At 39.0% G+C, this 288358-nt stretch overlaps 8 protein-coding genes across 10 annotated transcripts in view; 6 read left to right on the top strand and 2 right to left on the bottom strand.

Moving 5' to 3' along the window:
• Window positions 1-6743: 6743 nt before the first annotated feature.
• On the bottom strand, window positions 6744-155045 carry LOC134841190 (E3 ubiquitin-protein ligase AMFR-like). Of its 2 annotated transcripts, XM_063857017.1 has the most exons (12): window positions 155022-155045; window positions 31868-31916; window positions 31349-31795; window positions 31163-31255; window positions 30315-30479; window positions 13046-13201; window positions 10508-10681; window positions 9709-10007; window positions 8930-9428; window positions 8700-8771; window positions 7995-8530; window positions 6744-6998 (listed from the first exon to the last, which is right to left on the bottom strand). In XM_063857017.1, the coding sequence occupies exons 3-12, from the start codon at window positions 31781-31783 to the stop codon at window positions 6926-6928; spliced, it is 2502 nt and encodes an 833-aa protein (XP_063713087.1). In that variant the 5' UTR covers window positions 31784-31795; window positions 31868-31916; window positions 155022-155045; the 3' UTR covers window positions 6744-6925. The 2 variants fall into 2 exon arrangements, with proteins under 2 accessions (XP_063713087.1, XP_063713088.1); XM_063857018.1 differs by lacking the exon at window positions 155022-155045 and having other exon boundaries at window positions 31868-31912.
• A 7069-nt stretch (window positions 155046-162114) lies between these two features.
• On the top strand, window positions 162115-162429 carry LOC134841772 (RING-box protein 1A-like). The gene has a single exon (XM_063857809.1). The coding sequence runs from the start codon at window positions 162115-162117 to the stop codon at window positions 162427-162429; it is 315 nt and encodes a 104-aa protein (XP_063713879.1).
• A 226-nt stretch (window positions 162430-162655) lies between these two features.
• Window positions 162656-183652, top strand: LOC134841178 (AP-1 complex subunit beta-1-like). The gene is made up of 15 exons (XM_063857001.1): window positions 162656-162785; window positions 163515-163667; window positions 166031-166110; window positions 166274-166571; window positions 170835-170960; window positions 171338-171517; window positions 171905-172074; window positions 172363-172505; window positions 178102-178578; window positions 178796-178966; window positions 180560-180790; window positions 180937-181076; window positions 181289-181534; window positions 182431-182611; window positions 182922-183652. Exons 1-15 carry the CDS (start codon window positions 162678-162680, stop codon window positions 183134-183136), a joined length of 2919 nt encoding a protein of 972 aa, XP_063713071.1. The 5' UTR covers window positions 162656-162677; the 3' UTR covers window positions 183137-183652.
• Window positions 183653-209473: 25821 nt separating this feature from the next.
• LOC134841191 (uncharacterized) lies at window positions 209474-218308 on the top strand. The gene is made up of 5 exons (XM_063857019.1): window positions 209474-209791; window positions 210580-210715; window positions 212155-212252; window positions 217600-217747; window positions 218102-218308. Exons 1-5 carry the CDS (start codon window positions 209613-209615, stop codon window positions 218255-218257), a joined length of 717 nt encoding a protein of 238 aa, XP_063713089.1. The 5' UTR covers window positions 209474-209612; the 3' UTR covers window positions 218258-218308.
• A 6882-nt stretch (window positions 218309-225190) lies between these two features.
• Window positions 225191-244108, top strand: LOC134842177 (uncharacterized). The gene is made up of 12 exons (XM_063858393.1): window positions 225191-225425; window positions 225785-225920; window positions 227017-227114; window positions 229389-229542; window positions 236046-236055; window positions 236654-236850; window positions 237386-237476; window positions 240704-240834; window positions 241432-241530; window positions 243136-243196; window positions 243285-243367; window positions 243539-244108. The coding sequence occupies exons 1-12, from the start codon at window positions 225244-225246 to the stop codon at window positions 243770-243772; spliced, it is 1476 nt and encodes a 491-aa protein (XP_063714463.1). The 5' UTR covers window positions 225191-225243; the 3' UTR covers window positions 243773-244108.
• The window catches only part of LOC134842178 (coiled-coil domain-containing protein 103-like), a 239828-nt gene continuing 194055 nt past the window's right edge, over window positions 242586-288358 (top strand). The window contains exon 1 of the mRNA XM_063858395.1: window positions 242586-242595. The gene's annotated coding sequence lies outside the window, so the exon portion shown is untranslated. The remainder of the gene's footprint in view (window positions 242596-288358) is intronic.
• LOC134841385 (sodium/hydrogen exchanger 9B2-like) lies at window positions 246239-259320 on the top strand. Its single transcript, XM_063857334.1, has 5 exons — window positions 246239-246638; window positions 254452-254673; window positions 254881-255069; window positions 256541-257099; window positions 258989-259320. Exons 1-5 carry the CDS (start codon window positions 246308-246310, stop codon window positions 259209-259211), a joined length of 1524 nt encoding a protein of 507 aa, XP_063713404.1. The 5' UTR covers window positions 246239-246307; the 3' UTR covers window positions 259212-259320.
• The window catches only part of LOC134841386 (uncharacterized), a 29635-nt gene continuing 668 nt past the window's right edge, over window positions 259392-288358 (bottom strand). The window contains exons 2-6 of one of the 2 annotated variants that reach the window (XM_063857336.1): window positions 276956-277044; window positions 271619-271885; window positions 265716-265855; window positions 264186-264419; window positions 259392-259861 (exon numbers count right to left, since the gene is read on the bottom strand). In XM_063857336.1, coding sequence (XP_063713406.1) covers window positions 259613-259861; window positions 264186-264419; window positions 265716-265855; window positions 271619-271853 — 858 coding nt within the window. In that variant the 5' untranslated portion in view covers window positions 271854-271885; window positions 276956-277044 and the 3' untranslated portion in view covers window positions 259392-259612. Of the gene's footprint in view, window positions 259862-264185; window positions 264420-265715; window positions 265856-271618; window positions 271886-276955; window positions 277213-288358 lie in introns of those variants that run through there. The other variant, XM_063857335.1, reaches the window with a different exon arrangement.

Raw genomic sequence — 288358 nt, forward strand, 5'->3', positions numbered from 1 at the left:
CTTAGAAACGCCGTTTTAAAAACATTACATGAATCTCACCCTGGCCAATTCGGTATGAAATACTTGGCACAATACATTTGGTGGCCACACATATATCGACAAATTTACTTCCACGGGATTAATTGCACACAATGCACGCAAACCGGTAAGAACATAAAAAGCATCATTCCAACTTCACAAATTAGTGAACTTCCCACCTTATTTGAACCTAATGAGGAAATAAATCTTGATTTTGCCGGCCCACTAGATAACAACTGGGGAAACAACAAATACATCTTATTGCATAATCACAGCATTGTCACACAAATAATCACAGCATTGAATTTCGTCAGCTCTTCCATTTCAATCTGCAATCAAAAACATTATAGAACAGAACTTTGTAATTCTAAATGTATTCCTTCGGATTTCTCAAACACTGATTTTACTAAAATTATCCTATCAAATTCAGCCTTTATCTATTTTTTAATCCTTAACAGTAGCTTAATTAGTAATCCTTCGGATCTCAAACTTATAAATAGTGTAAATATGTCAAATAACCAAATTGTAGTAAATCCTTCCACTTCCGGGATACAGGTCTCTATCGATTTTCAAATTTCATCAGAACACAAGAAGTTAGTAACTAAATTCCGAGAAAATCTCAAGTTACTCGAAAGACCTTTGGATTTAAATACATTATTCAATGCAAAATTGGTCGCTTTATTAAGGGAAGATGATGAATTATTAAACCCAATTGTTAAAGCTCTACAGAAAAAAGTAGATAACATCAATGCAAATTCCCGTTATCTACACCAATTTTCGAAAGAACTTCATGAATCCGACGGACTATTATATATGGATGGAAAACTAGTTATTCCGTTTACACTTAGAAACGCCGTTTTAAAAACATTACATGAATCTCACCCTGGCCAATTCGGTATGAAATACTTGGCACAATACATTTGGTGGCCACACATATATCGACAAATTTACTTCCACGGGATTAATTGCACACAATGCACGCAAACCGGTAAGAACATAAAAAGCATCATTCCAACTTCACAAATTAGTGAACTTCCCACCTTATTTGAACCTAATGAGGAAATAAATCTTGATTTTGCCGGCCCACTAGATAACAACTGGGGAAACAATAAATACATCTTATTGCATAATCACAGCATTGTCACACAAATAATCACAGCATTGAATTTCGTCAGCTCTTCCATTTCAATCTGCAATCAAAAACATTATAGAACAGAACTTTGTAATTCTAAATGTATTCCTTCGGATTTCTCAAACACTGATTTTACTAAAATTATCCTATCAAATTCAGCCTTTATCTATTTTTTAATCCTTAACAGTAGCTTAATTAGTAATCCTTCGGATCTCAAACTTATAAATAGTGTAAATATGTCAAATAACCAAATTGTAGTAAATCCTTCCACTTCCGGGATACAGGTCTCTATCGATTTTCAAATTTCATCAGAACACAAGAAGTTAGTAACTAAATTCCGAGAAAATCTCAAGTTACTCGAAAGACCTTTGGATTTAAATACATTATTCAATGCAAAATTGGTCGCTTTATTAACGGAAGATGATGAATTATTAAACCCAATTGTTAAAGCTCTACAGAAAAAAGTAGATAACATCAATGCAAATTCCCGTTATCTACACCAATTTTCGAAAGAACTTCATGAATCCGACGGACTATTATATATGGATGGAAAACTAGTTATTCCGTTTACACTTAGAAACGCCGTTTTAAAAACATTACATGAATCTCACCCTGGCCAATTCGGTATGAAATACTTGGCACAATACATTTGGTGGCCACACATATATCGACAAATTTACTTCCACGGGATTAATTGCACACAATGCACGCAAACCGGTAAGAACATAAAAAGCATCATTCCAACTTCACAAATTAGTGAACTTCCCACCTTATTTGAACCTAATGAGGAAATAAATCTTGATTTTGCCGGCCCACTAGATAACAACTGGGGAAACAATAAATACATCTTATTGTGTATAGACCGTTTTTCAAAATTCCCTTCAGCAAAAATTACATCTTCAACGTCATCAAACACAGTAATCGAATTTCTTCAAGATTATTTTTATCTCCATGGGATTCCAAAATCTATTCGGGTCGACCACGCATCCTGCTTTACTAGTCAGGATTTTAAATTATTTTGCAATTCTCTTAATATCAAACTAATATTCTGTACAGTTGGGGACCATCGTTCTAACGGTCTTGTAGAAAAATTTGTTCATACTGTAAAAATCAAATTATTAGCAATGTCACTGGATCAACAAAAACCCACATTACAAACCGCCATTTCGAGAATCATTTGGAATCTACGATCTTCCTTCCAATCTAAAATTAAATGCTCACCGTTCGAAATACACTTTAATAGAAAACCGAACACGATCTGGAAGCAATTGGCATCTAATAATTTATCCGGTGGATTTTTAGACAAAGGGAAGTCGATCTTAAGCAGAGAAAGGGCCCTCGACTGGAACGCTGACGATCGGGTAGAGGACGGATACAAAGACTCCCTTATACCGAAAAAGAATCAGTCACCATTGGAGAAAGGCTATGATTCAGACCTTCCCACTACTTCAAAACCTCAATCAGCCCGAGTGTCCTTAAACAGTCCGTTTAAGGTAAATTACTACGGAAAACTAACACAAGTATAAACGGAAATCCCTTCTATAAACAACTAGGTCAGAAAATAATAAACTCAACAAAATCCACGGTTGAATTATCCGACGGAAAAATTATTAGAAAATCGGACATCGCCATTCCAAAGTCTAAATCTTCTACAATTCGTTCATTCAAAGGAAATATCTCCTTCCCTTTTTTCTCTAACGGTGATTTACAAGTAGGTCCAAGAAAGTCACACAAATCGAAGACACAACAGACGCGGAAACCAGACACTAAGTCAGGAAGACAAACAGTGTCGCCCACCCCGGTCACCACCAGATCTAGAGGAACGAACCAGCCTTCAAAATCCAACAAATCGAAGAAGAACAAAAATAAAGCCTCGACCTCGAATACTGGATACCTAGCAGGTGACGAATCAATGTTTATTCCGTCGGATATGTCGGACATTAGCGATTGGGAATGGATTGCGGGAGGTTTCCCATGTAGAGAAATGATAAGAAAACGCTTCATTTCAGATAACGACAATTTTAAAAAAGAACCTACCTCATCATTAGACCCTAAAACATATCAAACTAATATAAAACCTGAGATTTTAGACGAACAATCTCAACCCTCGGACACAGCGGAATGCCCAATTAGTATAAAACCAGCACTTCAAACTACCTCACATCCACCTGACGAACCTTCTACGGCTACGACAACGGAGCCGCCAAACATTCCTTCGGATTGGACAAAACCATTGGTGGGAGAAAAACCGGTCGATTTCCCAGTTTTCGAAACAGAGGACTCCTCAGACGAAATTGAAACCAGCGAGGATAGACATCCTAATGAAACTAATACCACCGGTAACGAACTTATTTTAAGACGTTCAAGCCGAAATGTTGGCCCCCCTAAATTCTATGGTAAGCGATATTTCATAGATATTATAGATGAGCTAGAAAACCAACCAGGCTCCGCTATTAATCCTATATCTCTGGACGAGGATGACAGCTCGAGCTCCCCCACACAAACTTTCAGAGAGAATCCCTTGGATAATCAGACCAACATTTGCAACACACTACCGGAAGACAGTACACCGGACCTAGCTTACACCCAATCTCCTGATCGATTCTCCATCGCCTCTACTGACGATTCTCTGAGAGATGCCGTGAACTGTTTTGAAAATTACATCGACTTAGATAGTGAAATTTTCAACGCCGAGCTGGAAAAATTTATGGAAGGTAACAGCTAAACTCAATCAAATTTTAAAACTCACATTTAGTCATTTATAATCTGTACTAGTATTTTGTCTAAAGCGCAATTAGTGCTTACTTAGCTGTAACTACGGATTACAATCCGCCGGATTTAGGAAATTTATTATCCTCTATAATTTAGTCATTCCTTTGGAGCATCAAAATGACATTTGTTATACTGTGCAGTATTTAAAATTTCATTTGTCGGACTTCTCGAGAGGGAGAAAAAGGGATTGATAACATGTTAGGTATCATGGCGCTTAGTAACTTAAATTTTTTTCCACTAAGGGGAATGTTGTGATTCTTACCATTTGTTTTATTTCACTAATTACTTTAAAGTATCGAAACTGGTTAATCTTGATTTGACCTTGCTATCTTCATTCTCTCCGACGGAGAGAAGGACCGCTCACTTTTTTAATGTTTTAACTTAGAGATTAATTCACTTTTTAAACATATCTTATTTGTAACTAAGTAGAATTAACCGTAACAAAGGAACATTTTATCACAAATAAGCTTTCTTAAACCAATTTGGAACGATTTCTTTGACGGATTAAATCTCAGCTTACGCGTTAATAGCGCGAAATATATCTGATGTCCTCTAAAATACACCAGCAAAAATATGACCGATAACGCTACGACGCATTAGCGGTAAGTCATTTTGAAAAGGAACAAAAAAAATTACCAGTTGCACATGCCTCAATTTATAGAACGGACGGATTTTAGCTAGTATACGAAATAGTTCCTTAAAAACATCCGACCCTGCACAGGTTTGAACCCTCTTATTTTGCAGCTGGTCTCCTTTTCTATCTCTACAATACAGATCCATGATACCTGGAAGCTTAAGTGCTATTTGTAATATAATAGTCTGTGTTAATATCCTTGTCATTGTCTCTACTTAATAGCTGTTTATTGATCAAAATGAACATTTTCAAAATGAACACAATTTGTCGCAACATTATTTGCGTTGCAACGACAGTTGCTACTTAGTTTGGGTTAAAAAAAAGATTTGGTAACTGGAAACTGAGAAAAAGCCCAAGAAATGCGAAAATACGTCACAGGAGCACAACCTTTTCAAAAAAAAGCGCATTATGCAGTTTTCTCTTCAACTCTTCTCCTAGCTCATCGCTTTGTAAGCAACAACTCGATTCACACAAGCTTAATTATTATACCAGGCGATAATGACTCACCCTTAATTGAGCAGATTTAACTCATACGGCTGAAATTTAAAAAATGCCTAAGATTTTTTAAAAAAGTTCGGAAGAAATGAGCAGAAAAATGTCGTATTATAAAAACAAATTAAAGTAGCCTAAACTGAAGGCTGCTAAAATAATTCCTGCTGTCAAGAAAATGAGATAGTTTATTTTTACGACTTTAAAATATATCAATCGAATTCATCTGCCTTGTTAATGAGGTACCTAAAATTATGGGAAAAACACAGCAAACAGAAAATTGTAAATCAACTCAGGGAATCCGAAAAAAAGTATACCACGTTAAGGCTCTTTGGTATTCCAGAAATTTCTATAATTGACTACGTTTTTATATAATTAACCCAAGTAGCCAAAACTGGGCCAACAATTATATGGTTACTTCTCTGGGCAATCAAAAGCATATCAAGTTTAGAACCTAACAGCTATCCACGTTTTTCTCGCGATTTGCTCTTTTCTAATTCCAAAGCGTAACTAAGCTTAAATTCAGCAAATGAACTTCAATTTAAAAAAATGTAAGTCAAACAGCCAAAGATCGAAATTGAGCGTGAACAGGGTTTTCCTTTAGAAAATCTTCATTGGTAGCTTCATTTCGTTCATTGGCACTTAAATACCCGAAAAAAGAACTGCCATTTAATCAAAACTCAGCTTCAGAACCTCGCGAAAAAAGTGTAATACCCGATTAAAAGACTTGCTTTTCAAGGTTCAACAGAGGCATCCGGAGCTTCTTTTGCGGTACATAAAATATCAATGAAAAACTTCGAAATAATTGAACATACATTCCGAACATTGGAACACCCGAAAAAAGCAAAGATGCCAATTGTTTAAAACAGTTGAGTGCAGAAATGGGCCAAATTTCATGATGTTTTATCTTGTACAGCAATCACAAAAAATTTGAAGAGAATATTCAGAAAATCAGAAGTTTGAGACAGATTTTTGAATAACTATTTTTTTTAAAAATGGTTTTTAATATCCACTATATTGCCAATAACGAATTTGATTTTCTCAAAAAAAGACAAATCAAGGAATTTAAAATAACGGAAAAAAATGAAGGAATTAGAAAAAATAATTAAAAAGCCCAAATCAAGAACTAAAACTTGCGGTTTCACCTTTTGAGAATAATTGAAAACATTAAGGTTGCGTAAAATAAACGCAAATAAGAATTCTATCCAACTAATTTAAGAAAACTTTAATTCAATAGAAAAAAATGTGAGCATGATAGCCGACCATTTAGGTCAAAAACCTATTCAACAAAAAACCCACAACTTTTTGTTTGCTCACGCTCAAAAAGTTAATTAGCGTTCGAGCTCCATAAATGACATGCAATTAAGCGATTTATTTAGCTTGTCAAAAAATAGCCACCCCCCCCCCCCCCTCAAATACGCTAGTAACACCAAAAAACTTTTTGCTCTTCCAACGAAGCAATATGAGGCAACTAGGTCGATATAGAATAGGCCGAAACCTAGAAGACGATAATAGAAAGAAAAGAACAAAAAAATAGATATTAGCAAATCGACTTGTTGCAAATCCATTCAGTCTAAATTAGACCTGTGAACAATGTATTTTTTGGAAAAAAGTCTTAGTACCCGATTGATATTCCCTTACTAATCGTAAGTGCAATTATATTCAAGTAGATAAATAAATCATTTCAAAACACCGATATGTGCCACTAATGTCCTTTTTAAGTGCATAACATAACTATCAAAATAAAAATTATTTGATACTCAAACTCTAATGGATAAATTCATAGTTCTGTCATTAGTACTTTCAATACACTGTTCTGACTAAGCAAGAGTCTTAATCTGACTGTCAATCTAAATTCAATCTCTTCTCAGTTTTCCTGTCTAATTCAAGTCTTTCTGTGATTCTTCGTTTTCCCTTTTGAGATCATCAGAACTGTGTTTTTCCAAATACGCACTAAAATATATAAATACGCATTAAAACAAAGATAACCGGTTGCTTTGCACATAGCACAGTGTTCCGACCATATTCTTATAACACTTCATTTTTTGTGCGTAGTGGCGTAGTGTAAAGAAAAGAAAAGTCCGCTGATTAGCCGTGGTACCTGATTTTGCGTGGAAAACGAAAAAAACAAGGATAGCCTGTTTCTGCGCAAGTAGCACAGAATGTTCCCAATATACTCTACAAAAACTTTTAAAAAAACCAGAAAGCTTTTTAGGCATTTTTATCGAAAAAAAAAACGTTTGAAATTTTTAAATTTAAGTCTAATTTCGAGCAAAAAAAAGAGCAGACTTATTTTGGAAGGATAAACCATGAAACTTTAGTGGAACTACAGCAAAGTTATTTTTCGAAGGTTTTTTAGTGCTTTCTTGGGAATAAGAAACTTTCAGCAAAACTTTCAATTAAAAAAAAAGGTGTTCTTGACATTTTTGCCCAAAACAGTTGCCCGTTTTTCCTTTTTTATTTTGGTTGTCAAATATGCCTAACTTCTATAGTTTTGTCAGATCTTTTTATCACACAACTCAAAAAAACTTTAAAAAAACATGAAAAAGCTTTTTAGGCATTTTTTGTGAGTTGTGAGATAAAAAGATCTGATTAAAATATAGAACTTTAGGCATATTTGACAAACAAAATAAAAAAGGCAAATCGGGCAACTGTTTTGGGCGAAAAATGACAAAATTTTAATTTTTTGGCTGAAATTTTGTTTTGCTGAAAGTTTCTTATTCCCAAGAAAGCACTTAAAAACCTTCAAACAATAATTTTACTGTAGTTACACTAAAGCATCCTGGCTAATCCTTCTATAATAAGCCTGTTCTTTTTTTACTCGCTCGAAATTGGGCTTAAATTCAAAAATTTCTAACCGTTTTTTTTTCGACAATGGGACAAGAGAATCTCAGAATTTTTTCTACAGAAGCACAACAGACTTAAAAGCTGAATGTTAATAACACTTACCGCTTACAATCCGCAATCATCTGGCGCTTTCTCTGTTGTAGAATCAATTGCCTTTCCTCGGGGTTTTTGGAAAACCTGTCACCGAATACTGTCTTTGAAGTAGACGCGACACGATCATAACTATGTGACAAAGAAGAGCCGGTACTACCGTCGACGTGATCTGAAATTGAATTCGAAGCGGACGACTTTTTTCTTCTTCGAACGCTATCGGGTATAGGAATACTCGGTCTTCTAGGCATAATTCTACTCACAGAATCATCAACAACTAACTCTTGATTTGCCCCTGAAGCTTCAGATTGTACGTTCGAAACTGTGTTCAAAGGTGTAAGAGAAATGTTGCACGCTGCGCCAGCGCTAGTACTCGCGGCTGTGTTGGGTGGCGCGACCTGCAACTGCAACGTTGAATCTTGATCAGCCCTTGAAGCTGAGGCATCAAAAGTTAACGAAGAGTCGTTTGCTATTCCCTCCGTTTTCGAGTCTTCCGATGACGTAGTTGAGCTCGACTTTTGAACCAGAACGGTTTCTGATTCTGCTGGCTGAAGCAATTTATGTCATACTTAAAGAGTAAATATCCACGTATACTTTTTTATTTTTAAAGTCAGGTATTGTTTTTTTTGCTTTCAAAGGCAGGTACAAAAATACCCCGATTATTATCTCCTTAGCTTTCATAACTATTCCAATGACTGACAGTCGCTCTTAACTCACCTTAGATTCACCTGTGACGTTGCTGAAGTTGTCTTCATCGACAAAACCTTCACTTGGACTTCTAGCTCCGGGCTAAAAACAATCTCAAATCTAAAAAACATTGAGCCATCAAAACCAAATAGTATATCAGCAACGCGTCTGGCACAATTTTATTTTTTCAAGGAAAAATGTTTGATTAACCAAACTGCAGAGTATTTCATCTCTAAAACAGACTAAACTTCAAATCTTACCGGAATGAAGATGGTTCCTTCCAGAATCTGATCGATCGTCACTTCCAGAGAATGAGTCATCGCCAGGCTATCCTGTATTGCTACTATTGGAATATGGGGGAACAAAACATGTATCTGATGTGTCCAATATTCCCTCTGTGTATTCGAAATCTCTTCGCTAGAGGTAGCTGAATTCGGCGAAGTGGTCGACCCGTGGGTTACTTCAACCGAGAAACTCGGGAGCCAACTTGCGATTCTACTTCCGTCAAAGTGGAAGTAATTCCGTCTTGCGGAACCACCCGCTGCTTGTTGTTGAAGAGGTGTGGCTGGGAAAGTCGATGACAGTGAAGACAACAAATTGGGCGCCAACATGAATGCAGATTGACTTTGTTGCTGTGTATCGTTTGTTTCGTTGCTTCCCGTGGACTCGGTAGTTGTCGTTGTATCTTGAGAGAACTTGAGAGCGTGGCGACATGTAGGACACGTTGAATCTTGGACCAGCCAGGAGCGAAGACAGGACCTAACAATTTTCAGATTAAGGAATGCTGATTCACGTTTGCAGATTTTTAATTTACTGAAGATACATTATCACGGTTTCTTGATTCTTCTCAAATATAGTTACATGAAAAAACTTCAGAACAAAATTGTCCAAGAGACACATGAATAGGTGTTTCAAGATCACGTGTCATATAAACCATTGCTAGATTTCTTCAGGTGAAGAAAAACAAGGCTGGACGGATAGAAAAATACTTTCAACTGACAAATTTAAGCAATGTTTACGCCACACAAAACTCCCTCACCTATGAAAAACATGGGAGCAGGGCAACTTCCTGCCAACTAGAATAGTATCCCAACAGATGGCACAAGTATCCTCGCTTTCATCCTCGTACCCATCTTCATTATCACTTCCCCCTACAATTCCACCTCTGGGACTCCTGGGGGTTTGCAGTCGCACTTCTGGGAACATGGCATCCATATTTCGAGTTACGAGACAGAACTCCTTGTGACGCATGAAGCGATGTTGGATGTCTACGATGATGTGGCGCACTTGCATACATATCACGAGGCATGCCATTGAGAGGAAAACGTTGCTCCATATCTGGAAAAGAGAACACAGTTCACGATTCAACATCAAGACAAATTTTAACTGGAAAATTATTGCTTCTTCGGCAAAAAAAATTCGACTCGTCTGATTTAGGATCGAAAATAGATTTGGGAAAAATAAAATTTGAAGTGCTTTTTAGGGACTTTTTTTTAAAAATCTGACTACCCATTTTGATTGTATCCTATCTAAACAAACAGTCATCTGATCAAGCGTACATACAGGGGCTGATTTAGGGAGAAGGCGGGCCCATTTTTTAGGGATTCGACCACCCAAAGGTGGTCGAATCCCTTTGCCTGCGGAGCACATTTTGGCAAAACCGAATACTTTGAGAGCACGGAAAATCTATTTTCTCAAACTAAAAACGTCGACAAAATTATCCAATATTTTATAAAAATACTTCTCCCTCCCTCGTCGAGAAATCTAAGGTCCGCCGTAGATACACGAGCTTTCATTTCTACTTCGTTTACAACAGATGGTAACAGTTCGTCTCATACCAGCATGTGTGCGTGATGGAGTAGATCTAGTCCGAGAACAGTCAGCTCCATATAAAACTCCGTGTAGTAAGTGCACATGGACTTGTTCTCCCAACTCTCCGAGAAGCTCAGATCTCTCAGATGAAAAGCATACTTGGCCATCAGCAAAAGATTACGCAAGAACAGTTGGCAGCACTAAAATGGTCACATTAAGCACTAGGAAATCTTTAAGTTTGAACTTACTTTCGAAATTCGAGTCGGTCAATTTTTTGTGACCTTAACGCTTTTGCTGTTCGATATTGGATTTTGCCTTTCTTTTAACGAACGAAATGAACTGAACTTGAAAAGAAATCGAAAGACTAATCGTGAAAAATCAAATTTGAGAAAGAACAAGGTTTATGACTTTTTCTTCAAAAGGTAACAAAAAAATCATCACGACCTAAATTAGAGTTTTCACCATGTTCATCAATCTTCAATCGAAAACATAGCCAACATAAAAATGAAAAAGTGCCAATGAACGCAAAAAATGAATTTTCAAAAAAAATTTCATCTTTCGAATTTCAAAGACAAAAATAGATCCTTGAAAGCTCCTTCTATAACAGTTTTTGGCACTTTTTTAAAACATTAAACCAATTTGAGAAAACTCGACCTATAGGTGCACTGGAAAATCTGAAAGCTAAATTACATTTTCCAAACTAGAAGTCAATAACGTTTTTCGAGACCTTTACAATTTTGCTGTTCAATAGTGGAGATTGCATTCCTTTTAACAAAGAAATTAACTGAACTTGAAAAATATCAAAAGTCAAACCACAAAAAGTAAATTTGAGCCTGAAAAATTTTTTAAAAGTTTCCTGAAAAAAAAACTTCGCGACCTATGTGAAAGTCTGAACTGTTAGGTAACGTTTTTATTACTCTGGAAAACCTAAAAACTAAATTCCACTTTCTAAACTAGGAATCGATCAAGTTTTTTGCGCCATTTCCTCTATTCCTCTGTTACCAAATGAACTTGAATTGAACTCAAAGCTCGTATACCTAAGGGCATTCATAAAAACATTTATATGAATGCATGCATTTTCTAAAGTTACAACAGCATTTTAAGACTTGCACTGAAAAAACCGTTCATCGACTCTTAAAAAACAGCAGCAGGCCTGGCATCGAGCTTTAGATACTCAACAATTGATTGATCCAAAGAACAAAAATCATTTTGAAAGACACAAATTGCAATCTCAAAGATAGGACTTAAAACACAGCCAACAGAAGTTGGAAAGGTATGAAAGAACAAGAAAACTGAAATATATATCAAATTACAGCACATTGAATTTAAATAACTATTTTGATTCGAACTTTAAAAAATACCCTATTTGAGAAAATTGAATCAATGGCTCATTTTTGTAATTCCGGCGGGACATTTTCTCGTTCCATTTCAGCTTTCGTATATTGAAAAAAAAAACGAAATCTAATAAATTCTATTGGTTTGTCTCGACTGATCTTCATTTTCTGGAATCCAGAATCGATAAAGCAATCACCAGCTTTAAAAAAGCACGACAAAACTTGGATAGACAACCGTTCAGCTGAAAACAAATCAGCCATAAAAAAAACCTTTTGTTTTTATACTGTTAGTGTTCACAGCCCTTACTGAAGCTGGAGGTCGTAATTTTGGTTAAACAAAACATGACGACTTTAAATTTAAATAAAAATTGCTTAAGTTAGAAGAAAATTATTTTTTCTCATTTTTCGACTTGAATAAACAAAAAATAAGCTGTCAAACGATAGTTCCTTGATAAAAGTACCTTGAAAAATATATATATATATATCAAAAAATACAACAAGGTCTCGCCGAGACTCAAACCCCAGACGTAAGGAGTCTCCAAGGTGTTGAACTTACATTATAAAGCAGGTTCAATTCTTACAGATTTTTCAAGTTTTTGGAGAAAAAATGACTAGTTCCGGATTAGAAGCCACTTGCTCTCGCATGTGAAAAAATCGAACATTATATAATTTCCGAAGGAAAAAACTTTAACATTAAAGCTCTTTGAGTTTCAAGAATTAGCTATGATTGGCACTTCTTAACTTGAATTTATTCCATTCAAAGAAAACTGGATCAATAGATAATTTTTATTCCGCTGAGATTTCACAAATTTTTACTCCAAAAAGGAGTAAATTTTTCGGGGCTATTATATTTTGGATGTTTCGATGATGTTCGGCTGACTTTTCCAACAAAGAAAAAAACTGAAAACAAAAATCAAAATTCAAACCACGAAAAATCAAATTTGTTGTGAATTTTTTCTTGAAGACAAAAACCAAAAAACCATCACCTTTTATATAAGGGAGAATCAATCGACCCGAAAAAATTAAAAGCTCCTGTTCGGACTCGAATCCCAGATCTGTGTATTACCAAACTAGCGCGCTACTTAAACGCTAAGCGCGCAAAATTGAAGGAAATTATTTGATCTGCAAATAAAGTAAGCATATTTTAAACAACGATTTTTTTATTAGAAAAAGTCTAATGCCCACGGTTGTTTGTAATCACAAGATCAACAATTCACAGAAAGATTGTACCTCTGCGAGTAGGAACCCGAGCAGGTTGAGGTCCGCAGTGACAGAATATACTTTGAGAGCGAGAGAGAAGAGGAGGAGACTGCAGACGAAGATGGAACTGAGTAGAAAGATGATCTTCCTGTGCACTCTCGAGGACGCATTCGGAGAATATGCCACCTAAAACCTGACAGTATTCAGAATCAAAAATCAAATTTTGATAATGACCGTTCGCATTATCTTTAAAAACCTTGAGAATCAAGGAGCGAGCGTCATTTAGCCGAAAACGAAACTGTAGTCAAAAAAATTTTAAAGCTAATTTTTTTTTAAAATCAAAAGTCCTAAAATCCCTCCCTCCCGAGAAAAGAGCTTTTAAAATTCGCTCTTGAAAACACGCAACATAAGTTAAATCAGCCGATAAAACATGAGTCGAACCCAAATAATTGAAACACCGATAAAGTTTTTAAATATCAGAGTTGATAAATGGTAAATAAAACTACAGAACAACCTGAAAACATAGTTGAAACTAGGGGCCCAGCTAAAGCGGGATGTAGCCTTTTGATATGTTTTAAGCAGAGGCGAAGCTGCGCTTTGCAAACACTGGCAAGAACACGACCAAAAAGCAGCTCTATCAAGTGAAATAAGCCTCGAATTAGCAAAAACTTGGATACATGAAGAATTCGAATCTGCGACCTACTGCATTCAAGAGATTTTGGGTCTCACGCACTATCCACTCAGCCACGCAATCTTAACAACCGACAAACACTAGTCATAATAAAAGCAGCTACATATGCTAATAAATTGTCAATGCAATTGAGCAAAAGTGGCACCAAAAACCAATTGACTCAATTTTGCAAGTAATGATTTAGAATATAACAAAAGGAACGCATCAACACTAACTTTGAGTGTGGCAAATCGTAAGGCATAAAGCCATATTATGAATAAATTATGCATTTCAAAAAATTGCTAGATATCTAGAGTTATAAGAACTTCTTGAAATCGAGTTTATATTATTGTTATATTGCTTGAAACAAATCATTATTTTTTTCGGTTCATTTGATGAATTTAAAATGCATCAACTGTGTTAACTTATTACTTTTCGAATGTCAAAGCACAAGCTATGAAAAATCTGTAAACGTACCTCTAACGTGGCACCAACCAATATGTGCACTCAAGTTGGAAAAAATGAGGGTTCGTACTCATACACTACAGAGGCGAAAAAATACAGAGGCGAAGCAGAAGTTCGCTCCACTTGCGATATCAAACTACATGCCGAAGTTCGAAAGATAATCTGACTTGTAAGAGAAGAAACAAACAAATGGAGTATTTGGAAATCGTCGGCTGGAAACCCAGATAATGTTTTGCGATTCGTGTTAAATAAAACTGCCAAAAACAAAGCATTCATACTACAAACAAAGCATTCAAATTTCGTTCATTTTTTCTGATAACTTTAAGATCGAAATGACACGAATAACGCGCGCGAAGTTTCGGTCCAAAAACCATAAGCCAAAACTTCCAAAATACACCAAATAAACTTCGCTGAAAATCTTAAGCTTCGCTAGAAATAAACAAACTGCATGTCCATCAAGAACATCCGGATGTATCAAAAGAAATTTCAAAAAACTTGAATACAAAAAGTTCAACCTAAGAAAATGCAAAAAATGTAGAAATTTCTAAAAGCCCGTTGTTTAGAAAATACTAGAAATTTCATGTCCACAACATTTCTGTTATTAAAAAGTACCATATTCCTAAATACCGTGCAACGGCCGCCGAATACCTTCGTACACAAGACAACAAAGTCAAAATTTCCAGAAATTTGTTTTAGATTGAAACAGAAACTTTTTATTAGAAATTTGATCAATACAGTATGCCATCACCATCAATGGATTTGAAATGAAAGTGCTCAAAATAAAAGTTTGACACAAAGTTGCGTTAAGCTAGCTGCTCAAAGAATCAGAAACCATGCAGCGTTCTAACATACAAAGTGATAAAGGAACAGAATCAAACAAATCATCACTTAATTTAAGGGTTCACTAAAAAGCGTGTTAAAAACGTACACAAAAAGCCTTTGAGCGTGATAAGTTTTTTGAATTGAAAGAAACAATCAATTGAGAAGAATTTTCCACAAAAAAAACAATTAGGCTTAAAAAAATTACAGCAAAAAGATTTCACCAGTACATCTAGTAACGCATCAACTCTAGACACGGTAACTCGAGGTGCTAAATATGCAACATGCAGAAAAATGGAGATATTGAAACTGGAGATCATCCTATGAACAAAGATTTTAACGGGAAATGTCTAGTACCCGATTCCAACAACCTTACAAATTTTCATAACTGCGGAGGACCTCGACCGTCAAACGGAAAATGCTATAATTGCAACCAGCCCAACTTCACGCCCTAAATTTTGCAATAAGCCCTGCGCGGTCGGTCTCATGTAAATTCTTCAAGAAGGTCGGTGACTACGAGAAAACGTGCCGGTGCAAAAGAATGTCACGTGGAGGAAGATAGGTTGGCTTAATCCAAGGGGATGAATCGTTCGAAGGAGAAGACCACCTCTTGAACGAAGTGAGTTCGCAACACACTAAATCGGTCGAACCTTTAGAAGAAAAGAGCACCGCTGGTCGCCAGAAAGCTCAGAAAATTATTGTACTGACAATTGCTATAAACGGACACCCGATGAACATCTGGATCGTCAGCGGATCACCGATATCGATCGTCACAGTGGACGATCTCAAGAAGACTGGAGAGAGCAGTACTTCACTTGAAGCAGAAAAGTACAGAGGACGACAAATTTCGCGACTGCATCAACACCAAACTGGACGAGGAACTGTCGACGAATGGATGGACAACCAAAGCAGAAATTAGAATCATAGGAGGAAGCATACCGTCAATTGTGGCGCCCAATCTCATGGGGAAACTGGGTCTCCAGATCATGCACACGAATCCAGTGGAAGCAATCATGAACATCTAAGGGAAAGAGGCAGGCGGCTAAAACTTGGATGAGAAAAGGAAGACATCGACCAGCGGCAACAACATTTCATTAATGCCTTCCCTAAACTTTTTACTCGAGCCGGAAAAACAAGAAACTATAAAGTGCTGGCGGAATTTTTCATACAGGCGAAGCACAGCTTCGCAACACTTGCAATACAACACTAACATAAAATAAAAAACAAAAAGCCGAAAATGATTTTCTTTTTAAAACTAGGTCATATAAACTCTACTATGTCTCGATAGAAGTTCATTCCAGACAGGCATGGCAGACAATTGAACTTTAAATCAGCAACAACGAAACCAAAATTTACGAAAAAAGAAACAAACCCGACGATCTTTGAGCAGACACAAGTTGAGCCGAAAAAAGGCATTTTACGAAAAAATGTTTTAAGTCCCACTTTAAACAATAATGGACATTAATTGCACTTGCAACTGCAAGTAAAGTTTTTAGCAGCACAAGCAAAATCAATGATGTGGCTATTAAGCCAACAATCTTTGAGCTGAAACCACTTGATCCGAAAATTTTTGATTTTTTATAAGTGCCCCTTGAAACTAGAATGAACAGCACTTGCAACTACAATGTGAACTTCTTACAGAAAAAAACACCGTGCTGTGGCGTCTACGCCGACCATCTTCGACCGGATACTAACTGAACCGACAAAAAAAAGATTTTATGAAAACTATTTCCAAAAAACTTTCAAGGCCCCCCGAATGAACAATATTTGCACTTGCAAAAACAAAGAAAATTGTCTACAGCACAAGCACTTAGCCGACAAAACCTCAGCGAACAAACGAAAAAACCAACCATTCAATTTGCTCGGATTTTTTTTTCAATTTGCTTGATACAGAAAAAAAACAAGATCAGGCCACGACTCGAACCCGACCTTAGGGTCCTAATGCAACTGGTTTACCTCCAGGCCAATGGGAAAGCAACCTGGAAATGAAAGAAGAGAAGTGAAAAGATGTGATTCAACTGATTCTGTTACACTAGTTAACCCGAAAAAAGTCTATATTCAAGTGTGATAATACCAATGGAACAAAAAAAGCTGGATACCAGTAACTTTACAGGAAAAGGTGGATAAAAAAAGTATACCGATTTCGCACAAATTTTTACGGTCTGACCTCAAAGCCACCAGAGTTCCTATGGGTGATGGACTCAATTCTTAGCGAGTTCCCGCAGGAAAACGCATTTATCGATGATAAACAGGTAACAACCAAGGGGACCGCAATCGAACACAGATCCTTAGTCGAATAAAAAAGATTGGAAAAACTAAACCGCGAGAATCTGCCACTTAATCTTAAGAAGTGCGAGTTCGCGAATGGCTAGGCCATAAAATCACGAAACCGGGAGTACAACAACTGAAAGGAAAAACGGCAACGATCGAAGCGCTCGCGGCAACGAACACGGCGACCGAATTGAAATCGTTTACGGGCTCAAAACACAGCGTACATAAATACTTGCCAGGGTTTGCAGAGTTATCGTGGTCTCCAAGACCATGTTAAAAAACGACTTTAACTGGACTGAAGACAGCGAATCTGCTTGCAAAACATCGAACAGGGTGTCATAAACATCTTCAAACTTAAAAACTCCGACATTCATAGGTTAATTCGAGTGGTGTACGATGCCAGTCACAACGACCTAGGGGCAGTACTGGAACAACTAGGATCCGAAGGATGGCGACCTTTCTTATTCGCGTCACGGTTTTTTAACGCGGCGGAAAAGTAATACTCCACCAATGAATTTCTAATGTTGTTGACAGTGTGGAGTTCAAAATACTTCCTAAACTATATCATAGGAAGACGATTTACAGTACTAACTTAAAAAAGGATAATTAAACAGAAAAGGTTAAATGTTCTGCACAACTATTTATCTATTGTTACTTTTACCAAAAAGAGAGGATTTTTTTTGTATCAAATTATTGCTTTTATTTCTTACAAAATTTTGTTGGAAAGTAGCGGAGAGAAGGTGGGGAGAATTTGTTGTCCGATGGTTGCCGAGAAAGCGGTACACTGTCCAATGCTCACTGTCTGTTGAGAACTTGTCCGACACTCGGGTGATGGCTCTCGGTGTCCATTTCGGATTGTTTAATTTAAGTTAAGAATTTGTTAAACTTAAATTTTTCAAAATTTGAGTGACTCTACTAAAAGGGAAAGTAACTATCAGAAAATTTAAGCTTTATTTTCAAAAGGAAAAAAAATAGAAAAATGATAATATATCAGCAGTCTGTTTGAGCGTTAGAAATTAGAGTCACTGAAAAAAGCAGGCAGGCACATCCGAAACAAATTTAGTTTGGTTTTACCTGCACCTGCTACTGGTATCAGGCATTTTACTCTTGCGATAAGCAAGCGTTATCACAATGGAATATAGACTTTTTTTCTGGTTAACTAGTGTAACAAAACAAATCAGTTGAATCACATCTTTTCACTTCTCTCATCTTCTCTTATCTTTAAGGTCACTCAAAACTAGAAAAATTTAAGTTTAACAAATTCTTAACTTATTTTTTTATTCACCTTATTGTGTACAGTTACTGGCATCTTCCAGCTTTTTTGTTGCACTGATATCAGGTTTTTTACGGTTGCGATAAGCAAGCGTTATCAAACTGGAATTTAGACTTTTTTTCGGGTTAACTAGTTTATTAAAATCAGAACAGAAAAGAGTCCAATCGGATCTTATGTAAAAAATTAAATTAATAGCCTTTTATATTAGTGTAGCATTTCCAATACTACAACTCACCTCTTTTTTTTTTAGAGGAACAGTTGTGAATAAAATTCCTCAAACAGGCATTGCTTAAAACATGAATATAAATTTTAAAAATACATCAAGTTTCAAGTTTCTTCAAGTTCACAGTATAATCTCTTAAGACCTTTATCTTATTTTCCGCTGCCTCTAGTTGTTTCTGTAGTTCCTTTCTGCCCTTCTTTTAGGTTTGTTCTTTAATCGCATTCTTTCTCTTGCCTTTGTTAGTCGGTCCACGTTTTGTTCAATGTCATGTTCCGGAAACGCTGTAATTCTACTGAATGGGACGAGCATGTCTCTTCCGATTTTATAAGGTACTCCTAGGGAGTTCTCCCTTTAAATTTAAATGAGTTAATCCTTGGGCAATATGAGAAATACTCGTGATCGAGTATTTTCTCTGGATGCAGGTTGGTTGTATACCCCGTGGCGATATTTGTTGCTTGGAATGTCCCTTGAGGTTTCCACTTGAATGCCGGCTTTAAGGAATACTTCAGGGACGTCACAATTTTGGGGTTATCGTGAGATAGGTTTATCTCACGATCTTTCTGTATTCGTAGCCGTTCTGCCACTTCTGGGAACTTTCCTGCTGCATTTGGCAGGCCATCTTCTAGGGACAGAGAGGCTTGATTAATGTGGTTTGGATAATATCAGAAGTCTTGTTTTTTATAACGGAGTAAATGTTTTTGAATTTGTCATTTGAGAAAATTATCAAGATCTCAAGAATGTAGTTGTTATGGTAATCAATGACAAAAAGTCAATGACAAAAAAATCAATGAAAAAATCAAGGACATTTCGCTATTTGACGCAGCTGCTGCCACTTGTGTAAAGAAAACTTTGTAGTGTGTTCGAAATTTATCAATTAAAATAATCTGCCTGTCTAATGTATCAGTCAGCATTTAAAATATTTACGCGAAAAATGAGGTTTTCAATGTTTCTAATTGCGTCGTTTGATGAAATCATAAGTACGTAATATTGTTTTTAAACACAAAAAAATGAATTCTCTCTGAAACTCCTTCGATTGCCAATTTATAATCAACTTAGTTTTAGCTAAAACTTGATTGATTTTACGTTAACAGCTTCATTTGGCAGGGTTTATGTGGACCAATTTCTGGGTAAAGTTTGGATGAATTGGAGTTTAATTTATCTCAAATGGCTTAATTTGACCAAAAAAGGGCAAATTTTAAGTTAATTTTAAATTTACCCATCTTCACGCTCCACATTTTTATTTTATCTTACTAAAATTTACGTATTAGTACTTAAAGCTTCGGATGTTTCAAGTAAAAGTTATTTTTTGAGGGACAAATAATTTTCAATGAAGTTTTGAGTTTATTGGGTTTGATGAATACAGCTTTTTATTGGATATATGAATAGTGCTATGAGGACGGTTGAGCTTTTTTCGAATAGAAGTTATTTCTAGTGTATTGCTGCGCGAAAGGATAGTTAATTCGTGATTATTTTGGTTAGATTGTTTGGACAAGATGATAACTTGATATTTTTGAATGTTGGTAATATACCATATAATTTTTGTGGATTTATTTCTAATTACGATCTTTAAATTTAACGCTGTTATAATTACTAGATAGGAAATTGACATTATATTTCAGGGCTGTTTTTATTAACGTGAAGATTTTGTGATGAAGTCTTTCAGTCTTGTCTAAACTTCTCAGGTGTCTTAAGAATTTTTGACCAGGTTCTTTTTAATGATTGTTTATTTCAACTTTTAATGTATTCGATAGTTTGTTTTAAACAGCTTCGAATAATTGTTATAATGTATTTGTTTTTAATTGAAATCGACGCACTAGCGTGATTTTTAAAAAAAAAACAGGGAGCGAAGCAATTAAGCGTTCTTCTGGTATGTAGATTTTTGTTTGGAATTTTTAATTGTTGGAAAATTATATCTATTTCGGCACTGTATCTTAGGAAAAGGACGTATAGTTTGTGTTTATCTTCGTTAAGGTGTTTCGATAAAATGCTTATAGAACCTTTTTCAAAGTTAGTATTGAACCAAAGAAATTGAGTGATTTTACTTTCTACTTTCAGTTGTAATTTTGAAGTACTAACATCGATTTTATAATGTTGACAGTAATTTTTTCATCAATGATAAGTTATTTCCGATTTTAATTAACGTTTTTTCTACTGTATAATTTGAGTTTTTTTAAATTTGATTAGGTTCCAGCTACTCTCAAATTTCAATCACACAATTAAGACTAAAAAGATAGAAATTGGTTTTATTTTGGCTAAAATTTGATTTATTTTACGTTAACAGTGACTATTTTTAACAAATTCTAGTTTATTTCCAGCGTTATTTATATTTAAATTACTTTTTGGGCTTATGTAGACTAATTTTTGGGCAAAGTTTGGAAGAGTTGGAGTTTTATTCATGCTAAATGGCTTAATTTGACAAAAAAAGAGTAAACTTAAGGTTAATTTTAGGTTTACCTAACTTAATTGTGCTTCTTTTGACCAAAATTGGGTGAACTTTACATTAATTCTTAGTTTACCTACCTTAAATGGTTTGAATCTTAGTTTCATACCAAACTAAAGTAGCTTAAATGGCTCTATTTTGCAAAATTCGGCAAATTCTGTTAAAATAGAAGTTGATCTAGCTTTATTGGAGTTATTCCGACCAAAATTGGGTAATTTTCTGTTAAAATGGATGTATCTAGTTTAATTGAAATAATTTTAACCTTAATTCGGAAAAATTTTGTTAACATGGAAAATAATCGAGTTCAATCGGACTTATTGACTTAAATTATGCAAAATTCTGGTACAATAGAAGTTAATCTAGCTTAATCGGACTTATTTTGACCGTAAATGGGCAAAATTCTATTGGAATGGAAGTTTATCTAGCTTAACAGGATTCCTGTTGACTGTAATTGGGCAAAATTCTGTTAAACTAGAAGTTTATCTAGCTTAATCAGACTTATTCTGACTGAAATTGGGGCCAAATCCCGTTAAAATGGAAGTTGTTCTAGTTTAACCAGACTTATTCTGACTGAAATTGGTCCAAATTCCGTTAAAATAAAAGTTGTTCTAGTTTAACCAGACTTATTCTGACTGAAATTGGTCCAAATTCCGTTAAAATGGAGGTTGTTCTAGTTTAATCGGACTTATTTTGACTGAAATTGAGCAAAATTCTGTTAAAATGAAATTTTATCTCGCTAAATCGGATTTTAATTATTTCTTGGTTCATTTGGATTAATGGCTGCGTTCATTTTGTTTGTTTCTTGGTTTGTTAGGGTTATAGGCTGGGTTTATTTTACCTGTTAGTTCTGTTAATGTTTAACCCTGTTAAATCTTTGAGCTGATCCTTTATTCCTTCGATTTGCTATCTATTATCAACATTACTTGAAGCTGTTCCAATAAACTCATTACTAACTGCGAAACTTAATTTTTGGTAGCTATGTGATCTTTTAATTGTTGCCAAGTTGCGGGTGGATTCTCAATCAGAAATTGATGTCCTTTTTGTTTCAAATCTGACGGACATAAACCTCGAACGGAGAAATCAATCTTCTTTGCTGTTCTTTAATCATCATTAAAAGTCGGTTTTGGCCATCAGCGATCTACTGCAGTGCATAATCTACAAAAACTGCTTAATAAGTCTAAAAACTGAAAGGTTAAAAAACTGAAAGAATTAAAAAAAAATCCGTTCGGTAATCGACAAGTTAGATATTTGGATTTGACTTCAAAAGTTTCAAGTTACGTTATTCAGTTGAAATCGGAATCACATGTTAAATTAAAAAAGCATTCTTGTCTCAAGATGTGAAGGAATTTAGAATCGAAAAGAGTCCACTCGGATCTTATGTAAACAATTAAAACTAGCCTTTCATAGTAGTGTAGCATTTCCAATACCACATGATGAAGCTTCATTATCATTTTTCTAGCTTAAATTACCGAATTTAGAATGTCCCTTGGTTTTCAGTTGGAGAATCTGCCGCTTGGTACAACATATCGAACAAATCGAATAACTGGCTCTATTCAATTTAAACGCGGCTCGACTAATCAGAAACGAAGACGGAAAACATGCTTGATTAAACCGACGGTTGAGTGCGCCGAGTCCTGCGCGAGACAACCAGCCGATCATAATCGAGTTATTTGTATATTGCATAATTCATTTAAATCCAAGGGACAGTTAGTGTGTGCGTTACACCGTTCTCCCGGAAGATGGTTAAAACTCAACAAATTTTTAAGGCAAACTAACAAAATGGATCAAAACTCAGAATGCTCATTCCCTGTCATCGCAATAACTTCAAAAGCGAATTCTCCAATTAGGTTGAATCCAAACCTCAAATAATGTGATGAAATTAGCGTGATTAATCCCGAAATTGAAGCTTTCACGAAAAGTACCCTAGAATTTTAAAATCCATACATCCACGTGACTGTAAAGTAGTTAAAAATCAACATCATTGCCTGAGCTATTTAATTTATCGCGTTAACCACCAGCAGATACCAAGTTACTTAAATCCTTTAAAATAAGAAAAACCTTGGAGGAGCTGCTGTGCAAAGTGGGGAAATACTGGGCACAAAATGCGAACGATCTGTCTCTAAGGGACGACTGTGTGCGGTTAGATGGGCGGCTAGTGATACCCCTTTGGTAGCAAGTGCCGGTGAAAGCAAGGTTACATTATTACCACCCTGGAAAGCGAAATACGTTCGAGGCAGTTCGGGATGCTTGGTACCCGTATATCTACTGCATCCTTGCGGCAAAAGCGATGGTATGTCAAGCAATACTCGACCAACGAATTGGAAATGTTGGCAAAAGTGTAGGTTTCAGAATATTTCAGAAACTATATCTCAGGAAGACGATTTACAGTAATATTTGATCATAAAGCTTTAATTTCACTTTTAAACAGAAATAAGAAAAAAAAACTCTTTTTTCGAGATTAACAAGATGGCTTAACAGATTGATACCTTTTGACTTTTCATAGAACATAAGCCAGGGGCGAAAGTTGGTTTTGGTGACCAATTTTCGCCCCTGGCTTAATAAAGCGAGAGTGAACGTCTTTCAAAGGACGAGTAAACCGCTCAAATGGTATAGATTACATATATCTAAAATAATCGTTGAATCGAAATATACCATGACGGTAAACGGGTCTAAGCTAGAAAAAAGTGCCCTGGCTGAAATCGCCACCTTTGGCGAAAAAGAAAAACCTGCGACTCGGACCGAAATGCTAAAGAGCATAAAATGCACCACGAAGATGAGCCCAAAGTCAAAACAGCCGAAAACAAAGAAGCCAACAAAAAGCATCGAACTAGGTAAACCAGCAGACGAAACTATTAGCGACGACATGCGACCTTCGCAGTCACTCCACTGCCTCCACCAGTGAGATAGCATCCGGTCAAGGGACGGGTTGCTAAACTAAAACGGGGCAAAGCTAAAAAGAGTTAGAAACGACCTGCCTAACAGAACAGAAAAGCATTAGTATCGAGAGAGTACCTCTCGAATTGCAACCAGGAAGGTTAGGAATCGGAGACGCAAAGCGAGAGTTCAGAAACCAACTGCTACGAGACGCCATAAGACAGTCGACAAGTTAGGGGGAGTCATGATCCACACGATCACAAAGAAATTCCAAGGGGCAAAGCGAAACAGAAAAATCGAAGGGCGGATGAAAACCAACACAAAACTCATATCCCAGTTAGAGAGATGGCGATTAGCCTAACATTCAAAACCATAATCGAAATGTTGCTACTCCAATTATGAAAAATTTAATTACTATGTATTTAAATTTTCCATAATTAGGGAAAAGAATTAGGTAGATCTGTAATTAGGTAGATCGGTCTCGGGTAGCCGGTTGATTGACAACATTTTATTTCATACTTTTCCGACAAAACTTTCCGTATTTAAAAGCAGAATTTAATGTCACAAAATACGCAAAAAGAAAACATTCTCACACGCTGTTCTTCTATGAACAGAAACTTCATGAGTTACGACCTTGGTTTTTCTCCCTTAAATTCTAGCGAGAGCATCCTCGCCCCCCAACAGAGCAAGAAGGGCGAGAGCTCAAGGTCAGCTCTCCTATCCAGGAAATGCTCCTGTCCGGGTCGACAGACCATGTTTCTGCTTCGTTTCGGTTCTGAGGTAGATCGGTTTCGGGTAGCCGGTTGATTGACAACATTTTATTTCATACTTTTCGGACAAAACTTCCGGTATTTAAAAGCAGAATTCAATGTCATAAAAAACGCAAAAAGAAAACAACAAAATCAAATTTAAAACAGCGCCTGCACAATTTGTGAACTTTGTTTCGGTCTTTCAGTTTTTCGTCTTTTCTCACACATGTTCTTCATTCACCAACAAAATCATTAGTTACGACTTTGGTTTTTTTCACTTAGTTCTAGCGAGAAAAAAATGAGAGGGACTACATATCGTAAAACCGCGGAGGACCTTACGAAATCTGACTCGTAAGAAAAAAAACAAATGAATGAAGTATTTGGAAATCATCGGCTGAAAACCCAGATAGAATTTACAAATCTTGTTAATCTCAATTGCCAAAAACTTGAAGCGTCCAAGCTACAAACAAAGCATGCAACCTTCGTTCAACTTTTTCTGATAATTGTTAGATGGAGAAGATACAAGAAAAGGTTATCAGAAGTTATCAAAAAAAGTTTAAAATCCTATGAAATTAAACCAATACCACCATGCTTGTAAAATAAAACGCTAATACGCAACGGAAGGGTAGCTCAACCACAGAAAAAAATACAAATAAAAATAAACACGCCCGTTAGTTAAAAAAATTCACGGAGCCTTCACATTTCTGTTATCAGAAACAACCACACTCCTAAAAACTGTGAAGCACCCGGAAATGAAATTTTTTTTAAATTATTTTAGACTGAAAAAGAAATCTTTTTACACATTTGAACACGCTATGCCATCACCATGAATGGATTTGAACTGAAAATGGTCAGCTTGAAATTTTGTCACTAAGTTGTGTTAAGCTAACTGCACACAGTATCAGAACAGAAAATCAAAAACAATCCAGCATTCGAAAAAAAAAAACTGATAGAGGAAAAACATCAAATAAAAAATTGCTTCAAAATGAAATTGAAGCCTGTTCAAAAACTTGCAAAAAAATCCAACATGCGTTCAATGAGATGAAACTTCATTGATCTATTCAATCTGGAAAAGAAGGCAGTTAAACGGCTTCTCTTCTGCTCACTTTAGAAGGGTATCAGATAAAAATTTTGCATCAAAACATATTTTACGTGCTTAAAGACAATGAAAATTGAAAAAAAAATTTGAAGTCGAAATTTGGCGGAGAATTAGCTTTTGGTGAGCTATAATAGATTACAAATAAGAATTTTGATTTTCTCGTCATCTGTTAAGTTTATCGAGGTTAGGTATTTTTTATTTTTTTTTCCATTCTGAATTTTTTTTATCAACTACTGGACTTATGAAGCTAAAACTGTGCATGGGAACGCTTCGTAGATTGTATAAAACAACCTCCACGAGTAAAATGTGTAAAAAAATTTTCGGCTCATTTCACGATTTTCAATTTTGGAGTGAATTCTAACACTCTCGAACACATCGTTCATTCAGATGAAACATCACTGACAGCAATTTTCTAGTTATGAAACCACACTGAATGAACATTTTCTGTATCTGCTACTTTTTTCAAAACTATCAGATAGTCTTTTGGCCGGAGAACCGTAAGTCAAGATAGATGAAGCAAAAAAAAAACGGAGCAGTTAAACGGCTTCTCTTCTACTCACTTTAGAAGGGTATCAGATAAAAATTTTGCATCAAAACACGTGCTTAAAAACGATGAAAATTAAAAAAAAAATTATGAAGTCGAATTTTGGCGGAGAATAAGCCTTTGGTGAGCTATAATAGATTACAAATAAGAATTTTGATTTTCTCGTCAATTGTTAAGTTTATCGAGGTTAGATATTTTTTATTTTTTTTTTATTCCATTTTGATTTTTTTTATCAACTACTGGACTTATGAAGCTAAAACTGTGCATGGGAGCTCTTCCTAGACTGTATAAAACAACCTCAAATGTGTAAAAAAAATTTCGGCTCATTTCACGATTTTCAATTTTGGAGTGAATTCTAACACTCTCGAACACATCGTTCATTGAGATGAAACTTCACTGACAGCAATTTTCTAGTTATGAAACCACACTAAATGAACATTTTCTGTGTCTTCTACTTTTTTTCAAAACTCTCAGATAGTCTTTTGGCCGGAGAACCGTTTGTGGCTAAGTCAAGATAGATGAAGCAAAAAAAAATTTCTCCAAATATAACGGTAATCGAGGTGTTAAAAAGGCAACGTACAGAAAACGAAGATCTTGAAAAAGGGATTATCATGTGAACAAAGATCTTTACGGGAAAAGTCTAGTACCCGATTGCAATGCGCTTGGGTATCGCAAGGGTAATTGAACAGTTTAGTGGAATTTTGCCGCAACCTATTAACTTCATCGAACTCGTGACTGCAAAGCCACTTAAACCGAAAAGCAAGCCATCACCTCTCTTTTCGATCGAGAAATGAGCTTTCGAGAAATGGAAAATTTTTGAATGGCTTTTTTTTGGTGTAATGGCTTTTTTGCATCAAGGTTGTTTCTCTCATCAACCATTGGAAACAAGTTGATGAAATTGTGTATGTACACTCTCCATAGTGTCTAAAAAATATCCTGAAAAAAAATTGTTCGATTAAAAAAAAATTTGCGTATTCTTTTCAGTTTCATATTTCTTAAGAACACTGATAGTTTCGAATATGTTGATCAAGGAAAACCGTTCGTGGCTCAATCAAGTGATGTGAAGTTTGAAACAAAAACTCAGACGTTTAAAAAAATCAATTTTTCAAATTAAAATTTTCGCTTCTCAAATTCAACCCCTGCTGAAGAAACTTTCATTGCTAAAAAGTGAAATTCTGTTAGGTATATGTCTTACAGTTGGTTTGAGATGCTATGGTTGATTTTGGGGTTCTTTTTAATTTGTTGGTGTTGACAATTTGAAAGATGTTTTTTTTTCAATTTTAGGTTTGGGGGTTCAAATATCATTGTTTTTCACTAAAATTTTCATCCGGTTCACCTCTTAAAAGAAGGCTCAACCGTAACATAATGTTTTAGTTTAGTTTCATATCGAAATTGTTGATTTTTGGATGATTTTGTGGCTAGGGGTTTTTTTGGGTTTCCCTCTTTTTTTTAAATTTTAGTCATCTTTCTTGTTGATAATGCTATTAACCCTAGTTTTTTGTGTTTTTTAAAAGGTGTAACAAATTTTTTATTGCTCTTTGGTGGTTTTTGGACTTACTAAGTGTTTTTAGACGAGTTTTAGCTAATTTCCGAAAAAAAGAGGTTTAGAAAACAGGCTTTTTTCTATACCCCAATTTTAGGGTGTGGCGTCAAATACTCACTTTCTTGTTTTTCACTATAATTTTCAGTCAATTCCTATCTTGAGAAAGGTTTAATTCGTAACATTATTTTTATTCCATTTAATTATAGATTTTTTGGTTATTTTGTTGTTTTTGGGGCCAGGACACTTTTTCGGCAGTTTTCCTTTTATTTTCTAACTTTTAGTCATTTTCCTTGTTGAAAACTCTGTTAAATCAAACTTTTCTGTGTTTACTCAATGAAGTAAGAACCTTTTTAGTAGTTATTGGTTTTTCGGGATTTTAGTAAGGGTTTTCAGACGAATTTCAGCTATTTTCCAAAAAAAAATAGACCCTTGTCTTTTTTTGGTGTCAACCCCAAGTTCCAAAAAGTGACAGGGAGAAAACACTTTTTGGCGTCACTTTTTGGCTACATAAATTTTCCTGCTCATGTCACTTTCTGCAGACCACGTAGCCACAAAGTGACCGGGCTAGGACCCTAAGCCGGTAAAAATTGGCCTGAAATCAATTGAGCCTAAAAAAGAACAATTTTTCATCTGAAAATTTTTTCACCAGTACATCCAGCAACGCACCAACTCTAAAAACGGTATTCGAGGTGTTAAAAAGGCAACGTACAGAAAACGAAGATCTTGAAAAAGGGATTATCATGTGAACAAAGATCTTTACGGGAAAAGTCTAGTACCCGATTGCAATGCGCTTGGGTATCGCAAGGGTAATTGAACAATTAAGTGGACTTTTGCCAAAACCTATTAACTTCATCGAACTCGTGACTGCAAAGCCACTTAAGCCGAAAAGCAAGCCATCACCTCTCTTTTCGATCGAGAAATGAGCTTTCGAGAAATGAAAAATTTTTGAAAAAAAAAATAGAAAACAGCAAAAGCTTCATACTTTGCAAGTAAAATCTTTTTACACGAATTTCGGAACAACGTTTCTGCGGGAAAAAACTTTACAACCGCTTAATTCAATCTAATCCTCAGTCTCATTACAATTTGATTTTTACAAGTGTTTTAGCTTTTCTTTTTCAAAAAAAAGGCGTACCGGCTTATGCAGCGAAGAAACCCACAGTCTGTTAGTTCGATTGAACAATTAATTTGAGAATTGGAAGGGTAGATTTCGAGAAAAGTCAACTTTTCCAAAAAAAATGTCAAAAATCTTTTCCGAAAACCAACAATTTTAATTTGAAAAAACTTAGGGGTTATCTGCTTACGCAGGGGAGCTTCTTGCATCCTATTTTTTAAGATGAAACTAAAATCTGAGGTTTGTGAGAGTAGTTTGTATGAAATTCAAAATTTTTTCGAAAAACGGTCAAAAAAATCAAAAACTTTTTCGAGGGGCACAAGTTTTCGTTTGAAAAACTTTGGCGGAGCCGCTTATACAAAAAAAAAATCCCACAACCCAAAATCAAAATCTCAGATTAGTTTTTAAGTTCTGGAGATAAGTTTTTAAGAAAAGTAAAAAAAAACGTCACAAAATCAAAAATTCCGTGAGCATTTACCCTTCAGTGTAAGAAATTTTATGTAGCTGAACATTCAGAGGAGTCTCCAAAAGTGTTTTTTTTTTCTTATGAACACAAAACTTCTGACTTGAGATGGTAGTTTTCGAGACCAGTCAAATCCTCGAAAAGCGCTGAAAAAGTATAAAAAAACCATGACTTTTCTGAGTGGCATAAATTTTACAGCCCAGAATTTGAGCACAGCCGCTTATGCAGGGGAGCTTACCACAACCCATTCTTCTTATTGAACCCAACATCTCAGATATGAGTGGGTAGTTATCAAGAAACTGAAAAATTCCAAGAAAATGGGCCAAAATTCCTCCCACGCAATTTACTGTAGAAAGTGGGATAACGTAGAAAAGGACAAAGCAATTATGAAAGCAGACTGGGGAGTGGGCGGTATTTTAATTGGAAACACTTCTTCGAAAGTCGATTGAGTAGTTTTTGAGAAACAATAAAACTTGAAAAAAAACTAAAAGAAACTGCATGAAACGCGTAACAGATAATATAAATTGCATTTGAAAAAACGGAAAATCAACCGACATATAATTGAAAAAGTTAAATACTACTCAAATGAACTAACAAGTAGTTTTATGTGATTCTTTCAAGAAATTGAGCATGTCAGCAGATATGAAGAAAAAGCAGAAATGTGTAAGAAAGTTGTTTAAGGGGAAAAAAGTCTAGTTCGATTACAAGTCACTTGCTCTCGCAAGTGAAATTAAATAACAATTAATTCAACTAACATAATCAAATCTGTCCTTGCTGAGCTGGTTCATGAGACGTAAGAAGGAGAACATGGAGAACCAAATAGACCATAGTATCAGCTGTCCAAACTGGGTGACATTGAGCACTCCAAAAATGAAGATGAATTTGTAGAAAACATAATTCCAAAATGAGTCACGCATGTTCTGAAACAGCACACATGATTCAAAACTTAATTATACTCGATTTAGTTGAAAAAAACTGGATTTGCGATTCGCATAGGAAAATGTTCAGCATGATGCCAAAGAGGCAATATTGATTTACGAAATACCCAAATGCAGAAAAAACTATGAAGTTGGAAAAGAAGTTGCCAAATGATGAAGTTGGAAAAGAGTCAATGAACGCACGTAAACCAAAAATAACGCTGACTGTTTTTTGGAAAAACCTCAACTTTCGAATTTCAATGAAAAAAAGATGCACTTAAAGATCTGAAATTGTAGAACAATTTATGAGCAGCACCTTTTTGATAAAATTAACTTAATTTGAGAAAATTGGATCAATGTATTTTCATTTCGCTGGGAAATCTGAAAAATAAATTCCACTTTCGAAACTAGAAGTCGATCACATTTTTTGTGATCTTTACAATTTCGCAGTTCGATGGTGGAGATTACTTTCCTTTTATCAAATGAAATTAACTGAACTTGAAAAGAAATCATAAGTCAAGCAGCGAAAAAGTAAATTTGAGCCTGAACAAATTTTGACTTTCCCTGAAAAAAAATCATCGCGACCTATATAAGAGTCTTAAGTACGTTCATCGACTCATGACAAGTTTCTAACCGGCAAATATTTTATTACCAAGCAGCAACTACCTCATAACTAATAAACAAACCTGTCTCTCAGACACTCGAAGCTCTCCAAAAATCATTCTCTGAACAGATCGGGCGACCAAAAGCAAGGAGCAATATCCCAGATTGATCAAGCTCTAAAAACATATTCAATCTTGGGTCAACACGGAACAGCATCACACGAAAAAATTACAAGTCACTTTAAAATACTAAAATAACTAATCATTTACCCACACAACCAGCGAGTTCTGGAGGAGAAACGCACAATAAAAAGGGACCTGCTTCCATTCTTTTGGGAAACCACCGGGATATTTCTTACTCAGTTCAGCTAGCAAAACTTCAGGACTCTGATCCTGCAGATGTCCCATGTCAAAGTAATCGAAAATATAACTGTAACGGGATTGTTCGTGATTGTCATCTGTTTGTAGCGAATCCTCTGTATATCCCTCGAACATCGAGTTTAACCATGATTTGACAGCACTGTCGACAAGTTTATGTGAGTTCAGTAGAGCTTGTGAGTGCTGTGAAATACTGCTTGAGAAACTAGTCAAGAGGGAGCAGTTGAACACCGCTCCTAGAAAAAGTCCGAGAGAGAGAACAGAGTAGGTGCGGAAGGATGGCAAGGGCAGGTGAGAATGTGCCGCCCACGACACCCAATTGGGCATTTCAAAATCAATCTGAACATAGCCATTTTGATTTCAAACGATCAGCATTTTATTCAAAAAAAATTTGAAGAATTCTTAACTTACTTTGATGGCTTTTGTTTGGTTTCCACTTCGTTTCAATTCAGAACATTGTCTGAAAAATTATCATAAAGCACGAACTGACAGTATCTGTTTTTCCAAGTTATACATGAACATGAGTAATTCAGGTGGCAGCCAACAGTGCTGCAAGTGATTGTTGCCAGTTTCAAGCCAATTATAGAACTGACTGACAAATCAGTTGGACCCGATACTTCAAAACTACGGTCTTGTTGCCTTCCACTTGGAGTACTCGTGTATAAAAAACCTGGAAGTTTTTGGAAAAATAGATAGTGTTCCGAATGGGGCTCCAAGCAATCTCACCTAACAGCCTGTATAATAAAATACAAAAGAATGATTAACTGAAACTACTTCCATTAAGCGTAAAGCAACTCAACACATGTCCCAAAAAATGAGGGGCTAACTGTGTCACTGTTTTCGTGGTAAGAAAATAATAACTACTTTTTTCAAAAAGGCAATTAAAATGGGCCCTTCAGTCATGCGATGTTACGTGCACAAGTTGATAGGGCCGTACCAACGCTATATAAATACATCGGCAAAATTTTATGAATAAATCAAGTCGATATTAATGCATCAAGAGAATTATCAATTAAAATCTACCCTCCTCGATTATAGCACAGATAGAACTGTCTATGCTGGATGTATTGTAAAGATTTTTGCACCCTGTGACATTCGACCAGAATGGCCAAAATGCAATCTCTGCAGACTTCGAAATTTTAGCAGTGAACCTTCCGAGTTAATGATTTTGAAGGATTAACGACGTTATTGGAACGTTTAGCCAAACGGTGAGGGCTAGAATATTCTAGTATTTTAAATTTTCAAAAATTCGAATGATGACGTCACATTTCTGAGAAATGCTGAAACGGCCATTTTAACAAAAGGAGAGAGAAAAAACACAACAACTTTATCTGCGATTGCGAACAGGACGAAAATCGAGATTAAAAAACGACAACGAACTACAAAATAGCAGAGAACGTTCCGAGTTGCAACTATTGTGCTGCTACAATAGTTGCAAGGCCGTTGCGAACAACGGTGAAGGGTAAGAAGCCAGCCTTCCGGATTAGGAAGAAATCAAAAGTAAGGAGCTTGATTCAGCGGATTCAAGAATCCGGAAGGGTCTCGGGACGGAAACTTTTATTAACTCATATGAACTTTTAGCATCCTGTCATGTCCTGACTTGAATTTAATTGATATTTGGATTAGTTTTGACAAGGATGAGGTGCTAAGAGTTGGGGGGAAAGGGTTGATCCATCTTCGATGGAGATGATGATTTTTATCTACTGAACAAAAACAATAGTAATATAATAAGTACTAGCCCTGTTTTTAGGAGTGACCTCGTGGTCTGGGGATACTGAGACCCAGCCATGAGCTCACTATTTTTGCATGTAATTCAGTTAATTTGAGCGTTCTGGTCGAAGCCGGAGAACAGTAACGTTTTTGTCGACCCGATGTTAGAAAAGACCACCGAAAAGTACTGGCTTGGTAGAGACGGTGAAAAACATGCGAAGCTCTGTTTAGACGCTAGCCAGTCGTCTTAAGACTTAGTTTTGTTATCCGTCGATATGTATCTTCCGGGCGAATGTTACATGTATGTTTTTATGGCGCTCCTGGGTGTTATTTTTTCATAACATCATGACCGGCGGAACCGTTAACGAGCACTCCGCGCCGAGCGGATGCTCACATTAACGCTCTTAATAGGCCTAAACTGCCGGGGCGGAAGGGTAGTTCGGAACGCGGAAGCCTTCCGGATTACCGTGAATAGTTTTTTAACCTAGTTAAGACCGAAAATTCACGAACCAGGAAGGGTGGGGGGAATCATGAACCCCTCATCCCCTGAGTGGTTTGTGACCAAAAACACTTAAAGATATAAGCAAAACCAAACAAAAAGTAGTATAGTACCCAAGAAAAACAAAAAAAATAAAAAATAACCGAAAAAAAAAAAACCAAAAACAGTAAAAAAGTAAAAAATCAGTAGAGATCATCCCCCCAGACAAGATGTGATTCAACCCCCCCGTTTGTTGTTGATAGATATTTTGTTATTACAGGCATTTATATCTGTATGAAAAACAACGAAAACAGACCGGTTTTTAGGGTCAAAATAGCGATATTTTGATCCCCCCACAAGTCGCGATTTTTGAGATATCGATATTTTTTGAAACGGAAAAAAGCGCTAAGTTAGTGTGTTACATCGTAACTGCACTACTGTAATAAGTAGAACCGGTTAACTTTAGTTCGGAAGTGGTTGGAACTAGTTTGGTACAAAAAACCAAATATTCCCATTTTTTGATAGTAAGAAACACTATAAAATCAGAAAATTTTTTGAAATCTTTGAGTCAGGACAGTAAAAATAGTTGTTCGGACAACGTCCACTAGTGAATCTACGAGTTTTAAAACCGGCTACCCGAAAGCCTTCCGGGTTGCAGAGAAATCGAACATAACGTGTTTGATTTGGTGGATTCATCAATCCGGAGGGGTCCAGGTAGCATAGTTTTTCGCAAATTTTTTCTACAAAAGCGTTTTAGATCGGGTCTTTTGCATTGAACTAGAAGAGTATAGGCCTTCTGAGCTCAGATCAATAATTTTTAGGTCGAAAGGACCAGATTTGCGGAAAAAGTTAGGCGGAACCTATAAGAGAGAAAATTTTTGAGTTTGGAAAAAAGACGTTTTGGTTAATAACTTTGGAACTACAGAGCATATCGAGTCAATCTTGGTACCATTAGATCAGAAATTAGCTGAACTTACTAGTAGGAAAGAGAATTACTCGAAAAAGCGAGCGAGAAAATTTTTTGAGATTGTTTTTAGCAAATTACACAAATCCGGAGGGGTACACCCTTCACGTTTTATAAATTTTTCTGCAAAAAAAACCCTTATACCCCTACCAAAAGTTGATAGCGATTAAACTAAGTAACTTAGGACAGTTCTAGACAAAAAGGGAGGGCTGAAGGCACAAGACAACCATAATAGAGTCGAAATTACGCAAGTGATAAGACCCTTCACCGTTAGTGTGAATTGTCAAATAAGTGCCCTAACTTCAATCCGGAGGGGTCTAGGAAAGGACCCTATACCCTTCCCAGTTAATTCAAACAGCATAAAAGCAACGCAGAACGTATCCGGAGGGGTATAAGCTGAAATTAAGAAAACTACGAAAAGCTACTTTGACAGAGCTAAGGGCTCCCAATCCGGAGGGGTCGAAATTTTTCAAAGTCAGAGGGGTCCGAATCCGGAGGGGTCTACTTTCCACAAAACCGGAGGGGTCCGAATCCGGAGGGGTCTTATAGTTGCTAATTCGGAGGGGTCCAAATCCGGAGGGGTCTACTATTAACTAACTCGGAGGGGTCCAAATCCGGAGGGGTCCATATTCTGACAGTCCGGAAGGGTCCTATTTGTGCCAATCCGGAGGGGTATCATTTTTTTAAGGACTTAGGTAAACGAAAGAAAGACTAAAAAGCGAGAGGTATTAGGTTATTAATACACAGGCTAGGTATCAGTGACTGCACTGGTAACTTGCCTTTCAAAAAGAACCAGACTAATACAAAACAGGTCCGAACTCGGATATTCGCGACACTAAGTCTAAATTAAAAAGAGCGTGAGTCATTGGTGTGGATTGGAACATAATACGTTTTTGGGAAAAGTGACTGCCCTGAGGATTTTAGTAGGTCTAGCTCGGGCAGTCCGAAGTCAGATAGGTAACACAGTACTCGGTGGGTGCAATAGACGCCCACTTGAGAAAATAACTGCCTTCAAAGTCTTTTCTGTTTGGTGCAGCACCAAGCAGGGAAAGCTTTTTCTTTAAAAGACAGGTTCGACTATTGTACTGCGACCGACTAAGAGTACAAGACACATACGTTTTTTTATATATACATTCATATTGTGTCAATATATATTTTTTGTTTTTGATTTTAAATCAACCTAAACTGTGTTTGATTGGGTAGTGAGTACACTATCTTTTAAATTGACTGATAACATCATATTGTGCTAGTTTCCAGATCTTTGGACCGATAATCGGCTAGTGTGAATAAATTTTATACAAACTGTACTCTGACAACATACAGGGATTCGTGGTCACTATTTAATAGAATCTGGTGAAATTTATTGTGTTGTGTCATTATTATTGTTAATAAAACTATAAGGTCTCTAGCAATTGAGTCAAGAGTAGGCATAGGAAAGTGACAAATAAAAAATGAGTTTAGACAAGTCAAGGATACCAAAACGAGGTAATAGCTCTAGGAAATTCATACCTGAAAAGCAAAGAAAAACGATGACCGATCCTTTTGTAGATTGGATCAAGCGATCCCGGTCTGACAAAAGGGGGACGGTTTCAGGCAGAATGGTTGAAACGAGAAGTCAAAAGACCTCAGAAGAGCGAAGAGAACTGTTAGAAGTGGAGGTCAATACGGACCATACCATGAATGACAACCAGGAAGTAAATGGACTGGAAGGGAGAGGCAGACGGCTGGCGAGTGAATCTACTCCGGTAGAACAAGGCCACGATTTTGCCACTTCCACCGGGACATTGGATCGGGAAGAGATGTCGGAACTGTCCGACATCTCAACTGAAGTAGCGACAACTAGAAGATCTCCGACAGACAACACTATGATGGCAAGCGGAACTGGGAAGCAAATAACGTCGTCATCGTTTTCAGAAAGAATGAAGAACACCTTAGGAAACTTCTTTCCATTCAGCATGGGAGGAGGAGCAGGAAACGATGGTGAGTCCCAGGAGGATGAGGAAGATGAAGAAGAGCAAGGGGACTTTGGATCTCAAGTCAGCCTCAATAGCTCGATCCAGGAGAGTGAGGCACACGTCGGAAGAGAGACTGGAACCATGGACAAATTTGGTGTAGTGACAACGATAAGCAAGGAGGCAAACACACCAGGCCAGTCAAAAGACTTCGCGATTAGAGCAAGTTTGGAGCCACAACCTGGTGAGAATAAAACCAGAGGGCTCGGCAACGCGTTAATTGATCCTGAAACAAATAAAGAAGGGATGTTGAAACAGAGGGTCAAGGCCCGGATCTCGACAAGCACGAAGTTACCTGGGACCGACAGGGTTACATCACCACTAGTGACGCCACTCGTGGATAACGGGGCAGCACTAGAGGAAGCCTTAAACAACATAGTGGACAGTTTAGGAGAACAAAACGAGCAAATGTCAATAAGGATGAGTGAACTAGAAAGAGCAGTTCACATTGAAAGAGAAAGTCTGCGGGAAGAAATAAACCGCAACAGACAAGAAGTTGGCAGAAGCGAAAAACGCTTGAAAGAAAGAACGGACGAACATATGACGAGGAACTTGTCGCGAATGACAAGAGAGGCGGAACAGAGGGAGTTACGCTTGAGAGCCGACATGGAGAAGTTAAGAATTCAACAAGAGCAGTCTCTTGGGTCTCTTGACACAAAGATAGACGCGATGATGGAGAGGCGAACTCAGGCTATCATGGATAGGTTGGACGGGCTACTAAGCAGCAAGAGTGGACCAAAAGAAGGAGAGCCGAACTCGGGAGGTCCAAGCAGGGAACCGAGGGTGAACTTCAATGAACATCAAAGGAAGAAGACGTATGGATCCACTAGAGGCAGGGGCAGTTCATCAGGCTATGCCACAAGGGGTAATACAGCATGGGGCCCGAACAGTAGAGCAAGTTCAACGGGGAACAGACAAACCTCGAACGAACGACCAACGCAAAGCACACATGCGACTGGGAGAAGCGATTCTGGCAACATGGGGCATACAAGCCCGAGGAGGAGTCATATGGGCCAAGCGGGAAACGCTCATGGTGATTCGGATTGCAGGGATGCACCGCACACAGAACCTTCGACAAGGTGTGAGGACACTCAAGCGGGACACTCAAGGGATGCTACGGCAATGGCCACAGCATTTGAACCCCTGAACAGGTCTTTAGAGACATTCCTGACGAGGTTATCAAGAACCAATGAACGCAGTGAGAAGTCCAGAAGAGTCTTTAAGAAGCCAAGATGCTACAAAGACGAATCTGATGGCTGTATTGATACCTGGATAGAGGTAATGAAGCTGCATTTCGAGGAAGAGGACTTGTCTGAGAGACAGGAATGCAGCGCGCTCACCAGCAACTTAGAAGGGACAGCCCTGAACTGTGTCATGGCCAAGAAACAGTATCAACGTGACACTGCAGAGAAAATCTTCGAAATCTTGTTAAACCGTTTCGGATCAGGGGTGCAGGGGCACCAGGCGATGATGCGCTTCGAGAAACGGAGGCAACGAGAGGATGAAACCATAGACAAGTTTCTCGATGATTTGGAAATGCTGAGAAGACGCAGCCAACCGGATGAGTCAAACCGAAGGATGAACCTGACCGTAGCCTCAAAATTCATCGATGGTGTGAAAAATGATGAACTTCGTACGATGCTAGCAACGCATTACACACCACTATCAACTAATGCGCCAACACCGGAGGAGTTGAGGCTCAAATCAAAAGAGTATCTTTTGTTGAAACCTCCTTCGAGATCTGGATATTACAAGAACAATTATGGCAATTTTAACAACGGACCAGCAAACCAAGGGAACAATTGGTATAAACCGAGGGATGATATGGACAAGAGACGTTCTTGTGCTAATTGCAGTTCAACAGACCATCATGTGTCAGCATGCCCAGCTTACATACAAGGCATGAAAGCAATAGGCTTTAGCCTCGAGGACGAAGATGCGTCAGAGTTGGATCATGAGGATTTCATGAGAGGAGTAATTGCGAAATTCGGCCCGAGGTGTTTCTTTTGTAACTTGGAAGGTCATTTTAAATCAGATTGTCCGCAATTCTGGGATGCAGTGGCAGACATCAAGCATCCAAGACATGAAGAAGCTTTGTCAGGAGTGAAAGCCAGCAAGGCTCGACTTTTGAGTGAAGCGGAGGCACGCAGAAAGGATAAACCTCAAGAGCTGGTAGCAAAGAAGATGCAAGCGGTAACAGAGGAAGCACGTGAACCGGAACCAGCAACTGCGGCCGATGACTTCAAAATCGATTATAGGGCAGCCGCGAGGGATGCTATAAATAGGGTACAGCAGGAACTAGTGACGAAAGAGATTGAGCAAAAGGTGAAACTCGAGCTGGAGAATGAAAAATTACAGGAGCAACTGAACGCCTTTGAAGCAACGGAAGTTGAAGAGGCAAAAGCACCAAGCAGCTTGAGCATGAAACTTAATGTTATCTCTGGTCAGAGGTTCGGTATGGCACCGCAAGGAAGTAAAATACAGTCGATAATCTCGGTGGCAGGTCATCAGGTAATCAGAAATCTGAGTGAACCGTCTGAGTTCACTTTGATGCATTTGGACACATATGCAGACTATCTGAGGCAGATGGAGCCACGCACCGAGTCGAGGGCTGTGAGGGCACTACTGACCACGGGTGGCCCTCGCACGAAGAAACTTCATGGACGCTAACTAGAAGTCTATGGGCCGTATCAAGTGATGCTGAACGTGGATGGGATCAGTATCTACACCAGGACTTATGTAACAAAAGATGATGACCAAATGGGGCAGATCTATTTGGGTGAAGAGGAACTCAAAGTCCGCAGGATAGGCCATGACGCCATGATGGAACAAGACGCGGTACACATTGGATATGAAGCAGATGTGACAGCACACCTGCTCGACACAAACGGAACAAAAATCGGAGTCACAGGGCTTCTGGACACAGGAGCGGTGGTGAGTGTGATGCCGATAAAAACTTGGGAAAGAATGGGCTTCACACGGGAAGATCTGATTCCTACGAACCTCCGACTGGCCGCCGCAAACCGAGGAGCCATCTACGTAGCCGGAAGAACACCGATAACGGTCCTTCACATGGGAGGATGAGACCTTTGGATGAGCTTCCTGGTGGTAGAGAATCTGGACGACGCCGACCAATTCATCTTGGGCAGAGATTTTGTCAGGAATTTTGACGTGATGATTGACTTGAACAACGGTCTAATACGGATTAGAAACCCGGACCGAAAGTATGTTAAGAGACCAATTAATAGGATAATAACAGATGAAAATAAGGTACCAGTTTTTTTGGATAGAAAAGTAAAGTTACAACCAGGACAAGCTGTAGTAGCAATTTTTAGAATGAGAAATTTAAATTCGTTAAGTGATAGCAAACAGGTTTGCTTAGTACGGAATCCAAATAGTCAGAGTTCGGTGATTTTAGGCCGGAGCTTCTCGGTAACGCGAAACGGACTGTGTGTCAGTGTGTTGTTGAACACACTGGACACCACGGTTTCAATCCAGCGTGGAAAGAAGCTTGGCTACGCTTTGTCGATGAGGACCGACTATGAGGAGACACAAAACTTGAAGAAACATAAGGTGAAAGACTGTCCTTATCATGCCAATAAAGATAAAATTTTAAAGAGGATTAATGAATTAAAATCTATTCATAAATTGTTTTCAATGAAATCCGAAACGGACGACGACTTATCAAGCTGCTCGAATTTTCCGGAACGCCCCTCTTCATACGAACTAGAATCTGACAAACCGGTTTTGCCAGAGATAGAACATTTGAAAGGAAAAATAAGTGAGGGAGATTTCGAAAAATTGCGGGACCTCCTAGATCGGAACGCCGAAGTATTTTCAAAACATAAGGCGGACATCGGTTGCTGTAATTTCGTCGAACACGAAATCGAACTAGAAGAGGGCGCCGTTCCCCATAGGGAAGGCGCAAGGCGAATGACGCCACATAAATCGGAAGCGTGCCGAGCGGAAATAGAAATGTTGCTTGAATACGACATGATAGAACCCTCGAAATCGCCGTGGGCTTGCGGAGTAGTCATGGCGAAAAAGAAAGGGGGGCAGCTTAGATTTTGTTGCGACTTTCGTTACTTGAACGCGGTAACGATTCAAGATGCGTACCCGATACCGCGAATAGACGAGAGCCTATCTAAACTTGGTGATGCAAAGTTCTTCACCACATTGGACTTGGGTTCTGCCTTCTGGCAGGTTCCTCTGCGAAAGAAGGACAGAGAGAAAACCGGATTCGCGTGCGAATTGGGGTTGTACCAGTGGAAGAGGATGCCCTTCGGCTTGTGCAATGCAACAGCAACTTTTCAAAGGCTGATGGCTCAGGCTTTGACAGGAGTGACCAAAAAGTACGGGAATCTCTTGATGTGCTACGTGGATGACGTAGTCATAGCGACACCAACCCTGGAGGATCACATTGATCGACTCGATGAGGTCTTCGGATGTATGAAAAGAGCAGGCTTGAAATGCAAAACATCGAAATGTGAAATCCTTAGGGATTCGATCAAGTACCTGGGAAGAATGGTGGACAGGCATGGTGTGAGGCCAGATCCGGAAGCAGTAGAAGCAGTGATGACATGGAAAGCTCCTAGAACGGAGACACAGTTCATGAGCTTCCTAGGGTTTGCCAATTACTACCGAGAATTCATAAAAGGATACGCGGACAAGGTGTACCCGATGCAGAAGCTGATGCGCAGCAAAGGGAAAAAGTTCGAATGGAACGATGAGGCACAGGTTGCCTTCGAGAACATAAAGCGGGAACTGTGCGAAGCGCCAGTGCTGGTTATGCCTACAGAAAAGGGCATGTATGTTCTCGACACAGACGCATCGGTGGTGGCCATCTCAGGAATATTGCATCAAGAGCAAGAATGGAACGGAAGAACAGTTCTCCGTCCCATTGCATACGGCAGCAAAGTCTTGAGTGACACAGAGATGAAATATGGCGCACCAAAAGCAGAAATGTTTGCAGTAGTCACCTTCGTGGAGAAGTACCGTGCGTACTTGGGGAGCGCTCCCTTCAAGTTACGCGTGGACAACAGAGCGTTATCCTGGTTGAAGACCTACTCGATGGATCAGAGTTATATTGGTAGATGGATAGTAGGACTGGATGGCTACCATATGATAATCGAACATAGGATGCGTGATAAACACCAGAATGCTGACAGCCTCAGTAAGAAAACTGAGTTCTATGAAAGAGTGGAGCAGAAGCAGGCCAATCAGGCGGAAGTAAAGGAGGGATTCTCGTTTCTGGACAAAGAAACTTATGAAGCGCTTCCCTTAACGAGATGGTTGGATAAGTCTGGACATCCAATTCCAGGGCATCCTGAGTTACCTGTAGAGAAAGCAGCCGAGATAAAGATCCTGTCAAGGGAGGACCCGGTCCCATTGGATCTGTTGCTGCGCTCGAACCTGGTCCAGCAAGAACTCTCTCGCATGAATATAAACAGCCTCTCATTTTTGGATAAAACGGTGCAAGTCACACCCCAAGTGATGCGGATGCTGGGTGGATTGTTAGAAAGAGAAGTGACCAGAGATAACCCCGAGTGGACAGCAGCAGTGACATCGCTAACAGTCAGTGAGAAGGTCAAGATCATGCCGTCCAGACGACAACACGAAGAGAACGAGAGGGATTGTAGGACAATAGTTCAGCAACTAATATCCTCAATACCCCAAGAGATTTTAACCAGTACTTCTTACGGACAGAAAGGACAGGAGAGCGGCAAGCAAAAGAAAACTGTCACCTTTGTAGACCGGGATAAAGAGGGTGAAGTTGTAAAACAAAATCTGTTGCAAGACTATTTGTCCGGGGAGAAGGATAAGGTGAAAAACCAGCGATCACAAGATCAACACCCGGGACAAGTGAATTTGTCCGGGGAGTCCGAGATAGACGAGAAAATTCCTGATGAGAAACAGGACCTAGAGAACAAGGTTTTGTCCGGGGAGTTCAGATGGATGCGAAGGAAATACAGACATGATCTGGAGGAGCGTGCAGTCTCCAGCACAACACCTTCGACGGATGATGATTCCCGAAACTCAGGAATGGATACCTATTCCGACAGGAATTCGACCTCGGGATCGGAACTGTCAGAACTAGCGATACACACGCTACTAGTGGAAAGGACCTGGACAGAGAAGTGTACCAGGATCCTGACAGTGATCGCTACCTAATACCAAGCGAAAGAGTCTTTGACAACGCAGCGGATGACTTAGAAACAATAGCAGTATCAAAGCGGTCGATGAGCTTATTGCCACAGAAAGAAGCAGTCAGGACTGATCTTCAACCGTTTCAGCAAGAAACACAACCGTTGGCGAAGATTTGGTGCGTTAAGATGGAAGAAGACACACATCAGCCCAACGAGCTGAATAGTCAGATGAGGGTCAGGAAGACGTACTTGAAGGCGAGATACAGACTCTCGGACCTTCTAAGGGCGCAGAGAAATGATCGCATGACAAGCAACCTAAAAAGGTAGATAGAAAACGGTGCACCTGACAAAGGTGACCTGGAAGAAGACAGCTATAGGATCCTGAGACAATACTTCATGCAGAAGGAGGGGAGATTGTATCTGAACAAGGACGGGATCGTGGCTTGCAGGAGAAGAGAAGAAGACAAGGTCTTATACAAATATAACGCGATAGTGTTGACGCAACTCTATCAGACAGAACTATTATTCAGGTCGCATGATCAGATGGGCCATCAAGGGATCGACAAAGTGTATCAGAGGATCCTGAAGCGCTTTGAGTGGCCTGGGATGAAAAAGGCATGCGAGAAATGGGTGACAGCATGTCTGTCATGCCAACAGGTCAAGGATCCTAGGAAGTTGCGATTTCCTTTACAATCAATTGAGTCGTCTGAATTCAACGAGGTGGTGCAGATAGATCACCAGAAGATATGCATGACAGACAGCGGTTACAACCAAGTCTTGGTCATGATAGATCACTTCACGAAGCATGCAGAGTCCGTGCCCTGCATAACTGCCTCGGCGGAAGAGACATGCGACCACCTGATCAATACGTGGATAGCAAGACATGGTTGTCCAATGACGTTTCAATCGGACAATGGAACGGCTTTCGTAGGCGAGCTTACGAAAGAGCTTATGAGACGGTCACAAGTCGCTCAGGCTCACTCCACGACATACCACCCTCAGACGAATGGCTTAGTGGAAAGACAGAATAGGACGTTAGTGTCGATGCTGAGGGTATATTGTTCCAGGTACATGACCGATTGGGACAGATACCTTCCACAGGTGATGGGAGCTTATAATAGCACGCAACACTCCACCACTGGGGTCAGTCCACACATGATGCTGACGGGACACGAGAAGTCTTTACCCTTGACATTCTTCTACCCAGAGTATGAGGGGAAGAAAACATCTCCACAGGTTTACGTGAGGGATGTGATCAGACGTCAACAGGAGTTGAACGATCTGTGTAGACGAAATACTCAGCAAGCACAGGCAAGGCAGAGGAAAAGATTCGACAAGAAAGCAGCTGGTGCAAAAGCTTACTCGGTGGGAGACTATGTATGGGTATTTCAGAACGTTATACCACCGAAAGGGACAAAGAAACTTATAAAGAAATGGAGGGGACCCTTCATGATAACGGAGGTGCACCAGGAGGGACGCTTTTATAGACTGAGTACTGGCCGAGCCGCCCACTACGAAAACATCAAGCCACACAATCCATCGACAGAAGACTGGTGTATACCTGCAGACATGGAAGAAGGGGATTATCTAATGATGGATCCTGCTTGTGAGGTGAATGAAAAAGGCACCAGGGAGAAGAACGATGGAAACGAAATCGTAGAGGAAGGTACGGATACACCGCTGGACCTGGATCCAAACGAAAAGATCGAAGCGGACGATGAAACCTTACCCTACGCAGAAGAGGATTGGCAGGATCCCGAACAGACAGAGGTTCCCAAGAACTTGGAACCAGATCTTCCGTTCACGATTCAGACTCGTCAGAAGGACGGGACGAGACAAAGAAAGAAATACAATCCTTACGGTGACGACTTTGTAGTGGATAGGATAGATCTAAAGAAAATAGTGGAGGAAGTAGTGGGTTTAGAGGAAATAACCGTGTCACAAGACATTGACATAGTCGATGATCACAACGATGAGTGGGTTGACGACTGGTCGAAACCCGAAGTAGAATTCGACGATGAGCAACAGCAGTCAAATGAACAAGACCTGACGAACCTGCGCGTCTTAGAGTGGCTGAACGAAATGACATCAGACCCTAAAGAGACCAACGTTACGATTCAAGACGTAGATCGCGAAAGCGCGAAATACATTAAGACCGAACGAGATGATCCTTCCTGGGCTGCCCAGGAAGGACAACTTCTCATTCCAGCTTCTAACCTTGACTTAATACCCGGTATGCGATCGACGGGGACGCCGATGGATATTTTTGTCCGGGGAGTGGGGGTAGGACTTACCCACACTGAAAACTTGATAATAAAAAAATTGAGAATAGCAAGAGAAACAGGAGACTTAGAAGCAGAAACAGGTGAAGAACCTAAGAAACCTGACATAGGCAGGGTAGTTGAGTCATATTTTAATTTACCAAATGAATATTCTAGTAACATAATACTAACAGACAGTGATTTCATACTCACAAACAGAACATGTGCGGTAGCAATCACCGCAGACATGAGTTTTAGGACGGCGCTAGCGGCAGATTTTAAGAGGGAATATAAAAACGTGGAATTCCTTTGGAAGCAAAGACCAGGGATAGGGGGCGTAGCAGCCTTACCTCCGGCGGTGTCGCAGATACCGGGGAAGTACTTGTGCTTCTTGGTAACGAGGGCGACGGAGAAGCAGCACGTGGACCCAGAAAACCTAGTCTTGTCTTTGACGAGGCTGAGGGACTTCCTTGTGGAAATGGACGTGAAGGAGCTTTCGCTTCCAGTGTACGATCCAAATAGAGGAAGACTGCATCCTCGGGAATTGTACGCGCTTGTACACGTGATATTCTCTGATACGAACATACAAGTATATCTACATAAGAAATATTATTTAAGTATAGGCTGAGTGATGTGCGAAAGAGTGTTAGGCCAAAGACCAAGTTGCATGTAATATGTGATATGTGTGTTATGTTATGTTATGTTATGTGTTAGGTTATTAAGATCATGGGTAAGTAGGGGTTAGTGACCATGAACAACCAAATGACGATTTTGGGAATAGATCCAAAGTTTGGACTGTCCAATCTTAGGTCGAATTCCAAAATTTTAGAAACCAATTGATTTTAATAAATTTTAGGATAAATATCTTTTTATCTGAACTGTTTTAAGCAGATTTTAACGATATAAGTTAAGGTGAAACTGACAGGTGTGACAGCCGTGATTCCTTTTCTAGATCCTGATTGATCATTTAATTGCTCATTTGAGTCAAAACTTGAAATCGAAATCAAATCAAACTTGGAAAGAACAGTATGGACAATTTCAACCTGGATGAATTGATGGACCTGGCAGAGGCATATGTAGGACCGATGGTAGATGCGATCTATCGTCGGCTGATCGAACGAGACTTCGCTCTGGAGGACCCAGAGGTGGTCATGTTGCTGACCGCCCTGATTAACATCTTGGGGCACGACAACCGTGGGGACCGCCCCACGGAAGTCCTGTTGATGGCAGCATATGGAGAAAGAGGAGTACTAGACCGCCCGAACATGAGAGTGATGAGGTGGAGAAACGGGGCTCTCTCAGGGAGTGACTTGGCGAATGAGCCTGGATTGGGAAGTTCTAGGACATACCAACCAGGTGAGATGCCAATGCCCTCTAAGCCTAAACCTGGGCTGACGAGAATGCATCGGGAGATGAACAGCGAGGCGACCTCGTCTGGTTCACCACTGAGAGCAGCTGTGCCACCAAAAGGGGCGAAAGTAACACAGAAGGTTCAGACGAACCAAACCATACAAGATCTGGACGAGATGAACGATCAGCTGAGAAGTACGAAGAAGGAGTTAGACGATATGACGAAGACCATGCTGGCGATGGAGGAAGACCGGGACATGTGGAGAAAGTTGTTTGAAGACTGCAACAAAAAGCAGGGTCAAGAGATCGAACGCTTAAGGCAGGAATACAAAGAGCGATCGGAGCAGGTGGCGCTGACAACGGCCGTGGAGAAAGTAATACCTGCAAGGGATATTCCTCGTGGGCAGTCCCCGATGGAGCTCTTGACACCTCGAGAAATGAGTCAAACAACGGAGACACGGCTTCCAGTAGAGACGAACCGAGTAACAATCCCGGATCCTAGTGACACCTTGGGTGATCCCGTCGTAGAACAGACAGTGAGAAAACTGATAGAGACAGCTGGACGATTGGTCGCTAACAAGAATGCACCAGGTTCCGGGGTGACTGCACCCTATGGAACGATTGACGATACGGGCAGAGTACAACTCTCTCAGACAGTAATCAGACAAGGGATGAGTAACGTGACACCACTCATGGGGAGCTCGAGAATCCCAGAGAGGAAAGTAAGGAAGATGCCAGCGAAGAAAGTGTCTCGTGTAATAGACGTGCAGAAGAATAATCAATTGAAGTATAATTTCACGGGAGTTCCGGAGACAGATCCGAGGGCCTGCTTCAATCGAGCTACCTGGAGCCCGGCTGTGAACCTGCAGCAACCACCCCTCGGGACATCTCACCTGATATTGGGAGACAGCTTAGTCAGAGTGCTGTCGAATTTGAGGACCTCATGGGTCACCACGGTGATGGCCTTTGGAGGCGCGACGATTGCCCAATTATATCGCATGGTGGAGCTGATTAATCCAGGGAAGATACCCAATGTGATGATCTTAGTTGGGACGAATGATATCTCCAGAGGATCAGATGAGCAGGAAGCACTGTGGGAATCAATGATGGTGTGTTTGTTCACTACTCTCTGGCAGAAGTTCAGTTGCGCGGTACTGACCGTTTGCACGGTGCCAATGAACGCAAGAAGCCTGACAGCATCAGGAAGAAGGCACAACGAGGGAGTCATGAGATGGAACAACATCTTGAGAAACCTAGCAAATCGAAATGCCGGAAGAATGATCCTCATGGACATTGAACATGAATTGAGAGCCATGGATCAAGCCAGACTGACCACAGATGGCATCCACTTCGACAGTGTCGAAGGACAAGCTTGGTTGAATCGAGTCTTCCAAGAACGGTTGGATGAGCTGGAAGCAGAACTCTTTGACACAGGAGTGCTGAAGGAAGAAGGAACGGTGAGTGATACGGTGATCACCACCTTTGTGCCTCCTAACCTGGAAACACGCTTGGGTACGGTCCCAGCCGTCACAAATTACCGGCAACAAAGCTCCAGTGAACCAGGTCGAAGAACAGACGTACAGGATCGGTTGGGAGAAGCACTGATGAGGAGGACAATTCATCCTAGGAAAAGGATAGGACCTGTCAACCAACCAATCGAAGAAGTAGCAGGCACATCTAGATCGGAGACTAGATCGGAGACGACGAGTACCAGTCGAGAGGAGAGACCGAGCAGAGGCTCATTGATGTGGTCGCGATCCATACCGTCTCCTTGGCATGTATACAAAGGCGAACTAATGAAGCTGGACTTACAGAGAGTGAGCTTCATCGAAGATGCAAGGAGGATGCTGAATGGAGCGACGCTATCCGTCAGCAGATTGTACTCGATAACCGGCGTAGACTGGTTGATAGCCGCTAGCATAAATTTCAGTTCCACGACGGCCTTGAGATTTGCCGACTTGGAGGGACTGCCCTCCAACAACACAATGGGACCTGTGAATGCAAGACCGTTGCAAGATGTGAGATTGAACCATGATGAGAGGAATCGTGAAGAAAGACCAGGAAGATTCCTGACGGTGAGAGCGCCGATTGGACAACATGTGAAGATATTTAGGCAACTGACGACACCACCTGGTCATGTGAAGGAGAGGGTGTACCCAAAACTAGTGAACCAAGATGGTGATGCCCAGAGATATGGCGGATTGACAGCGATAAAGAAAGATGAGACCATCTTCGCCGCCTACGACAAAGCAGAGATGAGAAAGGCCAAAATCATGGTAGTAGCGAATTCAGAGTTCGTGTACACCTCTAAGTCTTTGTTTTGGCCGGACGTCATAATGCTGGCCGCAGTTGACCTAGACCTATTGCAATCAGTGTCATTGGCTATAGGGGTACAAAGGCAGACAGAAATGAACCCGATAACGATTGTGTTTGCTGGCATCAATGACCATCTACACAGTAGAGGTTTTCTGAGCAGGCTCAGAGATCCTGCAACAGCAGAAAACGCAGTATGGCCAGCGATAAAAGACATCCTGGAGTCGATGGGTGAAGTGGTGGACGCGACGAAGGAGGGATCATTCAATAAAGTGACGTTGAGAGTAGTATTTGCGTTGTCTCCGGGATATGCACATCTCCCGGATGGACTGAAATTTGTGTATGCAATGGTAGCCTTACTTTCGGAGGGAAAATATGATGTGATCATATCAGCCCCGAATCGCATGATAGAAATGGAGAACCTGAGGCCACTTAAGGCTGAACTGCCTGCAGTATGGTCAGATATCTCAAACGCGATGAGAGGGTTCAAGGACCACGCGCTACACATGTTGGTGTTGGACGAAGTGCTGGGGTTGGAACTGTCCAACTTCAGTCGGCAACTCAAACTGAAACCAGGAATAGATGACGACCATCGAGTAATCACGGCAATGTCCAACGACTTGTGGTTCCGAGCAATGGAAGTGGCGAGTGAAGACACGAGAAGAAAGAATTCACTGGAGACGAGAGCTCATCTGGAAGCGATGGTGCTGAGAACCAAGCCGGAAGCAAACCAGTGGCTACACCTGAATCCTAGAGTAGCGGCATTGGGTGCAGATGCTTTTCAGCAAGGCCCAGTAATGATCACTAAGATGCACGCCTACTTGTTGAAGGAGGTGAACATGGCGGAAAATGCCGGAGAAAAGACAGCTGAGTTCGTGAACAGAATGTGTCAGATTACTCTGGAAACCTTCTGGACCCAGGAAGTGAAGGGACAGGAGGGATTTGAAAGGACAGACAGCATGCTGGAAGGGTTGGGAGCCGGATGGACCGCGTCCTTCTTGGCAAAAGTTTACCCGAAAGTCTCGCACTATTTGATAAAGGAATTCCTCCAAGCAGTAGTGAAAGTATCGATAGTGGAATTAATAGCCTTGTTCGTGACGTTCGGAGCGGAGAGTTTCGTAAAAGGACCGGCGATACTGCTTACGGATGGAAAACAGAACCTGCGACTAGATGGACTTCTGACATTGATCGCAATAACCCACGGAAACTTGGGAGGACTGATGAAACTGGCACGTTGTCCAGAGCAGATGAAAGAGAGAGTGAGGAATCTGGATATGAAGAAATCCACAGACTCGTGGAACAAAATAAGAGACCTGAGACACACTCTTATCCAGTATCTCTTGCAGCAAAATCGCTTTGGAACCGGAGAAGACGAGACAATTGAAAGAGAGGAAGATGTTAGACGACATGTTGGAGGCATGCCGCTATTAACAGATTTGAGCTTAGCTATGAGAATCGATCCCTTGGCGCTGATCAGAGGAGTCACGGAGTTCGTGACAGTGATCTATGGACCAGCAGTCACCTTCGCGTTCCCTGACGTTAAAGTGGAAGCATATAGGAGGTCGGTGCTGCACCTGAACCTCATATCGGCAGTGGACGGTAGTACACTGAACTGGTGTGAGCAGCACGCATTGCGAGAGCTCATGAGTGAAGATCTGTTATTCGCGAAAATATCGGAGCCAGAGATGACAGTCATCAATTTTGACGATCACTTCTGTGACCGCATGGGAGAAGTAGAAAGAGGGCACATCGAGGTGTTTCCAAAGCTTTGGAATCTGAGGCCCTATGACAAAACGAATGGTGAAATGACCAGAGTGCCTCGTCTCACAGCAGCCTATCACAAAATGAGAGAAGAGACGAAGGACTGGGGCGATTACAAGAAGCTGAATTCCCTCTGATAAGAAGGATGCTGCTCGGAGCAGTCTCCGTAGTACAAACTCCTAGATTGAGAGCATTCGAAACCAATGAAAGGAGAGTAGGGAATTTCATGGGAACGATGGATCCATACTTCGTAGGGAGAAATGCCGCCGTGTTACAGTACACACGATTTGCATACACGGATCAAGCGACGAGAAGGCGAATAAGCAACGCCGCTACTCCCAAGCCTGGAAGATTTGATGAGGAATGGAAAGGACTAGGCTTAGCTCCGATGAGAATGAGAGGCAGGACAGAATTGCCTGAAGCCTCATTGATCCTGACCAGTGTGAGGAAGGAGATGAAAGTTGGAGGAGTATTGCAGACGAGAACTTTCCTAGCACCCTTCGGCTGTGAAGAAATCAAAGTGGTCCATGGAGAAGAGGAAGACAAATCGGCCGGTACATTCCTCATACCGAGATTCCATGAAGAAGCCGACAATGACGAACAAGGACCATCGAACTCGAATAAGGATAAGTCAGAAGGAGATGACGGACAGGGTGGAAGCCGTCAGACTGAAGAACCCATGCAACAAGATCAAGCTGGTGGGGAAGACGACAGGGCATCGACAGGAGGAACATCCAGCCTGGATTTCAATATCTTCAGTGATCTTGAGAATAATGCAGACACGTTGGAAACGACTGAGCCAGCGGATGAAGGCATCTCGACACTGGAACCTCCGTCAGCCTTTGAGGAAATGAAACGGAATTTGCCGGAGAGCAGCTCTCCTGGCAATTCAAGAAATAACGACCAGAGAATCCTCATGGAATCACCTCGGAGGAGAAGAATAGAGGCTTCAGCCAGAGTACCTTTCTTGGGAACGCTGCCCGAAGAAGAATGGGAAGTACATCACCGAGACCATGAGAGTAGGACGGGATGTAAGCTGGACAGAGTGGCGTTCATGGAAGAAGTCTGGACTGTGGTTCAGAGCTATGGGACCCAATCCATCCTCAAAACAGGTCTCAATCAACCCTTGATGAGAGAAGTACTTGACAAGCTTGATGAGTGTGAAGGGAGACTGAGTGAGTTATTGATCGACTCAGCCACTGATGAGAGTGAAGCGAATTCTCCCATCAAGATGACACCGCAGGACGATGAAGGAGAGGTGGTGTACCTGTCAAGGACCAGGAGAGGAACGATGCGATCGAAAATGGTGATTGATAAAATCAATGCAATGAAAATGAAGTTAGGCAGCAGAGTGATGCCGAGGAGAATTGGAAAGACAAAAGTGGATTCAGAAATATCGATGAAAGCTGGTAACTCAGCGAAAAGGAAGCGAGTCGAAGAAGTCATGGATTTGGGGCAAGGTGATTATCAATTGTCTGGCACAGATAGAATATTAACCGATATAGCGATGGTGCCACCCATTCTCATGGCGGGGATAAAGTCAACCGGTTATAAATCCAAAAGGAGTGACCGCACTCTGACTGGAGCAACTTTAGAAATGGAAATACTCAGTCAATGTGGAGAGAGTAAAATGAGGGACTTCAAACCATCTCCCATGAATCATGGAAAGGGAAGTGTTGCAGGACAACTAACACCAGTGGAATACAACCGACTAACCGTGTCGGAGACAGTGTCGATAGATGAACCCACCGGTGGATATATGGAGATGTTGGAATACCGAAACTCGGCTAGAGGGTATGTAATGGCCCTGGAAGACGAAAAAGCCATGGAGGGATATCTGGAAATGATGTTGCAAGGCACCACCCTCAAGCAGAAGGCGTATGGAACTTTGGCGTCGTCTGACGTAGAGGCGGAAACGATCGAGCAGTTAGTGAGCCTTCCATGGAAAGCAGTAGTATTGAGGTATTTCGAAGAAGAAATGAGGACTACGCCAAGAATACATGCTCTCGTGGCAGTACCTTACGTAAGGACAGATTTACAACTCAGGTTCGCCTGGTGTATGATGGGACTGACTCGCGAAGAATATGATTCAGAAGAAAAAAAGAGATCAAAAGAAGAAAAGGTTTTCCTTATGACGAATCTGAGGGATCTGATAGTCCAGGAGGGAGCAGCAGTAGCGTGTGCGAAGCGGAGAGACGCTCTCTGTTTCATTCGATTCCTGATAGAGCAGATTTCAGTACCTGCATTAAACACTTGTGTTAAAATGTTGAGGGAAGGCGATGAGCGAACGAAAGCCTTGTTCTTACTAGCAATGCTGGAGATGCAGCAAAGTAAACCGATGAGGGTGAACATGAAAGAACCTGAAGAATTGGAACCCATGAAAAAGATAGACGAGATCAGGAGATTCTCAAACAAGGAGTTGAGACTCACTAAAGAATCTATGGGAGCATTGCCGAAATCCAGTGAATACTGTGGACCGATCAAGAAGAAGTCATATAGCTACGTATCCGGGATAATAGGAATAGCATACAATCCTTTCCTGAGTAAAGACATACGCGATTGCTTCTTTGATTATGAGCAGGCGGTGTTACTAAGATTCTGGACGTCCAGAATTGTGACGACTAAGAGCGTTAACAATCCACAGGCCAAATTGGGATTGGTCTTGGAAGAAGAGGTGACTGCACCTTCAGTATCAAAATCCGACAAGAGAGTGGAGTTTGGGTTGGGATTCTCAGATGAATTACTGAGAACGAGCTTGATGGCAGTGTGGGAATTGATGAGACCATCATGGTGTCCTAGTCCCAACGCTGACTCAATATTACGGGCGACACAAGACGTACAGAGGGAACTGAATGCAGACTGTAACCTGCGTGACCTTAACATCATATATAATGTGATGATAACAGCCTCTAAGAGCAACGGAGAAGATAAAGTGGAGTTGCCTGGCTGGGGACCAGAAGACTGGGTCAAACCTGGTAGCTGTCTGGCGGAAGTCTGTGGACTAGAGGGTCATGTCTGTGGAAGTCTAGACTGTGTGAAAACCCTGGAGAAACAACACAAGCAGTTGACAGTATTGTTTGGAAATGTAGTGATGAAAGCGAGAACGGAAACGGAACTGATAGCAGATTGCCATGGAGGCACCGATGTGAATCTAGTGACAGCACTAGGATTCTACAGCATGTTTGGTTCTTTAGAGTCACTATTGAATCTAGAACAGAAACATGAGATGGTCACAGCCATCAGCGTAGAAGTATTTCCAGGAGTTCTGCAGACTGAGCAGAAGTATATAGGAAAATGGAGGGAAGCAATCGAAACAGAGATGAACATCAGACACAGCCAAACTTATTGTAGACCATCAGGAGCACGATATTTGGTGGGCTCAACGTTGGCTCCAATGTGCAAGAGCAGATATCCTGTACATTTCGTAGCTGTGGACTTAAAGAGTACAAGAGCGATTGTGGATCAAGCCTTCTCAGTGCCGAAGTGTGTGAGATTAGCGAGGATGTCTGAAAAGTCTTACGAGTTACTATGTAATATGTTCTCAGCAATTCCAGAGAGAACCAAAGAAGAGTTGGAGTCAATACTAGGAAAGAAGTTCATGGGATATGTGAGCGGGAACTTCAGTGACTTCGAAAAACAGAAACAGGGAGGATCAACTGTCACAGATTACAATGCAGTAGATGAGAATGATGAAATCCACCGAGTGATGATGGAAGTGGAACCATTGCTGGAAGCTTCGGGAAAACGTAATTGGAGGAGCATCATGTTGACGCATGATGAGTTTCGTTGCCACTGCTTGCTGCAGACCTGGTGGTATCCCAAGCGTAGTAATCTGATGTTGATCTGGGACTCTGGAGAGCTGCTCTCCATGGGTTTACCAGATTCATCACAGCCCGTAACAATAGTGATAGTGGGAGTTATGATGGCGATACGATGGCTGGAAGCTCATGTGAGAGAAAATAATAGACAAGAGGCACCAACGAGAGAACAATTGCGGAAATTAGATTGTCTGAAAGATTTAGATCTTTTTGAGACAATGTGCAAAGTTCTAAACATTCCGATGGAAGTGAAGAAGATATGGGCAAGAAAACGATTGATGCCATGGTTCAGAGCTAACATGACTGCATGGTTGTACGAGTATGCGAAAAAGCATATGTCGAAACATGGCAGAGTGTACAGTGAATATCAGCTGGACATTGGGGCAGGAGCTTTCAAGCGAGCTTTCGTGACTCATCGGAATGCAGTGACCACCGCTGTGAAAAGAATTTCCAGGACGAGCGAGCGTAGTGGAAATGAGAAGGCAGAGATGCTGAAAGAAGATTTGGAGAGAAACGTGACGTTGTGTCTCCACAACAGCTTCTGTAGAAACAGAGAATCAAACGTGGATCCCCTACCTTGCTGTAAACAGAGGGTGGAAGAGCAGAAGTGTTGGAGGACGGCTTCCAACAGCGTCAGGATAGTCAATGACGTGCTACAAGACACGGAAACCGAAAGTGCGGAGTCAGTGTCACAGGAGGAGGAAATGGAGCATTGACGAATGGTCGAGAAAACAAGAGGCAGCAAGAAAGAAAATTAGAAGAATTTAGAAGTTTTAGAACTTCTAAACGACGAAAAAAGAAGAGAACAAAGGGATGATGAAGAAAAATCAAAACTCAGAATTGTTTTGTGTGTGTGAAAAACTCAAGTGAGAAACCAAGCAACCAAGTTGTAATTGAAAACTGAAACATTTAGTTGAGTTTTGAAATTGTTGCATTTATAAATTTGCATTTTGGTTTTAGTTGAAGTGGCTTTAGAGACACTCACTTATTATTTATTTAGAAAGGCTTGAGGGAAGAGTATATTAAAATATTCCAGCCTGCATGATTGTTTTTAAATCACTTAGGAAAACTGATCACTTTGTGGTGATGTGGAAGGCTTGAGTAATCTCTCGAAGAGGGAGATTGTTTCATTGCTCTTTCTAACCACAAAGTTTCTTAGTTTTAATCTTCAGGACAATAAACAAGCAAGATTTCCGAAGGGAAGGAGCATAATAGGATAATTTTAGCTTGTTGGTTGGCAGGACTGTCCTGCAAGCCAGCACCTTTTAAATCTAAGAGAAAAAGTTTCAATCGGGACATTGACACTGGAAGTCAGAAAATATGTTTTATCTTAAGTCATATCCTCAATGTGCAGATTAATGAAAGATTTTGAAGGCTATAGTGATGTAGTATGATGCCATTTATATTCTGCAGTGAGTCGATGTGACGTGGATAAAAGTAATTTCGTGCATTTTGTAAATTCTGTTCGATGACACTGTAACCATTTTACGAATATTGCGCGATTCAATGAGGACATTGACCGGACTGTCCGGGGAGTATGTGACATTCGACCAGAATGGCCAAAATGCAATCTCTGCAGACTTCGAAATTTTAGCAGTGAACCTTCCGAGTTAATGATTTTGAAGGATTAACGACGTTATTGGAACGTTTAGCCAAACGGTGAGGGCTAGAATATTCTAGTATTTTAAATTTTCAAAAATTCGAATGATGACGTCACATTTCTGAGAAATGCTGAAACGGCCATTTTAACAAAAGGAGAGAGAAAAAACACAACAACTTTATCTGCGATTGCGAACAGGACGAAAATCGAGATTAAAAAACGACAACGAACTACAAAATAGCAGAGAACGTTCCGAGTTGCAACTATTGTGCTGCTACAATAGTTGCAAGGCCGTTGCGAACAACGGTGAAGGGTAAGAAGCCAGCCTTCCGGATTAGGAAGAAATCAAAAGTAAGGAGCTTGATTCAGCGGATTCAAGAATCCGGAAGGGTCTCGGGACGGAAACTTTTATTAACTCATATGAACTTTTAGCATCCTGTCATGTCCTGACTTGAATTTAATTGATATTTGGATTAGTTTTGACAAGGATGAGGTGCTAAGAGTTGGGGGGAAAGGGTTGATCCATCTTCGATGGAGATGATGATTTTTATCTACTGAACAAAAACAATAGTAATATAATAAGTAGTAGCCCTGTTTTTAGGAGTGACCTCGTGGTCTGGGGATACTGAGACCCAGCCATGAGCTCACTATTTTTGCATGTAATTCAGTTAATTTGAGCGTTCTGGTCGAAGCCGGAGAACAGTAACGTTTTTGTCGACCCGATGTTAGAAAAGACCACCGAAAAGTACTGGCTTGGTAGAGACGGTGAAAAACATGCGAAGCTCTGTTTAGACGCTAGCCAGTCGTCTTAAGACTTAGTTTTGTTATCCGTCGATATGTATCTTCCGGGCGAATGTTACACCCCCTCAGAAGTGCAAAACTTAATTTTGTTGTTATAAAGTTTAATAATAATAATAATAATAATAATAATAATAATAATAATAATAATAATAATAATAATAATCATAATAAAGGATTTAGGAATATAATCCAAGGGTTTGCATAAAACCCAGTCATTACATTGTTCAAAGTTTAGTTTTCAGTTATAAGTGTAAGTTTCTTCAGGTCTCTACAATTGTTGCATTCGCATAAAATGCGCCAAGTGCATGTGTCTGATTCGTTGAAGCGAGTTTTGAAAAACTTTACGTACATTCCTAGAAGTCTGTTTTTGCATTTTGGGTCAAACAATATGTCACATTTGTAGTATTTGTTGAAGAGATTAGCAAGACGACATGCCCGAACCAGAAATCCGACTCGCACTTCTTCAGACGAATGAATTTGTTTGCAGACGAAATTTCGTGTCATTTGGGCTCTTCGGTTTCCAACATCAGTGATGCTTACATGGCTTCTCCAGTCGATGTCAACATTTCCAGGTAGTATTTTTGCAAACAGCAGTCCAACATGAAGCTCTTGGTATAGAGACAAAGGAAGGATATTAAGTTTCACGAGTTTGTCTTTATAGGAGATATCGCTTTCCGCTGCACACTTTCTATGATTCCTAAGTCACCTTTTGATGGTTTCCAGATAGCTGAACCGTAGCACAGAATTGGCACAATGTAACAGATATTTGCGTTTTTTCTGGTCGCAGAATTCGCCTTTGAGAGATTCCTTTTGAGTACGAAGAGAGCGTTTAAGGCTTTTTCAGCCCTCTTTTTTGCGTATTGCGTCCAAGAGAGCGTGTCGGTTATCAGGATGCCCAGATCTTTCATTACTTTAGTGGTTTCGAAGCTGTACTGGGGAGTGCGATCGTAGCTAATCCTTTGATATAGAGGACTTTACTTTTCGTCAGGTTCATTGACATGCAGTTTTCCTCGGACCACCTCCAAAATCTCCTAACATCTATGTTGAGAGTTAAAGTGTTGTCTCCAACAATTTTGTAGTCGTCTGCATAACCAAATGTTGCGGACATGACACAGGACGGTAGATCATTTATGAAGACTAGGAAGAGAAATGGCCCGAGTATAGAGCCCTGGGGAACGACGCTGAAGACTTCCAGCACTCCGGAAATTGTGTCATTCAGCCTCACTGTTTGCTTCCGGTTGGAGAGGTAGGTGTGTGCAACTACTTCTCCAACTGCAACTACTTGAACAATTTCCTTCAATTCCAGAAGTCGATAATTTCTCCATGAGGGTTCCGTGCGAGACTTTGTCAAAAGTTTTTTGAAAGTCCAAGTAGAAGGTGTTCAGGTAGTTGCAGTTTGGCGAACATAGGCAGCTAAAAATTACGTGTAGATAATCTATTAGGTTTGTTATTGTCGATCGTTTAGGTCTAAAACCGTGTTGGTCTGGTGTTAGGGTTGGGTAGTCGATTGGGGCCAGTTTATCACATATTAGTTTCTCAAGCAGTTTTGAGACTGCTGAGAGCAGGCTGATCGGTCTGTAATTTGATACGTCTTGTTTATCCCCGTCTTTGAAAATTGCTGATCTTCCATTTTGTTGGAAATATCGCTTTTTTTGCTGTCAAGTTGAACAGTAAGTGAAGTGATTTTGGTAGTGACTTTGAGAGGTTTTTCAGAAGAGTTTTACCGATCAAGTCTGGTCCATTTGCCTTATTTACGTGCAAGCAGTATATGTTGGGGCAGTTCAGCGGGGGGGGGGGGGGGGGGTGAGGACCCCCATGTATTAACATAGGCTATAGAGTATCCGGTCCTCACCCTATGTATTAACATAGGCTATAGATTTCCCAATGTATTAAGATAGGGAATAGGTTTCCCAATGTATTAAGATACGAGGTTTCAGATGGTATTTTCAGAAAAATTTTTGGCGCCCGAATTTTTTGATGGCGCCCGAATTTTTTGATTTTGTTTTTGTCGATACTTGCGTTTCTTAGCCGACTTTTATGCTTAGTGATATGTAAGGGCTGTCTTGTCTTACAAAAATTCAGTATGGTAAGTTTCAGAAGGTAAGTTTCAGAAAATTTTTTGAATTTTTTTAAAGTTTTTCTTGCAAATACATTTTATATTGAAAAAACAATTTTGTATTTAAAATCGAAAAAATTTTCTTTGGATGGTAAATTTTTTATGGTAAGTTTTGACAAAACTTAAGTTTCGATTCAGAGAATGGGATCATAAACTAATTTATCACAGAATAATTTTTTTCTCGAAAGAATTTTTTAAATTATCATTTCATGTTATTTATTTTCCCTCATGTTATCTGGGGAAAATTGTCAAGAGGGGATTATCTTTGACAGGTTAGTTATTCCGCTCTACGGGATATCACGTGAATCTTGACAGCTCCTCACGGTTGATTACTTTTATATCCCACTCAATCTTTTTCGCCCAGGTTATCTGGAGAACGGATGACAGATTCATTACACTTATTAATTTTATGACTTATTTTATAATTTTTCACATAATTATCTCACTTATTTTTACCTCAACTGGTTTATTTATTCTGTCATATATCTAGCTACAATTCATTTTAGTTCTCTTTTTATCACTTTGTTTTAATCTTTAAAAAACTCTTTGAAATTTCCAAATTCTCCAAAAAATTATCATCCAAATTTATCAATTGCTCTACCACGGTAAAAGTTTACACTGAGAAAATTTTTGGTTGTGATATTTTTGTGTAATAATTTTTTCCATCTTTCTCAGAGTAAACTCTTAAGAAAATTATACAATTTACTAGAAGTTGGTTACAATTTTCGTAAATTTATCTACTTTATCGTTTATTCTTTCAATTGGGGGACTACAACATCCATATTCCATCATCATTCTCCGTATTTCATCAAAGGGTTAGTTGCTAAGATGCTTTTCGTAAAAAAAATTAAGGAATATAAAAAGTTAAATTACATAAATAATCAAACAATTCACTACATCGTATAGTAAAATTAATGCAAAAATTTACACTTACAAATAAAAAATTCACTTTTACATAAAATTACTGATAAAATTCAAAACATTCACATCATGAGCATTATTCAAGTTCTTCTGGAAGAATTTGAATAGAAGAAATGCTGAATAAACTGCGTAAGATCCACACAAATTATCAGTCTTTTGTAGCTTTCGAGGAACCATTCGTCGATGATTTTTGTCAAAAAGGGGTAAGTTGATCTCTTTCTTCCCAAAGAATCAGCAAAGTAGTAGCTTTTATCCAGTCGAGCAATCATAAGCCAGTGTTCTCCTCTATCATTGCTTGGGGCTGAGTTAATATTTGCATAAGAGTATTTTGTTAGTTGAGGTACTGTGTCAGAAGGGTATGATCCCATGTACTTGAACCTGAGCTCTGGAATTCTTGCAAGAATTTGCAAAAGAGAAAAATAATCCATCGTTTGCAATTGTAGGCTGATTAACAACTAAAAAAGAAATTGATAGTTTGATAGTGTACTTTAGGATAAAAAAGAAAAAAAAAGAATAATGACTTACACACATTTAGGAATTGAATCAACAAAGTCCCATACACAAGCCTTATATAGTGGGCAAAGTTTATTGAATACTGTTTTACAGTCTAGGTTGAAGAAGTGTCTCGGGTTTTCAACTAAACAGCATTCTTTCTCTATTTTTTCTGGAGCTTTAGGTCTGAAGAAAAACAATATAGATAGTACAGAGATAATAACAAAGAAAAGTCCAAAAAAAGTTACAATATTTTTATAGGAACCTAAAACTCAAAAAAATTAAACATTTTTAGCGACTGTTCCGAATTTGTCAGTTTGAATATTTGATAGTTTTTCTCCCAAGGCTATCACTTCCGTTACTTGCTCCAAGGGAAATTGGAAAAACATTTCTAATCTCAAGCTTTCTCCACTAAGTTCTGGATAATGCAAGTGTTCAGCGGCATCCTGTAGTGAAGTCAAGTCGAAAACTGGAATATAATGATTTTGAAAATCTTTCATAGGAAGAGCTGGAAAATCTTCGTTAAACTGCATTGCTTTCATTGTTGTAACATAGGGTCGACAAGGAGAAGTTGTATCTAATGAAATAATTGCTCTTCCACCCCGAATAATTCTAAGCTTTCTCGAATGAAATTGTTGATAATTGAAAGGATTTTCATAAAAAGATTCCGCAACAGCCAAATTTGTATTCATTGCAACAGCTATCCTTCTGATTGGGGCATTATTGAAAACATTTTCCTGAATAAACTGGTTTTGACGAGATGGAATAATAAAGGTTCTTGCTATAGTTTCCATGTAATTGTAATGAGCAGGTTCCCTTTCCAGATTCCATTGCAAATATTGATGATTAGGTTAAGCGACTAAAATTATTCTTGTAAACAGTGAACAATCAACTATTTTCAGACTGACATTTGGATTATCAGATAACATGTAAAAATTAGGTCTAGCTCGAATAAGTTTAATTCGAACTTTGGTATTTGGTAGCAACAGTTTTTCGCAAGTAAACAAATCAATGGCGAGCCTCCCATAGAGTGAAAAAGGTTATCCCTGTTACCAAGGAATTTGCTCTATCAGTGAATGGATACATATCAAATGCATCAGGATTTTCTTCAAAACTGTATCCATGACAAGCAAGAATTCCTTTATTACTCACTGCTGACGAGTTGAATTCGTTCGATATCTGTGCCTTATGAGGATATAATCCATTGGCATTGTAAACCATTGTATTGTTAAAATAAACTTCACAGTTGGAGAATAGAGAATGTAGTAGATTGTTTACATAAATTAAGTAAGTTTGTGGTTCCTCATCTGAATCTTCCTCCGATTTTGCTTTTTTTAAAAGCATCAAACAATCTTCCTTTGAATAGTTGAAGCTTTAAGCTAAGATGGGTATCACGCATATCCAAGTAGAGATTACGATCTGTTTCAAATTCAAACTCAATACTGCTTTCATCCAGAGAAGTACTGGGGAATATTTCTTGTGTGTAAGATGACATAATTGTTTCCAAAACTGGGACTTTACCAAAAATCTCCAAAGAAGTATTTGTAAACGCTCCGTACCAAAAAAGACTACTTTCATGTACACTCATTTTATCTTGTCAAAAATGTCTTTGCGAGAGCGACTGATTTTTGAACTACTCTTTCGAGAAATGGTTCTTCTTGTTCTACGCTTGGATTTCTTTTTTCCACCTCCCAGCTGTTTTCAAACTGTTTTTGTTCCAACATCTTTTGCAAACGTTTTGAGTTTTTTTCGTCCACTGACAACTTCTCCAATCTCTGGAGCGGCAATTTCAAATAAATCTGCTCCGATTCTTTTTGCAGCTGGGACTATATATTTTTTAATGAAGGGAATTGCAGTTCTCCCAAGAGTTTGTGCAAGAGCACCAAAACCTCTTCCACGCTGCCTTGCATGTCCACAAAAAATAGGAAAATCTGCTGAGTTTTGAGCAACCATTTTGTATGAAGTATAAATCAAAAATGATTATCCGAAATCTTGCGAAACAAGAGGACAACTCGTGTAATTCTTACGGACACAAAAGGAATTTTTTCACCTTTAGTATCCCTTAGTTCTATTTTTATGCTGTGGAAAGAGTGCTTTGATAATTTTTTAAATTGTAGATTTGTGAAGGATTGATATTTCATGTACTGTCCTGTAGATATTATGTCTCCATTTTTTACTTTGGAAATGAAAAGAATACAACGCAGTAATGGAGTTTTTGTATCGCCAACTATATTATATTCTATAATATCACTATAAATCATTAAGGAATATATTCTTATAATGTCATAAGAATACTGAGGATAATGTGGTCCTTTTCCTTTCATTATAACACCTGTCTGATTTTGTTCTAAATCACAACCAAAAATGTGACTCAAATCAGCACTTTGAATTATAAACACTGATTGATCCTCAGGCAAATGAATAGCAACTTTTTGTGTAATCTTATCTATTGATACATAAATTCCGTTATATTCATATTTTGTGCGCCTATACGTTTTCGAACTTTGTCATTCATGGCTACAACTATATCAACAATACTTGGATACAATCCAGGTTCAACATGCATCGGTTGAATTTTTCTTTTTTCCTCAGGACTTTCTCGTCCATCTACGAAAGTAAACTTTCCCTCTGTAACGTTTTGATACAAAGAAGGGTACCATATTTCTGAAATAGCAACCTCCCATTCTCCTTTTAGATGTATTTGTTCCGGTAGAAAATTTGTAAAGGAACTAAGACTGTTATTCGGATAGCAATTAAAAGAAGTATTAAAAACTAGCTCAATAGTAAAAGAATCCATGACAACTGATCGATAGAAACTCAATTTAAAAAATGACTTACCACTAATCTGAACATTTTCTCAGCTCTTTTTCATAAAATTTTCCCAGAATTTCTTCTTTTTCGAGATCTTTGATGATGTATATTGGAGGTTTTTTTGTAGATATTGCCGAAATTTCAAAAATTTCATCTGTAAACTGTGGCTTGTATCCTTTTCGGAACGGAATATCATTTTTCGAAATTCTAACTCTATCACCAATTTTGAATTTTGGTTTAGTATATTTCTTGAAAGATTTGTTATACAATATTGATAAAAAATCACTGTTTTTCACATCTCTGGGAGATTTTCCAATTGATCGATTTTTGCGGCAGTTCAATGTAGAAACCAATTGCTGCAATTTGGGGACAAATTTTTCACCATGATCTTCAATGTAACGATATATTATATGTTTTAAAGATTGAATTGCTCTCTCTGCAAATGCAGCTTTTGTTTCACTCATTGTTGAGTAAACTTCAATGTCTTTCTCCTTGCAAAACTTTTTAAAAGTTCCCCCATATTCTGTTCCTTTATCAACCCAAAGTTTTTCAAGAGTGTTTTTTTGAGAAATAATTTTTCTAAAAGCTTGTAAAGTGTCTTTGGCATACTTTGTTTTCATTGTTTGAACTCTGACAAATTCGAAAAAATATCTACAGCAACTAATAAATACTTGACTCCATTGTTTTGACTAGCTAACTTGTCTACAAAAGCCAAATTTATATACCAGATTTCATTGATATATTTAGAAACGCTTGAAGTCTTCGGAAAGACCTGATTGGTGGACCAAATTTTGTATACGATGTCTTGGTTTGTAAAAACTTTTCTACTTTCTTTTTTGATAAACCACTCGCTTTACTCAAGTTTTGAATAGAACCGTACGCAGCTCTGCCCCTAGAACACAATCTGTTTAGTCTTACCTTTTCAGATTTTGAAAGGGATCCAAGTTCCTCTATCTTTTGCTTTGGCATTCTTGTTAATAACAAGTTTAGGAGAAATATGTGTTGCTTCCAGAATAGTAAAGTAAATATCTGGAAAATCGTATTTTTTCGCTTTAGTGCACACACAAAGTCTACAATAGATTCTTTTGTATCTCGATTATCCAATATAATATTGTCTGACTGGCTGATTTTAATTCTAGGAGAATTCAAAATTAAATCAAAATATGCTTATTGTTGCTCGTTTTCAACGTCGCATTTACAGCACTGTAAACAGAATCTAAATTTTTTGGTACAATCTCCTCTTTTTCTTGCTTTTGTTCCAGTTTTTGTTTTCTTGGAAGTGTACTTTGTGATTGATAAACTGAGTACGGAATTAAAACAAACTTTTCCATACTATGTCAATCGCTTAATGACAAAAGGGGTGATGATAGATATCAATTGTAACCCTTTAGTTGAACTTAAAATAATTCTTCTTTTGTGTAGAGGAGTTCTTTTTTGTGTTAGTTCTGAAATTTTTTTTCGATATTTTACTACGTCTTCTTTCCGAAGATCTCGAAGCTCTCCTCTTAATAGGTTTACTAAACACTCGCTCAGAAACTGAATGAAATCTTTTGGGCAATTGAGAATGAATTGTTTTCGAAGCCTTAGGGAAAATTTTTGAAATATTGGGAGAATACAGACGTATTGTGTACTCATCGTCCAAAAACTTTGTCTCTATTCCAGCTGGTAAGTAAAATTTTGTTGGAACTGAGCCACTATTAGTGCAATACTTAAGTGAATCAACTGTTTTTGGGGTTAAATCAATAAGTAAATGACCATAAGGAACGGATGTTGCATCTTGATACCACTCTTTCAATTGAGATCCTAGACCTAGTTGTTGACTTAATGTATTGATTTGTAAAACATCCCTCGGCGACTTGAACAAGACTATGTGTGTATTTTGTACTCTACATCTCGTCCTAATTTGCTTTGATGAAATAAATTGTGTTTGATGTATATTGTATTCAGACCCCTGTGTCTCCCCGCAGTAGCAATTTTTACAAATTGTATGGAGTTTGAAATTTCTTCACAAGAATCATCAAATATAAGCAAATACTTAGTTCCATTATTGGGGAGATTTTCAATCAAGTCAAAATCTACTCCTTGGATAAATTTAAGGTTTTTTCTTTGCATTTGACTATAAAGAGGTTGATAATGTTGATAAAAATAAAAAATGTTGTCGAATGCTGGTTGAAAAGTACCAATCTTCAACCAATCAAAAATAAGATGCGATTTTCCAGATCCACTTGGTCCAACTAGGGAAATAAAAATTCATTCTTTGGTAGATATTATTTTTTTCATAGCTTTGGAGAAGGTAGAATATAACCGACTGTACTTGATAAAATAGCTACCCAAACTGCTGTTTCTTCACATGTCGTGGATAACATAATTCGATTGATTGCACATACTAGCATCAAAACTATAATAAAAAATTGGCAAAAAAAACTAAAAGAGATCTATTACATGTACGTCCAAACAATTTCCATGATTTTCGTTCATGATTTTCTTCATCAAAAACAAAATTTCCTAAATTTACGGGCTTGTCACATTGGTCGACCATCTTAACTCTAAAAAGAAAAAGTTGACAATGAAATTTAATTAAAGTTTGAAAATGGTAGTACATTAAGAATAATATAATTTACAATTTGTTAAAAAAACATCGAGTCCATGTTCCGTATGCAAATGCTTTTCTTTCTGCACAGTGAAGAGTTTTTGCATGACGAAATGGGTAGTTGCTACACCTCCAATCATATTCATCATCTTTGAATATCAAAAACTGAACTTTAGGGCAAGCGTAGTCTACCAAATTAATAATCTTTGTTTCCAAAAATTCTGATAGAATCTTACATTTTTCATAACCTTTTGCAAAAAATTCCGTGTCTGTGGCTTCTAGATTTTTTAATATTTTTTCAAGTTCAGTATATTTTTCGTAACCACAGCTCCAATTGATTCCATGAAGATGCTGTGTACACCAAAAAGATTGGGATGTTGGTTTGAATTTTTTTGGGAGGAAGAAAGGAATATCTTTCCGTTTGTCCATCCTTATAAACTCCTAATTCTTTCACTATATTGCTTTCGATACATTCAATATCCAAAACAACTAGACTCATTCTGTTAATTGATTTCTCTGGAGTTTTTTGTTTAAAATGATTAACAATCAAACAATGCATATACTGATGAAGCAAATCTTTTAACATATAAACAGAAAAATAATCCAGTCACGTGACCAAGAAAGCATAAACTGGGGAGACTAGGTGCAACATAACAATACCCAGGACCTTTTTTTGTAGTAGATTTCACAGATCCAGTAGAGTCATGTAGAATTGCATGTAGTCTAAAAATTTTGGACTTTGCAAAAAAGTAATCCATACAGGAATTTCCGTATCCAATTAGTCCTTCAAAAGAGAATTTTTTGGTCCATTTCTTTTAAATTTATGTCCGGATCCAAAGCAATACAGGTACAAAGAAATAAATTTTTTTCTTTCTGTATTTGATGAGAAATCTTGCCCAATAAACTCAAAAACTCTTAGAATTTCACTCAATTTCTGTACGTTCATTTTCTACAGTGCATTCGTCAATAATGAAACAAGATTTTTTGAAGGTCTCTACATAACCTAGTGATGAAGGAAGCATATCAATTAATTTATCATATTCTTCTCTTTGTAGTTGTAAAGATTGATTATTTTTCCATTGATTTCCATTTCTACGATATTGTACAAATTCTATTTTTTTGGTATCTGATCTGTATCTTATGTGAATTGTTCTTCTACCATTATGCAGAATCTACTCAAAATGAGATATTTGGGAGTCTACGTCCAAATTCTGCAAGTTTGGTAAATTTTGTGATTCTATAATTGTTAGTGAAATTTTTTGGGACTTTTCTTCTAGAACAATATGAAAAAGTCCCAATTTATTGTGATGTTTTAGGAGTAAATTTCTTGAAAAGCCAATATTCCAACTCATACTGTTCAACACCAATACTAAATTAAAAATGATTTTGAGGATAAATAGTTAAATTACAAGACAAAAACATAAACAACACAAATTATTGTACATTACAGTTCTCAACAAACATAAAGTCTCCCAAAATTTGGGAAAGTTCTTTGAATTCGTTCAAAGTATAATTGAAATAGGCAACTTGTTTCATTGCTTCATTCTCTTTTGCGGTGAACAGTCGAATCTGAATGTAGGGAGGTTTGTTAATATTGTACTTCTTGATCGTGACACAAACTTGTCTTCTATTGTATGTTGCTATGTCATACACTTTGTTGCAGTTGGCAAGCTCCTGATCCATAGTTGACTCTTTGTCAGAAGTGAGTTCCAATATAGGAACGAGTCCAAGGTTTTCAGCATCGTGAATAACAGTATTTCTAATTGCTGAGATTGCTTCTCCTTCTTTTTCACCAAGATAGACTTGCTGACTTTTTTTGAGTTGTTCCAACTCATTTTTCTTGAATAGTTGAAAGCCGGGTTCAAAATAAATTTTCCCTTTGTAGGATTTTTGGGACCAAGCAAATCTCCCAATTTTTGTTTGATTTTTTTGAGAATTCAATGTAATTGGGACTTGTGTTTTTTCTTGAGTACATTTTTGAAGAACAGACTGATCAGATGAAGAGAAATGAGAGAAAGGATTTTGAGATTAAATGAAATTGGAAGAAAACAATATGAGTCATTCACTGAACCATAAAAGGAAATAGAACTATGATTGGAATTTTTGAGGGAAACTTCCAAATATGGAATTGTGTATGTGTTAGTGTTCCTATATAAATCCACAATTCTCAGCAAAAATCATTGTTTCAGATAGCTGCAGCTATGTGCCAAGCTCTTCCCAGCTTTTATTCAGAGTATTGTCAAAAATCGCTATTTATTTCCGTTTCCAGTGATCTGTACAAAAAATATATAGTAACCAATAATTTTTGTGTCTCTACCTACAATTCTTACTGTTCTTTGGAAAATTGTAAGTTCCACATACTTCTGATTGGTTCATCTTTCGATCAAATTTTTCAACGATAGGGTAATTTTCATTTCACATACCAAATTATCGATCGATTTTACACTCTGTACAAATACAGATTTTATTAGAATGTTATTTCATCAACTGGCGAAGTTTTCAATCAACTTGACCGCGCTGTTCATCACAATTTGAAATGGAAAGGAGCAGAAAAAATGCGAAGTGTTGCAAAGAAAAGACTGTTACGCAAAAAATTCAAACGTCACTATTTATGTTCTAACCAGAAACTAGCTTCCACACAAACTATTGGTTCAGCTTTTCTAGAAAGAGTTCGTAAAGTACAAAACTCAAAATATGAACATGATTTGTTAAAAAAAAATTGACTGTTTTATTGATGATTATGGATTTGTAAATAGTGATCATGTCAGTTTTTCAATAAAAAACTTCTGATATTCAATCTATTTTCACTCAAACAAGTAAGAAAGATGTAATATTTCTTTTGAATTTCAAAAAATTGCAAAAAACGTTTCAAGTTTTGTAACAAGTTGTGAAAAATGTTTCAATTTTTTTGACATAATGCGAATAGTGTTTCAACTTTTTTGAGAAGATTCGAAAAGTGCTTCACTTTTTTTAACAAGATGCGAAAAGTGTTTCGCTTTTTCACTACAAATGCGAAAAATGTTTCAATTTTTTCTACAAAAAGCTAAAAGTGTTTTACTTTTTTCGATAAAATGCTAAAAGTGTTTCAATTTTTTCGACAAAATGCGAAAAGTGTTTTACTTTTTTCGATAAAATGCGAAAAGTGTTTCAATTTTTTTGACAAGATGCGAAAAGTGTTTCACTTTTTTCGACAAAATGCGAAAAGTGTTTTACTTTTTTCGATAAAATGCGAAAAGTGTTTCAATTTTTTTGACAAGATGCGAAAAGTGTTTCACTTTTTTCGACAAAATGCGAAAAGTGTTTACTTTTTTCGACAAAATGCGAAAAGTGTTTTACTTTTTTTTCGATAAAATGCGAAAAGTGTTTCAATTTTTTCTACAAAGTGCTAAGAGTGTGTACAAGGTGCAATATCGATTAGGTAACTTTTTACTCTGTACAATTTTTTTCGTGTTTTTCCGAATATGTGTGCAAAAATTAGTTCGGAGCTCTAAATTAAGTTCTAATTGTTTTTCAATGGTTTACCTTGAACCTCTCATCTATTCTCAAAATTAAAATGAAATTGAAGAAAATAATTAATTACAGAAAACGAAGTCAATACCAAACAACCTTTATTTACAAAAAGAGCTGTCGGGCAGCAGAAGCGTTCTGGAGGTTCTCTATAGAACGCAGAGCTGGACGAGGTTCCATTGCTGGTGGTTGTTGTGGAGCTGAAGGCGTCATTGTTTCTGAGAAACCCTCATCTTCATCTGCACTGAGAAGATCATTTTGAGCAATAAATTGAGTACAAGAGTAAAAATAAGAAAGAGTTGAGAGAGGGGTAGTTGACGGAAGATAAGTTGAAATTAAGATATTTAGAGCTGAGAGAGCAGGTAGTTGACGGTAGTAAAGTTGAAAAAAAATTGATTTTTAGTTAGGAGTCAGGGGTACCTTCAACTCGAATGTGTGGTTTTAACCATTCAGAATTGATTTTCCTTATTTGGATTGTAGTCGTGTCTAATCAGATTTCAGCTTCCTTTTATGGGATTCTTGGATAAAAGTCGTGTCCAATCGGAAACAAAGCTCCATTTTGGGTATTGTCGTTTCCAATCACAAAAAAGTTCATTTTTGTTCTAGTTGTCGTATCCAATCAGAAGACCCTTTTAAGGACTTAAATCTTCCAAATAATAAAAATATACACAAAAGCAATTGCAAAAATAAATGACCAAAAGTTGTTTGCAGTAAAAATAAGAAATATTGCTGATATAAGTAACAAAAGAAAGAAAATTATAAAAAGTAACATCTCTGCAACTTTTTTATCAAGTTAATTGAATTTTTTGTATGTAATCAATGAGAAATTGCTGATTTTTAAGTAGATAGTCAAGTTCTTTTGTTTTTATGTAAATTTGGGAGGATAACTGACAGTTGACGAACTTTTCAAAGCAGATTTCTGGAAATCTGATTCCAAACCGAATCAAGCAGGATTTTGAACTTTGAAAATCTTTAAAGAAATGAAGGAATAAAGAACTTTGCTGAGGTGTTTTTACAAATTTGGGTTTTGGATAGGGGATAAAAAGAGTTTTTGGTATATTATCGTACGACTTTTTGATCAATTTCAAATTCTCGAGAATAAACAAAATTTCTTTCCTTGTGAGGTGTAATTCAGCTGTAAGTTTAAAACTTTGATACGCAATATGTGAATCAAAAGTAAACTCTTTGATTGAGTAAGTTTCTCTGAAGAGACCTTTACTTAGTCGGATAACTCTATTTTGTACAATATGACGTCCAAAAAATTATGAAAAAAAGTAAGAGTCAACATCTATATCATCAATAAGAAAATCAATTGGAATTTTTTCGTTTTTCTTGTAAAGTAACTCGAGGAAGCTCAAATGTTTTTTGATAGACCTTTTTCAAATAATGATTAAGGTTATTTAAAAATAAGAAACAATTCACTGTTAGAAAATGCTGAATTCTGATTGGTTGATTTCCAACAAACAGTGTTACTAAAAGAATACTCAATTCTGATTGGTTGATTTTCTCTAATAAAAAGCAAAAAAAACTTATTTCATTCTGATTTTCTTTTACGTTAAAAGCAACTGCTCTATACTTTGTATAACTACTTGAATTAAATTTCAAATTTTTTTAACAATTCAAAGTAAGTAAAAAATTTTTTATTAAATTTTTGGAACATTTCAAATCCCAATTTGATATGTACCAAGTACTAACAGGTTTATATTCTCCCATTTTTTAGATGCCATCGCTGAATAGAAATGAGAAAGTGAAATGCGAGGATTGTGGTAAAGAGTACAGGAGGGCCAATGCGGCTCGACATCGCAAGAGTTGTGTGCGAGGAGTTATTTCTTGTCCGGAATGTAATTATTGTACTTACAACCAGCAAGAAATGAGTTTCCATACGAGCAAGAAGCACGTAAAGTCAAACCCAAAGTCAACAAAGTGTGTATCGTGTGAGAAAGAATTTGCAAGCTATTATTCACTTCAACAGCATCGCAAGAAGGATCACGGAATGAAAGCTAGAAAAACGAGTGATTCTGTTGCTGATTTGAATAAAATCTTGGAAAACGAGGAGGATAGTGATCAGCTACGAGATGAGTTGAATGCCTGTCAACACTTCTTGACAGATACTGAGATGGAAAATGGACGCCACAAAGTATTCAATTTTCAACTTTCAAAACTAGATCCTAATCCAGTTAATGAAAAACTTGATTGTGCAGCAATAATCAACGTTGCCTTGGGATTTGTGTTACGTAATATAGAAACAAGCGAATATCGTTATTTCTACGCTCATGAAAATAACACACTCTTTGATAAATCTATACTACTTTGTACTAAAGCAGACTTGACAACTATACAGAACAAGGTCAAAAAGCAAGATATCATTGAAATTTGTACACAAGAGAGACAAAATACGAAATGGCGATTCAAGCTGATCACTAATGTGACCATTTTTGCAGCCTTACTGAAAAACGTACCTATGGGATGTCCAGATTCTGTGATTCCCGAACCACTTCTGAGGAATAACCAAGTTAATTGTTTGATTTCGGATCAAGACACAAAACAACCATACAATGACATATTGTGTTTGTTTCGAGCGCTTGCAGTTCATTTACATGGAACAACTGGTCTTGAAACATCCACTTCCAAGATTTTTAACAATTTTCTGGGGAAATCGGGTTGTGATCCGAAACAGTTTCGTGGAGTTTCGATGGATAATCTACCAGTAGTTGAAGATGTAGTAGAGAAAAACATCTTTATCTACGATATCAACATTGAAGATGGAGACTTCGTGGGAGAATTAGCTCGGAGAAGTATCGGTAAATATGAGAACACAGTGAAACTTCTACGATACAACAACCAAATTATTTACGTCAATAACATCGACAACTTCTTCAAATGCTTCCGATGCCCAACTTGTGGTACATTTTTCCACAAAGCAGACCACTTCAACAAGCATCTCCTACGATGCGAAGACTGAATCAAAAAAAACATTTACCCCAAAAATGTTTATACTCTACGAGAGACGTTATTTGAAACGCTGGATGGGTTCAATATTGAGTACACAAAAGAACAAACTTTATTCAAAAATGTCGCTATTTTTGACTTTGAATCAATTTGCGTGCCATCCGAAGAACTAAAACCAACCGAAACAATAACTTGGATCGGGAAGCATGAACCCATATCAGTGTCAATTTCATCCAATTTTCTTGACAAACCCATTTTTCTGTGTGACCAAGATCCACAATCCCTCATTACTGACTTTGTGGCAAATTTGGAGTTGTTAGCCGAAAAAAAAATAAAACCAAAATGCGATCAAAGTTTCTGGAAATTGAAAATAACATCAAAAAGCGATTACACACAATTTTCAGCATACTTAATGAACGAGTTAGTTTCAACAAGATTGAAGCAAGAGAATACGAAGATGAATGTATCGCGAATGAGGAAGAAACAGACGCATCCACTCACTTTCTCAGGATTCAAAAAATTGAATTGATTGATTTGATACAACATCTAGAGAGATACACCAATACTCTACCAGTATTTGGATTCAACAGTGGTCGGTATGATATAAACCTCATTAAATCATACCTCATTCCCTACCTTATCAACGAAAAAGAAATTGAACCATCAGTTATCAAGAAAGCAAACGACTTTGTTTCCTTCAAATTTGGAGATGTTCAGCTTCTGGACATTATGAAGTTTTTGGGTGGAGCTACTACCTTAGACTCTTATCTAAAAGCTAACAAAGCTAGTGAGCTGAAAAGATACTTTCCATACGAGTCGTTTGATACTGCGAACAAGCTTGATGAACTACAACTACCCTCGTATGATGACTTCTACAGCAAACTGAAGAATAGTAACCCTCTCGATAAAGAGTTTGATGATTATCAAAAACTTCTTAACACTGGGATAACTGAAGAGCAAGCCTTGAAAAAACTCGTTCTCAAAACCAAACCAGCTACGAGATTGGAAAACTACAACTACTTTAAATCTATCTGGGAACAGGAAAAGATGACAACATTTCGCGACTTTCTACGGTGGTGTAACAACAAAGATGTTGTTCCTACCCTTGATGCTATGCAGAAAATGATTGAATTTTATCATGACAAAGGGATAGATATGTTAAAGCACGGCTGCACACTACCGAATCTAGTCAACATCTGTCTACACAAATCATTCGACTAAAAGTTTTACCCATTCTTTTCGAGTGATAGTGACTTGCTTGAAAACATACGGGAAGATATGACCGGTGGTCCCTCAATTGTTTTCACAAGGAAAGCAGTAGCAAATGAAACCTTTATTCGAAAATCAAAAAATTTGTGTAAATCAATCGTTGGGATTGATGCTAGTCAACTCTATCCTTATTCTATGTTCAGTTTGTATACGAGATGGGACTACGATGAAGAAACACAAAAATTCAAGGCAAGGCAAAATCGAGTTGGAACATTTGAAAATATGGTCATGTCATACTTTCAAGCAACCAGAACTGAATGTAAAATTGAGAGTTACTACACTAAAGGAAAACAGAAACAAATTGATTGCTTTAGTGTTGATGGTTATTGCAACCATTGTAAAACTGTCTTTGAAGCAATGGGTTGTTATTTCCATTTTTGTCCTTGTCAAGAAGCTAGACCAAGCCTAACTGATGATGATATCAAATGAGGAACCAAGAAAAGAGAAATGGATGAACTTCGAAAAGACTACATTCGAGAAAAAGGATACTCTATAGAAGAAATGTGGGAGTGTAGCTGGTGGGATCAATTTAAAAACAATGTAGACGTGAAAAATCACGTTAGAACTCACTTTCCCTTCAAAGGACCTCTTTCTGCCAATTCACTAGTGCAAAACATTAGAAATGAAAAATTGTTCGGCTATGTGCAATGCGATCTGAGTGTTCTAGATGAGCTTAAAGCAAAATTTTCCAATTTCCCACCTATTTTCAAAAATATTGATGTTTCCAGAAACGATATTGGTGAATATAAGAAGACATATGCGGAAGAAAACGATTTGTTAAAACAATCGCAAAGAATTTTGATATTCAGCTTCAAATTGACCAACGGAACACTTATCACACCACTTTTCAGTTTTTACTTGGATCTAGGACTACAGTGTACAAAAATTCATCGTTTTGTACAATACACACCGCATAAAGTATTCAACAGTTTTGTTCAGTCTGTTGTTGATGCTAGGCGAGCCGGCGATGAAAATCCATTATCTGGCGTAGTAGCCGAAACAATGAAACTTCTAGGAAACAGTTCCTACGGCTATCAAATAATGGACAGATCAAAACATACAATGACAAAATATCTTGGAGACGAAAAAACCCACAAAGCTATCAATAACCAATTCTTCAAGAGACTTAATATCGTAGCTAAAGATTTGTATGAAGTGGAACTTGTTAAATCTACTATAGGGCATCGTGAACCAATTAGAGTAGGATTTTTTATACTACAGTATGCCAAGTTGAGAATGTTGGAGTTGTATTATAACTTTTTCGATGAATTTTGCGATGTCAACAAATTCGAAGAACTCGAAATGGATTCATATTACCTCTATTTGGCTTTGGCAGAAGAAGATTTAGATGATTGTATCCTTCCCAGCAAGCGAGCAGAATGGACTGAAAGGCAAAGCAGGGACTGTCGAGACGATTTCAGAGCAGATGCAAAAAACAACTTTTTTCCCCGTACTTGCTGTTCTAAACATAAGAAACATGACAAGAGAGAACCAGAATTGTTCAAGGAGGAGTTCAGATGCACCGAAATGTTATGCCTGTGTAGTAAAACCTATTGCTGTTACGATAGTAAAAGTCAAAAGTATAAGTTTAGCAGTAAAGTTCTGAACAAACGTGCATTAGAAGACTCTGGAGATGGACCAATGGCAAAGTATCGACAAGTACTGGATGAGGCAGTGAATTTGAAGTCAACGAATAGAGGATTTAAAACGATTAACCATGCATTCGCAACGTATGAACAAACTAAAAAAGGATTGAGCTATTTTTACCCTAAACGGGAAGTTGAATGTGATGGAATACATACTAAACCTCTAAACTTGTAAGAGATTTTGTAGTAAAATTGTATACGATGCTGTGAATTAATACTTTTCTCTGTAATTAACCTTTTTTGAAAAAACTCTTTTTAAACGCTACGCTTGGGTTAACAGTATGTTGTTTTTTGATTAGGAATTTTTACAATCTGGAAAATTGGCTAAATCGAGCTCCAAAAAACTCGGGTGCCAAATTTTTTTTTGAAACTTACCATCTAAAACTTTACCATCTTACCATCTGAAACCTACCATCGTAATACATTAGGAATCCTATTCCCTAATGAGTTCTTAATTCCCTCAAAGAATTTCTTAGACATAGGGAAATCAATACATGGGAAATTCGGGCGCCGAAAATTTTTCTGAAACTTACCATCTGAAACTTATTACCATCTGAAACCTCGTATTTTAATACATTGGGAAACCTATTCCCTATCTTAATACATTGGGAAATCTATAGCCTATGTTAATACATAGGGTGAGGACCGGATACTCTATAGCCTATGTTAATACATAGGGGTCCCCACCTTCCCCCCCCCCCCCCCCCCCCCCCGCTGAACTGCCCCAACATATACTACTCGTGCAGCTCGTTCAGGGCATCTTCTATTTCATTGATTGTGAAATTGAAACTGTTCAGAAGAACGCTATCTTGTCGTTCTGCTTTCCCAACGTTGGCGTTTCGTGTGAAAACTGATTGAGAATATTTGTTAAACAATTCAGCTTTTTGAGCGTCTGTATTGGCTATTTTTTGATCTAGGAAGATCTCTGAAGGGATCATGCGAGCCTTGGTGATCGATTTCAGTTATCGTTGTATTTCGCTAAATTTCCCATTCTCAAAAAGCATTATTTCGTGGAGATGCTGGTCATTTTGAAGGGACAGTGTTATTGAGTTTGCAGTTTTTCAATTTTGCCTTTGTTCGATGGGGTAGGTTTTCGCTGATTTTTAAGTTGGAGTGCATTTAATTTCTTGATAAGGTTGGAGGAATCGCTTCCCACCCAAGGAGCTAGTTCAGACCTGTGTTTTTAGTGAAAGGTAGCAGGTCCTGTAGTATTTCGTATAACCACTCGTACCAATGATCGAGCATCAGTTCAACGTTGCTCAAGCAAAATGATTGGAAGGGGTGTTGACGAATGAATTCATTCACTTCTTCCCAGTTTGCTTTCTTGTACGCGAAAATGCCAAAACCTAGTTTTTGTTTGATGGCTGGTGTCTTTTTATGAACAGGTTGGTAGTCAAATCAGACTTTGGCATGGAGTGGCAAATAGTCGAAACTGAATTGACTACTCAGACGGTTGTCAAGCTTTACGCTGGTGACAAATTGCGGTTTGTTACTAAGGAGAATGTCTAGTGATTTTCCATCAGGGGTTTTTATTAGTTGTTGGAAGTTTGACTCACAGAGTTCGTCAAGGATTGACTGCTCATCTAGAGAAGTTGAAGTCATTGACGGCCAGTGAGTACAGTTAAAATTTATTTCTCCAACTATATACGAACAATTTGCACTTTGTTCAAATTGCTTACGCCTCAGGAACTTTAGGAGTTCGATTAAATCTGAGATTCCCGATGTGTAGGTACTTTTTGAAGGAGCGCTGTAGATGCAGCATATTAAAATTGGCTTGTTCAGTGATATGCGGATGATAACACAATCTTGAAACACGGAATTGATTTGGCTACTTGGAATGTTACGGTTTACTGCTATGAGTACGCCACCATGTTTTGTCAAGCCTTTGTCATACGGTCTGTCATTTCGGTTGATAACGTATTTTGTCAGAAGAAGTGCCGATGCTTTCTGTCAACCAGGTTTCAGTTAGGCAGATGAATTGATAAGCGTTTTTTACTTGGACAGCATTAGAGAAGGCTGTCCGCCGTTGATACTCAAGAATACTTCTGACATTGTAAACAAGGATATTCATCGTCGCTGCTAGTCAATTGGATGCTTCGGGATCTGGAAGTTTCTCTTTTATCCACTTTCCACTTTTTCGAATGTACAGAGTTGCATCGTGGACTCTTATGTCCTTTCTGTCTACAGATTTGTCGCTGATAAGTTGCCTTCTTCTGACGAGGGCAAGGTTTTCTTGATCAGCTTCTTCCTTCGTCAATGTCGGCTGAGGAAATTTGGTTGAGGGGAGTTTTTCAGTTTCCTCGCAGATTGCAATATCATTCGTCGTTGGTATGCATTGGGCACTTTTAATAGGATTGTTATTATCTTGTTCTCGTCATATCGACCCAGGCATATGACATCGCCAATTGAGGCATTGACATCCATATGGGTTAATACTTTTTGAACTTCGGCAAGATCGTGTTCTTGGCGCAATCTTGCTTCCTTCTCCGTTGATTCAGGGATTCCTCGTACGCGAATGCCATCGAGCTCCTAGGCGCGGGTTTCGGTGGCGGTTTTTGGCGACTGGCAATTGAGCTAGGTTGGGTTGGATATCTGAATCAGGTTGGTTTGTGCTTAGCAACGTTTTGATTTCGGTCACTGTTTTTTTGAGGTCAGTCATTTCGTTTTCCAGGGTTTTCATTTGAGTTTCTCGAAGTTCTTTTAAGGTTGTAGTTTCATGGGCAGCTAGAGTCAAATTATCTTGACGTTTTTCTTCAACGCATTTGTTGCATATCAATAGAGCATTTTTTCCTAAAGCTGGTACACCATTGACAGCGGCTTCACTTAGACCACAGCAGTCTTCATTCAGGTGCATTAGACAGCCACAGCAAAAGCAGTCGAAAGAGCTTTCATTTTTAAGGATTTTCTCGCTGCACGTACTACAAGAATCAGATACTGACTTGACCCGATTTCGGGTGTTATGTTTAGACATCTTAAAAACATAAAAGGGGCTCAGAGCAGAGACTCGATGGGCACGCGTGTTGAGATTATAAGGTTTAGGACTCAGATTTGCGTACCTGTTTAGAAATTTCGCCGTTTAGCTTCGCATTTCTCGGCAGCCGTTCGACGCTTCGTGCCACGTGTTTTGTAGATTCTATTGAAGTCGGGAAAATAGTGCAGCACAGTAGCTAGAGGCCTCGACGACTCTATGTAAGCAGCCTGTTGCAGTTTTCGGTATTCGGCAATTAACGATTCGTCAATTCTTTCGGAAGCACTGATAATATGCTTGGTCACGTCGATGACGTAACAGTCTAATGAATTTAGAAGATCGTCGAATATGCAGGGATCACCTTTGCGTTGACAGGTAACGACGCAAAAGGGGTTTGGAATAGTCTCAAGGGTTGCAATCAGTTCTTCGATTGTTTGGGGTATGTTGCCTTTTTTCGGGTGCGATGTTATTGTGTTGTTTAATAAATCGTGCCAGAGAACAATTTTGCAGTTCCTGAGAGGGGTTGATGTAAGATAATCGAGGCAGTTATTTGACGTGCTAGGGTCAAGATTCAGTCCAGGGAAAGAGTGAACAGGATCAGCAAGCTTATCTTGTTCCGATTGTTCAAGTTTATTGATGGAATGGTAAAGAGAACTTGCACCTACTATTTTGATCATAAGGTATAGAGACTAAGAAAAATCAATAAATAAAATTGGAATGAACTAAGCTGATTGGGAATTGAGATGGTGAACACAGCAAATCGGGAGCCGTCCAGAGTGTAGTTCCACCCAGTGTCCAGTGATAAGTAATCCAGAAATTATCGTCGTGATCAAACTTTTCAACAATTCAACATTGACTATTGGGGCCACCACGGCTTTCCCTTGTTTTGTGTCCGAGTATGATTCATTCCGTTTCTCGCTTAGTTTCTCTGCTAGTTTCTGGATGGTTTTTGTAGGGCATGGAGCTGCTCCTCCGGTACACGCAAAAATTAGCGGAAAAAAGCTGCTGTGTTCAACATCCAGATTTCTTTGTTGGTTTTTTATTGTTTTGACACTCTCATGATATTTGTAGGCGTCAGATATAGTTTTGGGGCAGGATTTAGCATGGGGGTTGAAAACTTTGACATCGAAAAAGGTTTGGCTGAATTGGCCTCCCCAGAGTCCATTTGCCTTGATGTCAAGTCGATCTTCAGTAGTGTTTGTTTTGTTGTGAAAGCTTTCGCCTTCCAACGATTGAATTTTCGGCTTGCAACATTCGCCGAAAAACTACACATTGACGGAGCCTAGAAAAAGTACCCATAGACGACTGGCCGGCGTCAGTTACCTAAATTCTACTCGTTTTTTACCGTCTGGACCTGGCCAGTTGATTTTTTGGTCTGCTTCGGGCTAAGCAAAAAGTTACTATTTTCAGGCTATCAGTCAAACGATTTTTAATTAGCTTCCGTTTACATGCAAAGACAACCACATAGCTGGGTCTCGGACCCCCCGACTATGTGATTGCTACTAAAAACACGGCTCGAATATCCTTTTTTACTATGTTTTTTGTGACAGTTCTATATTCAATCCATTGGAGATGGATTGACCCTTTCCTCTTTCTAGCAACTCATATTCTAAAATAACAAATAATACCGGTGTTAGTTCAAAGGTTCATGACATCAGAGTAGCTAAAAAGTCAATTTATTACAGTCCTTCACCATATGATGTCCCTAAGGGGGCCGAGCCTCAGATTAAGTGCTTTTTCTGCAATAACGTCGTTATTACTCCCAATTCGTGGCACGGGAGGGTACTGCTCTTTCCTTCTTCCCCACTGAAGCCTCCTTTCACTCTCTGGTCTCCAATTCGTTGTCTTAACGTGCGCGATCGTCACGATGGTAGGCTTCGTGTTTTCTTCTATATATCCGACCATCTGTCTCTTGCTAAATCGGTTGTTGCTGTGTTTTTGTCACTTTTTAACCAAAAATGGCCATTTCCCGGTATTTCTCAGAATTAGACTGTCTGCAATCGAGTTTTTGAAAATTAAAAATTCCAGAAAATTCTAGCCTACTTTTCAACAATAGATGATCACTAAGGCCTCTAATGTCGTTATGTGCTGCGACGGAAGGTTCCGCTCTGCCAATCCGGGGGAATGGCACATACTCCCCGGACAGACCCCTTCAATGACCACATTGATTGCATAATGCCGGGATATCGTCAAGTAGTGTTCCAGTTCTCTATAGTTAACATTACAAACCGCATTATAAAAATGAATTTTATCTACTCCACCTTAAATGGCATCGTACTACATCTAACTGCCTTTCAATATTTTCACAAAATTTGCACTACGAAGAATGTCCTAGGTAAATTTTTTTTCTGACTACTTACGTCATCTCGTGATTAAATTTCTTCTCGGTCTTGCTGATTAAAAGCTTTGGGACGTGGCACGACCACGCATCCGTTAAAATTAACTTATTGTCACTCACCAAGTATAATCATTCATCTATGCTGTCGTCCTCAATATTAATACCAAGGAACTCTGTAGTTAGGAAGGTAATGAGGTACTCACCCTCTTTGAGCGAGCTTACCCAAACCTTACAAAACAAAAAGTTTAAAATTTTCAATGATCAATCTTAGTTGATTGGTATCAGTTTTAGCGCACAAAGACAATTAAGTTTTTCTTCTTATCTCTTCACTCTCACTTCCATCTCGTGTCACATCTTTGTCTTCACTCCATTGCTTGTTGTCCTTGTTCTTCTGTCTCGCTGTCTCCTAAGACTTTCTCCAGCATGTTCACGGAGTTGCGGGCCGTGCGCCAACTCTCCTGCTCTAGCAGCCTCGGTTTGCAACAAGGTAGTCAGTCCACATTCACCTTTTGCTCCCGTTTCCTGCAAAAGCTGTGGTTCAGACACAGGCTCACATTCCGTTCGAGGTCAGCTTGTAAGATCTCTCTTTTTCCGGCTTCAGTAGCACAGGGTGCTCCAGCTACTCGCTTCAATGCCGTGGTAACAGCATTTCTGTGCAATAGGAAAACTCTCTTATAGGCTCCCGGTCCTCTATCTAGCTGGAAGGATTGATTAGCTACCGTGTTCCTGGACATATGGAGCTTCGCGCAATCATACATCCATGACGTCATCAATGCACGGAAGCAAGGCATCAAGCTTTGCCTTGACCATATCCTCTCAATGGCTTTGGGTATCCTCAGAACGTTGCAGTTGGTTCTGAAAAGATCTAAGTTGTTGTTCAACTTCACGTTACTTAGTTGCTCGGGTGTCGGCCCAGCCGTCTCCTGTTCACTCGTGCCCGCGTTAGCTTCTAACATCTCACCGCCAGCATGGCACTAACCACCACAATTTACACTGGTTGATTTTGGTCGGGCAACCCCGTGGAGTACAACTCCTCCACGTCCCACACTAACACTAGATTCCCGAGTTTGGGGTACCATAACGTCTGCGCCAGGCAGTGACAAGGATACTCCCCACGGGTCATCAAGATATTTCGTCGCGTACGGTACCCTGAAGCTCCAAGCAACGGTTCCACTTCTGTAATGATCCTATGTAAGTCGTCTTTCTCATCAATGGTGGGGAATTCTGTGGGTAACACTCCACTTGCCTTCTTTTCTATGGAATTCACTCACGTTACCCTCACTCAACCTCATGAAATCTTCACTCACTATGTCCTGCAACTCGCCTTCAGATCTCTTCGGGACGGCTCGAATGATCTTCGTCAGTAAATCATACGACCTTTCTCTCATCCTGGCCGATCTCACGCACTTTGGCACAGAGAAGAGTTGCTTCCTCGCGTCCATTACCAACATGTGCTAGAGTACCCCATTTTGGAATATGGTGCGGAGCTCGAACCCACCAGATATTTCGACCCAGTAGGTCTATGATAGTTCTCACTGTCTTTCAAATTCATCTCGTTCTCTAGAGCCGCTCGCCAACCTCCAATCTTCTGCTCAGTCTGCAATGCTCCAGTGAAAAATTCCACACTTAAGGTGGTAACCATCCCATGGGCACGCTCCAGGCGTTCTAGTGATTCAATCGAGCTCGTCATACTGATCAAATTCACTTCCGCTTTTCCGTGGCTGTCTGCTATCAATCCCATCTCACTTTTGTTCGATATGCTTAACTTTCTATACAACTGAGCTAGTTGGCAACTTTGCTCACTCAGCGTGTTCAGACAATGGCCCGTGCCACACACACAACTTGAAGCTAGACAGGTGCCTTGTCTCAAACAATTACTCAACGAACTTCCCTCGGAGGGTTCCGTAGATGGTCTGCCATTCTGCTTCGTTGTTTTCAGGGCCAGCAGATGATGTATCATGGCCAAATCATTTAGAATCGCGTCATCATCCAAATCCAACACGAAATCTGCCGTCATATTCCAGATTAAACTGGCATTCGGGTGTGGACACCATGAAGGCTTCATGAACTCCCACATGGTTGCTAAGCTGGTCTTCAAGGGACCGTCCCATGAACCACATTCAAAGCTCACTTGCCTCTTTAGCTCAGGAACCGAGAGTTTGACCACTCTTTCCTCCAAGATAATTCCCAGCTTGGGTTGTTCCACCATCAGCATGCCAGTTGTTTCCTTGACTCGCTCGACCCAGAAATCAAGTATCATGACTTGCTCGTAGTCAAAATATGTCTCCCTGGCTTCGTCGTCCACAAAGGGTTTGTACGCCATCCCTGGCATGCCTGACACATATTGGAATGATTTCAGCTTCCCCAGCGTTGCATAATATTTCTGTTGCCTGACTCCCTCAATTGACTCACGGCTTACTTTCAACTCTTTGTTGGCGTATCTTCTCACTTCCTCCAGCCTGCGATAGATTTCTATATCATTAGTCTCTTTACTAGGTATGAGCAGCGGCATGTCCTGATATAGCTCCAGGAGAGCCCTTACGAATTGTCCTTCATGATCAACTCCCCTTTGCCGAATGGTTTTTACACATTCTTCCAATACAGGGGTGGGGATGCGATCCACCACGAACCTCACAAAGCAAAAGGCATCTTTGCGCTTAGCCCAGGCTATCGCGGAATCATCTCTGCTTATCAACACTCGCAGGACTTCTATCAGTTCCAGCTCCCGCTCCTTCAATTTCGAGTCATTATTGGCCTCGTACTCCGATCTCTTGATTCTCATTAGGCACCAGGCCAGTCGCACCTAAAAGTCAGTTCTCGCGCTTGGGTAGGCCAGGTACACTGCCACCTTCGCCGGTGCATGCATGCTCTCGTCAAAGTATCTCTGGAGAGCCGCCCTCCAAGAGATTTCTAACATTTTTTCTAGCCCGATCTCATTTGCCTCCGAGGACATCACGGTGCCATGTTCCTTCCTATTCAGATTAGAGCCCTCCGTCAGTTCGTTCAAGTACTCCTCCATGGCGAGCTTTTCGCTCCAGGCCAACAGGTGTCCTCTCGCTGAGTTTCTCGCCTAGAACTTCTCCTCATAATACCCGGCGGGATCCCCCATGTAGGCTGAGTCGGGTACTGTGCTCCGACTGTACTCAACCACGCCGAGTTGTCCCTACAGTTTCATCCAGGCCATGTTTGTCCGCGAGGGTTTGTAGTCACCGATCCATCCAGATCCACACTGACTGATGACCTCCATTTCAAGCTTTGTATCTGCCAATGTCCGTGCATTTTTCTTCGACCTCGTGGCTGTTGAGGTCAAGCCTGCCAATAGCATGGGGGGTATTAAGTTTTCTTTCTCTCCCCCTGCCAACGCTGCAACATCTCCTTGTCCACTCTCATTTGGACAAGCTACTTTCGCCAACGAGGCCACTACTGCGTTCGCCTTCGACTTCACTACTTTCTGATTCACTTTTTTGCTTCCTGTTCTCCCCTTCAATCTCTTCAGCCCTTTCTTGGCTCGCCTGACAGGTAATTTTATCACAACCTGATTTTCATTGGCACTGTCCTCCAAAATTGACTCGGTCAGAACGTCAGGCTCTGTGGAGCTCATTAGTTTCCCTAGAACCTCGCGCATGATGGGTTGGTTCAACCCCACCTTCATTACGGACTGCTTCCCGTATCTGCGTATCACGTCCCATGTCCTCTCTATGAAGGTTACTCGATTCCAGGTCACTCCCGCCTTCCGTTCAAGTTCGCTCTGGTATCTCTCCCATTCTTCTTCAGGCAATGTGCCCAGGAGGGGTACCCTCATTGCCTCGTCAATTCTTCTCCTCCTGGGTGAATCATGGAAAAAACTACATCCCTACTCCTGTATTCCACTGCCAAGCCTATCGGATCTACTGGGGACAGACTGGCTGGCGCCTCCCTTGTAGGAGACATGAAAGACAATGGTGTCATCAACAATAGATGTCCATCGACGTCCCTGTCGTCGACGTCTACACTGAATTGATATTCCAGCAAGTCCCTTTCTAACGCACCTAAGTCCAATCCACTTGACTTGTCTTTGTTTCCCTCCATAGGGTCGTCATCCTAGTCCATCTGATCATCGTCGTTAGTGTCTGGTCTCGGTCCAGGTCCCGAGGGGCCTTGGCGGATGTCCACGCCCGAGTCCGACCGCGCCGGTACGGTCAGGTCCCCCGCGTGGTAGAACAACTCGTCGTTCACCAGGAACTCTACCGACTCGTCGCCATGTGGCGCCAGCTCGTCGACCGTTATGCCTGTGCCTCCCCATAAGTTCCTTTGGCACCTCTAACAACTACACTTTCATTTCTCCTGGGCACTTCAATCGTGACAAATCATCGGCTCGTACGTATACATTACTTCACAGGTCGGAGGAAACGTCGGGTTTTCTCGTGGGTGGCGCTTCAATCTTCTTTCGGCTCCATGCATCAGGGAAACTGAAGTCAAAGGTGTGCATCGCTGCCACATTCCAACTGATAAAGCGCGGCTCCATCCCTTCACTCCATTTCTGCATTCTCTTTTACGCATCACGGGCGGCTCCAATGCGAGGGGCAACAACAGGAGACGTGACTGCCAGCAGCATACTCCTTACGGGCGGGTATTGAGGACATTGGCTCGGCCGTATCTTTTACCACTGGTCTCAAATTCTAGAGCTTGGGGTTAAACTGGATATGAGAAAAGTCTACATCGCCCAAATGGCACTTGAAGCTGTTGTTAAAGTCCATCAATATCCATCCTGGCTCCAATATTCTACCGAACAATCTATCGTCACTGGCCAGTCCTCTCAGTTCCTTCTGTTCCACCCAATTTAACACGGAACAGTCTACCACTGAGACTAAATTGACGTACAACACCGAGTTCCTGTACGCTTTCACTTATACGTCTGGAAACGCGTATGACATCGCCGGTCCGTACACCACAGTGACGAACTCCCTCAGTCCATGGACTAGAACCAGCGGATCGATCCGCATCATTACAGCCAGATCCGTTAGCAAAAGCATGCCACAATACTGCTTACACTCATTCACTCCCGCTGCAGTCTTGTCCTCTCAGGTGACACTCCTGTTCTGTTGTAGGAGGTACTGGAGCAAGAGTATCCTCCAATCCTTCATCTTTCGATATGAGGCGGTTTCCAACTGCGCGTTGTATTCTCGACTCGCTCCCTGGAGCTGTTCGTGGTAACGCAAAAGCTCGAAAAAATCGCTCAACCGACCATATGTTATCACGATCAGGGTAAGGAGTCCATCCAGTCTCAGGTCCACCAACGCGTGGGTGAAGAGATTTGCAGGTCCCATCACAAAGTTCTCATGACCAAGCGTCACATACAGTGCCAATACCAGACCAATTGACAGTTTTCGGTTGTCCTTGACGAAGCTCGCGATCAGATTCCGGGAGGCCCTCGGGTAACACGTAGACAGGGAAGATGGCGTCAATCCCACTCCCATTCCTCCCAGGATGGCATCAGATCTCTCATATTGCGCTTTCGTGGCCACAATCTCTGCCTGGATTTTATCTAGCGGTATCGTGTTCGTGTCTTGTATCAATTGCAGCATCATGCCTCCGACTAGCTCCCGTTCGTTAAACAAGTTCTTCAAGTATCCGTGTATCTCTTTGATCACAGATGGAGCGTGCTCAAAAGCGTATTCACCCAAGGCACACACTCTCGGTGATAAATACAGCCATGAATTGGTATGTGGCTTTGTCCTCAAGGTCAGTGCCATGAGGTCCTCTTCCGCTGATGTCAGATTTCTTCTGACCGTGCTCCCTGCGCGTTCCTAGTATAATCCATACTTCTAAACCAGAGGTCAATCGCCACCTGTTGCACCAACAACCACTGTCATCCACTCCTGGTCTCAGTTTCAGTAACCTGGCAAACTTGGACAGTTCCAACCCCAGGACTTCGTCCAGCAACACCCGAATTGTGCTGCAATCCTTGAACCACTGAATGGCATTCGAAATGTCAGCCCAGACAGCAGGGAGTTTCGAACAAAGTGGATAATAGTTGTTGGGGTCAACGATTCTGTTCGACGCGGGTATGATCACGTTGAACCGTCCTTCTGCTAATGGGGTAACCGTCCTGCATACAAATTGCAAGGGTTCCGGCAATTTTGCATATCCAGGTGATAACACAAAAATTATCTTCACCACGTTCCTAGTGAAGTGTCGCTGAACTGATGATTCCACCACAGTCATCGCCGAAAGCAACGTCATGATCGCCTCTCCCATGATCTCATTACTGGGAATCGATCCATCCGTCAGACGGGATAACAATCCTCTACTCTGCAGGTTATCATTCGAGCCGGCAATTATTATCACCTGTGGGTCCATGCTGACCGTCCTCTGTACGCTTATCGTCATGCCCACTGATTGTCCCCAGTCCAATTTAGGCGCTGTCAAGAAAATCAAGACGGGCCCAAAGAGAGAACGAGGCGTATAGAGATAATCTGAACTTGCTACTATCAGGTTTTTGGCAGCCTTTATATCTAGGGGATCATAGGCAGCAAACAGGCTGTCACCCATTGGTTTCTTCAGTCCCGCATACCTCTTATCGTCCTCGGGTCGCTCGGGGATAGTCTCTCGAATACTCTGCCGGTTTGGAGAACTGCCGATACATCTTATGATGCTTATTGTTGGGCTTATTCTCTGTCAGAAATTTGCCCCTCCGGGAAAGCCGCGTCAATTCCCTGAGTCTCCGACGGACGTCCGTGAGAGATCGGGTGTTCAGGGGTTCAAAGGTATTGTCCTGAGGTAATCCCTCTAGATCCACAAACCTGAGCGTGGCTGCGGAGCTAAGCTGCTCCTGCTCTGCTAATAGCCAGTTCACGCCCGATATCCAATATTATGCCGAAACTGTGGGACCCTCTCCACCCATCATCTTGTTTGCATCCGCTCGACATGTTAACGTGTTCATGTTTAAGTTCGCCAGCATATCAGTTTTATATTGCCCCCAACCGCTGGGATCTGGACGGTTCCAGAGCAGCAAACTGTTTGACTCAATTCCCTCCGCCGGCGTGGCACTCGTCGATGGGCTCCATGTAAGAGCAGGAACCGTCGCGGGCGGAGTACTCGTCCTCGATACGGTTTGAGAGCTAGTCTGACTCTGATCAATTGGCCTCCCAAGTCGGCTCTCTAACGGTTGTCTTCTAGGGGGAGGAGCAGTCCCCAACCTTTCTCTCACATCCGAGCTTAGAGCAACGGGAGCAGTTCCACTCGTTTCCATTGCCATTGGCCCGAGACGATTGGCGAGGGGTTCCGGCACGTTGTCCCTCACTCTACCTCCTCCAGTCGAACTGGTCCGAGCCAGAGAGTCAGTTTTCCTTAATTCTTGCTCCATTTCCTCAATCTTTCTCTGAAACGCGTCGTTTATCCAACGCCTTCCTTGTGCCAGTTGATCAGTCATCCGCAGAGTGTTCTCGAGAGCCATGATTCGCAGCTCGCTAGGGTTGCTCCTCCTTAATCCAACGGGTCACATTACCATTCATGAAATCCGCCACTGGCGTGCCCACCTCCGGATTTTGCGGGATTGTGCACAGCACCACGAGTCTAGGTCGGTATTTTTCTTTCTATTCAATCAAAAGGCAGACCAGCAGGGGCTCCCATCTACCCTCTGGGGTAACAGGGGCTCTCAAAACATCATTAGTGCCAAGCATTATCACCAATGTGTCCAGCTGAATCTCGCCTTGGAACTCCATCATTTGATGACTTGAGCCACGGAGGCCCCTCCAAAAGATAGAACAGTGGTCTGACCACTCACAAAGATCTCATTCAGATCCCTCACCAGACTATCTCCAACAACCAAACGACGAATCCATGAGGGAATTGCTTGATTGATGATGGCAGGGTTCCAGCTCATGCCGTACAGGCAGGCTCTAGGATGGTCCGCAGCTACTTGCAGGAATCAGACGGGATAACAATCCTCTACTCTGCAGGTGGTCATTCGAGCCGGCAATTATTATCACCTGTGGGTCCATGCTGACCGTCCTCTGTACGCTTATCGTCATGCCCACTGATTGACCCCAGTCCAATTTAGGCGCTGTCAAGAAAATCAAGTCGCGCCCAAAGAGAGAACGAGGCGCATAGAGATAATCTGAACTTGCTACTATCAGGTTTTTGGCAGCCTTTATATCTAGGGGATCATAGGCAGCAAACAGGCTGTCACCCATTGGTGTCTTCAGTCCCGCGTACCTCTTATCGTCCCCCTCCACCGAGGTCGCTCGGGGATCGTCTCTCGAATACTCGCCAGACGCTTGGCCGGGTGGTTTTGAGAACTGCGGATACATCTTATGATGCTTATTGTTGGGCTTATTCTCTGTCAAAAATTTGCCCCTCCGAGTTCTTTCTGATGTCCATTAAGCGAGATCTCAAAGCAGTGTCGCCACGTGCGGGTCCTGTTGGCACAATGGCTCGTGACCCTCGTTCTGAGCTATTCAAGGAGCGATGAGGGCGTTGGGAAGGGACGAGCCTACCCAGCGTCCGGCCACTTGTCCTGTTGATCTCGTCCATCTTCGCTCTGGCTACCTGATTTAATGACTCCTGAACCTGAGGAGCGAAATAGGTGTCTGACGAATCCGGTATCGTGTTCCTGGAGCTCAAGGTAGATTGTGGTATCTGCAGAGGAGCTCCGGGCTCCCTCGGGTTGCACAGCTTCTGTGCCTTCGCCCTGGGAGGCGTGTCCCTGGATCCATCCGAGGACATCCTTGTCGCCAGAACCGCCGGTGAGGGTTAGTTGCATTTCGCCGTATTTCTTTTTTCATTCGTCTCTTTCCCGAGCTATTGCCTTGTACTCCTCCAACTTGGCATGCAGCTCTTTGCGGTCCTTCTCGTTCTTTTCTAAGGTTTCAATAGTTTACGAGGTCTGAATCTCCATCTCACTCATCATGAGTCTCTTCAGTGGAGGAGCAGCCGTTGGAGAATCTGCCGAATGTGACGGGCCCGGCCCATCGCGTGATTGTTTCGATCCGTTAAGAGGCTGCACTGGTCGAACAGGCAAAGGCATCTCACCTAGCCGGTGATCCCTCTGCTCACCTAGTCCCGGCTCACGAGCCAAGTCATGGCCAGACATTTCTCCTCGCCGCCATCTCATCAGTCGGTTTCGGCCTCTCTCGGCGGTCCCGGACTCACCGTAGGCCAGCATTAAGACCACATCCGTGGGGAGGTCCCCACGGCCTTCTCTTCCCATTGCATTCAAGAGTGCGAAGGTGAACATCGCCAACTCCGCGTCTTCTAGTGCGAAATTGCAATCCACCAGACGTTTATATATCTCGTCTAGAGTCGTTCCTAGGCTCGCTGAACATCCATCAAATTGTTCGTGTCACTCACTTTTCTTCGTGTATGTCTTGTCACACTCTTCTGATTGTTCAAGGTCAATAAACAAAGTGGGATCAATTAAGATCTAAAAAACAAGTCACGACTTAGAACCATCATTCCAGGCTGTTCCTTTTCTGGGATAAAAATCATTCACATCTTTTAAAAATATTCCATTGAAAGTTTCTTTCGTTCTTGATTTAAAAGCTAGCACCAAGGTGGATCGTCCACCTGCGATCCTGTCAAGATAACACAACACGTACCTGGAGTGTTCCAGGCTTTCATGACATAAACATCACATAAAACTTAACCTAACAATAACATAACATACAAATATCACACATCAAAACTATCACATAACAATCTAATCCCTAATAATTAACCTAAAACCTAATCCTAGTGCCTAAAAAGCATACCTAACAAAGACTTCTTAACACCTTATGTGGCTCTAGCATATGCTCAGCTAATAATTTTTATGTAAGTAGACTTCTATGTCTGTCTCTGAAAATATTACAAGTACGAGGGCGTACAGCTCTCTCGGATGCAATTTTCTCCTATTGGGATCACAAACTGGTAAAGAGAGAGAGCTCACTTTTCTCTCAACCAGGAAATCCCTAATTCGAGTTAAGGCCAGCACCAAATTTTCGGGATTTACATGTTGCTTGTCAGTGGCCTTAGTTACAAGAAAACACAAATATTTCCCTGGTATCTGTGATGCGACAGGGGGCAGCGCTATCATCCCTCCCACACCAAACTTGCACAAAAACTCGATATTCTTATACTCTCTCTTCAAGTCGGCCGCTAGTGCTGTCTTAAAGCTTACATCCGCATTTATTGCTATAGCGCACGTAAGTTCTGTGAGTATGAAATCGCTGTCCGTGACGACGACATTGTTTAAATAGTGGTTTGGTGCCCAAAATCGAGCAGATCGAGATTGGATTCAGGAACGTGTAAAGGACCTTCTGGAGCGACCCAGTTGGATTCAGTATTGTCGTGACTGATTTATTTGATGCTGTTTTGATTGACCCTTGAATTGTCAAGATGGTCTCTTTCGGGTCTGCTGGCAGATCATGGAGCCATTCGAGTACTTGCAGATTTGTCAATTTTTGATCATGCATCTGTTCAGTCTCCGGTTCGAACTCCATTTCCGGTTCAGAGCAATCGTCGATCCAATCCTGTTCTGTGTCGTTGACTAGGTCGATCTGCCTCTTGTGGCACCAGCACTTCGCCCAGTCCCACTAGCGAGTATATCATGTCGCTCAAAACTATCCTGTCTATGACAAAATCCTCGCCATACGGATTGTACTTCTTCTTGCCTTTCCCTCTTTTGCTCTGGCGTGTTTCCAAGGTGAAGGGAAAGTCTGGCCGTACACTTTTGTCAACTTCAGTTTGTTCTGGGCAGACCCAGTCCTCTTCGGCATAAGGTAGGGTTTCGTCGTCCACCTCCACTCGCTCGGTCAATTCCAGGTCCAGTGGTAGATAGCAATTATCTACCACCTCATTCCCGTCGTTTTTGTCGCGCGTGCCTCTTTCATTCAACTCGCAGGCAGGTTCCACTATCAAATAGTCTCCCTCTTGCATGACAGCTGGGATACACCGGTCCTCTGATGAGGCATTGTGCGGCTTGATGTTTTCGTAATGAGCTGCTCGTCCGGTGCTCAATCGATAAAAACGACCTCCTTAGTATACTTCAGTTATTTGGAATGGACCACGCCATTTTTTCGGTATTTTTTTGGTTCCCTCGGGAAAAATATTAATGGAAGAGTTTTTTCGTGGCCATTCAACATCATGTGTGGGCTTATTCCCGTAGTGGAAATGTTCTGGGCTATTGTAAGCGCCCATTACTTGCAGTAAGTGTCTATCCCAGTCATCCATGTACCGTGAGCAATAAACTCTCAACATGGACACCCGCGTGCGATTTTGCCTTCAAACTAGGCCATTCGTCTGTGGGTGATAAGTGGTCGAGTGGGCCTGTGCCACTTGCGGCCTCTTCATTAACTCCTTTGTGAGATGACCCACGAATGCTTTGCCATTGTCTGATTGGAATGTGATGGGGCAACCGTGTCTCGATATCCACACATTTATTAAGTGATTGCACGTTTCTTCAGCTGATGCTGCCAGGCAGGGGGCTGCCTCTGCATATTTCGTGAAATGATCAATCATTACCAGCACTTGATTGTAGCCCGTGGCTGTCATCCAGATTTTCCGATGATCAATTTTCACCACTTCATTGAATCCTGACGACTCTATTGACTGAAGGGGAAACCGCAGTTTCCTGGCGTCCTTTGCCTGTTGATATGACAAACATGCTGAGATCCATTTTTCGCATGCCTTTTTCAAGCCCGGCCATTCGAACCGTTTCTGTATCCTATTATACTTTTTGTCCACGCCCTGATGGCCCATCTGATCATGTGAACGAAAGAGCAATTCAGTCTGATACAACTGCGGTAATACTTGTAAGGCACCTTGTCCTCCTCCTTACGCTTGCAGGCCACGATCCCGTCTTTGTTCATGTACAACAAATCCTTTCTTTTTAGGTAAAATTGCTTCAAGATCTTAAAGCTGTCTTCCTCCAGATTCCCTTTTGTCAGGTGCGCCATTCTCGATCCATCTCTTAAAATTGCTTTTCATCCTGTCATTTTGCTAAGCCCTTGAGAGAACCGAGAGACGGTATCTTGCTTTGAGATACGTTTTTAACACGTTTAGTTACCGGCTAACTACCTCCGGGGCATGGGCATCATCCATTAACTTAACGCACCATATCTTCTTTAAGGGCGTTGCTTCTTGTACTGATGGTTCAGTTCCACGTTGGTATCGACGACCGTAGCATGGGGAAGTAATGTGGCCGGACGCTTCGACACTGCTATCAGTTCAAGTTCATCTTCATCATTATCCACTACAGTGCCCTCTTCATCAGAGGTATACCGATCTCTGTGTGGGTCCTGATGCATTTCCCGATCCAGTCCTTGCTGTTTTCATTCCACTAACAAGGAATGAATTGCAATCTCCGAGACGTCGGAGTTGGAAGTAGTTTTTGATGCATTCTCCCAGGACTGGGGCCTCGAGTTATCACTCGAGCCGATGGATTCCACATCATTTTGTTCCAATCTGTCTGTGATGTTTCTCGACTCCCCGGACAAAATTCTAACCCTTGTTCGCTTCGAATCCGGCTCCCCGGACAACATTCTGTCCCTCGGTTGTCCTGACATTGTCTCCCCGGACAATTAGACCTGTCCAGGCTCGGAAGTGCATGACTCCCCGGACAATGTCTCGTCCCCGGATGAACAATCCGAGCTCGGCTCGTACTTTTTCCTTGCCTCCGTGAATTGTACCTTTCTCGTAGAGCTGGACTTTGGCTTTACCCTGACTTCTTCAGTGGTTTGGAGATGGGTTGATGCCCGATGCTCCGTGAACGAAGTCCTCAACAAGACATCCTTCGGCATCGAGTTCACCATCAACCAGCAATCCCGTCCAACACTTCGACTGCGAATGGTCACTGGCCTTTCCTCTGTTCTCTCAGTGAGGGTCAACCGCTGCATGGTCTCCATCCACTGACGATCATAACTATCCACTTCTCTATCTAGCAGGTCACGGAGCTTCGCCATGACGTCCGGCGGCACGTTCACTGTCCTATTTAGCAGGGCTTTGCTATTTATACCCAGCCTGGAAAGCTCTTGCTGTACCAGGTTGGATCGGACTAGCAGATCCAGCGGGACAGGATCACCCTTGACCAACACCTTCATTTCAGCGACCGTCTCCACCGGAAGTTCAGGGTGTACTGGTATGGGGTGCCCTGACTTGTCCAGCCACCTGGTGAGTGGTAGTTTATCGTAGATCTCCTTATCCATGAACGAAAATCCGTCTTTGATTTCTGCTTGATTGGCCTGCTTCCCTTCTAGTCGTTCATAGAATTCTGTCTTTTTATTGAGGCTATCGGCGTTCTGGTGCTTGTCACGGGTACGGTGCTCTGTGATCATGTGGTATCCGTCCAGGCGCATGACCCAACGACCAATATAACTTTGGTCCATCGAATAGGTTTTTAGCCAGGCAAGAGCACGATTATCCACACGCAACTTGAAGGGAGCACTCCCCAAGTAGGCTCTGTACCTTTCCATGAAAAGGATCACCGCGAACATTTTTGCTTCTGGCGCACCATACTTCATTTCAGTGTCGCTCAGGACCTTACTTCTATAGGATATTGGACGGAGAACCGTTCTCCCATTCCACTCTTGCTCCTGGTGAAATATACCCGGAATCGCTACCACTGATGCATCCGTGTCTAACACGAACATCCCCTTCTCTGTTGGCATGCCGAGGACCGGTGCCTCGCAAAGTTCGCGTTTAATGTTTTCAAATGAAACTTCAAATGCCTCATCAGTCCAAGTGATTTTTTTTACCCTTGTTTCTCATCAACTGCTGCATAGGATATATCTTATCGGCGTATCCTTTGATAAACTCCCGATAATAGTTAGCGTACCCCAGGAAGCTCATCAGTTGCGTGTCTGTCTTCGGTGCCTTCCAGTTCAATACCGCTTCGACCGCTTCGGGATCTGGTCTAACTCCATGCTTGTCCACGAGGCGGCCTAGGTACTTTATGGAGTCCCTGAGGATTTCGCAATTGGAAGATTTACACTTGAGGCCAGCGTGTTTCATGCGAGTAAACACCTCATATACGATCCTCTAGGGTTGTTGTTGCGATCACGACATCATCGACATAACACATGATGAGGTGCCCGTTTTTCTTGGTTACAATCGTGAGTGCCTGTGCCATCAGTCGCTAGAATGTGGCCGTCGCGTTACACAATCCGAACGGCATCCTCTTCCACTGGAACAATCTCAGCTCACACGCGAAAACCGTTTTCTCCCAATCTTGCTTTCTGAGGGGCACTTGCCAGAACGCAGAGCGCAAATCCAACGTCGTGAAGAATTTTGCATCTCCTAACTTGGAGAGGCTCTCGTCGATGCGGGGAATCGCGTATACCTCCTTTATCGTTACCGCTTTCTGGTAGCGGAAGTCACAACAAAACCTAAGTTGCCCCCCTTTCTTTTTTGCCATGACCACTCCGCAAGCCCACGGGGACTTCGACGGTTCGATCATGTCATACTCCATTAGCATTTCAATTTCTTTTCTGCATGCTTCTGATTTGCGTGGGGTCATTCTCCTTGCCCCTTCCCTGTGAGGTACTGCGCCCTCTTCCGTTTCGATCTCGTGTTCTACAAAATTGCAGCAACCTATATCGGCCTTATGCCTTGAAAAAACGTCTGCGTTCCGATTTAACACCGCTCTGAGCGAGTCCAATTCCTTGTCCGATATTTTGCCTTTTAAATGCTCTATCTCAGCTAGAACTGGCTTAATCGCTGCTAATTTGGTTTCTGTCGGTTGCTCAGGGAAATTTGAACAACTAGACAGCCCATCGTTTATCTCTGACTTCATTGAAAACAGTTTTTTGAAGACTTCATTTCACTTATCCTCTTTAGTATGCGTTCTTGGTTGGCATGCAAGGGCACTTAGTTAAGTCAAATCTTTTAAAGTTCTCCACACTCTGAACTCTGATAGTCTGTGTTCAGAGGCAATGTGTAGCCAATCTCCTTCCTCGTTGCATCGTCACTTTGGATGCCTCTGTGTTCAACAACACACTCACACCCAGTCCGCTCTGAGTGAGTGAGAAGCTTCTTTCCAAAATAGCTAAGCTTTTACTGTTGGGATTTGGAACCAGACACACCTGTCTGTTGTTGCTAAGCTCATTTTAGTGCCTCATCCTAAATGTCGCTATTACAACCTGATGTGGTTTTAACCTAACCTTCCTATTTAGGAAAATTGGCACCTTTCCTTGGTTAATCAGGATTTTATTAATTGGTTTCTTTTCATACTTCATTTCAGGGTCCTTGATTCTTATCAACCTGTCGTTGAGGTCAATCGTGACATCGAGGTTGCGCCCAAAATCCCGACCTAGGATGAACTGGTCGGACTCGTCAAGATTCTCGACGACCAGGAAACTCATCCAGAGATGTCTCCCTCCTAGCTGCAACGAGATGATAGGGGTCCTTCCGGTCACGTATGTTGCACCCTGATTAGCCGCTGCAAGTCTGATGTTTGTCGGAATCAGATCTGACCTATCAAAACCCATGTCGGTCCAGGTGCTCGGAGGAATGACACTGACCACTGCTCCGGTGTCTAATAGCCCCTTCACGGAGAGTTGTCTACCCTGCACGTCCAGTATATGCGGGGCCAGATCGGCTCCACAGCATTGGTGGACGGCGTCCTGTTCGAACATGGCGTTGTGTCCGATTCGTCGGACCTTAAGCTCTTCTCGACCAATGTAGATCCGACCTAGCTGGTCAGCTGCAACAGTCACGTGAGCTTTGGTGTAAATGTTTATTCCATCCACGTTCATTAAAATCGGATGTGGGCTATGGACTTCGATGTAAGGTCCATCTACTTTCATTAGTCTTGGACCTCCTATTGTGAGCAACGCTCGCACTGCCCTAGAGTCCAAGTTGGGATCCTTCTCTCTCAAGTAGTCCGCGTAGATGTCGAGGTGTACTAGCGTGATCTCCGACGGCTCGCTCAAATTTTTAACCACTTGATGGCCCGCTTACCGATATGATCGACATTATTTTTGTCCCTTCTCTTGTCGTAGCGAAAGTCTTCCCCGAGATGACATTCAGCTTTAGACCCTGCTTCCTGGGTTCCTGGTTATCCTCTTCCTTCGTCGATCTTCCCAGAATGTCGAGTTTCTCGCGCCGCTCTGTCTTCTCTATTTCTGACCTTACCCATTGCTCAACCTCTTTGGCGTTTGCAATTGCCTCATCAGGTAACGTTTTCACCTTCTTGGCTGTGAAGGTGCCTGTTGACACCTCTTTCTTTCGTGACTCGGCTTCATTCATAAGGCGGGCTCGACTTGCCTTGACCCCCGAATGTACCTCTTCATGGCGGGGATTCGCACATGACCTCCTCTTATCCATGTCGTCACGAGGTCTATACCAACTGGAGTTCACGCTAGTGTCTGTTCCGCTGTAGTTGCCATAATTACTGTAACAATTTTGCGCCCTTGGATTTATGAGCAAGTACTCACGCGGCTTCATACGCAAATCATCGGGCGTGGGCACCTGGTCAAGCGACAGGGTGAAATGTGTGGCCAACATGGTTTTCAGCTCATCACTTTTTACTCCATCCATGAACTTCGAGGCGATTACCAAGTTTCGCTCCGATATTCTCTCATCGGGATTGCTCCTCCTTCTGAGTAACTCCAGGTCATCCAAAAACTTGTCTATGGATTCGTCATCTCTTGGACGCCTCTTTTCAAACTTCACCATAGCTTGATGCCCTTGTACACCAGAGCCAAAACGATTCAGCAAGATGTCGAATATCTTGCGAGCGCTGTCTCGTTCATTAGTCCTTTTCGCCATTACACAACTTAGGGCCGTGCCCTCTAGGTTGCTTGTCAGTGCGCTGCATTCTTGTTTCTTTGAGAGATTCTCTTCCTCAAAATGTAACTTCATCACCTCTATCCAGGTGTCGATGCAGCCATCTGATTCGTCCTTGATTGACTTCGGCTTTTTGAGTGTCCTTCTTGACTTCTCTCCTCTCTCGGTTGACTTCAAGATTTTGGTGATGAACGTTTCAAGAGATCTATTCAAGGGCTCAAACATTGAGGCGTACATCGTTGTGTCCTGCGAGACGGCACTGATCTGACTTGTGGCACAGTGGTCAACCGTGTCTCCGAAGTAGCATCCGCCTCCGATGGGACCGGGTTTGTCCAACCCGGCCTCGACGGGGCTGCCCTGGTTCTCTCCCTGTGATTAGACTCAAAACTTGATCTTGACTTCGGCTGGCCCTCGGCATAGCTGTTGGCTCCGTCTCCATTAGTCGACTGGCGTGAGTCCTCGCTTGGGGAAGGACGCTTCTCCCGATTGCTACCGTATAAGATCTCGTCTAGTTCCCGCATCATCAGGATTTGGCATCTAACCTCTTCTCCAGGCTGGTCATCGTATGAGAATAGGCATCGTCAAGATCGTTCAACAATCGCCCGATCTCTCTCGTCAACCTCATTTCTCTTTTTTCCGACTCCTTGGCTGCTAGAGCCAAGCTCTGTGCTAAGCATTGATCGGTGTTCCGAATCAATTGGGCCTGATCGGTTCTCGCTTGTGACTTTTCATCCGTAAGCTCATTTCGCAACTTCTCTTGAACTTGCTGAGCCCTCTCTTCGACTCGATCTATTTTCTTAGTCATGTCCAATCGCAGCTCGTCGAGGCCTGTCATCGCACCGGCAAACATGTCACTCAAGTCGCTAGCCGTTCCAAACACTGGGGTAAGACCCAGAGACGATGACGTCAATTCAGATTGCAGCCTGGTACTCGACGATGCACCACCCTTCTGTGTGCCCATCGACGTCATCAGCCTGTCGTATGTCGACGAGGCTCCCATAGTTATCCCGTTTGACATTGGTCTAATTGGCAATTCAGAGGACAACGCTTTCTTGCTCTTCTCCTGTCTCGCGCTAGGTGTGCAGTCCTTGTCCGAGAGCATGAGCCCCAAACCGTCAATTTTAGAGGACAACCCATCAAATTGGAGCGTCCTCATGTTATCAATGAATGAAAATCCGTCTTTGATTTCTACTTGATTGGCCTGCTTGCCTTCTAGTCGTTCATAGAATTCTGTCTTTTTACTGGGGCTATCGGCGTTATGGCGCTTGTCACGGGTCTGTGATCATGTGGTATCCGTTCAGGCGCACGATCCAACGACCAATATAACTTTAGTCCATCGAATAGAATTTCAGCCAGGCAAGAGCACGATTATCCACACGCAACTTGAAGGGAGCACTTCACCATACTTCACTTCAGTGTCGCTCAGGACCACTGATGCATCCGTGTCTAACACGAACATCCCCTTCTCTGTTGGCATGCCGAGGACTGGTGCCTCGCAAAGTTCGCGTTAATGTTTTCAAATGAAACTTGAGCCTCATCAGTCCAAGTGATTTTTTTTACCCTTGTTTCTAATTAACTGCTGCATGGGATATATCTTATCGGCGTATCCTTTGATAAACTCCCGATAATAGTTTGCTTGCCAGTGGCCTTAGTTACAAGAAAACACAAATATTTCCCTGGTATCTGTGATGCGACAGGGGGCAGCGCTATCATCCCTCCCACACAAGGCTTCCACAAAGTTATTGCTACAGCGCACGTAAGTTCCGTGAGTATGAAATCGCTGTCCGTGACGACATTGTTTGAATAGTGGTTTGGTAGATCAAAGTAAGATTCAAAAACTCGTCCGAATGGTGGTTTCTTAGCATTCTCGATCTCCGTTTCCAGCTCTCCGGTTTCCCTCGCCGATTTCAATTTTTTAATCGCCAAATTTGCGGTGTGGGTGAGTCCTACCCCCACTCCCCGGACAAAAATATCCATCGACGTCCCCGTCGATCGCTTAAAATCGAGCCGATCGAGATTGGATTCTGGAACGTGTAAAGGACCATCTGGAGCGACACAGTTGGATTCAGTATTGTCGTGACTGATATATTTGATGCTGTTTTGGTCGACCCTTGAATCGTCAAAATGGTCTTTTTCGGGTCTGCTGGCAGATCATGGAGCCATTCGAGTACTCGCAGATTTGTCAATACCTGATCATGCATCTGTTCAGTCTCCGGTTCGATCTCCACTTCCGGTTCAGAGCAATCGTCGATCCAATCTGTGTCGTTGACTAGGTCCATCTCTCTCCTGTGGCACCAGCACTTCGTCCAGTCCCACTAGCGAGTCCATCATGTCGCTCGAAACTATCCTGTCTATGACAAAATCCTCGCCATACGGTTTGTACTTCTTCTTGCCTTTCCCTCCTTTGCTCTGGCGTGTTTCCATGGTGAAGGGAAAGTCTGGCCGTACACTTTTGTCAACTTCAGTTTGTTCTGGGCAGTCCCAGCCCTCTTCGGCATAAGGTAGAGTTTCGTCGTCCACCTCCACTCGCTCGGTCAATTCCAGGTCCAGTGGTTCATCGCAATTATCTACCACCTCATTCCCGTCGTTTTTGTCGCGCGTGCCTCTTTCATTCACCTCGCAGGCAGGATCCACTATCAAATAACCTCCCTATTGCATGTCAGCTGGGATACACCGGTCCTCTGATGAGGCATTGTGCGGCTTTGTGTTTTGGTAATGAGCTGCTCGTCCGGTGCTCAATTGATGAAAACGACCTCCTTAGTGTACTTCAGTTATTTGGAATGTAACACGCCATTTTTTGGTAATTTTTTGGTTCCATTGGGTGGAACTATTTCGTGGAACACCCAGATATAATCTCCGAACGAGCAAGCTTTTGCATCTGCAGTCCTTTTATCAAATCTCCTTTATTGTCTGATTTGCGCCTGTTGCGTGTTATTCCTGCATAAATCATTGAGTTTCTGTTGCCTTGTAATCTTATCACGCACGTACGTTTGCGGTACTGTTTTCTTCCTATTATACTCAGGGTAGAAAAATATTATTAGAAGAGGTTTTTCGTGGCCAGTCAACATCATGTTGGGGCTTATTCCCATAGTGGAAATGTTATGGACTATTGTAAGCGCCCATTACTTGCGGTAAGTGTCTATCCCAGTCATCCATGTACCATGAGCAATAAACTCTCAATATGGACACCCGCGTGCTATTTTGCCTTTTAACTAGTCCATTCGTTTGTGTGTGATAAGTGGTCGAGTGGGCCTGTGCCACTTGCGGCCTCTTCATTAACTCCTTCGTGAGATCACCCACGAATGCTTTGCTATTGTCTGATTGGAATGTGATGGGGCAACACATTCGATATCCACACATTTATTCACACATGTCTCGATATCCATACATTTATCAAGTGATTGCACATTTCTTCCGCTGATGTTGCCATGCAGGGGGCTACCTCTGCATATTTCGCGAAATGCTCAATCATTACCAGCACTTGATTGTAGCCCGTGGATGTCATCCAGATTTTCCGATGATCAATTTTCACCACTTCATTGAATCTTGACGACTCTATTGACTGAAGGGGAATCCGCAGTTTCCTGGGGTCCTTTGCCTCAAATTTGCCGGCAGGTCTCAAAAAGACATCCTTCGGCATCGAGTTCACCATCAACCGGCAACCCCGTCTAACACTTTTACTTGATTGGCCTGCCTCACCAGGTTGGATCGGACTAGCAGATCCAGCGGGACAGGATCACCCCTGGCCAACACCTTTATTTCAGAGGCCGTCTCCACCGGAAGTTCAGGGTGTCCTGGTATGGGGTGCCAATGTTTCTCGACTCCCCGGACAAAATTCTGTCCCTTGGTCGCTTTGAATCCCGCTCCCCGGACAACATTTTGTCCCTCGGTTGTCCTGACCTTGTCTCCCCGGACAAGTAGTCCTGTCCAGGCTCGGAAGTGTATGACTCCCCGGACAATGTCTTGTCCCCGGATGAACAATCCGAGCTCGGCTCGTACTTTTCCCTTGCCTCCGTGAATTGTACCTTTCTCGTAAAGCTGGACTTTGGCTTGACCCTGACTTCTTCAGTGGTTTGGATATCGGTTGATGCCCGATGCTCCGTGAACGAAGTCCTCAACAAGACATCCTTCGGCATCGAGTTCACCATCAACAAGCAACCCCGTCCAACACTTCGACTGCGAATGGTCACTGGCCTTTTCTCTTTTCTCTCAGTGACGGTCAACCGCTGCATGGTCTCCATCCACTCACGATCATGCCTATCCACTTCTCTATCTAGCAGGTCACGGAGCTTCCCCATGACGTCCGGCGCCACGTTCACTGTCCTTTTTAGCAGGGCTATGCTATTTATACCCAGCCTGGTAAGCTCTTGCTGTACCAGGTTGGATCGGACTAGCAGATCCAGCGGGACAGGATCACCCCTGGCCAACACCTTTATTTCAGCGGCCGTCTCCACCGTAAGTTCAGGGTGTCTTGGTATGGGGTGCCCTGACTTGTCCAGCCACCTGGTGAGTGGTAGTTTATCGTAGATCTCCTTATCAATGAATGAAAATCCGTCTTTGATTTCTGCTTGATTGGCCTGCTTCCCTTCTAGTCGTTCATATAATTCTGTCTTTTTATTGAGGCTATCGGCGTTCTGGTGCTTGTCACGGGTACGGTGCTCTGTGATCATGTGGTATCCGTCCAGGCGCATGACCCAACGACCAATATAACTTTGGTCCATCGAATAGGTTTTTAGCCAGGCAAGAGCACGATTATCCACACGCAACTTGAAGGGAGCACTTCACCATACTTCACTTCAGTGTCGCTCAGGACCACTGATGCATCCGTGTCTAACGCGAACATCCCCTTCTCTGTTGGCATGCCGAGGACCGGTGCCTCGCAAAGTTCGCGTTTACTGTTTTCAAATGAAACTTGAGCCTCATCAGTCCAATTGATTTTCTTATCCTTGTTTCTTATTAACTGCTGCATGGGATATATCTTATCGGCGTATTCTTTGATAAACTCCCGGTAATAGTTTGCTTGTCAGTGGTCTTAGTTACAAGAAAACTCAAATATTTCCCTGGTATCTGTGATGCGACAGGGGGCAGCGCTATCATCCCTCCCACACAAGGCTTCCACAAAAACTCGGTATTCTTATACTCTCTCTTAAAGCTTACATCCGCTGTTATTGCTATAGCGCACGTAAACTCCGTGAGTATAAAATCGCTGTCCGTGACGACGACGTTGTTTGAATAGTGGTTTGGTAGATCAAAGTAAGATTCAAAAACTCGTCCGAATGGTGATTTTTTAGCATTCTCGCTCTCCGTTTCCAGCTCTCCGGTTTCCCTCGCCGATTTCAATTTTTAATCACCAAATTTGCGGTGCGGGTGAGTCCTACCCCCACTCCCCGGACAAAAATAACCATCGACGTCCCCGTCGATCGCCCAAAATCGAGCAGATCGAGATTGGATTCTGGAACGTGTAAAGGACCTTCTGGAGCGACCCAGTTGGATTCAGTATTGTCGTGACTGATATATTTGATGCTGTTTTGGTCGACCCTTGAATCGTCAAAATGGTCTCTTTTGGTTCTGCTGGCAGATCGTGGAGCCATTCGAGTACTCGCAGATTTGTCAATTCTTGATCATGCATCTGTTCAGTCTCCGGTACGAACTCCACTTCCGGTTCAGAGCAATCGTCGATCCAATCCTGTTCTGTGTCGTTGACTTGGTCGATCTCTCTCTTGTGGCACCAGCACTTCGTCCAGTCCCACTAGCGAGTCCATCATGTCGCTCAAAACTATCCTGTCTATGACAAAATCCTCGCCATACGGTTTGTACTTCTTCTTGCCTTTCCCTCTTTTGCTCTGGCGTATTTCCATGGTGAAGGGAAAGTCTGGCCGTACACTTTTGTCAATTTCAGTTTGTTCTGGGCAGTCCCAGTCCTCTTCGGCATAAGGTAGAGTTTCGTCGTCCACCTCCACTCGCTCGGTCAATTCCAGGTCCAGTGGTAGATCGCAATTATCTACCACCTCATTCCCGTCGTTTTTGTCGCGCATGCCTCTTTCATTCACCTCGCAGGCAGGATCCACTATATATTAGTCTCCCTCTTGCATGTCAGCTGGGATACACCGGTCATCTGATGAGGCACTGTGCGGCTTGTTGTTTTCGTAATGAGCTGCTCGTCCGGTGCTCAATTGATGAAAACGACCTCCTTAGTGTACTTTAGTTATTTGGAATGGAACACGCCATTTTTTCGGTTGTTTTTTGGTTCCATTGGGTGGAACTATCTCCTGGAACACCCAGACATAATCTCCGACCGAGCAAGCTTTTGCATCTGCAGTCCTTTTATCAAATCTCCTTTATTGTCTGATTTGCGCCTGTTGCGTGTTATTCCTGCATAAATCATTGAGTATCTGTTGCCTTGTAATTTTATCACGCACGTACGTTTGCGGTACTGTTTTCTTCCTATTATACTCAGGGTAGAAAAATATTATTAGAAGAGGTTTTTCGTGGCCAGTCAACATCATGTTGGGGCTTATTCCCGTAGTGGAAATGTTATGGACTATTGTAAGCGCCCATTACTTGCGGTAAGTGTCTATCACAGTCATCCATGTACCATGAGCAATAAACTCTCAATATGGACACCCGCGTGCGATTTTGCCTTTCAACTAGGCCATTCGTTTGTGGGTGATAAGTGGTCGAGTGGGCCTGTGCCACTTGCGACCTCTTCATTAACTCCTTCGTGAGATCAACCACGAATGCTTTGCCATTGTCTGATTGGAATGTGATGGGGCAACCGTGTCTCGATATCCACACATTTATCAAGTGATTGCACGTTTCTTCTGCTGATGCTGCCATGTAGGGGGCTGCCTCTGCATATTTCGTGAAATGATCAATCATTACCAGCACTTGATTGTAGCCCGTGGCTGTCATCCAGATTTTCCGATGATCAATTTTCACCACTTCATTGAATCGTGACGACTCTATTGACTGAAGGGGAAACCGCAGCTTCCTGGGGTCCTTTGCCTGTGTATATAAGCTCCTGGCCAACACCTTTATCAGCGGCCGTCTCCACCGGAAGTTCAGGGTGTACTGGTATGGGGTGCCCTGACTTGTCCAGCCACCTGGTGAGTGGTAGTTTATCGTAGATCTCCTTATCCATGAACGAAAATCCGTCTTTGATTTCTGCTTGATTGGCCTGCTTCCCTTCTAGTAATTCTTAGAATTCTGTCTTTTTATTGAGGCTACCGGCGTTCTGGTGCTTGTCACGGGTACGGTGCTCTGTGATCATGTGGTATCCGTCCAGGCGCATGACCCAACAACCAATATAACTTTGGTCCATCGAATTAGTTTTCAGCCATGCAAGAGCGCGATTATCCATACGCAACTTGAAGGGAGCACTCCCCAAGTAGGCTCTGTACTTTTCCATGAAAATGATCACCGCGAACATTTTTGTTTCTGGCGCACCATACTTCATTTCAGTGTCGCTCAGGACCTTACTTCCATAGGCTATTGGACGGAGAACCGTTCTCCCATTCCACTCTTGCTCCTGGTGAAATATGCCCGATATCGCAACCACTGATGCATCCGTGTATAACACGAACATCCCCTTCTCTGTTGGCATGCCGAGGACCGGTGCCTCGCAAAGTTCGCGTTTAATGTTTTCAAATGAAACTTCAAATGCCTCATCAGTCCAAGTGATTTTTTTTACCCTTGTTTCTCATCAACTGCTGCATAGGATATATCTTATCGGCGTATCCTTTGATAAACTCCCAATAATAGTAAGCGTACCCCAGGAAGCTCATCAGTTGCGTGTCTGTCTTCGGTGCCTTCCAGTTCAATACCGCTTCGACTGCTTCGGGATCTGGTCTAACTCCATGCTTGTCCACGAGGCGGCATAGGTACTTTATGGAGTCCCTGAGGATTTCGCAATTGGAAGATTTACACTTGAGGCCAGCGTGTTTCATGCGAGTAAACACCTCATATACGATCCTCTAGGGTTGTTGTTGCGATCACGACATCATCGACATAACACATGATGAGGTGCCCGTTTTTCTTGGTTACAATCGTGAGTGCATGTGCCATCAGTCGCTGGAATGTAGCCGTCGCGTTACACAATCCGAACGGCATCCTCTTCCACTGGAACAATCTCAGCTCACACGCGAAAACCGTTTTCTCCCAATCTTGCTTTCTGAGGGGCACTTGCCAGAAGGCAGAGCGCAAATCCAACGTCGTGAAGAATTTTGCATCTCCTAACTTGGAGAGGCTCTCGTCGATGCGGGGAATCGCGTATGCCTCCTTTATCGTTACCGCATTCTGGTAGCGGAAGTCACAACAAAACCTAAATTGCCCCCCTTTCTTTTTTGCCATGACCACTCCGCAAGCCCACGGGGACTTCGACGGTTCGATCATGTCATACTCCATTAGCATTTCAATTTCTTTTCTGCATGCTTCTGATTTGCGTGGGGTCATTCTCCTTGCCCCTTCCCTGTGAGGTACTGCGCCCTCTTCCGTTTCGATCTCGTGTTCTACAAAATTGCAGCAACCTATATCGGCCTTATGCCTTGAAAAAACGTCTGCGTTCCGATTTAACACCGCTCTGAGCGAGTCCAATTCCTTGTCCGATATTTTGCCTTTTAAATGCTCTATCTCAGCTAGAACTGGCTTAATCGCTGCTAATTTGGTTTCTGTCGGTTGCTCAGGGAAATTTGAACAACTAGACAGCCCATCGTTTATCTCTGACTTCATTGAAAACAGTTTTTTGAAGACTTCATTTCACTTATCCTCTTTAGTATGCGTTCTTGGTTGGCATGCAAGGGCACTTAGTTAAGTCAAATCTTTTAAAGTTCTCCACACTCTGAACTCTGATAGTCTGTGTTCAGAGGCAATGTGTAGCCAATCTCCTTCCTCGTTGCATCGTCACTTTGGATGCCTCTGTGTTCAACAACACACTCACACACAGTCCGCTCTGAGTGAGTGAGAAGCTTCTTACCAAAATAGCTGAGCTTTTACTGTTGGGATTTGGAACCAGACACACCTGTCTGTTGTTGCTAAGCTCATTTTGGTTCCTCATCCTAAATGTCGCTATTACAACCTGATGTGGTTTTAACCTAACCTTCCTATTTAGGAAAATTGGCACCTTCCTTGGTTAATCAGGATTTTATTAATTGGTTTCTTTTCATACTTCATCTCAGGGTCCTTGATTTTTATCAACCTGTCGTTGAGGTCAATCATGACATCGAGGTTGCGCCCAAAATCCCGTCCTAGGATGAACTGGTCGGACTCGTCAAGATTCTCGACGACCAGGAAACTCATCCAGAGATGTCTCCCTCCTAGCTGCAACGAGATGATAGGGGTCCTTCCGGTCACGTATGTTGCACCCTGATTAGCCGCTGCAAGTCTGATGTTTGTCGGAATCAGATCTGACCTATCAAGCCCATGTCGGTCCAGGTGCTCGGAGGAATGACAGTGACCACTGCTCCGGTGTCTAATAGCCCCTTCACGGAGAGTTGTCTACCCTGCACGTCCAGTATATGCGGGGCCAGATCGGCTCCACAGCATTGGTGGACGGCGTCCTGTTCGAACATGGCGTTGTGTCCGATTCGTCGGACCTTAAGCTCTTCTCGACCAATGTAGATCCGACCTAGCTGGTCAGCTGCAACAGTCACGTGAGCTTTGGTGTAAATGTTTATTCCATCCACGTTCATTAAAATCGGATATGGTCAAGGTCCATCTACTTTCATTAGTCTTGGACCTCCTGTTGTGAGCAACGCTCGCACTGCCCTAGAGTCCAAGTGGCGATCCTTCTCTCTCAAGTAGTCCGCGTAGATGACCAGGTGTACTAGCGTGATCTCCGACGGCTCGCTCAAGTTTTTCACCACTTGATGGCCCGCCACCGATATGATCGACAATATTTTCGTCCCTTCTCTTGTCATGCCGAAAGTCTTCCTCGAGATGACATTCATTTTTAGACCCTGCTTCCTGGGTTCCTGGTTATCCTCTTCCTTCGTCGATCTTCACAGAATGTCGAGTTTCTTGCGCCGCTCTGTCTTCTCTAATTCTGACCTTACCCAATGCTCAACCTCTTTGGTCGCCAATTCTTGCTCGCCATTTTGTAACGCGGTCCGTGCCGCTAGGCCTTATTCCACCTTGAGCGCGCCTGTTGACTCCGCCTGCAGGCTCGAGGCAATTGGCTCATCAGGTAACGTTTTCACCTTCTTGGTTGTGAAGGTGCCTGTTGTCACCTCTCTCTTTCGTGACTCGGCTTCATTCATCAGGCGGGCGCGACTTACCTTGATCCCCGAAAGTAACTCTTCATGGCGGGGATTCGCACATGACCTCCTCTTATCCATGTCGTCACGAGGTCTATACCAACTGGAGTTCACGCCAGTGTTAGTTGCCATAATTGCAGTAACAGTTTTGCGCCCTTGGATTTATGAGCAAGTACTCACGCGGCTTCATACGCAAAACATCGGACAAGTTTACCAAGTTTCGCTCCGATATTCTCTCATCGGGATTGCTCCTCCTTCTGAGTAACTCCAGGTCATCCAAAAACTTGTCTATGGATTTGTCATCTCCTTGACGCCTCTTTTCAAACTTCACCATAGCTTGATGCCCTTGTACACCATAGCCAAAACGATTCAGCAAGATGTCGAATATCTTGCGAGCGCTGTCTCGTTCATTAGTCTTTTTCGCCATTACACAGCTCAGGACCTTACTTCCATAGGCTATTGGACGGGGAACCGTTCTCCCATTCCACTCTTGCTCCTGGTGAAATATGCCCGATATCGAAACCACTGATGCATCCGTGTCTAAGACGAACATCTTCTTCTCTGTTGGCATGCCGAGGACCGGTGCCTCGCAAAGTTCGCGTTTAATGTTTTCAAATGAAACTTGAGCCTCATCAGTCCAAGTGACTTTTTTACTCTTGTTTCTCATCAACTGCTGCATGGGATATATCTTATCGGCGTCTCCTTTGATAAACTCCCGATAATAGTTAGCGTACCCCAGGAAGCTCTTTCTTTCGTGACTCGGCTTCATTCATCAGGCGGGCTCGACTTGCCTTGACCCCCAAAAGTACCTCTTCATGGCGGGGATTCGCACATGACCTCCTATTATCCATGTCGTCACGAGGTCTATACCAACTGGAGTTCACACCAGTGTTAGTTGTCATAATTGCTGTAACAATTTTGCGCCCGTGAATATTTGAGCAAGTGCTCACGCGGCTTCATACGCATATCATCGGGCGTGGGCACCTGGTCAAGTGACAGGGTGAAGTGTGTGGCCAACATGGTTTTCAGCTCATCACTTTTTACTCCATCCATGAACTTCGAGGCGATTACCAAGTTTCGCTCCGAAATTCTCTCATCGGGATTGCTCCTCCTTCTGAGTAACTCCAGGTCATCCAAAAAATTGTCTATGGATTTGTCATCTCTTTGACGCCTCTTTTCAAACTTCACCATAGCTTGATGCCCTCGTACCTCAGAGCCAAAACGCTTCAGCAAGATGTCGAATATCTTGCGAGCGATGTCTCGTTCATTAGTCCTTTTCGCCATTACACAGCTCAGGACCTTATTTCCATAGGCTATTGGACGGAGAACCGTTCTCCCATTCCTTTCTTGCTCCTGGTGAAATATGCCCGATATCGCAACCACTGATGCATCCGTGTCTTACACGAATATACCCTTCTCTGTTGGCATGCCGAGGACCGGTGCCTCACAAAGTTCGCATTTAGTGTTTTCAAATGAAACTTGAGCCTCATCAGTCCAAGTGATTTTTTAACCTTGTTTCTCATTAACTGCTGCGTGGCATATATCTTATCGGCGTATCCTTTGATAAACTCCCGATAATAGTTAGCGTACCCCAGGAAGCTCTTTCTTTCGTGATTCGGCTTCATTCATCAGGCGGGCTCGACTTGCCTTGACTCCAGAAAGTACCTCTTCATGGCGGGGATTCGCGCATGACCTCCTATTATCCATGTCGTCACGAGGTCTTTACCAACTGGAGTTGTCACGCCAGTGTTAGTTGCCATAATTGCTGTACTGATTTTGCGCCCTTGGATTTATGAGCAAGTACTCACACGGCTTCATACGCAAATCATCGGGCGTGGGCACCTGGTCAAGCGACAGGGTGAAGTGTGTGGCCAACATGGTTTTCAGCTCATCACTTTTTACTCCATCCATGAACTTCGAGGCGATTACCAAGTTTCGCTACGATATTCTCTCATCGGGATTGCTCCTCCTTCAGAGTAACTCCAGGTCATCCAAAAACGTGTCTATGGATTCGTCATTTCTTTGAAGCCTCTTTTCAAACTTCACCATAGCTTGATGCCCTTGTACACCAGAGCCAAAACGATTCATCAAGATGTCGAATATCTTGCGAGCGCTGTCTCGTTCATTAGTACTTTTCGCCATTACACAACTTAGGGCCGTGCCCTCTAGGTTGCTTGTCAGTGCGCTGCGTTCTTGTTTCTTTGAGAGATTCTCTTCCTCAAAATGTAACTTCATCACCTCTATCCAGGTGTCGATGCAGCCATCTGATTCGTTCTTGATTGACTTCGGCTTTTTGAGTGTCCTTCCTGACTTCTCTCCTCTCTCGGTTGACTTCGAGAGTTTGGTGATGAACGTTTCAAGATATCTATTCAAGGGCTCAAACATTGAGGCGTACATCGTTGTGTCGCGTTGTGTCCTGCGAGACGGTAGTCAGGTCTGGCACTGATCTGACGTGTGGCACAGTGGTCAACCGTAGCTCCGAAGTAGCATCCACCTCCGGTGGGACCGGGTTTGTCCAACCCGGCCTCGACGGGGCTGCCCTGGTTCTCTCCCTGTGATTAGACTCAAAATTTGATCTTGACCTCGGCTGGCCCTCGGCATAGCTGTTGGCTCCGTCTCCATCAGTTGCCTGGCGTGAGTCCTCTCTTGCGGAAGAACGCTTCTCCCGATTGCTACCCTAAAAGATCTCGTCTAGTTTCCGCATCATCAGGTCAGATTTGGCATCTAACCTCTTCTCGAGGCTGGTCATCGTATAAGCATAGGCATCGTCAAGATCGTTCAACAATCGTTCGATCTCCCTCACCATCCTCATGTCTCTTTCTTCCGACTCCTTGGCTGCTAGAGCAAAGCTCTGTGCTAAGCATTGATCGGTGTTCCGAATCAATTGGGCCTGATCGTTTCTCACTTGTGACTTTACATCCGTAAGCTCATTTCGCAACTTCTATTGAACTTGCTGAGCCCTCTCTTCGACTCGATCAATTTTCTTAGTCATGTTCCGTCGCAGCTCGTCGAGGCCTGTCATCACACCGGCAAACATGTCACTCAAGTCGCTAGCCGTTCCCAGCACTGGGATAAGACCCAGAGACGATGACGTCAATTGAGATTGCAGCCTGGTACTCGACGATGCACCACCCTTCTGTGTGCCCATCGACATCATCAGCCTGTCGTATGTCGACGAGGCTCCCATAGTTATCCCGTTTGACATCGGTCTCATAGGCGATTCAGATAACGCTTTCTTGCTCTTCTCCTGTCTCGGGCTCTTCTCCTGTCTCGGGTGTGCAGTCCATGTCCAAGTGCATGAGCCCCAAACCGTCATACCCAGAGGACAACCCATCATTTTGGAGCGACCTCATGCGTTCATCGTACATCGTCTTGAAGCTTCTTTTCGCTTTTGAACTTGGTTGCTCCTCCCGCGGGCTCATGCTCGACATCATCGCATTCTTGTCCTGTTTGACTAGAGAGGATTGTTCCTTTCTCCACCTGTGGCTCTTTGTCTCAGACTTTGAGGTTCCGATGAACAAAAGTTCCTCTCGTATTCCGACCTCGGAGCGATCCGAGGTCCCTTGAGTTTCCTAGGTTTCCTCCGGCTCAAGTTCCTCGCCAGGCTCTTCCGGGTCCTCGTGATAATACTACTCGGGTCGGGTCAGCGTTTGCTCCCCCTCCTCGCAGGGGTTCGTTGGTGTCTTGCTCGCCGGTCCAGCCTCAGCACTTCTCCCTTCATCCCCATTGAGGTTCTTCTCGCTTCTCAATTTCATTCCGCTCACTGAAAGACCAGCTTGATCTCTAGTCGTTGCTTCGTCAGCAAAAACGTCGGAAACGCTTCATATCGTGGATCGGCTACGCCGTGTTTTAAACTTTCGCGTAGTTCTCGTGCTCAGCCGAGGAATCTTAGTTGTTACTCCTAACAAGTGTTTACGCTGTTTGCCTTGTGATAAAAAAAAATCGACAGCAATGCACAAGTTCCAAATTAAATTCAAAAAAACTTGCTCAAGCCTACTCATTCAACTCTTTTAATATCAAAAAATATCCCTTCAATCTCGTAGAGATACTTTTAGTGACTCAGCTCAAGGTACACGAAGGGCCTGCTTAGTGTTAAGATATTGCTAACTCCACTCAGTTACCTGGTATAACAATATCACAATATTTTACAGGATATTATAACAACACACAAAACACATCTGATAACTAGTTAAAAATACCCTTTAGGTGACAGCGATTTTTTTGTTCACTATCACTTTACTGCTACAGACGTATCAAATCTTAGCCTCGTTTCAAATTAAACGAGCAGTGATGGTTTCAGTAACAGGTAATTAAAACTTAGTCTTAAAAAGACTTCCCTCGATTGGAACACTCCAAAAGAACGAAGCCCAGGACACAGTCTTCTCAAGTGAGTGTGTCTTGTCTAATACCATCACCGAGGTCTTCTTTTAGGTGTCTTGCGATTGCCCGAGCTGTCCTTCCAAGTAGCTCAAGGCAACCTCTGATCGAAAGTTTCAAAAGTCTATGAAAAAGCTCCCCCACACCTGGACAGCTCCAAGTGCACGAGAGCAGGGAACAACTTTTCTTCTCAAGTGAGCGTGTCTTGCCTAATACACTCACCGAGGACTTCTTTTATATGTTCCCGGATTGCCCAAGCTTTCCTACTAAGTAGCTCAAGGCAACCACACAACCAAAATAACAATCAAAAAAATTTGTTCGGGTACTTCTGATGTAGAATCCAAAGTTGATCGGTATTTTCCGGTTCAACTGGGCTCCTAAGTTCACTCCGGGAGGTTATTTTAACTTCTTCGGAGGGTTGCGTGGAAAATTTCTACCAAGGATGGTTGCTAAGGGGCTCAGCTGACTCCGGAGGATTACTTCGGAGGGTTCCCTAAAAATCAAAAAAACGGTCGATTTTACCTCTGTAAAGCCTCCAATTGCACCCTAAATGACTTAAAACTAGGTTAGCTGACGCGGTAAACTTTCCCAGTAGCATAAAAAGGTGATCTTATAAAAAAAATTTAGCCGCTCTGAGGGTTCCCGAAAATTCAAAAAACTTTTTCTTTCCTCAAGTTATCGAGCCAATAACGGTCGCGGCCTAAGAAAGTGATAAAATAAACGTCGACTTATGGTACCAAAATCATTCCGATCGGTTGGCTAGTCTTCGAGAATTTGCCAGAAACGCGTTCGTCATAATTGCCTTTTCACCACCAATACAGGATCTGAAAGACTTTTTCCGCAATTTTCAATGAAAATGACTTAAAAAAATAGAAACGAGCGTAGTAGCCCCGTACAAGACTGGAATATTGCAAAAAATTGGATCAAAGTTGGTTTGGAAATAAACATTTGGCCAAAAACTATCAAATTTGGACCCTCCGATTCCTTCCTTTATCTATATTTACGTTGTTAGTTCTATCCACGGAGCTATTCGGAGGGTTACTCAAAAATCTTTCTAGCAACCGAACACGTTATGCAAGCACACTCCTAACACAAAATTTTTTGTATCGCTCTAACTCCAAAAACTCAAAAACTTGATCCTCAAAAACATATTGACGAAATTCGGAAAATTACAAAAATTTTGATCGAAAAAATTTTGTCTTCGCCAACCTCTATTAAGCCTTTTTCGGCGCAACTTCTTTAGTTAGGGGGGTTGACATACGTAGTGGCTCACTGTACACAAGCGTTTGCTGTTCGGAAAAGTTCGGATATCTGAAATTTTGGGGTTGGACAGTTTGGTCGAAAATCAGTAAATTTCGACAAAATTGGGGTGTTTTCGGGTCTAAATAAGAGATAAGTAATATATAGTAAGGATAATAATTTTTTAGTAGTCGTTAATCAAAATTACTATACCCTCGTTTGCATCGAAATACCCGAATTAAGATCCTTAAAACGGAAATTCGCAATCGATGGAGGGAAATTGGACCGTGCCAATTGTGCCCCCCACCACTTAAGTTTCAATGAAATAGTACCCGAACGATACTAAAATTGTGCCAACGATACCCAACAGTCGTTGTGGATGTTGTCCCTGATGCCCCTGTTGAGTCTGGAACACGTCGGTCAGCTTGCCACTCTACCCTCCGGTCACCGGCAAAATCACCATTAGCGTGCTTGAATACTCAAATAACACTCAAGGGAGGGTACCTAACTCGCCGCCAAAACATTCAATCTTTCGATCAGAAATGATATAAATCAATCTGAAACAAAAACAAATAGGAAGGTCAGATCGCATCTCGTCCGAAATTAACATATAGACCATCACTTTATGTTTTTTTTGTTTTGGTCTTTTTTTGGATTTCTTACTGTTTGTTGTATTTTTTTTGTTTTCAAACAAATTGTTTTTGGCTTTTTCTTGGTTATACACATTTTTTGTTTTTTTACGCTTTTTCTTTAATGGTTTTTGTTCCCGGGACCTTGGGATAAGCGGGCTCAGGACTTCCCACTTAACCCTCCGGCCCCCGGAATTTTTGGTCTTAACTAGGTTAAAAAGTTAAATAGTACTGGGCGGAGGATCGGCACCTTCCCCCTAGTACAACAAAGGTCATTAAGGCCTCTAACTCGGGCATACGCCCGGAGCGGAGGGTTCGTCGCTGAAACGCTTGCTGATCATGATGGTCTTAAGCCTTTGACAGGCCCACCCAGGAGCGCCATAAAAACGTCTATGTAGCATTCGCCTAAATACTACACAGTGACGGAGCGTAGAAAAAGTACCTATAGACGACTGGCCGGCGTCAGTTACCTAAATTCTACTCGTTTTTCACCGTCTCGACCTAGCCAGTTAATTTTTTGGTCTGATTCGAGCTAAGCAAAAAGTTACTATTTTCAGGCCATCAGTCAAACGACTTTTAATCAGCTTCCGTTTACATGCGAAGACAACCACATAGCTGGATCTCGGATCCCCAGACTACGTGATTGCTACTAAAAACAGGGCTCGAATATCCTAATTTACTATGATCTTGGTGACAGTTCTATGTTAAATCCATTGGAGATGGATGACTCTTTCCTCTTTCTAGCTACTCATATTCTAAAATAACAAATAATACCGGTGTTAATTCATAGGTTTATGTCATCAGAGTAGCTAAAAAGTCAGTTTATTACAGTCCTCCGCCATATGATGTCTCTGGGGGGCCGAACTTCCGATTCGTGCTTTTTCTGTAATAACATCGTTTTTACTCTCAGTTCGTGGCACGGGAGGCTACTGCTCCTTCCTTCTTCCCCACTGAAGCCTTCTTTCAGTCTCTTGTCTCCAATTAGTTGTCTTATCGTGCGTGGTCGTCACGATAAAAGGCTTCGTGTTTTCTTCTATTTTTCCGACCGTCTGTCTCTTGCTAAATCGGTTGTTGTTGTGTTTTTTGTCCATTTTTAACCAAAAATTGCCTTTTCCCGGTATTTCTCAGAAATAGACTTTCTGCATTCGAATTTTTGAAAACTAAAAATACCAGAATCTTCTAGCCTTTTTTTCAAAAATACATGACCATTAAAGCCTCTAATGTCGTTTTTGTGATGCGGCTGAAGGTTTCGCTGTGCCAATCCGGGGGAATGGCACATCTCTATTTCAAAATCATGGCATACTTCGTCCAGGAGTGTCGCAAAGGTATCGCGAATTACATTATGTCTTAGGTGAGTGTATCCACCGTTGGGACAGTATAGAGAGTGGTCAGTGTGAACAGTTTTCCACATGGGCATGTATGTGGAGAGTTTGGTGCTTCCCATCCATATCTCAGATGTAATCAATCTTTAAACTCTGATTTCTTGAGGAAAAAATTGTATCTTTTTAAGGGAAGCTTGCTTAGCCAATTCGATGCTCCTTTCTGTGATGCTAGATTTATTGACAGTTTTTTTTCTAAAGAGCAGTTTTCCATAATTTTAGGCGTTTTTGAGAGTGTGATGTTCTGTCTCTCAGTTTTGATGTTTCTATTTATTATTTATCAGAGTTTGCTCCCTTTCAGCTATTTCTGGATAACTGTTTTCTAACGGATCACAAATGGCTTGTGACCACTAATTTTTTCTTGAAATTTCCGTGTTACTGAGGAGGTATAATCCTGCCATTGTTAATGGTAGTACAAAAAGGTTGCGATCTTCATCGGTTAAATGGTTTTTATCAGTAATACTAGGAAGTAGCTAATGTCTTACATTTTTCCGAATTTCATCCATTTTCTTAAATGCTTCAGGAGTTATTTTGGTTAAAAAGCTTAATTTAATTCGAACTCCCATGTGAAGCAGGAGTACGCATTCGTCGGTGATGTTTTAGCTCTTTTGGAAAGCTTTTCAGTTAGGGTAGCTGTCTTTTCAATTTCGCTTTGCTTTGTATTTATCGCATGCTGATGATGTTCCTATAACCAATCCAAGGACTCTAAAACCGTCTACCATTGTAATATTGTTCCTTCGAATACTTTTATGGCGCTGTCACGACGGTTTTTTTTATGAGTTGGTACTTTGAAGGCTTTACATTGTATCCGAAAGCCTTTCCGTGCACATCCAGGTTGTCCAGTAATGCACGGAGACTCTTAAGATCACCTGCAGCGCTTCCATTATCTGCGTACCATTTTTGGGTGACATTTAGTTTTTGCAGGAGCTCAATTAGTGGGATTATCCCAATTCCGTACATAGCCATTGCGAGGGGATCAACTTCCGTTGTGCCTTCGGTAGATGTCAAAACCGTGTTATTGACATATTGATTTGAGAGACGTTTATATGATTTGGCCAGCGCATGATGTAGCGCCGGACAAAGGATTTCTACATTTTTTAGAGCAAGTTCTCTATTGAGCGAGTTGAAGGCATTTTTTGCATCAATAAGTAGTATGGCGTCCGTTTCCGGTTTCTCAAACTCGTTCCTCAAGCTGCGGATAGCATATTCGATTACACACTTCTGGCCTAAGCAGAGTTGGAATTTTTTTCCGAGATTTTAGGATCTGATTTTATACATTGGATGATTGTTTTGCCAATTATTCTTCTCAGAACTTCGCCGTACCCCTGAGTTTTTGTCCAGAGGTATCAGGCGACACGAGTTGTACGCCGTTAGGTTTTCATGGGGAGAACTTTAGTTGCTATTGTATAGGATAGTTTAGCAATTGTTTTGCAAAGCTGAATGGATGTCTGGTTGAAATGAGTTAAAATCATTCTCCATTCGCACGCATCTAGACCTGAGGGACCGTGGCTTCCGTGCGTTTTCAGGGTTGATTTTTGAACTGTCTTGGCGTTTATTTGTTCAAATATAGAGGGGTTGTATGGCTTTGTGTCTTTACTTACTTCAGTTATATAGTTAGTGTTCGCTGTTTTGGCTTGAGGGTGTTTTTTTTCAGTAAAATGATTTCGTTTAGGGGAAGTACTCCTTTCATTTTCTTGTCTGAAAGGCAGCCAATGGCGGCAGATATTTTGCCTGTACTCATTAGTTTATCGAATTGCTTAACTTCCTCATTTACTTCAGACTTCTTCTGTTTTGATGTCTAAACTGGAGATCTTTCGCTTCAGAGAAAAATTCGTCTAATAGGCCTTGCTTCCATAAATTATGCGGCGGCTTAGTGTTTTAGAATTTGATCCGTTTGTTTCTGATTTAATTTTGGGGAGCAGCAGATGTGGGAGAATCATTGCTGCTTTCATTGCGAAGTTAGAAATTGGTGTTTCTTCTCTTAATGACAACAGGTGCTGGTTCAGTAATTCTATGAATTGGAAACCGGGCTTGTTCTTGTTTAGAATTATGAAGCAAGGTTTCCAGTTAACGACTTTTTTTTAATATATGCCGTTTATTTAAATTCAAGTTCTTGGTCGATAAGTTTGCAGGAGTCGAAGGGGGCTGTAGTCATTGTTGGGGGCGATGGATAAAATTGGGAGATAATATTAGTGATTCAGCTCAAGTTACACAAAGGGCCTGCTTAGTGTTAAGACATTACTTACTCCACTCAGTTACCTGGTATAAAACTATCCCAAATTTTCACAGGTTATTATAACAATACACAAAACACAATTGATAATTAGATAAAAACACCCTTTAGGTGACAGCGATCTTTTTATTCAGTATTACATTACCGCTACATACCTATCAAATCACTGCCTTGTTTAAAATCAAACAAAATTTTATAAAAGAGCAGTGATGGTTTCAGTAACAGATAATTAAAATTTAGTCTTAAAGAAAAAGACTTCCCTCAATTGGAACACCCCAAAAGAACGAAGCCCAGGAGACTGTCTTCTCAACTGATTGTGTCTTGTCTAATACACTCACCGAGTTCTTCTTTTAGTTGTCCTGCGATTGCCCGAGCTGTCCTACTAAGTAGCTCAAGGCAACCTCTGATCGAAAATTTCTGAAGTCTATGGAAAAGCTCCCCCACACCCGGACAGTGCACGAGAGTAGGGAACAACTTTTCTTCTCAAGTGAGTGTGTCTTGCCTAATACACTCACCGAGGCCTTCTTTTATATGTTCCCGGATTGCCCGAGCTTTCCTAATAAGTAGCTCAAGGTAACCACACAACCAAATAACAATAAAAAAAAGTTTGTTCGGGTACTTCTGATAAACCCGAACTAGAATCCAAAGTTGATCGCAAATTTCCGGGTCAACTGGGCACCTAAGGTCCCAATATGTACACTCCGTTAGTAGTTGACCTTCTATTCCGACCTTAAATGGATATCTTTAAGATGTTCAAACTGCCCTAGGGGTTATCTCTAAAACTTCACTAAGGAGGGTTGTTAAGAGGCTTAAGTCACTCCGGAGGGTTACTTCGGAGGGTTTTTAAGACACTCACCTTACTCTGGAGGGTTACCTCGGAGGATACCTTAGTCACGTAAGTAACTTCGGAGGGTCCCCTTAATTTCACTAAGGAGGGTCGATAGGAGGCTTAATACGGTCCGGAGGGTTGCTTCGGAGGATTCCTTCAAAAAACTAAATTTTTCAAGTTTCTCTTAGAAAGGTCTCCAACTAGTCTCAGAAAGTGTCAAAACAAGCTAAATTCACTCCGGGAGGTTATTTTAACTTCTTCGGAGGGTTGCGTGGAAAATTTCTACCAAGGATGGTTGCTAAGGGGCTCAGCTGACTCCGGAGGATTACTTCGGAGGGTTCCCTAAAAATCAAAAAAACGGTCGATTTTACCTCTGTAAAGCCTCCAATTGCACCCTAAATGACTTAAAACTAGGTTAGCTGACGCGGTAAATTTTCCCAGTAGCATAAAAAGGTGATCTTATAAAAAATTTTAGCCGCTCGGAGGGTTCCCGAAAATTTGGACCCTCCGAACCAACAAATTCATAAAACTTTTTTCCCTCAAGTTACTGAGCCCAAAACGATCGCGGCCTAAGAAAGTGATAAAAAAAACGTCGACTTATGCTACCAAAATTTTTCCGATCGGTTGGCTAGTCTTCGAGAAATTGCCAGAAACGCGTTCGTCAAATTTGCCTTTTCACCACCTATACAGGTTCTCAAAGACTTTTTCCGCAACTTTTATTGAAAATGACTTTAAAAAATAGAAACGAGCGTAGTAGCCCCGTACGAGACTGGAATATTGCAAAAAAGTGGATCAAAGATGGTTTAGAAATAAAAATTTGGCCAAAAAAATTTTCAAATTCGGACCCTCCGATTCCTTCCATTTCCTATCTCTACGTTGTTAGTTCTATCCACGGAGCTAATCGGAGGGTTACTCAAAAATCTTTCCAGCAACTGAGCACGTTATGCTAGCACGCTCCTAACACAAAAAATTTTATCGCTTTTCCTCTAAAAATTCAAAAACTCGATCCTCAAAACCTATTGACGAAATTCGGAAAATTACAAAAAGTTTGATCGAAAAAATTTGGTTTTCGCCAACCTCTATTAAGCCTTTTTCCGCGCAGTTTCTTTAATTAGGGGGATCGAACTACGTAGTAACTCACTGTACAGAAGCTTTTGCTGTTCGGAAAAGCTCGGATATCTGAAATTTTGGGGTTGACAGTTTGGTCGAAAATCAGTACTTTTCGACAGAATTGGGGTGTTTCTCGGGTCTAAATAGGAGATAAGTAATATAAAGCAGGATAATAATCAATTAGTAGTCGTTGATCAATAATACTATACCCTCGTTTGCACTAAAATTCCCGAATTAAGTCCCTAAACTCGGAAATTCACAATCGATGGAGGGTGCAATCGGACCGCGCCATTTGTGCCCCCCACCACTTAAGTTTTAAAGAAATAGTACCCAAACGATACTAAAATTGTTTCAACGATACCCAACAGTCGTTATGAATGTTGTCCCTGATGCCTCTGTTGAGTCTGGAACACGTCGGTTAGCTTGCCACTCTACCCTCCGGTCACCGGCAAAATCAGCATTAACGTGCTTAAATATTCAAATAACACTCAAATAACATTCTGAAACAATAACAAATAGGACGGTCAGATCGCATCTCGTCCGGAAATAACATATAAACCGTCACTTTATGTTTTTGATCGTTTTTGGTCTTTTTTTTTATTTAAATTCAAGTTCTTGGTCGATAAGTTTGCAGGAGTCGAAGGGGGCTGTAGTCATTGTTGGGGGCGATGGATAAAATTGCGAGATAATATTAGTGATTCAGCTCAAGTTACACAAAGGGCCTGCTTAGTGTTAAGACATTACTTACTCCACTCAGTTACCTGGTATAACACTATCCCAAATTTTCACAGGTTATTATAACAATACACAAAACACAATTGATAATTAGATAAAAACACCCTTTAGGTGACAGCGATCTTTTTATTCAGTATTACATTACCGCTACATACCTATCAAATCACTGCCTTGTTTAAAATCAAACAAAATTTTATAAAAGAGCAGTGATGGTTTCAGTAACAGATAATTAAAATTTAGTCTTAAAGAAAAAGACTTCCCTCAATTGGAACACCCCAAAAGAACGAAGCCCAGGAGACTGTCTTCTCAACTGATTGTGTCTTGTCTAATACACTCACCGAGTTCTTCTTTTAGTTGTCCTGCGATTGCCCGAGCTGTCCTACTAAGTAGCTCAAGGCAACCTCTGATCGAAAATTTCTGAAGTCTATGGAAAAGCTCCCCCACACCCGGACAGTGCACGAGAGTAGGGAACAACTTTTCTTCTCAAGTGAGTGTGTCTTGCCTAATACACTCACCGAGGCCTTCTTTTATATGTTCCCGGATTGCCCGAGCTTTCCTAATAAGTAGCTCAAGGTAACCACACAACCAAATAACAATAAAAAAAAGTTTGTTCGGGTACTTCTGATAAACCCGAACTAGAATCCAAAGTTGATCGCAAATTTCCGGGTCAACTGGGCACCTAAGGTCCCAATATGTACACTCCGTTAGTAGTTGACCTTCTATTCCGACCTTAAATGGATATCTTTAAGATGTTCAAACTGCCCTAGGGGTTATCTCTAAAACTTCACTAAGGAGGGTTGTTAAGAGGCTTAAGTCACTCCGGAGGGTTACTTCGGAGGGTTTTTAAGACACTCACCTTACTCTGGAGGGTTACCTCGGAGGATACCTTAGTCACGTAAGTAACTTCGGAGGGTCCCCTTAATTTCACTAAGGAGGGTCGATAGGAGGCTTAATACGGTCCGGAGGGTTGCTTCGGAGGATTCCTTCAAAAAACTAAATTTTTCAAGTTTCTCTTAGAAAGGTCTCCAACTAGTCTCAGAAAGTGTCAAAACAAGCTAAATTCACTCCGGGAGGTTATTTTAACTTCTTCGGAGGGTTGCGTGGAAAATTTCTACCAAGGATGGTTGCTAAGGGGCTCAGCTGACTCCGGAGGATTACTTCGGAGGGTTCCCTAAAAATCAAAAAAACGGTCGATTTTACCTCTGTAAAGCCTCCAATTGCACCCTAAATGACTTAAAACTAGGTTAGCTGACGCGGTAAATTTTCCCAGTAGCATAAAAAGGTGATCTTATAAAAAATTTTAGCCGCTCGGAGGGTTCCCGAAAATTTGGACCCTCCGAACCAACAAATTCATAAAACTTTTTTCCCTCAAGTTACTGAGCCCAAAACGATCGCGGCCTAAGAAAGTGATAAAAAAAACGTCGACTTATGCTACCAAAATTTTTCCGATCGGTTGGCTAGTCTTCGAGAAATTGCCAGAAACGCGTTCGTCAAATTTGCCTTTTCACCACCTATACAGGTTCTCAAAGACTTTTTCCGCAACTTTTATTGAAAATGACTTTAAAAAATAGAAACGAGCGTAGTAGCCCCGTACGAGACTGGAATATTGCAAAAAAGTGGATCAAAGATGGTTTAGAAATAAAAATTTGGCCAAAAAAATTTTCAAATTCGGACCCTCCGATTCCTTCCATTTCCTATCTCTACGTTGTTAGTTCTATCCACGGAGCTAATCGGAGGGTTACTCAAAAATCTTTCCAGCAACTGAGCACGTTATGCTAGCACGCTCCTAACACAAAAAATTTTATCGCTTTTCCTCTAAAAATTCAAAAACTCGATCCTCAAAACCTATTGACGAAATTCGGAAAATTACAAAAAGTTTGATCGAAAAAATTTGGTTTTCGCCAACCTCTATTAAGCCTTTTTCCGCGCAGTTTCTTTAATTAGGGGGATCGAACTACGTAGTAACTCACTGTACAGAAGCTTTTGCTGTTCGGAAAAGCTCGGATATCTGAAATTTTGGGGTTGACAGTTTGGTCGAAAATCAGTACTTTTCGACAGAATTGGGGTGTTTCTCGGGTCTAAATAGGAGATAAGTAATATAAAGCAGGATAATAATCAATTAGTAGTCGTTGATCAATAATACTATACCCTCGTTTGCACTAAAATTCCCGAATTAAGTCCCTAAACTCGGAAATTCACAATCGATGGAGGGTGCAATCGGACCGCGCCATTTGTGCCCCCCACCACTTAAGTTTTAAAGAAATAGTACCCAAACGATACTAAAATTGTTTCAACGATACCCAACAGTCGTTATGAATGTTGTCCCTGATGCCTCTGTTGAGTCTGGAACACGTCGGTTAGCTTGCCACTCTACCCTCCGGTCACCGGCAAAATCAGCATTAACGTGCTTAAATATTCAAATAACACTCAAATAACATTCTGAAACAATAACAAATAGGACGGTCAGATCGCATCTCGTCCGGAAATAACATATAAACCGTCACTTTATGTTTTTGATCGTTTTTGGTCTTTTTTTTCGATTTTTTTACGGTTTTTTGCATTTTTTTTGTTTTCAAATAAATTTGTTTTGGTATTTTCTTGGTTATACACTGTTTTTATTCGGTTTTACGCATTCTCTTTAATGGTTTTTCGTCCCGGGTTTTATTTCTTTATCTTGGGGTGAAAGTTCGGGGAACACAAGTATTTTTTCTTCTTTATAAAGTTCAGCAGTCATGGCTTTGTTTCTCATAAGTGTAGAATCCCATATTGATGAAAACTTCACAATCAGGGGTCTTGATTTTTCTTTGTTGTATTTTCCACGTCGGTAGCAGTCTTTCACAGTTGAGTAATCCATGCCCAAATTTTTCATTACGGTAATAACCGCATCTCGGTCAGCGAGAGCTCGGTTGTCTGGATACTTTTCAACACTTTCTGGAATGCCAACGACTTTAGCTTGATATCGGTAATCGTCAATAGAATTAGGAATAGGTGACATAACCTTGACTCCCGTAACCGGAACCGTCGTGACTGGAACTTCTTGAATTTTCGTAGCTTGAAGTTCACGGAATATCTGTTCTACAGATGATTCTATTTTCAGAATAGCTGTTGCGTTCAGATCGTTCATACCAGTAGATAAAGAGGAGACAACTTCAGTAAGAGATGTTTCTTTGTTCAATACCACTTTTAACTGTGATAGGCACTCGCGGTGAAGGCATGATATACTTGATTTCGACACACCAGATAAAATCTTGGTTGTATCCTCTTCAGAGGCTCATACCAGTTCTGAGATAGTGGGGTAGTAATCTTTCCCAATCATGGTTCTTGAGGTACCACTGCGTGGTGCTTCGTTGGACATCTAGATCCATGAAGTCCAGATCCACGCCGACCCGTCAGACCAAGGTTACCAACGTATAGTCCAGTCAATTTGGTGTGGGAACCCGCTCAGGGCTACACTATACAAAGGTTCACTTGTAACTTACACTCAACTAAGCTTTTTACCCAGGCTTATTGGAAACCGGGCTTGTCTTGTTTAAAATTATGAAGCGCGGTTTCCAGTTAACGACTTTTTTTTAATATATATATGCCGTTTATTTAAATTCAAGTTCTTGGTCGATAAGTTTGCAGGAGTCGAAGGGGGCTGTAGTCATTGTTGGGGCGAAGGATAAGATTGTAAGATAATATTAGTGACTCAGCTCAATTTACACAAAGGGCCTGCTTAGTATTAAGACATTACTAACTCCACTCAGTTACCTGGTATAACAATATCCCAAATTTTCACAGGATATTATAACAACACACAAAACACAATTGATAACTAAATAAAAATAGGTGACAGCGATTTTTTTGTTCACTATCACTTTACTGCTACAGACGTATCAAATCTTAGCCTCGTTTCAAATTAAACGAGCAGTGATGGTTTCAGTAACAGATAATTAAAATTTATTCTTAAAGAAAAAGACTTCCCTCGATTGGAACACCCCAAAAGAACGAAACCCAGGAGACTGTCTTCCCAAGTGATTGTGTCTTGTCTAATACACTCACCGAGGCCTTCTTTTGTATGTTCCCGGATTGCCCGAGCTTTCCTACTAAACAGCTCAAGGTAACCACACAACCAAATAACAATAAAACAAAACAAAAAAGTTTGTTCGGGTACTTCTGATAAACCCGAACTAGAATCCAAAGTTGATCGCAAATTTCCGGGTCAACTGGGCACCTAAGGTCCCAATATGTACACTCCGTTAGTAGTTGACCTTCTGTTCCGACCTTAAATGGATATCTTTAAGATGTTCAAACTGCCCTAGGGGTTATCTCTAAAACTTCACTAAGGAGGGTTGTTATGAGGCTTAAGTCACTCCGGAGGGTTACTTCGGAGGGTTTTTAAGACACTTACCTTACTCTGGAGGGTTACCTCGGAGGGTACCTTAGTCACGTAAGTAACTTCGGAGGGTCCCCTTAATTTCACTAAGGAGGGTCAATAAGAGGCTTAATACGGTCCGGAGGGTTGCTTCGGAGGATTCCTTCAAAATTCTAAATTTTCCAAGTTTCTCTTAGAAGGGTCTCCAACTAGTCTCAGAAAATGTCAAAACAAGCTAAATTCACTCCGGGAGGTTATTTTAACTTCATCGGAGGGTTGCGTGGAAAATTTCTACCAAGGAGGGTTGCTAAGGGGCTTAGCTGACTCCGGAAGATTACTTCGGAGGGTTCCCAAAAAAAAACGGTCGATTTTACCTCTGTAAAGCCTCCAATTGCACCGTAAATGACTTAAAACTAGATTAGCTGACGCGGTAAACTTTCCCAGAGGCATAAAAGGGTGATCTTATAAAAATTTTTAGCCGCTCGGAGGGTTCCCAAAAATTTGGACCCTCCGAACCAACAAATTCATAAAACTTTTTCTTCCTTCAAGTTACTGAACCAAAAACGGTCGCGGCCTAAGAAAGTGATAAAAAAAACGTCGACTTATGGTACCAAAATTTTTCCGATCCGTTGGCTAGTGTTCGAAAAATTGCCAGAAACGATTTCGTCAATTTTGCCTTAACACCACCTACACAGGTTCTCAAAGACTTTTTCCGCAATTTTTACTGAAAATGACTTTAAAAAATAGAAACGAGCGTAGTAGCCCCGTACGAGACTGGAATATTGCAAAAAATTGGATCAAAGATTGTTTAGAAATAAAAAATTGGCCAAAAAAATTTTCAAATTCGGACCCTCCGATTCCTTACTTTTCCTATCTCTACGTTGTTAGTTCTATCCACGGAGCTTTTCTGAGGGTTACTCAAAAATCTTTCCAGCAACTGAGGACGTTATGCTAGCACGCTCCTAACACAAAAAATTTTATCGCTTTTCCTCTAAAAATTCAAAATTAGAGTAATGAAGTTTTGGTCTGAACCATTGGGACACCCCAGTTGTCCACCTTTCCACTGAGGATTCTCTCTAGTTCAGTTCGAACAATCGTGATCTTCTTTCGCAATAGTTTCTTTTCCTATTTCAGGATAAGACGGCTCTACTCGCGTTTTATTTTGTATCTGGAAATTGCGAATAGCAATTTCCCGCTACTTTTTTAGGTACTTTCCCGCGATTGTAAATCGGATGTTCTGATCTCACTTTTCTGATATTTTCAGTTGTCGCGAGAAAGTTGAGCATGACAGGCTCCATTCAAAATTTTGAAAAATTAAATTTCCTCCCAAAATTGCGTGTTTCGTGTTTCTCAAGGTCAAACTTCCAAATATGACCGACTGGCACATAGTCCCCGGACTCGAGATCAATGTCCTCATCGCGTGTTGCCGCCTTCCAGTGAGTCCCCAGAATACCGAGTGTTGCTCAAGATACAGTGACAGTGGTCCTTTACAGAAGTTTGCAGCAGACTTAAGTTTATCTACATCCCAAAATTCACCACTATATAAAATTGTCACACTATCGCTGAACAGCAATCAAAGTTTTCATATACCTGCACCTTAAATATCCGCTTTTGAAGCTTATGATTAAAATTTCTTTTGTCCTATTCAGTCAGGAAACTGTCTTGCAGCATTTTGATTCATATAATAACTATAGCATATTGATAACAATACTTTGTTTCGTTAAAAGTTCTTTTCCGTGACCTCGGATTTTGTCCGAGTTCACACTCGAGCCCCCTCCTTTCCCTCTCAAGACTCGAGAAACCCACATTGATCTGTCTTAGTAGCGATCCGTCTTAGTAGCGCCTCTTCATCATCAGAACTGATCACAATTTCTTCCCATGCTCTCAATTGTTCATAAGATTGCATCCACTCCCTCTGCTCTTGCAACCTCGCTGCCTGATTCGGTAAACCTTTCGTTTTCAATTCCCTGTTCAAGCAAAAGGAGTTGTGCAGGCTCAAGCTCACGTTCTTCGCCAAGTCTTCCTCCAGTATCGACTCTCTTGCCTTGGTATTGTCTTCAGACACCCTACTAACTCTCTTCCAACCTGTGGTGATCGCATTTTGACGGGTCAGCAGAGGTCTCGTGAAGAATTCCGGGCCTATCTCCGTCAGGAACTGCCAATTTTCCTTCTGATATTTCTTCATGTGATCCTTCGTCGCCATATACAACCAAAATGTCAACGTCGCTCGAAACCACGGAAAGAACCTGATGCGACTCCAGACGTTCCTGACTTCCATTGGTATGGAGAATACCTTGCATACAGTCTCAAACAACTCTAGTCTCCTGTTGTAATCTATAGCGTGTATCGATTCTGCCGTAGGTGCCTTCGACTCCCTGTACTTCGTTACATTTTCTTCGATCCATCGTAATGCCAACATCGTGCTCACTACCAAGATGGTCACCTTCTGCTGGTGATCGGGCAATCCGATTGACCGAATTTCTTCTACATCCCACACTAAGCAAAGGTTTGTATGCTCTGGGTACCACACTGTCTGTGCCAAGCAGTGGCATGGGCACTCCCCATGTGTAATTTCTATGCTTCGGAGATTGCGTTCTCCCGAGGCTTCCAGCAGAGGCTCCAGTTCCATCATCTTCTCGTGCACCACATCATCTTCCTCCGGCATTGGGACATTACCCATCGGCTTCCAGATGGCACTCTGTTTTTCAAAATCGCTCCTATTTTCGTCTCCCAAGCTCAAAAGTTCTTCTCCCCAGATTTCACTCAAGTCATCTCTTTGTGCCTTCGGCACCGTTCCCAGGATCTTCCTCAACAGTCTATGTGAATGATGCGACATTCGAGCTAAACGTAAGCACTTGGGTACCAAGAAGACCTTATCCACTAGTATCCTTTGGCTGGATACCTCCACCATTGCCATGTGCAATGGATCTTGGCTCCCACATACGTTGGCCATTACTGATCCCACCAAAGAATTTGCCTTTACCGGCAGGCCGTAAGCTTCGCTCACTGGTAATCTCATCTCCGCCTCTAGACCAATCTTCCACCCTCCGATATGCTTTAGGGTGGTTTGCAACGATCCTGGCCACGACTCCACGCTCAACGACGTCACGAAATGGTGTTCAGACTCCAGCATCTCGAGTGATTGCAGACTACACATTCTAGAGAAGAACCCCAGCGCCGTTGCTATATTAACTGTGTTGTTCGTATAACACTCAGCCATTATCTGCACCTCGCTCTTCTCTCTTTCTGTTATATCACCAAACCAAGTGACTAGGTCCTCTCCCTGAAAAGATTGTATTCTGACACAAGATCGTCCATCACAGGTGTGCCCTCCGCCTCCGCACGTCAAGTCAAGACAGCTACCAGGCTCCAACTTCTTTACCGATCCCAGCTTACTCGTTGTTCCACCCGACTCTTTACTCTGTGGTAGGATCAATTTGTGTATCACGTCCAACATTCCTAGATCCTAGTGTTAACCTTACTCGTTCCGTGATTTCTTCAATCAGGCTTGCATGGGGATGGGGACACCAGGAAGGCCTCAGCAATTTCAAAACCGTTCCCAAATTCGTAGTCATCATGCCATCTCCCATTCTCAATACCACCCTTTTGCTCGAGCGCGGCACGCTTATCACCTTTGGCATCGCCTCAAGTAGCAGGCCCAGGCTCGGTTTCTCCCTTTCCGTTGGATCGATTACAATTATCTTCTCCGTCCAAAATTTCAAGAGCTCCGTCACCTCATGATTCCCGTAAGCGCTCGCGGCTTCTGAATCTAAGAACAGATTATACGCTATCCCCATCACTCCAGACACATATTGATACTCTCCTTTTTTATTGGGTCTCGCGTAACCCTCAGCCAAGGCTAAGTTGCGATGCACGTCATGCCCCTCTTCAAATTTCCTGTTGTGGAATCTTCGTATCTCATCCAGTTTTCTATGAATCTCTAGGGGTTGTCTCGAGTCATCCTCCTTCTCAATTCCCGTACTCTGGTACACGTTCAGTATGACAGTGGAAACTCTTCTCTCCATGATTTTGCTCCCCATAGCCCTCTGATGACACGCTTGGACGGTGCTATTGTTCATTACAGACATTATCCACCTCAAGAAACAAGTGGAATCTTTTCTTCTCGCCAGACTCAGACCGGAGTTGTCCCTCGCGATGTGTTGTACCAGCATTTGATAGACCTCCAGGTTTTTATTGCCTAACTTCAATTTGTCACATGAGGTCAAGACCTCCAACTCTATTCCCACTAAGCTCCATGCGTTGTCCCGCGGTTCTGACAAAGGGTTTCGCCATTAGAGGCAACGCTGATGAAGGTGTTCTCATCGCTTCCTCAAAATAATCTCGCAACAGGCTCTGCCAAGTTCGCTTTAGCTGACTTCCCAACTCCAGTTTGTTGACTTCGGCTTTCTGTTGAGTAGCCCAATGGCGACGCTTGCGTAACACCCCTTGATCAAGCTTCTTCAGACAGTCCTCCAATTCCTTCATCGTCTCTAGGGCCACCCATCAAGGTCGAGCCGTATTTCTCGTCGCGTTCTTCTCAAGAGGGTCATTGGACACTTGTTTGCCCACAACCTGATGTTCGCTCGAGATCCTTTCTCTGCCCACATCCACTTCCCAGGTTTGTCCACTCGTCGAACCCTTTTTCAAACCTGCCTTCTGAGGTTTGAAGTCCTCCTCCGTTACCAGACTTGTCGAGACCTCTATTTCTTTCGCTATTTCGGTTAGCCTCCTTGGTCCGGAGCTACTCTTGTAGGCTGTCGTCTTCCACCGCGCCAAAATCATGGGGGCGGTCTCCCTCAAGTTCTTTTCCGAAACAGCATCCACCGACGGGCTGCTCAACTCCTCCATCTCTCGCTTCCTTTTCCGAGACTTCGTTGCTTGAGGGTGTCGTCACTACCATCACAGACTCGATCTCTCCTTCCCGGTCCGACCCTTCCAACTCGTGCCTCCACCCTGCTCGAGCCTTAAGGATATTAGTACTCTTAATCATATTACTAGTCTTAATCTTATCCTCCCCTTCAATTTTATTTATTTTATCATCATTCCTTGTTTTCAGTGTAGAGCCTTTTTTACATTCATCATCTTTGGTCTTCCGTCGCGTCTCCTTCAACTTGACCATCTAGCTCAGTAACTACTCTCTTGCTTTCTCATCCAATCCGGTGGCCATCAACACTGGTTCTCCAAACTTGACCACCGTATTCCACAGTTCTTCCTTAAAGTCATCTAGCGTGGTCTCGTTCTTCATCTCCTGGAGATTCAGAAGCTCGCGGCTTCTGAATCTAAGAACAGATTATACGCTATCCCCATCACTCCAGACACATATTGATACTCTCCTTTTTTATTGGGTCTCGCGTAACCCTCAGCCAAGGCTAAGTTGCGATGCACGTCATGCCCCTCTTCAAATTTCCTGTTGTGGAATCTTCGTATCTCATCCAGTTTTCTATGAATCTCTAGGGGTTGTCTCGAGTCATCCTCCTTCTCAATTCCCGTACTCTGGTACACGTTCAGTATGACAGTGGAAACTCTTCTCTCCATGATTTTGCTCCCCATAGCCCTCTGATGACACGCTTGGACGGTGCTATTGTTCATTACAGACATTATCCACCTCAAGAAACAAGTGGAATCTTTTCTTCTCGCCAGACTCAGACCGGAGTTGTCCCTCGCGATGTGTTGTACCAGCATTTGATAGACCTCCAGGTTTTTATTGCCTAACTTCAATTTGTCACATGAGGTCAAGACCTCCAACTCTATTCCCACTAAGCTCCATGCGTTGTCCCGCGGTTCTGACAAAGGGTTTCGCCATTAGAGGCAACGCTGATGAAGGTGTTCTCATCGCTTCCTCAAAATAATCTCGCAACAGGCTCTGCCAAGCTCGCTTTAGCTGACTTCCCAACTCCAGTTTGTTGACTTCGGCTTTCTGTTGAGTAGCCCAATGGCGACGCTTGCGTAACACCCCTTGATCAAGCTTCTTCAGACAGTCCTCCAATTCCTTCATCGTCTCTAGGGCCACCCATCAAGGTCGAGCCGTATTTCTCGTCGCGTTCTTCTCAAGAGGGTCATTGGACACTTGTTTGCCCACAACCTGATGTTCGCTCGAGATCCTTTCTCTGCCCACATCCACTTCCCAGGTTTGTCCACTCGTCGAACCCTTTTTCAAACCTGCCTTCTGAGGTTTGAAGTCCTCCTCCGTTACCAGACTTGTCGAGACCTCTATTTCTTTCGCTATTTCGGTTAGCCTCCTTGGTCCGGAGCTACTCTTGTAGGCTGTCGTCTTCCACCGCGCCAAAATCATGGGGGCGGTCTCCCTCAAGTTCTTTTCCGAAACAGCATCCACCGACGGGCTGCTCAACTCCTCCATCTCTCGCTTCCTTTTCCGAGACTTCTTTGCTTGAGGGTGTCGTCACTACCATCACAGACTCGATCTCTCCTTCCCGGTCCGACCCTTCCAACTCGTGCCTCCACCCTGCTCGAGCCTTAAGGATATTAGTACTCTTAATCATATTACTAGTCTTAATCTTATCCTCCCCTTCAATTTTATTTATTTTATCATCATTCCTTGTTTTCAGTGTAGAGCCTTTTTTACATTCATCATCTTTGGTCTTCCGTCGCGTCTCCTTCAACTTGACCATCTAGCTCAGTAACTACTCTCTTGCTTTCTCATCCAATCCGGTGGCCATCAACACTGGTTCTCCAAACTTGACCACCGTATTCCACAGTTCTTCCTTAAAGTCATCTAGCGTGGTCTCGCTCTTCATCTCCTGGATAAATTCACTCAAGAAATCCTGCCAAGCCTTCTCCTTTAGAGTCCCCAGAAACATATCTTTGTTCCCCTCGAACGTATTCTTCTGCCTTTCTTCAGCACTCAAGAGTATCATTCCAATGTTAGAAGTCTCACTTGTCAATGGTAGCTCCAGGTTCTTACGGGGGGATGAGGTCAGTGGTGGCGTGGCGCTCTCCGCCCAATCGTCTCCGCTCAAGTCCCGCAGCAGCTCCTGGGCGGTGAAATTCCCCTCTGCTGGTTTCGGCTCAGGCGTATTCCCCACTTCCATTTCCTCCCCCGTTTCACTGAGAGTTTCGTCCATGCTCTCTTCTCCCGATTCAGCTTGTCTTCTCTCGAGTATCTTCCGGAATCGATCTTCTACAGGGCCAGTTCTCCTGTATCGAGGAGTGCCCACCGCCAGGGGTGAGGGTGTCGCGGGGTCTTGATTTTTATACACTGTCAGGGCTACATACAACGAGCCTGCCGCATCCAGCTCCTTCCTTTCTTGCCTCATTTTCACCTGTTCCAATCCGTAAGGTGCTCCATACTTCCTGGTGGCAAACTTCATTTCGCCCTTCTGCGCAATGTGTCCTTCTTTCACGATCATCCTACCATCATCCCATATCGGTGGTCCACTCTCCAGGCTCGCCCGATCAAGCGTTCTCAAGATTTTCCGCACCTCGAAGTTTGGAGGCATTGAGCCCCTCATCTTCTTGACTTGAGTCGTCCATGAGTTAATCTTGATATCACAAGTGTGAAAATAGACCGCCGCCGTGTATCCAATGAACAAGGGATCCCAGCCATCGGTGAATTCCACATGCTGTTTCTCCACCGTAGCTCCCGCGAATAGGGATGGCACTACCAGGGGGCTGTTCATCCCCAGGGTCATTCTCCTGACTGTTGGGAACTCGGGAATGGTCGCGGGTAAGACTTCCTTCTCCAGTGTCGCCTCCAGCTCCTTTTTTACCAACTCAAAGCTCTTTTTCCAGTCGGGGATTCTCAAGATCTCTTGTCCGTTCGCCGTCAGGGGATTCAGGTTCCAAAACTTGGGATACGTCTCTATGGGGCCTTCACGTTTTCCCCCCATCCTGCACTGCAATTGCCCCCGGAAATTGAATACTACCATCACGGGATCTTTCACCTTCCCGAAGGGCACTGTGTTACTCATCCGCGCCCTGAGCACCTCTTGTTGACACCAGTTCAGCGCCGTCCCATCCAACACGCTTATTAAACTCATGTGCACTACTGAATGGCGGTATGCAGCCACTAGAGGGTCCGTAAAAGCGTATGTCACCGCTGGGGCGTAGATACTAGTCACAACTTCCTCTAGTCCCCTGATCATTCCCACCGGGTCTGACCTCATCACCAGGCATAGATCTGTCAGTAGAGGGATACCACCATTCGCCTCCCTCCATTCCTCTCTAGTCTTCAGGTTCTTTTCTTCACAGGTCATGTGTCGGTTCTGCATCAGTAGATATTCCACCAGCAACGTCTTCAGCCCCGCCGCACACTTGTATGAATACGTGTCTATGCTCGGTGACTTTTTCCCATCGACAAGGGCTTTCCATAATTCATCAGCCGATGGAATGACACCAATTCGCCATGAGTCAGGAGCACCAGCGCCAGATATCCATCAATCCGAAGTGTCTCCACACCCCGGCTGAACATATAAGCTGGTCCCATGTTAAACAGGTATCTCGGGTAGACTAAGTACAGGGCTAACAAGAGACTTATGGGCATGTTCAAGAGCTCTTGCACAAAGGCCCCGAAAATGGTCTCTTTTGCACAAAACACTCCAGCCATGTACCTCTTCTCCTAACAAGGACTCAAGAATCCCAGTATCTCGTGATCTCTCCTCGTCTTCAGCTCACCTTTTGCATGCCCCCGCCAAAATCCTCCAATGGTGACCTCACTAGCTGCCGTGACAAACCTGGCCACCGTCATCTCCCTGTTCTCGGCTATCTCCAATTGTTCCTCGAGAAATTCCCAGATCTGCGTCACGAGAGCTGGGGCACTCTCCCTTGTCTTGTCAGTAGCATTCTCGAGTCTGAGTGTCAAAAACGGCCACCTACTTCTCTCTTGCGTTAGTCGATATATCATCGACTCCAGTTGCTTCTCAGTCGCAGCCACGTTCTTCCTTTCGTTGCTTGGTCCCTTCGATTTACTCGTGGAACTCGTGATGGTCACGTCCATGTATCGGAACCACAAGCTGGCTGTCAGATGACTTATTACCGGGTGGTCATCCCCTATTGTCGGATTGAGTTTCAGCTGCCTGGCGAAGTTCGAAATCTCGTGTAAGAGGACCTCATCCAGCACAATGAGTATATCTGCTAATTCATAGAATCCCCTCAAGGCATGGGATACATCCGCCCACGCCGCCGCCAGTTCTGACTTCCGTAATCTCAAGTTCGTAGGTTCCAGCTCTCGGTTGGGAGCTGCCATCAGGATCCGCCATGCGTTCCCTTCAGCTATCAGAATCAAAATAGCATACACAAACTGCAGAGCAGGGGGCATGCTTGCGTATCCGGGGGATGTCGTGAATACCACCCTCATTTTGGATCCAAATCGCGAACTGACATTTTCCTGCACCTCATTCATCGCGGCAAACAGCGTCTGTATGGCCTCCCATATCTTGTTTGGCATAGGCTCGTCCCCTTTCAGCTGCTCTAGAAGCCCAGCCGCATGCAGGTGATCATTCATTCTCGCGAACAGCAGCAGCTCTGGTTCGCAAGGCGTTTCCGATTTTATCGCCACCACCAAGGTCAACATCTGGTTCAATTCGGCACCCGGCAACAAGTATACTAGAGTTTCCGGCCAAAATAACATGCGAGATGCTCCTTCGAAGTCCGACCCCGTCACAATGATCACTCTGGCGGCCGCTGGATCTGCTCTGTCATACACCGCCAGTGTCTTGGCTAATTGAGCACTGCCGCAGGGTTTCCCATATCTCGGGTCATCTGCAAACTTCGAACCCTCGTAGGCGGCGTCTGGCAATTCCATCTCCCTTGGATCCAGTAGCTTGTCCACCAACCTCAACTCTGCAGGAGTCGCCAATCTGATTCTGGCAATATTTGTCCTGTGTTTAGGCGGCTCCACTATGAGGCCCGGACTCCCCAGCAACTTGAGAGGTCTGTAATTTATCGGTGCCATGACTGATTTCGTGGGAACCCCAGTTAGATCAGCCGTCTTCATCATTCTTGCTCTTGAGAAATGTGCTTCATGTGCCTTCAACCAGTCTACGCACTGGTGTCGACTCAAGTCCTCGTGTGACACGTGCTTGAGCCCCAGGACTTCTTCCAACTCTTGTCTGCACTCCAGATCCTCTAGGTCCAACTCCTTCAGCTTCTCCAAATACGGCGTCCTACTTGCCTCCGCTGTCTTCTCTACTCTCTTATCCTCCACCACTACCACTGAGGATACCACTGAACTCTGGGGCGTCGATGACTCCACTTCTTCAGCTTCCATCGGCGTGGAACCTGGTAATCTGGTTCGGCTGCTTCTCGAGCTATCTCTTGAGTTGACTCCCGCTCCCAGGCGACTGGACAGGGGTCTTGTGGCAAGGAAAGGAGGTTTCGGGGGTGGACCGAATGTGACTCTCAAGCAAATCTGCCTCCAACTCATTTATATGTCTCTGGAAGACATCATTCAACCACTCCACGCCCCTAGGCCTATCGAAGTGGATCCCATCTGAGGACGCATCCTCTGGGAAAGACTGCTCCATCTGGTCGGCTACGTCCAACAGTCTGATGGGGAGAACGCTCATTCGATGTATCTGTTTGATTACCCCGTTCAGGACTCGTACTTTCTCGTTCATCTCCATCGCATGTTGGTCGGCCATCATGTTTTAAGGAATGGTGCAAACGGCGAGTATGACAGGATCCATCTGAATCCTTAACTCCTCCAAGATGCAGCTCATTTTGTCGTGTAACCTCATGACTTTCCTTAATTCTCCTCTGGACACATCATTGGTCCCCATCAGTAGGTCACCGTGTACATCTTCGCCATCCCTACCATCTCGAGTGATGCCAACATCTGCGGTGTTGCGGCTCCAGAAAAACTCAAGACTCCAGTCTACCAGTGCGACTGGATTCGGGTCAGCACCCGTATCAAGCTGTCCCCTACGATCAGATGAACTGCACCCTCAGGTATTCGCGGCTGTGTGTAATATTCAGCCCAGGACGCATCATGGAAGCAATCGCTTCTCGCCCGCTGCGCCGCGTTCCAATCCATACGATTGTGCCGGTGGTATCTGCCCTCCGTGTTCTTCTTGTCGCTCACGATCACCACACTCCTGACCGGTTGCTCTCTCCAAGTCGGGGGTACCTCCGCTTGAGCTGGATTTTCGCGACTCCTCAGCTGTAACCTCTCGTGTAATTCCTTAAGACGCGACGAGCTCCCGCTCACCTGACTGCTGCTCGTGGTTGAGCTCGGGGTGTATCCCGGCAGTGCCACGTCCATCAACGGGCGTATTGGTTGCGTTGTCTCTGAACCGCGCAGGGAGGATGCTGGTTCGGTTGGTATCCATACTTCCAGCCCCTCGTTCATGTGTTCTTGAGCCGCACGGTTCAAGTTGAATCTCCCCTTCGACCTGGGAGCCTCATCCACATCCATACGCGACTCCGGTCTTGAGCTCGCAACAGCTCGTTCCGACGTCCTGGTTTCCTTCTGCTTTTGTTGGTCGAGCTCTCGTTGTCGTCTCTGGATTCTTTCCAGCTCCGACTTCAACTGCTCGCAATTCGCTGCGTTCTCTCTCACCCTCTGCTCCTGCTGGTGCTCTGCTCTCAGCATCTCAAGGTCACGACGCGCCTGATCTTTTTCCAGGTTCGCTTGATTTCTCTCGAGTTTCGCGCTATCTCGGTCAAGATTCGCTTTGTTCTTTTCTCTCTGCGCCCTTTCGAGTTCCTTTTTCAAGTTACTGAGGTCGGGATACGTCTCTTCCGTTTGCTGGGCTCGCGTCATAGAAGGTGGCCTCCTCGCGGACTGGCTAGCCGATCTTGCTGACGGTCTGACCGGCAATGGGAATTCTCCCGCGCCGTACTCAGTGGTATTGCCTAAGCCAGTATTCCTCGCCAAGTCGAATCCTCTCATCACTCCATCCACATTCCAGGATAGCCATATCGTCTGTTCTTGATTGCATATACCTTCCGTGGTGTAGCCCACCATCAAGACAGCTTCGGTCGCGGACTCCCTGCACTCACCTTGCTCCTCTAACTGAAGGATGGCATTCAACATCACTGCCATCCTCTCGTCCACTTGGGTGTAGTCCAGGTCCCTCAAACGCCTGTATAACTCATCGAGCGTCGGCCTCTTAAGTGCCGCAGGCATAGACTTCCAAAATCGATCTGCCATTTTTTAGAACTTCTAGTTTATCTCGCGCAGCAACCAACTGGTGAATTACCGAACCAACTCGTGAATTACCGAACCAACTCGTGAATTAACGAACCAACTCGTGAATTACGTACCAATTTGAGTACTTGAGAAATCTTTTCTGAATGTTTCTGATCGTGAACTTTGTTCAAGATCTTCTATTCTTTTTTCAATAAGTGTGTTCTAGTCGTCAACTTTGGTTCTGATCAAATCAATCTGAGAGTAAAATCCACTTTTTAGACTAAGGTGTCATATTCCTAACCTAAACCCCCCCCCATTATTGTAGTTAAAACCTTATCCCTCCGTTCGTTTTACTAAAATAATTCAATTGGAAGTTTTTAAGAACATGCAGATTCATCTAATGTTTTAGCACCATCATTTTTTAAATTATAATTGTCATGCCAATCACGTTAAAATCCATCTAGCTGCCCCGAAGTCCCCATGTACCCTTACTCAAGATCCACATGTACCCCCAACTCGAGACCTCCGTTGTCCACCCGTATCTCAGGCGATACTCAAGTAGTACTTCTTGTGTAGGTGTACCATTATCTCTGTTTCTGCGAACACCACGTGTAGGATGGCATACAACTCCCTTGGGCTCAACTTGCCCCTATTTGGGTCATAAACTGGCATCGAGACCTCCATTACCCCTCTTTCAATCATGAAATCCCTCAGCCTCGTTAGTACCAACATCACGTGCTCAGGATCTATCGTATTCCTTTCATTGACCCTCATCACTAGAAAGCACAGGTATTTGCCCGGGACTTGTGCCACTGATGGGGGAAGCGCAGCCATTCCTCCCAGCCCCGGTCTCTGTCTGAACAGAAACTCCACGTTCTGGTATTCTCTCTTGAAGTCAGCCTCCAGTCTCGATTTGAAGCTCATGTCCGCCGTTATACAGATCGTGCTAGTCCTGTCTGACAGAATGAAGTCGCTGTCCGTTATTAGGATGTTCTCCCAGAATTCATTGGGGATTTAAATTTCGTTTTGAAATTTTGTCCTATGGTAGGTTCAGCTTCTTCTTCGCCCAATTCTAGTCCGTTGGTCTCTCTCACTTCCCTCAGTTTCTTTATTATCAAATTTTTGGTATGGGTAAGTCCTACACCCACTCCCCGGACAAAAATATTTATCGACGTCCCCGTCGATGATGCTGGGTCTAAATTCTCTGGGGGTATTTCTAGCGGCTTGTCGGTTGCTGTCCAACCGAAGAGGGGATCTTCCATTTTCACATGTTGTTCTGCTGACACGTCGACCTGTTTGATGCTTAGCCCTTCGTCTACTTCGCTCTTGACCCCACGCATCCACTCTAGTATTCTCAGGTTCGTGTTCTCCCTCCTCTCTATCTCGCTCTGTTCCAGAACTGTTTCTTGTTCTGGTGTGGAGTAATTCTCCTTTGGATAGTGTTCACTGTCGTTGATGATTTGCCATTCATCGCCTGCCACCAATTCGCCCACACTCATTAAATCGTTACAAATTTCATCAGGCCTTATCTTGTCAATTAAGAAGTCATCCTCGTACTTATTGTACCTCATGCCCGTCCGTTTACGATTACCGCTCCTGGTTCCTGCTGTCCGCAAGTCCGGTTCCGTCCACTTTGGCACCTCGTTCTGCTCCCGATCGTTCCAGTCTTCTTCCACAAAGGACTCTGCCTCTGAATCCGCTTCTATTTTTTCATTGTCATCCAGACTCAAGCCCTCGTTGCCATCGTTTTTCTCTCGGATGCCTTTTTCATTCACCTCGCAAGCTGGTTCCACCAATAGGTACTCGAGTCCCTCCATGTTCTGCGGTACGCACCAGTCTTCTGGGGATGGGACATGAGGTTTCAAGTTTTCATATTGCGCTGCACGCCCCGTACTCAAGCGGTAAAACCGTCCTTGCTGGTGCACTTCCGTTATCATGAACGGTCCTCTCCATTTCTTAAGTTGTTTCTTTATCCCTTTGGGAGGTATAACATTCTGGAAGACCCAGACGTATTGGCCCACTGCATATGGTTTCGCTTGCAGTATTTTCTCATCGTATTTCTTCCGCTGTCTCATTTGCGCTTGCGCTGTGTTCCTCCTGCAGAGCTCGTTTAGTTCCTGCTGTCTCTTAACCGCTTCTTTCACATAAGCTTGAGGCGATGTCTTTTTCCCTTCGTATTCTGGGTAAAAGAGTGTTAGAGGCACTGCTATTTCTCTGCCCGTCAACATCATGAAGGGACTGATTCCTGTTGTTGAGTGTTGCGTACTGTTGTACGCCCCTACCACCTGCGGCAGATACTTATCCCAATCCGTCATGTACCTTGAGCAGTATACCCTCAGCATGTTCACCAACGTTCTTTTCTGCCTCTCCACCAACCCCCCGTTGGTCTGGGGATGGTAGGACGTTGAGTGCGCTTGAGCTATGTGAGACCTCTTCATCAATTCTTTCGTTAAATCCCCCACGAAGGCTTTGCCGTTGTCCGACTGAAATGTCCTGGGACAGCCATACCTTGATATCCAGTGTGTTATCAGGTGATCACAAGTTTCCTCTGCCGAGGCTGTCTGACACGGCACCGCTTCCGCCAGCTTTGTGAAGTGATCTACTATGACTAGTATCTGGTTATATCCTGACTCTAACATACAGATCTTTTGGTGGTCTATTTGCAAAACTTCATTGAACTCCGAGCTCTCAACGGACTTGAGTGGAAACTTCATCTTCCTTGGGTCTTTCACTTGCAGGCATGCTAAGCATGCATTTACCCATCTCTCGCAGGCTTTCCTTAATCCTGGCCAGTCAAACCTGTGAAGTATTCTCTGTTGCACCTTGCATATTCCCTGGTGTCAGTCTTCAGTCTGAATAACACTTCAGTCTGATACAACTGTGGCAATATGATGAGGTTATGCTTGTGCAGTGTCTTCTCTTCATCCTTTCTCTTGCACGCTACCATCCCATCAGCCGTGTGATAGAGTAAATGCTTTCTTTCTTTGTAGAACTCGCTCATGATCTTGTAGCTGTCTTCTTCCAGGTCCCCCTTCTCTTTGGATCCCGTCCGGATCCATTTGGAGAGGTTACTTGTCATCTTGTCATTCTTTTGGGCTCTTATTCGATCCGACAGCCGGTATCTCGCCTTGACATGTTCCTTTAGTGCCATTATCTGACCATTCATTTCCCCCGGGTTGTGGATGTCATCTTTCAGTTTAACGCACACTATCCTTTTCATGATCTTCCTGTTGTCCTCTGGCACCAGATTTGTTCTGACATTCGAGTTGCAAGATAGTTCCCTGAACGGTTTCCTCGATACTGCAATTTTCTCAAGCTCTTCGCCTCTTCTTGCTGATCCAAGTTATATGTTCCTGATGAGGGATCCGTCTGCAACTCCCTGTCGCGGTATCTCATCTTCTCTTCGGCCAGTATCATGCACAGACTATCTATGTCGTCGCTGCAGCCCTCTGAATCTTCATCCCATTCTTCACGCTCCCCGGACAATTTTCCTTCTCCAACATCTTCTTCCTCTGTGGGCCACCACTCCCCGGACTCTGTGAAGATTCACCGAACCAACTCGTGAATTACCGAACCAACTCGTGAATTAACGAACCAACTCGTGAATTACGTACCAATTTGAGTACTTGAGAAATCTTTTCTGAATGTTTCTGATCGTGAACTTTGTTCAAGATCTTCTATTCTTTTTTCAATAAGTGTGTTCTAGTCGTCAACTTTGGTTCTGATCAAATCAATCTGAGAGTAAAATCCACTTTTTAGACTAAGGTGTCATATTCCTAACCTAAACCCCCCCCCCATTATTGTAGTTAAAACCTTATCCCTCCGTTCGTTTTACTAAAATAATTCAATTGGAAGTTTTTAAGAACATGCAGATTCATCTAATGTTTTAGCACCATCATTTTTTAAATTATAATTGTCATGCCAATCACGTTAAAATCCATCTAGCTGCCCCGAAGTCCCCATGTACCCTAACTCAAGATCCACATGTACCCCCAACTCGAGACCTCCGTTGTCCACCCGTATCTCAGGCGATACTCAAGTAGTACTTCTTGTGTAGGTGTACCATTATCTCTGTTTCTGCGAACACCACGTGTAGGATGGCATACAACTCCCTTGGGCTCAACTTGCCCCTATTTGGGTCATAAACTGGCATCGAGACCTCCATTACCCCTCTTTCAATCATGAAATCCCTCAGCCTCGTTAGTACCAACATCACGTGCTCAGGATCTATCGTATTCCTTTCATTGACCCTCATCACTAGAAAGCACAGGTATTTGCCCGGGACTTGTGCCACTGATGGGGGAAGCGCAGCCATTCCTCCCAGCCCCGGTCTCTGTCTGAACAGAAACTCCACGTTCTGGTATTCTCTCTTGAAGTCAGCCTCCAGTCTCGATTTGAAGCTCATGTCCGCCGTTATACAGATCGTGCTAGTCCTGTCTGACAGAATGAAGTCGCTGTCCGTTATTAGGATGTTCTCCCAGAATTCATTGGGGATTTAAATTTCGTTTTGAAATTTTGTCCTAGGGTAGGTTCAGCTTCTTCTTCGCCCAATTCTAGTCCGTTGGTCTCTCTCACTTCCCTCAGTTTCTTTATTATCAAATTTTTGGTATGGGTAAGTCCTACACCCACTCCCCGGACAAAAATATTTATCGACGTCCCCGTCGATGATGCTGGGTCTAAATTCTCTGGGGGTATTTCTAGCGGCTTGTCGGTTGCTGTCCAACCGAAGAGGGGATCTTCCATTTTCACATGTTGTTCTGCTGACACGTCGACCTGTTTGATGCTTAGCCCTTCGTCTACTTCGCTCTTGACCCCACGCATCCACTCTAGTATTCTCAGGTTCGTGTTCTCCCTCCTCTCTATCTCGCTCTGTTCCAGAACTGTTTCTTGTTCTGGTGTGGAGTAATTCTCCTTTGGATAGTGTTCACTGTCGTTGATGATTTGCCATTCATCGCCTGCCACCAATTCGCCCACACTCATTAAATCGTTACAAATTTCATCAGGCCTTATCTTGTCAATTAAGAAGTCATCCTCGTACTTATTGTACCTCATGCCCGTCCGTTTACGATTACCGCTCCTGGTTCCTGCTGTTATCGGCAAGTCCGGTTCCGTCCACTTTGGCACCTCGTTCTGCTCCCGATCGTTCCAGTCTTCTTCCACAAAGGACTCTGCCTCTGAATCCGCTTCTATTTTTTCATTGTCATCCAGACTCAAGCCCTCGTTGCCATCGTTTTTCTCTCGGATGCCTTTTTCATTCACCTCGCAAGCTGGTTCCACCAATAGGTACTCGAGTCCCTCCATGTTCTGCGGTACGCACCAGTCTTCTGGGGATGGGACATGAGGTTTCAAGTTTTCATATTGCGCTGCACGCCCCGTACTCAAGCGGTAAAACCGTCCTTGCTGGTGCACTTCCGTTATCATGAACGGTCCTCTCCATTTCTTAAGTTGTTTCTTTGTCCCTTTGGGAGGTATAACATTCTGGAAGACCCAGACGTATTGGCCCACTGCATATGGTTTCGCTTGCAGTATTTTCTCATCGTATTTCTTCCGCTGTCTCATTTGCGCTTGCGCTGTGTTCCTCCTGCAGAGCTCGTTTAGTTCCTGCTGTCTCTTAACCGCTTCTTTCACATAAGCTTGAGGCGATGTCTTTTTCCCTTCGTATTCTGGGTAAAAGAGTGTTAGAGGCACTGCTATTTCTCTGCCCGTCAACATCATGAAGGGACTGATTCCTGTTGTTGAGTGTTGCGTACTGTTGTACGCCCCTACCACCTGCGGCAGATACTTATCCCAATCCGTCATGTACCTTGAGCAGTATACCCTCAGCATGTTCACCAACGTTCTTTTCTGCCTCTCCACCAACCCGTTGGTCTGGGGATGGTAGGACGTTGAGTGCGCTTGAGCTATGTGAGACCTCTTCATCAATTCTTTCGTTAAATCCCCCACGAAGGCTTTGCCGTTGTCCGACTGAAATGTCCTGGGACAGCCATACCTTGATATCCAGTGTGTTATCAGGTGATCACAAGTTTCCTCTGCCGAGGCTGTCTGACACGGCACCGCTTCCGCCAGCTTTGTGAAGTGATCTACTATGACTAGTATCTGGTTATATCCTGACTCTAACATACAGATCTTTTGGTGGTCTATTTGCAAAACTTCATTGAACTCCGAGCTCTCAACGGACTTGAGTGGAAACTTCATCTTCCTTGGGTCTTTCACTTGCAGGCATGCTAAGCATGCATTTACCCATCTCTCGCAGGCTTTCCTTAATCCTGGCCAGTCAAACCTGTGAAGTATTCTCTGTTGCACCTTGCATATTCCCTGGTGTCAGTCTTCAGTCTGAATAACACTTCAGTCTGATACAACTGTGGCAATATGATGAGGTTATGCTTGTGCAGTGTCTTCTCTTCATCCTTTCTCTTGCACGCTACCATCCCATCAGCCGTGTGATAGAGTAAATGCTTTCTTTCTTTGTAGAACTCGCTCATGATCTTGTAGCTGTCTTCTTCCAGGTCCCCCTTCTCTTTGGATCCCGTCCGGATCCATTTGGAGAGGTTACTTGTCATCTTGTCATTCTTTTGGGCTCTTATTCGATCCGACAGCCGGTATCTCGCCTTGACATGTTGCTTTAGTGCCATTATCTGACCATTCATTTCCCCCGGGTTGTGGATGTCATCTTTCAGTTTAACGCACACTATCCTTTTCATGATCTTCCTGTTGTCCTCTGGCACCAGATTTGTTCTGACATTCGAGTTGCAAGATAGTTCCCTGAACGGTTTCCTCGATACTGCAATTTTCTCAAGCTCTTCGCCTCTTCTTGCTGATCCAAGTTATATGTTCCTGATGAGGGATCCGTCTGCAACTCCCTGTCGCGGTATCTCATCTTCTCTTCGGCCAGTATCATGCACAGACTATCTATGTCGTCGCTGCAGCCCTCTGAATCTTCATCCCATTCTTCACGCTCCCCGGACAATTTTCCTTCTCCAACATCTTCTTCCTCTGTGGGCCACCACTCCCCGGACTCTTGACCTGTTCCAAGGTGTTCAACTTCCTCCTTAAACACCACTTTCTTTTTCCTAACCCGAGTCCGCTCGAGTATGTCTTCAGGGATTTTGTCCACCAGTGACTGCACTATTTCTTTACCATCAGGATTACTCTCTTCTGAGGTGTTTTCGCCGCTGGCCGTCTCACTCCTTTGCAATATCGTGACTTCCGGTTCCTCTTTGCCCTTCCTTTCGATCACGGGTTTATCGTCTGCCATTTTCTCGAGTAATCTCATCAATTCCTCATCTATCTGTGCTTCTCCCGTTTCTACCTTGTTGAGGTCATAGCCTTTCGCCTTGAGCGTCTCCCTCACAATTTTTGACCTAAGCATTATTTCCATTGGCGTCCCTCGGGTCTTCTTCAAGATTGTCTTCTCTGGAGGCTCTTCTGGTAATTCGGGGTGATCTTGTATCAGTTTGCCTGACTTGTCTAGCCATCTTGTGAGTGGAAGACTATCATACGTTTCTTTATCCATGAAGGACAAGCCCTCTTTTATTTCTGTTCTAATCGCCTCCCTCTGTTCCTGTCTCTCGTAGAACTCCGACTTCTTAATCAAGCTATCGGCATTTTGATGTTTATCCCTTGTTCTGTGCTCAATTATCATGTTGTACCCGTCCAGGCGAACTATCCACCACCCAATGTAGCTCTGGTTCATTGAGTACGTCTTCAGCCAGCTGAGTGACCTGTTTTCGACTCGCAGCTTGAATGGCTCATTGCCTAGGTATGCCCTATATTTCTCGGAAAGCTAACCACCGCGAACATCTCCGCTTTCGGCGCCCCGTACTTCATTTCCGTATCACTCAGGAAATTGCTCCCGTATGATATTGGTCTCAAGACTTTCCTCCCGTTCCTTTCCTGTTCTTGATGGAGAATTCCAGAAATCGCGACTACCGACGCATCCGTATCCAGCACGTACATCCCTTTCTCCGTTGGCATCCCTAACACTGGTGCCTCGCACAACTCTTTCTTTATTCTCTGGAATGATTCTTCAGCTGCGTTGTTCCACGTGAACCTCTTGCCCTTGTGTCTCATCAATTGTTGCATCGGGTATACTTTATCCGTATAACCTTTGATGCATTCACTGTAATAGTTCGCGAAACCCAGGAAGCTCATCAATTGGTGTTCCGTTTTTGGCGATTTCCAAGTTAGCACTGCTTCAACTGCATCTGGATCTGGTCTGATGCCGTGCCTGTCCACCATACTCCCCAAGTATTTTATTGAGTCCTTGAGAATTTCGCACTTTGATGGTTTGCACTTTAGCCCCGACCTCTTCATGCATGCAAACACCTCGTCCAGTCGCTCGATCTGATCTTCCAGTGTAGGCGTCGCTATTACCACGTCATCCACGTAGCACATTACCAGATTGCCATACTTTTTTGTCACACCTATCAATGCATGTGCCATCAACCGTTGAAATGTAGCCGTGGCATTGCAAAGACCAAATGGCATCCGTTTCCACTGAAACAGCCCCAACTCGCAGGCGAACCCTGTTTTGTCCCTGTCCTGCTTCCTCAACGGGACTTGCCAGAAGGCCGAACCTAAATCAAGAGTCGTAAAAGTTTTTGCATCACCTAACTTCGAAAGTCTCTCATCAATCCTAGGTATGGGATAGGCATCCTTCACGGTGACGGAGTTCAGGTACCGAAAGTCACAACAAAACCTCAATTGGTCGCCTTTCTTTTTGGCCATCACTACTCCACACGCCCACGGTGATTTGGATGGTTCTATCATGTCATACTCTAGTAGTGTCTCTATCTCTTTCCTACACGCATCCGATTTGTGTGGGGTCATGCGCCTCGCCCCCTCCCTGTGCGGTACCGCAGACTCCTCAAGCTCTATTTCATGTTCAACAAAATGTCTGCTTTATGTCTCGAAAAAACTTCCTCGTTCCGCTCTAGTACGTCCTTGATGGCCTCGAGTTGTTCATCCGTTACATTACCCCTTAAATGCTCTATTTCAGGTAAAACTGGTTTATCTATTTCCATTTCCTCTAATGTTGGTCTTTCTGGGAAATTTGAACAACTCGATAGCCCATCGTCTGTCTCTGACTTAAGTGACTTTACAAGACCTGATGAACTTTTTATTTTATTCAATCGTCTCAAGAAACAAATCTTGTCCCTGTGATTGGGACATTCAATTACTTCATTCTCTTTCACATTTTCAGTCATTTCATATCGAGTTTTCACGGGTAAGGCATATCCCAACTTTCTTCCCCTCTGGATTGTTATGGGTATGTCAAGAGTATTCAACAAGACACTGACGCAGAGACCGCTCTTGGTTATCGAGAAGGATCTTCCTAAAACAGCAGCACTTTGACTGTTTGGATTGGGAGCTATGCATACTTGCTTACTATCACTCAACTCATTAAAGTTTTTCATCCGTAAGCCTACAATTGCCGCTTCGTTCGCTTTCAGCCTTACCCTTTTACTCAAGAACACCGGCACTTTATTCTCATTTGCCATTATCAGATTTACCGGCTTAATTACGTACTTCCTGTCCGGGTATCGAATCCTGAACATGGCATTGTTTAGATCAATCGTTACGTCGAAGTGCCTGATGAAGTCTCTGCCTAAAATGAACTGGTCAGACTCGTCTAGGTTTTCCACCACTAGAAAGCTTATCCACAGGTTGCGTTACCCTAGATTTAGGGCTATTATTGGTGTACCTAGTACCCGCAGCGCCTCTTTGTTCGCATTTGATAGCCGTATTCTTTGTCGAAACCCATTCGTTCTCAAGTTTCGATTGGTATAACACTCAAGACCGCTCCGGTATCAAGTAACCCACGTAACTGAGTCTTCTTGCCACTTATGTCAAGCGCGTGTGCTGACACGTCCGCTTCCGTCCCGATGTGCATTGCATCTTCTTCCAGCATGGCGCAGTGTCCAATCGATCTCACTTTCAGTTCTTCTTTGCCCACGTAGATCTGCCCCAATAGATCTTCATCACATGTTATCATGGGTTTCGTATAGATGTTTATCCCATTTATGTTTAGCATCACCTCATGAGGACTATAAGCTTCTGTATATCTGTTTTCAACACGGACTGACTTGCTGCCACCTCTCGTGAGTAGCGCCCTCAAGGCTCTAGACGTCATCTGTGGGCTTATCGCACTCAAGTAATCTGCGTAAACGTCAATGTGCATTATTGTCTGATCGCTTGGTTCGTTCAAGTTCCTCGTTACTTCATGGCCGCCCACAGTGATTATTGACATTATCCTGCCTCCGATCTTTGTTATGCCGAATAACTTTCCCTTCACCATTTTCAGAGTGTTGCAATTTCCACTCTTTGTCGACCCTGCTACGGTTTCTGGCACCGGCACCAATCAACCTGACGTCTCATTTAACTTCTGCTTTTCGATCTCCTGTTTCAATCGTTGCTCTATTTCCTTCATCGCTAAGTCCTGTTTGACTTTGTTGATAGCCTCTGACGCCGCCTTCTCATAATTTATCTCTAGGGCATTTCTGGCCGTGGCTTCTATTGCACTGTTGACTTGCGTTACGGCTTTCACCGTCTTCGTTGGCAGTTCCGCACTCGGTGCTGCGAATGTCTTGTTTCGTACTCGGTTTGTCTGTTTTTCTGGTTCTGCGCAGCCGCTAACGCCAAATTATGCTTGGGGTGACAGTCCATCCTAAAGGACTGTCCAAACAAAGGACAGTCCATCCTAAAGTGCCCCTCTTGATTGCAGAAGAAACATCTCGCACCTATCTTGATGATCAAGCCACTATAATACGCGTGTTCCTCCATCTGGCTCATATCTTCCTCATCGGGTGCATATCCCAGACTCTTCATGCCCTGTTTGTATGTTGTGCAATCCGCCAAGTGATGATCAGCTGACTCGCAGTTTGCGCATGATCTACGTTTGTCCATGTCATCTCTCGGCTTGTACCTTGACTCCCCCCTGCATATTCCTGTTATCTGAATATGAGTACTTCTTGGGTTTCATTAGCATGTACTCTTCTGACTTTTGTCTCATTTCTTCAGGAGTCGGTGCACTATCTTTCGACTGTGTATAATACGTTGCTATCATTGTTCTCAAGTCGTCTCTTTTCACCCCATCGATGAACTTCGAGGCAATGCTAAAGTTCCTTCTGTTTGTTGACTCTTCAGGATCACTCCTTCGTCTCAAGCTCTCGAGATCATCTAGGAACCGATCAATTGATTCATCGTCCCTTTGCCTCCTTTTCTCGAATCTCGTCATCGCTTGGTGACCCTTCATGCCTGACCCGAATCGATTCAACGATATCTCGAAGATCTTGTCCGCTGTGTCGCGTTCCTCTTCTTTCTTTGCAACTACGCATTTCAATGCCGTGCCTTCTAAGTTACTCAGTATCGCCGTGCTGGCTTGTCTCTCGTCGTTCAAGTTTTCCTGGATTTATCACCTCCTCTCTCACTCGATTTAGTGTTTCTCGTGGCGAACGCTTCCAATGTTCTATTCATCATCTCCCAGGTGCTGGCCCATGTCATGGCATCAGGTCCCGCATTATTGTAAGTCGTGGAATCACCCGTCGTATTTGCGGTTCCACTTTTCATAACTGTCTTAGTCCCCCCCCGGTGCTGTGCTCGCTGAATCCCGGGGTAATGGTAATGGTGTTGACTGCCGTTTGTTCCGTTGTGGTTCTACGAAATCAACTCTATTACCTTGCGTTCGATCCGTTACCGGCTTATCTTGTGATGTAGAGTTTCTCAGGATGGCGTCTAATTTTGCCTGTATAGCACATGAACTCTCAGCCTGGTCTCTTCTCATTGTGTCCATTCTCGTTTCCAGACTTCCCAACTGGCTGTTCACTGCGTCATACCGTTGCTTCATCTCTTGTATGTCTTTTTTGATGTTCTTGTCTCGCTCTCCATCAGTGGCATCTACCTTGTCTGACAGTGGCTGAAGTTTTTCCTCTGTTGCCCTCGCCAGATTGAAATAAATGTCCAGGTACTCGTATTTGTTGTATCTTAATTCTTTCTTTATCACCTCTCAAACCCCCTCGCTGTGTTTTAGTCTCTTGTCGATCTGATCTAGCTTCGCCATCAGATCGCCCAGCTCAAGAGAAGTTGTTGTTTCATGGTCAGCTGTTGCCCTGTTGTTGGCTGCTGCTCCCTGTTTAACCTGGTCCTCGTCTTGGTTGGCCTCTGTCGTTTTCGTGGAAACTGTTCCAAATGTTTTGCTTTTCTCGGCTTTCGGTTCCTCCGTCACTATGTCTCTTGATTTCATCCCGACCATCATTGCCAACCTTTCAGTAAATGACGTTCTTTTTACTTGAGACTCGTCCTTTACCGTTTCTGGCGTGTTGCCCGTTGTGTCCTCAACAGTAGTGTCTATCGGCGAGAACTCTATATCGACTTTTGATTTGGTTCCTCTGCATTCGGCATCGGTGTCGACTCCGTCCTCTTCTTCTCCACCTCATCCGTACTCTGGTCTGGTGTTTTTAGGTCAATCTCGTTGGCGGGTTCCGCTTGTCTCCCTTCCGCGCCCTCTTTCGTCTTGTTCTCTTTAGTACTCCTTGTGTTTACCATGCTAACTACAAAATTCTTCTTTGTTATTCTTGGGCCAACCGATGTCATTTTTCGTTGCGACGAATTATATTTTGTCTTTGACTCTGTAGCTCTGTAGCTCTTTTCTCAGCTATCGGTACCCTGCTCCGTCTCATGATTTTTATTTACAATTATTTCTTTTTACAATATCGCTATTTACAAAATTCTATTCTAAGAATAAAAAATTTTTTGATAATAAATATAATAAAAAAGAAAAACTACTTTCCTATTCCTTATAAGATTTATTAAAAATTTACTAATTCGTGATCCCAACCGAATCCGATCTATCGCGATTCAACGTTCCGACTAGTCCTATTGCTTTTGATTCAGTTATTTTGACCTGTCTTAAGACCCATTAGTACCGTTACACCACTTCTTCGTGCTGTCCCAACACTTCTACATAATGTCCCAACACTTCTATGTACTGTCCCAAGACTTTCTGGTACTGTCCCAAGACTTTCTGGTACTGTCCCAAGACTTTCTGATACTGTCTCAAGACTTTCTGGTACTGTCCCAAAACTTTCTGGTACTGTCCCAAGACCGTCTGTCCCAAGACTGCCTGTCCCAAGACTGCCTGTCCCAAGACTGCCTGTCCCAAGACTTCCTGTCCCAAGACCGCCTGTCCCAAGACTGCCTGTCCCAAGACTGCATGTCCCAAGACTGCCTGTCCCAAGACTGCCTGTCCCAAGACTGCCTGTCCCAAGACTGCCTGTCCCAAGACTGCCTGTCCCAAGACTGCCTGTCCCAAGACTGCCTGTCCCAAGACTGCCTGTCCCAAGACTGCCTGTCCCAAGACTGCTTGTCCCAAGACTGCCTGTCCAAGACTGCTGTCCCAAGACTGCCTGTGCCAAGACTGCCTGTCCCAAGACTGCCTGTCCCAAGACTGCCTGTCCCAAGACTGCCTGTCCCAAGACTGCCTGTCCCAAGACTGCCTGTCCCAAGACTGCCTGTCCCAAGACTGCCTGTCCCAAGACTGCCTGTCCCAAGACTGCCTGTCCCAAGACTGCCTGTCTCAAGACTGCCTGTCCCAAGACTGCCTGTCCCAAGACTGCCTGTCCCAAGACTGCCTGTCCCAAGACTGCCTGTCCCAAGACTGCCTGTCCCAAGACTGCCTGTCCCAAGACTGCCTGTCCCAAGACTGCCTGTCTCAAGACTGCCTGTCCCAAGACTGCCTGTCCCAAGACTGCCTGTCCCAAGACAGCCTGTCCCAAGACTGCCTGTCCCAAGACTGCCTGTCCCAAGACTGCCTGTCCCAAGACTGCCTGTCCCAAGACTGCCTGTCCCAAGACTGCCTGTCCCAAGACTGCCTGTCCCAAGACTGCCTGTCCCAAGACTGCCTGTCCCAAGACTGCCTGTCCCAAGACAGCCTGTCCCAAGACTGCCTGTCCCAAGACTGCCTGTCCCAAGACTGCCTGTCCCAAGACTGCCTCTCCCAAGACTGCCTGTCCCAAGACTGCCTGTCCCAAGACTGCCTGTCCCAAGACTGCTTGTCCCAAGACTGCCTGTCCAAGACTGCTTCCCAAGACTGCCTGTGCCAAGACTGCCTGTCCCAAGACTGCCTGTCCCAAGACTGCCTGTCCCAAGACTGCCTGTCCCAAGACTGCCTGTCCCAAGACTGCCTGTCCCAAGACTGCCTGTCTCAAGACTGCCTGTCCCAAGACTGCCTGTCCCAAGACTGCCTGTCCCAAGACTGCCTGTCCCAAGACTGCCTGTCCCAAGACTGCCTGTCCCAAGACTGCCTGTCCCAAGACTGCCTGTCCCAAGACTGCCTGTCCCAAGACTGCCTGTCCCAAGACTGCCTGTCCCAAGACAGCATGTCCCAAGACTGCCTGTCCCAAGACTGCCTGTCCCAAGACTGCCTGTCTCAAGACTGCCTGTCCCAAGACTGCCTGTCCTAAGACTGCCTGTCCCAAGACTGCCTGTCCCAAGACTGCCTGTCCCAAGACTGCTTGTCCCAAGACTGCCTCTCCCAAGACTGCCTGTCCCAAGACTGCCTGTCCCAAGACTGCCTGTCCCAAGACTGCCTGTCCCAAGACTGCCTGTCCCAGGACTGCCTGTCCCAAGACTGCCTGTCCCAAGACTGCCTGTCCCAAGACTGCCTGTCCCAAGACTGCTTGTCCCAAGACTGCCTGTCCCAAGACTGCCTGTCCCAAGACTGCCTGTCCCAAGACTGCCTGTCCCAAGACTGCCTGTCCCAAGACTGCCTGTCCCAAGACTGCCTGTCCCAAGACTGCCTGTCCCAAGACTGCCTGTCCTAAGACTGCCTCCAACCACTGTACCTTGTACCACCACTCGAGCTCTAGTAAAAACTCGCCCAAAAACACCCAACCTTACTGGCCAAAAATTAAAAATACCAACCCCCTTGTATTTATTTCCTTTCAATATTGTGACGCAAGTTGAAGCCCAACCTTCTCTAGGTGTCTTGTGATCACCTGTTTGTCCAAAACCGATTAAATCTTTCTTCTCCAAAAAGCGTCAAAAATTTTACACAGAGAAAAATAATGAATATCGATAAAAGCGAAAAAAGAGACAGAGAAAAAAAATGATGTACCCACCTAAAATTCAAAGGTGACTCGTGTCAACCCTTTGTCTGAACAACAATAAAAAAAATGTCTGGTACCTGATTGTCACGCGTTCTCCTCCCCCTGCTAGCGATCTTATGGGTATCACAAAAACTGTCTATGTCCGTTCCCCCCTCCCGATCCGATCAGGGTACCTACCTTGATTCGATGATAAATTTGGATATCCGCTTCTTATAACCGACGCGTGTAAGAATCTAATGTAACTAAATCGACTATGCCGATCAATTAGTTACTCTAATGTGTCCCCTCTTTTTACACTTTTCAACCACCAACCTCTAACCTAACCAGCCCCCCTTCTAACTTCCCCCCTCTTTAGCCCCCCTCTTAAGCCGAAAAATCCCTTAAGCGCCGGGTGCTAAACCTCTCGAGAGAAAACCGTAGACCTGTTTCCAGGCCTGCTTGACTAAAAACTTCCTCAAAACAATGGGGTTCCGCTTATCCAATTTTACACTTATTTCCTATAATGTAAGGTGGATTTTAACGATACCCGTTTGACCAACTTGAGAACGCCCTCGTCCTCTCTTGTTGCTCTGCTTGTGCTGGTTGTTTCCTTGACTTGTCCTGCGGCTGATCACCAGCACCACTTTCCCACTTGGCTGGTCACCTGTTCCAGTCAAGTCTCCTAATGGCCAGCTAAATCCCTGTGAACCACTTTCCCACTCGACTGGTCCCCTGTTCCAGTCAAGTCTCCTAATGTTCCAGCTAAGTCCCTGTGAACCACTTTCTCACTCGACTGGTCACCTGTTCCAGTCAAGTCTCCTAATGGTCCAGCTAAGTTGCAGGCTATCTGAAAACCCTTCACAACGCCCCACACTCGGGCACCTTTTCAGATTGCTAAAATGATCGAAACGATCGGTCTTATAAAAACAGTATGGGTATACTCTTGAATTAATATAAAGGTTTGATCCAACTAATTTGGTGTCAAAGTCACTGTCATTTTTTTGTTTTATAGTTTTTGTTCCTTTTTCTGTTCTTTTTCGGTTTTTTTTTGGCTTTTTGTCTTTTTCTCGTTTTTTCGTCTCCCTAGTTACCCCCCCCCTTACTCGGTTAGCTAAGCCTCGTTCGGAGAGCGTACCAGGAAATTTTCTCGAGTTTTCTTAAAAAGCTATCACGGTACGACCGGAAGGTTTACCCGTTCCCGCTGAACCGTACCACCGGTACTCTAGAATGGGAGTGTAGCCCGGAGCTGCGTCAAGTGGGTTCGACTCCGTAGTCATGATGTCGTAAAAACACCCAGGAGCGCCATAAAAACACTATGTAACAGTCGCCTACTTTGGTCACATATGAGGTTTAAGAAGAATAGGCCCTAAAACCATTGGCTCAAGAGTCAGGGACACTATTTCTTGTGTTTTTCCACCTCAAAACGTTCAGAGCCAATTTGGTTCGCTTGAGACATGAGACTAAAAACCCGTTACAGCTTAAAAGCCACTACCAAAATACCCCCCCACTCTAGAAAATAAGAATGTCCCTATACTTAGGTCTCAAAATACCCAAAATACACGAACGCGGTTAAAAACAGGGTCGGAACAGTCCGCACAGTTACTTTTTATTAGACAGTGAAACTTTGATCCATTTCAGATGGATCAACCTAAAACTCGCCTTATCTTATCATAACAATCATAAAACACACTCAAGAAAACTAAATTGAGAACTCACATGTTGGCACACTCGGGAATTGGAGGTAGCTAAATTAATGAGCAACTCGTGATTTAAGTAATATAACTTGAGGAGTTTAATACTAATTAGTTTTAATAAGGAAAACAAGTTTTGCCTCTAGTAATGAAGTTTTGGTCTGAACCATTGGGACACCCCAGCTGTCCACTTTTCCACTGAGGGTTCACTCTAGTTCAGCTCGAATAATCGTCATCTTCTTTCGCAATCGTTTCTTTCCTATTTCAGGATAAGACGTCTCTACTCGCGTTTTATTTTGTTTCTAGAAATTGCGAATTGCAATTTCCCGCTGCTTTTTTAGCTACTTTCCCGCGATTGTAAATCGGATGTTCTGATCTTATTTTTCTGATATTTTCAGTTGTCGCGACAAAGTTTAGCATGACAGGCTCCATTCGAAATTTTGAAAAATTAAATTTCCTCCCAAAATTGCGTGTTTCGTGTTTCTCAAGGTCAAACTTCCAAATATGACCGACTGGCACAGTCAGATCGAATCTCGTCCGGAAATAACATAAAAACCGTCACCTTAAGTTTTTTATTGTTTCTTTGGTTTTTTTCGATTTTTTTTACTGTTTTTTGCATTTTTTTTGTTTTCGAATAAAATTGTTTTGGCTTTTTCTTGGTTATACACTGTTTTTATTCGGTTTTACGCTTTCTCTTTAATGGTTTTTGGTCCCGGGTTCTATTTCTTTATCTTGGAGTGAAAGTTCGGGGAACACAAGTATTTTTTCTTTTTTATAAAGTTCAGCAGTCATGGCTTTGTTTCTCATAAGTGTAGAATCCCATATTGATGAAAAATTCACAATCAGGGGTCTTAATTTTTCTTTGTTGTATTTTCCACGTCGGTAGCAGTCTTTCACAGTTGAGTAATCCATGCCCAAATTTTTCATTACGGCATTAACCGCATCTCGGTCAGCGAGAGCTCGGTTGTTCGGATACTTTTCAACTTTTTCTGGAATGCCAACGACTTTAGCTTGATATCGGTAATCGTCAAGAGAATTAGGAATAGGTGATATAACCTTGACTCCCGTAACCGGAACCGTCGTGACTGGAACTTCTTGAATTTTCGTAGCTTGAAGTTCACGGAATATCTGTTCTACAGATGATTCTATTTTCAGAATAGCTGTTGCGTTCAGATCGTTCATACCAGTAGATAAAGAGGAGACAACTTCAGTGAGAGATGTTTCTTTGTTCAATGCCACTTTTAACTGTGACAGGCACTCGCGGTGAAGGCATGATATACTTGATTTCGACAGACCAGATAAAATCTTGGCTGTATCATCTTCAGAGGACCATACCAGTTCTGAGATAGTGGGGTAGTAATCTTTACCAATCATGGTTCTTGAGGTACCACTGCGTGGTGCTTCGTTGGACATCCAGATCCATGAAGTCCAGATCCACGCCGACCCGTCAGACCAAGATTACCAACGTATAGTCCAGTCGATTTGGTGTGGGGACCCGCTCAGGGCTACACTATACAAAGGTTCACTTGGAACTGACATTCAACTAAGCTTTTTACCCATGGCCGCAAAAAGCTGGATAGGTGACTCTGCTTAGTTGAGTTGGGAATCTTCACTTTCACTGCAGCATATCATCTTATCTTAGGAATAAAACATCAATGTTGTGTAAAGCTTTTCAATGAAATAATCACCATCGTCAGACACTGAAATAAAAGCTTGTATAAAAATGTAAAATGTACATAGTTTAACAAGGTTAAACATTAAAAACAAAGTGAATAAAATTCGCTATGATATGTGAATATGAAAGCAAGCCAGTTTACACTGGAACAAAATACTCTTCTATAATTTCAGAGTCAGCTCTAGGCTGCGAAACTCATCCCGCGTGTTCAGGCCGGGTTTCATTCTAGCGATGTGAATTGCCTCTAGAGTCATCAGTTTTCGGACATCGTTCGCTCTGTCTATGATCTCCGTTGTAAATTGGGTGTCTCCGGTGCATATCATCTTAAACTATTTAATAAGTTTATCACAACAATTAGGCTACTCACTCAAGTGGTCAGCACATGTGATCCGCGTGATCAAGAAAGCAAATAGTGTTTTCATGATGTTGAAACGGAATCTATCTCCAGTTGTTTCCAAGGCAGCTTGTTTTTGGTTTTTTTCGATTTTTTTTACTGTTTTTTGCATTTTTTTTGTTTTCGAATAAAATTGTTTTGGCTTTTTCTTGGTTATACACTGTTTTTATTCGGTTTTACGCTTTCTCTTTAATGGTTTTTGGTCCCGGGTTCTATTTCTTTATCTTGGAGTGAAAGTTCGGGGAACACAAGTATTTTTTCTTTTTATAAAGTTCAGCAGTCATGGCTTTGTTTCTCATAAGTGTAGAATCCCATATTGATGAAAAATTCACAATCAGGGGTCTTAATTTTTCTTTGTTGTATTTTCCACGTCGGTAGCAGTCTTTCACAGTTGAGTAATCCATGCCCAAATTTTTCATTACGGCAATAACCGCATCTCGGTCAGCGAGAGCTCGGTTGTTCGGATACTTTTCAACTTTTTCTGGAATGCCAACGACTTTAGCTTGATATCGGTAATCGTCAATAGAATTAGGAATAGGTGATATAACCTTGACTCCCGTAACCGGAATCGTCGTGACTGGAACTTCTTGAATTTTCGTAGCTTGAAGTTCACGGAATATCTGTTCTACAGATGATTCTATTTTCAGAATAGCTGTTGCGTTCAGATCGTTCATACCAGTAGATAAAGAGGAGACAACTTCAGTGAGAGATGTTTCTTTGTTCAATGCCACTTTTAACTGTGACAGGCACTCGCGGTGAAGGCATGATATACTTGATTTCGACAGACCAGATAAAATCTTGGCTGTATCATCTTCAGAGGACCATACCAGTTCTGAGATAGTGGGGTAGTAATCTTTACCAATCATGGTTCTTGAGGTACCACTGCGTGGTGCTTCGTTGGACATCCAGATCCATGAAGTCCAGATCCACGCCGACCCGTCAGACCAAGATTACCAACGTATAGTCCAGTCGATTTGGTGTGGGGACCCGCTCAGGGCTACACTATACAAAGGTTCACTTGGAACTGACATTCAACTAAGCTTTTTACCCATGGCCGCAAAAAGCTGGATAGGTGACTCTGCTTAGTTGAGTTGGGAATCTTCACTTTCACTGCAGCATATCATCTTAAACTATTTAATAAGTTTATCACAACAATTAGGCTACTCACTCAAGTGGTCAGCACATGTGATCCGCGTGATCAAGAAAGCAAATAGTGTTTTCATGATGGATGTTGAAACGGAATCTATCTCCAGTTGTTTCCAAGGCAGCTTGTTTAAACACTTACAAAACCCTAGTTTTGTCTATTATCTCTTATACTAGAGCTGCGTGGTACCCTTCAAAGTCAGACATCGGTATTCTCGAAAATTGTAAATTCCGTTTCACTGAAAGGATGTGGTTATGTCGACTTCAGTTGTCCACAACGACTGTAAAAATGGAACATTCTTCCTTTGTCTATGTATCTAGATATATTTGATATTCTAGAGCAGGAAGCACCGACATTGAGTGGCGAAAGTATCTCTCTTCTTTGAGCACATGTGCACAGCGTACTGGAAATATCTTTAAAGTACCTAAAATACGTGTGGAAGTATGTCGCTCAAACTTCTGGTACATAATTGCAAAGCTTATAAGCAAACTGCTTTGCAGTGTTGATTTTCTTTCGCCGATAAACTCAAAGGAAGGGTAGTGTCACACGTATGGGACGCATTTGGAAGATTTTATCGCGAAGAGTCTATTTGTTCAAGGAGGTACTTGTGTCTATGCGACACTTGTAGACTGAAAAACTAAAACTCTGTTTCCTCTTCTCATCGTCATTCCCCTTCAGCTTTTAGCTGTAAATCATAATAATCCTAATAATAAAACACATAGAAGTACTTGACCTGTGCACCGATTTTTGGACCTCGTTTCCTTTCCCCAAAAATATCTAGCCAATTCTTTATTTTTAAAGTTCTGGGATTTTTTATATTCGAGTCGCTTAATTGTTTTCAGGCAAAAGCGTTTTCTCCGTACTTAAAATAGGGAGTCAGCTATGGACTCGGTAGATGTTCAGTTTTTGACATCTTGACATTTTAGAAAAATAGCTTTAGCTGTGTCCCTTAATCATTTTCGAGCGAACATGGCGAAGCTACGAGAAGGTGAGACGCCTAACCTTCTGATCAGTGGCTCAATTCCTGCACAGCAAAACACTTTCAAGGTTTTTTGTCTTTTCTTATTTTGCTTTATTTTTGGCTTTTCAGAGCTACTGTTTGCGGCTCTCTCGCTTCGTTGCTAATTTTTTTGCGAGTAGTGATTTTTGTCTTTTTTCTATTCGCTAGTTTGTCAGGGTAAAAAAAAAACGAAATGGTTTTCACTTATATAGGTGATGATATATAAATTTTTTTTTGTTTTTGGGAAATTTTCAAAATTTATTCCCACTAAAATTTAATTTTCGAGCTTCGGTGTTGATTTATTTTCAACCTCAGTTCGTTTTCTTTGTTAAAAGGAAGGCAAACTCCACACTCGAGGAACAAAAAATGTAAAGCTTATGAAAAACGGATTGATTTCTATTTCTAAAAAAAACTACTGTATTTTGCTAAAATCTTAGCGGATTGAAAACTTTGACTACTGATATTTTTCTCTAACTGCGACAGTTTTAAGGGTGAAGTCTAAATTCTACCAAGGTTAATTTGTACCAAATTGAAAAATCAGTGCCATTCGTATCATAATTAATCAACTCGATGTCTGATTTGACATTTTTTGAGCCAACGAATTATTAAATTCGTTTTCTACTGTTCTAACAGCAGAAAAGTGACCGCCGTATTCGCGCCAACGTGATACGAGATAGCCAATAGAGGATAGAACTTTATACAAAATTAAGCGACGGTTATCGCCCACAGGCGACTTTTTACCTTAGCTTTAATTAGTCGGCTTTTTAGTCGTTGGCCAATTGAAATTTGTTTTATCTTACTCGATTGAATCTTTATTTTGGTGCAATTGAGAGTGATATTTGAGAGTAATGAACGTAGTGAGTACTCTTACATAGTTCCTGCTGATTTTTTTTGGTTTTTTAAGAAAAAACCCTAAAATTTGATCACGCTCGAACTTGAATTTTCGCGGTTTGTCTGATGATTTCCTTTTAAATTTACTACGTTTCTATTGTAAAAAGGAGGCGAACTCCACTACCAAACAACGAAATTGTAAGTTTCGCAAAAATTTTGAACAACTTTTAATTTCGAAAATGGAAAGTAATTATCAGATCTCTCAGTGAAATACAAGTTTTACCCATTGATCAAGTTTTCTCAATGATACCTCATGCTTTAGCTGTGCCTCTTATTTATTTTCAAGCGAACATGGCGAAGCTACGAAGACGTGAAAAACCTAACCCTCTGATCAGTGACTCATTTCCGGCACATAGCAAAATACTTTCAAGGCTTTCTGTATTCCCTTTTTTTACTTTTTTTTGGCATTCAGAGCTACTGTTTTGCCGTTTTCTCGCTTTTTTTGCTATGTACAGCTTCTGTGTAATATTTTTACTGATTGTTTTTGGGCGTATTGATTCCGTCTTTTTCCTATTTGATGGATCGGCAAGGTAAAAAGAACGAAATGGTTTTCACTTCTATAGGTCGTGATATTTTTTTGTTTTTTAGGAAACTCTCAATTTATCTCCCGCTCAACTTTATTTTTTCAAGCTTCAGTGATGATTTTTTTTAAGATCAACTCATTTTCTTTGTGAAAAGGAAGGTAAACCCCACTATCGAGCAACAAAATTGGAAAGCTTATGAAAAACGTATTGACTGCATTTTGCTAAAATGATTGCGGAATGAAAATTGATAGTTTTCTCTAACTGGGATTGAAAAATCAGTGCCATTTGTATTAAAATTAATCAACTCAGTTGGACGATTTGTGAGCCAACGAAAAATTAACTTCGTTTTCTACTATTCAAAAACAGAATAGTGACCGGCGCAGTCGAGCCAACGTGTCGCGAGCTTGCAAACAGAGAGCAGAACGTTATACGAGAATAAGTTATCGCCCACCGACAACATTTCACCAAGAGCTTCAGTTTTTCGGCTTTTTAGTCGCTGGAAAATTGATTGTTTGTACTAACGCGATTGATTATTGATTATGGTACGAATGACACTGATTTTCAAGAGTAATGAATGTAGTGAGTACTCTTAATATAGTTCTCACTAAAAAGTCGAAAAGTTTGTTCACGCACGAATTTAGTTTTTCGCGGTATGACTGGTGATTTCTTTTCAAATTCTGTGCATTTTATTGTAAAAAGGAAGGCAAATTCCACTACCGAACAGCAAAATTGTAAAGTTCACGAAAATTGTGATCGACTTCTAACTTCGAAATTGCAAATTAATTGTCAGATCTCTCAGCAAATCAAAAGTTTTACCTATTGTTCAAGCATTCTTAAATTGGGTCTATTTCAATATAAAAGTGTCGATCTTAAATTGTTCTACAAATTCAAAGAGGTTTGAGTTCATCTGTTTTTTTTCTTCGGAATTCAAAAGTTGAAGATTTTGAAAAAAAAAACAATTCGTTTTTTTTTCAGCTTCTTTGTGTTCATTACTCTTTTCCAACTGTTAGTTGGCTATGTTTCAATAGGTACTTATGAATACGCACCAGCTTTAAGAAAACAGCGCTTATCATAAATAATTATTAAAATTCAATTAGCTCAGATTGTTTTATTTCGAACGGCGAAAGTGGTATCGATTTATTTGTTGCTCGGTAAGTTTTCCCGCTAGCTTATACTACGCCGGCGATTGCATTGCTGAGCCTATATTCCTAAAAATTTTCATAAATCGAGAGAAAATTAAAATGTTTTATTATTCGATTTCAACCGTTGTGTTTCGACCTTGTAGCTTTCACTTCATTGTCTGATAGTGTGCAATGCTAGATAAAATGTTTACTCAATTGTTTCCGGGCGTAGTGATTTCCGTCTTTTTCTATTCGCTAGTTTGGCAACGTAAAAAGAACGAAATGATTTTTAATTTTCTATTTCGTGATATTTTTTTCCGCTCAAATTTAATTTTTTGAGCTCCGGTGTTTTTTATCAAGCTCAGTTCCTTTTCTTTGTTAAAAGGAAGGCGAACTCCACTATCGAGGAACAAAATTGTAAAGCTTATTAAAAACTTATTCACTTCTAGTTTTAAAAAAAACACTGCATTCTGCTGAATTCATAGCGGAATGAAAATGTTGATTGTTGATAGTTTTCCCGAAGTGGGATAGCTTTAAGGGTGAAGTCTCATTTGAAAATTCGGTGCCGTTTGTAAAAAAAATTAATCAATTCTATTGGACGGTTTGAGAGCCAAGGAATTATTAAATTCGTTTTCTACTGTTCAAACAACAGAATAGTGACCGCCGCTGTCGCGTTAACGTGTCGCGAGCTTGTCAACAGACGGCAAAACCCTATACGAAAATAAGTGCCGGTTATCGCCCGAAATTTTTCCGAGAGCTTCAATTAGTCGGCTTATTAGTCGTTGGCCCATTGAATTTTGTTTGTAATAACGTGATTGATTTTTTTTGGTACTAATGAGACTGAGTTTTCAATTTGTAACTTGTGAATAATACCCACTTGTTTTCAGAAAACAGCAACCAATCATGAATAATTCTAGAAATTCAGCGAGCTTCAAGGTATTTTATTTTTTTTTCGAAGTGCGAAAGTGGTATCGGCTTAGTTGTTGCTCGTTAAGTTTTCCGGATACTTATATTACGCCGGCGATTGTTTTGCTGGACGTAGATTTCTCAAAATTAACATAGTTCGAGAGAAAAAGGAATATTTTGTAATTCGATTTCAACTGTTTTTTTCCGACTTAGTAGCTTTCGCTTCATTGTCTGATAGTGTGCAATCCTATATTCGCGTGGTATTGCAAGTGGTACGAAGGTTCGCTTCTCCTTTGTATAATATTTGTTTCTTTGTCTATCTAGTCCTTTTTTGCTATGTAACCCTATATATAAGTGTTTGGGTTTTCGTGTCCTAAACCGATTTGGAGTGCATCAACACAATTAGAGTTTTTCAAGATTATTATAAGAACAAGCGGAAATTGTTTTAGTCATCTGAGGAAATCTGACAATGGAACAGGGACTGTCGATTTTTTTTTGGTTGAAATGTTTTCAAAAATTTTATGGTGAGATTTCATTTTTTTTATTCTTTATTTTCAGTAGCCTTTGTTGCTCGTTGACAAGATGAATTGTACGCCTCTTCTGCCCGTACATCAAGTGCATATTCCAGCGAATCAACGATATCTTCTAGTGTAGAAGTACCCTCAAAGAAGTAGTCAATTTCCTCTATTAAGTTTTTATGTGGCAGCTCACCGTTCTCGTGTTCGTATAGGTTCCCATCTACCATAAGCTGCCTTAAATGCTTGTGTCTATTTATAGCAGTTTTCAGCAGGTACTGTCCGTTTCTATGCAGGTCAACGACTCTTTGGTATTCAGAAGCGTAAAATTGCAAGTCTTCTTCAATTGCTTCCTTTTCTTCGGCAGAAGTCGCTTTCAATAAATCTTCTTCGAGATTTTTACCCTCATTGTGAACCATCAAAATCAGGTTCTCCAGTCGATAGATTTCTCGGTTCAAGGGTCTAAAGTTAGCTTCAAGGAATAAAATCTGATCGCGGATTTTGTCTTTCAGATATTCCGCGGATTCTATTTCAAATTCTGTTTCCAGCGATATAAAAACAGGTGGAACATGTTGCTGGGATAGCTCTTCTTCTACCTCTCCATAAGTCGATTCGTCGTCAAATTGTGTCAAAGAATTCACAAAACTGTTATGTGAAGTGTTAACTGAGTCATTCTCTCTGTGAGCTGTTTTCATTTTCACTCATTGGATGCTTTTTGTTCTGGAGTTTTCTTGGTTGCTGGAATGGAGACTTATTTTTTAGTTTTATGACTTTTAATGTCAAAAGTCATCTTTTCTGTTCATTGAATCAAAAGCGGTTTCAATGATTTTTGAAGCAGAAAGTGGGTGAAGTTAAGTTTGAACCAAAGTTTGGATGTAAGTTAAGTCAAGGGTGACAAGATTTAAATGTCTGCTTTTCAGAAGCGAAATGGAGGTGCAGTCAGGACCCTCAGGTGCACAAGACTCGCAGAAGAAACGATTCGACGTGAAGAAGTGGAATGCAGTCGCTCTCTGGTCATGGGATCTGGTAGTCGACAACTGTGCTATCTGTCGCAACCACATCATGGACCTGTGCATAGAGTGCCAAGCTAACCAGGGCTCAAACACCGCTGAAGAATGCACAGTTGCTTGGGGAGTGTGCAATCATGCGTTTCATTTCCACTGCATATCCAGATGGCTGAAAACTAGACAAGTTTGTCCCCTGGACAATCGCGAATGGGAGTTCCAGAAATACGGACACTAACTGATCGAAGATTTTCAAGAAGTCTTAGAAAGTGATTAGATAATAGCTGCGCTGAGTTTTAGTTTGCAAATGGAACAAAGTATTGTTAGTTATGAGTAGTTTCTCTGGTGGGCTCGATTGTATTTATAGTACAGAATTTCACATAATTCAACTTATGTTACGACTATTTTTTGATCATCATCTTGGTCTCTCAGGGCTGATTTTCTCTTGAATTTTGAGATGTAAATGGTCGATTTTTTAGAAAAAACATGACTGACTCTAAATATTTTGCGACCACCAAGAAGGGGGAGATCTTCGAACTAAAAGCGGAACTGACGAGTGACAAGAAAGAGAAGAAAAAGGAGGCCGTGAAAAAGGTGATTAATTCTGATTTTCAGCATGTTCATGTACGACTGCCTCAGGAGTTAGAACCGCTCATCATCGAAATTAAGCTTTCTCTCCCTTTGGTACTATCTATTTTTGGCCAAGAAACCCTAAAGTTTTGCTGAAAGTCTATTTAGTGCCAATATATACTTGTTTTGATTGTTTTGAAGGGAGGCGGACTCGAAAAAAGTTCGAGAAATTCTAGATCCCTCCTTGTTTTCAAAACTGTTAATTTTGCACATATGGAATGTCTGATTGTATTGAAAACGGCAAAAAAAACGATTTTTTTGCATAGTTTCTGAGTTTAGGCTCTTTTCTATTGTCTTACCGTTATTATACCTGAATGTGCGATGACAATAAGTTCACCATGCAAGTTTTCATTACATTATGACAACGTAAAAAGATAGTTTTTCAAAATTGAATTTCAAATGTGGGGGGGGGGGAGTGGAAAAGAGCCCGGATATATTTTACGTCTGGTGATTTTTCTAGAAGAATTCGGATAGTCAATTTGGCCGACTGAAAAAGGTCGACTGCTCTCAGGTGCCTAATTATTGCCCTCCCATTAAGAGCCGCCGATAATTTAAGACACCATGATAATGATTTAGTTCACAACTGAGATTTTTGTAATACTATTGACCCCCTAGTAGTTAAGCACAGGAGTAACTGCTTGGAATTTAATACCCTCGTAAAAATCCTGTATTCGACTTTGATTGATTTTTAAGGTGATTGCTTCGATGACTGTGGGAAAGGATGTGTCTGCGCTGTTTCCTGATGTGGTTAACTGCATGCAGACAGACAACTTGGAACTAAAGAAGCTAGTGTATCTCTATTTGATGAACTACGCCAAGAGTCAGCCAGACATGGCCATCATGGCAGTTAGTAAAGATTTTAAAAATACCGCTTTGGCCAGACCGAAATTCGTTGACTACATTTAATTAAAAAAAAAAAAATTGATAAATTTTCCTAAAAAATTGTATTAAAAAATTGTATTGGATGAATGTAGTTCAGAATATTATATAGATTGTGACGATTTTTTAACAGTCTTAAAATTTGATCGGGCTCAGGTTTATTTTTCACGGTTTGATTTTCAATTGCTTATTAACTTCAGTTTGTTTTCTGTGATCAAAGGAAGGCCAACACAACAGTCCTACAGCGAAAGTGTAAATGTCACAAAACTAATTTCGAAAATGGATTGAAATTATTAGACTTGCGAGAGCAAAGCGTCTTGTAATCGTTTACTAGACTTTTTTCCGTAAATAACTTTTCTTACATATCTGTACGAAATGTGAAATTGCTTTAGTGAATCATAGCAACTTCGAGAATCCTTCTAACTTTGCCCAGAGTTTACCCGGTTTCCTTTGTACTCTTAGGTCTGGGCTTCCGAATTTGTGTTTTTTTTTCAGAATATGTGAAATTGGATTTTTTTTTGGAAAATTGAATTGTGGGACATTCTTTTATCTGCTCATGTTCTATCGGCTTAGTTGCCTCATCTGGAAAGTTTCTTGTGCTGTCAGCAGTTTCAATCGTAAATGCTACTCCTGTAGTTTGTCAAAATAATAGACCAGACATTTTCCTTGGTGTTTTTTCCTTGGTTTACTTTTGTTTAATTTTCACTGAAAAACTTTAATAGGCCAAAATGGTTTCGACGCATATTTTATTGTCTTAGAGTCTTTGATTTGTGTCGCTGGAAAAGCAAAAAATGATTGTTTTTTTTGTTGAAACTTTAGGCAGTTTGTTTCGCAAGATTTCAAACCTAAATCGCAAATAAAAGTGTTCACTTATTTGGTGGCACTTTTGTTAGAATCACAATCTGTAGTATTGGAAATTTCAGAGCACCTGTTCTGTGCCGTCTGATAGTTTTTGTGATTTATTGAGCGTCCATGGCTGAGTGGTAAGTGCATGTTAAATAGAGCGTCCATGGCTGAGTGGTAAGTGCATGGTAAGTGCAAACTTCAGTTATGTAGGTCGCAGATCGAATCCGAATTTTAGCCGAATTTTGACTAATTCGAGGCTTATTGCTGCATTTCTTTATCACACGTTATAGAGCTGCTTTTTTGTCGTGTTGTCGCCAGTGTTAGCGAATCGCAGCTTCGGCTGTGTTACCTTTGCGATATGCAAGGGTATTGCAATCGGTTACTAGACTTTTCCCGTCATTAATTTTGCTCACGGAAATCATTCATCTCCTGGACTGAGTCATCTTATGTCATGGTCAACTTCTTGAAATTCAAATTAAACTACTATAATGTAGGTAAAGCCCGTTTCAGGTTGTAATTATTTTGTCATTTTTTTCCAGTTTCGTCGTTTATCCCTATAGTTTTTGTCAATTTGTGGTCCGTTTTTTTTAAACACAATTTTTTCAAATCTGGTATATTTTTTCATTGGTTCACTTGTTAATTCATGGGTCTTTGTCCAATTTTAAAAGTAATTTACTATACCCGAAATTTCAGAAATTTATAAATTTACCTAGTCTGATTTTGTGTTTTTTTTTAATGTTAAAGAGTTTCAGTTTAATTTATAGCGTAGTCAGTTTATATTGCGTAACTTCGAGGGCAAAATTCATCCGTATACGATTTATTATGGCAACAGTTTTTTTCCCGGCTCAACATGTTGCGACCCCAAGTTTGTCGCCTTTGTTGCCGCTCGGTAAATGATTTTTAAAGGATGTTTATGAACTTTGTAGCTGTAGTTTTTTCAGCTTTTTCAAATCACTTTTTGAATTAATATGTCAGAATGTCAGAAAGTTTTCCAGAAATTAAGTACTCAGATTTTTTAAAATTATTTTTTCTATTTTTTTTTTTGCATTCTTCTTATTTTTTTCCCATTAAATATCGTGTAACGCAATGTCTTTCGATTCTGCTATTTCCGTCTCATTTTGCTTTCAATGGTTCGTTTGCGTTGCATCGCAAGTGATGCGAAGCTCCGCCTCGTCTCTGTCTCAGCGAAATAAAAGACATTCCCTATCTATCCGGTTTCTCAAATTAACTGTTTTTTTTTCGAAAAAAAGTGGCAATCATTAAGTGTTCTAGAAATTCGAAAAGCTTTAAGGCTATCTGTTGTTTTCTTTGAATTTCAAAAATTGAGATTTATTAAAAATTAAGTCATTTTTTTTGCGTTTATTGACTGTTTTCCATCTGTGTTGGCCATGCTTTTAGGGGCTGCTTTCAACTCGACAATTTTTAGACATGCTGCAGCTTGATAGTTCCAATTGATTCTAACCTAGAATGGATTCTTTTTTTAGGTCAATACTTTTGTGAAAGATTGCGAAGACACCAATCCACTGATCAGAGCACTGGCTGTTAGAACCATGGGATGCATCAGGTAAATTACCCAAAGATATGACCAGAGTTGACTATTACTGGAGGCTTAAATGATCGGTCAGTTATAACTGTTAGTCTAATATAGCCTTTTTAATCCTGAGATTAGTATTGTTCAACTAAGCATGTGTTGCTGTGAATTGTTTGAAGAAATAATTTGACTTTAGGGTTGAAAAGATAACCGAATATTTGTGCGAACCCCTAAGACGATGCTTGAAAGACGAGGATCCATATGTTCGCAAAACAGCCGCTATTTGCGTCGCTAAGCTGTATGACATAAACGCAGACCTAGTCAAAGACCAAGGCTTCATTGACAAACTGATGGAGCTAATCTCGGATTCGAACCCGATGGTGGTTGCTAATGCAGTTGCTGCGCTGGCCGAGATCAATGCGGAACCAGAGATGACTCCGTCTAGTGTGAACAAATTACTAACCGCACTGAACGAGTGCACTGAATGGGGACAGGTAGGATATGGGAAATTCTTTTGATTCACTTTTTAACCCCCTCTTGGCTAACCCAATGCTATGGTTGATGACAGGGGTGGATTTAGGTGAGGGGGCTGGTGTGGTGGGGCTAAAAAGGTTAAAAGGTTGGCAAAATGTTCTATCTTTTTTTTGAAATTGCCCCCCCCCCTCGAGAAAATCCCGGATCCGCCCCTGGTTAATGGTTTTACCGTCTGAAACTATCATAGCTCATCATTTGTATCGCAGCTGGTGCAAAGTTGAGAGTTTTAATGTTTCTGTTATACCTTCATCGTCTATTAACCCTAATGGACATTAACTATAATATCCGTACGGATAACATTCCCCTCTTTTTTAATAATTGAAAAAATCAATTTTAGTTTTTCTCGCTGTCTTTGTTGCTTTCTTTTTTGTCCTTCTCCTCTGTCTTTGTGCCATCATCCTTGCGTTGGTCGTCCTGATGATCTTTAGTGTTCTTCTGATACGGTTGGTTCGAAGTTTCTCGTTCTCTGCGGAACGTCATCGAGTTTCCCCGGATCGGTGAGATAAAACGGAGGATGTTCATAGCCTCATTGCAATCTTTGCTAAGTGCCTCTTCAGATGTCTTTGGCCTGTCCAGTATGTACCGGGAGCTTGTGGCGATATTTGCTGAATGTTGTTCTGTCATGATGTGTCTGGTTTTTTCGGGTGTCTCGGTATCCATGTGGATTTCCGTACTAGAAATGTCCTCTGACCGGATATATGGTGAGGAACTAGCGTTTGTCATTATGTTGTTCACCTATCTGTTTGGTGTACTGTTGTCCGGGTTGGATTGTTGAATGCTGCAGATTGTTATCAGGGGTTCTTTGGTATCGGAGATTTGGCTTATCGGTATTGTGTCCCCTAATTTCGAGGCGAGTGTGCTTTTTCGGGGTCTTGTAGAGCGTCTAATTTCTGGTGATATTTGTTCGAGTGTGGCTTTAATATGGATCCGTTTGGCAGCCGGTTTTTTCGGGGATGGTGTTTTTCGATTAGAATCTGAATCCGATGATAACGAAATTGAGGTGTCGCACTCAAATTGAAATCTACTGAGATCGACCTTAGGTTTCTTTTGCGGGCTCGTTTTTCCTGATGGTTTAGTTTGCCGTTGGTTATTTTGTATTAGCTCTGGTTGTTTGTTTGGCTTGTCTGGTTTTGTTGTCGAACGGTTTGAAGAGTTTCTTCCGTCCCAGTGCCCGGCGGTTGAGAGTTTGTTGAATAACTTTCTTTACTGACTTCGGTAGCGATCGTTTGGGGCTTATGGTTGTTGGCGTAACATCCTTCGTTATGTTCCGGTCAGGCGTTGTTTTTCCTGAAACTGGAGGTTTTGCTCTCGGTATGTGTACATACGCTACGAAATCCTTTAAGGCCGCTGGTCTACATTTTCCATCAACCCTAGGATCCGGAATGAACGCAAGACCATGGCTAATAACTCTGGGTTGTTTACCGTCCTCTCTTATCCACGCGGTGTGTGGAGAGTAGTTTAATATTGACCCGTTTTCAATAATTTTAATTTGTGCCCCGAATATGCTTGGGTTGTTTGTTTTACGTGCAATGGTTCCTGTTTTTCTGGCGACTTGTTCTGGTCGCTGTCCCGTTTTAGGGTCAATAGTGTGTGCTGGACTTTTGAAACGGTCTTTTGAGAAATTAAGTGGTGCCCTCTCGAGTTACTGTTTTTCCTGCTTGGTTAGTGGCCTTATTGGTTTGCGTGTTTTGAGTTTTTCTAGGTTTTTTTATTTTTAGTTTCTTCTTTTGCCGAGGGGAATCGTGAGAACCGATCACCCCCCTTTAATATATAGACCTTCTCGTCCAGTAACGGACGCGCGAAATCCAACTGAATTTCTTTGTTTGGTTCTACCACCGCGTCGAGTGTGGTTTAGTGTTTTTTTTACCGGAGATAACTGTAAGGTTCTTACCCGTATCACGACATTTTTTGCAGTTTTGTGCAGTGGACACTATATCGCGATGGAGGTACGGGTACCACACATGTTTGGCCGCCCTATAACATGCCGCCTTGTCCTAGTGGGTTAGTTCAAAGGCATCCACCAGTGTAGCTCGCATTTGTTTGGGGATAACGACTCTGTCGTCGTACAGTAGAATGTTGTCCCTGACTGACAGGCGGCGTCTAACATTATGAAATTAGAGTCCTTATCAGTCTTTTAGGCTGTCCAATATTTGTTGTTTGACCATATTTATGAAAGGAGACAAGTTTCAGTCTCTATTTGTTGCCGCAGCAATAAAGCCTATATCCATAACCTTTCGCAGGTTTTTCTGGAAAAGCGGGGTGTCTTCCTCCTCGAGTGTTAGTGTCTGACATTTGTTGTCGATCCTTTCTCCGGTGGCCTCGTCGTTCTGCAAAGTTTGGCAGATAGCATCTGCTTTGTCATTTATTGCTCTAACAAATGTGAAACTTTCGTTAGAGGTAATCACCTGGTGTGACACATCGCTGATAGACAGTTGGGGCGGTGGCGGTTTAGCTAGGAAGTCATTGAAGGAGGCGTAATTAGAAGGTGCGAATGTAAGCTGAGATTGTGTGCAGCTGTTGCATTTGCGTAAGATACGCTTAAACGGTGACAATGACATGCTTGTCTCAAGGGTTAGTCCATAATTGGGACGGAAATATCACTTGAATTTTGAACGTTTGAAATTTCAATGTTTTTCGAATCTGTAGTACTCAGCAAGTGACTTTTAACAGTGAATGCAGTTTGTGTGTGAATTGACTTTGAAGCTGCAAAGTTTTCGTTCCGGTCGAGCTCTAAAGTGCCTAGATATCCAATTGGATTATCGTTCAAAGATATGTTTTGACTACTGCTATCTTGAAGTTCTGAGCTTTTTACGAAATCGTCAATCAGTGCGACCACAAATTTTTTATCGCAGTATGCTGGGGGTTGTGGTTTTCAATTAACCCCATTTTACTACCTGCTAGGTGTTTAATATCAAAATCGAACGGAATAAGTCTGTCGATCCACCTAGTTATTTTACTTTGGTTGGTTTTATTTCCCCTGTTACTTGTTACTTTGTAGGGCGCTTACTAACGCTTGGTGGGCTGCAATCAGTGCGAATCGTCTCCCATATAGGTAGTTCTTAAAATGTTCAATAGCCCGTACTATGGCTAAAACTTCCAGTTCGTTAACTGAATTTTTTTTGTTGACGAGTATAGGAAACTTGACGTTACGCAATTGTTGCCCAAACTTTCGGTGTTTCTTGTTCGAGGGCTGCTCCGATTCCGGCACGACTTGCGTCGCACACATTGCGTGTTTCTATATTGCTTACGAAATGTCTGTTCTCGGTAATGTTTTTAACCGCTTTTTTTATTTTTTCTCGTTTTCTGCCTTCCATTCGAAGTTTAATTTGTTTGACGTTAATAATAGTGGTCGGAGTGGCGTGCATATTAGGGCCAAGCTTAGGATAAATTTGTTCAGGTGATGGATAGATCTCATGAAGCTTTTGAGCTGTTTAAACGTCTTCGGATGGTGTAGAAAAGCTGTGGCATCTGTTTTCTTCTGAATGGGGGTGGTGCCGTATTCGTTTATTACGAATCATAACCACTCCTTCTCCTTGCAACTAAATCTGCATTTATCGACCGAGATGTTATCGTATTGATGGTGTGTTATTATCGAATATCTTTTACACTAGGTAGCTGCGCACTTAGTGTAGAGGCAAAGCGCTTGCCTGAGGTTCTAAAAGTCCAGGCTGTGTGTTCTGGTCAGACCTTGTTTTTTCCGCTATTTCTGTATTTTGGTTTTTCAAAATTTTTGGCTTCTAGTTCTTCTTTTTGTTTTTTTTGTACGCTTTGTTTTCATTTTCTTCAAACTATCAATTTGATCTCTCTGAAATGTGTTCAAGTCCCCCTTATTCAATTTCTTTGATTTTTAGAAATCAAAGAATGATATTCTTGTTTTTTTTTTGTATTTTTAGTCTACATACGACGGCATTTTTTTGAATAAATCAATATGCTTCAGAAGGATTCAAATGATAACTGTCTAATGATTTTCTATTTTCTACAAATTAACATTGTCTTGTGGAACTTTCAATAACGTTTTTTCTTAAATTAAAGTAGGCTAATTAAGATTTTGAAAAGTTAAGTTATTGAAGCCTTAAGTTATTGAAGCCTTAATTTTAATTAAGACCTCGACAGCATAAATACTTTTTATATGCATTTTTGTTACTTATTCGTGGTTCTGTTGTTGAAAAATAATTTTAAAAAAACGGAGCGGTTTTCCATTACTCTCAGTTTGTTCGTTTCAGGTGTTCATTCTGGATTCGTTGTCCAACTACGACCCGAAAGACGAAAACGAAGCACAGAGCATCTGTGATCGGGTCACGCCGAGACTCTCACATGCTAACTCAGCTGTAGTGCTCTCCTGCATCAAGGCAAGAATCATTTTTTCAGACGATCGTTCATCAAGATAAAGCCTTTAGACTTATATGGAAAAGTCATCTTCGAAGCTTAATCAGTGATTTTACTAGAATTCATATTGAAAGTAAGCATTATCGAAGACCCAAGGTTTTTCGATAACTCGAGAGTTTTTAACTTTGCGTTTTGAAATGGTTTCTTGTGCATTATTTCGATATATTTGATGAGATAATTGTATTCCTGAGAGCAAGGGTCTTTTAATTACTTTTGCATGAAACTATGTCATTTTACGTTACAAGTTTTGTCTGAGAGGCCATCATTTTACCGATCTTTCACATTTTATTATTTTCTTAAGTCGGTTAACCTCCTTTTTTTCTTAAACTGTTCGATTTAGGTGATAATGAAGCTGCTGGAGATGTTGAATGGAGAAGATGCAGTGGCTAACCTGGTGAAGAAACTGGCGCCTCCTCTGGTCACTCTTCTGAGCAGTGAGCCAGAGATCCAGTATGTGGCACTGCGTAACATCAACCTCATCGTCCAGAAGCGACCCGCAGTTTTGCGAAACGAAATGAAGGTAGGGAGAATAATTTGGATTCTAATTCTCGATTACAGACTGGAAATTTCGGACTAGATTTGAACTCTATTTTGGAACGAATTGCATTAATTAGCATAGAATGAATCGTGTAGCGCAAATTAGAACTGCTACTCAAGTTTCAGTTTTTGTTGTTGGTCAATTCAAACGCAGAGCAGTACCGTCACAAATTTATTCATATTATTTTCTCTTGAAAGATAAGGGATAAAGAAAAAATGCAATGGGGTACAGTTATGATAGCTAGATCTCTACAATGCTGTCAGACCTTCAAAATTTCAGAAAAAGCATGCTTATTTATTTCGTAGGACTCTTCTTCCATGCTTGCTTTTTGATGGATCCATGTTTAGTACCAGCTGCATGCGATTGTAGGTGTTTTTCGTGAAGTACAATGACCCGATCTATGTGAAGTTGGAGAAGCTGGACATCATGATTAGATTGGCCAATCAGCAGAACATAGGCAGTGTGCTGAGTGAACTAAAAGAGTACGCCACTGAAGTGGACGTCGACTTCGTAAGGAAGGCTGTCCGAGCTATCGGAAGGTGCGATTTTAAGATTTCCTTGATCATCTGACATTTAGGCAAGAAATCAAAGCTAATAAAATACCAGGTAACTGTAATATAAAATTAACGCGCGTTTTAGTTTTCTTGATAAGAAAAGATGAAATGTTTGGGTTTTTTCTGAACCCAGTTATTTTTTCTGGAATCTGTAAAGAGACTTAGTCATAAGTTTTTATCGTACTGGTGTCAGCCACATGACTTATTCCGTTTGCGTAGATTAAATTTGTATTAAGCCTATGAAATGTGTCCACGTCCCTGTTGTTTTAACAGGTGCGCGATAAAAGTGGAAAGTGCAGCTGAGAAGTGTGTGCAGACGCTGATTGAATTGATCCAGACTAAAGTTAACTATGTTGTACAGGAGGCCATAGTTGTAATCAAAGACATCTTCCGAAAGTACCCGAACAAATACGAAGGTATGAAATGAACACAATCTGAGTGTCATTGCTTATTGAGTGCTACTGAACGTAGTGAAGACACTTATATAGAGGTCGAGTTGTTTTTTTTTCAGGAAAAATTCAAATGTGTCCTCACCAATCTTGATTGTTTGCTTTTGAATTTTAATCAAGTTCAGTTCAATTGCAATTGCTCAAAGAAAGGGAAATTTTGCTCAACATATTAGTTCAAATGGCGCGAAAAAATGTGAACGACTTCTTGTTTCAAAACTGGTTTTTATTTTTAAGATTACCCTACGGAATAAAAAAAAATTTACCTTATGAAAAAGTTGTATGTATTTTTTCCGTATTTTAAAATTTTTTCCGTAAACAAATTTCTTCACAAATCATTTACTTTCACGTGCAGGCTGATATGCTCAATTTTGAAAGTTGAAAAAAAAACTACCTTTTTGTTCATTTTAAGTCGTAATAAAGAACGAAATGATTTTCACTGATATAGGTGTTGATGATTTTGTATGTTTTTTTTTCAGGAAAAAGTCGTAAAATGCTCAAATAATTACAGAATTGACTTATATATTAATGCATTTAAAAAGGCACGTTGGTATATATGCACTATTTTTTTATGAATTGGATTAATTTGCGCTCTCCATTCATCAAAGCGGAATTTGCGCTGAAAAAATTGCTCATTGATCATGCTTGTTTACAAGCGAGCGTAGTGTAATAGGACGAGTATTCTTTTTTCCACCCCACTTTTGGCGGCATTTTACGGCTTTTAATGACATGTGCTTTGATATTCGTTTGGTAGTGCATTAACACAGTTGATGTGTTTTCAATTCACCCAACGAACAGTAAATTACAGAAATAAAAATTAAAATTCAGAAATTAAAGGTATATCGTAATATTTTTGAAATGTTAGTTTTTACGTAAATTGGCTTCAGGTTTTCCAATGTTTTACATGCAAATTTAGCGTGGATGACTTCCAAATAAAAGTGCTCACTTATTTGGAAATTTCACTGCTTTATTTGTGGCTAGTGTTTAATCTTCTATATACTATTAGGCTTCCATTGCTGAGTGGTTAGTGTGTGTGACTCTTAATCTTAAGGTCGCTGAATTTTTTGCTAATTCAAGGCTTATTTGTTTTTTTTGTCATATTTCACTTATAAAGCTAGTTTTTGTCGTGTTCTCCGTAGTGTTTTTGAAGCGAAGCTTCGCCTCTGTGTTTTAATTTGGGTTAGTTTTAAAAAACAGTCCATCATAAATTGTTTTTGAAAGAGTTTTAAACTGATATAGGGTTTTCGGCTCTTTTTCCTTTTCCCCCACCTCAATCAAACATGAACTTTATGGTCTAGTGAATGGTTTTACAAGGTTAATTATGAAGACCAAATATGTTTGTCATGGCCTAATTAGTCTGCACGTCAATTTTCATGACAATCGGACAAAGTGAACAGTAATTTCAAATATAAAAATTTGCAGGTGGGGGGGGGGGGAAGAGCCGGGTTTTCGAAAGGTCAAAAAACTTTGATAGTTTTTTTTTTCGGTTGCTTTGTTCCTTGACACTTGTTAACTTGTTGAAAAATTGTTTTTCGGGTTGCTGGTTTTCTTTCGTCTTGATTTTTTGTACAAATCTGCATGAACTATGCTATTTTCACACGTGCAAAGAGTGATATGAAAATGCCATAGAACAGCCTTAACGTGGCAAGTTTTTTCATTCAACATTTTTGAATGAAAAATGATTGATTTTTCAGGTTTTTGGGTTTCGTTCTAATTTTCGTCGGCTCAATTTCCGTTTTTTTTATGTTTGCGACAACCAAGGATATTGCGATCGGGCACTAAACTGTTTTCGTAAATAGCTTTATTCAAAGACTGGTCACATGGTAATCAGTACATTTTATACCAGCTGCATGGTGAGTGTACCGCTTCATCGTTGATTAATAACATGGTTACTGTTTTGGCCGCATACTTCCGATTGCTCAAAATCAACCCCAAAACATGAAGTATGTTATCATTTTCCTAATTTGAGTAAGCATTATCGAATCGGAGCAAAGATTTGTTTTCGCTTAAACAACTTAACAAATCAGAGTAACGGATACAATTAATATCTTGATTCATACGTAATTCGAATTTGGTTGCATAATTGGCGAAAAGCTTGCGGCCATGCCTGTGGAGACAAACGATCGGGATTCGAGGACTCTTTTGTCTGCTTATTTTTGTCGGCTTGCTTGTGACAGCACGGGCTTTCCTCATGAATTACAAAATTTTATCCAAAATTGAAAACTCTGTTGATATTTTAGTCTAATCGTGATGATAATTAAGTACGGAGCAAGTATGCTAAAAATTTTTGGTCCGCGACTTACATGGAGCTTTGTCTTGAATCTTTCGAAATTAAAAAAAAATTAAGACAAAAAGTTGATTTCTCCCGTTTTTACACTTGCGATCTTGCGAGCGTTAGTTTATTAGAACGTACTCTTTTTTTAACCTTACTGGCAAATAAGAGTGTTCATTAAAAGTATTAGCTTATTTGGTTGTACTTTTGCTATAATCACGATCTGTAGCATTGGAATTTTCATAGCATCTGTTCTCTGCTTTATTTGTGGCTAGTGTATGTGAATTTTTAAGCGTCCGTAGCCTAGTGTTTTTTGTGTGAAACACATAGTTTTTAGGTCGCTGATCGAATATGAGTCGTAGCTGAATTTCTAATTCGAGGTTTATTTCTAATTTTTCTTGTTTCACTTTATAGAGCTGCTTTTTGTCGTGTTCTCGATAGTGATTGCGAAGCACAGCTTGGCCTCTGTGTTTATACTTGGGATAGCACGTATGTTGCAACCGCGTACTAGACTTTTTTCTAATTAAGTTTGAGCACAGGACTAATCTCCTGGACTCTGTTGAAAATGCCGCAACAGGCAGATTTTGAGTATGTTAGCATTTTAAATGTCTGTGCTAATTGAAATTTTCCTCGTTGTTTTGTAAACCGAAATTTGTAATTTTGCTACCTATTTTTTTATTGGCTTAGTGGCCTTATATTGCGTCATTCGTTTTATTTACCGAAAAAGTTTTGCGTGCTTGTGCCTGTATTTTGAGGGCAAGCGGACTTGAATTTTTTAAATTCGTTTTTTGAGCCTTGTTTGAGTTTTTTTTGGCTTAAATGGTTTCTGCTCAGCTGTTTCCAGCTTTTCCCGAAAATTTAATTCCATGCTAATTTGACTTTTATTGTTTTGGCATGTTTTTTTTAAAGTAGCTTTCTTCGTTTTGATAGATCTAGTTTTTTGGCTGTATCGATTTTTTTTTTCGCTCATCTTAGGTTTTCGTTTTTCGAATTTATCGCAATTGGTGCTGCGCTCCGCTCATGTGTAATCTCAGAAACAATATCTACCAAAATCTGGCAAATCTTTTGCAATTGTAGTTGATAAAAACTAAATTCCTGGTTCATGTAGAAAAAATTGAATTGAACTGCAAAAAGTTCACGAATGATTTTATTGCAAGTAGATGCAATTTTTGGAGGTCTATTAAATCAGTTTATGAGTATGCACTAAAAGATCTTGTGATAATGAGTCAGCATTTGTGATAATGCTCAGCTAATGATTCTTTTTTCAACGAAAAACAACAACAAAAAATAAGTTTGATTTTTGACTAAGTTTGTTTGCTCAAGGAGGCTCTTCTCGGCAGGCATCACGGCCTAATTGGAGTGCTCTCAAATGCAGTGAAGTTTAAATTTGTGGTTATATATGGGTGGTTATAATGTTTCTGATTTCGCTTAAAAATAAATTTATTGTTCCGGCCATTGAAAATGGGGAGGAACTTTGTATTTGGGTGTTTTAGTTTTTTTTTTCATTTTGTTTTCCATGCAAAATCAGGTACCACAAATATTCATCGGACTGGGTCGAGTGATATATTATATAAAAGTTCTCCTAATTGTGATTTGAACGACATTAAAAATGTCCCAAAAGTTTTCCTAGTGTCGAGAAAAACGATTTGATTTTTCGTCTATTTTGGAGCGAGTAAAGCCATCGAGTAACGTTTATATATAAAAGTTAGTAAATTAGGCTTAAACAACATGTATCATCACACCACGTAAAACAAGACAAACTTTTGAATTTTATTCTGAAAATTTTCCGAGTATTCTGTGTTACTAGCACAGCAATCGGCTTTCCTTGTTGTTCCGACTTTCGATACGAAGGTAACGGAATATTTGTGCTCGGGGTGGGTTTTTTTTTCTTCAGACAAATTTCGACTTTTTAACTAGCCGTTTTTGACTCAATTTTTTTTATATCATTCGAAAGCTATTGTTGTCCTGAGCTTGAATTTGAAAAGATATTTCACCTGTGATCATTTTTCGTAAAGTTATGGGGGTTTAAAAATTGCCATTTTGGCCAATTTGGGACAATTAACGCGCGATAAATTTCGCGCTATTAACGCGTAAGCGAGATTTAATCTGTCTTAGAAATCGTTCCAAAGTAGTTCAAGGAAGCTTATATGCCTAATTGATTTGCTAATAGGCGCAAACTCTATCGCTTTGTACTTAATATGACGTGTGGGGGGATGTTTTTACATAAAATCTCAAATTTTTTCAAAATTTTGTTTAAATTTCTTTTATTACTTTGAAATTTTTCATCTTATTAATGCTCCATAGACCTTAAAAGGCAGTAGGAATTTTCAGGCCTTCGCCCTGATACGAGCAGTCTTGTTTATATATAAGGTTGCTTTGATGTTGAATCTCAATAAAACACAACAGTGTTCCTGGAAATGATGCGCACAAACCTTTTTTGGCGAGAGTGGAAATCTACTATTAACTTTATCGAGGTTGCTTTGAAGTCGAATTTCATTAAATCCTTTTGATTCTTCTTCAGTTCGCAATATTAGTGTTACTGGCAGTGGCACGAGCGAAAAATGATTGAGCATTTTGTGTTAATTATGCATTATAATTTTTTCCTTTTATTAATAATTTATAGAATGATCATATCTAGGAGAAAATGCCGTTTCCGAGAGTTTGTGCTAGTGTTTGACTTTAGTATATATTGTAACAAGGCGCATTTGGACCATTTCTAATGTTGTTCAACCAGAACTGGATATCGGAAAAGGGTACCAAAGAGACCTTAAGAAAATTTGGGGAACCAGAATAGCACTCCCACCTCCTAGGCTCGCTAATGATTGTAGGCTAGAAAACAATTGTAGCCAGTAGCGAATTTGGGGGGGGGGCGGACGTCCCCCCCCCCCCCCCCCCCCCTCAAGAATCGACCCCCTGCCGACCCAAAGGGTCCCCCCGTTGTACTATTTTGAGATATCCATTTTTGGCTGACTGACCTTAAAATTTTTTTGAAGGCTCTTTTGGCGCCAATCTTTACTAACATTGAGCGGGGAGCGCGAGCCGAAAAAACACGATTTTTTGGTCGAAATTTTCCAAAAAGTGCCTAAAAACGCCTTTTTTCAAAATTTGGCCTGCGGCGGAGAAACTTTGGTAAAATTAGGGTCTTTATAGTGGTTTGATTGAGCTCAGAAAATCAATTTGGTCGACCTAATTTCTAGATCCGCTCCCCCTCGAGAAATTCCTAGATCCGCGCCTTATTGTAGCTTAGTGTTATGAAGAAGAAAGTTTATTTCAATAATTTAAACGGTGTTTCAGGTATCATAGCAACTCTTTGTGAGAATTTGGATTCACTCGACGAGCCTGAAGCGCGAGCTGCTATGATTTGGGTTTTGGGTGAATACGCGGAGAGAATTGACAATGCCGACGAGCTTCTCGAAACCTTCCTTGAAGGTTTCCATGACGAGTCGACTCAGGTTCAGTTGCAGCTTCTGACTGCAATTGTTAAACTGTTCCTGAAGAAACCGACCGAGACTCAAGATCTGGTTCAGAATGTCTTGTCTCTAGCCACTCAAGATAGTGATAATCCGGATCTGAGAGACAGAGGCTATATATACTGGAGGTTGCTCAGTACAGATCCAGCGGCTGCTAAGGAGGTTGTTCTGGCTGAAAAGCCTCTCATTTCAGAGGAGACTGATCTCCTGGAACCGACATTGCTTGATGAGCTGATTGCACATATTGGTTCCCTGGCTTCGGTTTATCACAAACCTCCAGCTGCATTCATCGAAGGATCAGGTTTGTTGCTATTGACTGATTTCAAATGAAACAAATTTTTCAATTTCATGTCTTGACGAATAAAGTGCTTTTAAGAAAAATCTGAACCGCAAATGTACCCGCTAATAAATAGTAATACGATGCTGCTTAAGCGGAACCAATTCAAGTATCTAACTTTCGTACAGAAATGTCGTAAAAGAAGCTTCTATTTCTTAATTGTTGTTTTATATGTGATCAGAAATGAGAAGAATCAAACCAGTGGGTAGATCTGGTCCTTCTTCGTCCCAAGATGCGAATGCCACTCTGACAGACCACAATTCGACTAGCAGCAGCATGCAGCAGGGCCCATCCATCATTCCAACTGCAGACTCCATGAGCGGAGACCTCCTCGGAGACCTGCTAGATCTCGGTGAGAGATTTTGATACTCTGATTAACTATCAATTTCTAAATTGAGAAAAGACGCCTTCTAAAGTAAGACGAAAAGTTGCTGGTAAAAGTAAAGACAAATATTGAGCTAGAGCGAGAAGGCACTAGCATTGGTTTTAGACAAATACGGCAATCACAAAAGTTAAGTTCCTCTTCTTTAAAAGAATGGGATGTTAATAGCGATCTAAATTATAGGTTTAAGGCATTGAATTATGATACGTAGCATATTTTCAACAAGTTTTAAAACACAGAACTTGAAAAGCAATTTTGAAATGTTTAGTAGTAGTAATAGAGTAGTACTAGTAGAGGCTTTAGGGCTCATGGCCCAAAGGTGTGAACAACTTTTTTCAGCTTGCATGAGTTTTTGATATGGGTTGCACGATCCACAGGAGCACAGTACACGCCAGGTGCATGTGTCTAGTTGATTGTAGCTGTTTTTGAAGTAGTTGAAGTAACTTTCTGTCAGTTGTTTCTTTGTCGGGTTGACGCGGAATTGATATTGGAATATGTCGAATAGTTTAGGGGCTCTCGTCCGAAAATTTTCATCTGTTTGTGAAAGCGATTTTTTCTGAGTTCGAAATCGCTGCTCTGTCTCGTGGTGCTGTTCCTCAGAAATACTGGGATTGATTCGTCTTTGACGTTGTATTTACCGTCCATCACTGACTGGAAGGATAGTATGTCAGGGAGTTCATTGTACATCGATAGTGGCAACATTTTTAAGGCTCGTAGTCTTTCTTTGTATCCAATTGTTTCGTTTGGTATTCATGATGTTGCTTTTTGTTGTACCTTTTCAATTTCTTTCTTTTCAGATTTGGAAGGGTACCATACCTGTGCTGCATATGAAATGACTGGGACAAGATAATCGATATAAGCATTCAGTTTTGTTTCAAGCTTTGTGTGTGACGAGATGTTTCATTTGATGTTAAAGAACTCCCGCCATGATTTGCTGACCCTTCGTTTGCTGTTTTCGCTCCTCGAGAGGCTTTTCGCCATTATCACGCCTAGATCTTTCTGGGAGTTTACAGTACCAAGTTTGGTATCAGTCGTTCTGTCAGTTTCTGTTTCTCCTTTTATACATAGCACTTCGCTTTTTTTCCATGTTCTTTACCGTTTGGTTGTCGATACTCCATTTTTCGAATTGGGTTGCCAGGGCTTCGGCTTCTTCGTTCTTTGCAATGACTTTGAAGTCGTCTGCATAACCAAATGATATGTTTGGGATGACTGAGTCAGGGAGATCGTCCGCGTATATTAGGAATATGAAAGGGCAGAGTATAGAACCCTGCGGTACCCCTCTTGTGACAGGCGTGACTGGGGATCTTTTTCGGTTGATTTTGACACATTGTTTTCTTGATATCAAGTAGCTGGTCAACAGCTGTAGGATCTTCCCTCCAATTCCTGTCTCTGCGATTTTTGATATAAGTGATTGATGTGCGACCTTGTCGAAGGCTTTACGGAAATCTATGTATAGCACCCGTAAGTCCGAGTTTTCTTTAATGTCTGTTTTCTGGTATATATCATGGTTTGGTAAAATATCGATGAAAAAAATCGTGGAAGTCATGTTTTTGTTTTCTGTAGGTCCTTCGCAATCCTCTAATCAACCGACTAGTTTCGGAGCATCCTCCAGTGAAGATGCTGGCGCTATTGATCTCCTCTCGATGGGCCTGGATTCACTCCTGACTGGACCTACGAACGCCGCTGGACCAGGTAGTCTGGGGTCCACTGGTGCTGCAGCCAGCAGTGGTCTGGATGATTTACTCGGAGGAGGAGGAGGTCTGCTGGGCGGGCCATCGTCCTTGGGTTCAACCGGTATGATACATCTTTTAGATGTCAGATGTGCTTTAAAATTAGTGTCATATCTTAGCGTGTTTTTGCCACCCTCAATGAAATGTACATTGTTTAGTTTGTTACTGTTTACTTATGACTTCGCAGTCTAACTGTTAATCTTGCAACAGGAATGCCCCCTGCTGTCCCTCCTGCCAGTGGAATGGGTGGTCTGGACGACCTGTTCTCCCTCGGAACTAGCTCAGCCCCGCCCGGATTCGCTTTCTACTCTCCACCCAAACAGGAGTGGCTCAATGCTGCTAGCAACAAGGTTGATATACTTTTGAGATGAATCCTGTTCTAGCTTTTTCTTTGCTAAAAAATGCCAATATAGTGATGTTTTGTTTTTCAATTTTTTTTTAAAATTGAGTCAATTGAGTTTTCAATAGGCTTAGAACTGATAGAATAATTGGTCTCTATTTTGACTGAAAAATGGTTTTAGACAATCCTAAGTTGGAAGTATTTCCATATTTTTGTTTCTAGGGACTTGAGATCCAGGGAAGTTTCACAGTGCAAAGTGGGACGATCTTCGCGGACATGACATTTGCAAACCGGGCCATGCAAGACTTCTCAGACTTCGCTATCCAGTTCAACAAGAATTCGTTTGGACTCATGCCTGCTGGACCCCTCAACGTGACTAGACTGATGCCACAGCAGAGTCTGGACGTCAAGCTCCCCATCCAGAAGGGAGGCGCTATTCTGAAGATGGACCCATTGAACAATCTCCAGGTAATTTTGTTGGCTGTTACGGTAAACGAGACTAATTTTTCTTACTTCAGTAGGAGTTTACGGTAAATCATGTCACCTTGAGCTCAAAGTTTGCGGTTAAAGGAAAATCAAACAAGGATAGCTGGTTACTGTGCAAGTAGCACAGAATGTTCTGACCATAGTCTTAAAAAATACAACAAAGTTTTTCAAATCATTTTAGTTTTTTTTTCGGCGTGTTGTGATAAAAGGAGCTGAAAGAAAAACTGAAGATTACGTGTATTCGACGGTCATAGTAAAATAAGCTAATTGAAAATCAGTTTTTTTTGGAAAGTTACTTGAAAATGCTCAAATTAAACTAACGTTACTCAAGTTGAACTAAGTTATACTTTTTAAATTAAGCTATTTGAAGCTTTTTAGAAATTAAGATAAGAATGCTGGCTCGCTTTGTTCGAAAATCAAAAATTCTAAACTGATTTTTATCGACACTGCGAAAAAAATTTTCTAAGTTCTTTTAATCACGACTATAAGGGCTTAAATATGAAATATCTTTCATCCCAGTCCGATAATTATTTGTGGTACCTGAGTTTGCGGGGAAAGCAAAAAGAAAAAATTAAAACAGACCCGAACACAAATTTCTTCCCCATTTTCAATGGTCGGAACAATAAGTATTTAAACAATCGGTTGTCTAATAAATCAAAGCTTGTTGAACTAATTAAAAATCAAGCCTTGTTATAATGTTAAATTATATTAGCTGAGTGAAATGTTGATACTCAGAATCTGTTGGGCAGTGTTCGTCGACCGATTGGTCCATTTAGTGTCTCGTCTTTTTCAGTTCTGTATTATGCATTGAATTTCTTTCCAATTGCAAAAACCGCAGCTAATTTCATCCAAAGAAACCGTTTTACTTGTTTGTGCAGGTGGCCATTAAGACGAATGTGGGTGTGTTCTACCTGGCGACCCAGGTGCCCTGGAATGTGTACTTTGGAGCAGATGGAGTGCTGGATGGAAGGACTTACGTGGAGATGTGGAAGGGATTTAACAGTGCCAGCGAGATGAAGAAGACACTCTTTCTAACACACTCCCAGCACGATATTAAAGGTATTTGAAAAAGCTCTTTGAAATATTTGGAATATAATATAATGAGTTGGGCCTCTACCGCTTCATCGCTCTGACCTCATCGTTACAAGACTTATTGAGGCCAGTTAATGGAATGAACATTCAATTAGTTTCTGTTTTTGTAACTAAACAATATATAGCAGCCCCAAGGTCTGCGTAAAAATTTGGGATGAAATTGCAATTGAGTTGAAATAGAAAATCTGAAAGTTTATGTGCGAGGAAACTTAACGGACTGAATTGAAAAAGTTAGAAAATGTAGAACACTTTTCATTATGATTTTTCTGTTTTCTAGGTAAATTGGCGGCCAACAATGTGTTCACGGCAAAGGAGGTCAACCACGAGGGAGTGACTGTGTTCTACATGTCCATCAAACTCATCAACAACATCTACGTCCTCATGGAGCTCAAGTTCAACCAGGACGGCTCAGTTGGAATAGCCATGAACGGAAGCTTCCCTGACGTGCTCAAATACGTGTTCGAAGCAGTCGAAACCATCCTGCACAGCTGAACAAATCAACATATTACGTAATAGTGATCACGTGCTTGTGTAATAGCAACTACGTGCTAGTTACGTACTAGTTCATGCCCGTTCAAAAAGTACCGTTATATCCAAATTTTGACTTAACACAGCCGAAGATTTGAAGGCTTGTTTGCTGAGAGCGCCAAGATGTAGAAACTTTATAAATATCTGTATCCCAATTTTGATGAGAATGAGTTTATAATGTAATCAATCGACACATGTGATTTCCCGCATAAAATTTTGAGCAGTAGAGCTAGTTTTAGCAACGATGGTGTAACGTACCAAAAGTGCTGATGTCCAATTCATAATGCAAAACAATGTTTTTCATTGCATGTTTATTTTGAGCTGTGTGATGTGATTAAGGTGTTAAAACATGTAATAGGACTACGTATAAGATTCGATCAGGTGGTTTCAATTTGAATGTTGATAATTTTTTGTGTTAAAAATTGTAACTTAATAAAATAATTTGTGTATATTTATCAAATTAATTAAATCAGTCTTATTTGTATTTTATGAAACGCAAAAATTTAGACACGCTCGAGCGAAAGAGGACAAGGAATCTAGGATATAACCCCTTAAGTATCCTTTTTCTCGAAAATCGTAGTTGTCAGAAGAATTGATGGCAGAGTAAATAAATTCGAAACCATGTATTAGGTTCTATAATGATATAGCAACATGGTATTGGACTCCTCTGTTCAAGAGTTTGTGTACAGAAATGATCTGCTGGATGCATGCTGTCTTCGCTGTAGTTGAATGCCTTCTATTCAAGAGCTAGATCAGTAAATTTGGTAAAGTTTTAGGAGTTTTTTTTTCTAAATGCAGTTATGCATTTTTTTGGAACTCCTCGGTTTTTTATTGATTCATCGGTTTCAAAACCGTGTAATAGGCGAAGTGAAGAAAATTATTAAATTCGTATTGATTTCTCTTTTTTTCAATAAGAGTTACGTTGTTTTCGCTTTTTTTCAGTTGTTATTGTTCAAGTTTATTATTACTATTAACCAGGTGAGTGGTGATACCACGGAAGTTAAAGGGGGAAATGAAATTGTCGGCCTTGTTTCCGCTTCGTAAAATTGTTCAATTTCTATTTTGAATTTCAGAAGTCTTGCATGGCATGTTTGCACAGAGTGCCTGCTCGATAAAAACAGGTATTATGAAAATTGGATATTTTATTTGGGATTGGATATTTTTTTGACGCTTTCGAATGTTTTATCTCTTTTCGCAAAAAACTTAGTTTTTTTTCTCAAAATCCCTTTACCGATTTTCAAAAACGGTATCTTTAGACAGACTGTCTTCATCTTTTTGTGCTTGCATACTCACATGGTCTCTTTTTGTCTTACCACTGTCTACAGCCTTCGAAAAAATCTGTGGGGGAATATTTGCCCGATATTTCAGATTTTTTTTTTCGTTATCTCAATAACTAACCTACCAAATAAGAGTTGTTGTCTCCATCAATAGAGTGGCTTTGGAAACCTCCCCTCAATAAGTGGCTATGCCCAAATTTTCTTTACAAAAAAATTATGGACCTTGGAATACTGAAATTTTTAGACCGTTTTTCGATTTTTTAAACTTTTGTGGGTTCGATGGAGATAACGAATAGTATGACTCTTCCCTGCATCAGAGCTCTCTGCCAATTTTTTTTATACTTTAAGGAATCGTCTTCAGAAAAGTCGTTTTTTTATTTTTGAGCGTTTTTACACAAGCATAGCTTGTGTTATACTATGAACTTTCTTTTTTTTTCTAAACTAAGTCGCAAATATTGTTGCGATGCAATTGTTGCGACAAAATGTTCATTTTGAAAGTGTTTATTTTGATCCAGGTATTAAGTACAGACAATGCTAAGGATGGTAACACAGACTATTATATTACAGATAGCGTTTTAGCTTCAAGGTATCATGGTTCTGTAGCGTAGAGGTAGGGAAGGAGACCAGCAGCAAAATAAGAGGGTTCGAACCTGAGCAGGTTCGGATGTTTTAATGAACTTTTTCGTATACTAATTAAAATACGTCCGCTCTATAAATTGAGGCATATTAGTTGATAACTTTCTCTTTTTTTCAATTTGACTGGTACTGCTAATGTGTCATAATTGGCTTGCGCCACTTAGCAACTATGTAGACTCATAATTGGCGTGCGTCACTTGTAGACTCGAAGTTTTACTCATTCAGTTTTTCCCAGTAGCGTTATCGGTCATATTTGTGCTTGTGTATGCGAAGTGCAACTTCGCCTCTGTATAAATTTATGAATTTAACCGAAAAAGCCCTTCGATATGTTGAGAACTCTCCTGTTCTCAAGAACTACCCTGCCAAACCTGAGTTAACCATCTGATATGTTGAGAACTACCCTGTTCCCGAGAAATACCATGCGAAACCTGGGTTTTTGGGTTCAATCGAAATTATAGGTTGGGGGCTTCGCTTCTGCACAAGCGGCTACGCGCAAATTTTGTAAAACAAAAAGCTATGATTTTCGGAAATGTCCACTGTCTGATTTGTTGACCGTTTTTTGGAATTTGCGTTAAATCTGTTATCATAAGTTTAATTGATTCACCAGTTTGATGGAAACTTACCTTTGTAATTTGCTACGTCCATTTTCCTTTAGAAAAAAATTATGACCTTCAAACTAGTGAGAGTTTTCAAACGTTGACTGGTTTTTGGAAGTTTTTTTTGCTCGACTCGAAAATTAACTGCCAATTCTCAGGTTATTTTCAATAGGAAAATACGATTTTGGAAATCTTCTTTACTTTAACGGCCACGAGCTGCTTTTAGAAGAAAAGTTTACAGGTTTCGGAAAATCAGCTTTTTGGAACTTTGACCGTTTTTGAGAAGTTTTTTGAGTGTTCTTAAAAACTACCCAATCAAAGTCTGAGAAACATTTCAATCGAACGATGCTGCTGCACAACTTTTTCATGATAAAGCAGTTAATCCTTTCTTAGAGAAAGTTTATGTCTTCAGAAAAAATCCAAAATCTCAAAAATTCTCAATTCACTTATTTTAGTAGAGAAACAACAAATTTTGGACAAAGTCCATTTTTTGAGGGTATGTCCCGCATCGATATAACCAATTCAAAAATATCAAACACTTACATGTCAAATTTAGCGTTCCCGGCCAACTTAGCCTGGAGGTAACGAATATGCCTGGACCGGCAAAGGTCCTGGGTTGGAATCTGGTCAGGACCTGTTTTTTTTTCAAACTGTCGGCTAATAATTTGTCTGCTTATCTTTTGTCGGCTTAGTTGTCATTATCTTGGAATCGTTTTGTTTTTAATAAGAATGGTATGGTAAACATCACTGCTGACATGCTCACATTCTTGAAGTTCAAAAAACTCATAATTTAAGTAGTAATTAGGTAAAGACTGTTTCAGGTTGTAATTCGTTTTTCAAAAAAACTTCTGCAATTGTTTTTTGTGCTCGTGGTTTTCTTTCTAGCTTTTTTCGGGTCATTTTTCGTTTTTTAAACTGCTTTTGAATCTGGCAGGTTTTTTATTGGCTTTCTAGAGCGTGGGTTTTGTTCCAATTTAAAGAATTTTTACAATAACTGACTTTTTTTTTGAATTACTTAAACATTTTGTTATTTCGTCTTAGTCGACTAATATTGCGTAATTTCGAAGCAAAATTATGTTTGCCGAGGTTTCTACGTTTTAATATAGAGGGGTTGTAAAAACTTAAAATTTCATGAAATTTTTTATGATAACAGTGTTGCTTTCGGCGCAACAGGTTTCGACCCAAAAATTTGTGCCGCTCGGTAATTAAAGGATGTTTATGAATTTCTTCCGATACAAACAAATACGAAGCAAGAAGTTTCAGCAAAATTGAAAATAAAATTGAAAAATTTCATGAAAAAATGTTTTTTTTTTTTGAAATTTCAGCCAATTTGAAAGCATTTCAGATATAAATGATTTTTCTTTTCATTTTTTTAATTATTGCTTTTTGTTTTTTTGCTCATTTTTCGCCAAAAAATTTTACCACGCAGATTAAACGAAAGTAATGTTTAAAAGTCCAAAGAACTCGTTTTCGTGTTGTAAATTTTCCTGAAGCTCTTGTTTTATCGAATCGATTTTGGAAGTTGAATTTATGCTCTATTTTTTTAGTTTCTGGTTCTGAAGTATTTCGTTTTTTTTTTCATCATATTGAAACTTCAGCTGCTGAATTTCGTCGGAGGATGTTAACACTTTTTTTTCAGCTCAATTTTTGTTTTGCTTTTTGTCAGCTCAATTTTTGTTTTGCTTTTTTTTCAACTGGATAATTTCCTGTGCATCAGATTTTTTTCTGAATTGCCATTTTTGCTTGTCTGATCTAATGGCACTGTTTTCAATAGGGAGCTTGTGGCTTATATTAACACAAACTTTGCAGTGATAATAACTGTCCGTTTTTGTTTCAGTTGGTTTCATTAGACTAAATAATGGTTTTCTTGATGTCATTGCCTGTTATTGACATTATATTTTGCCCTTGGATCGATGAAGGTTTGTACCCTTGCAATTAACAAGACTTTTACAACCGGTTAAAAGACTTTTTTTACCGTTAAACCACTCGTTCTTAGGAATCAGCTCCTGGTTCTGTGTCTCCTAATAGTGCTGACCTCCAACAGACGTAAATAAACTTTCTATTCAAAATTTGTTTCTTATACTGGTTGTTATACTTTTAGTTATACTTTTATGAAGTTTTGACTAGTTAGGCGGTGAGATAATGTTTGTTGGTGAATCGAATTTAGGAGTGAACTGCTTTTTGAATTTTTGCTGAAGTTTTTTTTCGAGACTCGTATCTTTTATAGGTTTTGTGACTCTAACTGATGCAAAAGTATTCAAAACTTTTAGAATGTCTTGCTCATGCTTACAAATGCATGCTGTTTTTTCATTCCCACTGCCGAGTGGTGATTGAAGTTTCACAAACTGTTTTTGGAATTTGTTATAACTTTCCATTCTCCAGTTTGGAACAATTTTCGTCTCAATAAATTGACAAGTGTTTATCTTGAGCTCATTCCAGGTTCAGACCAAGCTTATCGTAATGTTGTTATATTCGAATTGAATTTTTACACGATTTGTGGGCTCGTTTTGACAGCTCCACCTTCTTCATAAAAACACTGTGTTAAATTAAAAATAGTTCATACGGCAATTTACGTATAAGATTTTTTTTGATTATATACATACTTTAGTTTTCATAAGTCGTAGGTTTTAGCAAACCGTTTTTCGGTTATGGTTTTTTCTTTGCGAGAGCAAGATACTTGTAATCGGGAACTAGAATTGTTTTTTCAGTAAACAACTTTTCTTACACTTTCTGCTGACATTCTGACATGCTTAAAGGCTGACAATTACTTGAAAATTCAAATGAAACTAATTTTATCATTTGGGGGGTAGAAATGCTTTTTTTTTCAATTATAACTAATGAAAAATTTTGATTTTTTTGGATTTGTTGTTTTCGTCTGAATTTCTGTCGCCTGATTTTCCATGTTTTCTTTTTAGTTGCAATAGGAATTAGCTGATAGGTTTTTCAAGTGGTTCTTTTTCAAAGCTGTTTTTCAAACAGGTTTAACCAAAATTTAATTTAGCTCTATAGTAGACAAATTTACCAACTCTCGGGTAGAAGGCTCAGGCGTATGTTATATCGGCTTATATACACTAGGGAACTTACGTGAACGTTAGTGTTATAGTATGACTATTCCTTTTTTTTCTAACCGAAGTGACAATTATTGATGCCACATTTGAGGCAACTTTACGGCTTTTTGATAGCATGGTCTTTGACGTTCGAATAGTAATAATTTAACACGATGCATTTTTAATTCATCAAGTGAACCAAAAAAAAGCTATTTGTTTAACAACATAACAATAATAAAAACTCGATTTCAGCAGTTTTCTGAAAAACTCAAAATATCTCGCATTTTTTTTAAATGCTTACTTTATACAGTGTGGCTTTATTCTTTACAGTTTATTACATGCAAAATTGGTGTGAATGCCTTCATCTTGTTATATTCCAAAGGATTATTTGCAAAATTATGTCTATTTGTATTTGTTGCCATTTTTGCTGCATCGCATTGCCAATTTGATAGAATATGTAGCTGCTTTATTTATGGCTGGTGTTTGCCGGTTGTTAAGCGTTCGTGGCCGAAAGGACAGGGCGTGAGACTCCAATTGTCGAGGTCGCTGATTCGAAGCCCATACGTAGCAAAGTTTTACTCATGCAAGGCAAATTTCTATCTTTTCTTGTTCCACTTTTGCTTTTTCTGCACAAAGCTGCTTTTTTGTTGTGTGCCTGCTACTGTTTGTGAAGCGCTGCCTAGCCTTTGTGTCAACTTATGTTGTGCAGTTTAATGGGCAAGTTGTTTATAATTCTCAGCTTGTTTCAGAAGGGATAGGTCGTAAAATTTCATAGCTGCAATAATCTTTGTCGGCTCAGCGAGGATCTACCCAAGTTTTTTGTTTTAGTTGTAGATCAGTCATGGTTTCTCAATGCTTGTGAAGGCTGTTTATGAACATCAATCGGAAAAAAATGTATGATTTTTTGTAGATAGGTTTTTGGGCCTTTTTCTGTTTATTTTTCTCTTTTCCGTCTTTTTTTTCTTTTCAAAATCTTGTGATACAATGTTATTTGTATCGCTAGTCAACTTCTGTTGAGCATTTTCTAGAATGATTTGTTTTGAAATATTTTGTGTTTTTCAATTGGGATGATTTACAAGAGATAAACCCTGATAAAAAATATTTATAGCTAGATTATTTTTTATGCCTCCAGTTTCGTTTCCGGCTAGCCGAGGGTCGACTCAAGTTTTTTCGCCTTAGTTGCCGCTGGGTCATTGATTCTTATTCTTAAGGCTGATTATAGTCCTTGTCCGAGACAAAAGTATGATTTTTTGTAGATAAAGTTTCAAATTATTTTTTTAGTTCATTTTTTTGAAAAAAAAATATTTTTCAAGTCTTTTCAGAATTTTTAATGCTATGCTTCGCTTCTGTTGTAACAGTTTAAAGTATGAATGTTCATAGTTTTTCTCAAGTACTTGCAGATACAGGAACACCTCAAGTCCACCTCTCAATTGTGATAAAACGGTAATTTTAAAGCGTTGTGTTTAATGGTTCATGATAGTTCTGGTTTTTCGGTGCGTTATCGTTCTTGATCATAGCGGTGTTCTTTTTCTGCTGATTTTCTAACTGAATTGGTTTTTAGGGGGTGATTTGAGACTTAATTTCGTCAGCTAAAAGGAAAGTTTTGGTATACAATAATTGTGCATACATCTAAAATGGTAATAGTTAGTGCCTTTTAGATCGGTCGAAAAGAGCTGCAGTTCTGATTTCAGATTGAGCACTAGGTTTTTTTTCTGATTATCGATTAAGAACGTGTCGATCCTGACATTTGCCGGATTTTTATCTGAAGAAATAGCAACAGTTACTTCTGGTAGCCTATCTTCTCGCAGATTTCATTTCCTGTCGATTTCGTTTTCCACAGCGGTGAATGTTTGCAGACTGACTGGTAATGATGAATATAATAAGCAGCAGGCTTGGCAAGGGAATTCAATAATGAGATCGAAAAGGGAGCAAAAACTGGGTTTTTAAAATAGCTGGGGCCTTGAAAGAGCAAAACCAGCCGATAAATTTGAAAATGACAAACAGTCAAGTTTTAGTAACGCTAAGTAAGCCCTGAGTGGCAGGTGGCGATTGGTTGAATTTTTTCTTAAACCTTTGAGTAGTTTTTGTGCATAATTGATTTTAATGAGCAAGCTTTGCTATTTGTGAATACAAAGGCTATTTGTGATAACAATTTCAGCAGTTTTCTGAAAAACTCAATACATATTGCATTTTTTTTTGAAATGCTTAATTTTTACAATGTGGATTAATTTTTTTCAATTTATTACGTGCCAAATTGGTGTGAATGCCTTCATTTTGTTATATTCCAAAGGAATACTTGCAAAATTATGTCTATTTGTATTTGTTGCCATTTTTGCTGCATTGTTGCTATTTTTGTTAAAGAAGGAATAATTACATCAAGATGTTCTTGGTAACTTACTTTCGAGTTTTCGCTTGCTGTCTCATTTTCAATTTCACTTCTTTGTTCGAATAAAAGAATTGGTAAAAGGTCATTGTTTCGTCAAGTCATATCCTTGTCTTGCTGTGTCTAATGAAAAATGATTGAAAGGAGCATGGGTGAACGGAACATGGGTGAAGATGAAAGGATTATATGTCGACCTCAGTTTGATTTCTTATGCATGAAGCAGTGGTGAAATTCAATAAAAGGCTTGCGTGGTTTTTTTTTACCAGACCCAGAAAAGTTAATCTGGTTTAATTTTGAACGGAACATGGGTGAAGATGAAAGGGAACGAAAGCGTTTCTAATACGAATTTTCGATTGATGTTTCTCAAGGGCCGTTGTGGGAAACTGCTCGCTGTTCAAAATTTGACCTTCGCAAAGAGCAATGGTATCGGGGAAAATAGAATTTCAGCGCCACCTTCTTCGTCAAACGCGCTTGCGCGAACTGCGCTGGAAATTTTTCAAGAATATTTTAGAGATTTGGCTTTTCAAGAGAGTATATGCGTCGGGCGAAATCTTAAAAAGTATATGAAATTGGTGATGTCTAGAGATAAAGAATATAAGACAATATATATTAAGTTAATCAATTTTAACAATTTTCATTGGAATTTGTTTTCTGAAAGAGTTGGTTCATAAAGTGATGATCATCTTAAAAATCCAGATATTATATCAATTGAAAATTAGTCTACTACTCTTTGTCTGTCTTTTCATTTTTAATTGGTTCATGCTGAAAATTATCGAAATATGTAGTGTAGAGAAAAGGTTCTTTCCGAGTAACGGTTTTTGTATAGTTTCTGTAGGTTTATGTTCTGTTTGTAACGTATTTTACTTTTGAAAAGTCGGTATTCTATAACGGCGGATATTTTAAGAGGCGAGCAGTTGATTTTAATTGGGCAGACGATTTGAGAATTTTGCGCTGAAGGTTGCTCACTGTACTATGAAGATGCTATCATTAATGACGATAAAGTTTACTAAAATTTTGTAAACGTGTTAGAAGCCTAGCTAGGCCTCGAATTCAACGGTAAGTAAAGGACCAGTTAAAACCTCAACAGAACAAAGAGCTTGTTGTTCCGACTTTCGATACGAAAGTAACGGAATATTTGTGCTCGGGGTGGGGTTATTTTTTTCTTCAGACAAATTTCGACTTTTTAACTAGCCATTTTTGACGGAATTTTTTTATATCATTCAAAAGGTATTGTTGTCCTGAGCTTAAATTTGAAAAGATATTTCACCTGTGATCATTTTTCGTGAGGTTATGAGGGTTTAAAGATTGCCATTTTGACCAATTTGGGACAATTAACGCGCGATATAATTCGCGCTATTAACGCGTAAGCGGAGATTTAATCCGTCTTATAAATCGTTCTAAATTGGTTGAACGAAGCTTATTTGCCATAATTGATGTGTTACAAGGAACGAAAACTATCTTTTTGTACTTTATCTGGCGTGTGGGGTGATGATTTTCATAAAAAATTTCAAATTTTAGAAAAAAAAATTTTCATTTTATTTTATTTCATATAATGTTTTTGTGTTATTACTGCTGCTCCATAAACCTTCAAAAGCAGTCGGAACATTCAGGGCTTCGCCCTGGTACGAGCAGTCTTGTTGTTCCGACTTTCGAAAGTAACGGAATACGAAAGTAACGGAATACCTGATACGAAAGTAACAGAATATTTGTGCTCGGGGTGGGTTTTTTTTTCTTCAGACAAATTTCGACTTTGTAACTAGCCATTTTTTGACGGAATTTTTTTATTTCATTAGAAAGGTATTGTTGTCCTGAGCTCAAATTTGAAAAGATATTTCACCTATGATCATTTTTCGTAAAGTTATGGGGGTTTAAAGATTGCCATTTTGGCCAATTTGGGACAATTAACGCGCGATATATTTCGCGCTATTAACGCGTAAGCGGAGAGTTAATTCGTCTTAGAAATCGTTCCAAATTGGTTTAACGAAGCTTATTTGCCATAATTGATTTGTTACAAGTAGCGAAATCTATCCTTTTGTACTTTATATGGCGTGTGGGGTGATGATTAAAAAAAAATTAAAAAATTTTTGAAAAAAAAATTTTCATTTTGTTTTATTACTTTTAATTTTTAAATAATATTACTGCTCCATAAACCTTAATGGGCAGTCGGAACATTCAGGGCTTCGCCCTGATACGAGCAATCTTGTTTAGGTTTTCTATACAGTGAAAAAGGCTAAGGTTGTAGACATCCTATTCAACTTTTTTTCGACCAAATGAAACCGCATCAACAGAATTAGCTTTTCTCAGGAATTTTAAAGCCATTGTTATTCCTTGGACAGTTGCAGGGAAATTGTTTCATTTACTATAAACTGCGTGTCAAACATGTTGGATTTCAGTCTCGGCATAATTGTTTCAATTAGTACAATGGTGATAAAAACAACTCTTTTAATTGAATTTCTCATGCAAGTCTGTTTAAATTAATCACTTGTTTCTTTCCCTCTATGATTTTTTCAATGGTTATACGCAGCTATAAAATATACGAAGCTTAGTCATACAGTGCTAAGTTATATTTCATAGTGTGTCATTGGTGTACCATCAAAACTTAGTCGAAGAATGAACTTGACAATTGTTCCTCTGCTGCTGCTCCTGTTGTTGTAGTTGTTGCAGTCGTTGTTGGTGTTGCTGTTGTTTCCATGGCCAGCAGTGTGTTGATTATATTCTCGATCTGTCTAAGATTGCGTTTCTCCCTCTCCATCTCTCCCACTATGTCCTTCAACTCTGCCTCTTTCTCCATTATGTCCTCCTATCACAACAGAATACAGAATAGGTTAAACACAAGCTATATGTTTGCTGCTATGAACGGTTGCTGGCCAAGTAGCAAAGAATGTTCCAACCACGGTAATTTCAGAAACTTGACTGAAACGTGTTTGGTTTTTTTTCGTGCGTATCAGGGATGTATTATAACTAATCTCTAAATTAGATATTAAAAGTTAAAGTATGATAAGAACAGTTTTAAAACAGAGTTGAGATTGAGTATTTGAATTCTTAGTTTAAGATTCAAATTGAGCTTATGAAGGTGCAAATGTCCATCAAATAAGTCGGTCAGTTTCTGGCAATATTAAAATATAGCATGTTGATTTTGAAATATTACTTTGAAAAAACTACTGCATGTGACGGGGTCGTGTGGCGTTTTCAGTTGATTATGTCATCAGCTAAACAAAGAAACAGACGTTTGCAAAGTGGCGCGCTTGGAGGTGGAAACAACAACTCCTTTACATCAAATCATAAGAAAGCTTTCGGTACAAGTGTTACGTTTGTAAAAAATCGACCTGAAACAGATGTAAATAAAGTACCAGATCTGATAACCGAAGATGGAAAATATGTCCTAAGCAATGGACCGAATGGTCCTTCAATAGTTCAGTTTTCGAGGTCGTTTTTGGACCCTGAAGCTGCGCAGACTTTATTCGATAATTTGGACACCTTAATTGAGTTTGGTTTCATTTCACACATGGCAAAGAAATCAGTGTACCATCTATCTGTTTCTATCTGAATATATCTATACAATATTTACACTTGCGATCAGCTAAGTGTGTTATTACGATGCTTCTTTTTTCTAAGCTAACTCTTAAATATAAGTAATCATCTATTATATATTTAAATGCAGGCTTCACTATCTCGCCATGTTTAAGCTTTTTCAACGTATTATTTTTGCATGTTTAACGAAAGAATTTTTTCACGTTTAAGCTATATCGTATTTTGCAATGGTTTAGATTTTTTTTTCGATTTTCCAGTTTGAAAACTTCATCAAGTTTGAAAGTAGCAACCCACTAGTGAAATGCTGTCAGGGTTTCTTCGCATGTTGCAATTTTGGCCTCCAAATATGAATAAGCAAATCCTTTTAGGTTACGAGATACGGCAATTTTCGAGATATTTCAAAAATTTCTAGATAATTTAATTTTTTAAAAGCTTCTGAAAATTTGAAATTCGCAACCCTGTATTTGGAGGAGTTTAGGTTAATCTTAGGGGTTGCGAATCTTGCCTCCAAATCTTACTTCTCAAATCCTTGTAGTTTTCGAGAAATGACATTTTTTTAATGATTTTTTCAAAAATTTTCAAAAAACTCAGAATTTTCAAAATTTTGAAGATCTCAATCCTATAGTTGGAAACGGTGATGGTACTCTCAGGAGTTGCGAATCTTGCCCTTGAATTTGACTGCTCAGTTTCTTGTAGTTTTCGAGATATGATGTTTTTTAGGATTTTTTTTTTTTCAAAAAAATTTCAGAAAACTTAAATTTAATTATATTTCTTCTAAATTTGAATTTCCCAACCGTTTAGTTTGGGGCTGTCAGAGTGGCCTCAGGGAGTGATAATCATGCCTCCAACTGCGACTGCTCAAGTTTTTGTAGTTTTCCAGATATGACGTTTTTTGCTATTTTTTCGAAAAAAAAATATTTCAGAAAACTCTTATTTTTTTTTTAATATATTTATTTTCTTCAATTTATTTTTTTTTCTTCAAATTTTGAAGTTCCTAGCCCCCTCCAGTTGGGGGCTGTCAGAGTACTCTCAGGGAATGCGAAAGATCTTGCCTCCAGTTGTGGCTGCTCAAATTTTTTGGTTGTTTTCGAGATATGACATTTTTTTCTGGTTTTTTCAAAAAAGTTTTTAGAAAACTTAACTTAAAGTTTCTCAAAATTTGAAATTCCCAACGCTGGAGTTGGGTAATGTAAGAGCTCTCTCAGCTGTTGCCAGTCTTGCGTCCCAATGCGACTGCACAATTGGTTTTAGATTCCGAGAAGTGATGTTTCTTAATTTTCCAAAGATCTTGGATATAAAAAACTTAATGGTTTTTTAAAATTTAAATTGAAAAAACTTTAATAATTTTTTTTTTCGAAAATTGAATATATCAACCCTGTAATTCGGTGCTGTCAGAGCACACTCAAAAGATGCTGCTTTTTTTTCGATAATTCGATAATTTGTTCTTTATTCGATAATTTGGACACCTTAATTGAGTTTGGTTTCATTTCACACATGGCAAAGAAATGAGTGTACCATCTATCTGTTTCTATCTGAATATATCTATACAATATTTACACTTGCGATCAGCTAAGTGTGTTATTACGATGCTTCTTTTTTCTAAGCTAACTCTTAAATATAAGTAATCATCTATTATATATTTAAATGCAGGCTTCACTATCTCGCCATGTTTAAGCTTTTTCAACGTATTATTTTTGCATGTTTAACGAAAGAATTTTTTCACGTTTAAGCTATATCGTATTTTGCAATGGTTTAGATTTTTTTTCGATTTTCCAGTTTGAAAACTTCATCAAGTTTGAAAGTAGCAACCCATTAGTGAAATGCTGTCAGGGTTTCTTCGCATGTTGCAATTTTGGCCTCCAAATATGAATAAGCAAATCCTTTTAGGTTACGAGATACGGCAGTTTTCGAGATATTTCAAAAATTTCTAGATAATTTAATTTTTTAAAAGCTTCTGAAATTTTGAAATTCGCAACCCTGTATTTGGAGGAGTTTAGGTTAATCTTAGGGGTTGCGAATCTTGCCTCCAAATCTTACTTCTCAAATCCTTGTAGTTTTCGAGAAATGACGTTTTTTTTATGATTTTTTCAAAAATTTTGAAAAAAAAATAAGAATTTTCAAAATTTTGAAGATCTCAATCCTATAGTTGGAAACGGTGATGGTACTCTCAGGAGTTGTGAATCTTGCCCTTGAATTTGACTGCTCAGTTTCTTGTAGTTTTCGAGATATGATGTTTTTTAGGATTTTTCAAGATTTTTAAAAGAACTTAGATATAAATAATTTCACAAAATTCGAAGTTCCCACCTCTATATAGAGGCTCTTTCAGATTACTCCCAGGAGTTGTGATTTTTTTCTCCAAATCTGACTGCTCAAATCCTTGTAGTTTTTGAGATATGACGTTTTTTGTGATTTTTTTTTTCAAAAAAATTTCAGAAAACTTAAATTTAATTATATTTCTTCTAAATTTGAATTTCCCAACCGTTTAGTTTGGGGCTGTCAGAGTGGCCTCAGGGAGTGATAATCATGCCTCCAACTGCGACTGCTCAAGTTTTTGTAGTTTTCCAGATATGACTTTTTTTGCTATTTTTTCGAAAAAAAAATATTTCAGAAAACTCTTATTTTTTTTTAAATATATTTATTTTCTTCAATTTATTTTTTTTTCTTCAAATTTTGAAGTTCCTAGCCCCTCCAGTTGGGGGCTGTCAGAGTACTCTCAGGGATTGCGAGAGATCTTGCCTCCAGTTGTGGCTGCCCAAATTTTTTGGTTGTTTTCGAGATATGACATTTTTTTCTGGTTTTTTCAAAAAAGTTTTTAGAAAACTTAACTTAAAGTTTCTCAAAATTTGAAATTCCCAATGCTGGAGTTGGGTAATGTAAGAGCTCTCTCATTTGTTGCCAGTCTTGCGTCCCAATGCGACTGCACAATTGGTTTTAGATTCCGAGAAGTGATGTTTCTTAATTTTCCAAAGATCTTGGATATAAAAAACTTAATGGTTTTTAAAAATTTGAATTGAAAAAACTTTAATGATTTTTTTTTCGAAAATTGAATATATCAACCCTGTAATTCGGTGCTGTCAGAGCACACTCAAAAGATGCTGCTTTTTTTCCGATAATTCGATAATTTGTTCTTTATTCGATAATTTGGACACCTTAATTGAGTTTGGTTTCATTTCACACATGGCAAAGAAATGAGTGTACCATCTATCTGTTTCTATCTAAATATATCTATACAATATTTACACTTGCGATCAGCTAAGTGTGTTATTACGATGCTTCTTTTTTCTAAGCTAACTCTTAAATATAAGTAATCATCTATTATATATTTAAATGCAGGCTTCACTATCTCGCCATGTTTAAGCTTTTTCAACGTATTATTTTTGCATGTTTAACGAAAGAATTTTTTCACGTTTAAGCTATATCGTATTTTGCAATGGTTTAGATTTTTTTTCGATTTTCCAGTTTGAAAACTTCATCAAGTTTGAAAGTAGCAACCCACTAGTGAAATGCTGTCAGGGTTTCTTCGCATGTTGCAATTTTGGCCTCAAAATATGAATAAGCAAATCCTTTTAGGTTACGAGATACGGCAATTTTCGAGATATTTCAAAAATTTCTAGATAATTTAATTTTTCAAAAGCTTCTGAAAATTTGAAATTCGCAACCCTGTATTTGGAGGAGTTTAGGTTAATCTTAGGGGTTGCGAATCTTGCCTCCAAATCTTACTTCTCAAATCCTTGTAGTTTTCGAGAAATGACGTTTTTTTTATGATTTTTTCAAAAATTTTCAAAAAACTCAGAATTTTCAAAATTTTGAAGATCTCAATCCTATAGTTGGAAACGGTGATGGTACTCTCAGGAGTTGCGAATCTTGCCCTTGAATTTGACTGCTCAGTTTCTTGTAGTTTTCGAGATATGATGTTTTTTAGGATTTTTCAAGATTTTTAAAAGAACTTAGATATAAATAATTTCACAAAATTCGAAGTTCCCACCTCTATATAGAGGCTCTTTCAGATTACTCCCAGGAGTTGTGATTTTTTTCTCCAAATCTGACTGCTCAAATCCTTGTAGTTTTTGAGATATGACGTTTTTTGTGATTTTTTTTTCAAAAAAATTTCAGAAAACTTAAATTTAATTATATTTCTTCTAAATTTGAATTTCCCAACCGTTTAGTTTGGGGCTGTCAGAGTGGCCTCAGGGAGTGATAATCATGCCTCCAACTGCGACTGCTCAAGTTTTTGTAGTTTTCCAGATATGACGTTTTTTGCTATTTTTTCGAAAAAAAAATATTTCAGAAAACTCTTATTTTTTTTTAATATATTTATTTTCTTCAATTTATTTTTTTTTCTTCAAATTTTGAAGTTCCTAGCCCCCTCCAGTTGGGCGCTGTCAGAGTACTCTCAGGGATTGCGAGAGATCTTATCTCCAGTTGTGGCTGCTCAAATTTTTTGGTTGTTTTCGAGATATGACATTTTTTTCTGGTTTTTTTAAAAAAGTTTTTAGAAAACTTAACTTAAAGTTTCTCAAAATTTGAAATTCCCAATGCTGGAGTTGGGTAATGTAAGAGCTCTCTCAGCTGTTGCAAGTCTTGCGTCCCAATGCGACTGCACAATTGGTTTTAGATTCCGAGAAGTGATGTTTCTTAATTTTCCAAAGATCTTGGATATCAAAAACTTAATGGTTTTTAAAAATTTGAATTGAAAAAACTTTAATAATTTTTTTTTCGAAAATTGAATATATCAACCCTGTAATTCGGTGCTGTCAGAGCACACTCAAAAGATGCTGCTTTTTTTCCGATAATTCGATAATTTGTTCTCTATTCGATAATTTGGACACCTTAATTGAGTTTGGTTTCATTTCACTCATGGCAAAGAAATGAGTGTACCATCTATCTGTTTCTATCTAAATATATCTATACAATATTTACACTTGCGATCAGCTAAGTGTGTTATTACGATGCTTCTTTTTTCTAAGCTAACTCTTAAATATAAGTAATCATCTATTATATATTTAAATGCAGGCTTCACTATCTCGCCATGTTTAAGCTTTTTCAACGTATTATTTTTGCATGTTTAACGAAAGAATTTTTTCACGTTTAAGCTATATCGTATTTTGCAATGTTTTAGATTTTTTTTCGATTTTCCAGTTTGAAAACTTCATCAAGTTTGAAAGTAGCAACCCACTAGTGAAATGCTGTCAGGGTTTCTTCGCATGTTGCAATTTTGGCCTCAAAATATGAATAAGCAAATCCTTTTAGGTTACGAGATACGGCAATTTTCGAGATATTTCAAAAATTTCTAGATAATTTAATTTTTCAAAAGCTTCTGAAAATTTGAAATTCGCAACCCTGTATTTGGAGGAGTTTAGGTTAATCTTAGGGGTTGCGAATCTTGCCTCCAAATCTTACTTCTCAAATCCTTGTAGTTTTCGAGAAATGACGTTTTTTTTATGATTTTTTCAAAAATTTTCAAAAAACTCAGAATTTTCAAAATTTTGAAGATCTCAATCCTATAGTTGGAAACGGTGATGGTACTCTCAGGAGTTGCGAATCTTGCCCTTGAATTTGACTGCTCAGTTTCTTGTAGTTTTCGAGATATGATGTTTTTTAGGATTTTTCAAGATTTTTAAAAGAACTTAGATATAAATAATTTCACAAAATTCGAAGTTCCCACCTCTATATAGAGGCTCTTTCAGATTACTCCCAGGAGTTGTGATTTTTTTCTCCAAATCTGACTGCTCAAATCCTTGTAGTTTTTGAGATATGACGTTTTTTGTGATTTTTTTTTTCAAAAAAATTTCAGAAAACTTAAATTTAATTATATTTCTTCTAAATTTGAATTTCCCAACCGTTTAGTTTGGGGCTGTCAGAGTGGCCTCAGGGAGTGATAATCATGCCTCCAACTGCGACTGCTCAAGTTTTTGTAGTTTTCCAGATATGACGTTTTTTGCTATTTTTTCGAAAAAAAAATATTTCAGAAAACTCTTATTTTTTTTTAATATATTTATTTTCTTCAATTTATTTTTTTTTCTTCAAATTTTGAAGTTCCTAGCCCCCTCCAGTTGGGCGCTGTCAGAGTACTCTCAGGGATTGCGAGAGATCTTATCTCCAGTTGTGGCTGCTCAAATTTTTTGGTTGTTTTCGAGATATGACATTTTTTTCTGGTTTTTTTAAAAAAGTTTTTAGAAAACTTAACTTAAAGTTTCTCAAAATTTGAAATTCCCAATGCTGGAGTTGGGTAATGTAAGAGCTCTCTCAGCTGTTGCAAGTCTTGCGTCCCAATGCGACTGCACAATTGGTTTTAGATTCCGAGAAGTGATGTTTCTTAATTTTCCAAAGATCTTGGATATCAAAAACTTAATGGTTTTTAAAAATTTGAATTGAAAAAACTTTAATAATTTTTTTTTCGAAAATTGAATATATCAACCCTGTAATTCGGTGCTGTCAGAGCACACTCAAAAGATGCTGCTTTTTTTCCGATAATTCGATAATTTGTTCTCTATTCGATAATTTGGACACCTTAATTGAGTTTGGTTTCATTTCACTCATGGCAAAGAAATGAGTGTACCATCTATCTGTTTCTATCTAAATATATCTATACAATATTTACACTTGCGATCAGCTAAGTGTGTTATTACGATGCTTCTTTTTTCTAAGCTAACTCTTAAATATAAGTAATCATCTATTATATATTTAAATGCAGGCTTCACTATCTCGCCATGTTTAAGCTTTTTCAACGTATTATTTTTGCATGTTTAACGAAAGAATTTTTTCACGTTTAAGCTATATCGTATTTTGCAATGTTTTAGATTTTTTTTCGATTTTCCAGTTTGAAAACTTCATCAAGTTTGAAAGTAGCAACCCACTAGTGAAATGCTGTCAGGGTTTCTTCGCATGTTGCAATTTTGGCCTCCAAATATGAATAAGCAAATCCTTTTAGGTTACGAGATACGGCAATTTTCGAGATATTTCAAAAATTTCTAGATAATTTAATTTTTTAAAAGCTTCTGAAAATTTGAAATTCGCAACCCTATATTTGGAGGAATTTAGGTTAATCTTAGGGGTTGCGAATCTTGCCTCCAAATCTTACTTCTCAAATCCTTGTAGTTTTCGAGAAATGACGTTTTTTTTATGATTTTTTGAAAAATTTTCAAAAAACTCAGAATTTTCAAAATTTTGAAGATCTCAATCCTATAGTTGGAAACGGTGATGGTACTCTCAGGAGTTGCGAATCTTGCCCTTGAATTTGACTGCTCAGTTTCTTGTAGTTTTCGAGATATGATGTTTTTTAGGATTTTTCAAGATTTTTAAAAGAACTTAGATATAAATAATTTCACAAAATTCGAAGTTCCCACCTCTATATAGAGGCTCTTTCAGATTACTCCCAGGAGTTGTGATTTTTTTCTCCAAATCTGACTGCTCAAATCCTTGTAGTTTTTGAGATATGACGTTTTTTGTGATTTTTTTTTTCAAAAAAATTTCAGAAAACTTAAATTTAATTATATTTCTTCTAAATTTGAATTTCCCAACCGTTTAGTTTGGGGCTGTCAGAGTGGCCTCAGGGAGTGATAATCATGAGTCCAACTGCGACTGCTCAAGTTTTTGTAGTTTTCCAGATATGACGTTTTTTGCTATTTTTTTCGAAAAAAAAATATTTCAGAAAACTCTTTTTTTTTTTTTAATATATTTATTTTCTTCAATTTATTTTTTTTCTTCAAATTTTGAAGTTCCTAGCCCCCTCCAGTTGGGCGCTGTCAGAGTACTCTCAGGGATTGCGAGAGATCTTGCCTCCAGTTGTGGCTGCCCAAATTTTTTGGTTGTTTTCGAGATATGACATTTTTTTCTGGTTTTTTCAAAAAAGTTTTTAGAAAACTTAACTTAAAGTTTCTCAAAATTTGAAATTCCCAATGCTGGAGTTGGGTAATGTAAGAGCTCTCTCAGCTGTTGCAAGTCTTGCGTCCCAATGTGACTGCACAATTGGTTTTAGATGTGATGTTCGAGAAGTGATGTTTCTTAATTTTCCAAAGATCTTGGATATCAAAAACTTAATGGTTTTTAAAAATTTGAATTGAAAAAACTTGAATAATTTTTTTTTCGAAAATTGAATATATCAACCCTGTAATTCGGTGCTGTCAGAGCACACTCAAAAGATGCTGCTTTTTTCCGATATTTAGGGTTTTTATTAAAAATTCGAAGCACCGGAGGTGCGGTACACGCTAGTTAAAAGTGATCACTCACTTGAAATTTTCAATGTAGCATTGGAAATTGCATAGCTGCTGTTCTCTGATTTATTTATTGCGGCTAATGTTTGGAGCCAATGAAGCTTCAGTGGCTGAGTGGATAGTGCGTGAGACTCTTAATCACTAGGTCGCAGGTTCGAATCTCAGAGGTAGGCGAATTTTTGCTAATTTGAGGCTTATTTCTAATTTATATTATTGCACTTTATAGAGCTGCTTTTTTCGATTTCTCGCAATTTTTTGCGAAGCGAAGTTTCGCCTCTGTGTTCAATGAGTCTGAGTATTACGTAACGAAAGAATTTTTGAACGTTCAAAGAATTCCCTACATTGCAATGCTTAAGCAAGTTTTTCTATTTTCCACTTTCCGAATGCGAATCCAATCGAAAGATCCAAATCCCAAACGTAAGGATATATGCATAATGCAGGCGTGGGACGTGAGGAGGAGGGCAGTGCAAAGTAGTGTAGTTAAAGGTTGGATTCATTCAACTATACATCATGAATGTAACGGGCGTTTTTCGTTTTAGAGTTTATTTGCCAAACTTGAAAGTCGCAACCCTTTATTTAAGTGCTGTCAGGGTTCTCTTGCAAAATTAACCCCCCGAAATACCAATACTCTTATAATTTTAGCTACGAGGTATGTCGTTTTGCAAACTAGTTTTAACCGTCAAAAACTGCTCGAAATCTTGGCATGACTTTGTTGCGGGAAAAAACTTAACACTAGCGACTAGCGAAAATTAAAGATTTAAATGCTTGAAAAAAATTGAACTGTTTGCGATTCTTTTTAGATCACCCGAATCAATCTCTAATTTTTCTAGCAGGAATGGCTTTAATGATTTTTTCTGTGAATAGCTTCGTGCGTCTTGAAAGTCATCATTTTATTTCTTCGCTTGAAGTGGTTGCTTTCCAAAACTTGGAACCTTTTGCGAATCATCTTACGTGTTTTTGATGCTTGTTATTGAATTATCCAGTCGTAATTTGTTGCTTTTAGGATTTAAAAAGAAAAGGTTTTGCAGAAAATTTATATTTCTAGCCTTAATAAATTTTAAGCTTAAATCATGATCGTTCCCTATTGCTAGTTTTCCGATAAGTTTTGTATTATGTAATTAAATTTCGGTGTTCACTCTAGCGATCAGCTTAGTGCATTATTTCGAACCCTCTTATTTCTAACTTAACTCGCAAATATAAGTCTTCATTAAAAGTGTTCACTTATATGCAATTTTCGTTGTAGCATTGGAAGTTGCATAGCATATGTTCTCTGTTTTATTTGTAGCTAGTGTTTGCTGCCTATTAAGCGTCCGTGGCTGAGTGGTTAGTGTGTAAGACTCTTAATCTCAAGGGCGCGAGTGTGAATATCAGACATAGCCCATTTTTTTTTTACTAATTCGAGGCTTATTTCTAATTTTTCTTATTGCACTATAGAGCTGCTTTTTGTTGTATTCCCGCTAGTGCCTGCGAAGCAAAGCTTCGCCTCTGTGTGACAATTGTCTGTGTGTTTTTGGTCTAAGCTGTTTGCGAAGGTTTGGAAAAGATTTCTTTGCCCCTGCGCCGGAAGATTTTTTTCCGAAGAGATGTGGGATTGTTTTCTTATCTAATATTACGATAGAAAATAATCATGTCGTTAACTCAGTCGAAAAGAATAGCTAGACATGCGAGGGTTGATTTGCGATCTTTACAATGGCGCTTCATGTTCAATTCACTCTTGTCAGAAGAGTGAGTACTGAGAATGCTTAAGCAACTCGAAATTTTTATACGCTTGCGATTATAAAGAATCAATCATTTATTAAAGGACAGCTTAAAAAATTGAATAAGATAATTTTGAATTTAACCTTAGCTCTATTGATTATTCAACATACTGATGAAATATTATGGTTGGAAAACACTCGAAAATAATTAAGTTTTTGTGGCTTCTGTGAGCGAAATGAAATCAAGGTTGATTGAAGTTTGAGAAATACGAGAAAGAAGGGAAGCTGTTACGAGAGATAGCGTGGTTCGGCGAAGTGACTTATATGTATTCATCATCTACTCACACTCCAAATGAAACATGGCCGCCAATGTTGATAGAAGTAAAAGACAAGATTCGAAGATATCTGAAGGAGAAGTTGGAGCTGAATTTCGAGTGCAATTCTCTACTTGTGAACAAATACGCTACGGGACACCAAGCAATAGGTAATTTATTGGAAGGGAATTGCACCATCCCTTAGAAAATCTTCTACCTAAAACTGAAATGGATTCACTTCTTAACATTTTGTAAGACTTTTTGATCTTACTAATTCTTCGCCAAGTTCTCATTTTGATGAAACACAAATAGCCGTCGGCGCAGTTCGGCTAGCGAAATTGAGATACCAATACTGATAAGAGCAAGCTCGGAAGCAAGTTTGAGCGGCCTAATAAAGATAGACAAAATCATATTCTTAAAAAAGTTGTCTCGCCCGTTCAAAAGAAAAAAGTCTACATCCTGCCCCATTCTTGAAAGTTGTATCGGTGGAATCCCTCATATGCGAAGGACCGAATGCGCGAAAATACAAATCAGCCAATCAGATTTCAGCAATCTAAAATTTAGAAGAAAATAAACATTTCCAGGGACTTAATATTAATATTGGCCGAATATAAAAACGGCAGAAATATGCAAAGTTTTCTAATTGTCACTGACCACCGCCGAATGGAAACAAAATTTATATTTCTAGGGTTTCGTTATGAAAGATGCACAATATTGCTTCATTGAATTCGTTTTAATTGAATGGCAGTTGATTTTTTTTAAAAATTGACTTCCGGCTAATTTTGTTTTTAGGTCCTTCGCGCATGAGAATCGCGCTTGTTGTATCCTTATCTGCGCTCATTTTTCTTGCTATTTTGTGCTTAAAGGGTGGCATTCAGATGACGAGAAATGTCTCGGAAGACAACCAGTCATTGCATCATTGTCAGTCGGAGAAACGAGAGTGTTCGAAATGAAACCCAAATCAGAAGCCAATCCAGCCAACAGTAATGGTGACAGTTCAAAAACCACAAAGATTCCGTTGCCTAGTGGATCTTTACTGATCATGATGGGAGAGACTCAAAGAGACTGGGTTCACAGAGTGCCGAGAGAGTATCACGATAGAGGCCTTAGATTCAATTTGACCTTCAGGAAGACTCATGAAGCCAATTGAATAGTTACCACAGATAAAAATAGATTATTGACACAAAATAGTCGGCTAAGTAACGCCTGTGTTTTGGCATATTTCCTATCAATTAATTTACTCGCATGTTGAATTGGAGAGATTTATCAAGACAGAAGCGAACCTATACATTCAAAAGCTTTCGATCAATGATTTTTTTTTGCTGAAATTGATTTTCGACGTCCAACTTAAGACTTATTTTTGACAAATTTTGCAGCATCTCAGCTAATAATGTATCTGATTAAATGCTGCTTATAACAAATTTTTTGGAAGGTGTTAGAAATGGGATGCTTTTTGTTTGCGCGCTGATAATACACAAACATACACACACATTTGGAACCATGTGAAGTTTACGGTTGGTTAATCAAAAACGGGCAGAAGAAAATAGCGTTGCGCTTAAAGAGGGCAGGAGTTGTAAAGGGTAAAGAGGGCAGTATCTAACCCATTGTTGATTTAAGCTACCGCTTTTTGACTAAGAAATTAGGATAAACCTGTGCATCTGTTATCTTCATTAAATTGTTCACAGAAACTGGAAGCAATCGACAAGGGGTTGAATTATCAGTTTTTTTGTTCCGAACATTTAAAAAATGGGAATGAATTTTGTATATGGGTGTGTTTTAGTTATTGTTTTCTTTTTTCCTTTCAAAATGAGGTAACACGAATAATCATCGGAATGGGCCAAGTGGTATAGCAAACTGAAGACATAAAAAAAGTTTCAAAATCTTTCAAGTTTCGAGAAAACTGTTTTAAATTTTTTTATTTCAATTCCGAGCTAATAAAGCGAGCGAGAAGGCTTACTGCAGCTTATTTATGCTTAATTTAGGCCCTGAAAACTTTCTTTAAGCAAGTAAAGTTAGTTTTTGGAGTTTCTTTAGCGCCATTTTAGGAACCAAAAACTTTGCAATTTTTTTTGAATTTATTTTTTGATTTTTCGTTTTTCTAGTCATTTTTCTAGAAAAGTTTTTGTGCAGCTTGCCTATTCTTTTGACTGTCGAGTAAGCCTACATTATAGTTTTACGTCAGATCCTTTTTTGACACCACGCAGAAAAAACTACACTAATTTGAAAAAAAAATCCTGGAAAAAAGGCTATCCTTGTTTCTGTTTAAATTTTGATTAAAAATTTCTAAATAAAATTGCTCTTCACGCTCAGTGATAGACAAAATCATATTCTTAAAAAAGTTGTCTCGCCCGTTCAAAAGAAAAAAGTCTACATCCTGCCCCATTCTTGAAAGTTGTATCGGTGGAATCCCTCATATGCGAAGGACCGAATGCGCGAAAATACAAATCAGCCAATCAGATTTCAGCAATCTAAAATTTAGAAGAAAATAAACATTTCCAGGGACTTAATATTAATATTGGCCGAATATAAAAACGGCAGAAATATGCAAAATTTTCTAATTGTCACTGACCACCGCCGAATGGAAACAAAATTTATATTTCTAGGGTTTCGTTATGAAAGATGCACAATATTGCTTCATTGAATTCGTTTTAATTGAATGGCAGTTGATTTTTTTTAAAAATTGACTTCCGGCTAATTTTGTTTTTAGGTCCTTCGCGCATGAGAATCGCGCTTGTTGTATCCTTATCTGCGCTCATTTTTCTTGCTATTTTGTGCTTAAAGGGTGGCATTCAGATGACGAGAAATGTCTCGGAAGACAACCAGTCATTGCATCATTGTCAGTCGGAGAAACGAGAGTGTTCGAAATGAAACCCAAATCAGAAGCCAATCCAGCCAACAGTAATGGTGACAGTTCAAAAACCACAAAGATTCCGTTGCCTAGTGGATCTTTACTGATCATGATGGGAGAGACTCAAAGAGACTGGGTTCACAGAGTGCCGAGAGAGTATCACGATAGAGGCCTTAGATTCAATTTGACCTTCAGGAAGACTCATGAAGCCAATTGAATAGTTACCACAGATAAAAATAGATTATTGACACAAAATAGTCGGCTAAGTAACGCCTGTGTTTTGGCATATTTCCTATCAATTAATTTACTCGCATGTTGAATTGGAGAGATTTATCAAGACAGAAGCGAACCTATACATTCAAAAGCTTTCGATCAATGATTTTTTTTTGCTGAAATTGATTTTCGACGTCCAACTTAAGACTTATTTTTGACAAATTTTGCAGCATCTCAGCTAATAATGTATCTGATTAAATGCTGCTTATAACAAATTTTTTGGAAGGTGTTAGAAATGGGATGCTTTTTGTTTGCGCGCTGATAATACACAAACATACACACACATTTGGAACCATGTGAAGTTTACGGTTGGTTAATCAAAAACGGGCAGAAGAAAATAGCGTTGCGCTTAAAGAGGGCAGGAGTTGTAAAGGGTAAAGAGGGCAGTATCTAACCCATTGTTGATTTAAGCTACCGCTTTTTGACTAAGAAATTAGGATAAACCTGTGCATCTGTTATCTTCATTAAATTGTTCACAGAAACTGGAAGCAATCGACAAGGGGTTGAATTATCAGTTTTTTTGTTCCGAACATTTAAAAAATGGGAATGAATTTTGTATATGGGTGTGTTTTAGTTATTGTTTTCTTTTTTCCTTTCAAAATGAGGTAACACGAATAATCATCGGAATGGGCCAAGTGGTATAGCAAACTGAAGACATAAAAAAAGTTTCAAAATCTTTCAAGTTTCGAGAAAACTGTTTTAAATTTTTTTATTTCAATTCCGAGCTAATAAAGCGAGCGAGAAGGCTTACTGCAGCTTATTTATGCTTAATTTAGGCCCTGAAAACTTTCTTTAAGCAAGTAAAGTTAGTTTTTGGAGTTTATTTAGCGCCATTTTAGGAACCAAAAACTTTGCAATTTTTTTTGAATTTATTTTTTGATTTTTCGTTTTTCTAGTCATTTTTCTAGAAAAGTTTTTGTGCAGCTTGCCTATTCTTTTGACTGTCGAGTAAGCCTACATTATAGTTTTACGTCAGATCCTTTTTTGACACCACGCAGAAAAAACTACACTAATTTGAAAAAAAATCCTGGAAAAAAGGCTATCCTTGTTTCTGTTTAAATTTTGATTAAAAATTTCTAAATAAAATTGCTCTTCACGCTCAGTGGAAGAAAAGCATGCTCAATTAACGATAATCAGAGAAAAAAAATGAAAGAATGTTTTTAGTAGGTTAAAAATTTTCAATTTTCACTGACCATTAAGTGCTGGAGCTCCTCTTCAAAGTCTTTAGGTTCAGCCGCGTTCATCTTTTGTTGCTAAACTTTATCCTCGATATCTGTTATAAAGCACAAAACTGCAGCTAAGTCTTAAAGTTATACAAAATTTCTACTAGTTTTGCAAGAAACTCAGATGTTAGATTGCGAGGAGTGGGGAACTGTCACGCCGAGGAATTTCCGCTCGCATATCCGCTTTTCGATATTTCATTCTCCCACGAGGGCGAAAAGATCATTCATGTTTAGCAATCAAGTTGTGTTCTTTTTTCAGGTAAAATGCACTGCCAACATGTAAAAAACGATGCTAGCCTTTTTATGAAGATTGCTTAAGATTGTGAATAAATGTACAAATAGGCTGATCTTGATTGATTTTTTTGCTACTATCTCTTCATAAAAATAACGGTTGTAAAAATAATGTTTCGAACAGTGTGCAATGATTTCGTGAAAACTGTATGCGCTAGTAACAGTGTTCTTGCTGGATTAAGACTGGCAGAAACTGTGTTGGCAGCAGGGTCGGTTCACGAAGCCTCAAAAGTGCAAGTAGGGACGTTTGCCTTGAGGAAAAAGCCATCATATTTTTGGCAGAAGGAAGCGTAAGAAAGATTTTCTTCATACATTTTCTCATAACTAAGTGAGTTTTTGCTTTTAATGATCGTGTTCTTTTACCAAATTGTTCACGCTCAACTTAAAGTTTTTGTTTTGTCAGTTTGACAATAAGGGATCCCGTTTCAAGTCAAATTTACAGGCGAAGATACATTACGTTCTCCAAAAACTAAAGTAAAGACGGTGCGAAAGTCATTTCTACTTAGGTTCAAAAGCATATGGAGTCCTATCAACTCACAGCGGTAATGCAAAATACATATTGAGCCGGTTTTCTCCGATAAATTGCTCATAAGATTTTCCTGAAGCTGACCGAAAAATCTTAAATCTTAGAAAAAGTCATTATTTTTTTTGGACATTTTAAATAAATTTCGAACATCTGATGAGAAAATAAATTTAATGTAATTAGAAAATTCAAAGAATTCATGATGATCCCGTCAAATTTGACTCCTCAATAAAAACAGTGCTTGCCAAAAAATACTTGCCTGAATAGACATAATCAATGTAACGGTATTCATTGTCAATTGGAAGTCCGTGAAAAGCCCTTTGTTTTTATCGCGTACCTTGTTTAGTCTAGTATTTTGTTTCACCTTTCGGCTTTGGGTTTTACGTTTCGGCGTCTGAAAGCAGAAAGCGTTTTTCCCTGTATTGGCTACTTACTTTTCAAACATCTGCTGCGTTTTTGCTCCTGCGTGCGAAGTACAGGTTTGCCTCTGGAATTTTGGTTGTCGACTTTCATTTAAAAAAATTTCACTACAAAAATATTTGTTTGCGTTAACAGGCACGATGTAATGCTTCCAATAGTAGCAAAGCTAGATCCCAATATTGCATCAAAAGAGCTGCTTCTTCTGGAAGACTTCAACAAGGAAACAGACCTGTCTGAGGATAACAAGTTCAACATATCAGCTCTGAAACAGGTAAGAATATGTCTTCAACCGTTGAAAGATGTAATGCTTATGTGCTTGTTTGATTGCTTCTATGTTCTTTTCCGAATGATCGAGCTAATTTGCTGCAAACGATAGCTGGAAACAGTTGTTTCGAAAACATAGCGCTGCATTTCCCGGGAAAGTATTCACGCTTCAATTCTGGGGAAAAGTATTTAAGCTTCCGATAAGCAAGCGTTATCAAACCAGAATATAGACATTTTCGGGTTAACAACTTGTTTAACAGAATCTCTTATATCTTGGTTCATGATGATTTCAAATTTCTATGCGTTTCCGGTCAACTTAGCCTGGAGATAACGAATATGTCTGGGTTGGCAAAGACTCTGGGTTCGAATCAGACCAGGACCTGTTTTTTTCTCATAAGGAAAATAATCTGTTTCAAATACAATTTTCTGCCAATTATTTGTCTGCTTATCTGTTGTCGGCTTAGTTGTCACTTCTTGGAATCGTTTTTTTTGCTGCGCGCATTTTTCTTCAATGTTGCTTTTAGTGTTTGATTTACTCCTACAATTTGTAGTTTTACTTTCCTTGGCTTCGTATTTCTTCTGTTTTTTTTTGTTTCACTAAAAAAATTCCCCGGCCCAAATTATTTCGGCCTACTTTTTATCGTCTTAATGACCTAATTTTGGTAGTTTCAAGGGAAACACAGTCTTAACTTTCCCCTCCGCACTTATCACTTTGGTTGTAGTTTTAACAATCGGTTTGTTGAAATTTCATTTTTTTTCGTACTGGAAAATGTTTTCAGTTTTTGCTAAAATTTTAGTTTTTCTCAGAAATGTCTTTTGATTTTTAAAAAAGGGGTACCTTTTGAAAGACCTCCTGTATGTCTGCATACTCCCCTAGATTCTTTTTTTTACCTGACGGCTATGTCTACAGCATTCGAAAAAGTCTGTGGAGGAGTGTTTGACCAGTGTTTTTTTTGATTTCTCGGAAACTATTCCTCTCTAATCAGAGTTAAACTCAAAAAAACTCCTACCATATCAAAAACTAACCTGCCATATCTAAGATTTTGGGTTCAATTCCAAGAACATGTTGCGGGAAGCTCCTTTGTTTATGCAATTATGCCCAAATTTTTCTGACATCAAAAGTCATGGCATTCGGAAAAGCAAATTTTTTTGATATTTTGACCGTTTTTTTGAAAGTTTTTGACTTTTCTCGAAAACTACCCTCTTGAATCTGAGATTTTGGGTTCAATAGAAATTCTAGGTTGTGTGAATCTCTTCTGTATAAGCGTTGTTTTTTCTCGCGATGATGGAGAAACGCTGGTATATTGGTACTCAAAATGCAGACTGTAGAAAATTTTTAAGTTGATCGCCCAAAAAGAAATATCATGATGTAGAAACAAAGGAAACCTTTGATGGATGAACTAGTTATTGAACGGGTGCGCTCTGTAAATATGTTTCTGGTTTTAGATAGGTGTCGGCGTGGGCATGAAATACGACTACAAAATGTCAGCTGACCTGGGCCAGATTAATCGAATTGACCTCAATAGAAAAGCTCTGCTAGATAAGTAAGTATATAAAAGATTAGGGTATTGCAATCGGGTACTAGACTTTTTCCCTAAAAAATTTTGTTCACAAGACTCATATAGACTCATTTTCTGGAAGCCTCTGTTAGCAACAAATCTATCACAATAGACAAACTTTGTGCATGGTAGCATTTTAAATATCTGCATTTTTCGAAATTTTAAAAATCTGCCCTTCCGGAAGCTTATGTTACTTTCTATTGTCGTCGCATGTTTTTGTTAAAAACAATTAGTCTTTTTCATTTTGATAGATCTAGTGTTTTTGACATTTTCAATTTGTCGATTTTTTTTGCTACTAAGCGTCTTACGTGTTTGTATCGCAAATGGTGCGAAGCTCAGATTCGCCTCTGTACAATATTTCTAGCCTCAGTAATCGGACATTGTACTTTTTTTAATTTGGCGCTTAGCAAGCATTATCGAATTAGAATGAAGATTTTTTAGCATTAACAACTAGCTTAACAAACTCCTTTGAGTCATTGAGAGCAGCAGAAGATCAATTTTCTACATAAGTGAAGCAAGAGTAGATACATCTCTTCTCTTGAAAACTTTTCGTGCATAAGCGACTTCGCCTCGTTTTTTTTGCAGAAATTAGACATGACCTTTTGTGAAACTTTCACCGTTTTTGTGATTTTTTTTGCTCAAAAAATACCCTGCCATACTTGAGATTAAGATTTCAATCAAATGGAGAGACTGTGGGTGTTTTCGTCGAAATCGTTCAATGTTAGTCTACGATCTAATTTTTATTGAACGTTTTGGTCTCAAAAATGGCCACTTTATTGATAATGTGACCGATTTTGTGAAACTTGTTCTCAAAAAATACCCTGCCATGGTTGAGATAAAGATTTCAATCGAAACGACCAATTTTTGGATTTTTGTTGTGTTCTTCCATTGTCAGTCGATTTTTTCATTCATTAGCGGCTACGACAAATTTTTATAGAAAAAAGTTTTGACCTTGAAAATGGCCACTTTTTGACATTTTGACCTTTTTTTTTATGAAACTTCACTTTTCTTCGAAACTGCCTTCCAAAATCTGGGATGAAGCGTTCAAATGAAAAAAAACTGTGGGTTCTTCTGCGCATAAGTGTTTACTTTCAATTTTTGTAGTGAAATCGTAAAAAATTGGCATTGGAGATGACATTTTGACTTTTTAGTCGTTTTTTTTTTTAGTTTTTAGTCGCTTTTAAGAGTCGATGAACGTAATTTTTTCGTTTCTATGGTAACGTCTATGCTTCAAAAATAACTAAAAGTGAATGCAATCATATAATTGCTTTTGTTAATGCCCTTAGGTATTTGTGCACTTTTTGATTCCAATTCAAGTCCATTTGCTAAAAGGTAGGCAAGTTTCGTTCTTCCTTGCAAAAAGAGGAAATGGCATGGAAAATCCATGATCGAATTCTTGTTTCAAAATTGTGGAATTTAGTTTTCAGATTTCCTGATGGAATAAACTTTTTGCCTTTTGATCCAGAGATTTTTCAAAAAAGTTTTAATCATGAAATGTTCAAAGAGCTGTAAAGCCATAATGCTAGAAGCTTTATTCTTCGAAATTATAAATTTGAAGTTTTTTTTGGAAAAAAATAGGTGCCCTTTTGTTCGTTAAGTTTTCCCAACTTTCTGTTGTCTGTTTTGAAATTTTTTGTTTTTCCAATAGGATTGTTTTGTCTGGGGCAGCAGTGAAACCATATTTGAGTTTTTTCTTTTTGGCATGAAGTTTTACTTCTTTGTCTTGATCACTTTGCTCATGAAACACAACAAGAAGCAAAAGAAACTTCATGCCAAAATATATTAAAACACTGCCTACGGACAGTTTAAAAAAGTCAATAAATAATGAACACAACGAAACAGAAAAGAAAAACTGACTTGTGTTTGTTTAAAACATGAAGTTGTTTATTTCAAAATGAAAAATATTTGACTGTACAGCTCTTTGAACAATTGCTTATTGACACTTCTTTGATGAAATTAACTCTAGTTGAGGAAGCTGGATCAAAAGGTAGTGTTTTTTTTCCATCTGGAAATCTGAAAAGTAATTCGTAGACTCTGTCTTTTATACTTTGCACATAACAACAAGGAAAAAAGTAACTACCAGTGTAGATAAAATTTTTAACGCCCTACAGGAGATTTTTCAGGCGCCCATTTCGACAAATTTGTGGGTTATTCCTTGCTCGCAATAAAAACGGCTTTTTGTTTTAATTTTGCGTCTTGTATAAATCAACGTCATTTTAAAATTAATTTCACGTTGAACTGAACCACCTTCGAAACTGGCGTTTTTATAGCTTCAAAACAGGTCGTATGAGCTTTCAAGTTACATTTTTGTCTTTCGTCATTTTCTCCGCCAGCAATCAATTCTTCTTTGTGCATGGAGTGTTGTGAGGCCTTGTTACAAAATATCCATATTAAATTCATCATTTTTCTTCGCTCTCCCATTATCTCTCACTACATTGTACCTATGTATGATTTCATTGTTATGATAAAATGTATCAAACAGGTGTGAGACTCCTATTTCAGAGGATCGATTTTCAAGACTTATTTCTATCTTCCTTGTTTTCCTTATCTCTCTCTGCTTTTAATTTTTTCGAGCTGCATTTTGACGTTTTTGTGCATGTGTTTGTAAAGAGTGATTTGCTTCTGTATTTTTGTCAAATGTAAATTAACTTTCGACTTTTTCTTTTTTTTCGCCTATTAATTTTTTCGATTTGAAGTTTTTGGCTTAAATGGTTTCGATTATTGATGTCATATCTGCTTAGTTGCCTCGTTGTGTCAACTTAGTTAGTGCTTGTTACATTTTATTTTTTTTCAGCTCCTTACTAACTTTGGATACGGCTTAAGTTTTTTGAATTTATCCGATTTTTTTGCACCTTAGCGGCTTTCGTGTTTTGTAGCGAAGCTCAGCTAAACCTCTGTGTTGAATATTTGGAGCCTTAAGAATTGGACATTGTACATTTTTACACTGGAGATTACCAATTCTGATTAAATCGGAATAAAGCTTTTTTAGGATTTCACACTAGTTGGACAAAATTACTTGAATCATTGAGGGTAGCAGAATATCTGTCTACAGGTATTTTGTGAGCATGCCTGTATTTTTTCAATCGTCGTTCTATTCAATTTTCTACGCATCCAGCAAGAGTAGATACATCCAAAGAACATCTTAAGGGAATTTTCTTTGCATTACCGGCTAAGTCCTGTTTTTGCAGACAATTAGCCGCGACCTTTGGAAAATGCCATTTTTTGTCGTTTTGACTGTTTTTGTGAAACCTTTTTCTCAAAAACGCCCTGCCATATTAAAGATTAAGATGTTTTTCGAAATCTTTTTTTCATAAGCGGCTACGCCCTTACGTCCTGGTTTTTATAGAAAATAGTTTTGGCCTCAAAAATGTCCATTTTTTGACATTTTGAAAGCTTTGTGAAACTTCAATTTCCTTTAAAGCTACTCTCCAAAATTTGGGATGAAGGGTTTAAGTGAAAAATCAGAAAATGGGGATTGTTTTCTCTCGGATTTAGTACTGAAACCGTTACAAATTGGTATTGGAAATGACAAAGTATCAAAAAGGTAGTTTTTGATTTTTTAGTCGTTTTTAAGAGTCGATGAACGTGGTTCAGACTTTTATATAGGTCGTGATTTTTTTTTAGTTTTTTTTCTCGAAAAGTCTTACAATGCTCTCTTAACTACAGAAAGTGCATGCATACATATAAATGCTTTTATGAGTGCCCTTAGGTAAATTTTCAGTCCAATTCAAGTCCATTTGCGTAAGGGCAAGCGAAATTAGCTTTCAATTACGAAAGCGGAAATGACATGTAAAGTCATGATGGAATTCTACTTTCGAAAATAGAATTCAATTTTCGTATTTCCCGGCTGTGTTAACACTTTACCTTTTAATCCAGTTTTCTCGAACAGAGATTTTTTTATCAAAAAAGTATCAATCATGAATTTATTCAAGAGCTGTAAACCCATATATTTTTTTACTTTGAAATGGTAAAATTGTCTGTGGGCTGTTTTGGATTTTTTTTATCTTTCCAAATGAATTGTTTTGTCGGGCGTTACTGTTAAACAATTTTTGAAAGTTTTTTTTCTCACCTTTTGGCATGAAGTCTCAATCCTTTGTCTCGCGTACTTTGATCACGAAACACAAAGAGAAACAAAGGAGTAAATCTGCATGCCAAAATGTATTAAAACACAGCCAACAGGCACTTGTAAAAAGTCAATCAACAATGAACGCAACGAAACAGAAACAAAAAACGGCCTTTTTTCTAAAATATAAGAATATTTGGTTTTACAGCTGTTTAATAAAAATAACACTGTTACAGAAAGCTGATTTAAAAGGTAAAGTGTTGATTCCGCCAGTAGATCTGAAGAATTATTAGTAGACACTGTCTTGCGTACTTTGATTGTAAAAGACGAAGAAAAACAGTTTTTACGAGTGTAATTAAGTTATGTTATACCGTACAGGAGAATATTTAGGTACCTATTTCGACGAAACTGGGGTTATAACCTAGCTCGCAGCAATAATGTTTTTCAAGGCTGCGTTTTACATAAATCAACGTCATTTTAAAATTTGAAAGCTGGCAACTCTTAAGACATTTGATTAGTAAAAAGTTAACACAGCTGATGTATTTTTATTTCATCAAATGAACCGAAAAAAGTTATTTGTTTCAAACAGCAGTACAATGATAAACAGCTCGATGTCAGAATTTTCCAACTCAATGTATCTCAACTAAATTTTTTTTTGAAATGCATAATTTATACATAATTTGGCTTTATGCTTTCCAATTTATTACATCCTAAATTGTGTCTTTTTGTATTTAGTACCACTTTTGCCGTATAGAATTGGCAATATATTAGCATATGTAGCTTGGTTATTAGCGGCTAGTTTTTAAGGAATTTAAGCATCCGCGGCTGAGTGGTTAGTGCGTGAGACTCAAAGTTGCAAGGTCGCAGTTTTGAATCCTACACGTTGCCGAGCTTTTGCTAATTCGAGGCTTTTTTCTACTTTTTTAAATTTCATTTGATAGAGCTGCTTTTTGGTCGTGTTCTCGCAATTATTTGCAAAGCGCAGCTTCGCCTCTGTGTAAATTTTGTTTTTCAGTACTTATTTAACACTGGCAATGGTGTTTTTCAGCATCTTTCCGCAAATTGAACTGTATCCGACCCAAATGTAATTATTTAGGAAGATGTTTGTTTTTTCATATTAAATATCAATTCTGTTGTTTTCGTCCTTTTTTTTGGCTGACTGCCGTTTTTTTGTTGTATCGCAAGTAGTGCCAAATATCAAAAATAACGTTTCAGAAATAACATCAAAAATAACTAACATCTAAAATAACGGTGATGCCGACGTTTCAGGCAAATTCCAAAGGCAGTAATTGATGAAATGAAGAAAAACCCTGGTTACAGTTTAGCTCTGGTAACAAGTGTGTTTCTGGTTCTCAATTCCTCTATCATCCGACTAGCCAAGGATGTAAAGGTCACGGACAAAGTCGAATTTTCAAAGGTACTGAAGCTTTCAGATTGGGTTTTCTATTAAAATATGATGTAGATGATGATTCTAGTCAAAGGCAATTAGTTTTATTCCTTCTGCATTTTGTTTTCAAAGTCTTTTTCATAATTAATAAATATAGTGTTTAAAATTTGTTGATAATTTTTTGCCGGCAGAAGAATCCATTTTGGATAGCAATTGGAGTTGCACCTTTCAAAGAAAGACTTTGGCGCCAATATACCTAATTTTTTTTAATTTTGGACAGGTTATTGCTATCTTTTTAAATAAAGTTAACATGTTCATGATTGCAAGGGAGGGTAGGAACATAAATTCTAGGTTCGTTCAATCTGAACCCTCGATTTGTTGTAGTTGGCAGACGAAAGTGACGGGAATGCGGTGAACAACGAAAGACTAAACAGCATGAAGATGGCTCCTCGTCAGATCATAGCCTACGCTGTACAAGACTGCCTAGTAGACCGATCGACAAAATCGTTTTCATTGATTGAACATCATGAAGTGGATTAATTCTATAAAATTATGACGCTTTTGTATTTGAATTCTATTTGATCTTTGCTGTTTTGATAGCTATCCGGGCAGAGCTGTTCGACTCGTGATTCAGCCGAAACGGTCGAACGGTGTCGGCTTTTCGACCAATAATTGAGATGGTCGGGCGAAGGCTTTATTCGATCTAAGTCGAATCATGGGCGAAACAGTCTCGAAGTCGTCGTCATTTCGCTCTTTGATAATTGCAGTAGGCTTCTTGAAGATCGTGACCAAACGCAGATGCCACACATTTATTTTAGTCTCGTATAAACTCTAGTTCTCCCAATGGAAACTGTGGCGAACTTTTTGTGCTTTCATTTGGAACAGTTTCATCAAACCAAGTTCCAACGAGTCTGTTTGGATTCTCGAACCCATACGCATGTGAGGTAACAAGATTAATAAATTTTCCAAACTTCTAATTTTTTTTCAGTTTGAACTAGAAAAGATTTCGTTTTTTAGCCGACGTTACTCATGGAATCAAATACTTGCGTTTTTTTCGATACTTTGTGATAGTTTGTGAATTTGTTTGTTTTTGAGGGTTTCTTCTATCTCATTTGGCAAAGAAACCAGTGTTGCTTTTTGGTTTTTGACCGCTATTTCAAAACAAAGTTTGTTGTTTGCCTATTGTGCGAAAAAGTTTCATCTTGATTCGGCTACTTCAGTTGAGCTGTCCCATATAGGTCCTCTGGATAGTTTTCTAGCACGTCTCTAAGAGAAGTCACTAATTGTCTCTCTTCAAGTTTTGTTGTTTTTAGCGTTGGTTGTTCATTGAATCAAACATTAGCGCTTTTTTCTTCTGAGCTAATTGACTACTGGTCGATAATTAGTGAATTTTTTTTTTTGGATTTCGTCTGTCTCATTTGGTGAGAATAAAAAACCAGTGCTCGTTTCTGGATTTTAATAGCTATTTCGAAATAGAACTTGTTTTTTATGCCCATCAGGCGAAAAAATTTCATCTTGAATAGGCTACTTTTGCTGACATGACCAGGTAGTTGCTATGAATAAGACTAATATATCCCCAAGAGGAGTCACTAATTGTCTCTCCTGAGGTTTCGGTTTTTAAGCGTACCTTGTTTGTGTAATCAAACAGTTGGGTTTTTCTGCGGTTTGAATGAACTGATGATGTTTAAATAATTGCCTTTTGTTGATGATGTTCAGTACGGCTTCACGAGGGGGCAGTACAACAGTGCCGAAGTACAACAGTGCCGAAAATGAAAACTTTGTTCAACAATCCCGAAAATGCAAACTTTGTTCAACAGTGCCAAAAATTTGAATAAATTTCAACATATTAAGTGCGGCAATCAAAAATTAAACAGCGATTGTTTACAATCTTAAGTAAAACTTTTAGATTTTGAGCGAGAAAATTTGCAACTTAGACGTTTTGGCGCCAAAATAATTGTTTAATTTGCAATTGCAGACATATTGGCGCCAAAATTGGCGTGATTTTCTTTGATAATTAGCGTCAGTAATTTCCCGCTCTTTAGAAAATGCGTATTAATTATTCTGAAATTTTCCCGCCTTTTTCGGCACTGTTGTACTTCGGCACTGTTGAACGCCCCCCTTCGTGGGCAGTCTTCATTTATTTATCCAAAAGCATGCGGGTGATAAAAAGCTTGAAGCTCCTATTTGTACAGGCTTCAAGGCTTTAAATTATCACATGCTCTCTCGATCTCCACTGCTGACCTAGTACGACTCATTTGACTTGCATGAATGATTCGCAAAACGAGCAACATCAAGAATGAGCTGCCGGTCTGTCATTAGAGAAAAGTTTTCGACCAGACGGTTTTATGCTAGCTAAGCTATTTGGCTGATGTTGTGGAAAACCGCTCCAGTTTTTTTAAAAAGATGTTAGGAGCAGTTGGCCAAACGAACACCAACGAAACTATTCCGTTCAATTAAAGTTTTCGTCTAACTCAATTGGCGACCATGAAGAAACAAACCTTCGTCTTCGGATTTCAACCGATTTCTCGTTGCAGAAAATCTCATTTGGTGAACATAAATAAACCAGAGTGCGTTTTTCGTTTTGATCGCTATTTCAAAACCTTATTGGTTATCTGTTCATCATGAGAAATCTTTTTTCTTGAATCAAGGACTTCTGTTGATATGTTTCATAGGAAGTTCCTATGAACAAACCTCTAAACAAAATCTTGTATTCATTAATAGTCTGCCCTGAGGTTTTTCAGCATATCCTATTCTTGAAACAAAACGGTCCTGGTTGACTACTGTACGATGGTTCATTGAGGGCCACTACCAGAAGATTGAAGTTTTTTGTCTCCGCATCGATGATGATCAGTGCGACTAAACATGCGGTCTTATGTTTTTATCCAAACACATGCGGTCGATGAAAAGCTTGAAACTCCTCCTATCTGTACAGGTTTTAGGGCTTTTAAACGAACAAAACTGCGCCCTCGGTCTTCATGGTGTAGTAGGACTTATTGGACTTGAACGAATGATTCTCAAAACGGGCAACACCAAGCTTAAGCATGTGGCCTGACAACGGATAATTATTCGTCCAGACGGTGTTATGGTTTTTAGCGAGTAAACTTTATGTGTGGAACATCTCATCAGTTTTTTCGTAACTTTTGGAGCGGATGACGATACGAACATTATCGAAACTATCCTGTTCTTGTGAGGCCAAGTCAATGAGTAATCGTAGAAATCTTTGATGTTATTGTACAGTTAAGCGTTTGGCTGTTTTCAACGTGGAAAAACGTTTCGACTGATGCGTTTTTCTGCCGAAAATTATTTGATCGAGAATATATTATATATTTAAATGTGGGCTTCACTATCTTGCCATATTTAAGCTTTTTCAACGTATTATTTTTGCATGTTTAACGAATGAATTTCTGCACGTTTAAGCTCTATCGTATATTGCAATGGTTAAGGATTTTCCAGTTTGATTTTAGTGGTTATTTCACCGATTTTAAAATAAGCAGCCCAATAATGGGATGCTCTCCGGATTCCCCAATTGGTTGCGAATTTGGCCTCCAATTTTGAATGCCAAAATCTTTTTAGTTAACGAGATAAGACGATTTTTGGTGATTTTTTCAAAAATTTTCAGAAAACTCAAATTACAAAGTAGTTTACGAAACTTCAAGATCCAAGCAGTGTAGTTGGGCACTGTGAGAGTACTATCAAGGATTGCGAATCTTGCCCCCAAATATGACCGCTCAAATCCGTGTAGTATTCGAGATATGACGTTTTTTTGTGATTTTTTCAAAAAATTTTAGAAAAATTAAATTAGTTATTTTTCAGTTTGAAATTCCCAACCCTGTAGTTGGGTGCTGTCAGGATTCTCTAAAGAGCTCCAAATCTTGCCTCTAAATATGTCTGTTCAAATCCGTGTAGTTTCGAGATATGACGTTTTTTAAGATTTTTTCAAAAATTTCAGAAAATTTAATTTTTTATTTCAAATTATGAAATTCCAAGCCCTGTAGTTGGGTGCTGTAAGGGTACTCTAAGGAATTGCAAATATTGCCTCCAAATATGATTGTTCAAATCCTTATACTTTCGAGATATAACGTTTTTTGTGATTTTTCAAAAAATTTTTAGAAAAATTAAATTAGTTTTTTTTCAGTTTGAAATTGCCAACCCTGTAGTTGGGTGCTGTCAGAATTCTCTAAAGAGCTCCAAATCTTGCCTCCAAATATGTCTGTTCAAATCCGTGTAGTTTTCAAGATGAAGTTTTTTGTGATTTTTTTTTCAAAATTTTCAGATAACTCAAATTAATTTTGTATAAAAAATTTGTTTAAATTTGTTGGGAAAAATCTGAAATTCCTAATCCTGTAGTTCGGTCCTTTCAGATTACTCTCAAGGATTTCGAATCTTGCATCCAAATATTAGTGCTCGAATCCTTGTAGTTTTCGAGAAATGAAGTTTTTGTTGATTTTTTCAAAAAATTTTCAGAAAACTTAAATTAATTTTGTATTAAAAATTTGTTTAAATTTGTTGGGAAAAATCTGAAATTCCTAATCCTGTAGTTCGGTCCTTTCAGATTACTCTCAAGGATTTCGAATCTTGCCTCCAAATATTAGTGCTCGAATCCTTGTAGTTTTCGAGAAATGAAGTTTTTCTTGATTTTTTCAAAAATTTTTCAGAAAACTTAAATTTGAAATTCTGAACCCTGTAGTTGGGTCCTTTCAGAGTACTCTCAAGGGTTGTAAGTCTTGCCTTCAAATATGACTGTTCAAATCCTTATAGTTTTTGAGATATGACGCTTTTTGTGGGTTTTTTTTTTGAAATTCAGAAAGCTTAAATAATGAATTTTTTTTTCGTATTTTAAAATTCCTAACTTTGTAGCTAAGTGCTGTCAGGGTACCCTCAGGATTTACAAATCTTTTTACATGCGACTGCTCAATTGCTTTTGATTTCCGTGATGTGACGTTTTATTATTTTTCAAATTTCTCAAAGAACTTATCTAGAAAGAAGTTCACAAAATTTGAAACTACCAACTTGATGAAGACACAACCTTATTGCCAGCGTACACCCAGGCGTCTCAAATCTTTTCAGCGTACACCCAGGCGTCTCAAATCTTGTCAGCGTACAGCCAGGCGTCTCTAAACATGAATGCTCAAATCCTTTTAGTGTCCAAGATAAGTTTTTTAATATATTTTTTTCGGGAAACTCACGAAAAAAAATTCACGAAATTTGAACTTTTTAGCTCTATAGTAGGGTGCTCTCAGGGAACTCAGGGTTGAATTTCAGATTTTGTAAAAGATATTAATATAGGTTTTCTGAAACTTTTTTTGAAAAAGTCACAAAAAACGTCATATCTCGAAAAGTACAAAGAATTGAGCAGTCATATTTGGAGGCAAGATTCGCAATCTTTGAGATTACTCTGGCAGGACCCAACTACAGGGTTGGGAATTTCAGATTTTTAAAAACTATTAATAACTTAAGTTTCTGAAAAATTTTGAAAAAATCACAAAAAAGCGTCATATCTCGAAAACTACAAGGATTTGAGCAGTCATATTTGGAGGCAAGATATTTGGAGCAGTCATATTGGAGGCTGCATTTTTTCAGAACCTTAATGTCAGTATACACCCAGGCGTCTCAAATTTTGTCATCGTACACCCAGGCGTCTCTAAATATGAATGCTCAAATCCTTTTAGTTTCCGAGATAAGAGGTTTTTTTAATGATTTTTTCAATTTTTTTTGGGAAACAGGTTTAAAAAAATTCAAGAAATTTGAAATTTTTAGCCCTATAGTAGGGTGCTCTCAGAGACTCTCAGTGGCTGCAAATCTGACCTCCAAATTTCTCTAGAGGTCCATTAAGTTTTCGAGAGATCGCTTTTCTGGTTTTTCAAATTGGGAATTAAGAAAGATTTAAAAGTTTGAAATTACCAACCCTGTAATTGGGTGCAATCGAGTACACTAAAAGTTTGCAGATCTTGTTTCAAATATATGCGGATTTTCATAAGTTGTCGAAAAAATTCGAAGCACCGGAGGTGCGTTAAACGCTAGTACGATTTAAGCCGATGAATAGCTTTCCAACGTCAAAAATGGTTTGACCAATGAAAAGCATTTTGAAAAACATGTAAAAAGCTTAGCTCTGTCTTCTGTAGACAAATCGATTAGGTCAGAGGCCATATCGTTCATTGTGATTCCGTTAGATACCATCAGTCGATATCCAAATGTTTCCAAAAATTTTTCATTCAAATTTTGGCTTTTTCCGTATAATAAAGGTCTTTTGTCTTGGGGTAGAACGGAAATAAACTGCTTTGCCTGTTTTCGATTTCTTTTTGGCGGCTGATCTTAAATGTCATTGAAAAACTCAGATACATTAAATTTTTAATCCTTAAGTTATTCTTTTAACAGTTCCGCAAACATTTTGAAAGACTGGTGAGATCAAATTTACCAGCCAAACTGCCATGTCACTGGCTCTCACCGTCTGGACGAAATATTCTTCGTTAGCTCGAACCACCTGCCAACGATTGGTTTTGCCCGTTTTATGAATGATTCATGCAGGTCGAATGTGTCGTCTTAGACCAGCAGTGGAGATCGAGGGCGTAGATTTGTTCGTTCACAGGCTTTGAAGCATGTACAAATAGAAGAGTAACCTCAGGTTTTTTTTCAACCGCAAACCTTTGGAGAAATTACTGAAGACTGCCTGTGTATTCGCTCTGAACATCAGCGAAAAAATGACGCAAATATTTAATATTAATTTGCATTGACCATTAATATTAATTTTTGGACGAGTATTCGAAACAAATCTTAATTCATTAAGACCATTTATCCACGGGGGAAAGGACCAACACAAGAGCTGTACAGCTCATCACGGCGAACCGCTGTTGTGCCCCTGTTTAAGAACTACATGCAATTTTTTTGGTTATTTTTCTGGGCTGGGTAATGTTGCTTCAGCCTCAAGCAACGAGCGCACGGATCATGGTGGGCCTCGAAGATCCGACCTTTCGATTGAAAGGCGGAGACGTAACCACTTCACCACCGCTCCCAAATCACAAACCTCGACCCGGGTTTTTTTTGTCCAAGTGGTCTACACATGCTAACTTATGTTCCCAACACTCTGCTGAACATATCAATATTCAGCCCCCAACGGTCTGTTAAACGATGACCTCGGCCCTGAGGGTAAAAAATGATCAAAATTAAGTCAAACGGAACATTAACGAAAAAAGTCGGGAATGTCGAAAAATGCCCCAATAAAGTCGAACAAACGAAGTCAAACCCCTCAGCACCGGTAGAGATATAAGCTTTGTAAAAGGGGTTCAAAATATTTGATCTTGCCTAAAATTTATGGTTTTTCAAAAAAAACTAGCAAAAACTGTTTTGTACCGATTAGGAAGCAGTCGGAACACAAGGGCTTTGTCCTGATAAACTAGCAGTCTTGCTCATTTAAGCTCAAAATGATGCTATAAGTATATCAGGGTAGTATTCAAATTTTTGCTTGTTTTCAGATTTCTATGGCGCTATAAATGCTCATAATCCAAAGTCTACCAGACTGAAATCAAGTAATGTTCCAAACAGTTAGCTATGACTTTGTGAGGACAGTTTGTGGCGGTGGATCGAATGGCATTGCCAATCTGTCAACAGGAGAGGCAATTCTAGCGGCGGGATCCATCAATGAAGCTTCCAAAGTAAAAGTGGGCACATTCGCAATCAAGACAAAAAGAGAACACTTTTGGCAAAGTAACTCGTAAGTCAGTCGGACTTCTAGCATTTCGTTGCCAAATATTCAATACAACGTAGTCCAATAGATAGTATTATTCAATTTAACGCTAGAGTACATGTATATAAGTCTTTATTTGTTGAAATTGCGCAATTTCAAGAGGAGATCACTGAAGTTGGAAGCATAAATCATGCCTCGACATTTGGTTTAGGATAGTGTTCTCTTTAGTCTTCTGATTGACAATTATTTTGCCTCGCAAGCTCTAGTAGCATATCGCATCTTGCGCCATCTTTTTGAAATGCATGGGTAGAGAGGCGATGAAGGTTTTTCATAATGAAAAGGACTTAAAAGTTTCGTTCAAAAAAAAAGTTGTTACTTTTCTGCAGATGCAAACTGATGCTGTCGAATAGCGTGAATCTGGATCCCAAAAGTGGCACGGTGGAGAATGAGCTGTTGGAGGGATTCAGCAAAGAGATCGACCTCTCAGAGAAGAACACCTTCAATATATCCGCACTCAAACAGGTGACTAAGGGCATGCTTGCTACTGGTAGCTTGTTTTATGTGTCATTTGAATTTCTAGTGAAGCTGGATAGTTTTTTTCCGACGACTGAAAGTGGGGAAGAACTATGGTTTCGGACGTGTTTTCGTGTTTTTACTCTAGCGATCAGCGTTGTGTAATAGTGTGAACCTTTTTTTTCTAACTTAGCTCATAAATAAAAAAGTTCATTGAAAGTGAAATTGTTCACTTATTTGATGGCTTTTTTTCTATTATAACGATCTGGCATTGGGAATTTCATAGCATCTGTTCTCTGCTTTATTTGTGATGTATTAAGCGTGCGTGACTGAGTGTTTAGTGCGTTAGACTCATTATATCTAGGTCGCAAGATCGAATACGAAATCTATACTATTTTTTTACTAATTGGAAGCTTATTTCTACTTTTTCTTATTGCATTTTATAGAGCTGCTTTTTGTGTTCTCGGTAGTGGTTGCGAAGCTCCGCCTCTGTGTTTAGTTTTTTTTTCTCGCAAACGGCTCAGTTATCCCAGCTAATCATCAGAATGAGTCGAGTCTTACATCAGATTGACGCCTTTTCAGTCGTGATTCGATTACATTTGAAAAAATTTCAAAAATATCAGATTTTAAGATTTATCGAGAAAAACCTAGTATCATTTTTTTTGCTTTTTAGCCTCATATCCAACGAGTTAAGTGAGCAAGTAGAATTTATAAGATCAAAATTTTTTATTTAAGCCGTGAAAAACTTCATTTAGCGCTTCATTGGCAATAGAAACTTGAAAAAAAAACAATTTTTTGTTTTGTTATTCATTTTTTGAAGACGACCAAGAGCGATTATAATCAGTTTGCTAATTCTGTAAGCTTTTTCCCTCTGATACTACCCCGCCACACCATTAGTTTGGAATGAAAAAGAGTTTTTTGCTGTCTGTGCTACTGATACAGCAACAGGTTACTCTTGTTAAAACTGAAATCAGAGGCATCGGTCGTATAAGTTGTTTAAAACGTCATTAGTCTTAATTGAAATATATATTGTACGAAGATTATAGTCATTGTTCTTGGTTAAAGATCATTTTATTTCCGTGATTTATTTAATATATCTGTTCAGATTGGAGTGAATGTGCTGATTGGACATGACTACAAGCTGTCTGCCAACTTGGGTCCCATCCACAGACTAGATATGGACAAGGACTTCATCCTGGACTAGTAAGCAAGAATTTGTGGGTAAACATTTAAAGCATCCATCGCCGAAATCTGAGTCAATGTGTAACTGAATAATGAGTCACTTTTAAGCAGGGCATAATATGGAAGGTTGTCCCTCAATTATTTCCCTAATCTGTAACCAGGAATAAATATTTTTTTTTTCAGAGAGAAGAAATAAATTATGGAAATAATTAAATTCTCTTGCATATAAATGCCATTTATTTACAGAATTTTTGAGATAAGTTTTGCATCCCAAAGTTCTTTATTCACAGAGAGGAATAGCTCCGCTTCGAGATGCATTGGAGAAAAGCCATGCCTGAGATAACCAATCGACAATTTCGCGGGACTGAAGAGTGTTTCGCATCGGTTCGACGTACCAGTGCTTAGATTTGTTTACTTTCATTGCAACATCTGGCACAGGAGGCGCATCTTACGGGAAAATAGTATCTCCCTTATTTCGAAATAATGGGTTTGCATTCCATAAATTATTTTCCTAGAGCGCCACTTAAAATAAATTATTTCCATAAAATTTGACAAGGAATAAATTATTTATCAAAAATTATTTCATTAAAATTATTTCTGCGGAGGCCCTGCTTAAGAGTCGATGAACGTAGTGAAGACTCTTAGATAGGTCGCGATGATTTTTTTGTTTGATTTTGTTCCGATCAGTGAACACGCGGAGGAACTTTGTTCTCGGCTGTTCAAGTTTTTTTGTGTTTTCCATACAAAATCAGGTACCACAAATAATCATCGGAATGTGTTGACGGATACATCATCATATTAAAGCCCTTTCAGTTATTCGAACGACATTAAAAAGTTGGAAAAGTTTTCTCCGTTTCGAGAAAAGCCAGTGTGAGTTTTTGGTTTTGGTCTGATATTGAGCGTTTAGAGTGAGCGAGCAGGCTTAATTTGTACAAATAAAACAGCTACCACAAATAATCATCAGAAAGGGTGGTGTGATATATCATCTATAAGCCCTTCCAGACCTGATTCGAACAACGTTAATAAATTTACAAAAATTTGTCCAAGTGTCCCTAGTTTCAGTTCAGTTTAGAGCGAGTAAAGCAAGCGAGCAGGTTTCATATTGAAGGATAAGCCGTGAAACTTAAGTCTTCAGCACCGTCTTGGGATTTTTTTTTGATGTTTTGAATGATTTTTTGTTTTGTCATTTTTCGACAAATACTGTTGCCTAATTTGTCTATTTTACTGTGACTGTCGAATTGTTCTAGGTCCAGGACTTTGTCAGATTTTTTTACTTGTCGACATCCAAAAAAAACGATATTATTTTTTTAAAAATAATAAACAACTTTTTATGTATTTTATGGAAAATATGGTCGGAACTATTTCGTTTGACTTTTCTGATTTCTTTTCAAATTTCATTCATTTCTTTTGCTGAAAGGAAGGCAAACTCCACTATCGAACAGTAAAGTGTAAAGAGCACGAAAAACGTGATCGACTTTTAGTTTCGAAAGTTGATTGTAATTTTCAGATTTCCCAGCGGAATGAAACTTTTACTTATCGATCCAGTTTTCTCAAATGGGTTATTTTTATCGAAAAAGTGTCAGCCATATTTTGTTTGCGAAATTCATAGAGGTTCCAGGCCTTATTTTTTTCCTTTGAAATTCGAAATTAAACGTTTTTTTTTTCTAAAAAAAGTCAAGTCAAAGTTTTTTTCTGTTTATTTCTTTCACTCTTTTCCAACTGTGGGTTGGCTAGGTTTTTTATAATTAAATGCGCTTAAAACATGGTGACGCAGTTGTGAGGACGCAGTCTTTGAAATTTGAATTACTTTACCAGCTACACATACAACACCAAAAGCAATATATTATGCGTGGAGGGAGATCCTGAAGAGCAGTACTGCTCATCGAGTAGGATATCCTGGAGAGTAAAGAGAAGACAGCCAGCATCAACTCAACTAACAAATTAATTTTAGGGCTGAAGTTAAAAAACAGTTTATAGAGGTCCTGATTGTCTTATAGGTAAATTTGAAAAAACTGTTTAGAGAATCTCAAACAGCTAACTTGTGACATTTCATGTATATTAACAGTTTTACTGTATTTGGTGTATTAGTAATTATTTGAGAAAGCAAAAAGATCTTGTACTATCTTCAAATAAGAAAAGTAAATTTATCGTATTTTTGCTTACGTCTTTTTTCAAATGGATCTGTGGTCGTCAGAACACGAGACTTTGAAATTTGCACAAGCACCCGGAGTTTAATTTTAACCCCGCTTTGAATTTTCTATCTGAAGTTATTTAAGGTGTTTATGTTTTCTGCAGCAGCGTGCCCTCATCAGTGGCGTGTAAACTGACGAAGCCTCACAGCAGGAGGGTGTTGGGGGTGGTGACTAGTGTGTTCACTGTGCCCAACTCTGCCACCCTCACTCTCACCAGTGAACTTCAGATACAGGATCAGATTTCACTCATGCAACTTGTAAGTCACAATTGTTACTAAAACTTTCACACGATCCGCTCTAATTACGAGGGAAAATTTTGCATATAATAACGGTTTTTCCGCATTGCTCCTATTTTTTAAAAGTTTTGTTTTCTTGTTTTACGCGATAGTACGGCAATTTTCCACTAATTATCAAACTTCAGAGCCCTATTCGTTTTCGAATTTATTGGGCTGCACTTCGGGTTTTTTTTTGGTTTATCAGGAGCTCCCTTACTGCCTGGACCATGAAAAGACCATAAGTTTTCTCCGGGAAAACTTATTGCTTCTATTTTTTATCTTCGTAAAAGGCTTACAACTCTATAGAAGTAAGTAATCAGCTACGATGCATAAGCTAATATCTGAGGCATACGAGCTAAGTTCTAATGAGAGTTTGATCCTACTACTCCTAATTTCATTTGCGAGAGGAAGTGACTTGTAATCTGGATCTATACTTTTTTCCGTTAACAACTTCACATACAGACGACAGGTCTCGGTTTCGATTCCCCGTCGGACCTTGTTTTACTTTTTACCATGTTTGTATGCTTACCGTTCAGTATTCTTGAACCTCGTCACTTTTTAAGGACCTTCTCACAATAGAAAAACAATAGAAAAAGAACGCAACTTTGTAACATAAGGTCTGGGGTTCGATACCCGGCACACAGTTTTTTTTAAAGATCTGGAAGAAATTGATCTTGCTTTTTTATGGAACCTCAAAATTCTTCAAGCCCCTCTCTCTTGGTCCACAAGAAAATTACACGCCTTTGGAACTTAATTACACGCCTTTGATGTGGAAATTAGTTTTGTTTGAAAAGTTAATTAGTCGGGTTAATTTTTGTCTTCTTATTATTGTCGAATTACTGTCCAAAGCATTGAATTTCGTTTTTCAAGGCATCAATCTTTTTCTTATTTAAGCAGTTTCAACTTTAATTACACAAGCAAAGCTTGTGTGATAGTATGAACTCTCTTTTTTCCAACCGAAGTAGCAATTTTTTGAACTCATTTTAAAAGTGTTCTTTTTTTGCAGTATATGCAGAAGCTCAATAACCTGCTATTAATTACAGCCAATGCTAAGGATATTAACACATACTATTATATTACAAATATCACTTTAGCTTCAAGGTCTCATGAATCTGTCGCGTAGAGGTAGAGAAGGAGAACTGCAACAAAGTAAGAGGGTTCGAACCTGGGCAGGGGCTGATGTTTATAATGAACTTTTTATATACTAGTTAAAATGCGTCCGCTCTATAAATTGAGGCATGTTAGTTGGTAAATTTTTTTTTTTCAAATTGACTGATGATGCGTCATAATTGGCTTGCGTCACTTAGCAATTATGAAGGCTCGTAATAAGCGTAGGTCACTTAAGAAATTATGTAGATTTAAACTTCTACTCATTCAGTTTTTCCCAGTAGCATTGTTGGTAATATTTTTGCTTGTGTATGCGAAGTGCAACTTCGCCTCTGTGTTGAAAGTCGTTCTTGAGTCGGTAAGTTATTTTTTTTTGTATAATGATCTGCTATCTATTTGTTATTGCTTTTTTGGTTTCGGCTTTTGCTATGTCGACTGGGTTATTTAATTTTGCGTCGTTTAGGATGCAAAAAATGCTTTTTATTAGTTTTTTTTATCTTTCAGAGAATAGAGCGTAAAACTTCGCATTTCAAATTCGTATAGCGCAAAGTTTTCTGACATTTTGTTTTTGGCTCATTTGATGTCTACCCGAGTATTGTCAGCTTAGTTGCCGCTCGGTTAATGATTTTGAATGGTTATATAACGGTGGTGATTGTTTTCTTTGATATTTTTTCCTCAAATTGGTGATTATTTGAGACAAATTTATGAGTTTTTGGAATGTAGTTTTTTTCGAATTTAAAAACCAATGTCATCGACTTGTTTCCTTATGATTATCTGTATGCTAATTTACAATGTTATTTTTGTGTTGTATTGTAAGTGTCGCAAAGCTCCTTTTTGTCTCCACAAATTCTACTAGCTTGCTGATAGATTGTTCTCTTTAAAGAAAGCTGTAACTAGATTTCGATCAAAGATAATTACGACGTCACGGAAAGTTGAGTGATTTGCTTTTATCTGATTCAAGAAAGAAAGCGTTGGTTGTTTTGTTTTCAAAGCAGAGTTCGTCCCCAATTTTCGTTAGCGCCAAAATCTGAATAAAATGTGATGTGTGCCATGTCTGATTTTTGAGGTCATCTCAATACAGTTTCCTGGTAACAGAAGCGGAGCGTGGTTTTATACTACGGAGTAGCTTTTATACTACCTAAGTCGTGTTATACTACCCAAGAAGCAATTATTAATTCTTTTTTGGTAAATCAGCAGCAGGCAATATCGGCAGTTTAATAGCAATTGCTTTGAGTTTGATTACAAATAAGTTAACACAATGAATCTTCTTCACATGGGAGTACGTCAGCCTTAAGTGCTAGGTACAACTTTTTGTAATCCATGAATCAAACAGTGGCCGAAAGTAACAAACTGCAGTCTCAAACATCAAGAAAACCTTTGTTCAAGCTATCTCATTGTTCAAAAAACAACCACCTTAAACCCTAATCAAAGTTGAGTTTATTGTTTAGGATACACGTTCCAAAAACAAGTAAACTTTTAAGGCGCGCATTTTCATCATTAAATTTAAACCCGTTATGAAGTCTTTCATTTAAGAATAATTGAACATATCAGGGTCTGAGCTTTTTGTTCCATTCCGACTTGCGAAGAGAATGACGGAGTATCTGTGCTCAGGGTAGTTTTTTCCTACCAAATTGGGAATTTCCAACTAGCCATTTTTGAACGGCTTTTCATTTAGCCATTTTTGAATTTTTTTACCAGTGAAAGCCAGTGATATCCTGAGCTCTAATTTCAATTTTTTTTTACCTGAGATCATTTGTTGAGAAGTTATTGGGATTTAAAAAATGCAATTTTGGCTAATGTGGGACAAATAACGCGCGAGATTTTTAGTGCTAGTAATGCAAACTGGAAAAACTTATTGGTACCTACTCAACAGAATATATATTATAGAACAGTTAGAAACCAGCTTGAATATTGATTTCGACTACTTAGAATAAAAGGCGAATGATTTAGGCTGCGAGGAGGGCTTTACTCGAATTCACGCAATGCTTTTTGACAATTTGAATAAATTGATCCCTGAAAAACCTAAAAGGGTAAATGAAGACATCACTTTTTGGGTTAAGCTAAAATACTGCAAGCAATACAAATAGGCTAAGATAGTTCTTTCATGAATAATGGGACTGCTGAAGCTAGAGATAAATCTAATTTGCAAAATGTTTCGGGTCAAAAGATTGATAGCAAAAAAGAAAAAAGATTTTCATTAGAACAAACTGCAAACGCAAGTCACAAAAAACAAAAAGGAGTTTTTTCAATTGATTAAGAATCTTACTGGGACTCTTTAAAACAAGTGTTTTAACATCGAGAATGTTAACACTGATGCAGTTTTATTCATCAATTATTAGCGAACGCTTTCCATAAACCATACATCAGACATAACAGCAAAAAAATGTAGAAAAATCAAGGTTTTCGAGACCAGTGTCAACCAATGAACTCAAACAAATCTTGGAAAATTTGAAGAAGAAATTCAGCCTGGATTACCACAACATCAATCATGCTTACATTCTCTCAATAAAAGAAATATTGGAGCCTGTCCTAACTGTTTTATTTCAAAAATGTTTTGACGGCAACAGTTTTCCGAGCTCATTAAAAGTTGCAAAAGTCATAGCTATACATAAAGACGGAATTGAACTCAAACTTTCTTATTTTAGACCAATTTAACTTAACCTGTTTTTGGCAAAATACTTTAACAGTTTATTTACAGCCGATTTTTAGACTTTGTTAATCAAAAAAATATATTACCTCAATCTCAGTTCGGATTCAGGCAAAAAAGAATTACAGTTGACGCTATTGATTCTCAAGTAGTAGAAATTCGATCTGGTTGTGGAACAACCAAACCATTGAAACTCAGTGATACTGTTGGTCAAAAGCTTCTTTCAAACAATTTTTATGATTACGTTAACAATATTTATTAGAACGTAAACAGTTTTTAAGCATCAGCAGAATCAAATTGCAATGTCAATAAATAAAATGCGGAGTCCCACAGGGCTCAATTCCTGGACCTCCTTTTTTCATTCTGTTTTTAACGATATACCAAAATTGAACGCAAACACAAATTTGAACTTAGATAAAACCAGACTGGCTTTGAGCTTAGCTGAAACCAAAACAGTTAAGTTCACAAAACGGAATAAAAAAAACACAAAACTTCTCAATTAAAATGAAAGAAGACATAGAGCAAAACTCCGTTATCAAATATCTGGGTTTTTGTATCTCGATAAAAAAACTGGAATCAAAGATCACATTGAAGATGTTAATACGAAGCTAAATAATTTTTGGGGAATCTTTTCTCACTGCGTAAGATTTTTAATAAACAGTAAGTGAACCAGTTTTACCGAACAGACGTTAAAACTGTTGTTCAACATGGTAGTATAAAAATAGGGTCAACTTCCAAATCAAACCTTGACAAGATTGATCGCAACATAGACAAATTAAGTAATCCTTTCTTTCAAGAAAAAGTTCGAACCAGTATGTTTATTGAGGTAAAAAAAAGAAATATATAATGTTAAGGAGCTTCATTTATACGAACTCAAAAATTTCTCTGTAAATTTATTCGCGGTGAGTGTGAAACTGTGACTCTCGGTTAAATAATCTCATTCCTCTTCAAATTACATCAATTGTAACCAGAACTCGAAAACTCTACACTGTCTCACTAATCTTTTTCCGACTTTTGAAATGATTTGCTAAATGACTTGGATTGAAATTAACAAGTTCATTATTACTTCTTTCTAACTAAATAATTTTTTTTTCTCTTGTTTTAAAATTTATTGAGTTAAAAATTATTACACCACCATCCCAATTAAAACCTTGTTCTTGTTTCAGCTCAGAGACGTCTGAAAACAGGCAGAATTTTCATAATGACAATTTCTCATTGACTAGGTTTTTTTGAAATGTCATTTATATAATTTATGTCGATCAATGTGAACCTATGCTGGAAACAATTTATTATAATTTTTATGATTTAATTCGCTCATGAATTTTCCAAATTCAATTGAAGGAGGATATTTAGCGCTATTGTTGCGCTACTAAATGCTCAGAATATCCTTTCGTTTTTGGCACAGCAAGTTGCCAAGATTTTTGAAAAAAAACTAATCAATTGCTTTCCTTTTTTTAAATCAGAAATTTTTCTAATGATTTCTCAAAGGGTTTTTTCAAAACCAGTCGAATGAATGCCAGTCGAATGATTCACGGCTTCTCCCTGATGAGAGCAGTCTTGTTAATTTCGTTGCGCTTTCGGCAACGAGCAAATATAGGTAGTTGTTCCGGATTCCACAAATCTAAGCGGATTCCGCAAGTTTAAGTGGATTCCGCTAATTTATGCGGATTTCACTTACTAGCGGATTTTGCGGACAGTTTGCGGATTTTACTTACAGTTGCGGATTCCACGGCCTCTGAAGTTTACTAAATGCATAGATTATTTTTTGCTTCTGGATTCCACAAACTGTTCCAGATTCCAGAAAAATTTTAGCTGATTCCGCAATGTTGCCTGTTTTTGAAGCGATTTTGAGCAATACAGTGTTTTAGCTATTTCTCCGTGGAATCTAAAACAGCAGACATGATCAAAGAATGGTAGCAAAGTTGCGGATTCCACGACAAATCTGATTTTGGCCTGGTGCGGAATCCGCTCACAATTCACAAAATGCACTGTTTGGCCTCGTAATGAGAATGCAAAATTTGGATATTATAATTTTGAATCTAAATTTTTCAATAAACGATACGAACGATACGGGTATTTTTTTCAAAGTCATGAACATAGTGAATAATATTATTTTTTTGGTCTTGGTGATTTTTTTTTTCAGGAAAAAGTCTGACTCAAATTTGAATTTTTTTAGTTGTGCCTTCGATTTCTTTTCAAGTTCAGTTCATTTCCGTTGTTAAAGGGAAGACAAACTGAACTATCAAAGAGCAAAAGTTTAAAGGCCTCGAAAAACCTGATTGACTTCTAGTTTCGAAAGTGAATTTTAATTTGAAGATTTTCCATCGAAATGAAAAAATTACCTATTGATCCAATTTTCGCAAAACGAGGCAATTTTATCAAAAAGTGTCAATCATAAATTGTTTTTGAAATTCAAAGAACTTTGATGCCATATATTTTTTCTTCAAGATTCGATAGCCTAACTTTTTTTCAAAAAACAGTCAGTTTTTGTTGTTTCTTTAATTTCATGACTCTTTTCAAAGTGTCTGTTGGCTATATTCTGGTAAGAAGGTTAAATTATTGTAATCCAATTTTTGATTCATGTTTAGGGACCGGTTTGTTCGCTTTAAATATGTTTCGGGACTTCATTTTCATTATCAAACATGCAGTACATGGGAAAATTCTGGTACGTTGGCAATGATTTCTTATCAACCGAAAATTTTGATATTAATTGACTGTTATTGTGTTTTAGCTGAAGGGAGGTGAGCAATTGGATTTTCGGTTCTTTTCTGTTATACGGCTCAAAAAAAAACAATTTTGTTAAGTGTGAGCTTCTTTGTTTTATGAAATTCCTTTATTTTCGTTCGCTGAAATCAATTTCAACCAATCAGATTAGAGCATTAGGATCGAAGTTTTGAAATGAAAGAAAATGTTGAGGGCCGTAAAACAAAAAAGGTCTGCCTTTGCATTGAATTTAGCATGCTTCATTCCATCGAAGTCAATGCATATTTTTTTTAATCCCTTTTAAAAAATTAATTTATTGCATGTGTGAAAACGTGTCACTAATTGCATCATATCTCGATTCCTTATAATATACTGTTTCACGGCATGGAGCTATCTGTTTCGCGCATCGTTTGTCACCCGGCTTTAAGAACACTCGCCAGTCAATAGAGCGAATGACTTCCAGTCAACATGTGAAAAACAACAAAACAAAATAGAGAAAGGGAATCTATCATGCTTTTGTAATGAGTTTCATTCAACTGATATCATCTGAGAGGCTTCTTGGAATGAAGGTTTCTTTTTAGTTTAGCACAAACTTTAAAATTTTTACTGCTCTACATTGGCTTTTTTTCTTACTAGGTGATGAATCTAACATATGGAAAAAAGACTACCTGAACAGTTTGAAAATGGTGCCGGGGCAAGTGATAGCTTACTGTGTGGAGGAGTGTACCCTGGATCTATCCAGTAACACCTTCTACTTCCCCTCAGGGGGACAGAGGGCAGAGGTCAAGTTTGTACTGGGCGGTGGAGGTAGTGGAGATCACTCAAATCAGAAGGTGAAGGTTACTGCACGTTAATATTTGCAGTATTGCTGAAATCATATTTAAATTTTCATTATCACGTGGCATCATCATATTCATGTTTCATAGTCATATCATTGTAAGTGAGAGTTGAGTCGAATATTTTTTGAGTGAACGAGGGTTTTGGATGAATAGTTGTCGGCATGAACATGAACTTGATGAACTTGAAATAAATAAAAAAGAAAGGAACGAAACGAACATTGTGACAGATAATCGAGGTCTTTTTACTTATTCCTCTCAATAAAGCATTTATCAGCGCATCCATCGCAAATTGCAAGCGTTGTTTTGGCTGCGTACTAAATTTCAATCAATCAGATTGCCGCTTTCTCCTCATTTTTTTATAATTTTATATTTGATATTTTGGGAGGAATAAGGAAGAAGGTAACGTTAAATGAGGTAACGTTAAATAGTTCAAATTTACGCATTACATAGATGCTGTGAATTGTAAATAAACTCAAGGAAGAATTGAAGTACTATGTTAGTAGTTTTTTGATGTTAGAAATGTTTATAGACTGAAGAATGGATTCGGGGTAGCGCCGAATTTTCCTCTGCTGACACGGACTCCACCTATGTCATGGTGCCTCAAACGTCGCAATTAGAAGGTACTGTTGAAACTACTTATCCACTTGATCGTACGTACCTGTGTGCCTACGTGTATCTACGTAATTGACAGGCAGGGCATAGCTGAATTTGTATTCATGTATTTGTCACATATTGTATCTATCAATCCTAAATCGATGAACTTAATTAGTTCAAAATGCCAATCTGCGAAGTTGTATTTCGTTTTCGACATGATCTGAGAGTTAACAAAGATAGCCGGTTGCTGTGATTTGAGAACTATACAAACGCGTAAAAACTTTGTGAAAGAGACATAATCGACGACTATTGTCTTCACAAAAAGCATGATAGACAAAAAATAGGAAAATTTGAAAAACAAAAATTTCAAATTTAGTTCTATTTTTTTTGCACAAGAAAATTTTTATTGCCGAGCAAGCACTAAATTGTTCATCCGAAATTAGTTTCATTTTGAGTAAAATTGAAATCTAAAAATAACTGAATTTCTTTATAACGACCGTTACTCGCTCGACTGCAAAACTGCACAACTAAAAAAGACAAAATATTTAAAACCAGTTTTTCTTGAGACTGGCACAACTTTTTAAAAAGTTTTCAATCAAATGACGACTGAAAGAGCTTTACTTTGGTGTATCACTCGACTCATTCCGATGATTATTTTTGCTACCTGATTTTGCGTGGAAAATAATTTAAAAAAAACTTCAATGGTCGGAACAAAAACTCGGAAGGCCCATTTGACGTGATCCAAAAGTCTTACATTATTTCTTTTTCATGTAAGAGCACAAAATTCCATTTGCCATTTGCACAAAATTCCATATGTAATACCATTTCAATTCACTGCCACGTGAGAGCTCTTCAATGGAAAGGGATGCCTGTCGAGTGGAGCCTCATTGAGCAAACATAAACATCCTATGTATCAACCTTGTTTTTTGGTTCTTTTTGTCATTTACAAGAAAATTCTTAGTAGTTGAGCCTTATCACAAATTTAGAGATCCTTAATTTCATGAAGATAATTATAAAGACCTTTATCGTCAACTTTGGCCAACTGTTTTGAACTTCTGTCCAGTTAAACAAATTAGTTAATTAAGTATCGAGCCTTAGTTTCGAGTTGTTTTTGAAATAAGCTGCTGCTTGTTTTCCTATTTTTGGACGTTTTTTCTGTTTAGTCTACTCAAACTAAAAAACAATTTTGATAAACGACGTAATGTTTGTTCTTGTCATGAGCTTTAGTAATTCACATACATGATGCTCGCTTGCATAGCATACTTTGTTTTCATGTCTAATATATCGAATACTCTCTTATTAGTTTAGTTGAAGCAAGTTTTCCAAATCAGCTTCTGTTATTTACACTTGCGAAGCGAGTGTTTTGGTATGAACCTTTTTTTCAAACCTAAGCCGCAAATATTGATGCGGAAATTTTATGGTTGGGCACCTTTACTGCTTTGTTATAGCATGTGCTTTGACGTTCGAATAGTAATAAGTTAACACAGTTGATACATTTTAAATTCATCTAATGAACCGAGAAAAGTGATTTGTTCCAAACAACATAACAATAAAGAAAACTCGATTTCAGAAATTTTCTAACTTAATATATCTCACATTTTTTTGAAATGCATACTTTTTACATAATGTGGATATGTGCTTTGCGATTTGTTACATACAAGTTAGTGTGGATGCCTTCAGTTTGTTATATTCCAAATTATTACATGCAAAATTGAGTCAATTTTTTTTGATGCCACTTTTGCTGAATTGCATTGGCAAGTTATCAGCATATGTAGCTGCTTTATTCGTGACTAGTGTTTGCCGATTGTTAAGCTTGCGTAGCTGATTGGATAATGCGTGAGTCTCAAAATCTCTTGATTGCAGTAGGTCACAGATTCGAATCCTACACGTAGCCGACTTTTTTTTACTAAGTCGAGGCATATTTCTAATTTTTCTTATTTCACTTGATAGAGCTGCTTTGTGGCCGTGTTCTCGCAAGTGTTTGCGAAGCGCAGCTTCGCCTCTGTGTTTTTATTTGTGATAAAACTGTTTCGTTTGTTCCAAGTATTAAAGCACCAAGTTGATAAAATTTTGTTATATAACTTTATTATATCTGCAATAGTTGCTTCTGCTTAAAATATAATCTAAGTCTGTAAATCTTGGATAAGCTTTTTGTTGTTCTCTTTTGAACTTTTTGCTGTTCCTGAGATTATATACAGGTTTCGTGAAGTCAAGCGTTTTTGTCTGATCCAGTTCAGAATTATTCGGTTTTTTACTATTATACTTTCATCTTGGCTCTTCTCTTAGAAAAAAAAAACATTTGAAATACTTGTTTTAATAAGGCTGCGATTCATTTTCTTGGAGCCAAACTTCCAAACCACGGTAGGGATCTGGTTTATATCCTTGCAATGAATCAATTGAATTGATGATATCGCAGTCGTGTGCAACATAATTGTTTTGTGTTGATACAGCCGATCCGGTAAGTCATTGATATAAATCACAAATAGCTGTGGACCTAGTACAGAGTTTTGAAGACTTCCTCAATTTCCTGATCCAGAGCCAGAAACGTCGTCATTTAAGTACAAAAATTGTAGCCTGCGCGAAAGATAAATTTTTAAGAGACTCCCAAATTTTTATTACATTTTCTCTGAGTCCATATAGTTCACACGTTAACAAAATAGAATAATCAACAGGTTTAAATGCTTTAGAAAGATCAACCAAATTGCTTTCAATGAGATCAATTTGATTCATTTTTGAGTCTGCATATTCAACTAATTCTATAATTGCATCTATGGGGCTGCTTTTACTGCAAAAACCAAATTGTCTCTTTTTGTTAAAATTTTGTGGTTTTCAAGAAGCAAGTTAGACATTTATGCAGGATTTATCGAAATTATTACTAACAACGGGAAATATAGAAATCGGATTTCAATTTGACCCGTCCGTAAAATTACCAGTTTTGTGAATAGGGACGATTTTTTGCAATTTTGAATGAATTGGGAAGAAACAATTTTGTACAAAAAGATTGATATTGGGAGTTATCTTTGGAGCAAAGTATTCATTGAGTTCTATGATAATTACAATTTTCAATAAGATAATAACAAATCAATCATGTTGCTCTTCTGATTAAAATTTTCAAGCAATTATTAAATTATTATTCTATTTGAGTGAAAGTTATGCTTGAGCTACGTGCGTTTTCCTATGGCGCTAAAATTTACTCGGAGATTGCCTCAATATCGGGCTCGGGAAAATGAATAAACTTGATTTGATGTTCTAGATGAGACCGTTCAAGACCTGGCAGAGAGCATGTCCAAGTTAGAGGAGAGGAAGCAGAAGCAGCTGTCTTGCTTGATCAGGGCAGCATTTAAGAACTCGATTGAACAGGAGCTCAGATCATTCGTATTCGAAGTGAGTCGATCAACAGATTCATAAACAAACATCAAATAATAGAGCTGCTCAGTGAAGCGGCTACACCTCCATAGTTACCATTATATATTTTAATGAAATCTGCATCAACGATTTATGTATGTATGTCTCAAAAATATTACAAAAATCGTTAAAGAAGACTCCTTGAAACTATTAGTCGGCTTCAAATCTTGAATGTATCATAAAAGCAGTAGTAATTGTTTTAAGCGTACACGTGTTCTTTATTTCTTTTTCTTGCGTTTCAGATGACCCATGAAGTAAAAATGCAGAGATTTGATGTTAATTTTTAAATTCCTGAAATGTTTATCATGCTTTCAGAAAAAGGTTGTTTGGTGAAAGCTGTTTGGCGCCTTGTTTGTTGTCGCCTCACAATCCATATTATTTCAAACTTCTTGTTGGTCACTTTTTAGAAAACAAGTGGTAGTTTTTACATGTTCAGCTTCATGCTGTGCTATATATTCTAATGTAAGTAGCGTAATGAGCATATGATCTGAAAAACAGTCATCTGGAGACGGATTATTGTTGATTACTTAGATGTTTTTTTTTTTTATTCTTGTCGGATGTTTGATTTTCGTTTAGATGGTGGATAACTTTGACCAACTGAACCCTGCGATATCAATTCGGGGTTTTGATTGTGATAATGCACAACTGCTCGCTCTCATGGATTTCATCCTCAGGGTACGTGCAACAGCTTTCATGTATCATTACTTGGTGTATCATACAGAAGTCAGAACATATCAACAGACAAATTTAAAAACCAGTCTGGAAACATAAGTAAAAAAGATAAGGCTGACTCCTCTTTTCTCACAGCATCCTACATGGATGTCTGTCATGTGTTGCCTAGTGCTTTTTAATTCATCTATTGCGTGTTTATATGAAGGCCAATTTCGTCATTGCAACAAGGGGTGATTAAGTTTCTTAGCATATCACTAGCGAATATTATAAAGCGGGCGGAAGAGTTTACAGAGATATTTTTGAACAAAATGAAAAAAGAAAGATCCTTCAGTCTGTGATACACCCATGGACAAACTTCAATGTCATGGTTCGAAACTTTCAGTTGTAATTATAGCGACATCAAAAAAATGCAAACGACATTTCACTATTGAGAAAAACCGGTTTGAAATTTTTGCTCTTTAAGAAAGAAAGAAAGAATAAATTTCTTCGGTCATTCATTACATAAATTTGGCAATTCATCGTTATGAGTAATTATTAAAATGCGACTCGGAGAGGATAGACAACGGGGCCATATGGCCCACAAACGCCTACCCTAGCTATGCATGCTTCTTTCACTATCAGGAAAAGATTTTTTTTCAATGTTTTTACTTCGAGCGAGCCAGCAGGCGTATTTTAATAGGATAAACCGAAATTTTTTTTGTTTACGCCATGAATGCGTATTTTTACTCCAGCGCCGTCTAAGATTGTTTAGCGCCTTCTTGATAAAAAAACTAGGAAATTTTTTTGGACAAAAATGTTTTTTTTTTGTTTCACTTTTATTGTTTTTCTTTTTTGAAGACATTTTTGTTGAGTATGTCTAAGTTACTATAAGTATCGAACGTCCCCAAGTTCTAGGCTTTCGTTACTGTACAGACAAAAACGACACAATTTGAAAAAACAGAGGTTTTTTTCTTAAGTTTGTTACTGTGGCCGGAATGCTAAAAAACTCACTTTTTATGCTAAAAGATAGGTCTGTTTAAAACTGGTCCTCGAGGCAAGTTAATTGTTACCATTGATTTCTTATTAAATGCTAATAATGTATAAAATATTTAAAACTAGTTGCGAATCTAGAAAATTCTCTTTAGTGTTTTTTTATAAAAAAAAAACTAATTTTTGAGAAATTGATTGAGGGAATTTCGGTAGCACACAGGGTTTTCTTTGATGTGTTGAGTTTTCTGCAGTTTGCTGGTAAGAATAAGCTGAGGAGCTTAAGATTTAGATGGAGTTTTTAGATAATGTTTTGGGCTGGGAGGTTTCGATTGAGAAGCAGGTACTAGCCTCTTCGTCGTTGCTCTTCTAGTACAAAAAACTTTGTGGTTTAAAACAATTTTGAAATTGCAATCAGCTAAGTGATAGTGTTTATGTGGCTTAATACTCTTCGAAAAATTATTTCGTTCATCGATGTTATCCGAAAAAGTAACCTTGTTAAATATTATGCGAAAAAAGCAATCTTGTTACCTCTCCGAAAGTCGTAGCGTAGCAATCATTTCAATCAGGACATTAGGCGTCCTTATGTCTTGGTCAGAACAGTTATGATGAGTTGCCATGAAGCGGAGTTTTGTTTTTCAGGACGGGAACTACTCGGTGAATATCCTGTACTACGTCTACTTTTTGTTCCAGTATGCTCAAGGTAATGCAAACTCTCGGAGAAGTTTTAGGGTCGCATAGCCTGTTTATTTGCTGTAGTCAAAAATAAACTTAACCACAATTTGTTTCAGAGTTGCCTGTGTGCGTTCTGATAGACGTTTCTGACTTGAAGAAGGAATATTTTGACATGACGAAATCAATTTTTAGCGATGTGGTTTGTTTCAGTTTATGATTATACTTAAATCATTTCGACTAAAAATCATCATAAAGCTCAATCGCAATAGTGTTCTGATCTATCGCAATTCTGATTATTTTATCAGATATCCTTGCTAGAAAACTGTTATCGTCATATACCTTCTATATACTATTTTTGTTTGATTTTTAGGCGGAAAAGTGTTCAAATTTGCATCAAAACGAGGTCATCCTTAGCTCCAAAGTATACGAGGTAGCTAAATGTGTCTGGAACGTCCTATTCGACCTTCAAGTTAACAAACCGGATGGCGATAAGAATGGACCAGAAGATTCTGATAATAAAAACTACGTGATCAAAGAATGCAAGCTAAGCAGTGCACAGTATCACGTGTTCAGCAAGTTTATTGAACTTGTTCTTATCTTTTGAAACGAATAAATGATCATAATATAGCGGACTCATTTAGTTTACTTTTGCTGTTTTTCATTAGATTACTATTTATTGTAAATTAAGTTTGTGCAATTGAGCTAGGTATAGTGCACTAAGTAGTTTTCAATTGAGTAGTTAGGTACTCATTATCCTTTTCTGATGTGTAGATTAGCTAAACTCTATCTTTTGTGACATGGTGTTGTGTTATGAATGATTACGGAATAGCTCCATGCATATTCACACTAGCGAGCTTGCAAGCGTTAGTGTATTAGCGCGAGCCTTCTTTTTTTCTAAGCTAACTCGCAAATAAAAGTGTTCTTTAAAAGTGTTCACTTATATGGAAATTTCACTACCATTGGAAATTGCGTAGCATCTGTTTTCTGCTTTATTTGTGGCTAGAGTATGTTCGTAATAAGGCGTCCATGCCTGTGTGTTTAGTGCGTTAGACTGATTTTCTTGGTCGCAATAGGTCGTAGGTGCATATTCGAGGCATATTTATACTTTTGCCTTTTATAGAGCTGCTTTTTGTCGTGTTTTCGCTAGTGTTCTCGCTAGGAACTTTTTTCACTTGGGAGAGCATGTGAATTTGTTATCGGAAATAGATTTGGTCAAGCATCCTTTACAAATCTGTATGAAATACGGGGATCAAGTTGACGTCCCCCCTCACAGACTAAATTAAGATCCTGCGCGCTGCGTGTTAAATTCTCTTTTCTGTTTGGCTAAAAATTGAACTCAGAACCAAATTAACATCCTACCCTCATTTTTTTTTCTTTCTTTTCGATTAGACGGGCGTCGACTTATTGAGGGTCGACCTAAGGTTTTTGGCTCAGTCGCCACTCGATAAACGATTCCCTATGCTTTGAAAGGCTACTTATGAATATCATCTGAGACAAACGAATGAAGTATCTGTTGATTTTGGTTTTTGTACTTTTGTCTTTTTTGCAGAAGCGTAGCGTGGTCTGATGTGATAGTACGATGAAATTCTTTTTTCCAACCTAAGTCGCAAATAGAACTATTTTTGGCAGTACTTTGGATTCAGCAGGCTGCATTAGCAGTGAATTTACATCAGGGGCGGATCTAGGATTTTCTCGAGGGGGGGGGGGGGCGGATTTTCAAAAAGAAATCAAAAATTTTGACGACCTTTTTTTTTTAGGTCGACTACATTGATTTTTTGATTTCTCCCAAAGCACTGTTTTGCCCCTATTTTGGCTAAATTTTCTGCGCCGCAGGCAAATTTTTGAAAAAAAAAACAGTCAAAAAAGGCGTTTTTAGGCACTTTTTGGAAAATTTTGACCAAAAAATTGCGTTTTTTCGGCGCGCACTCCCCCCCCCCCCCAAAATTAGTAAATATTGTCCGCCCCCCCTAAATCCGCCCCTGATTTACATGTTCTTTGATTAGTAATAAGTTAACACAGTTGATGTTTTTTAATTCATCAAAAGAACCGAAAAAAGATATTTGTTTCATACAAAAGTATAATAATAAGTACCATTTCAGAATTTTTTTTCAAGCCGATATACTTCGCGAGATTTTTGAAATGCCTAACTTATTCGCAATTTGCTTAATACATTCTAAATTATACTTGCCAAGTTAGTATGGTTGCCTTTTATCTTACATTCCAAATTATAACATGCAAAATTTGAGCTCTTGTGCATTTTAAGGCTCCTGAGTTTTTACCGCTATCTCGCTCCTGTTAGCGAAGTGCAGCTTCGCCTCTGTGTAGGGGCGGATTTAGGGGGGAGCGGACGCACGCCGAACCCCCCCCCCTCTCCTTCGGGGATTCGACCTCCTTTGGTACTTTTTAAGAAATCCATTTTTTTCCTACCAACCCTTAAATTTTTTAAAGGCGCCTTGGGCGCCAATATATACCAATTTTGAGAGGGGAGTGCGCGCCGAAAAAACGCGATTTTTTTGGTCAAAATTTTCCAAAAAGTGCCTAAAAACGCTTTTTTGGACTGTTTTTTCAAAATTTTGCTTGCGGCGCAGAAAATTTGGCCAAAACGGACTAAACCGTGCTTAGGGAGAGCTCGAAAAATTAAAAAAAAAAGGCGACAAAATTTTTTGAAAATCAAACCCCCCCCCCCCCCCCTCCCGTCTCGAGAAAATCGTACATCCGCCTCTGCCTCCGTGTATCATTCACTGTCTTGTGAAGTAATGTTTTTTTCGCAAGTGTTGCAAAGTTCGGCTTTGTCTTTGTGTAATATATAATTTATAGTGCATTATTTGGAATTTAAATTGTTTTCAATAGTGATGTGCGTGCCTCATTAGCTTTTAGTATGAAATTGGGAAATAAAAGTTTTAAAATAGTTTTTGGTCCTCAGGAGCAAAAAGCAGTTAGAGAGCCGTCAGATTCTGAATATAGAAGTAAGAATAGGCATGCATTTCTCTAGCTGACTTAAATCTGCGTAATAGCGGATCCTGTAGAACATCTTAGACTTGCTGACCAATTTTTTGAGATGACTATATTACGCGAAGAACCTAACTACTAACCTCAAAACCAAGTGTAAAAAGAACATACGAACTTTTTCCGAGGTATTATGACGTCATCAGATGACAACGAAATGGAGCTTCAAAAGCCTCATTCTTCAGAACCTCCGATTGACAACAATTCTGAAACAAGTATTCATAGAGGTGAATTTTTACAGTCCGAATTGTGCCTGAAAGAACCACTATGGAATCTATGGTCATTTCTACTTCTTTCTGTGGCCACTTTTTGTGTTCTATGGTCTCTTACTGGGGACATGATGCTGCCATACAAAGATGCCGGATACCTGTTCACTATATTCTTGATTTATCTGGCTGCAGTTATTTTATCCAAACTTGCCATTTTACTGAAGATGCCAGGATTGGTGGGAATGCTGATTGCAGGTAAATTGCTGATGAAAATGTTCATTGCTGCTAGATCACGGGCAGTTACTATAGTAGGCCTTCAATTGAAAATTGTAATGCTGTAAGCTTTGCTACTGCTTCGCTGAACCCTCTTGAACATATATCGCTTCACCCTAATGTAGGCTTTCGTTAGAGAAGCTTTAAGTTGTGATTTCAGACTGCAAGATTTTTCTTGAAATGCTTGACTAGTGAGAAAAGTAGACGTGCGTGTCGAGTGACAAAATTTTCCTTGCAGCGACACAGTAGAATATGAATCATTTAATTAATTGGTGGTTTCAGATAATTTAATTAACGATGCATTTGATGGTTTCAGATAGAATTCGGCAATACCAGAAAAAGTCATACTTTTATCTCCTGCAGTATTGCTTTTTTTAGGTCGACCAAATTTAATTCTCTCCGATCTAGATAAATACAATAGTTTTACCAAATTTTCCACGTTGCAGCAGGCAAATCCTGAAAAAAAAATTTTTTTTTGGAAGGTTTTGACTGTTTTTTTTTGTTGGAAAATGCTTTTTTTGGGAATCTGCTGTTTGTGTTTTATATTTGAACAGTTTAGTGTGCGACTTTTTTCAAGTTTATGCTTTCTCCAAAGTTATGTGTTCAATGTTTGCAGAGCTCGGTGTGGTGCATACTGGCAAACAGGCAGAACAAATATGGAATGGCTTCATTAAATTGACAAAATTTCGCCTACTTTTTTAAAAATCGACTTAATTGATTTTCTTAGCTCTAGTTTAGACCAAAAAAAATCGTTGAGGGTACCGTAGAAAATTTTCAAGGTTTTTTAGCCAAAGTAGAGAAAGCTTGGATGGTCAAGTGGTCGAATTCCTTTCAAGCATTGACTTGACTGAAAAACATGAAACATATTTTAAAAGCTTGCGGTTTATATCATGAACCGAAAGCTATAGTAGCCAACCTTAAATGAAAAATGCTGTCTTCTAATGACCTTATCAGTATACCTTAGCTGTATTATCAATTTTTTCTATCAATATTTGTTTGCCATTTTTTTTCCAATGTTTTCAGAGTAATGAACGTAGTGAGGACTCTCATATATAGGTCTTGCTGATTTTTTGTTTGTTTCTTTTTCAGGTTGTTCACGCTCAATTTTGATTTTTTGCGGTTTGATTTTTCATTTGTTTTTCCCTCAGTGGATTTTCATTGTTAAAAGAAAAGCAAAATCCACTATCGAACAGCAAAAATGTAAAGGTCACGAAAAACGTGATCGACTTCTAATTTCGAAAATGGAAATTAATTATCAGATATCCCAGTGAAATAAAAGTTTAGCCTATTAATCCAATTTTCTCAAATTGGGTTAATTTTAACAAAAAAGCGTCCATCATAAATAGTTCTACAAATTCAAAGAGTTTTAAGGCCATCTATTTGGCTTCGAAATTCAAAAATTGAAGATTTTTGAAAAAACAAGTCAGTTTTTGTTTCAGTTTCATTGCGTCCATTACTCTTTTCCAACTCTGTCAGTTGGCTATTTTATTAGATTTTAGCTTAAAAGGATCCTGTCTAAACTTTTTTGGCCCTATTGTAGATAAAATTATGCTCAAACTAGATATAATTTACAATCGGTATAGATATATGGTTTTTGGTTGGATACCTATGCGTAGAAATTTAGTTTCAATTAAAACTACTGGCTTAGAACACAATGTGGCATTGTGGCGCTCCGGTAGTTATGGTGACCCGCAATTATATGATTGCTGGTTCAAATCGCCAATGCGTTCCGATTCGTAAGGCGAGCTCATGCAAATAAGTCATAGCTAGCTTAAAGGGCGCTGAATTTATGCGCTCATTTCAACCCAAGTAATCAACCTCCGGGTTAGGCCTCCTTTTGAATAAAATTCATTACCGTTTACGTTTCAATAATGGGTTCAGCTAATGTTTTGACAATATTCAAGTCTTGCAAGTATACGTTGTTTTTCTGATAACTAACACAGGTTTCTTACTGTTCGATAGCCTTTCGTCAGTTGATATCTCAACACTTTTTTTTCGAAAGCTCAATCGATTGAAATAATAATTGTGAATGATATTCGAATGGAATTTTTTTAAGGCAAATCAAAATGTCTTAATTCAGTTCATATATAATTCTGGCTTTTTCATTCGTTGCGTTTCCAATAAATATTTATATGTTTTCCTCTTTATTTTGATGGGAGAGTTGATTTTTCCCCATTTTTAAGCGTTTGACTTTGCGGTATCGAACTTTTTCCCGTTAAAAACTCTGCTAACAGGACTCATCTCAGAATCTCAGCATGCCTTTCCTCCTTTGGAAATCTTTTTGAGCTTGCTTGCATTTCAGATACCCGTTTAGTTCGATTTTTTTAAATGTTGGCTGTTTAATGTTGGCTGTCATTTTACAAGCTTTCTTTGTAAAGTTTGAGTTTTTTTTTAGTTTTTTTTGCTTGAGAGGTTCAGTTGGCTTGCAAGGTATCATTAATTTCTGATGGCTTATTCTAAACTTTTGCCCTTTGAAGGTTGAAAGGTGTTATAGGCGTGGTATTGCTCCAGAGAGGGGACAAAGTTTCAAAATAATTTATAGTTCAATTTTCTTATCAATAATTTTATCGGATCAACGGGCATCTGCTCAATCAGTGTTGGCTAAGTTAAAGCTTCGTGTTTAAGAGTAATGAACGTAGTTTTTCCAGGAAGAAGTCTTAAAATGTACATAAAAATCTCTAATAACTACAGATGTGCATTCATAGATATCGATGCATTTTATGAATGCACTTAGGTATATATGCACTTTTTGATTTCAATTGAAATTCATCAGTTGAATGTGACGTAAATAGCACTCTCTAAATTCGAAAGTGGAAATGGCGCGAAAAAACGTGAACGATTTCAAGTTTCGAAAGTTGAATTTAGTTCTTAGATTTCCAGCGGAATGAAAACTTTACCTGTTAATTCAGTTTTCACAAGTTGGGTTAATGTTTTCAAAAAAGTGGCAATCATATTTCGCTCTGCAAAGAGCTTAAAGGGCTTTTTTTTTCTTTGCAGTTCGAAAGTTGAGGTTTTTTCAACAAAGTTAGTGTTTTTATGTTTACTTGCGTTCGTTACTCTTTTCCAATCTTCGATTGGCTTTGTTTTTGATTCTAAGCTTACTCAAAACTGGCATAGATCTTGGGCACATTTTATCAAATTGAACTTAATTTCAAGCAAATTATGACAAACATCGAAAATAAAATCAAACTATCAAGAGTAATGAACGTAGTGATAACTCTTGTAAAGTTGTTGGTGTTTTATGTTTTTTTTACAGGAAAAAATCTTTAAGTTCGTTCACGCTCAATTTTGATTTTTCGCGATTTGGCTTTTAATTCACTTTATTTCCTTTGCTATAAAGTGAGAATTTATGAGGTTTGAAAAAGTATGAGTTTCCACGTGGCTTCTGTGTAGAAAACTATGAGAGGCTTTTGTCCTATTCCAATTTTTTTGTGAAAAAAAATAATGGTTGCTTTCAATGTATTCTTCTGTCTTTTTTGTTAAATTTACGAGAGCATTGTTTGATAATTGGGAGCTTTTCCCCCGTAAACAACTTATACAAATCTGTACGAAATACATGCAGTTACCTTCACTCGCTGGCTACTGACATGCTCAATTTTTGAAAACTCTAATAGAATTATCGAGCCGATTTTAGGTGGATAACAGTATTATACGTAAAAATTATAGAAAAACATAATGTTTTTATTATTCTTGTTTTTCGTCTTAATTTTCGACGGCCTAATTTCGTTTTTTTCCCGCAAATGCATTGATTTTGTCTGTTATGGTTTTTTTTCGGCTATTTTAGCTGTTTTTTACCAATAGTTTTTGTACAGTTTTTACTATAATTGAAAATTTCTTTGTAATTTGTAAATTTATCAACTCTGACTGAAAAAAATTTTTCTGTCGGTTTTTTTTCCGGTAAAACGGTTTCGGCTGATGCTTTTATGTCAGTCTGTTCACCTCATTTTGAGTAATTTGGAGCGAAAGTTATTTTCTTTGTTCTTTGTGTTTCAGGTGGGATAGGTTCACTTTCTCAACTGTTTATGACAACTTTTGTTTTAGGCTTGACGGGACTCAACCCAAGTTTTGTCGCCTTACTTGCCGTTCTATAAATATTCGAAAATTTTAAAGGCTGTTAATTGATATACTTTTTCTGAGTAAATTGTTTTCAAATATATTTCAGGTTGTTTGTTGTGTAAAAGTTTCAAAATTTAACCTCTCAAAATTTTTATGACAACTGTTTTCTTATGGTTTTGTTTTTGTATATGCTCGATGGGCGTCTATATTCGTGTTGCTGACTTAGTGGCCACTCGGTAAGTACTAAAAGCCTATGTTATGCTGGTGGTTGTGTTTTTTGGCTGTTTTTTGAAATTGAAAATTTCAGTTTTTCCAAAAAAAAATATTTTCCAAAAATGTTGTCTTTTTTTTAATTCGCAAGCTTGCAAAGCTGCGCTTGCGTTGTATCGCAAGTGATGCAGAACTCTGCTTCGTCTCTGTGTGAAAAATTTTTTCAATAATGTTTTTTTTTGTTCCACGCTGAGTTCGCAATTTTTGGATTATTATGAAATCTCTACTGTTGGCTGAAGTTTTGTCGTTTGTTTTTTCAGTTGGTGTAATATTTTCTTTTCAATTTTAATAATAATATTTAATTCAGTTGATGATTATTACAATACAATATGTATATTTACAATCATCAACAAGGATTGTCTAAAAAGCCTACGGCTTATCTAGTAGACAACCTTAAACTCAAATATCAATGACAATACAGCTGTTTATGAACTTCCTTATTATCAAGCAGATAATTATCAAAAACATCGTGTATAAAAATCTTGAGTTGATGTCTCTGCAAACTTGTCACATCTTCATTCAATAAACCAGATGCAGTTATATAATTATGAATAATGGTTCTTCTAACATTTATGGAATTTTGAAAACATTTCGTTCTTTGTATTTTACTATTAACTTTTCCAGAAGCAACTCTCCTAGTGAAGTACGCCACGTTATTAGTCGTGGTACTATCACAAACATTATTGTAGCAAATATCTTTAAACAGTTCGTAAACGTGAAGATCAAACACCGTTTCAATTTTATGCAGTCTGTACTTTTCAACTGTGCTCTCTCTATAATCAATTCTAAAAATAGCACGTATTATTCTCTTCTGTATTACTAAAATTTTATTTAGATCTGTTAAGCTTGCCTAGCCATAAACCAATACGCCATATTGAAGAACAGGTTTGATGTAGGATCTGTATATCAGTAGAAGCATTGGAATATTAAATAATTTTCTGGAACGATCTATTACTCCACACAGTTTAGACAATTTCTTAATAACATGTTCAATATGCATCTTGAAGTCTAACTTTGAATCAATGTAGATACCCAAATACTTCGTGCAATCAACCATTTTTATGCATTCACCTTTTATATCAAGACCAATTTCTCCATTTTTATTGCTAAAATTTAGCAGAACAGTTTTATCAGTATTCAGTGAAAGTTTATTGCAACATAAGTAATTGTAAACTATGTCAAATTCGGTTCTTAATTTCTTTCCAGAATTCTTACCAGAAGTCATAATGGATGTATCATCTGCAAAAAGTGTAGTATCTAAACTAGTGCTATCAGGTAAATCATTTATGTAAATCAAAAACAGAAGCGGACCTAGAACAGATCCTTGTGGAACTCCCGTTGAAACATTTTCAAGCGTTGATCTATTATTTCCAATTTCAACATACTGCTTTCTATTAGTCAAGTAGGCTCTAATCAAATTGTTACGTTTACCCCTGATTCCATAATGATCCAATTTTTGCATCAGAATTTTGTGATCAATCGTGTCAAAAGCTTTCTTGAGATCCAAAAACAAAGCAATTGCATCCGCTCTTTTATTAGTAGCATCTCTTACAAATTCGGTCAGCCTCGCAACAGCCTGAATCGTAGATCGCTTAGATCGAAAACCATATTGGTTCATGTTTAAAATAGAAAATTTCTCAAAAAAATTTATGAACCTCGAATGTATAAGTTTCTCAACGACTTTGCTCAGGCAAGACAACAGCGAAATTGGTCTGTAATTACCAGGATCTGTTTTATCTCCATCTTTGAACATAGGGACCACTTTGGCAATTTTCAGTAAGTCTGGGAAAACATCAAGGTGAATGCATTCGTTAAAAAAATCGGATATTAGTGGTGCAATTACCACTCCTAACTGCCTGATGATTTCATTGCAAATATCATCAGGTCCACATTAGAACTTACTTTTAAGGCTATTGATAACATCTAGAACTTCTCTGTGGTTAGTTTCAAACATTACCATTGATTGCACTTGTTTTGGCGATCTACATATCGGTACTGATGATTAAGGTATTTGCGATGCAATTTTCGACCCAATGTTACAGAAAAAAGTATTCAATTTATTCGCATCAATATGTGTCGTTGTGTTATTCCCGGTCTTTCCTATTCCTACATTTTTAAAAATTTTAAATAAATCTTTACTGTTAGTCACCTTTTCCACTTTTTTAGTATAAAAGTTCCGTTTCTCTAATCGCAGCAAGGCGTTTACTTTATTGCGAATGATTTTATAATTGACATGCGTTTCAGTCGACCAGCAGGCCTGTAGTTGGCGAAGAAGTCTATCTCGTTTAAAAATTAGTTTTCTAATTTCTGGAGTTATCCATTGTGATTTCACTTTTCGTTTTTTACCATATACTTTTAATGGAGCGAATACATCTAGGCAATCGATAATTGTTTTAATCAGAAACTCAACTTTTTCATCACATGTTCCTTCCGGTACATTTTTTAACAGGTAGTTCACATCTGCTAAAAACAATATTTTTTCGGTTGATTTTTTTAGAAAAGACAGATTACGAAAAGTCAAGTTATCATCTATGTTTGACACCACGTTAATATCGGCGAAGATAATATTGTGATCACTAATACCAGAAATTACATTATGAGTTGCAACAGGAAAATTTGAAATTATATGATCAATGCAAGTACTACTACGGTTAGTAACGCGCGTTGCTTCGTTGGCGTTATTTATAACAAAATTGTAACTTTTACTTAAATTTTTCAACCCTTTTGAGCAACTATTTTCAACCAGTGTATCAATATTAGAATCCCCAACGAACATTGTTTTTGAATTTACCATCGTTTCTAAGTTGCGTTCCAGAAAACTATAAAAGTGATCGATATTTATACAAGTGATCTATAAAAGTGATTTTCATTTTTATACATAGATAACATGCGCTTTTCTGGCTTCGAACTCAATTTCAGATGCTGTGGTGATGCCTGAAAGTGAGAGAGTAATCTTTTTGTGTACTTATTTGGAATTTTTAAAAGAGTTCTCTAAAAACAAACGATTTTCAATAAATTTCTGGTTGCATATCAACTGCCGTTTTATTATGTTTATCTGAAGTTCACTCATTTATTATCTTGATCATTGGAGTCTAAATAAATTGAGCTGAGTTTTCTTTTCTTTTCATTTTAGTAGCTATTTCTACATTTTTTTAGTAGCTATTTCTACATTTTTAGTCAGTTTTTGTTACTTTTGATTATTTTTTTGCGATCTAGAAAGGATTGACTGAGTTGTTGCAGTGTCTTCGTTCGAGTCTAATTTATATTTTCCAATTCTATTTTCAACTAGTTGATTATTTGTGCTTTTTTGAAGTCTACCTCCATATATGTTTGATTTCTTAGTGTTCCGCTTCGCCTTCTTTCTTTCATATTACTCAAGTTATGGCACATACGTTTATCTGAGGCTTAGCACATCATTATCGGACATTTGAAAATAGAAGTTTTAACTGATTCCTTGGCTCTTATTTAGGCATAGCTGTTCGACAATTGCCAATTCCCGCAATCGACAACAGCAGCGGCATCTCGAGTAGTCTGCGCAACAGCGCCTTCGCAATCATCCTGATCAGAGCCGGAATGAGTCTCGATCTCAAGTCCATATTTCGACTGAAGAAGACTGTGTTTCTTCTGACTTTCGTGCCTGGATGTACGGTTGAAGCTTCTGTGGTGGCTGTGATATCATACTTCATTCTAGGTTCTTGTTTCTTTGATTTAATTATCATACAATCTAGCATCAATGTAAGTAGTGTATTTAACTTTGACTAAACGGAGTTTCTTACTTTGATCATGTCCATAACCAATTATGATGAAGACAAAATATAATAGCGATTCGGCATCGAATCAATTAAAACTTGAACTTTTAATTAATGTTTGATGAATTTTGATGTTTTTTTTTGTCTAGACTTCCCTTTGATATGGGGTTTCATCCTGGGCTTCATCTTGGCAGCTGTTTCTCCTGCCGTAGTAGTTCCTTCACTAATTGCACTTCAGGAGAGAGGGCTTGGAGTAGAACAGGGCATTCCCTCTCTCATCATAGCGGCCGCCAGTCTGGATGACATATGTGCCATTCTGGGATTCTCACTTGCTTTCGGTCAGTTGAACGGTCTGAATCTTGCGGGTGGTTCTTTTAAATTACACAGAGGCGAAGCTGCACTTCGCAAGCACAATCCTGAAAAGGGCAAAAACTAGCTCTAAAAGGGTCAAAAAGTGATGAAAAAAAAGGTTAAACTAAAATTCTGATATGTGCCGGAATCGAACGCCCGACCTTGAGATTTAACGTCACAGATCCTAGCATCTGCACCACTGCCACTTCAGAAAGGCTGAACACTAGCGGCACAACTAAAGCTGGAGGTACCTCTTCGATAATGTTTTAAAAATGTATTGATGCGAAAGGTAAACGGGCAACGTTTATGTACGTTTTTTAAGGCGATAACTTTCATCGAAAAATTAAGGCGACAACTTTTCTGCCCAGGAGGTGCACAAAAGCTGTTTTTTCAACGTCAGATTTGGCAGGGTAATTTTTGAGAAAAGTTTCTGAGTTGGTATATTTCTATGGCCATAACTTCTTTTTCTTCGAAAAATTGGTCATAGCCGTTTGTGAAATGAGGGTCTCTAACACTTTTTTTTGCGATTGAATCTATAGTCTATGATTTGGCAAAGTACATTTAGAGAAAAGGAAGAATTTTTCAAAACACGGTCAAAATTTGGACGTTTTTCTATGGCCATAACTCTTTTTCTACAAAAATTAGGTCGTAGCAGATTATATGCATGGATAATTCCCATAACATGTTTTCTTGATTATTCCCTCAATCTACCAGATTATTTGGTAGGGTAGTTTTCGAGAAAATAAAAAGAAATCGAAAAAATACAGGTCAAAAATTCCCCCACTGAAATTTTCGAAGGTTGTAGAACATCGAGAAAAGTGAAAAGAATAGTGGATCATGCAGGCAGACAGCTGAGTATCCGGTCTTTCGATTGGTACCACTTTTGTGAAAATTCACATAGTTGTTCACGAGAAATAAAACAATTTCCCCAAAAAAATCCTGCGTCCCAAAAAAATTAAAAACCAAATTCAATGTTGATTTTCGACAAAAAAGTGGATACCGTTATAAGACAGTACGCTGCGATTATGTAATTAATGAACTGAATGATTTTATCTATTTTAAGGTCGTGTGGTTTTCCGTCTTTTGGCAGTTTTTTGATATTGGAGTTTGTCGCTATTCGAATCATCGGTGTTAAAGGACTTCGTGGTTGGGAACTTGATATTGTCTTTTTACCTAGCAATTACAGGTACAATAAAAAAAATCGCGCAGTTTCATATCAAATGGAAGCCATCTCGGGTGTGACTCGAACTGCGATAAAATTCCGACAAATGTTCTAGTTGTCGAGAAAAAGGGTCTGAATATTATTGCTTTTCAAACAAATTTAGAGCGGAGACTTAATGAATTCACGGTGTTGGCGATTGTTTCAATTAAGTTGTCCGTGATCACTATATTCTGTTGCGTTTTTAGTTTGCGCATCGTCAAGATGAAGGAAGCTTTGAAAATATTTTATATGCTTAGACATCTGCATGGCAACTGGGAACGCGACATCTTATATCATGCTCTTGGTCGAACTGATTGGCGGGGTCGCCCTAGGAGTGTTTCTGGGACTCCTCATTTATATCTTTCCTCCTCTCAAATCTCAAAATACTATCTCATCTAAGAAGTTTTTCATCACAATCCTTCTAATATGTGTAGTTTTTGTCCTCGGCGCTTCTCGTCTCGATGCGCGAGGTGCAGGACCTTTGTCGTGTTTGATCTTCGCTGTGATTGTCGGCCGAAAGAACCCAGCAGTCAGCGAAGTCATGGAGTCGTGGTTTAAACAGCTGTGGCAACTTTTGATGCCTTTTCTCTTCGGTCTGATTGGCTACGAAGTTGACCTTTTAGTCGTGATGAACATCCGGGCTCTGCTTTGTGTACTTGTGATTACAGTCGGACTCATATTTCGGGTTGCTGCCAGCTTTTTGTGTACTTTCGGGAGTAATTTGAACTGGCGTGAAATGTTGTTCGTGGCTGTCGCCTGGAGTCCAAAAGCCACAGTGCAGGCCGCAATTGGCTCAGTTCCTCTGGACTACATCAAGTGAGTTTTCAAAACTTAGATCTGCTGAAGTAATTTTCAAAAGAACATTGATATTTTTTGACCGCATATATTTCGCCCCAGCTTTGCCGGCTCAGTTGCAAGGTGTTTGTTTTCAAATTTAGTTTAAACCCTTATGTCGGTTTTGTTTTCCGAAAACTATTTTTGGCTGACTGTTTTTTAAAGGCGTCAATTGGTCAAAATTTTCCAAAAAGTATTCAAAAATGAGAATTTGGCCTGTGTTCGAAAGCTCGCTTGTGGCGCAGAACATTTTCCTAAAATTCTTGTATTTTGAAAAAGCTCATGACCAAATGCGCCCCCTCAAGAAAGTTCTATATCGGCGTTTGATAAGGGTTTTCAAAATATTTTTTACACAAGCCTCCTTGATTTTTTGAACTTAAGTTCTATTATTTTTACGATTAGCAAGCGTTATCGAATCTGAGCAGCTTTTTCCACAGAATTATTTAATCAATTACTCAACTGTAATTTCGTCGTGAGCATGTCTGTTTTTAAAATCCTTTCTGTTCGAAGTTTGTTTTTAATGCTGATTGAAGTGTCACCAACTCAGATTTGGTCTGTTACGTTTCAGTTTTTTTGCTTTATTTGATATAAGAGAGCTCATAATATATCGGCTTAGTCTTTTCATATTGCGTCGTTTGGAAGCGAAAAAAGTTGTCCTATGAGTGTGTCGGCTACTCAAGTGTTGTCGGCTTATTTACCGATGCGTAAACTCAGTGCCGATCCTAATTCATTTCTGGCAGGTAGCTTATTTGGCATGTTTTCCTTTTATGCAAATAGACGCGTATGAAATTTATGGTAGTCTTTTCCGACGTTTTCATCCCGTCTACTATCTTTTGATGCTATGAGTGTGTTGTATCTCCTGTGTTTACTAATAGTATGTACACTGTAAGTTTCGATTAACTTTATGTGAGCTATTTTAATATATTTTTTTCCGACCATTTTTTTCACTCCAGTCCTTATCCGAACGTCATTAATTTTTTTAAATCGCCCAATGTCGAGAAAAACCGGTTTGAAATTTTTCATTTATTGTCTAATTTCGAGCGACAACGATTGAATAACATTGGTCAGTTCGGCTCAGAAAACTTGATTTTACTAAAGAAAACTGTTATCGGTAAGTATCGATAATGCCTAATTTACTGAAGTAAAGTTAATTTTTGGAGTTTTTAAGCGCCATTTTGCGAATCAAAAATTCGAAATTTTCGGTAAAAGAAATTCTGTAATTTTCTATTTCTACAAGTTTTTTTTTATTTTTTCTACAAAAACCGTTTTCAATTGGCCTATTTTACTATGACTGTCGAATATGCTATTTTCTCAAAGTTATAGTTTTTCGTTCGCATCTTTTTTTTCATCAAACCACGCATCTTTTTTATCACACCACGTTATTCTGTGCTACTTGCTCTATAACCGGCCATCCTTGTTTATTATTGCAGCTAATTGCATACGTGAAAGTGAAAATTTTGCCTGACAATTAAATATATAATGGCGTAGGTTGGATTTCCCTCCTAATTTCCGCACCTCAAAGAAAGCTTGTAAAACCTCAATTGTGATAGCTTTATAAAGCCCTTCCAGCTTGAATAAAAGTGTCGAGAAAATTTTTTTGATTTTTCTCCGGTTTTCTCGGGTTAATTGACCTACCTAGTTATTGTGGACGCATTTTCCTGAGCCACCTGCGTAGCTACCGATCATTCCTGTAAATTTTAAGTCCCTTTTTCCAATTGGGTAGAATAATTGGAACTCGTGTTTTTATGTTCCGACTACGAACTAAAAATGAGGAAAAGCATCTTTAACTGTTACTTTTTTCTCGTAATTCTGAATTTTTATGCTAGCTACAGCATTGTCACACCTAAATTGTTGAGAATTTTCGTTTCCAGGTCTCACAACGTTAAGACGGAAAATTACGAGGCTTATGCGAGTGATGTTCTGACAACTGCTGTGCTGGCCATTCTGCTAACTGCACCTCTTGGGGCAATAGCTATACAGTTACTTGGTAGAAAACTACTTCGCACTGGTTTACAATCACAGCTGGACGAGAAAGTCGAAAGTGGTTCTCCTCAAACTGAAAATGAGAAGCAAATAAAACAATCTGAAACTTGAAATATTTTCATTAAATACACTCAATCAGATTTTTATTTCAATAGAGATAAGTTGTTTTGTTTAGTTTCCCATAACTCGGCTGATTTTGTGGTTCAACTATTTGTATGAACTTCTCATTATGATCCTTTAATGTCCTATATTTTGAGATTGATTGATAGCAAGGACTTTTTGAACAAAAAAAAAATGAATTATACTCGCGCAAGCAGAACAAAATTCATAATGATTATGTTGTCAAACTTCTGATATTGTGTTTTTATGTGCAATGAACGCATCTGAGTCGTTTGCAGAACGGATCGACGCATTTTTTGCCTTTTTTTTAAAGCTGACAGTCTCGAGAAGTAAATTTTTGTGGTGAAGATCTAAGTTCAATTCGTTGACGCGTTGTATTTTTTTGAGGATTTTCAGTGATAGCCACAGGAAAACAAAATTGACAGGATAGACCATGCCAGCATAACTGCATATATGTTCCGGGCAGTTTTTTCAGCTGCCGACTTGGTTTGGATTGATTGGGAGAACTTTTCCACCACCATAGCGAACTCGTCATCTTTGCCCAGTTCGTTGATGACCGTTTGGTAAACCTTGTTCACGTCGTTATCGCTGTATTCAATACCAATTGTAACATCGAGTGTGACCTGTACTTCGTAATCCGCCTGAAATTTTTTGAAATTATTTTAAAGATATCGTAGGAGAAAAGTTAAGGACTTGACTTGATTTCAGTTTTTGTTTTTTATTGAGAGTGATGAACGTTACGTAGTTACGTAGCGTTACAACTCTTATATAGGTATTGGTAATTTGTTTTCATTTTCAGGAAAGTCTTATAACTACTGATGTGCATTCATAGATATTGATGCATCTTTTGAATGCACTTAGGTATATATGCCCTTTTTGAGTTCAATTGAAGTTCATCTGCTCAGAGTTTCGAAAATAACACTCCCCAAAAACTAACGTGGAAATGGCGCAAAAAAACGTGATTTTTTGGCTAATTTTTAGATTCGAAAGTTGATGTTAATTTTTAGATTTCCCAGCGGAATTAAATCCTTAGCTATTGGTCCATTTTTCTCGAATTGGATTAATATTATAAAAAAACACCAATATTAAATTGTTTTTGAAATTCAAAGAGCTTTGAGGGTGTATATGTATTTTTGAAAGTCTCAAATCGAAGTTTTTTCAAGAAACAAGTCAGTTTTGGCTTTGTTTTTTAAGTTCAAGACTGTATTCAAATGATATTCAATTTGACTTTGATTTGATTTTTGAAACTCTTTATTTAAATTTTCATCGACATGCGATCATTGACAGAAACTGAATTTACTTCTTAAAATGTTAAATATAAAACCATATTGGCAGAAAACCCTAATCAAAAGTTTATCAATACATCCCACATGAAGCTAACTCATTTTGGCACAGGGCCAGAACTCGTTCGATGGCTGGAATAAACAACAAAAAAAGCAATAGGTTGTTTTGCAATTAGCACAGATTTTTGCGACGCATTAGTTAATGCGAAATTTTAAAAACAATTAAACTAATTCAAGTGTTTTCTTGTCGTAACCTAGATTATTGTAAATGTCAATGAAACTAATGCGTTTCTTCAGGAGAGAGGTCTAAAAATTATAAGCACTCAAATCTGTTTTTTTTTTTACAGTTCGACATTTAATTTCTTCTTAGGTTCACATCAGTTTCATTTGCTAAATGTCAGGCAAATCACGCTCTCCAGTACATAAAATGCATATGGCTGAAAATGAATTGAAATAATTTAGTTCTATAAATCGGTGTTAATTTTCAGAAATCTCCGAAGATTAAAAAATTTATAAATCCAGTTCTCAGAAAAGGTTAGTCCAGTCTTAAAAGAAGTTTCAATCATTAAAGAAAATTTGGAAAAAAAATTGAAACTTAAATTTTTTTGTTTTGTCTGTTTTCCGTGCTTTCTGCTTATAAAACTTCTGTTCCGACCAAGTTTGAGGAAAAAACTGTGGTATAAGAAAGCTCGTACGTGTCGAAATTAAAGCAGCAGAATGATAAAACTGCTCGTATCAATGTGAAACCCTGTGCCTTTTTCTCAGTGCCTTTTGAGGTATATGAAGTATTGTTGAGAAATGATGAAGATAGAAAATATATAAATAAATAGAAACATTTTCGAAATTTTTTTTTCAGGTTTTTTGAGAAAAATTCCCGACACGCTGTGTTAAGAACCAACTGATATCTTTCGCATGTAGCAAAATATTAATTAGACTCAGTTTCATGCCTCCGTTCAATTTGGAACGGTTTCTAAAATGGATTAACTGACCGCTTACGCTTTGATAACCCGAAGTATATTGCGCTTTAATTGTTCCAAATTGGCCTAGCTGGCAACCTGGAACCCCCATAACATTGCGAAAAATGATCACAATTGAAATTTCTTTCTAAATTTGAGCTCAAGGCAACACTTTATGAAAAAATTCCGTCAAAAAGTCAATAAGTCGAAGTTTGTCTGGATAAAAAAACCACCCCGAGCACACCTAGTTGTGTCGTTTTGGACCATTTACACAGAAGTCGGGTATTTTTTAGAGCTTGTTTGACAACTTGTGGTTTCTTGCAGAAATATTTATGTAAATCACGAATTGTTATTGGCTGCTTTTTGTTCAATAAATATATTTAAACAAGAAAAAACAGCTTGAGCGTGTTTGTTTTTTGAAGTTTCAAAAAGCTCAGTGAAGACACTTATGAAAGCCGTAAAATATTTTTTCCCAGTAAAAATCATCCATTTTCTATACGCCTGAAAATGATTGTTGCGAAGAGCTTATGAATTTTTGATTTCAGTTCGTTTCTTTTGTTAAAAAGAAGACAAACCCCAAAACCAAACACTTAGTTTGCCAAATTTTAAGAAAAATTGATTGAATTTTTATTTCGGAATACGAATTTTTTTCAGGTTTCCCAGCCGAAAATTTATTGGCTCAACTTTTTTAATATGTTTTTTTTTCAAATTAAAAAAGTGTCCATCAAAAATATTGTTAATCAGCAGTAGTTTCTGGCCACTTTTCAATTAAAAAATTACTGCAATCAGTAAATGCTTATGTGGGTCATCAACAATTGTCATCTTTTTGTTTTTCAGTAAAAAAGGCAAAGTTTTGTTCACGCTAAGTTTGGATTTGTTGCGGTTTGGTAACGATTTTTTTAAATTCAATTCTTTCCCTTTGTTCAATGAAAAATTTTTCTTAATATTTGATGGGCTTTAAGGCATACTTTGATCAACCTTAAATTTTCCTTCCCCAAATCGATCTACCGTAGAATATTTTTTCCAAGCATGTATTAAATCTGAAGTTTAAGTCATCTCAACAGAAAACATTCATCTCAAACAAGCGCGCAGATTAAACCACCTGCGCGAACCCCTGTTTGCGGAACCCCTGTTTTGTACTGTTAATAATCTAAACAATAATCATATTTTTGCATCGAAACCTTGCACATATTTGTTTTAATTTGCAGATATATTTCAATCTAGATCTCTTTCTTTAGATATTCTACTGATAGCCGTTATTGTTCCGACTGTTGAAGAAAACGCAATAACTATGATTGGGGTGGTTTTTTTCATTTTTCAGACAGTGATCGGCGATCTAAATAATAGTTTTTTTTAAAAGAAACTTTTGTACAATTTTGAAAATATTGACTCTTTGAAGTCAAATATCAAAAGAAAGCCGACCTTTGATCAGTTTTTGCAAAATATGGGAGTTTGAAAATTTGGCCATGCTCTGGAAAAAATTATGCGCGCTTTGAAGATTCTTTTCACTAGACAAATTATTTGTTATTCGGCTTAACAAAATCGTTCCAAATTGAATTGAGGCTAGGTGATCGGTCGTATCAATTTTTTCCGACTCAATCTTCTACAATTGATTTTTGATATTGTACTTTTTCAAAATTTTCTTTTGCAAAGGATATTACAGTTTTTTAAATGAACACCGGTTATCAAAGTCGTGAAAACCTTAGTTTTAATGCAAAAACAAAAAAAAGATTTTCAAGCTTTAAGAAAAAAATTGCAACAAAATTTTTGATGTTATGTTTAGTTGATATTTTTGAAAAGTTAATTATGATCATTATGCCAAGCTATTTTCTTTTATTTTTCTTCTCAACGCACTTTCACTTCCAATTGATTCTTTCCATTTTTGGCTGACCAAAATTGTTTTTTCTAAATGCCTCAATATAACCAAATTTGAAGGAAGAGCGCGCGCCAAAAAAAACAATATTTTTAGGTCAAATTTAAAGCTTAATTTTTTTTTTCAAAATTTGCCTGCGGCGCAGAAAACTATTAACAAAATAGGTCCTCCGTGTTTTGTTTTCGGAGAGCTCTGAAAATCAAATTGATCGAAAGCGGAAATTTTTTTTTTGAAAAGCCGATCTGAGTCTATGAAGATTGCTTATGAAGATTGCTTATGAAGATTGCTATCCGTTATAAAGATTGCTTAATGTAATTGTGGCCATTCTACTTAACAAAAACTATATTTTTTCTTTTTCATCGTCACAAAAATTTCCCCAGTTCGATTTATCTTTCGTTTTATTTTAGTTTATTTTCTAATACTTTAAAAAACTTTAAAAATACTTAAAAAACTCAAAAAAGCGGATTGAAGAAAAAAAATAAACCTCTTGCCGTTTGAAGACGACGAAAAACTTGGTGCTTAATTTTATTTTTTTTGTTGCTATCATTTTACGTTGCTTGAGCTTATTTCTTTTTTTGCGTCGCTTTTTCTGCACTATGCTTTACCTGCGTTACACTTTTTTTTACAATTTCGGCAGCGGTTAGCGATTCGTATTAAAGCTAAGCTTCATGAAAAAAGCAGTAATTGCTAAACCATGGGAAACGCTATCATAAAAAATTAAATAGAGGTTGACTCCGTCGCCCGAACGTATGAGCTTTCTTTGATATACATACATGTGCACCTGAAATCGCTCGAAAAAACGATTCGTCATCACGAACAACGGAAAGTTATTGTAACAAAAATTAATTAATACTTCTTCCCCAGTTGATCGCTTCAATCTTTTGTTTCCCTCTTTTTTGTCATCGCCTGCAGCTAACACTTCTGGAGAAGAACACCCCCACACCCCCACCATTTTAGACATCACCTTCTCACAAAATGCTTGGAAGACAGTCATTAGTTTCTGCACGACCGCTGAACTGTCATTTTCAATGTCTTCGATGTTGTATTTTCCGATGCCGAACACAAACGCCTTTTTTCCGTTTTCAGGCTGCAGAGACAATTGTTTTCTGGAGTATTTTAAATGAAATTTTCTATTTCAACGCTCGTTTTTGGATTTATATCATCGCCTCAACTACTCATGTCCCCTTTTATAACATTAGTTAGCGCAAATTCGAATGGTTTCAAAATGTTATAATCTAAATATTATATAATTCTATTTAATTAAAGCTCTCCCGAAAGAGAGCGAGTGGATGCGCTATTACTTTGTTGGCCCAACATGTTATTAGCAGTTAGCAGTTAATATAATAATTAGAATATAACATTTTGAAACCATCCGAACTTGCACTACTAACCTGTTGGGCCAACAAAAAAAGTAATAGCGCATCCACTCGCTCTCTTTCGGAGCATTCACGATTCCGACCACTGCAAAAACAACACATGTGCGTAGAATTACCAAAACGCAATTTTAAGCCAATGCCATGGCAAGATCCCACCAGGTTTGAACAGGAAAAATTATGAAGACCGATCATAATCATAACTTGTAACCTCGAATTAATGCGATCGAGATAACTCGCTTCAGTTTTCGCACATATGGGGCAGGTGATCTTCTGGCTTAAAACAATGGCGTCTTCTAATGCCGCAAAACTTAGCATGGTTAATGATTGCTATTAAATCAAAGGATGTTAGTGACGCTGAACTTAATTTTAATCATCTAAAATGGCCTGAAAAGGTAAGTTTTTAAGCGCTTTGTCATTGAAATTTTTTTGGCATTTGTCCGAGCTCAAGAAATCTTGAAAAATGTGGAATTACTACAACGTCTACAAGTTATGAGCTGTGTAGGTGCCCGGGTTGAGGTTTGCGATTTACGTTTTGCTCGAGGCGAATCGAACACATGTCAGAGTTCGACTGAAAATCCATAGTCGAGAAGGCCCCATGGTCGAGTGCGATTGAAAAAACTCATCGGTCGAACATGGTCGAAACGTTTTCCTCGGTCGAATTTGGTCGAAATGTTCTTCCTCGATCGAACTTGGTCGAAACATAGACAACTTCTCTTGAATCGGTTGAAACATACCATTTTTTGGTCGAGCCGTTCGAAACATAAATCGCAAACGTCGACGCGGGGTATCCATGAATCGCATGTTTTTTAGCTTCTTTTGCTACAAGCTAATCATACTAGGAAAGAAAAGCGCGGAACAGTCAAATTCTGAAAAGCGCCCTAAAACTTCTGAAAAAATTTAAAAAACATATCTGTGAAATTTTTGTGGGAGAACTTTAAATAAATATGGCTGATCAATTTTGATAATTTCTCTACTTTACACTTCCCGCCAGAAAACAATCATAATGCCATGGCGTTGCAGTTGTTTTTGTCGTCGCACATGCTGACATAGACTGACACGGAATCCACCTGGTCACTTTTCATACTTGACTCATTGATCCAGCTCTTTATTTTATCTGCCGTCAACGTAGTTTCCATGGCACTCAGAACTCAAACAATAAAGCTGCTAGAATTTTCATGTAACATTAACCTGCACTATTGAACAGAACAGAAGGTTGATTTTAAAAACGCAGCGTTTAAAACCTAACTTCAAAACAAAAACAAAACTAATGATAACAAAAAATATATGTTTTTGATAACCTTCCTCTCAAACATTGTCAACGCAAAATGATTAATTTCGTTGCTATTAGCGCATTATTAATATCAATTACATGATTTCGATTCAATTTTAACCATTTTTGAGTCGGATTAAATAGACGGATGCGCCGTGTTTATAATGAGAAATTTAAAATATGGTGGGCAAAATGGCGGAGTTGGAATCTTTCACATCTCATAACTTGCTAAAATTTTAGCAAGCAAATATTTTTTCAGTATTTTACTTAGAGCGCCGATTTTGTTCAAATTACTTGCCAATTCATTTCTTTTTTGCCAAAATTTGGCGCGTGTCGGCGAAACTTTGCACTTTTTTTTCAAAATTTGGAACAAAATAAATCCGAAGTCTAGTAAAAACGCTCGGCTAAAAATAGCGTTTGAAAAAATCTAAGCTGACAATTTAAATGTCCGAAACTTAGGCTGAACGTTTGTTTGATCGAAATCTTTAATCTAAGTAATCGCTATCTTTAAGTAAAAGAACTTTTTTGAATCCTTGGAACTCTTTTTTTTAGTCAAAAAATAAATGTCCGCAAATTATCGTATTCCTTCGATTGGCATTCAAGGAGTGTTTGTAAATTTAAATATAAAAAATCAGCACTCTCAATTAAACCTCTTGAAATATCGAGTTATTTATCATACAGAAACTATTTCAATTGTAATTTGATCGGCTCTTAAAAGGTTACGCACTATCAAAAGCTGTTTTTTTGCACTTGTTTTCCCTATTTTGAGTGACGTTTCTTAATTTTTTTATTATATTTGTAATGAAATGAAACTGCATGCTAAGGCAGATTGCCAACTCTGGATAATTACATACATTTAATTTCTTTGATATCAATGGGCCACGGTGAAGTTTTCGTAGTATAAGAATGTACACAGTAAAAGTCAACACAGACGTTCACAATTTGAATAACAATTTTTAAAAAATGTTAAGTGGGTTTCTGCACCAATATTAACTAAATTGATTCAACAATGTTTTGAAATGGCATTTTTCCTGGTAGCCTTTATTTGACCAAATTCACTCCAATAAAAAAAATAGTAATCAGGCAGTTCCCTCAAATTTTCGTCCAAAAGCTTTACCGCCATCGATAGGCAAGCTCCTTAAACAATTCATACACAACCGCTGATTTCATAATTAAATAAAGTTGTTTTAATCAACATAAATTAGTTCAATGTTTGGTCATGTCGAGGAACCGTTGGTGCAATTGTTTGACTTATCGGAGTTAAAAGTCGCAATTCACTACACTTAATTCTGGCGGTAGATCACTTAATTCTGTCGAAAATGCAATTCGCATGAACCAAAAGGTTCAATTGGTCAAATAATAAGATTTTATTTGAGTAATAGGAAGTAAAAAGTAAACAACTAATCGTGCAAACTCAAAACTATGGAAAGTCTGATTTGGTGTTTTTCCAAGAGAAACTGTGGATCAACTGCTTTTCATATATTTTTTTATGGAAATCAACTCAAACCAGGCAAACACACAATCTATACTAAATACACTCGACCGTGTAATTAGAAAATGTACACTGGGAAGTCCGTGCATGCTGAACACCATGCTGCTTTGAACAAAACAGCAGCATTATGAAACCAAAACAAGGACATTAAGCGAAAATAAAAAGAAAACATTATTTTTTTTGGAAATTCAACCAAAAAAAATAACATCCCAGAAAATTTTAACCTAAAGGATCAGCCAAATGAGCGATTTTTAGGAGTTCACATAACTACTGAGCCTCAATTAACACGTTGGTTCTGTTGGTTAAACATCCCGAAATACAGCAGCCCAGCTAGAAGACGGCCAAGAGGAGTATAAAAAACTCAACTGAGTCCATTGTTGCTAGTCTGTGAAAAATTTTAAGCATCATTGTCATTATCGTAAGCTTTCATCCTAATTTTCTGGAAAAATTGAAAAATTTTTCCATGAAAATTTTTCTGGAAAACCTGAAAAAACTTTTAGGTTTTTTAAAGATTTTTATATCTTGGATAAGCAAGAACTTTTGAGAAGTTTTTTCTATTAGTTAAATGAGGCTCTTCTTTTTTGTATTTTTTTCCACGAAAATTTTTTTTGTTCTTGGGCGAAAACCCTAACAAATAAAATCAAAGTATTTACATAACTTGATTTCAAATTTAGATAATATTTTTCTCACTGTGTATCACATTGTATCATAAACTAACTGATAAATTTCTGCTCTGAGACCTTTGTGAACGGACTTGTATGTTCAATGGTGCTCTCCTAGGAATTAAAATTGTTGACATGATTGGTAAATTTATCTATATCACACAATAGAAATGCAAACAAACTATTATGATTAATAAGATCAGTGGTTCTTCAATTAGTAAAACGCTTCACTTAGTCGTAATAGCATGCCGTCGTAATAACTTGAAATTTTACAGGCGGGGGTTTTGTGTCTTTTTGTAATTAAGCTAAAAGCTAACTAATGATATAATCTTTGTTAAACAAAAAATTAATAAGCCCAAAACTAACTTGTACCTCAATTTCGGTGCCTCAAAAATTTTTAGTGAAATAGATTACGAGTGTCTTGAAGGAAAATGAAAGCGAAATAGACTGCAATAGAAAATACATAACAGGGGATTCCAATAGAAATTGAAAACTATTGATTTCAAATTTTTTAGCAACGCCATAAGAAACAGTTTAACCAACCATTTTTTGTAAAATTTCGATTCCAAACACTTTTTTTTTGCAAATTGTTAACTCACTTTTTAACGAATTCTGTATGACAACAAGTTCAGCCAAAGTTTTCATTCCTTCAAAAGCAAAGTTTAATTTTAAATGTTTTATCAGAATAAACATTCCAATGGATGTTTTCTTAAGAAACTTACCAATATAAACAACTCATGCAATTTTGATGGACTTTGACTCATGTTTTTTTTCAATTGACAGATATTAATTCTACATCAGCTTTGTTCAGTTTTTTCGAACTGTTAAAAACAATTTCCATTTACTTAACATTTTTTGTGCTCTTATTCTCTCTAACACCCCGCAGAGAAAGTCAAACCTTTCCGTTCTACAGAATACTAAGAGTTGAGATAATGAAATGGGTAAAAAAAATACCTTCTCATAGAGAAAACTTTGTTCTGATACACCGTTTATACGCTTCAATTTTAGTAGGATAGATCGAAACACTTCTTTGTGTTATCATTTGTGTTAAATTTTGCCCAAAGTAAGCATGAATGAAGGGATGATCAAGGCTGTTTCAACGAAAAAGTCATAATTTTTCTCCAACGCTGATTCAAGCTCTGATGAATGACATGTGATCGATCCATGATCAGATCTGAGACACATCAACGAATCAGCGCTATAAGTTACTATACAAATGACTCTGATTCATCTCTAGTCAGGACTGATTTTGCAAGTATACAACAGCAGATAAAAAATAAAAGCACCCTATAATTAGGAATTGATGTATCTACACTAAATGGAACCCTATAAATAATTAGAACTAATTTGGTTGGCAATCCCAAGATTTCCGGATCGATGCCCATACGCAGTCAACTATCCTAAAATTGGTCTGCATAACAAAAACCACCCCGGGCATATATATTCTTCACTTTCTTCGAAAGTCGCAACAAAAACTATTAAGTCAAGTACGAAACTACATTGAACATTGAGTATTATTCAAACTGATTTGTCACCTATTTTCAAAAATGTGGTTTAAATATTGGAACTTTCTAAACGTTTTTCTCCACATCGAGAAATTTGTTTTGAAACTTTTGTAAATCCAAATCAAGGCTTCAAGTGATTTAATATCATACTACATTTGACCCACAAGTTTTCCTTAAATTATTCAACACTGGGAAGAAAACGTGGACCCCACACCATAGTTTCTTCCCTTCCCTTTGTGAAATTGTCAATGCAAAAACTTTTGAAGCAACAGGTTTAAGTTGAACAACCAATTTTAAATGATTTTTAAGTTTTGGTGGAACAGCAACTTTTATTGGGAGTTTTTAAAGATTTAAAGATTTTTGGTGAAACAGTAAGTACAATAGGGAGTTTATAGATTTTTAAATTTTCAGACGGAAAAATTAATACTGAAAACGGGTGCAAAAAAGCAGTTTTCTTACTGTTTCTTATTATTGCTAGAAGTTATCAATATCAAAATGTAAATTGGCAAACACGTTCGGGTTTTCTAGTTTTCAGTTTTTGTTTCTTTTTGCTTCCGAAACTTGCTATAAAGCCATCAGATAATTCATTCAGATCCTAACTACCAAATGTGTTAAGAAGAATGAAAAAACACCGTTTGTGTTAGATTCCGTTTCAATGCTTGGATTGTCAAAAACCCCTAACTGGATTGCCGAAAAAAAAGTTGGCCTTCAATTAACAAATTTTGACCGAAACGTTTTAGACTGATTTTTTATTCTGTGAAATTATGGGGATTTGAACATTTCCGACTAAATCAACATTATAGGTTTGCACGCAATAACTTAACCATGTCTTCCAAGGTACTCAGAAGCAGAGGTTTACTGTAGTTATCCATTGATTGAACAGCATGCAAAAGAGGCGACTGAAAGTGATGCAGCCTTGAAACCAGAGTACCAATGTAATTGGAGTTCCTTATAGAGGCGATTTGTGGAAGCGGCAGGCAGGCGTCAAAACCACTTGCCAATTGATCTGAACCTTATGTTCAAGGCGAGGAACATCAGCCCAAAAGTGTGGTAGAAAACGCGCAAGAAAATGTATTCAAGACAGCAAACATCAGAGAAAGCAGCAGCTGAGAGACATGTGTGATGTGAGTGTTGAAAAAAGATGCACGATGCCCAAACACTTAAACGAACGTCTAAGGCGATGAACTACTCAGGCTTAAAAATCATTCCAAATTGAATTGAGGCTATAGCTAATTGATCCAAATATTGCGTTGATAAGCTCAAAATGTTTCATTTTTTGGTCAAGGCAGCTTTGCGTGGGGGGGGGGGGGGGGGGTTTGTTGAGAGCGGGTGAAGTTTTTTTATCGAAATTTTTTTCAAAGGTTTTTTTTCATCAAAAGTAACCTTATAAGCGTCGAAGTAAACATAAAGAAAGGCCTTTAAATGGTAACTTCCCAAATGGCATAATTCCCAAATGGCATAAAGATGGAAACTTTTCCCAAATGGCATAAATTTCAAGTTTTCATTGTAATTTAAACATTTTCTATCTATTTCTAATTCTAACATTTTTTCAGGAACAAAAGCATGTGAACAAGATACAAGATTTGGAATTAATTGCTTCCAAACAAATTTACGCAACAAATTGTCAAAAAAGTTGACCACAAGAAGCTTATTAATAACCGCAAGCTTATGATTCTTGCTTTTGATGGAAAAAAATTCTACAACTTTTTGAAGATAAAATGTCAATCAACATTTGCATTGACAATTTGACTTTTTTCCCACATTTTTCACGACAAATTGATCTCGATTTTTTCAATGCAACAGTTGCATGTAATTTATGCCATTTGGGAAATTTTTCATTTTTATGCCATTTGGGAATTATGCCATTTGAGACGTAATCCTTTAAATGAATTGACCAGGGTGGAATTTTTACCGCCATCTTTTAATGAAACTTATGTACCCAGTGATAAATCTTTTGCGCTTTCAGAATGGGTTGACTTACTAGCTGGGAGCTGATCTGATGGTATTGCGCCCATCTGCAAAAAATGTTCCTTAGCCATCAGTATAACACATGAAAGAGTAACGTTTTTGATCTCGCCCGTGTTGGAGAATGTGCTCAGAGCCATGGAGAGGCAACCACTTGATAGAGTTCCAGTGGTGTCAGGGTCCTCATCTTTTTCAGTTGGACACCCGGGAATTGCCGACTTTTCATCTGGATAGTCAGGGGCTCTGCCCATTCCACTGAATTCACTGTTACTGGTAACAAACTCTGAAAATTTTCATCATCTTTCATTGGTTTTATAACTTCAAACCTTTTGGAAACGTTGCGACTGCTAAGTTTATTGAGAGCCTATAAAGTTTATGCGATGAGCTAAATAACTTCACTGTAGCGTTCTCAAAATGCATGAGTTTGTTTTTGTACATTATGTTCTGTTTTTCATGGTTGTCAAAAAATAAATCTAAGCTGTGTTGTAAAGAAATCAAAGTTCTGAAGTGGAACGATATTTGCCCATCTAATTCTCCCCGGGTAAAATTCAGTGTCACAGAAAATGGAATTACTGGATGCGTGACCAGTCATTTCCGCCCCAGTCATCTTCGCCTCAAAAGCAGTCATTTCCGAACTGACTTCTTTTGGGGCGGAGTTAACTGGAGTGGAAGTGACTGGAGCGGAAGTGACTGGGGCGGAAGTGACTGGGGCGGAAATGACTGAGAGCGGCCGGACATTTTGGTAAGCTTTTCTGCTGCTCAATGTTGTTAGTGCTCCTTAAAATATTCGCAACACAACTTTGACACTATTTTTTTCCTAATGTATTATTGTTTCGCAAAAAAAAAATCAATAAAACAAGGTTTAGATTTCAAGCAATAATTAAAAAATTTTCTGCTGCTTATACAGTGTTAATTAAATTACTGGAAAAATTTAAGAAAATCTGATGTTTTAACATTTTCTTTTCAAAACCAGTTCAGTTGAATTTAGACGAAAAATGATTCAGACAAAATAAGATTAGTCTTTTGCTAAAACCAAAAAGTTTTTATTTGTGCAATTTGGTATGGAGATCACTGAGTCTTGAGAGGCAATTTGGTCTCGGGAGGCTCACTGAGTAACATAACATAGTGACGCCTACCTCACCTTTACCCGTATCTAAAAAACATGACCAAATTGGTTAAAAGAATCTTGGCACTTGTCAATTATTAGTGTTGACAGGGGGACAGATCGAGTTATAAAACGTTTGAGAAGGAGTGAAATAAGCAGATGCCAGAATTGACAGGGAATGCGAGACTTACAAAAAAGGGAAACGAAGTAAAAGAACAAGAATGTACCGGAGAGTCTCCAAGAATCAGATCAATTATTGAAAAGGAGTCTGTCTATTAGTTGGTTCTGAACGTAAGAGAACGATTATAAGGGGCCAGTTGGTTCTCTGCTAGTTCGATGAAAATAGTGAGAAACAAAATTTAGCTATCCAAGATAGCAATTAAGGAAAAATACAGTAATAAAAGAAACGAACTGCTAGTGGCAATTGTCAAAAGCGACCGTGAAACCGTTCTTTTAAGTAAATTGTTAAACTATATTATCCGCGAAATGTTAAGTTTTTTTGAACAATTAGTTGAATTGACGTACGTTGATCAAAATAGTTGCGACTCAAGGAAAAAATATAGTGCATCACGAAAATAGTTAATTATATGAATACAATTAAGAGTAACTTGCAACCAAACAAAACTTTTCGGGATTGTGAGTAGTGTTAAGTTTCCGACGCCCCTCCAAACTTCGTCCCACAGGGATATTTTCTGCGGCGTAGTAAATTGAGACATACAGCGCGTAGAGGGCAATTCTTCGAACCTTACAGATATAACGGCCAATTTATTGTTAGAAAATTGATTTAAAACGTTTTGCATTATAATCTTTTTAATTTTTGCCTGAGTGAGTAAGACGTTCAGTTTGAATTCAACTTTATGATGAAAATTTAGGGTTGTTTTAACAACTAATTTGAGCCAAAAATTGAGCCACTAAATTTGCTCGCCGAGATTGTGGCCTTGGTTTCCGAAGAACAAATAGGTCCATACTAATTTCAGCAAAGTCCTAAGCAAGTTTTGTTGAACATGTTTTTCGTCTAGCAGTAAATTATTTTGAGAAAAAATGATTATAAGTTTAGTTTTTTATTGAAGTTTTTAAGAATATTTCAACCATTTCGAACGCGTGTTGACAGACTGGTCTTTTAATCTGTCCAAAAAAATTTTTCGAACAGGAACAAATTCAACTGATATTCTCATATTGAAAATTAAATGGCTTTCATTCCACAAATGTGCAGTTTTTCCAGCCCAAAACAAAATCTTGACAAAACTGCACTCATAATCAAACAACTTTGTTTTTTTATTTTACGTTTCTTTCTCACCTACTCTTCGATTCTGCAATGGAAGAGCTAGTATGATTGATTATAAAAACCCGTTAAAAACCTTCTGTCTAATTTTTTTCATCTTTGTATTAGAGTTAGCAAGCAAAATTGTCCAAACTTTGGTGCTTTGAACAAGCCAAGGTCTTTGTCACTTACGTTCGGTCACGAACACAACCCAAAGTTTTTCAGATATTAAATTTAGAAAAAAAACAAACTTTTGGTTCATGGAAAAATACTTGTCATACAATTTTCATATATGGAACAATGCTTATCATAGAGATTTCATACAATACTTTGTACGTATGGAAATGTATTGAATTGTATGATAAGAAGTTTTTGGTCAACCCGGGCAAGTAGCAATTGATGAACTACCACGTAACACTGCTGTTCAGCCGGGAGCAGTAAATTACATATACGTTAACGCGGAAATTCAATTTATAAAGCAGCATTTTTTCTACTTTCAAAGAAAACAGAATATTTATGTTCCGTGTGGTGTTTTGTTAAGTCAATTTTCGCCGATCGAAATACTGGTTTTCAATAAATTGTTTTTATACTCCATTGAAGATATTGACTTCTTGAGCTCAAACTTAAAAAGATGTTTTTACCTCCAATCATTTTTTGTAAAATGCTGGGGATATGAATTAAGCGCGCTTTGAAGAGTTTATTCACAATGCTGTGAGCAAGAGTAACGCGAGTTATTTATGCGTGGTGAATAATCCCGCACAATAAAATCGCTCTTTATTGAATTGAGGCTAGCTAATCGGTCGTAATAATTTCATACGGCTCAAAGTTTCACACTTTATTATTGTCCAAAGTTTTCATGGATTTTCATACTTTTTTGTTCCCAAAAACTATTCGATATGAAATAAGCGACAGTCGGAACATTCAGGGCTTTGCCCTGATATATGAGCAGTCTTTTTCACATCTAAAGCATGATGTCTGTCAAAAAAAAAGCCAGAAACAAATAATATAAAAAAAACTGGATAAAATTTTTAAAAAAGGCTCTTACAATTACAATTTTTTCGTCTGTGGGAAATTGTTTGTTGTTCTACTACACCTAATCAAAAGAACCAAAAAATTTGAGTTTCTTTAAAGTGACTAATTTAAATCAAATTCGGATATTCTCCGTAAATTTTGCAATCTGACAAATAATTGTAGAGAAAAAGGGAAAAATGGAAAAATTGTAAAGTCTTCCACCTTTCGGCTTAGATCTTTTCATAAATGACTACAATTATCCGCTTAAAATTTTAATGACGAAAAGAGCTTAAATTTATCTTAAACTAAACCACCTTAAATTAGACTCACTGTACTTAAATGAAGTTAGTTGTGAAACAGTTTTAGATTGGTAATAATTTTTCATCATGTAGGAAACCATTTCGACAGCACTTCAATTTAAAAATCAAGGACCATGAAAAAGTTTTATGCATAAAACGACGAGTTTTTAATGAATAGAATTGAAAGTTAGTGATCTCCTTTGTGGGCGCTTGGATTGAAGGTAGAACGAAATATAGTTCCATATGATAGCTACTGAATCTAGCAAACGGGCAAGAGTTGAGTCATACACTTCTATCTTTGCTTCGCAAGTTTTTTTATTTTAAAAAAGGAAAATTTAAAAGCTTTATATTAAAAAACCTCATCAAATGATGAGGATTTTTTTACTCTCCTCAATGTGAGGTGGACAAAGCAAAAATAATTTTTAAGGTAAGAAATTAAAGGAAAAATAAATACAAAAGCGAAAAATTGTGGTACAAGTAGGCTAAAGGGGTCTCAAGAAACAAAACAGGTCGCTAATGTAAACAGGCAGGCTCAAATTTGTTCAATTTATGGCTTTGATGATGTCAATTAAAGTTAAGTTTCGGCGCGAATGAGGCAAGTTAATTACGTTTAAGAAAAAGAGTGAAAATGACTGACCGGCCTATTTTGAGTTAGTTAGTTGCGGTATTCGCCTAAAATTAATAAAATTTGGGACCACGTTCTCACACTTGCTTTTTTACCAGAACCCTCAATCACACTTAAGGGGGTTTACCAGAACCCTCAGTGACTTGGATCAAAATTTTTATGCTGAATTATGCTAGGACAATAAGCCGACGGAGACTTCAAACCGAAATTTAACTTTACAAGCAGCTGAAAATGTTGTTTTTATTTTCAACAATTTAAGCAATTTTAGTTCCTAATAAACTTTATTCATAACAACGTACCAATTAGGAGTGGCATGAGATAGTTTAATCAGCCGGATTTTGAAATGTTTAAGTTTTACTCATGAAAAACCCCTTCAATAATGTTTTAATATTTAATATTATTAAAATCCAACTAGAGGCTCAAAAACTATATAAACCAATAACTTGTGAAGAACATTCATGAAATTAAGAAATTCTTCAGAACAGTTTTGAATCAAATTTCTTGACTTTTTGACAAAATGTTTGGCTTGAAGTCTCTAATTTTACGATTCGGCTGGAAGTCTTTTCGGCTTGATTTCCGGCACTCACTGAAAAATGTCTTACTTATTCGACTTATTCGTACAGAATTCGTTAAATTGCTATCACCAATTGATCTGCAAAAATTACACTTAATATGTAAAAAAGAGCAAAAAGAAAGAAAATGCAACAGTCACGAAAGTTCGCCGTGAGCTTTTCTTCGGTTGTACCAGTTGTAGTCCTTATTATTTTGGTCGCGCCGGCCGCAGAAAATTTTTCTGGGTTGCGCCGGTAGCGGGCACATCTCCTCGGTCTGCAATTTCTGGAAATGCCAAATTTTGGTGGCGACACCGGAAAATTATCAAAATTTTGTCGCCACAGCCAAATCAAAAACCGCAACTTGGGCCCGAGTAAAAACGTATTTTGAAACATCGAGGCTTGTCGCATGTTGCTGAGCGAAAAGAGCAAAACTTTAAATCATGAATTCTGTGAGTGAAATTTACCAATCGTTTGCTATGCTAAAAATTGTTCTCTCACCGAATGCCGCATCGAAGATTTCTTTGGCGTCACCTCCTGATCTGCATGTTGAGCATTGGGCGCAACTATGTTCTTGCAGTCGAGCAGGACTGCAGAGCAAAATTAGAATTAAAATATACAGTTTACGAGATCTCCCGATCATAATTTATCATACACTATATCATCAAAATTGTTACCTACTCTTTTCAATATTTTCAACCGAAACTTGTCGTAATTTTTTCAAAATTATATAAAACGATTAATAAAAAATTGAACAATTTGCGCCAAAAAACTGTGAATATGTGAATATTTGAGTAAATCCCATTATCATGCAAACGAAAATTAAAAGTTCAATCAAAAGAAAAAACAAATGCGCACCTGCGTAGAAAATCAATGCCGCCGGGAACAGATAAGGCATTATTTTTTATTTCAGCTGATGAAATGAATGAGTACCACTCTCAAAAATTTCTTTAATTATGGAGTCAGCTGCTCAGAAATATTTCTGCAATTATCATTTTTCAATTAGCCTTACTGGTGTTTAATTGCAAGAAAGCAAGAAAGAAAAAAATTCATTACTTTTCAAAACATAAGAAATCTAAATAGCACATGTAGTCAAATTGGATCCATCTTGGGATTATAGAGGCCTCAAAGCTTTAACAACCGCAGACATATAACCTCCAATAATCGTAATCTACGGTTTTGCTTCCCGATACTTAGATTTGGTTTGTCGTCTTTGTTGTGACCTGGTTTGGGCTTTAGTATTGGCTTGATTTGATTAGACTTATTGAGACGTGGAAATAAGCTAATTCTAATTTCGATTTGGCCTACCATTTTGTTGATTTTTTCTCTAATCTAATGTCTCTAATCTATGTATGGTTTTTATCAATCTTAATTAGTATTGATCTGCTCGAGACTTGTTTGGTCGCAAAAGATAAGTTTAAGTCGGGGGTGGCTTTCTTTAAGAGTAATTTCGGATAGGGTACACCGTCTGTTCGTCACACTATCTAAATATCGGCGGGATAAATTCGTGCAACTTCTTGGCTCAATACCGATCTAAATCTTACTCTTATACTTCCTAGTCTCAATAGATCTAGTATATGCTGGTATTCTTGCGAGAATGGAGGGGAGGAAGAGCAACTGCTTTCCAAGTTACATTTATTCTTCTCTGGCTGAAACTATAAATAGTTTCAGCCTTACAAATTGTTGTATCTTTTAGCCATGGGCAATTATTGGTTTGTTCTAAGGATTGTAGTGATAGTTATCAAAAACTTAATTAAATATATAGAATAATTTTTGAACTTGTTCCACATAGGCTAGTTTTAAACTGATCATTCTAGTAGTTACTTTTACTTCTATTTTAGTAAAATTTTCTCTAATCAAAAATGTTTAAGCAGCAAAATGGCCAGTCGTGAAAAATAAATGTTAAAAAAAGCATTTTTTATGACCGGCAAAACCTAAGCATTTGAGAGGATGCAGCCATCAAGTCAAAGATTACCTTTCGGTAAACACACATTTGATAGTTTGGCACGTTGACATGCCACATTATGTAAGTACAGCGGAGCAATAAATTAAAACGCGCCTTTTAATTCATTTGTTGTTCTATAACCTTGGTAAGAAATTGATCTGATCAAAAGCCTGTGTAATCAACGATAGATTCGATTAAAGAACCAACCACTCAATTTAATGTCTGTCGAAGAGCTTAGTCTTTCAGGAGTTTAATTTTGAGGATTTCTAGTTAAGTTGTTTTCCCCATTTGTTAAATACAAACAAACGGTTTTTTCTACTTATTTTGCCCATATTTTTTTGTATTTTTCAATCTGCATAAATGCAGATAAAAAAACGGATTGTACTGATTGGCTTGGTTTGTTCTTCAGCTGATTTCTATCAAGGACGAATTTTGAAGGTGGTTCGTTTTTACTGGAGCTACTTTCTGTATTTTTTCTGGTCTGAGTAAAACTCTGAGGCTTTTCGTTGCAATTTTCGAAAAAAATGACGAACATTTGTGCTCGGGGTGATTTTTTTCTCCAAATAAGTTTCGACTTTTTAACTAGCAATCTTTGACGAGATTATTTACTTCATTCAAAAAGTATTGTTGTCTTGAGTTCAATTTTAAAAAAATGTTCCAACTCTGCTCATTTTTTGTAAGATCATGGGTTTTTTTTAAATTGCAAAATTGGTAAAAACATGGGACAATTATTGCGCAATATAAATCGTGCTATTAATGCGTAAACGGATATAACTCATCTTAGAAATCGTTCCAATTGGAATTTAGGCATAATAGTTAGTGTATTCGATTTTTTGCTAACAGCAAAACGTATAACTTTGTACTATAAATAGAATGTGAGGTCATAATTTTCAAAAAAAAATGATTTTAATATGTGTAAATTTTCTTCTGAAATTTTCATCCACTTTCCTAAAGTGAAGACTACTGCATCGAACTTAAAAGTCCTGATACGAGCAGTTTAAACTGAAACATTTTTGAAGAATTCACCAGCAATCTATAGTCTGAGCCCATTCGGCTATTTTTATGTCTTTGTAAAATTGTGAACAAAAGATTTTGAGCTGATACTAAATTTGCTTGAAAACTTTTATTCAAACATATTGAAGCAAAAAAAAATTGTACGTATCAAGGCGAAAACCTGACTGTTTCGACTGTTTTGAAAAACCTATGAATCAGTGTTCGCTGTAAAATAATGACAAATTTTTATAAACAATGTGAAAAATTAAGAAAAATGTTAAAAACTAAAAAAAAGAAAATTTTTTGAAACCATTCCTCACACGCCATAAACAAAAAAAACTCATAGGTTTTGCTCCTAGTAAAATTGCAATTATAACAAATAGCTTGCATTAATCGAATTGAAACAATTTAAAAGACGGATAAAATCTCCGCCTACGCATGAAAAGCTTGGAATATATCGTCTCTATTGGCCAAATTGGCAGTTCTTTAAACACCTATAAGCTTATGACAATTGATCACAGTCAAAATATTTTTTTTGAAATTGAATTCAAAACAACAAAAATTTTCGGACGACAAAAAAAATTCGTAAAAAATGCCTGTTAAAAAATCTAAATTTGTCTGAAAAAATCCATCCCGAGCACAAATATGTCGTCATTTTTCCTCAAAAAAAGGGGCAAAATATTTCAGTTCAAAATATTGATGGTTGGGCGCAAAAAATAAAAAGAACCTAAAGAGTCTCCCCTCGATCAACTACTTACTTATTTGCAAATTTTGGTTTGTTTCGACCTTCTCGACCCAACAAAAAAATGGTTCGACATTGTTCGTCGCAGTTAAGATGTGTTTCGAATTTCTCGACCAAAGTTCGATAGGTTTCAATTTTCTCGACTAAAGTTGGGTATGTTCCGACCAAAAACAAATTGTCAGGTACGTTTCGACCCGACTAAAATTGGGATTTTCTCGACCAAAAAAAATCCCAAAATTTTCTTTGAAAGTCAGAACAGCAAGGTTCTTTGTTTCAGGAAAAAGCCCTGAAACTATCAGGAAGAAGCCCTCCTCGAGAAAACCCATCAGAGGGAAGAGCCTTAAAGATTCCCAACTAATTATTGCTTCGGAGAAATTGTTTCGGCAAAATGCAAAATTCTTCTTTTGCGAAAACTTTTGTTCTAGTTGTCATACACGTAAACTTTTGTTCTAGTTGAATTTTCCAATTTAGCTTTTATTTTTTCCAACTATCTGGTCTGAAACTGTTGATGTGAAAACTGATATTTGAGGAATTAGATTTCCAAAACTGAAAAGATCCCTCTGAAACTTTCAGTTTTGCGTTAAGCAAATCTCCTCAATTTACTGCTGCGGGTTGCAACTTTCTGACGGAGGTCTTTTTTGAGCAGTTTTTTGCGCTCAACTTCCGATCTAAATTTAATACAAACCTTTTCTAAAAATTAGGTCGTGATCTACCGTACAATCTACCCCCCCTATGAGATCTACCGTGGAATCCCCTCCCCAAGCATGTAATATTTTTGAAAAATGATTGTATAAAATGTGCATTTCATACAAACGCGCAAATAAAATTGGTTTTACATTGTTTATGCTGTTAATTAAGCAAAATTAAGGTTTCAATTGATATTTCTGTAGTATTATGTTTAATTTTGAATGAATCTAGGCTGTACTCAAAATTAGCCGATGTAAAATCCATATTTTGTCCCTCCTCAATCGATTTGGAAGGGAAGTTGTACGGTTGATCAGTTTCGACTTTGTGCTCACTTAAAATTCCCTCTCGACCGCGGAATTTCACTTGCAAAGCTGCACTTGCTCGACTTTCAAAGTCGTAACATAAGTCGAGTACCTCAACCCGGGTAACAAGGCACAAAATTCGTATATGTTTAACTGTTCAATTGTAGTTCTGACATTTGTAACGAAAATCATGGAATATTTTTGCTCGGTTGAGTTTTTTCAGTGCAGTTGCAAAACTGCACTTGCTCGACTTTCAAAGTCATAACAGATGTCGAGTACCTCAACCCGGGTAACAAGGCACAAAATTCTTATATGTTTAACTGTTCAATTGTAGTTCTGACATTTGTAACGAAAATCATGGAATATTTTTGCTCGGGTAAATTTTTTTCTTCAGACAAATTTAGACTTTTTAAATAGCCATTTGTGACGGATTTTTAAAATACCATTCGAAAGATATTGTTGTCATAAGCTAAAATTTGAAAAAATACTTCCCCTCTGATCATTTTTTGTGAAGTTATGGGAGTTTAAAGATTACCATTTTGGCCAATTTAGGACAATTAACGCGCAATATATTTCGCGCTTTTACCGCGTAAGCGGAGATTGGATCTACTTAACAATCTCCCCCCTTTCAAGAAAGGGGGTAAATCATTAAGTAGATAACCTGCAGCGAATTTCCGACTAATCAGGATGTAGTAAAACTCAAATTTACATAGAACACTCTAGTGCGAATTTACTGTTTTTATTTACAGGGGTGGGGTTCTTTAATAGATACAATAGGAGTAGGGGATTGTTATGTAGATCCCGGAAATTTAATCCGTCCTAGTAATCGTTCCAAATTGGTTGAAAGAAGGTTATTTGTCAAAATTGATTTGTAAAAGTAACGAAATCTATCCTTTTGTACTTTATTTGGCGAGTGGGGAGATTGATGTTTAAAAAAAATCTCAAATTTTAGAAAAAATTTTTTAAATTATATTTAATTACATTTAAATTTTTTATATTATTACTGCTCTATAGACTTTAAAAGGCAATTGGAACAATCAGGGCTTCGCCCTGATGCGAGCAGTCTTATTGTTCCGACTTTCGATACGAAGGTAACGGAATAATTGTGCTCGGGGTGGGTTTTTTCTTCAGACAAAATTCGACTTTTTAACTAGCCATTTTTGAAGGAATTTGTTTATATCATTCGAAAGCTATTGTTGTCTTGAGCTTAAATTTGAAAAGATATTTCACCCGTGATCATTTTTCGTAAAGTTATGGGGGTTTAAAGATTGCCATTTCGGCCAATTTGGGACAATTAACGAGCGATATATTTTGCGCTATTAACGCGTAAGCGGAGATTTAATCCGTCTTATAAATCGTTCCAAATTGGTTGAAAAAAACTTATTTGTCATAATTGATTTGTTAGAAAGAGCGAAATCTATTCTTTTATACTTTATATGGCGTGTGGGGAGATGATTTCATTAAAAAAAAATCAAATTTTAGATATCTTTTTTCATTTTATTTTATTGCATTTAATTTTTTTTATGTTACTACTGCTCCATAAACCTTAAATGGCAGTCGGAACATTCTTCTTCAGACAAATTTTGCCCTGATACGAGCAGTCTTGTTGTTCCGTTTTTCGATACGAAAGTAACGGAATATTTGTGCTCGGGTGGGTTTTTTTTTCTTCAGACAAATTTCGACTTTTTATCTAGACATTTTGACGGAATTTTTTTATATCATTCCAAATGTATTGTTGTCCTGAGCTCAAATTTGAAAAGATATTTCACCTGTGATCCTTTTTGGTAAAGTTATGGGGTTTTAAAGATTGCCATTTTGGCTAATTTGGGACAATTAACGCGCGATATATTTCGCGCTATAAACGCGTAATTGGAGAATTAATCCGTCTTAGAAATCGTTTCAAATTGGTTTACCGAAGCTTATTTGCCATAATTGATTTGTTACAAGTAGCGAAATCTATCCTTTTGTACTTTATATGGCGTGTGGGGGGATGATTTCCACAAAAAATTTCAAATTTTAGAAGAAAAAAATTTCATTTTGTTTTTTTACTTTTAATTTTTTTATGTTATTACTGCTCCATAAACCTTAATAGGCAGTCGGAACATTAAGATCTTCGCCCTGATACGAGCAGTCTTGTTTCTTTATAGGAGGGATTCGTTATCCGCACGCAAATCTAATTGTGGCCAATGTAATTTCATATTCTGATTTGTCTGTTCCTAGCCCGTGATATGGAGGTGGAGCAATAAGCAGAATGGTCTAAGAGCAGAATGGGTCCAAGAGCAGGAAAACAGAAAAATAATAGCTTTTTATACTTAAACGGGCTAATTGATAAAGAAATTATTAGAATCGTCAAAAATGTCAAAAAAATGAATAAATGAGTTGAAGGATCTTGTTAACTATTTCTTCTCATATGGTACCTTGTAACGAATCCCCCCTACAAAGAAAGAATTGAACGGCTAAGCATATACGAAATTTGTATCTTGTTAACATGTTAACTATTCCACTATTCCCCCCTATTGCAATATGGGGGGAAATAGTTAACATGATTCGAGTTGACTAATTTCATCAAGTTTTGGCACTTCATTTTTTTTTATAATTTAAATCAAATTACTTAAATTAGTACTGATAAAAATATTAGTTTCCTAGGTATTATTGACAATTCTAAAACTCTATTCACCGATAATCTTTTAAATGTTAATAATTTTCTGTTTTTCTGCTCTGAGAACCATTCTGCTCTTTGACCACTCTGCTTATTGACTGGCGACCATACAATATAAAGATCAAGAAGCTGAAAATTATCGGGTGCCGGACATCATGCCGACGGGACTTCGAGCCGAATTGTAAAATTAGGGACTTCAAGCCGATTAGTTCCTAATAAAGTCGTGAAATATGAGTAATTTGAAAACTTTTTTGAAGAATTTCTGAATTTCATGATCTTTCTTTTTTAGTTATTATAAAATTTAAGCCTCCAAATGATGTTTCGGAAAGTTGAAAAGTAAAACATGGTTGAAGGCATTTTTCATGTTTATAATTTATGCATTTCAAAAATCGATTGATGTTATTAACGGATGACGATCAGAAGTATTGCATTGTCATGAACAACGCTTATTATGGACTGAACATGCCTACATTTTTCGTTTTGCAGATAATAAAATAAAGTTTTGAGGTGCTGGCAAAGTTTTAATTTCGGTTTGAAGTCCCTTCGGCTTGAAGTCCCGTCGGCCTGTTGTCCTAGACCCCAAAATCATCTGCTAGCATAGCCATGCATCATGTAAATAACTCTACATTTCTGAGAAATTAGTATTAAGACCTACGATTAGTGGGTACCGGACATCAAGCCGACGGTACTTCAAGCCGAATCGTAAAATTAAGGACTTCAAGTCGAGTAGTTCCTTTTAAACTCGTAAAATATGATTAATTTGAAAACTTTTTTGAAGAATTTCTGAATTTCATGATCTTTGTTCACAAGTTAATGGCGTTTTTTCATAAAATTTAAGCCTCCAAATGATGTTTCGGAAAGTTGAAAAGTAAAACATGGTTGAAATAATTTTTCATGTTTATAATTCATGCATTTCAAAAATCGATTGATGTTATTAGTGGATGATGATCAAAAGTAGTGCATTGTCATGAATAACGTTTATTATGGACTAAACTTACCAAAATTTTTGAAAAACAACGTTTTACAGATGATAAAATAAAGTTTTGAGGTGCTGGCAAAGTTTTAATTTCAGCTTGAAGTCCCTTCGACTTGATGTCCCGTCGGCTTGTTATCCTAGACCCACGATTAGTTGCGAACAGTTAAAACAGTTGCGAACAGTTGAAACAGTTGCGAACAGTTGAAACAGTTGCGAACAGTTGAAACAGACAAAATATATTGTTCAAATAAGGCGACAGGATATTAAGGCGACAAAACATTTAGACGACAAAAATGTATTAGCATACAAAACTACTACTAATACAGGCAATGCCAACCCAAAAATTTCTTACAGATAACGAACCGCGCCTAAATTCCAGAGTTTTAGCCCTTATTTTTTCATTTAGCTGCCGATGTTTTCTTTTTCGGCCTCATTTTGATCGAAAAACGGAAAGTAAAGGTTGATGCGGGTTTAAAGATTGCCATTTTGGCTAATTTGGGCCAATTAACGCGCGATATATTTCGCGCTACTAACGCGTAATTGGAGAGTTAATCCGTCTTAGAAATTGTTCCAAATTGGTTTACCGAAGCTTATTTGCCATAATTGATTTGTTACAAGTAGCGAAATTTATCCTTTTGTACTTTATATGGCGTGTGGGGTGATAATTTCCACAAAAAATTTCAACTTTTAGAAGAAAAAAATTTAATTTTGTTTTATTACTTTTAATTTTTTAATGTTATTACTGCTCCATAAACCTTAATAGGGAGTCGGAACATTCAGGGCTTCGCCCTGATACGAGCAGTCTTGTTTCTTTATAGGAGGGATTCGTTATCTGCACGCAAATCTAATTGTGGCCAATGTAATTTCATATTCTGATTTGTCTGTTCCTAGCCCGTGATATGGAGGTGGAGCAATAAGCAGAATGGTCTAAGAGCAGAATGGGTCCAAGAGCAGGAAAACAGAAAAATAATAGCTTTTTATACTTAAACGGGCTAATTGATAAAGAAATTATTAGAATCGTCAAAAATGTCAAAAAAATGAATGAATGAGTTGAAGGATCTTGTTAACTATTTCTTCTCATATGGTACCTTGTAACGAATCCCCCCTACAAAGAAAGAAATGAACGGCTAAGCATATAAGAAATTGGTACCTTGTTAACATGTTAACTATTCCACTATTCCCCCCCCCCCCCCTATTGCAATATGGGGGGAAATAGTTAACATGATTCAGGTTGACTAATTTCATCAAGTTTTTGCACTTCAATTTTTTTTACAATTTAAATCAAATTACTTAAATTAGTACTGATAAAAATATTAGTTTCCTAGGTATTATTGACAATTCTAAAACTCTATTCACCGATAATCTTATAAATGTTAATAATTTTCTGTTTTTCTGCTCTGAGAACCATTCTGCTCTTTGACCACTCTGCTTATTGGCTGGCGACCATGCAATATAAAGTTCAAGAAGCTGAAAATTATCGGGTGCCGGGCATCAGGCCGACGGGACTTCGAGCCGAATCGTAAAATTAGGGACTTCAAGCCGATTAGTTCTTAATAAAGTTGTGAAATATGAGTAATTTGAAAACTTTTTTGAAGAGTTTCTGAATTTCATGATCTTTCTTGTTTAGTTATTGGCGTTTTTATAAAATTTAAGCCTCCAAATGATGTTTCGGAAAGTTGAAAAGTAAAACATGGTTGAAGGCATTTTTCATGTTTATAATTTATGCATTTCAAAAATCGATTGATGTTATTAACGGATGACAATCAGAAGTATTGCATTGTCATGAACAACGCTTATTATGGACTGAACATGCCTAAATTTTTGAAAAGCAACGTTTTGCAGATAATAAAATAATGTTTTGAGGTGCTGGCAAAGTTTTGATTTCGGCTTGAAGTCCCTTCGGCTTGAAGACTCGTCGGACTGTTGTCCTAGACCCCTAAATCATCTGCTAGTAAAGCCATGCATCATGTAATTAACTCTACATTTCTGAGAAATTAGTATTAAGACCTACGATTAGTGGGTACCGGACATCAAGCCGACGGGACTTCAAGCCGAATCGTTAAATTAGGGACTTCAAGCCGAGTAGTTCCTTACAAATTCGTGAAATATGGTTAATTTGAAAACTTTTTTGAAGAATTTTTGAATTTGATGATCTTTCTTCACAAGTTATTGGCGTTTTCATAAAATTTAAGCCTCTAAATGATGTTTCGGAAAGTTGAAAAGTAAAACATGATTGAAGGCATTTTTCATGTTTATAATTTATGCATTTCAAAAATCGATTGATGTTATTAACGGATGACGATCAGAAGTATTGCATTGTCATGAACAACGCTTATTATGGACTGAACATGCCTAAATTTTTGAAAAGCAACGTTTTGCAGATAATAAAATAATGTTTTGAGGTGCTGGCAAAGTTTTGATTTCGGCTTGAAGTCCCTTCGGCTTGAAGACTCGTCGGACTGTTGTCCTAGACCCCTAAATCATCTGCTAGTAAAGCCATGCATCATGTAATTAACTCTACATTTTTGAGAAATTAGTATTAAGACCTACGATTAGTGGGTACCGGACATCAAGCCGACGGGACTTCAAGCCGAATCGTTAAATTAGGGACTTCAAGCCGAGTAGTTCCTTACAAATTCGTGAAATATGGTTAATTTGAAAACTTTTTTGAAGAATTTTTGAATTTGATGATCTTTCTTCACAAGTTATTGGCGTTTTCATAAAATTTAAGCCTCTAAATGATGTTTCGGAAAGTTGAAAAGTAAAACATGATTGAAGGCATTTTTCATGTTTATAATTTATGCATTTCAAAAATCGATTGATGTTATTAACGGATGACGATCAGAAGTATTGCATTGTCATGAAAAACGCTTATTATGGACTGAACATGCCTAAATTTTTGAAAAGCAACGTTTTGCAGATAATAAAATAATGTTTTGAGATGCTGGCAAAGTTTTAATTTCGGCTTGAAGTCCCTTCAGCTTGAAGTCCAGTCGGCCTGTTGTCCTAGACCCCAAAATCATCTGCTAGTAAAGCCATGCATCATGTAATTAACTCTACATTTCTGAGAAATTAGTATTAAGACCTACGATTAGTGGATACCGGACATCAAGCCGACGGGACTTCAAGACGAATCGTAAAATTAAGGACTTCAAGCCGAGTAGTTCCTTTTAAACTCGTAAAATATGATTAATTTGAAAATTTTTTTGAAGAATTTCTGAATTTCATGATCTTTCTTCACAAGTTATTGGCGTTTTCATAAAATTTAAGCCTCCAAATGATGTTTCGGAAAGTTGAAAAGTAAAACAAGGTTGAAATAATTTTTCATGTTTATAATTTATGCATTTCGAAAATCGATTGATGTTATTAGTGGATGATGATCAGAAGTAGTGCATTGTCATGAATAACGTGTATTATGGACTAAACTTGCCAAAGTTTTTGAAAAACAACGTTTTACAGATGATAAAATAGTGTTTTGAGGTGTTTGTAAAGTTTTAATTTCGGCTTGAAGTCCCTTCGACTTGATGTCCCGTCGGCTTGTTATCCTCTAGACCCACGATTAGTTGCGAACAGTTAAAACAGTTGCAAACAGTTGAAACA

Source organism: Symsagittifera roscoffensis, chromosome 3, assembly GCF_963678635.1.
Source record: "Symsagittifera roscoffensis chromosome 3, txSymRosc1.1, whole genome shotgun sequence".
Classification (NCBI taxonomy): domain Eukaryota; kingdom Metazoa; phylum Xenacoelomorpha; order Acoela; family Convolutidae; genus Symsagittifera; species Symsagittifera roscoffensis.

Excerpts from the sequence above, each read along its gene's own strand:
- LOC134841190 (XM_063857017.1), bottom strand. The coding sequence starts at position 31,783 with ATGCCCAATTGGGTGTCGTGGGCGGCACATTCTCACCTGCCCTTGCCA. Across the intron at positions 10,682-13,045 it reads TCGGGTTCCTACTCGCAGAG|TGCTGCCAACTGTTCTTGCG; the intron begins GTACAATCTTTC and ends TGACCATTTTAG. Across the intron at positions 8,531-8,699 it reads ACGTCACAGGTGAATCTAAG|CCAGCAGAATCAGAAACCGT; the intron begins GTGAGTTAAGAG and ends AAATTGCTTCAG.
- LOC134841772 (XM_063857809.1), top strand. The coding sequence starts at position 162,115 with ATGGAGGTGCAGTCAGGACCCTCAGGTGCACAAGACTCGCAGAAGAAA.
- LOC134841178 (XM_063857001.1), top strand. The coding sequence starts at position 162,678 with ATGACTGACTCTAAATATTTTGCGACCACCAAGAAGGGGGAGATCTTC. Across the intron at positions 180,791-180,936 it reads ATCGTCCTTGGGTTCAACCG|GAATGCCCCCTGCTGTCCCT; the intron begins GTATGATACATC and ends ATCTTGCAACAG. Across the intron at positions 181,077-181,288 it reads TCAATGCTGCTAGCAACAAG|GGACTTGAGATCCAGGGAAG; the intron begins GTTGATATACTT and ends TTTTGTTTCTAG.
- LOC134841191 (XM_063857019.1), top strand. The coding sequence starts at position 209,613 with ATGTTTCGAACAGTGTGCAATGATTTCGTGAAAACTGTATGCGCTAGT. Across the intron at positions 210,716-212,154 it reads ACATATCAGCTCTGAAACAG|ATAGGTGTCGGCGTGGGCAT; the intron begins GTAAGAATATGT and ends TTCTGGTTTTAG. Across the intron at positions 212,253-217,599 it reads AGAAAAGCTCTGCTAGATAA|GCAAATTCCAAAGGCAGTAA; the intron begins GTAAGTATATAA and ends CCGACGTTTCAG.
- LOC134842177 (XM_063858393.1), top strand. The coding sequence starts at position 225,244 with ATGTTCCAAACAGTTAGCTATGACTTTGTGAGGACAGTTTGTGGCGGT. Across the intron at positions 225,426-225,784 it reads CACTTTTGGCAAAGTAACTC|ATGCAAACTGATGCTGTCGA; the intron begins GTAAGTCAGTCG and ends ACTTTTCTGCAG. Across the intron at positions 237,477-240,703 it reads TCAAACGTCGCAATTAGAAG|ATGAGACCGTTCAAGACCTG; the intron begins GTACTGTTGAAA and ends TTGATGTTCTAG.
- LOC134841385 (XM_063857334.1), top strand. The coding sequence starts at position 246,308 with ATGACGTCATCAGATGACAACGAAATGGAGCTTCAAAAGCCTCATTCT. Across the intron at positions 255,070-256,540 it reads GGGATTCTCACTTGCTTTCG|ACATCTGCATGGCAACTGGG; the intron begins GTCAGTTGAACG and ends TTATATGCTTAG. Across the intron at positions 257,100-258,988 it reads GTTCCTCTGGACTACATCAA|GTCTCACAACGTTAAGACGG; the intron begins GTGAGTTTTCAA and ends TTTCGTTTCCAG.